Source organism: Molothrus ater, chromosome 1, assembly GCF_012460135.2.
Source record: "Molothrus ater isolate BHLD 08-10-18 breed brown headed cowbird chromosome 1, BPBGC_Mater_1.1, whole genome shotgun sequence".
NCBI lineage: Eukaryota > Metazoa > Chordata > Aves > Passeriformes > Icteridae > Molothrus > Molothrus ater.
In genome coordinates, this window is record NC_050478.2 from 2,620,695 (window position 1) to 2,884,353 (window position 263,659).

Here is a 263,659-nt window from a genome sequence, read left to right on the forward strand (position 1 = left end):
ATTTAATTGCTGTTAATTAGTCTCCATTGTGTGGCTTAGACAATCAGAGTGTGGTTGTTCAGGGTGAAAACTAGTGAAGAATAATTAATCCAAGCTGTGATTTTAGGGCATTTAGGAATATTTCAATGCTTTAACAACTGTCTTACTGTTCCACAGTCTCCTAACATGTGCTAATAATTAAGATTCTTGATCATCAGGATATTAATGAGCAGCTTTGGAGAGCAGTTCTTGGGTTAAAAGTGAATTAAGTTGGGGATATAAGCAAAATTTGAAGGACAAAAATGAAGATTTTCATGTCGTGTGGTGTTCAGTGTCAAATTTGACATTTTTGTGGGTAATCATAGAACTGTTCACATATATATTTGTACTTGCAAAACTGTTCCAAATGCAGTTGTGTAGTTCTGGATCTGTGGATGTTTCTAGAGCAGATTTTGTCTCAGTAGTGCCATCCTTACCTCTGTTGAGGTGTGAGTTTTGGAGCTGAAATTTACCCAGGCCTCACTGTAATCCACTGAGTGAAGTTTAAAAAACAAAAGTAGATAGAATTCAGATCATTAGTTTAGCAAAATTATGGCTTTTTCCCCTAAAAAAAAAAGTGAATTCCACTTAAAAGATCATTTCAAGCCTTAGCCTAAAAAACAGAGTTATTTTAGTGTGTTTTCTCTCTGTGTACGTGGAATTTATTTGCACAAACTAATTTAAGAAGGTTCAATCTGCATTTGTAAAACTGATTGTGCTCCACAGCTTAAAAGTGGAGCTTGCAGGATTTCAGTTCCTGGGTGATTTGGGGGTTTAATTACCCAAATTAAAATTAATTTACCATTGCTGTGCTGACAGGAAATCAGAATGTCAGGGTCTGGATCTTGTGGGGTTTTTTCTGTTTACACAGCCAGGGTTGTTTTGTAGTGGTGAGTGTTTAGGGTACAATTGGTTCACACTGTACTACTCATGTGTTAATTAATGATCTTAATTAGCTGATAGTTAATGTGCCTTTAATAATCTCATTTTTCCAGCGTGTTAAAAAGCTGTGTGGTCACTTCTGATTCCAGTTTCTGTTTCAAAATGCCATTTTAAAGGGTTCCACGTGACTGCAATGAGCTCACCTTGTTAATTGTGTTAATTGCACTCAGGAGCTGCCCCAGGCTGGGTTCCTGAAGGAGCTCTGGGCTCTGGAATGTTCCCCTGGCTCCTGTGCTGGGTCAGGTGCTCCTGCTCATGCCCTGCAAATGCTCCTCTGTCCCTTGGCCTCGCTCACTTTCCTGCACAAAAACTCCAGCTCTGCAAACAAAAATAAGGGTTTCTTTACAGAATCAAGTTTTAATCATTTTTTTTTAGTCCCCTTTTCTTTAAATAGCTTGGTTATGGACAGCATCAGACCTAGAATGAGTTTTGTCTTCAGTTCCTAATTTCAGAATGCTTCACTTCTGTTGTTGTACTACAAAACCAGTTGCATTTTAAGGGAAAAAACAATTTTATTTTGTAAAATAACACCTGGAGTTGCAGCAGCTCTGTCAGAGATCGTTTTTGCTGCCTTGTGTTTAATTTGGCAGCAAGGTGCAAATTCTGCAAGTCTTGCACTGAGTTTTTGGGGTGAATAAGCACAAGTATAATGCTTGTGGGTTTAGGGAGTCATTGTATTCACATTTTACTGACTTCAGGGAAAGCAGAGTTGAGGTTTTGGGTCACATCTAAGCCAAAGAGGTGGTTTGGGTTTGGAGTTAGTTTTGATGTTTAGAGAGAGGAAAAAAAAATGCCCCTTCCTCTTTTTGAGAGGCTATCAGGTAAAATTCAGTTTATTCCCTTTTTTCCACCTCTGCCCCTGCACTCAGCTTTCATGAGATTTAATTATTTGGGGTTTTGGGCCTGTTTTGATTTATACTTTTTAAATTTTGGGGGTGAACCGAAGATGGTGACAGAGTTTGTAGCCAGTCCTGGTGGCAGGGGCACTGGATTGCTCCAGTTTAAATAAATAGAATACTCAGTTGTCCCTTTTTGAGTCAGGATTATTATCAGGGTGCTTTTTGATAGCTGCTAGTGAGTCTTTAATGCTTTAAAATCCCAAATTGACAGTCCAGTACAACATAAACTTAAGAATTAGAATTATTTCTGTATTCTGTGTAAATAACTGAAGGCTTTTGGTGATTCAACCTCATTAATTCCCAGAAGGGAGGCCAGCAGCAGGGAAGAACTGTTCATTATTTTATTTTTTACTTTATTTTTTAACTCTTTATTATTTTTTCTCCTGGTTATAAGTTTTGCACCTCTGTTTTTCTGTACCCACAGGGTCCCTCTGGCAGTTGAGTTGCTCTGATGCCTTTTATATAAGTTAAACTCAGAAATTGCTATTAATTTGTGATTTCCATTAGAGCAGCATGCAGGGAGATTAAGTTCATGCTGCTTGTCTTGCTGTGGCCTTTTCAGGAGTGGGTGACTTTAATTCCCAATCTGCATTTTTCTCCTTTTTAAACTGAATATTTGTCTTTGCTGCTGGAATTTGCCACCAATATTTTTGTCCCTACCTGGGTATGTGGAATTTGGGAATTGTTTGCCTTAGTCAGAACTGCTGCTCTAGTTCATGCTAAGTCTCTTATGGTTATTGATTTTGGAGGAAATCAAGGTTTTAAGGTGGGGATTTGGTGAGTGTGAGGTTTGATGAGGAATTTGTTTGCAGAGCAGTGGAGATCAAAATCTGTTTCTTTTTTATGACAGATATACAAAGATGAATAGTGTCTGTATTTTGATATTACTGTACCAGGTTTTTCCACTTTTCCAGAGCCCAACTTCCTGGCATTGTCTTTGACCTGCACCCCTTTTTTGGGGGATAAAAATGAGGAAAAGGGAGCTCCAAGAAGGAAGGAGCCCAAATTCCAGTGGAGAATTCTCTTTATTTTGCCTCCCATGGTCAGGAGGGCTTGAGGGACCAGGAATCTTGGCTTGAATCAGGATTGTTTTCCCCTCTGGATGCTGGCAGGGTGCAGATTTTGGGCAGAGCTGGTTTCTTCCTGCCCTGCGTGCGTTTTTATGAAATTGAGGGGTCAGGACAGGGTTTGGGGACAGCTGGGCATGGGATTGCCCCTCTGGGATCAGGGTCAGCTCCTCTCCTGCCTGCTGGCAGCATTTAATTCATTTATTATCCCCTGTGCAGTTCATCCATTTATTTTCTGGACTTGGGAGATAGCAAAGAGCAAGGAGGAGTGAGCACAAGTTGGGTTTGGTTGTGGTTCATGTCTGTTCTTCCCCCAGGGGCAGAATCCACCTTGGCTTTGTGGGATATTTACAAAGTCACCATTAATTCTTAGCTCTGGTTCTGCAGGAATTTGGATTTTGGTTTTGTTGAAATACTGTAAAAATTATGCAACAAACAGACAAACAGACCTTAAAGCCTATATGTTTATTTTTTAAAAAATTCTGGTTTTGCCTGCTCTGGAAGCTGGGGATTGGAATTTTTTTCCTTTTTTTTTTATTTATTTTTTGGCCCATTCTTTGTTTGGGAGCTGCAATTTTCACAAATGCTGCATGGTGGCACAGCCCAAAGCAGTGGGGTTTGGGGATTTTATTATTTATATCTTTATTTCTTTATTGCTGTGGCAGAGTATGTGCTCTTAGCTGCAAAACTAAATGTTCAATTCCTTATAGCCACAGTCTGCTGCAGATTTATTCATTTATTTTCCCTAATGGAGTCATTAAAGTGGAAAAACTTTGAATTATTGATTATTTAGTGTTTGTAGATTGAACAGGAGCAGGGAGCACTTCCCATCAGTCAATAGGAGGGCAGTTGGCTGTGGAATATATATTTGAATTATTATTTTTGGATCATTGGGCTGCCAAAGAGCTGAGTGTGGCCCTGCTTCCATTGAAGGCACAGCTTTTAAGAGATTTCTGTCTTGATTTGGGTTTGTTGCTTTACCTTGAGTTCAGGAGCTCATTAAGCACAAGCTCAGTAGCTCACCTTGAACTTTTATCAATAAAATCTGGAGGGATGAGCTCCCAGCCTCTTTTAGAGGGATTCTTGCAATCAGCCTGGATAATTTTGATTTCTCTTAAAGCTGAGGAATGTACCTGCTGCAGGAAATTGGGGTTCTCTGGGAATTTTTGCACCTTGTTTTCTCCTGTTCAGCTTTGAGGGAAACAGAGCCTTAACCATGGTGAGACCTTGATTTATTATTCCCTGTGCAGTTTATCCATGGCAGTCACCAGCACTTTTTGGGTTTTTTGGTTTTTTTTTTTGGTTTGTAGCACTTGAGATGTCTGATTTTTTTTTTTTTTATCAATTATTTTTTGGGTAGAGAAGTGCTTTGTAATTTTCTAAAATAAAATAATCACTTTGCCAAGCGAATTTATCAGTGCTATAGAATGGAAGGTCCTTATTTTTCTTCACTAGCAATACTGTCATCAAAGATGCAAAATGTGTTTAATGCAAATGTCTGTGCTGTTAGAGATTGAAAATATATTGGGTTAGGAGCAACCTCTAAACAAATTGAGGAACTAGAGTTATAAATGCTCTTTGCTTTGTTGCCAAATGAGCTTTAAAAAGAAGAATATTTGCATATAGTGTATTAAAAAAAAAAAACACTGGTTAGAGAGAGAATAAATCAGAGTAAAATCATTGCCAGATAAAGATTGCTTTGTTTTTTACTGAATAAAACACAACTTCTTTATGCACAATAGTTACTTAATGAGCATAGTTTTTTTCACAGAATTAGGCTGTTTCAAATACATAGATGGGAAAAATAAGTTTCCTTTTATTTTTTATGATCTACAAAGATGAATAGTGTCTATATTTTAATATTACTGTTTGGTGTCTGAAGTGTATCATTTGCCTGTGTGTTGGTCAAAGTCATTTCCTTAAAATACCCCATTTTACACTGCTAGTGAAATATTACTGAAGGAGATTTTGGTTGGGCCCAGGAAAAATAGGTGAAATTATAACTTAGCTGCAAAAACTTGTTGATGATGCAAGATTTTAATCGTGAATCAATTTAGGCTTATTTAAGTGTTTCTGTAAAACAACTGTGGATGTTTGAACGCTGCAAAAATCTTACTTCTACCTCTTGTGTAACATCCTTAAAATTCCCCTTCACAGATGTACTCTGATGCCACAGGGTGTTGTGCACCTTAACTTGGGAATTTCATCTGCTTTTCCTTTTATTTTAATTAATTTTTTATTGTGGAACACCAGGATGCCTTGTTCTGCCCACCTGTGCTGAACTGATGGGGTTTGTGTCACATGTGTGAGAGTCCTCAGAAACAGGAGAATTCTGGAAGAGGTCACGTCCAGTGTAATTTTCTGGTATTTTCTATGGATGTGGTTTGATTCCTTTTATTTAAATAATCACCTGTGTTGTGTGGATGTCCCCAATAAATGGTGACAGCTTGTTTAGAGCCACTCACACTGTTTCTCAGCTGCTGAATTTCAGTTTGGTAATTCTGCCTTGAATTGACCTGTTCTGTGTTCATGACAGAAATTAAAATCCTTTGTGGTTTTTTTTTGTGACTGGTTTTATTGCCTTAATTGTGGAAGTATTTATTGCCTTAATTCTGGGCAAGCTTGGGCACTTGTTGAACTTGGGGCTGAGGAATCTCTTGGATCACACAGAAAATTCAGATTTGCATCACGTGGTTGAGAGTAAAGAGAAGAGTTTAGTGAGGACCTCGAGGGATGTTGTGAGGGAATTGGGATGAATTTAGCATTTTTCTCAAAATAAATTGACAAAAGTCCCAGATCTGGTTTGTTTTTTTTGTTTTTTTTTTTTTTTGGCAGAGATCTGAAGCAAAAGTCAAGAACTGCACAGGTAACAACAAAATTTGGCTGAAGTGGAGTGTGATGTTCTAAGCCTTGACTGGGAAAAGTTGCTTGCTTTAGAGTTTAATAATTTAAAAGCATTTTTTCTTTCCTGGTGATAGAAAAAATAATTGATAGGATTGTTTTTTCATTGGTGGAGAAGTTATAAAACTTGTTGTAAAAGATATAAAATTGTCCTTTGGATAATCTGAAGGTGTAATTTTGAGGTGTTTCCATCTTCAGCTGAGCTGTACTCATCAAATATCCAAAATTATCCCTTCTGAGCAGGTTTCTGTGGTTGCTTCTCATTGGACACATGTTTTATAAATGAAATTTGGAGACCCTGCCAAGCAGCCTCCTCTTTTCCCTCCCTTTGGAGAGAGAAGGGGATTTCCAGAGCAGATCATGAGAGAAACATCCCTTCCCTGGGGGGCATCTCTGCTTTTATTTGACTGCAGCTTGGTTGCTTTGATACTTGTTCCAAAACACCTGTGATGGAATAAATGCAGCTATTTTAGTGGGGCTGTGCTGGCAGCTTGTGCTGTGTGAGATATTTTGGAGAGCAGGCACAGGGAAATGTGTTCTTCCCAAATCAGTCTGATAACATTCAGTATCTTATGTTGGTTTTTAAATAATATGAATCAAAAATGTTTTAAATCCATGTTTGGGTGATAGGCTGGGCTCTGTGAAGCTGTGAAATTCAGTGGTGCTGCTCTGATTTGAATAATAGTGCCATATAAAAAATAAAATCTGGGTTTCCACAGTGCCAGCTCCCTCCACTTACTGAAGAGATCTTTGATTTGGAGCTGATGCATCAGGTTGCTTAGATAAAGATTTAATTTAAGAGTGTTGGGTTGGAAAAGCAGGAAATTTAGATAAATGGAAAAAAAAATTAGTTTCTGCTGTTGCTTGTGGTACAGAATTCCCAGATCTTTGTGCCTTGGGTAGGTCATGACTGAATGAGCTGTGGGGCCATTCTGACTTACAGAGAGGATTTATGGTAACTCAGATCTTTCACTTTGCTGACAAATGCTGGTTTGGGAGATGTGGATGGATTTCAGAGCTGTGAGAAGTCACTTGGTTAAATCCCAGACTGGTTTGGGTTGGGAGGGACCTTAAAGCTCAGCTTGTTCCACCCCTGCCATGGCAGGGACTGCTCCAAGCCTGTCCCAGGCTGCTCCCAGCCCTGTCCAGCCTGGCCTGGAATAATCAATAATCTCACCAATAACCAGAAGATGCTCTGGTGAGCTTTGAATCTCAGGTTCTGTTGCCTTCCCAGTTCTTCAGCTCTCCTGTAAACTCACAGCTTCCTCCTGTGGAAATGGATTTGTAGGGAATTCTCCAAGCCTGACAGAAGGCTCACACTGTGTGTGCATCTGTGTGTAAACCTTGAGATGAGAAATGCTGACTTAGAAATGCCATGGAATAGGACAGACATTGCTGAGGGAGAAATGGAGCCAGAAACGAGCTTCAAAGGGTGGCCTTGGAAATAGGACTGGGTACTTTGGGGAAATAGAACAGGAAAGATGCATTGGAGTGACACCCACGAGGGGTAATTTTAGGTGATTGGCTTTAAGGCATTTTCAGCATGGTGTGGCTAAAGCTGATAGACCAAGAAACACTTTATAATGTGTTGTAATTAGAATATAATTAGCTCTTGATTGTGATGGTGTGAATGATAACATCTGTATTGTCTCACCCCCCTCATGAGAATGAAAATGGAATAAAAGTCTTTAAAGCACCTCTCAGTTGCCCCAGCTCTGGGTCAGAAAAGGGTTTAATCCAACATCCCCCTCCCAGGAGCTGTTCCTCATCTCTCTTCTTGCTGTGCTGCAGAACCTGCTGAAGGACAGGGTGTGGGGATAGAATGCAAGAAAATCAAGATCGTGCAGAAGGTGATCTGGCCCCTGAGGAGCTGCAGCTGTACTAATTACCAAAGATTAGGGACAGGGCTGCCCTTAACAGGCCACAGCTGTGTCCAGTGAGGTTGAGTGCTATAAAACAGTGGGTTAGGTGGCTGAGAAGAGTTGGAGATGGTTGGGTGTGCTGTGAGGAAGAAGGAGTCAGTGCTGTGAGGAGCTGCATGTGAGACATCACCAAGAAGGTATGGGAGCTTCCCAATGACAGAGTTCCTTTTGTTCTTCATGGGTTTCAGAATGGCTTCAGTTCTTGAAGCAAATAGGGAAGAACCCAAGGTCTGCTGGAGTTGAATCAATAGAATTGTACCAGTGTGACCCTGGGAGCTCGGGGATTTCCCCCAGAACAGGAGGGACTGTAATCACTGAGAATTGAAAAATAAGATAGGTGATGATGTATCAGAAGTTTAAACAGAAATGAGTGGGTTTAGAGGATTGGCTGAATTGGTGGGGTGTTGCTTTCTTAATTCTGGAATCCATAAATCCATTTTCAACAGATGTCTGACCTGTTGTGAAGGAGATGTTAGTGGAAAAGATGGATTTGTTATCCTGGTAGATCCCTGGCACTGCAAAGACTGCAGGCAATTCCATTAAAACTCAATGTCCAGAAAAACAAACAGCTCTTTAAGAGGGATTGAACAGAGAAAGTCACAGCTACAAATGGGGGAAATAAAATCTCGCTCATGTCAAGGTTTTTTATCAGGGTGCTCAAATGAATGGTGTCACCAGGAAGAAACAGGGATGGAGGCCAGTCTGGAATCCACTCTTGGGTGTTTGTCCAGCCTTCACAAACCTTCACAGAGTGACTCCCCTCTTCCTGCAGATCATGGAATCCAAGATTGGTTTGGGTTGGAAGGGACATTAAAAATCATCCAGTTCCACCCCTGCCGTGGCAGGGACACCTTCCCACTATCCCAGGGTGCTCCAAACCCCATCCAACCTGACCTTGGACACTTCCAGGGATCCAGGGGCAGCCACAGCTTCTCTGGGCACCCTGTGCCAGGGCATCACCACCCTCTGAGTAAAGAATTTCTTCCCAAAATCCCATCTCAACTTGCTCCCTTCCGATCTGGAGCCATTCCCCTTTTTCTCCCAGGTCAGCCCGCTGTCCTGAGTCCTCCTCTCAGCCCTTGGCACTGATGTTTGTCATGTTCTTCTTCTGTTTGTGGTGTTGTTCTCCTGCTTGTGCAGCTCTGCTGAGCTGAGAGAACTCTTTTCCCTCTGTTCAGCAGAAGCATCATTTATCACAAGCAAAGTTACATTTTGCTTTAATCAGAATCACTTCAAAATTCAGGCAGAGTATCCAAGTTAGATTTTAAAGACAACTTCTGGCAGCACTTGTGAAGCAAAGCTAATCTGGGGTGTCAATGTGTGTGAGTGAAAGCTTTCCTGGGTGCTTAATCATCTTGTAAATGATTGATTTGTGCTCCAGCTGAGCAACATTCAAGGGCTGAGTTCTGTTGTGATGTGGGAAGAAATTGCCTTTCTAGGATTATAAATCCATTGTGCAAGCACTTTGTATTTTTTAAGGGTGGATGTGCTTCCTGTTGGGAGGTAATCCCACTAAAGATCTGTGAGTGGCACTGACTACAGCCAATAGTTGTATAAATAATGCATAAATATCCATAATTAGATGAATGGGGCCCTTTGAGGAGAGCACACTTGAATAAAAACCTTGGTGCTTGCTCTTTCTCTCTTTCCTGAGGGATCTTTGTCTGCCTTCCAGAAGGTAATGAAAAAAAAAACCAACCCAAAAAACCAAAATATTTATATAAGGTCAAATAATGTAAAAAAATAATTCAAGCTCATTTTCATGCAAGTGTAAAATATTAAAAATAGTTTTATTGATTTAAAAAATAATTCAAGGTCATTTTCATGCAATTAAAACATTTAAGATCGTTTTATTAACATAAAAAATTAAGGCCATTGTCATGCAAGAAAAATATTTAAGATAGTTTTATTAGTAAAGGCAACCTGGTTGTCAAATTTTTGTTCAAATTTTCCTTTGTGTATCAAGTCTTTATAGCCACTTTGCTGAGAATGTCACATCTCTGACAGATTGTGCTTTTCACAGAGGCACTGCTGGTGGTGGGATTGTATTGGGATTGATTGGATTGTACTGGGATTGATCCCTCAGGGGTGCTGGAAGAATTTAGAGTTTAAACAACTCTATTGGCTTCTCCAAGGTGAGTCACCAACAGGAGATGCACTCAGTCTGGAATTCCCTGGAAAGCACAACTCACCCAATAACAATGTGGCCATGGAATCTTTATTTTTGGGTAAAGCAGTCACTGCCACTGGTCGTGGGGTATTGGCAAAAAGGGAAATGGTTTCACTGCTGATTCCCAGAATGACCAGGTTGGGAGAGACCTTCAAGGTTGAGTCCAACCCAGCCCCAACAGCTCAACCAAACCCTGGCCCCCAGTGCCACATCCAGGCTTTGTTAAACACACCCAGGGATGGGGACTCCACCACCTCCCTGGGCAGCCATTCCAGAACTTTCTCACTCTTCTGTGAAAAACTCTTTCCCTGCTATCCAGCCTGTGTTGGTTCCAGTTGTGGGTTTCTCTGGGTCTGGATTGAAGGCACTTGAGACAGTAGTTCATGTTCACACTCAGGTGTTTATTATTTCTTATCAGTAAAACAGAACTGAGAGTTCAGCAGCTTTTCATTAGAAGGCACAAAATGGCCACAATCTCTTGTTCCAAGGCCTTCTCAGACTAAACTGTCCAATGAAGAGCTGACACCTGGATTATTTTCCCTTTTAACCCAATCACTGATCCCCCAGAGCTGCAATGGGGACTTTTCTGCCCAATTACAAAATGCCACCCAAACCATGGAGAAGGAGGAAGAAGAAGCATGGAGCAGAAACCCAGGATGACACCCTGTGCCCTCCATCTTGCTGCCATCCACAACACACTAAAAACCCCAAACCTCAATTTCTCACCCAGTGACACACCTGCACTGCTCTCTAGAATCTATTTCACACTTTTGTGGGTTCCAGTCTATCTTGAAGCCTGGGGAACTTTCTCCATGGATGAGGGTCAGAGTCAGTGCTGCCCTGGGGGTCAGGGCACCCCAGAGCAGACACAGAAACATTCCCAGTGCCCTGGGTTTCCACACCAACCTAAACTTCCCCTGGTGCAGCTCGAGGCTGTGTGCTCTGGTTGTGTCAGTGCTGCTGCAGAAAGAGCCCAGGCCCAGCTGAGCACAGGCACCTTTCAGGAGCTGCAGAGAGTGATGGGGGCAGCCCTGAGTCTCCTTTGCTCCAGGCTGAGCACCCCCAGCTCCCTCAGGGCTTCCTCATGATGATGATGAAGGGTGAGCTGGAGAGGCAGAAAGAGTGGGATGAGCTGAGTCACTGGGTAATGTCTGGGATGAGGGAATGAGCCTGTTTTATCCCTGCTGATGCACCTTCCTTGGCTGGAACCCAGGAAGGGATGGATGAGTGTGACCATGGAGAGCCCATGGTGCTGCTTCAGCACCTAAAAATGGACGTTCTGTGCAGGTAACTCTTTGAAAGGGATGAAATTTCTTGAGTAGAAGACGTTTCAAAAGGCAAAACAGCTCCAGACTCCTGGTGTCCTGCTCTTGGCTGAGTGGTTTTTAACATGGGGAGGTTGGATTGGGCTTGGAGCAACCTGGGGTAGTGGAGGGTGGAAAGAAAGGGTGGAAAATGATGGTTTAGGGTCGTTTCCAACCCAAACCACTCTGGGATTCTCTGTTGGGATTTTTGTTTGGTGTTTTGTTTTGGGTTGGTTGGGTTTTCTTGGTTTTTTTTTTGTTTGTTTTTGTAGTGTTTTTCTAGGTATTTTTAATTTTTTCAGTGCTTGTTTTGGTTTTTTTGTTTTCTTTTTTGTTTGTGGGTTTTTGTTTGCTATGTGCTGTGATTATTTGTTTGGGTTTTTTAAATAGAACTATTTCTCAGGTTGTTTGGGTTCTTTCCAACCCAAACCACTTTGGGATTATCTGTTTGGGTTTTTTGTTGGGTATTTTGTTTTGGGTTGGTTGGTTGGGTTTTTTTGGGTATTTTTAAAATGCTTTTTGCGTTTGTTTATTTTAGGGGTTTTTTTTGGTCTTTTTTTGCTTTGTGCTGTGATTGTTTATTTGTTTGGGTTTTTTTAATAGAATTTGTTTGGGTCTTTTCCAACCCAAACCACCCTGGGATTCTCTGTTTGGATTTTTCTTTTGGGGGGGTTAGTTGGTTTTCTTTGGTATTTTTTGATTTTTTTTTTGGTGTTTGATTGATTTCAGAGTTGGTTGTTTTTTTTTTTTTTTCTTTTTTGTTTGTGGGCTTTTGTTTACTTTGTGCTGTGATTGTTTATTTGTTTGGCTTTTTATATAAAACTACTTCTCAGGTTGCTCAGAGCCCAATCCAACCTGGCCTTGAACCCTTCCAGACTCCATGGGGAGTCCACATCTTCTGTGGGCAAGAAAATTTTTACACCAACTGTGGTGTTTTTCTATGGCACTTGCACTGCCCTCAGTGCAAAAGAAATTGTAAAATGTAAAATATTTCTACCAGTATGAAATTAATTTTTTTCCTGTAGGAAATAACTTGGCCCTGTGAGAGACCTGTAGAAAGTTTTGGATTGTGGTGTAGAGCAGGTGCAGAGTTTTATTCAGTGCTTGGTTATTGAAGGTTTCATGTCAAAATGGAAGGATTGGCCCAACAGAACCAGACAGATTTTGCCATCAGAGCCACATTTTCACTGAAAATCTGATTTTGGCAGAGTCCCTTGAGGCTGCAGTAAGACTTCCACCAACCCAAAATTCAGGAAACGTTTTTTTAAGCTTTCATTTAATATGTTTTTTTTTTTTTTATTTTTTCAGTCTAGTTCTTAATGCCAGGAAAATGCTGCTCAGGTGCAGCTCTGGGAAGATTTGGGGATTACTGGGAAGCACAGGTGGGTTTGGGATCAGCAACTCTTCAGTTGTTTTGAAATGGGCAAAAGTCCATAATGGGATGCACAAATGTGTCTGCTCTTCAAACATCTCCAGGCATCCTGACAAAATGTTTGGGTTAAATCAGGTAAAATTTAGGGTAAAATTTAGGTATTTTATTAGCAATATAGAAAAAAGTTTAACGTTAAGAGCAGAGAAGCTCAGGAAAGCATGAAATAGAAAGGAGAATTTATAAGATGTTTTGGAAGCCTTGGCAAGAAGTGTCACTTCAGCCTTGTTTGTTCGGTTTTTCTTTTGTCCTGAAATTCTAAAAAAATGCATTTTAAGAAAAAATAATCCAGTTAGGAATTGAAGAAAAATTAACCCAGAATCCTCTGTTCTTTTTAAAATCTATGTAATACTTAATTGTCCTCTGTATATTATTTTTCTGTGTCCTCCGTGACTTTCTCAATTAACATTGCCAGGTATAAGTAAACTTTTTAGGGGAATGTGTTCCCTCATGATAGAAATGCCTTAGGGAATTTCTTGTGAGGCTTAATTCAGAATTAGATGCTCTTTCCCATCAGAATTAGATGTGGTAGAAAAAAAAAATCTCATTTTCTGTCACTTATTTCTATATGTAGTTTTTATTAACATTGGTTTTTATTTAATTTCATTTTTCTGACAGTGCTAGATTGGGAGACAACACATCAGAGTTTTTTAGTTATAAAATCTAAGTAAACATACTGAGGAGAAATAAATGGTGTCAGCTTTTAAATTCCTGAGTAGTATCACATGGGGAAAAAAAACAAATTAAATTCTCCCACAGAGAGAAGCAGGAATTTTTTTTTTACAAAAACCTGCCTTTTTATGCAAAAAATCTCATACTTCAGAGGAATATTGAAATAAGATGTAACGCTTCAGGCCTTGCTAGTAATTATAATTCAAATAATTTAAATTGATTTTTTGGAGGAACCCCAAACAAGCTGTGTTTTTGTGCCTGTAAACTCTGGTTAATTCTGTTTGGCATCCTTTTATTTCCAACTGAACTGTTCAGATGGGTAGGTTTGGAACTCCAAATTATGGTTTTCAAGGGCAAGGAAAGATTTTTCTGTGTTTTAAAACTGCACATGTTTCTGTTTCAAGCCCATCTTCCTGATGTTTCTTGTGGGGAGAAAACATATTTATGGGAAAGCTCTCAGGTTTTATTCCAAAGAGGAAGGGACTAGAGTTGTGCCTGATGATATTTTATTTTTCTTCATCCAAATTCAGGCTTTTTTCCAAGTCTTTCGCCGTTCTCTCTATAAGGTGGAACTTTAATTAGCTCATCATTTTAAGATGCTCCTTTATTTTGAACCCATGACAAGTTGTAGTTCCTGAATAGGTTAATAACTCATTGGTACTGGAGATATTTCTCTCTTTTTAATTTTTTGTGACTTTTTTGGGGTATTGTCTGACTTTTCAGATAATCCAACTCATATCAGGAGAGTTAGGGAAAAAAAAGCAAAAAAAAAAGGAGGAGAAAAGGAGGTTTAGGGGGATTTTCTGCATCTGCACAACTCCCTGACAGGAGGGGACAGCCAGGGGGAGTCGGGCTCTGCTCCCAGGGAACAGGGACAGGAGGAGAGGGAAGGACCTCAGGCTGTGCCAGGGGAAGTTTAGTTTGAAGATTTGCAATTCTGGTACACACAGGTGGTCCTTTACTAAAAAAAAAAAAAACAACCAAGATGGAGATCATAAAGTCTCTGAGATCTTCATCAAAGTCACCAAGTTGTTAAAGGAAAGGCACTGCTCATTTAATCCCATAAAAATCTACCTGGTGCCTCTGGCAATTGCACAGGGCAGGGGAGATGAAAGGTGGTGACACGGAGGGCTGGGGAACAGCGAATTTCCTTTGCTTTGCTCCAAATGCACACTGGATGATTCCAAATTGCCAGTTGGGATTCCTTGTGCAGGCTGACCCAGAGCAGAGGCTGGACAGAGTTAAAGAATAAAGCAGGGATTTATTAAAAGGATCTCCTCCATGGATGCACCTTGGGCAGCACCAGAGCCCAGCCAGGGCTGCACCCAAGATGAACCAAAATGGCCCCAAAATGCACCAGCGCTCCCGGGCTCTCTCCCTGGGATCAGTTCTGCTCCATTTGCATCTTGCAGTTCATTGTCCCATTCCAGCTTTAGTCCCTGCAGTCCCACCCTGCTTGTTTTTCTCTCTCCAGCCCACGGGGTTTGTGCTCTTGGGCTGAGATTTGGATCATTTGTCCTTGGTGCCCAGCTGGAGCAGGAATGGTTTTGTCTCCCTGCTCTGTGCACAGAGCTCAGCATGCCCTGATGTGAAGCTCAGACCCACACACTAAAGCAGCACAGAATCTGAAAAATATAAAAGCTACAACTTGAGGCATCAGCTGGGGACAGACTTTGGAGTCTGCTGATGTCCAGTTTGTGAAGTTGTGCCTGTTCAGAAACCAAATCCTGCTGATTCAGAGAGAATCCTGCTGAGAGCTGTTGCCAACACACCCTGGGCACATTCCTGTGCCTTTGGGAAGCCTCTGCAAGTCCTACAGCTGAAACTTTAATCCACCTTCAGGAGAGAGGGCAGAACAAGCCCGGTGGGCACTGTCTTTAAGAGGAGATGAGTTTTTCACAATGCTGAACATTGGATAAAGTCCCTCAGCCAATGCACAGGGCGTTCAGGTAGCATCTTAAATATTTTTTTCTCCTCAATCCGGTAATATTATTAATTTTGACAGAATCACAGAATAGTTTGGGCTGTGAGGGACCTTAAACCTCATCTCATTCCACACCCTGTGTGGGCAAGGACACCTCCAACTATCCCAAATTGCTCCAAGCCCTGTCCAGCCTGGCCTTGGACAATTCCTGGGGAATTAAACAAGGTGATCTTTAAGCTCCATTCCAACCCAAACCAGTCTGGAATTCTGTGACTCTCTTCAAGCCCTGCTTTCAAAAACCCAGCTAAAACTCCCTTGTGCTGCCCTGGTGGTGGTTTTGTGCCCTGAAAAGTGATTTAACACAACCTATCACTGTGTCTTCAGAGCCTTGGGCTATGCAGCACCTTATCTGCTTTGTTTACTGCCAAAAATAAGCACATCTTGCAGTTCACTCCTGCTATTTGCACAGAGCTGAAGTGGTTGTGGGGGAGCCTGCTGGGCTCTGTTGTAGCTCTTTGACCATTAGCAAAAATCGGTTTTAAATTTAAAACACTGTGATTGCCAATGAGAATTGGCACGGACCCCATGGAAATTGTTTATAAAACTAGAAATTTGACTTGTAAACATAGAAATGATGATGTTGAGCCTCTGAGATGTGATGGATTGGCTGCTCGGGTGATTTTTGCACATGGTTTGTATTCATGAGGTAAAAAGGTGGGGAAATTATATATATATATATATATATGTTATATATGGGTTATACATATGTACACATAACTTCATATAACCTATATATATTATATATATGTACAAGGTGAAGGGTCACAGACACACTTAGATTATTAACTTGCTGTTGATTTGCCATTGTAACAGCTCCTGCCTGGGAGCTATTTATTTATTTATAAATAAACCTACTATTGATCTGATGCCTTTGGGACAGGATTCCTGTCCAAGTGTGCAACGCTGATAATTCAGCAGCCCCCCATTCCTGAATCCCCCCATCACATTTAGCTGTGGCATGGACCCTTGAGGTACACCTCTGACCCTCCTTGTCCCCACAGCCTGTCCCCAAACCTCCACTTTTGGGGTTTTTGCCCCCTTCTGTTGCTGGGCTGTGGCAGTGAGTCCCTAAAGCGCTGCCCTTTTGCCTGTGTGCTGCAGGAAATTTAATCTGCCCGGTAAATGACACCCAGAGCTATTTTGGAGCTGGGCTCTGGAGGCAAGGAGGAGCACGTCAGCGATTTGACTGGAGGAGGACAACCCAGAGGAGGGTCAGGGGGGCGGCACAGCCTAACCCTGGCCAGCAGAGCCACTGCAGGGGGACTTGGGGGCACCTTCTGCACCTCCCTGCCATTGCTGAGGTTTCTGTTTTATTTCCTGGAGGGGAAAGCGGGGGGGAACCCAAGCCAACATGGTCTCCCCACGTCCTCTGTTCCCCTCTTCCCTCTTCCCTCTCCTTTCATCTCAGTAGGAATCGGATTTTTCTTCCTCTGCCCGGAGCGTTGTCCTCCCCAGACTCAGACAAGACTCCAGGTAAGACCAAAGCCTTCAGCTAAGGAGAGGTGGATTTGGGGATGCTGGAGGTCCAGCAGGAAGTGGAGAAGGTTGTTGGTAGCTGAGGGAGGGTGAGGTTGGTTTTGTGCTGGGCTGGTGGATGTTTTGCTTTATGAAACTTATTTGGGCATGGAGCTGAAGGTGCAGGTAGTAAATCCCTCCTTCCTTTTCTCTGAGCCAAATGTGGATTGTTTTGCTTAATTACTTCTGAGCAAAGATCAGCCTCAGGAGAAAGTGAAAAAAAATCAAGTTTAGAGCTGTAGACTCAACTTGATACACTTTTTCCCCAAATCTGAGACACCACTGGGCGTGGAGAGCCTGGAAAAACACATGGAGAGGTGGCAGAAAGGAATGTTTCAAAAACCTTTATTTCCAGGGCATCATCTCAGTGCAGCTTTTCTCTTCAGCCAGGACTTTTTTCCCCTCTGAGCTCCTCTCTGGTGTCAATACAGATCCACTCTGCAGCCCCCCATCCTCCTCCCATTTCTCCAAATGGTTCTGAGGGGAGATAGGGAGAGATGGAGCTGGACAGCTGAGGCTATTTTGGGCCCTACAGCTCAATGGGGTGGAGTGACTGTAATGACAATGACGTGCACTTGTTAAAATACAAGGGCTTAGGTCGTGGCTGATTGTCACCAAGGGAATTCTTTGTCCATATGGGAGCTGTGACCCTGCAACTCCCTCCTGTAGGAAATCACATGGGCTAAAACAGGAGCATTTCTAGCTTTGCAAGTCTGGTTTATTTTCTGGGATTCTGCCACAGCTGCTTCTCTTCTGGCCTGTGTGTAAAGCAAAATGCAGTTGGGTGAAATTTGTGATGAAGTTTCTAGATTTATGTTGCTCCTTTTCTGTCTCCTGGGTGAGAAACCCCAGAATTTGTGTGTTTTCTCTGCATTTGTCTCCTTTATTCTCAGCCCCACAGAAAAGGAGTGAGCATCACAATGTGCCCAGGCCTCCCTGCTGCTTTGGCCTTTTGCTGTTGTCAGAGCAGCCCTGGGAGGCTCAGAAAAATAGAAGGAAAAGTGGCTGCTGTGGAGTCCTGAGGGGCTGCTCTGTGCAGTTTTGGGCCTCTGGAAGTTTTGGGGGTGGTTTTGTAGCTCCATCAAGGGTGGGATGTGAAGTCCCCATGTTGCACTAAAACCCAAGGAGGATGAAATCCCTTCCCTGCATGGAGTTTCTTGGAGCTGTTGGTGTGTTGATGGAAAATGGTTTCAGGCCAGGTGGCTGAAAGTGGGATGAGTTTTCTAAGATAAGTCTGTCTCCGTAGAGAGGAAAGATAAAAAGTGTTTTAAGCATATAAATCACCTAAGAGACTTGAATCTCTCGTGGTTTTTATGGAGTTTGTGCTGCTTACGTGGCTGGGAGGTGTCTGACCCTCTTGCCCCGTGATGTTCACAAACCACGTGATTTGTTCTTTCTCCTTGTTGGAATTCTCTAAATGTTTGAATCCGTGTTTGCTACCAATCATTGGGAACACCCAGGTTATTGGTAAGGGATTAACAGGGGGAGCATGAGGGGGTGCAGGTCCCTCTGAGGCACTTGGTGCATTTTAGCCATACCCTGAAGGTCAGAATTGTCTTGAGCTTCTCCTTTTCCCTGAGGGCTGCTCACCATGTTTAACACCATGTCAGCGCCTGACCTGCCAGGAGCTTCCCCTCAACATCTCCCATGGATTTTGGCTTAGGATGGAGGCTGTGGATGGGAGGGAATGCAGACAAACCTTGTCAGAGTCTCTGTGGTCAAGATGACCCCAAGGTGTTAGAAAGTCTCTTTTTTTCCCAGCCTGGTGCTTGAAGAAGGAGTAAGGATTCTTTGGCTGTGGTTTTCAAGGTTGTTTATTCTCTGTTATTTATAACATTCATTTTCTGACCTGCTGAGATCTGTCTGGCAGGTTGGTTTGTGGCACACTGACCACCCTTGGGGTGGTGTTATCTTTTTATACTAAAACCTACGTGTACTTTATTTACAATAATTTTCCAACACCTATCACCTATGTTAGAACACCCTGTCTCTACTCTAAACCAATCCAGAAGTGCCAACATCACCCAGAAGATGGAGGCTAAGAAGAAGGACAAGGCATGCCCAAATCCCTCCATCTTGCCCCCTGAACCCCCATTCTAGGAACCCCAAAATTCAACTTTTCTACTTTGTGACAAGCTAACTATCGTTCTACTTAAACTCTCGTGGCTTGCAAATCTTCACATAAGGTTGGTAATTTTCTCCATGGGTTAAGATCAAAGGCACAGGTGTCTTTTGCTTTGTGCTAGGACCTGTGAGCCCCCTCCCAGGGGCTGGAGCCATCCAGGGCAGCCAGAGGGATGTCCTGGGTTCCAACAAAGCCTTACTCCGAGCCCAGTTTGGAGCTCCTTGCAAAAGGCTTTGTGTGCTGCAGGTTCTGTGTCCAACACCTCCAGTGATGGATCCCCCACAGAAACCTCCCCCATCTGCCCATCCAGTGACCTTTGGACATGCCAAAATCGCTTCTCCCTCACTGGAGTGGAATTCAGAGTAGGCCAAGCTAAGCCCTGAGCCCAGCTCCTGAGGCACAGATACCGCTGGAAGGGGATAAATCCCGCCCGCCTGGATTAGAGCGCCGAGCCCCGATTTGGGGGTGTCATGGGCAGGCAGCACTGGGTGTGCTGGTGTGCATTTCACCCCCAGAGCTCCCTGTCTGCTCTGATGCCTCTCAGGCACCCACCAGAGCCTGGCTGATGTCACCCAGCCTGCAGCTGACACCCAACCCTCGGTGCTATTCCAGAGTTGTCCATTCCCTGGGAGGCTGCTGGAATTGAGAGGGCAGCTGAGTTGCTGCTGTTTTCCCTCAGCAGGATTTTAAACATCAAAGGAAACCCAAACTTCCCATTTGACAACTCATGGACTTCCCTTCCCACCCACGGATTCCATTTCCTGATGTTTTTAGATGGAACAATACAAGCAGATAAGTCGTGTAAAATGCAGTAATAGCGGCGCTGCCTTGATTTTTATCTGGAGCTTTCGTTTCAGGGATGTTCTTTGAAAGCTCAGGATTCAGAGACAGGAGGTTCCCTGTAAATCCTGCCTTTCCTGTCAGGAAAAGGAGTGAGAGGATTAGAATCTAGCATTGCAGAGGAAGCTCAGGAAACATAAACTCCAAAGGCAAGAAAAATACCTCAAATCAATGTATTTTTGACCAAAGAAAGGGTAAAAGAGGATTGAGGAAATGAGCAAACAGGGTCATGAAGGGCTTAATGTGGTGTTGAAATTCTGTGCTTCTGATCTGTGTTTGGACCTTGGTGATCCCTTAGGTTTAATTATGTCCCCAAAGTCTCTAATTTTGCTACTCATGGTCTCCTTTGTCTCGGGAATGTTTTATGGGATGGATTGCACGGTGCTTTTTGCTCTGAGTCGTGGTTGAGAGGAATAGTGGATTTGTCTTTCCAAACAAGCTGTGGGGCTGCTGGTAGATAAAACCAACACTGGGAGACAAAAGAAACAATGGGAAGGGTTCCACTGATTGATTAATGGAAAAAGATCTTTGCTTTTACAAATAAACTTTAGGTTTGCTGATAAATGAAATTAGACATGGAAAGATGAAAGAATGAAAGAAAGAAAGAAACAAACAATGGAGAAGAAAAACCCCTAAATTCCATAAGAATTAAAAATTAAAAGGAGGGTTATATATTAGAGGGGAATCTTTGGTATCAGGTGTTTTGGGAAGTCTGAACCTCTCAAGTACCTCAGCCAACGGGGAAAGAGAGAAGGGAAATGTGGCTGGAAATTGGGATAAAAAGGAGGTTGTGACCTCCAAAAATTTGAGAGATCCCAGGAGAATGCCCCATGGCCTCTCCCTTTATTTGAATAAAGCCAAAAAGGACTCCTCTGACTCCTTTTTGGACATAAACCTCTGGTGTAATTTTCTTACAGTAGTGGACAGGATTCTCTTTCTAATCCTTGAATGGAAAGGCTTGGACAGAGAATGACCTGTTCCCCCTGTCCTGTCTCACACCAAGAGCTTCATCACAGGCTGCTGATAGCCTGGGGGACAGCTCAGCTCACCATGGTTGGGGACCTCTGCCCTCTCAGAGCCTGTAGAAGGTGTCCAGGTGCAGATCAGCTCCCGATGAAACAATGTGAAACCAACCCAACCCATCAGCTAGCACTGCTCAGTGAATCCCAGGAGGCTGGGATGGAGCCAGGCTGGGACAGCTGAAGGTCCAGCATGGGGAAGAGAAGGCTGCAGGGAGAGCTCAGAGCCCCTGGCAGGGCCTGGAGGGGCTCCAGGAGAGCTGGAGAGGGACTGGGGACAAGGGATGGAGAGACAGGACACAGGGAATGGCTCCCAGTGCCAGAGGGCACGGAATATTAGGAGGAAATTCTTCCTCAGAGGGTGGCAAAGCCCTGGCACAGGTTTCCCAGAGCAGCTGTGGCTGCCCCTGGATCCCTGGAAGTGTCCAAGGCCAGGTTGGATGGGGTTGGAGCAGCCTGGGACAGTGGAGGTGTCCCTGCCATGGCAGGGGTGAAATGGGATGATTTTTAATGTCCCTTCCAACCCAAACCATTCTGGGATTCTCCTTCAGAACCCCCAGCTGCCAGGACAGACCCAGGAGTGCAGCTCCTGCCTTTGGTGAGCCCCTCCAGCCACCACAGGAACAAGAAGAGCCCCAAACCCAGGGGCAGGCAGGCCAGGAGCAGAGATCCCTCGTGTCTGAGGGCTGTGGGGTGGCTCAGGTGGGAAGGGACCCTCAGGGGGGCTCCAGTGCAACCTCTGACCCCAAAACACAGGGTATGGGCCAGACCAAGAGGGGCACAATCACCCAGCTGGGCTCTGCAGGCTCACTCTGCCCTTTGCTTTATTCCTGATGCCAGTGAGGGAATGTGGATGGAGGAATTGCTGTCACAGGGCAGGTGGTGACCACACATGGTGGGGTAGGGGTTTTGGGGTCCAGGTGTTTGATCGTCACTTCTCACTCTAGAAATCACAGAATAGCTTGGAGCACCCTGGGATGGTGATAGGCGTCCCTGCCCGCGGTGAGGTGGAACAGGGTGGTTTACCAGGGGTGGACCATGGGTCTCTAAGGTCCCTTCCAACCCAAACCATTCAGGATTTGGTGATGAACCACCATCAGGGCTCTCCGCCTCCTGATGAGTCCCACTTCCAAATATTCCATCAGGAACTGGACAACTCTCTGGTGGCTCCCACTGCAAGGCACTCATTCCCCTGACCATGGGAAGCAGACACTGGCAGTGGTGGCACAGGAGTGGGCAGGAGGCCTGGACCAGCTGCTTGTTGGCTCCAGGGCAGTGATTTCTTTATTTATCTGACAGCTCTGTGCAGTGCTGCCTCTTCCCCCAAACACAAACCAGGGGAAATCTGAATGAATAAAGACATAAGCAAAATTATACGTGCTGCCAGTTTGCCTTTGGCGTGCTCAGAAATGCCCAGGACGGGAATGTGATCTCTGCTGCAAATGATTCATCACAGAGGGATTACGTGGGGAAATGTGACACTGGCAAATGTCTGAGATTTATTGGAAAGGGCATTTGCATTGACTGGCTTTATTCATGCTTTGTTGCTGGTCCTGTTGCTTCCAAGGGAGTTTTCCTGGCACTTGCAGAGAGTGGCTATTTTTTTTTTTTTTTTAAGTTTCAGAGTTATTGGACTTTTTTGAAGTTTGAATGAATCTGTAAGTAATTGAAATCAGAGTAATTATTGAATAAGTTGATTGACAAGTTACACAGTAGAAATATTAAATCTTGTCCTTTCAGTACATTCACAAGTCTATCCTCTCCTGGCTCCTAAATCTATTTATCATCCTAATCCAGTGTTTTATCCCATTTGAAATTAAGGAATATAACTTATCTTGTGCAGCCTGTCTAACTTGTTAGATGTGTTAGATACACACACAGCCTCATCCTTGCTGCAGGTTAGGATTTCGTGCCTCTTACTGCATTTCATGCTCTGCACACCCATAAAACAATTTTTCCCCCCTTTTTTTCAGATGGGGCCTAAAAATACTACAATTGGAGTGTCTATCTCATAATTATAAAGCAAGCCAGCAGCAAAACAAGGAACCAATCCTGTTCTTTCTTTCCATGTTAGAAAAATATCCAAAATAATGATGAGCACGCACTGTTTTCACTGATACCTGGGTTTTCTTCTGGCATTCTGGCCATTCATAAAGGTGTAAAAACCTTATAGAGTGTGAAGGCACGTGGTGAAAGCTGCTGGAGGTGTAGGTAAAAGCAGGGGATGTGGGTTTTCACCCCACACTAGGAGGTCTGTGGCCACAGGGTCTTGAACTGGGTGGGGAGGAGTTGCAAACACCAGATGAGTTTTTGGGAGCCATGGGAGAGGGAAGCTGGACCTTGAGGCCACTGGGAAGAAGCATCTTGGATGGATTTGCTGCACCAGTTTGGTTCAGGAGCAAAACCAACAGGAGTGTGGTGGTTTTTGGCTGTTCCTGACTCTCTGTTTTTTGACAGTTTTTTGACTGCTGCCAACTCTCTGTTTTTTGACTGTTCCCGACTCTGTTTTTTGACTGCTTTTTGGCTGTTCCTGACTCTCTGGTTTTTGACTGGTTTTGGCTGTTCCTGACTCTGCTTTTTGACTGCTTTTGACTCTCAGAGGTACCAGGGAACATCTGGGGTGTGGTTTTTTGGGCACAGCTTAGCAGGGAGAGAAGGCTGCACTCTAGGAAGTGAGCAGCATAAGAGCATAAGCTTTGGGAGCCTTCACCCTGCTCCTGCAGGCCCAGAAAGGTGTCCTGGGGCCCAGGTGATGGGAATGGCACACAGATGGGCTGAGGGAAGGCCCTGGTTGCTGAGAGGTCCCTGGCAGCTCCTCTCCTGTCTCTGTAGCCACCTCAGTGCTCCAGGCACTTGTCCATACTATGCAGAGCCCAGTTTGAGGGAGAAGTGAAGTAACTCTATTTTTTTGCTCTTTTTGACACTACAAAGCTGGAAATAAGTCAGAGTGATGTCTCTGTTGGACACAACAGGAACCCAGGAAGGGTGAGATTGTGGCACTGTCTGCTGAAGGTGAATCCAAGTGCTTTGATGGCACAGTGCAGCCTGAAGTTCAAGATAATGGCTGGGAATTACTAGGACATGAGCTCTGAGTCTGTGTTTTGATTGTTAACTCTCAGTTAATGCAGTGAAGGGTTCTGCTGGGCTCTCCAGAGCTGAGCTGAACCTCAGCATCTCCTCCTGAGCGCTGAAATGGTCCTTCCCCAAATGAGCAGGAGACTCTGATTGTCAATCAATCGACTTCAGTGGAAATTTCCACTGACTTCAGTGTACTTTGGCTCAAGTCCCAGGCTCCTATCTGCCCCTTCTAGCCCTCCATGCAGCTTCTCTGCTTGCAGCTGCACAAGCGTTTATGGAAAACACATTTAAGAGCTCAGCTGAGGGCAGAGGTTGGGGTTGTAAGAGGGTCCAGAGAATTTCAAACTAATTCAGAGATTTCTAGACTGGTTTGAGACCAAGAGAAAACAAGATCTGTGTATTGAAGGTGGCCACTTGACAGAAAGTCAGCTGGTCAATGATGACTGCAAGTCAATCATTCTTTACCAGCTTAGCACGTACTAAAAGTAAGTTTTCCCTGTTACTTTTTTCCCCCCTCCCAGATTTAATGTTTGGAACTTGTTTCTTTATTTTCTAACGATTTGTGGCAGAATAATGAAATTTGCTCAATACCAGGAAACAAAAGCAACCAAAATTGAATTAGTTTAGAAAGGATTGATCTCGTCTAAAAGGAAAAGTCTTTGATTGCTCCTTGTTATTTTGTGTGGTCTTTGGAGTGGGAGACACAGGGTAGGACAGGACATGGGGTATATTTTCTGTTAAACGTAGAAAGGTTACATTTGGTTTTGCCTTAGATCTGTGACAAGGATGAAGTTTGAAGTTTGGCTTGGCAATACTATTGGAATGATAATAATGATCCCAAAATCATGGAATATCCTGAGCTGGAAGGGACCCACAAAGACATTGAGTCCAGCTCCTGGCCTTGCTCAGGACAACCCCAAGAATCCCACCCTGTGCCTGAAGCAGTTTTCCAAAAGTTTCTTGGGCTCTCATAGCAAATACCATTTTGTATTTTTGTGCCACCCCTTTTCCAGTGTATGGATTTAATGGTAAACTTGTATTTTTCAATCCCCAGCAGCATAAATGGAATTAAATTTATAATCTCTTATTAATTTTCATGCACTGTTTGTCATTTATCTCAGCAAGCACATTGTCATATATACACTGTGCACATAATTATTTGCTAGCCCATCCCTGTCTTGATATGAAGAAGTGGGACGGGTGACAAGAAATTGGTAAAATCAGTGATTTTTCCCAAGGTCATGCAGCAAGTTGATCCTGCCCTCAGTCCCTGATGCCATCAGTGATTTGTGCATTAACAAAAATGCACTGACAGGAGCTGGAGGAGGATGGAGAAATGGTGATTTAAGAAATTAAAGCAGGGTTTTGGCCTGCTCCTATTGATTTCTGCTGGAGCAGGGGGGAGCTGGTGAGAGCACCTGCCATTGGGTGAGAGAGTGGGTGGGTGTGTGGCCAGCAGGGAAGCCAAACTGCTGCAGGATTAAGAAGGATATTTCTGTCTCACTGACTGGGTTTTATTTCCTTTCTGAGTTACAGCACCCAGAGCCCTGGTCCTTCTGCTGTGTGCAGCACTCGGAAGGTGAAAAAGCAGGGATGTGCTCACCTGGAGTAGGACCATTCCCATGGTCAGGCAGGAGCTGCCAGGACAGAGGGGTCTGGCATCATGAGGCCAAAGAGGTTAAGCAGTGTGAGAAATAGCTACTCACTTTTCATGGTTTAGGAAGGTTTATCAAACCTTATCAAAAATACAACAGGAGACTGAATAAAGAAAAAGGGTTATGGTGCTGGGAGCAAAAGATTTTCCCCGCCATGTGTTCAGCCCCCTCACAATGGAGGTTTTCCCTTTTAACCCTTTAACCCCTCCCAAAGTTCTGTCCATCAGCCCCTTCTTTGCTGTGCAGTGGTGGAGATCTCCTCCTCAAATCCTGATTGAAGGTCAGATGTCCCCACAGTGACAGGCCAGCCCTCCCAGGTGTCCCAACTCCAGCTGTCTCTGGATAACCACGTGAGGGGGTACAACATAACTATAAATCTATAAACTTTTCTTAACCTACCTACATGATTATTGTCCATTAATTGTGAGAGTCAGTCATGGCATTACTCATCTATCACAACAGCTTGAAGAGAAACGGTGCACTCAAATCTTCTTGGAAAACCTGGTCTAGGGGGTGACATTGCTACCCATGGCAAGGGGTTGGAACGAGATGATTTTCAAGGTCCCTTCCAACCCAAATTCTGAGATGGAGGCAGTACTTTGATGGGCAGACCTATCTCAGATTGTGGTGTCCAGTTTGTTCCTCGTGGTTGCAGAACCAGCCCATCCGTCACAGAGCTTTAGTGCAGGTCACTTTCTGAGTGCCACAGAGGAAAGGCAGCATCATTTTCCTTCTGTATGAACTGCCCAGAGTTCCCTTTCGCCCAGAGGCTCTGTGGGGAAGTGAACTGCCTTATGCAGCAGTTTATTACCCTCAAATATAAGAAATCCTCAAGACCAATAATATTCTAAGGCTGCCTCACCCATAATGAGAAGGGCATTGAAAACATGGGTGTTGCAGAAATATTCACTGAAAAATACTTTTGCTAAGATTTTTCTCCTGAGAAGCTGAGAGAGCTCAGAAATTGAATGTAAACAATAATTATCTGCTGCTATGGAATGCAACAGGTGCATCTTTGATTGGTCTCATGTGAATTGTTTTTAATTAATGGCCAATCACAGTCTAGCTGTGTCAGGACTGTGGTCAATCACAAGATTTTATTATCGTTATTTCCTTTCTTTTCTAGCCTTCTGTTGAAATCCTTTCTTCTATTCTTTTAGTATAGTTTTAGTATATAATTTTCTTTTAATATAGTAAATATCATAAAATAATAAATCAGCCTTCTGAAACACAGAGCCAAGATTCTCATCTTTTCCTCTTCCCTCGTCCTGAAGATGAGGGAAACATCATCACACATGGGGGTTCCAGGTGACAAACACCCTGATAGCAGGGGACTGCAGTGATTTTTTTGTTTTTGGGTGCAGCCTCTGCCCTGCTCTCTGCTGACACTTTTCTCTCTCTCCCTGCAGGAAGGAAGCCAGGATGGATTACAGCTCGCTCAGCGGGGTCCCGCGCTTCCTGACCCGGCCCAAGGCGTTCATGGTGTCTGTAGGGAAGGACGCCACCCTGAGCTGCCAGATCGTTGGAAACCCCATCCCAGTGGTGAGCTGGGAAAAGGATAAACTCCCAGTGCAGTCTGGGGGAAGGTTTAAAACCACAGAGGATGGGGATTTGTACCGGCTAACCATCTACGACCTGAACCTGGAGGACAGTGGCCAGTACATCTGCCGGGCCAAGAACACCATCGGGGAGGCTTTTGCTGCTGTCAGCATCAAGGTGGGAGAGGAGACCACGGTCACAGAGTCAGCTCCTTACTTCATCCAGAAACCTTCCAACATCAAAGTAACCCTGGGAGAAGACGTCATGTTCAAATGCAAAGTCCAGGGCAGCCCTCCCCTCTCAGTGAACTGGGAGAAGGATGGGAGATACTTGAGGAACAAAGCAGATGCTGGGCGCTTCCAGATCGAGTCTGCTGGCGAGTCCAACGCTCTCACCATCCAGTGTGCCCAGCTGGGGGACAGTGGCACCTACACATGCCGGGCAGAGAACCTCATCGGCTCCGCCAGCGCCTCGGCCGCGCTGGTGGTGGAAACGCGCGGCTCCTCCAACCCCGACGGCAGCGGCAAGACGGCCTCCTTGCTGTCCCACCTGCAGAAGAGGCGGGAGGAGATCAGGAAGATGGACATCTCCCACGGCACTCTGGACCCTTCCTCTGCCTACTCGGCGGTGGAGGGGCTGTCCAGCCTGGGCTACAGCCTGTCCCGGGACTACGAGCGGGCGGCGGGGCTGGCCAAGGGCGCGCGCAACGCCGCGCTCGGGGCGCTGACGCGCACCTGCAGCGTCACCGAGGGCAAGCACGCCAAGCTCAGCTGCTACGTGACAGGAGAGCCCAAGCCCGTGATTGTGTGGAAGAAGGACAACGAGGTCATCGTGGAAGGCCGGAGGCATGTTATCTATGAGGATGACCAGGAGAACTTTGTGCTGAAGATCCTCTTCTGCAAGCAGACAGACAACGGGCTGTACACCTGCACGGCCTCCAACCTGGCGGGGCAGACCTACAGCTCTGTGCTGGTCACTGTCAAAGGTAGGTGGATGTGGTTCTCAGCAGGGTGGATGTGCCTGCAAGGACACACCCTTGAAATAGGGTGGGGTGGGTGGTTTGGTTTGAACAAAACATCTGCCTCCAAACTGCTGCAGGGGAGGGTGTTAGATGTGTCACACTTTTGTTGTCATTCTGAAGAACTTGGACTGACCTTCACAGGTGTGGAGTGACGCTCTGAAGGCAAGTTCTTCACCACTGACTATGGCAAACAATGGCATCCTGGACCTTGGAGGTTCTCTAGGAGCATTCAAGGAGCACAGACAATCCAGCAACCCAAGCTGGGAAAGGCTGAATAAAGCTCTCCTGGTAGAAAGGGCTTGTGCACTTGAATAGATGACCTGGGGACAGAGTCCCATTGCTGGTGGTTCTTAGGAAGGGCAGTAAAGAGGTGCCTGCAGGGGTGGGTGAAGCAGAACCCGAGGGTATGATGCCTCAGGTTTTAGCTTTTATATTTTTCAGATTCTGTGCTGCTTTAGTGTGTGGGTCTGAGCTTCACATCAGGGCATGCTGAGCTCTGTGCACAGAGCAGGGAGACAAAACAATTCCTGCTCCAGCTGGGCACCAAGGACAAATGATCCAAATCTCAGCCCCAAGAGCACAAACACCGTGGGCTGGAGAGAGAAAAACAAGAAAGATGGGACTGCCTGGGCTAAAGCTGAAATTGGACAATTCACTCCAATATGTAAATGGAGCAGAACTGATCGAAGTGAGAGACCCTGTGAGCGCTCATGCATTCTGGGGCCATTTTAAGTTCCTGGGGTACAGCCCTGGCTGGGCTCTTGTGCTGCCCAAGTTGGATCTATTGAAGCCTCCTAATAATCCCTGCTTTATTCTTTAGCTCTGTCCAGCCTCTGTTCTAGGTCAGGCCTCACAAGGCAGCAGCTGGTTGTGGGGCAGCTGGGGTGCACCAGATCCCCAAGGCTCCTGTCAGTCCTGCTTTCACAGTGATGTAAGAGATCCTTTTCCATGCTCTGGGTCAGTGACTGCCAATGCCCTGTCTCACCCTCCAGGCTTTAATCACATCTGGGTATGTATTCACCATAGGGTTTACTCAGACGTGCCATTTGTAGTAGTAGTGGAACCCCCTCCCTACAAGATGAGCATGTCAGGCTGCCTCAGATCCCCTGGGGGACCTACTCCAACTCTAATTACAGTCCAGCTCAGTTTTCCTGAACAGTGACCCACCAGCAGCCTGGTTCTTGCCAGGCTCTTCAGCCTTTTCCCAGCTTGGGTTGCTGGATAGTTTGTGCTCCTTGAATCCTAGAAAACCTCCCAGGTCCAGGATGCCATTGTTTGCCACAGTCAGAGGTGAAGAACTTGCCTTCAGAGAGTCACTCAACACTTGTGAAGGTCAGTCCAAGTTCTTCAGAATGGCAACCAAAGCGTGACACATAGTTTTTACAGAATCCCAGAATGGTTTGGATTGGAAGAGATCTTAAAAATCATCTCATTCCAACCTCCTGCCAGGGGCAGGGACACCTTCCACTAAACCAGGTTGCTCCAAGCCCCATCCAACCTGGTCTTGAACAATCCAGGAAGTTCTAAATTTTCCAGCTGCTCGCCCATTTGGCATGGGGACAGCAGGCAGTTTGGAATCCAGGTAGCACCTGTAAATGAGCTGTCAGAGACAAAAGATTTTGCCACTCCAGTGGTAAAAGGGATGATTTTTCACTGGCAGCAAAATAAATTAGAAACACAATTAAGTAGGAATTAGCTGTGCTCCACAATCATCTTTAAGCCTCTCAGGTGTTACCTGATTTTCTGTTTTCCCTTTTTTGGAAAGTGGCTCAGTCCCTGTGCCCATCAGGGACACCTGATCCGTGGAACTCACTGACCCTTGTCCCACCCCTTGCTGTCCCTCGGAGGTGCTGAGTGGCGTGGGGAAGGGCATTTGTCCTGTTCATAAAGCTGTGATTACCTCCTGAGCTGGGACTCAGAGCTAGAGATCAGTCCTGGCCCTCACCCTGGTGGGGGATCACTTTGAGGATGGATCAAACTCATTTCCCTGCACAGCACCTTGCAAAAACAAGCCCCCCCCTGCTCTGTCTGTGCTTATCTTACTGCTCTCATGGCTGCAACCTGCTCCAAAGGAGATGAGAAAAGCAAGGGGAGCAGCCAGTCTGGGAGCAAGCACCACGGGAAAGGGTTATTGATCCCTGTCCATTGTCCAGAGCTGCCTATGAGTCAGGAGGCTGAAGTGGAAATGTTTATGGATTGTTTATTTTTTATGCTGTACCACGTTTGGCTCCCTGTCCAGGCCAAGGCTGCCATGGAAAATCTACGTGTGTTGGTTATAATTAGGCCCTGATAAATGACTCTCCTTTGGAAAGTGGCTCAGTCCCTGAAGTTCTTCTCAGCCCTACCAAGACAGGGTCAGAATGATGCAGCAGATGAAAAAAAGCTTTTAAATCTGTTGAGCTTTTAATTCTGTTGTTTGTCTCACTGGTGATGCCATTGGTTCATCTGCTGTCAGGCTTAGGGAGGGAGATGATCTTGCCATGCAAACTTCTCTTTGCTCAGCCATGTAGGAGAGGGTGAATTCTCCAAGCGGCCACCCCTAGAATCATAGGATCAGAATGGTTTGGGCTGGGAGGGACCTCAAAGGACATCTGGTTCCAACCTCCTGCTATGGGCAGGGATGCACTCATTAGACCAGGTTGCTCAGGGCCCTGTTTAAACTGGCCTTGAACACTTCCAGGGATGGGACATCCATAGAAAGCCTCCTATATTCTGTCAATCTATATCATAGGGACCTAAGGACACAGAAATCCAACATTTGTGAACTCTTTGTTGAGCCTCTGCCTTAAAGATCACTGAGCTGGAAAAAAAAAAAAAGGGATTTTTTTGAGCTGTTCCTAAATGAGATTTAGTGAATCAGACTTAAACAAAGAAAGGCTACAGGGCAAAGAATCACTCTCCTAAATAAGGAAAACTGGAGCTTGATTAGATTCAGAAATGTGTCTGGAACAGAGATAAAATCACAATCCGTACACTGAGATGTGAGCTCTAAAAGGAATTGGGGGAATTGTGCCCAAGAATAAACCTTTAACAAATCAAGGAGTGAGGAGGGTGGGAGGAACATAAATAACCAGCTTGGCTTTGCTGAAGGCTTTGGAGATTTCCCTGGGCCATGTGTAAAGTTGGTGAGAACAGAATTCAGGTCTCCACCCTGGGCCAAGCCGTGTTCACTGGAGTCCCTGAATAAAGTAACCAGATACTGGATGAGAAGGTTAAAGGTTGCAAGCCAAGCAGGATGGAGATGGGAAAAACACCCTGCTGCTGAGGCCACCTCATTCTCCCTTTGATCAGATGGGATTTTGGATGGTCACTGTCATGGCAGTCACATTGGAGATCTGAAAGAGAATTGCAACTTGAGAAATGAGGAGGTAGAAAGGAAATTGGGAAAGCACAGTAACTAGGAAGCTCAAAGGCTGAATATGGTGGAAGCTTTTCAATCCACATTTAGCCAGCTCATACTGGGAGGATTTTCCATATTCTTACCTTTCCTGAATTATTTTCATTGACCAGAGGGAAAACTTGCCTCTGGAATAATAAATGTGAGAATTCCAGCAATAAGAAAGAGGAAATGTAGGCAAGTGAAAAACTGAGGTCCAGAGAGCAGATGGGCCTTGATAAGGTTAAGAAAACACTGGGCTTCTTTGCAGGCTGCACCTATTCTTAGCAAAATATGTGTTAGCAGGATTTGCCTTTTAAAAATAACATCCTCTCATTGCCAGTTTGCTTGCCGGGGACCAAGCAAAAAAGCCTATGATAGACTGGAGAAATATCTCCTCAGGATAGGCAGCAAAATGAATCTCTGATCCAAATTCTTGCAGTTTCCTGCTAATTCCATGAGCTGCTCTTGCTCTGTGCTCCCTCAGTGTTTTGCTCTGCTGTGGCTCTCACATTTTCCCCAGTGGGCAGGTTTTGGCAGCTCTCTTATTTTCTGTTTTATTTGCACCTCTCTGACCTGGGTGTGCTGCTGGTTATGGGCCAGATGGTTTGGGATGCCTGCTCTCAGGAGACCTCTGGTCCTTCTGTAGTCCCCTGACCCAAATCTAGCCCCTCTGCCTGACCAGGCACTTTCTAGACCTTGTAAAGAGCATGGAGGGATGCTCAGGAGGAGGAGGAGGAGGAGGCTGGTGGGTTTTGGAACCACTCTAATATCTCCAAAAGCCCTGGGCTGGGTTCATCCCAGGCTTCAGTTCAGTTTATCAGCTGCTGTTGCTCCAAAGCTCCATTCAGAGGGAGATAAGATGTGTGTGCAGGACGAAAGCAGAGTTGTTTTCAGAGGATATCTGTGACCCCAAGCTGCCAAAGATAGCCTTGCACTGCCTTTCCCTGGCTGGGAGAGCAGTGCTGTTCCTGCAGCACGCTCCTAAGAGTCAACCAACCCTGCGGTGCATGAACATTTTAAGAGCTTTTTCCTGGAACAGCTTTTTATTTTTTATTTTTTTTTTTTAATTTAGGTACTGCTTAGTGACTGTAAAGGGAGAGGGGTTAATGATATGGCCAGCTGCTCCAAGTATGGGAATACACTTGTGTGCCTCTCAGGTGCAGCTTGTGTTTCTTTTTGGCCCCTGTGCAGCTCTGAGTGTTCCCAGTGGCAGCTCCAGCCTCCCTCCTGCCAGAGGGCTGCATCCCTCTGATCAAAGCTTGCTTGGCCTCACAGAATCCCAGAATGGTTTGGGTTGGAAGAGACCTTAATCCTCATCTCCTTCCAACCCCTGCAATGAACCCCTTCCACTGTCCCAGGTTGCTCCAAGCCCTGTCCAGCCTGGCCTTGGACACTTGCAGGGATCCAGGGGCAGCCACAGCTGCTCTGGGCACCCTGTGACAGGGCCTGCCCACCCTCAGAATAGAGAATTTCATAATAATATCTTATTTGAGCCTAAAAAAAAAAATCAGGAAAAAAAGAAAAAAAGGCTAATCACCATCTGGAGTGTGGGCAGAGCAGATCTGTGACCGTGTTCACAGGGGGCTTAGGATGAGGGAAGAGACAAGGATATGACTCCATGTTTCAGAATGCTGATTTATTATTTTATGATATGTATTACATTAAAACTATACTAAAATAATAGAAGAAAGGATTTCATCAGAAGGCTGGCTAAGAATAGAAAAAGAAGGAATGATAACAAAAGCTTCTGTCTCAGACAGAGTCCGAGCCAGCTGACTGTGATTGGCCATTAATTAGAAACAACCACATGAGCCCAATCCCAGCTGCACCTCTTGCATTCCACAGCAGCAGATAATCAATGTTTACATTTTGTTCCTGAGGCCTCTCAGCTTCTGAGGAGAAAAAATCCTAAGGAAAGGATTTTTCATAAAAGATGTGTGTAACACACATCTGTGTAACCATAGCTGAAGGCTTTTCAAGGCAAGACTTTGACTTGCCTTAAACTGAGGTGTATTTGGGCATAACATTAAAAAAAAAGTAAATTTCCAAGTTGACATGGTTAGTGTCACCTTCCTGTTCCTGGACATATTGTATGGACTCCCAGTCCAGTTTTACCCTCAGGATAACAAAGGTAGTCCATGACATTGCTCCCTCCAGGTGTCCTGTCAAGCCTTTAGAGTCTGGTATCTTATTTAAACAGAAAGAGGGGAGCTTTATATCAGATATTAGGAAGAAATTCTTTACTGTGAGGGTGGTGAGGTGGGATGGAGTCACAAAAACCAGCTGGGAGCTGGCACAGCTGTTACTGGGAGATGAAGGTACGTATCCAGGCATGATCCCTCACAAAGCATGAGCAGTGTTTCAGCACTGGCTAATCCAGTGTGTGACATGACTGTGGCACCAGTCCCGTGGCCCTGACCACCAGCTGTGCTCTTCAGTCCAGCTCCCCTTTCCCCACTTTTGGGCTGGGGTATCAGGGTGATGTCACAGCGCAGCTGTCGCTGGAATTTGTCATTGTTCAGCTCATAAAATGACTTCCCTCACTGTCATGCAGCTGCTTGGTGGGTTTGATCTATGCTTGGGTTGGGCCCTCAGCCAGAGCACTGCAGCCTCACTGCTGGAGGAGGGCTCAGGCTGTTGGGAGACTGGGGCTCAGTCTCTATTTCTTTTATTTTTGTGGGCAAAAGCTGATACAGAGCCTTTGGGGCTGGTGGGGAGAACAGAGAACTCCTTTTGTGCACATCTGATTGTGCACAGCCACCTCACAGCTCTCTGTGCCCCTTCAGATCACTTCTGCTCTAAGACCCTTAAAACATTGCTTCTTTCACCAGCTCAGCTGCTCGCTCCCACCTGGAATTCCTGCCCTGTGCTGTGTCCCATGCCCAGCTTGTCATTAAACCGTCGCAGACACGTTTTATGAAAAATCCTTTCCCTCGGATTTTTCCTCCTGAGAAGCTGAGAGGCCTCAGGAACAAAATGTAACCAATGGTTATCTGCTGCTGTGGAATGCAACAGGTGCATCTGGGATTGGGCTCATGTGGTTGTTTCTAATTAATGGCCAATCACAGTCCAGCTGGCTCAGACCCTCTGTCCGAGACACAAGCCTTTGTTATCATTCTTTCTTTTTCTATTCTTAGCCAGCCTTCTGATGAAATGCATTCTTCTATTCTTTCAGTACAGTTTTAATGTAATTTACATCATAAAATAATAAATCAGCCTTCTGAAACATGGAGTCAGATCCTCATCTCTTCCCCCATCCTAAGATCCCTGTGAACACGGTCACAATTAATCCAATTCTGGAAGGATTCTTTTTAAGGCCTTTTACTCCAACCTGGCCTTGACCTCTTCCAGGGATGGGGCAGCCACAGCTCTGTTACTGTAATATTTTATGAAAAATCTCTCGGCTAAGATTTTTTTTCTCTTAAAAAGCTGAGAAGCTTCAACTTCTTTATGTTTTGCTGCTTTAAAATATAATTTAGAAAATTGTTTACTCAATATGTAAATTGATTTAATTTAATGTCTAATCACAGCCAGCTGTGTCAGACTCTCTGTGTCTGTCACCAGATTTATCATCATTCTTGTCTAACCTTCTAATGTCTCCTTTCTCTTTCTTTAGTATAATTTCATATAATATAATTTCATATAATATAGTATAGTTTCATATTATATAACTTCATGTAGTATAGTATAATTTCATACAGTATAATTTTGTATAGTATAATTTCATATAGTATAGTCTAATATAATTTCATATAGTATAACACACCACACCTATCATATAATATCATATCATATCATATAATTAAATATAATATGGTATAATATATTATAATATGGTATAATATAATAATCAGCCTTCTAAAAACTTAGAGTCAATTCTCATCTCTCACTTCATCCTCAAACCCACAACACCACAACACAGCTCCTCTGGACAATGTGTGTTAGGGCCTCACCACCCTAACAGAGAAGAATTTCTTCCAAAATTCCCATCTAAACCTGTTCTCATCTCTCATTCTCCTTCCTCTTTTTTACCCTCTTAAGAACCCACCATACCCTTCAAGGCAAAGCTGAAGGACCTCGAGGTGAGGGAGAAGGAATCTGCCACGTTCCAGTGCGAAGTGCCCGTGGCTGGGACAGAGACAGCTTGGTTCAAGGAGGAGACCAAGCTGCAGCAGAGCAAGAAGTACAACATCGAGGAGGAGGGCACCTACCGCCGCCTCACCGTGCAGAACGTCACCACGGATGATGATGCTGTTTACATCTGTGAGATGAAGGAAGGGAGCAGGACCATTGCAGAGCTCTCTGTCCAAGGTAAGTGCAATAGGAGCCTCCTCAAGCCGAGTCTCATAAGCTCTTGGAGGTTTGTTTCACACCCAAGATAGCTCAGGTACTGTAGAAGGCATAAAATCAGCAGGATGGCTTCTGTGATAGTGTTGGATACAAAAAGGTTTTAATAAAAGGCAAAATAACAAAGCTCTTTACAGAGAAAAGCCCAGCCAGGTTCAAGAGTTACTTGCCCCTGGTGAAACACCTCAGAAAAGCCATTAGTTTCTTTGTTCTCTTCTTCTTGTAGTAAATTGCTCAGCTACCTTAGAAGGCATAAAATCAGCAGGATGGCTTCTGTGGTAGTGTTGGAAACAAAAAGCTTTTAATAAAAAGCAAAATAACAAAACTCTTCACAGAAAAACCCAGCTAGGTGCAAGAGTTCCTTGCCCCTGGTACAACACCTCACAAAAGTGATTAGTTTCTTTGTTCTCTTCTTTTTCTAGTAAATTGCCCAGGCAGGACCTTTTTGGCTTCTGTCCAATTAGCTATCCTGAAGTTTGAGGTGAAGTCCCCCAGGCCCTATGAGATGTCTTTTTACCTAATTGAGAAGAGAAACTTCTGGGCTTCTTTCCTTTTTAAGGGGACAAAGGACACTTTTGTCACTCTGTCAAAGAGGGGAGGGGGGAGGGCACATTACTACAGGTAAGAACAGCTCTTGGTATTTCAGATTGGCCAAAAGCGTGGGATTCACACGTGAGGCTCTGGGTTTGACCTTGTGAGCAGGGTTTGCCATGCCCGTGTGGGCACTGAAGAGGAGCAGAGTCCCTTGTGGTGTGAAGATGTGGTCAGTGGTCCTTAGGGCTCCTGGCAGGGTGTCTCTGGACACAGGGCCACGCAGCAGGGACGGCTGTGTTGAACAAAATGTCACACAGTGGGAACCCGTGCTGAAAGAAGCTCCCTCCAGCTGTGGCCTGGCCCTGTAGACTTCTCTTTGATGCCTTGGAGTGGCTTCCTGAAACAGAGTCTAGGTAAGATTAAGAGAATAAAAGTGGGTATTTATTAAAGGCCTTCAGTAGGTTCACCTTGGGCAGTCAGAAACCTCTGAGAGGGGCTACACCCAGGATGGATGATGGCCGTGAGTTTTTCACACAGCTACAAGCTTGGTCCATTTACATTCCAGGGGTTAATCCTCCAATTACAGCTTCAGGTAATGAAGTAATTTACTCCAAGTTTTCTCTCTGCAGCTCCCAGAATGACCAGGTTGGAAGAGACCTTCAAGGTTGAGTCCAACCCAGCCCCAACAGCTCAACCAAAGCCTGGCACCCAGTGCCACATCCAGGCTTTGTTAAACACACCCAGGCATAGGGACTCCACCACCTCCCTGGGCAGCCATTCCAGAACTTTATCACCCTTTCTGTGAAAACCTTTTCCTGCTATCCAACCTGTATTTCCCTTGACACAGCTTAAGAGGAATTCACTGCTTACATCTCTCAGGGCCTGGGACAGTCAGGTGTCCCTGAGTTTCAGGCCTAGAGAGGAATTGTTTTGTCTGAATAAAACAGGAGAAAAGGAGCTGACAGGCTATGGAGTTTAGAGTTATACCCTAAAGCAGTACAGGATCTGAAAAATATAAAAGCTAAATCCTAAGGCATCACCTTAATATGACCCCAAGCATCAGATGTGTCCCCTGGCACTGTCACACCCATCTTGTCCAGTGAACAGAATGGTGACTCTTGTTCAGGAGTGGTGCTGACCACAGTGGAAAGGGGGCTTAGCAGCTGTGGTTTGTGGCCAGATGTGTGGTGCAGGCTGCAGTCAACACCAGCATGGTTTAGATTGGAAAACACAGCTCCAGATCCCTGGTAGCTGAGCTGCTCTCTGGAGTTTAGGAAGGGGACAAGGAAAGTCTTGGGACTCTCGCTGGTCAGAGTGACCCTGAGATGTGTTAGAAAGTCTCTTTTCCCAGCCCAGTGCACAAAGGAGTCAGAGCTCTTCAGTTCTCGGTCTCAAGGTTGTTTATTGTTCCTTAGCTATAAAATTCTTTCTCCTGGCCTGCTGAGGTCTCCTCAGCAGGACACACAGAGGCACTCTGCCTGCCCCAGGGCTGTGTTATCTTTTTATACTAAAAACTACCTGTACAATATTTACAATTAACTTTCCAATACCTATCACCTATCTTAGACAGTGAGCTTCTACTCTAAACCAATCTAAAAGTGCCAACATCACCCAGAAGATGAAGGCCAAGAAGAAGAAGAAAGGCTGGACACACCCAGATTCCTCCATCTTGCCCCCTGAACCCCCATTCTAAAACCCCCAAAAATCTATTTTTCACCCTGTGATAAATTCACTATCATTCTACTTAAACTGTTGTGGCTTGTAGATCTTCATCTAAGGTTGGTAACTTGCTCCATGGGTCATAATCAAAACCACAGGGGCTTCTTGGGCTCTGTGCCAGGGTCTCTGAGTCCCCTGGCAGGGGCCCTGGCACTCCAGGACAGCCAGAGGGATGTCCTGGGTTCTGACAGGGAAGGACAAAGCATGGCCATGTCCAGGTCTTCTGAGTCTGGTGGTTCAGGCTGGAGTGGGAGTTGGTGTAGTTGGGTATGGTGTGGCTGTCTCTCAGTGAGTAGACACAAACCCCAGAGCTGCAGGCACTGGAGGCTGCCACAGCTACAGGATTCATCTTGTCCTGACTTGTTTGAGGCCTGAGTATACTCCCAGTGAAACCAGAAGGAGTTCCTCATATCTAGATTGCTACATGAAAGCTGGGTGATGTGCATCCTTGTGCCAATTCCTTTTTGTACCACCAGTAAAAAGCTGAGAGTGCACAGAGGTGGATGCAGAAGGGAAAATTTAGCCCAGAGGCATGGGAGAGCTCAGACTGACATCTTTTTGTTGCACCTTCTGTTAGGTCTGGACCAGCCCACCCCTGTGTGTTTGCTCCCAGTAAGACAGCTGGCATTTTTTTCACTTGTTTGTGCTGTAATGGTATGTTCCATCCAAAAGAGAGTGACTGAGCCAGGTGGAGCTTTCTGGAGGGAGAGGAGGCAGAGCCTTCCTGGGGGAGCCTTGTGCCTGCCCTGGGAGGGGACTGGAGAGAGCAAGGTGGGGTGGGGACAATGCGAGAGCTTGGCCAGAGGGAAAGAGCTGTGGGATGAGGACAGTGCTGAGGGCGGAGAGGTCAAGGAGGACGATAAGCAGAGAATCAGGTCTTGAATCTTGTGGTGAAGCCTGTGCTTGATCTGTTACTTGATGAGGGAGTTCAGCAATGCTATCTATTGAACAGCTCTGGGTGATCTGCCTGGGCAAAGCCTCTTTCACCTCTCAGGGACTGCTCTGGAGCTGGAGCCACTCACTGTTGGTCATTTGGGGTGGTCTCCTTGTGGTTTTTCCAATCTTTCCCATGAATATTCACATCTTACAGCTTTGAGTTGGTCCTAGTAGGTGATGATAATTACAGTCACTTGGAAAGGACGTAAATTAATTCAATGTGAATTTCTGTGCTGGCACTAAGAAGAAACCTGAGATTTTCAGTGTCTTTCTCATTAATTCGGGTAACTTCTGTATCTGCCATGATGGTTATGTGACTTTGGTGGAGGTGAAATCCTAAAGGCAAAGGAGAGACCTGTCTGGCTTAAGACTGACCTACTTCAGCAAAAGTTTTAATTTGAATTCCCAGCATATGGGGACAATAAAAGCTATAAAATCTTTTCTCTTGCAAGGCCACATATATTTTATGTTTACCAGCATCTGGCTTTGCTTGGTAGACAAGAAACCTGAGTGACTGCAGTCAAATAAGATTTGCTTTTCTCTCTTTGAAGGCCAAAATGAGTCCTTGGGGTCATCTGTTCTGTGTGACTCAGAGCCTCGGAATTTATTTTCAGGTGCCTGCATGGTGTCTACAATATTTTGACTGGGTGTGGGCTAGTCCTGTTTCAGTCTGGATAGTCCAAAGCGTTTAATATCTGTCGTTTGCTGACTGTGATTATTTTGTTATCTGAAGGGAACATCATTAAAAAACTGCCACGGAAAACTGCTGTCTTCATCAAGGACACAGCCACCTTCTGCGTGGAGCTGGACAACGACTGCCAGAACGTCAGGTGGCTGAAGAACAGAGAGGAAGTGAAACCCAGCGACCGCATCTCCATCACGCGCTCTGGCAAACAGCACACCATGACCATCCGGGAGTGCAAGGTGGAAGATGCTGGGGAGATTGCCTTCCAGGCTGATGAAAGCAGGACTTCCACCCAGTTCACTGTGACCAGTAAGCTCCTCTTTAGTTTGGCCTTGGTGTTGTGTCTTCCCATGGCGCTGTTGTTGTTTTGAGTGACACCATGGTAGTTTTGGTGTCCAAAATCAGCTGAAGGTTTGATGTCTGCCACAAAAAGGCAACAGCCTCTCTGTGAGTGTTGTGAGATGTTTGGAGGGATCCAAACAGGACTTCCACCCAGTTCACTGTGACCAGTAAGCTCCTCTTTAGTTTGGCCTTGGTGTTGTGTCTTCCCATGGCACCGTTGTTGTTTCGAGTGCCACAGTGGTAACTTTGGTGTCCAAAACCAGATGAAGGTTTTATGTCTGCCACAAAAACACAACAGCCTGTGTGTGAGTGTTGTGAGGTGTTTGGAGGGACCCAAACAGAGAGAATATCTATAGAGTCATGGAGTGGATTGGGTTGGATTGGGATCACCTCATTCCACCCCATGCCATGGGCAGGGACACTTTCCATCAAACCAAGATTGTCAGGGCCTTGTCCCGCCTGGCCTTCAAATGGATGCTCCACCCCCAGCTTCCACCACTTCCAGGGGTGGAGCATCCATGGTTTCTCTGGGTGAAAGCAGCATTGGGCAAAGACCGTGGCACAAACTTATCTTACTTGGCAGAGCAGTAGCAGTAGGTGCAACATCATCAAGACTGGACCTGAAATGAAATTTTGGTGAAGTTGCCTAATTTTATTTGGCATTATTTTGATGGCACTGCATTTCCCAGCTGAAATCTGCTTTATTTAAGACAAAAATACATATGATTTCTGGTTCTATTGCAGTTCTGGATCATATATGAACAAATCACCCGCTCCAGTCACAATGTGGGGAGAGTAATTCTTCTTTTCTCTCACCACTGCAATCAGTCAGTGGCAAAAAGGAATCTTTTATTTAACAGATATGTAACTGTTTGGTTATCTAAACTTGGTTAGGGCATTCTGAAGCCATTGAACTAATGAAAATGAGGAAAGTGTCACGTTTGGTTTTGTGACAGTTTCTAAGGTATTTGTAAACTTGTACCATCAAACAAGCACCTATGCAATGGGGACAATAAAGTTCAGTTTGATTTCAGACCCTGCTGTTTAACTTATGAAGAAAGGATTGATTCATGGAATAGAAATTATAAGAAACTGCCTTACCACAAACAGGTATTGCTGAAGAAAACATTGCATTACCATTTCTGATGGCAAGGTCAAGAGATCCCATTCCAGGGCTTAGTGTTCAGCTTAATGTTACCCTAATGGGACCTTTGACATCTATCTGTGACCAGCAGTTACTGACAGGCTGGTAACTGTGCACCCCAAACCACTTCTGTGTCTATTTCTGTAAGGAAGGAAAAGCATATCGCCTTGAGATTTCCTATTTTTACACTTTGTGCATATCGGATTTACTGCCTGGAGAATCCTCTGTGCTGTGTCCACATCTTTTTCAATTAGCTGGGTGAGATTGGTGGTGGTTCTGATATCTTTTATAATACGCAGGCCATGTTTGTGTATTATTTGTCATCTTGCTTTGTTAATGCAAGATGACAAATAATGCAAATAATGCAAAACCAAGCCCATTTTAAAGATGGGGAAACTGAGGCAGGAAGGAGATCAGTTGTCCCAGAGCTCAGTTTTTAGTTTAGATCCATCAACAGACTCCATCTACAGTCAGGAATTCTTGAGTATGTCCACTGTGTGATTGTTTCACCCCCCCTCCCACACCTTCTTTAAGCTGGATTAATTGCTCCTGAGTGTGCTGCTCATGGGATCACAGCTGGAGTCTGGTTGACTGACTTAACCCTGACACCTTTCAGATAGCCAAAATTAAATGAAATTAAGCCTGGGCCACGTCAGTAGAGGTGTAACCAGAGCACATCAGGTAATTCCTCTTGACCATATAAGTGGCAGCACATAGTGAATAATCCTGATGGGACTTGAGCCTTCTCTAAAGGGTTCAAGAGGAATTAAAGAGTGAAAATAAATATTCATTATGCAAATACCTGCAGGAATATGTTTGTAGCCTCAGGTAGCATAAAATAGGCACATCTCCTCAATTGCAGGTTCTCATGGTGGGGACACATCTTTGTTGTTTCCTTTTGAAGTTAATTCCCCAGTCCCAGAAGCTGGTTCTGCATAAATTAGTAAAACAAAGATCCCAAACAATATCACTCTTGGGAGATAAAGTTATGGCTTCTGGGGGGGGGAGATAGCACAAAATTCAGGAGCAGGACAGACACCCAGATGAAGGGGCTGCAGGGAGCATCCAAGCCTGTGTAACTAGCCAGGCTCTCCATAACTTTTAAAAGATTTGAACAACCTTTGCTGATGGTTTTACCCATCATCTGAGTGAAAATAAGAAGCTGAGTGTTAGTCTGCTTTGCCAGGAGCTATGAAGGGCAGAAATGTGGGTCTATATCCAGCACTGAAGATTTAAACCTACAAAATGTTTGTTGAAGACTCTCTGATTGTGAGGACAGTTTTAACATTGTGTAGTGTGACCATGCTCACAGGGGTCTGAGGATGAGGGAAGAGACAAGGATCTGACTCCATGTTTCAGAAGGCTGATTTATTATTTTATGATGTAAATTATATTAAAACTATACTAAAAGAATGGAAGAAAGGATTTCATCAGAAGGCTAGCTAAGAATAGAAAAAAAAGGAATGATAACAAAGGCTTGTGTCTGGGACAGAGAGTCCGAGTCACCTCACTGTGATTGGCCATGAATTAGAAACAGCTCTATGAGACCAATCCCAGATGCACCTGTTGCATTCCACAGCAGCAGATAACCATTGTTTACATTTTGTTCCTGAAGCCTCTCAGCTTCTGAGGAGAAAAAATCCTAAGGAAAGGATTTTTCATAAAATATGTCTGTGACAGTGTAGAAATCACATATGTTTAGCTGTGCAATACAAGTATTGGACATCAAAGTTTGAGCTTGATCTGGAATGATAATGATTCTGTGATCTTTGTTTAAAACAGCCTCTAAGCATCTTCCATCCATTCTCTTTCTTTTCCATCTCACATCAATGTTTTATTGAGGTTTATTAAGCAAGATGAACTTTTAGCCCAGTGTAAGCGATTTTGGCTTTTCCCCTCTGATGTAACACACTGCTCTGCTTTGTTTTGTTTCCTTCCCTTGCACAGCTCCCAAAAAACCTCCCACCCAACCCCCAGCTGACCCTGTGGTGAAAAATAAAACAGAAACCTCAGTGACCCTGGCGTGGTCCCCTCCGAGGATGGAGCGGCCCATCCCGGTGGACGGCTACATCGTGGAGCGCAAGAAACTCACCGGCTTCACCTGGGTGAGGTGCCACGAGTCCCACGTGCCCAGCCCCGAGCTCACGGTCAGCAACCTGCCAGAAGAGGCTGACTACCAGTTCAGAGTGTCTGCTGTCAATGCCTACGGACAGAGCCCCTACCTGGAGTTCCCTGGGAGCTTGCACCTCGGTGAGCACGAAACCGGCACTAAACGGGGTGGTCGGACACCTGGGTGCTTTGAAAACATTTCCTGTGGCTTTGAGGATGGAGAAATAGCCCAGCAAATCCTCTTTGCCTTCACTGCTGGTTCTCCTGCTTCGTGCCAACCGCTGACCTTGAGCAAAGGGCAGAAGGAAAAAGCCCAAACCCACCCCAGTGAGGGTGGCTGGGTTTCTGTGGCGGAGCTGTGGGTGTGTTCATGTTCCAATATCCCACATCAGGCTGTGGGGGAGGCAGAGCTCCCTGCTCTGGACCTTAAACCTGTAAATGCTTCTTCTGCACCTGCAGTGAAAATAAAAATTGAGATGGCCTTACGGTACAATTTTCAATATATAGATGTGAGATATTGATCTTGCACCTAGAGAATATTTATGGGTGATCATACCATCATGAAAACCAAGTTCTAGCCAGTCTCTTTTTAATCTAAGAGTTTCTAGGAGAAATCCGGGGGTTTTGCTTTATTTCTAGGGTGCCAGAGTGCCTATAGAATCATTGGGTGCAAGGGGATTTCTTCTTCCTTTGAATCACTGCACTAGAAAATATCTGTACAGATATTGAAGACCCACACAAACTTTGATCATGCTGTGTGTTGTGCTTGTGTCATCCTTGTCCCTCAGTGTCTGAACACACCTGAATTGTCCTAGAATATTTAGAACTGACTCATAGGGATATCTAGCAGTCCCTCCATCTCAAATCTAAGAGTAATATTGGCTGTTCAATAAACAACACACTTGTAGGGGACTTAGGTGTTTCTGGCCTAGGCCTTTATGCATTTTAGGAATTAAAAAAATATCAGTTAAATATGCCTGTTTTTCTAGACCTGCAAAAACACCACTCCAGAGGTCAATTACCTGCAGCTGAAGGAAACAAATCCTTTAGACCAACCATGCCTTTCTTTCAGTGCATGAGAATTTTATAAAGCTGCATTAATTAATTTTCACGTTTTACCCTGACAATTTGGTTCCTAAGATGAGTTATCCTCCGTGACAGTGTTGTTCTCAGAGGTGTGTGTTGTTCTTCCCTAGAACCCGTCCTGGCTGTGAAGAACCCCCTGACAACAGCTGAAGTTGCACCTGGAGGGGATGCCCCGTTCACTGTTGACCTGACCAAGACATGTTCTGGCACTTGGTACCTGAATGGCAAAGTCCTACAGCAAAGTGAGACCTACATCATCAACAGAACCCAAACCACTCACACCCTGGTCATAAAAAATGTCACCAGGAAAGATGATGGGGCAGAAGTGAAATTTGTTGCCAATGACATTGAGACCAGCACCAAGATGAGAGTGAGAGGTATTTATTGTCATTGTCATTTATTGTCATCCATTCTTCTCCCACTCAGGGGTGGTTGCTGGGAATTGAACATTAAAACTGGGGCAGGAGGCTCTCCCTTGTCTGTGGGAAGCCTCTGAAATTGTGTCATAGGATTAATGTGTGTCCTGGTAATGACCTCACAGCTCAGAGTGAGCTCATCTGGCCAGCTGGTGCTATCTGAACTAGATTGCTTCACATCAGCTCATGAATTTCTGTCAAATTGATGTCATTCACAACCATCTCTCAGTGCACTCTGTCACCAACTCTGCCACTAATTCACCTTAAAGTTGTAATTTCAGCTCTAGCTTTGACCATTCTCTTTGACTGTAATAATCTTTCAAAAGTAAAAGAGCATTCATTACTAACAAAGCTTTTCTTGTAGGTTTTTTAGTCCATCATGTGTGGGATATAAAGTTAGTATGCTGGAGCTTGATTTAAGACCAAAGTTTCCTCTATGAAATGACAGTAACATCTGTACCTACCACATTACAAGGCAAAACATAATCAATTAATAATGAATTATTTATTCTGGAAGGATATGTTTGGCTTGGGAGAAGATCTCTGCAGAATCATGTTTGGAGTATTATTTATCAGTAGAAAAAATGTGTTGGGTTTTTTTTCTTAGTAACTCTGACAGTAAAAACAGATCAAGTTTTCTGAACTGAGAAAGAATGCACAGTATTGACATGAGTGTTGTTACAGTCTCACAAACCCTGAGTTCTGCAGCACTTCACTCCAACAAGCTAAAAATGGAGCCCATCTCTCTCTCTACGAGGCCTTTGAAGGATCAACTGTCCAATTAGCAAATGACACCGAAATTATTTTTACTTTTAACCCAATAACCAATGGGTTATTGGGTTAAAAGTCCCCAATGGGGACTTTTTCATCCAATTACACAGAACCACCCAAACCCATGGAGAAGAAGGGGAAGAAGAAGGATCAGCCTCCACCCCAAAATCTCCATCTTGCTTTATATCCATTCCTGTATTCTAAACCCTTAAACTCTGAGTTTCCCACTCTGTGCTATCACACACTTCTATCCAAACTCCACACCCACAATCCCAGTTCTGTCATTCCATTTTGGAAGCTTCTCCAGGGCCTCAGGTCAGTGCAGTGTTCTCTTGGGGGTCAGTGCCTGGCAGCACAGAAATCTGAAATTCTCAGCAGCCAGGGCTCCAACAGAGTGTGAGGGCAGGAACAGGATCTAACACCTTCAGAGACCTCACAGTCTACAGCAGCCTGTATCAGGGATAAGTTATCATGAAATAACTCGAGATAACAAAGCCTCTTGTCCTGGCAGGAGCTGCAGTGAGATTCACCAACAAGACCAAAGACGTAGAAAAAGTCTCAGCTCGGCTGAGGGAGGAAGCCAAACTCCAGGCTGAGCTTTCAGACACAGAGGCCACTGTGAAGTGGATGAAAGATGGGAAGGAGCTCAAGGCCAGTGAAAAATACGAGTTCCAAACTGTGGGGAAGAGGCGCATCCTGAAAATCTGCAGCACTGCTGAGGAGGATGCTGGAGTCTATGAGTGTGTCTGTGAAGGGGATAAAATGGTTTATCAGCTCTCAGTGAAAGGTGAGTGACTGCCTGGGCTGCTCTGCACTGATGATGTTCCTGCCCTAAACCAGTGGAGCCATCAAGGACCCAAAGGGAGACTGCAGAGGGAATTGGGTAATTGCCCATCAACAACATCCAGCCTTGATAATGTGTCCCACAGCAGAACTGGGGAGCAAATACAGCAACTGGCCAGGTGCTGAGAGCTGTGCTTTCACTCCAGTTGGCATCTTGATATTCCAGGGGATTTGGTGTAATTTGGTGAGGCTGAATGGTAGATAGGGGAAAAGTGCTCTTGAGATGAAGAAATCCAGCCCCAGGGGCAGGACATGACACAGGATCCCATGTCTGTCCCACACTTGCTGTGTGACATCAGACAAGTCACTGAAGAGAGACTTCAGTTCTGATTGTACAAGATCATCTTGGTATTGTGGGATTTGGGTTTTTTTTTTTTGTTTGTTTGTTTTTTGTTTGTTTGGCTTTTTTTAAATTTTTTTTTTTTTTACTTTTACTATTTGTTTGAGGATTTTTTTGCTAATTTTCTGTCCATACTGTGGTGGATAAGAGAAAAGACCTTTCCAGGGCACATCCTGTTTACAAGGTGTTCAGATGTGTAGAAAAAACAACAAGGTGGCACTTTATTTTGATATTTCTTGAATCAGCACTGTTTTACAGCTGCCCTACTCTTTTGGCTGTCCTTCCTTTCATGGCAGTCTCTACCTCTACCCTGAAACCAACAGCATTAAGCCTCCTTCTTGCAAACCTTCCTGTCTGTGCAAGATTTTATGAGCTAGAGCAAAGCTGTCTCTGCCTTGAAGGGGATCAGGTTTTGCCTAAAACCCCCAGTCTATCCCCAGAGTGCTCCTCACATGGATCATCAGATGTCTGCTGAGGTTCAGAGCACAAAGTCTAACCCATGGCCAGTCCAGCCTGTTGTGAGACTGTCACCAAAAGTGAGGGAAAAACAAAAACTCTCCAACAACATTTTCTGTCTACAACTGGCACCTGCTCTTGATTTTGATTTTTTTTTTCCTCTCTTGCTCTGCCTCTTTAGCATCATTTTTCATGCTGACAGTTCTGCCCACATTTACTTGAATTACTTGATGGATGTTTCCATGTGGCTTTCACTGTGGTGTGCCTATCAAATGTGTGATCAATGTTATTATTTAAAATAACATAATGATAATGACATAACAAAACATCATAAAACCATAATAAAAATAGCATAATAATGACATAATAAACCAATATAAAAACATAATTAAATAGTATAATAATGGCATAATAAAACAACATAAAACATAGTAAAAATAACATAATAATGGCATAATAAAACAACGTAAAATATAATAAAATTAGTAATAATAATAATAATGTCAGTCTGCCCTGACAAGCTGTGATTTAAAGTCTGCTGTTTACAGCTCGATTCCTGGTGAATCACCTTTGGTACCTCCCATCCTTGTGGGATGAGCCTCACAATGCTGTATCAACATTTTACCTTCCATCACCACCACCTTTCATCAGCCACAGGGAATCATCTGAGGAGCAGATCAGCTGTGAGTGGCACGTGGGCATCACGTGGCTGCTGAGGGGCCACTGTGCCAAGCCATGGCCACTGTGTCACTGCCTGGGCCTCCTGCCCAAACCAGCCAGAAATGCACTTGCCATTTGTCACTGCAGTGCCCTGAGCTCCGCTGCCAGGCACCCTCTGACACATGACCTCCCGTGGTGGCAGGGGACATCTGAGACGGCTCCTTCGGGCTGCTCTGGTTGTATTTTGCACTCTGGTTTTCTGGGGAAGGGAAAGGTGAATGAATGAACTCATGTCCCTCTTCTTCCTCCCACAACTTTGAACCTGTGGGACTGAGTTTCAGTAGTGCTGGGGAAAGAATGTCTCAGCAGTGCCCTTCCCTTCCCATCCCATCCCGATATTGGTAGGGTTTGAATTTTTTTGCTTTGAGGCAATTGGTGACTCAATTATTTCATTCCACATTAATATGATGCCAGATTTATTGTTTATTTTCTATGCCCCAGTTAATTTCCAGGAATAAATTTATATTCATTTTAGTCCTATGAGATATCCATATAGGTTATTAATTTTAGGTAATTTAATTTATCTAGGTTATTTTTTAACCTCTTCTAGAGTAAATTTATTTGTTAGGTCGTTACAGTATAATGATTGAATAACCTTCCTGGCTTTACCTCCAGTTTATTTCTTTTCTCACCTCCCTTTAAAATAATATTTTAATAATATCTTTTAATAATATAATAGCTCTGTTTCCTGGGGCTTCTTCTCCCTGACTCAGCCTCTTGTGCCCTCTATGTACTCTGCTTTTTGGACATGGGATAATCAGGATTATAGTTGGAAATTTGTCTGCTTCTGCTTTGAAATCTAGTGATTAGATCCATAATTAAATAAATAGATTTTGTCTTATGATACATGAATACCAAATGTAGATGTCAATGTACATTTTTACTGCTGTGCACAGAATTCTTTACCAGAGCTGTGTCCCTGTTTTGTTTCAGCACTTGCAAACTTTGTAAACAAAGAGAAAACTGGAGGAGTTGTCAAGGCCATTGCTGGGAAACAGGCTGAGCTTGTGTCTGAGACCTCTGAGGCCAACATCATGGTGAGGTGGTACAAAGATGGGAAGGAGATCACAGCCAGCAAGAAATTCACCATGGAAGACAAAGGAAAACTGCACAAGCTTGTGGCTTCGGCTGTGACAAAGGAAGATGAAGGAACTTACACGTGCAAAATTGGGGATGACACCCTTACTTTTGATTTAAAAGTCTCAGGTAAGCTTGTACTGCAAGTGTGGGATCAGAGTCTGTGTGGGAAACACAGGATTTTATTTTTTAGACTTGTCCTACTTTACAAACTGACAGAACTTTGGACCAAGGCTGCGCAACACTTGGAGAGGTTCTGACCCTTGCTCTGAGATCCTGACCCTTGTTGTGATCCTGGTGCAAACCCGGAGTATGGGCAAATAGTGTAAAAATGCTGTGCCTTCTTTGAGTCAGCCAAGCTTTTTCCAGGGCTGGAGCACAACCCAAACACAACGCTGGCTGAACAGCTGGCAGCCACATCTGGCCTCTATTCTTTCAGCTCAGCCTGTGCATCACCTTAGGACCACCTCAGTCAGGGGTTCAAAGCCTTGCTGTGAGAGTTTCCTTTGACAAGTTTAATTCCTGATTTTGAGAGTTAAACATCTCCTGCTGTTCCCAAAGGACACTGTGATCTCAGGGATCCCTCCCTGTGGTGCTGTGACTCCATGTGTCACGTGCCCATCACACAAAGCACGTGGCTGTCAGGCCAAACCCAGAAGAGAAATGCTTGTCACCACTGCATTCCAGCCCAGGATGGAGCCAGAGTATAAAATGACACGAGAACTCATCAGTGAAATTCAATATCTGTGAAATTCAACTGATTCGAGTTGCATGCTTGTGGGAACTTTCATCCTAAATGGGGTTTTCTGCCTTGTGCCTGGAGCCTAATTTTTAACCTGGTCCTAAATTTAAGATTGAAACTCTCCTGAAAGCTTCTCCTGGCATGTCTGCAGTACAATGCAATTCAAGAGAAGTCACAACTGAGTGCCTGTGACCTGTAACAGAATATCCAGGTTGCTTTGGTGCTGTCCATGAGCTAACTAAAGACTCAGCAAAGCTGATTAATTTAGGACAGCACTTGTCTGGAGGGATTGCTGCAGGATTTAGTGAGCTGGAGGGAGTGGTGTTTGCTCAGGTGCTCACTCTGCATCTCACCTGCAGTTCTTTTCTGAGAATCCAACATCATGCAATTTCTCTTGGAGTGTAATTCCCAGTCCCTGACTTATTGAAAAACTGGTCTGAAACCAGGCTATGCCCTAACTGACCCCTCAAAAGGCAATTTCTGCAATCTGATTTATGCTGTCTGATTAGAGCTGTCTGAGATGGGTTTTAGAAGTGTTCTGGTTGTGCTTTTGTCTGAGCATCAGGTACAGAGGATTGCCTGAGCTTGGTATCAACTTTTTGCTGGCCATGGGCAGGTTGGGTGAATCTCACCTGTAACTCCTATCACATGGCTGAGGCAAAGAAAACTGGTGTCTGCTAAATCCTAGAATCACAGAAAGGTTTGGGTTAGGAGCTCAAAGCTCATCCAGTTCCATCCCTGCCAAGTTCTCTGTCTTCACTTGATTGCCTTCAAAGACAGGCAATCTTTGATTTTTACCTTTGCAAAGAGGTAAAATTGCAATTGTTATCACTTTGCAATTGATAAAAATGTTGTGTTGTTGCTGCCTGCATGACAAATACCCTGTGTTTGCCCAGCCTCTGTCTGTGCTGCCAGCAGGGTTTGGGCTGAGGAACCTCCACTGAGCTGTGTGAGCAGTTCTGAGTTCTCTGCGGGGAAGATCAGTTTCAACCAAAAGATTTGAGATTATTGACCCCTATATTCATAGAAATATGGATTGGTTTAGGTTGGAAAGAGCCTTAAAAACCATCTCCTTCCAACCCCCTGCCATGGGCAGGGATGTCTTCCACTAGACTGGGTTGCTCAGAGCTTTTTCCCAACTTGGAGAATATTTTATCAATGAGATTATCCCATATGTGCCCTGGCCTGGAGAAGAATTAGTCCAGTAAGATTGGTACTGTGAGCAAGGAGCTGCAGGAATGGGCTCAGAAACATTTTAAAAAGGCTCCTCAACACCTCTAACTAGATTTTCTGAGACTTCCCTGGTCTTTTCAAAGCTGTTTATGCCCTCAGACATCAACACATATCCCCCAGAGCTTGCTTGACTTTGGAACCAAGGAGTGGTAAATGAAGTGTGAGCAACTTGAGGGTGTCTCTGTTTGATTTGAAAGATCCAGGAGGATGTAGGGCAGATGAAGGGGATTTCACTGTAATTGAGAGCAATTATCTGAAGATCAGAGGGGTTTGCACCATCTGTCAGAGAGGCATCAAGAGTGTGTGATAATGGAATAAAGATCAATAACCACTGTATCCTAACTTTGTGCAGATAAACCTGCACCAAGGCACAAACCCTTTTCTCTTTTCCGCTCCAGATGAAGCTGTTACTTTTGTCAACAAGCCCAAAACGACTCCAGAAGTGTCAGTCAGTCCTTCTGAGAGCCTGGAGCTGGTGTGTGAGGTGTCAGCTGCAGGTGGGGCCGTGGTGTGGAGGAAGGATCAGACTGAGGTGAAGCAGGACCAGAGGACAACAATCGTCTGCCAGGGGACACAACGCAAGCTCATCGTCAAGAAGGTGACACAGCAAGACCAAGGCAGCTACACCTGCGAGACAAAGGACGACAGAACAACATTCCAAGTCAAAGTCAGAGGTGAGAAAGTGCCAGGAATTCCAAAGGTAAAGGAGAATTCCATTTTGAGTGGTGTCTTGTGTCCAGAGGATCATCTCACAATCTTCCTGGGGTGAAAGATCTCAACTCAGATCTCAACACAGATCTCAACCATTGTACTCAAATTTTATTTTTTTTTTGGCAACTTTCATAATAATGTTTTATACACATGGTTCTGCATCCATGACTGGTTGTGGCCACAAAAAAAAAAAAAATCATAGGAAAGGATGGGAAATCCTTCTCCTCTCACAATCAGCTGGTGTGTCTGCAGAAAAACTCCCTTGGGAAAATAGTGTGAGGCCATAGCAGAGGGATGGAAAAAGGGGAAGAGGAAGGTGTTTGAAGAGCTCTGATTAGATCCCATCCCTTACACATTGGATGGGGCTTGGAGCAATGTGGTCTAGTGGAACCTGCCCATGGCAGGTGGGTGGGATTGTGATGATCTTTAAGGTCACTTCCAACAAACCATTCCATGATTAGATGGAAAACAGTAGAATTATCCCAAATAGGCAAAAAAGAAAGAATAATGGTTCATGGACATGAGGATACAGGTGCTGTTCCCTTCTGAATCACTGGAATCTTGGAGAGACGTAGGGAGAGAAAAAGAGAAGAGGGAGGAGGGTTCAGGCAATGCAGGTTGGTGCTCTAAGTCCTACATTTAAATCTGTCCTAAAACTGTGAGTTTTTAACATTACCCCAGAATTCCCATCAAATTCCCATTCCTATTCACCTCTTAGCAAGACAGAGTTGAAGGTGCTTTCTTGCACTAGTGGCCCATCATGCTATTACCTGTCAGGGCAAGTACAGTGAAATGGGAGGATCTTGATTAAACCCCAGAGACAACAGCTGCAAAAGCTGTGTGTGACTGTTGGGCTTTCCTTACAGAGACAGAGGTTGTGTTTACAAACAAGGAGAAGGTGCAGAAAGAGGTGAAGGCTGCACTGTCAGAAAATGCCACTCTGAGCTGCGAGGTGGCCCAGGAGAAAACAGAGGTGAAGTGGTACAAGGATGGGAAACTCATCACCTCCAGCAAGAAGTTCAAGGTGGAGTCGGAGGGCAAATCGCGTCGCCTGGTGGTGGGTCAGGTGGAGAAGAAAGATGCAGGGGAGTACACCTGTGAGGCTGCTGGCCAAAAACTCACCTTCAGGATTGATGTCAGAGGTGGGAGATTGTTCATTCTCATCACAGAAGGTCCCTTAATACCGAAAAATGTACCACACTTTGGGCTCCAATTTCTGTGCAGCCTGAAACTTCTTTGAGTAGGGATGGAGATCAACCCCCCAATCCACTGTCACATTGATGCTGACAGCTGGCCATCTTCATCCTTGGGATGAATCCCCCTCAGTGCCCCTTGGTGTTTTCTGGTTTCCCACTAATGGAAAGATTGACAAGTTTCCATTCCATCCCATCCCATCCCATCCCATGCCTTTACAAGGTAAAGGTAAGGTTGTTTCCCGATATGTAAGAAAAATAAGTCTGGAAGAAGTAGGAAAACAGGACTCCTAGAATGAATAAGGCTTCCATAGGAGTCACAGTGGCAAATGAGATTTGGTGTTTATTTATACATTACATTGATGGAACAAAGCAATGGGTTTCTTGTGGAGATGGGAGGAAGCTGAAATCCTGAGGCACGGGATCATTTTTCTCAGAAATGGCTGATGTGTTGTCCCTAGGCATGACAAAGGCCCACATCCTGTCTGAGCATAAAAAATACCAGAGATGTGGAAGTTGTCATGCTTTTAATTTGGGTTTGGTCACTTTGGACAGCATCAACTTGTGTTTGATTTTAAAATGACTTTTCCCACTCCACAGAAGCAGAGGATGCATTTATCAACAAGGACAAAGTGAAGAAAGAGGTGAAGGCTGCACTGTCAGAAAATGCCATGCTGAGCTGTGAGGTGGCCCAGGAGAAAACAGAGGTGAAGTGGTACAAGGATGGGAAACTCATCACCTCCAGCAAGAAGTTCAAGGTGGAGTCGGAGGGCAAATCGCGTCGCCTGGTGGTGGGTCAGGTGGAGAAGAAAGATGCAGGGGAGTACACCTGTGAGGCTGCTGGCCAAAAACTCACCTTCAGGATCAATGTCACAGGTGGGAGATTGTTCATTCTCATCACAGATAGGTCCCTTAATACCGAAAAATGTACCACTCTTTGGGCTCCAGTTTCTGTGCAGCCTGAAACTTCTTTGAGTAGGGATGGAGATCAACCCCCCATCCACTATCACATTGATGCTGACAGCTGGCCATCTTCATCCTTGGGATGAATCCCCCTCAGTGCCCCTTGGTGTTTTCTGGTTTCCCACTAATGGAAAGATTGACAAGTTTCCATCCCATCCCATCCCATGCCTTTACAAGGATAAAGGTAAGGTTGTTTCCTGGATATGTAAGAAAAATAAGTCTGGAAGAAGTAGGAAAACAGGGCTCCTAGAATGAATAAGGCTTCCATAGGAGTCACAGTGGCAAATGAGATTTGCTATTTATTTATCCATTACATTCTAGAACAAAGCAATGGGTTTCTTGTGGAGAAGGGAGGAAGCTGAAATCCTGAGGCATGGGATCATTTTTCTCAGAAATGGCTGATGTGTTGTCCCTAGGCATGACAAAGGCCCACATCCTGTCTGAGCATTAAAAAATAGCAGAGATGTGGAAGTTGTCATGTTTATTTGGGTTTGGTCACTTTGGACAGCATCAACTTGTGTTTGATTTTAAAATGACTTTTCCCACTCCATAGAAGCAGAGGATGCATTTATCAACAAGGACAAAGTGAAGAAAGAGGTGAAGGCTGCACTGTCAGAAAATGCCACGCTGAGCTGCGAGGTGGCCCAGGAGAAAACAGAGGTGAAGTGGTACAAGGATGGGAAACTCATCACCTCCAGCAAGAAGTTCAAGGTGGAGTCGGAGGGCAAATCGCGTCGCCTGGTGGTGGGTGAGGTGGAGAAGAAAGATGCAGGGGAGTACACCTGTGAGGCTGCTGGCCAAAAACTCACCTTCAGGATCGATGTCACAGGTGGGAGACAGATTTTGGGTTGCATTTCATTGGCTTTTCTTTGTATCTATGTGTTTTCCCCCATTTTCTCTGATGCAATATTAGAAGGGCTGTTAAAGTGCTGTCTGAGCTGCTGTTTCAGTGAGGTTGTGTAGGACTGAGCAGATCTGGAGCTGGCCTGTTCATATCCTGATGTCAGCTCCTCACCTCCCTATATCTCCTTCAGCTGAGGAAGTGAACGAGATTTCTCAATATATTCAAATACATTTCTCAATAGCAGGCACTGTCTTCCAAAATCTCTTCCAGTTTTATCACTAGTACTGGTTCTCCTCCTCCTGTTACGGGCATTCTCCCATGAAAAATCACTGTTTTCCTTCCTCTTTTTTTGCAAGTGGTAGGACAAGAGTGCATGCTCTCAAGTTCCACCTGAGGTTTAGGTTTGACATTAGAAAAAATAATTCTTAACCAAAAAAGGGTTGTCAGGCATTGGAGCAGGCTGCTCAGAAAAGTGGTGGAGTCCCCATCCCTGGAAGGGTTTAAAAGCTGTGTGGATGTGGCAGTGCTGGGGGGACAGTTGGACTCTGATCTTCCAAGTTTTTTCCAGCCTAAATGATTCTGTGATTTCTTTGGTCTCAGTATATTTTACAAGACATCTGGCGAATTTTATCTCAGGCTCCAGGCAGCTCTGGACACCAGCTACATTCTGAGTGATCATTTCTGAATTTGATGTTAAGAAAGGGTTTGTTTGTTTTAATATTTATAGCACTCCACCATCTTTACAGCCAAATCCCTCTTTTTTAACTTTAAAATTCTTGTCTTGTATGCAGAGGCGATCAGAACAGGGAAGCAATTTTCACCTCTGTTTTCTTATAGGACCAAACAGAGGTTTGACATTTTATCAGCAGTGTAGAGGAACTGCTGTGTTGGGAATTTACTGACTCCACTCTGTGTGGGCTACCCAGGCTGTGAGCTGGGGCATTTTGGCTCTTTTTCATCTCTGTGTAGCTCAGTCTTTGGCTGAGGGAGCTGCCAGTTTCATTGGAGGATAATAAGGAAGGAAGGATAATTAAGTATAGATTTGAGAGGTGTTTTTCAGAGAAAATTCAATATGGATACTGATAGACCATCATAAAAACACAGAGTAATTTCGGTTGGAAAGGACCTTAAAAATCACCTTGTTCCCACCCCTGCCATGGGCAGAGACACCTTCCACCATCCCAGGCTGTTCCAAACCCCATCCAACCTGGCCTGGAACACTTCCAGGGATCCAGGGGCAGCCTCAGCTTCTCCAGGTAAAATTTTTATAAACCAAATTCATTGTTTGCTGCTGACACTGGTTCATGCATTACTGCAGAGGCGTAGTCAGAAATCAGAAATTTAGTGCTTTACACACAAACCTCTCTCTCTGAGGGAGCTGTCTGTACCAGAAAGGTTTCCAGCCCTCTTTCCATGGTGGCACAGGGTAGTGTGACCCCTGTGCCACCAGCCTGCCCTAGCTACCGTTGCTGTCTTGCTCATGGGACAGCTGTAACACGACGTGCCAGTCCAACCCTGGCTGGAAAACGATCCGGTGTGAAAGTCAGGAGGGATTATGCGTACTCAGAGAGGTTGGCTCTCCTGCTGCAGAAATCCTCCTCTTACTGGTTTATCCCAGAGTGCAGTGGATTTCTGTGTCTTAATTTATCCTGGTGCCATTGCACTTGGAAAGCTTTTCAGGCTTGCTGTACTCCAGGGCTCCACTGGTAGCACAAAGCCTTCCTTATTTAAGGACAGGTTGAAGGTTAGATGCTCAGTGTTGGGGTTTGGGATGCCACTGTAATTTTTTGGGTTAATAAAAAAAAAATCAGCTGCTGCACACCTTGGGACTGAGTTGAACATGTAGAAAAACAGCTGATTCTGAAATTGCATTAGATTCAGGGTATGCGGTGAAATCCATATTTTAAATCAGTCAAACTTTCATGTCCTGAAAATGTTTTTCCTCATTTCCACTGACCAGTTTCACTTAAGGTTGGAAATGTCATCTTCACTGAATAGTTGTTTAAATTTAAAATAAGTTTCTAAAAGAAATTATTAACTGGTGTAAATCACTTTGGAAGCTGATTAAAAGTTTTAGTCACACTTCCTATCAGTGTAAAAATGGTTTATATGAAAGGTCAAGAATGTAAAGGACAAGTGAGATCAGCCTGGAATATTCCTGCTCTGCTAACCTGACATTTTAAATACAGCCCTCATTGACGCAGACTTGTTTTATAACTTATTTTGAATACACTCTGCATATTCACACTCAGAGTTGTAGATGGGAGTTTAAGTATTAATATTTTTGCAATCAGTTTTAAATGCAAAGCTTGGTGTGTGCTGGAGCCCTTTCAGATGTCAAATTGCTGCTGACATGAACCTTTGAGGAGCTTTGCATCACCCAGCACAGACCATGTGCCTTCTAAATGACAGCAGCATCTCCTCACAGCCCTCCTACAGCCAATATAAACAGAGGAGCTCAAATTCAGAGCCCCTGAGCTGGACTCCTGCTCTGTGTTGCTCCCTGCAGGGCTCCTCTCTTTCTGTGGACTGTGCAATATTCATAGCAAGGCTGTGATGTGGCCCAGCAGCACATGTGGTGCCACTGTCAGCAGTGGGGGAACTTGACCTGAGCTTACCCCTTCTCCTCACCCTCCCAGGCAGCTGCTGCTGCTCGGAGCACAGACGTGATGGAGACAGGAGGAAGCCATCCAGGAGGAGCCAAGGATGGCCCCAGGAGGCTGCAGGGGGTGGCTGGGGAGAGGAAGGCAATAGCACAGGGGATGGAAGTGGCTCAGCATCCCTGAGAGCCTCCCAGGTCACAGAGTCACTGAGGCTGGAGAAGCCCTCCCAGACCATCGAGTCCCAGCTGTGCCCAACCTTGTCCCCAGCCCAGAGCACTGAGTGCCGTGTCCAGATGTTCCTTGGACACCTCCAGGGATGGGGACTCCAAACCTCCCTGGGCAGCCCCTTCCAGTGCCTGACCACCCTTTCCATGATGAAATTCCTGCTGATGTCCAACCTGACCCTCCCCTAGCTCAGCTTCAGGCCATTTCCTCTCATCCTGTCTCTCATTCTCTGGGAGCAGAGCCTGACTTCCGCATGGCTGCACCCTCCTGTCAGAAAGCCAGTTTGCTGGAAAATCACAGAGTTTTTAGGAAATAAAAATACGCTTCTGTGGTGTTGTGGGTCCCCAGAACAAGATGAGAGATGAGAATTTGACTCCATGTTCTCAGAAGGCCGATTTATTATTTTATTATATTATATATGTATGATATTATATATGTATGATATTATATATGTATGATATATATGATATGATATATATGATATTTATTATATACTAAACCTATACTAAAGAAAGAGAAAGGAGACATCAGAAAGCTAAACAAGAATGAATAATAAAAACCCATGACTGACCAGAGAGTCTGACACAGCTGGACTGGGATTGGTCATTAAGTAAAAACAATTCACATGCTGGGATAAACAATTCTCCGAATCACATTCCAAAGCAGCAAAGCAAAGAGAAGCTGAAGCTTCCCAGCTTCCCAGGACAAAATATCCTGGGGAAGGGATTTTTCATAAAATATCATGGTGACATATTTCAAATTTTAAATGCTAGTTTTCTGTGTAATGTTAATCAAGTGCTTTTCTATATTGAGAACTGTGTCTTTGTCCTGTCTTTGGGATTGAGTTACAAGGTATTTTCTGAGCAACACCTAATTTTGATCTAAAATACCTGCTAAAATCTTCTGAATAATGTGATAGTGGAGGTGGCAACTCACCATTGTGCTGTATTTGGCTCATTGCAAATGTGGGGAGTAGAAATATCATCAAGACATGAGAGAGAATTTTATCTTTATAATCATTCATTTTTATATTAATTGAAAAAATTTACAAATGGTGTGGTTAAGGTGTTCATGAGGATAAGTCAGAGAAGGATGATAATTACATGGACTATATTTTGAGGGTACATTGCTTTATTTATATGATAAATAGAACTGCAAAGCTGGGTTACTTACAAGAGTTTAATATTGAATTATTTCTGTTAGAAAAGACCTTTAAGATCATCATGCCCAATGGTGAAACCAGCACTGCCAAGTCCAAGATCCTGCAGAGCATCTACACCTCATACAAGTAAGAACTTCTTGACAAAATACATTTACATCTTATATATTTTCCCTATTTCAGAGGCAGAAGATGCCTTTGTCCACAAGGAGAAGGTGCAGGAAGAGGTGAAGGCTGCACTGTCAGAAAATGCCACTCTGAGCTGCGAGGTGGCCCAGGAGAAAACAGAGGTGAAGTGGTACAAGGATGGGAAACTCATCACCTCCAGCAAGAAGTTCAAGGTGGAGTCGGAGGGCAAATCGCGTCGCCTGGTGGTGGGTCAGGTGGAGAAGAAAGATGCAGGGGAGTACACCTGTGAGGCTGCTGGCCAAAAACTCACCTTCAAGATTGATGTCAAAGGTGAGAGAATGTGCTGTATCCCTTTTTTACACCCTGAAAAAATGAAATCCCTGTTATCATCCTGAAAAAATGAAGGAGGGGAAGGTTATATTGCTTGTCAAACTCCATCTCAACAGGCAGTGACCGAGCCAGCACTTGACTGATGTTGGTTTACTCATGAATTTGTGTTCATGCTGTTAGATCTGTCTTTGTTTTTTAGAAACTGAGCATGCAGTGGATTTCTGTAGCCCCAAACTCAGGTCAGGGTGAAGATCTCTGGGGAAAATCCCTGGGGATCTTGGAAAGATGCACTGATAGCAAACTGGGAATGCAGAAATTACTGGAGTAATCAAAGGGTGCAGCAAATCTGAGCACAGGCATTCTCTTGTGAAAGCTCCTTTCTGAAATATAGTTTATTATAGAGGAAACATTTATATTATGGCCTCTGTCAACTGGATGGAAATGCCAGAACTGTTCTCAGAAGCAGGAAATGAAGAAACCAGCTCTTTTCACTTTGATATTCAAGACAGCTTTTAATCTTGACATCCTTCAGTTGGATCCCAATGAATTTCAAGCAAATTGAAGAGTTCCTACATTAGATTTATTTTTGACCATGACATGGTGCAAATACAGTTGAGGCTGGCTAATTTTCATTCATTTGAAAAAAATAATTTTTTCACACCTTGAGAACAGTTAGGAAATAAAGATACAGACACAGAATAGGTTCACAAAGTTTGTTTCCCAACACTATCTTTGTTTTGTTGGCAAAGTAAACTACAGATCTTGGGTTGGTTGGACAATTTAATGCTTGTCCTCTTACAGCAAACCTAATTCTGAGAGACCTCATCCACCTTAGTGCTGCTGGATTTTGGGGTATGTTACTTCAGATTTTGAAGAAAGGTAGTGGTGGAAATTAAAGCAATTTTGAGGCTGTGGCCTGGACTACCAGAGAATGACTCCTTCACTGGCACTTGATGTAATTCAAATGTTAAAAATGCAGTAGGTGCTGGCAGCAGAGAATGTGAATGGAAAATTAATTTCAGCACCACAACTGAAAAGGTGATGTGTGCATTTGGGAAGGAATCTGTGAATTTTCAAAATCTGCTCTTGTACCTTCAATTGCAGAGGCAGAAGATGCCTTTGTCCACAAGGAGAAGGTGCAGAAAGAGGTGAAGGCTGCACTATCAGAAAATGCCACGCTGAGCTGTGAGGTGGCCCAGGAGAAAACAGAGGTGAAGTGGTACAAGGATGGGAAACTCATCACCTCCGGCAAGAAGTTCAAGGTGGAATCGGAGGGCAAATCGCGTCGCCTGGTGGTGGGTCAGGTGGAGAAGAAAGATGCAGGGGAGTACACCTGTGAGGCTGCTGGCCAAAAACTCACCTTCAAGATTGATGTCCCAGGTAGGAGAAGGTTCTTTGGCCCATCGGTATTATTTCTAGAATCTTTAGGAAAATTAACGTTATTTTATAAGTCTTCTTTGTGTTACGCTTCAAATTTTTGGAGTAGATCGTTGTATGGCCTAGGATGGGTACAAATACAAGTTTTCTTCATGTATTCTTTGTAAAACATTTAAAATCCTTAAAACAGGGAGCTAAATCCCTGAAAAATTTTGGAAACCACTGGAGGGAAGGGGCTGTAAAAAAGAAGGTACTGATTGTGCATCTCCTCCTTCCCATCTTAGTACAATGAGAGCAAATCTGCGCCACAGCTCGTTCTCAGTGCAGGGTCATGGTGGAGAGCCTGCCCAATGTCCACACTCCTTTTCTTTCCCTTGGAAGTGCTCATTTCAGCCTGAAGGGAGTTTTGGAAGTAGGGCTTGATATATGTTAAGGTATTTAAGGTGTCAAGAAAATGGCAAGTAAGGAAAGAAGGTGTGCTGGAGACTCATTCCAGTTTATTTCCTTACTGGGGCCGTAAAGAGGTAGAATAGATTCAGCTTCCCAGCTCCCTCACAGCTTCCCAATCCAATTGCAAGTGGTGTGACTGATGTGTCTTCTGGAGAACAAGGGGATTTCACCATTTGGATGTGAGATGAGCTGAGCTTTTTCCAAGGTTGCACTCAGAACAAATAACAGGGTCCTGGACACGTCATTGCTGGTCTAGCACCTTTCTCACTTCACAAAATGATCTAAGAAGAAGTAGAAACGGCTGCTGAGAATCAAAAAAATAAATTTTATGGGACTATAATGCAACACAGAACAGTTCCTTCCTCTGAAAATTTGAAAGTTTGCAATTAACTTAAACCAAAACACGTCCTGCCTTGACTGGGTCCTGCCAGAGAATGTTCTAATGAACCATAGAGAGATTACTGCTGTAAAAAATACCAAAACAGGCAAAAAAACACCACAAAGTCCTTTGTATGTTCTTCTGTTAGACTTAGATGTGGACTGTCATGTCAGAGGGTTTTTTCCAGTCTTACCTGTAAGCCACAATAATGGGATTGAGCAAAATCATATTTTGGAGTAAATCTGGATTTCTCTCTTTCCAGAGCCAGAAGTTGTGTTTACAAACAAGGAGAAGGTGCAGAAAGAGGTGAAGGCTGCACTATCAGAAAATGCCACTCTGAGCTGCGAGGTGGCCCAGGAGAAAACAGAGGTGAAGTGGTACAAGGATGGGAAACTCATCACCTCCAGCAAGAAGTTCAAGGTGGAGTCGGAGGGCAAATCGCGTCGCCTGGTGGTGGGTCAGGTGGAGAAGAAAGATGCAGGGGAGTACACCTGTGAGGCTGCTGGCCAAAAACTCACCTTCAGGATTGATGTCACAGGTGAGAGAAGATTCTTTGTCAGAATTCAGTAGAGGCCAATACAGCAATAATTGAAATAACTACTCCGCCATGACTCAGTTGCAATAGTTGGGGTTTGTTGCAGCCTGCGGGGTTCGCCTGATTTTCTGTGCTTGGTTGCCTGGATTTGTAGAAATGGGAATATTTGGCTTTAGCATGGTACAAGCTCTGTCTCAGCAGGTTTAATAGTAGTTGTAAATATAATAGAAATAATTAATGTTCAGATCCCTTCCATTCCTGTGATCTCAAAGGGTGATTCTTGTACACTGAACTTCTTGAAAGCAAAGAGCCAGTACAGAATCCCTTCCTTGTTAGTCTTGTAATCCCATTTTAGAAGATTTAGAGGCTGGAATATGTTTTGTCATTTGCAGTATCAGCAGCAGATTTTAAACAGCATTTTTTTTTTCTTTGGCTGTTGTGTTATTGAGATCTCAGTTTTTTGAGATGTCTTACTATTCCTGACAGGTGCTAAATAAATGCCCTTTGCTGTGAAATATTCCAAGAAATTGCTTTATTGTCTCTGAGATCTTAAGTAAAAGGAATTTGAGAGCTTATGTCCTCCAATATGCAGAACAGATGTTCTTTGGGAAAGTTTGAATTAAATATATTTTTACCTACTGACTTGCAGCTGTAGGGTTGATGTCAAGGCTCCTCTTGGTCCTTTCCATTCCTAGGCTCTTAGTTCTTAATTTTCCAAGTGGCAACTCCACCCCACAGAAGGGTAGACACTGCTCAATGATGGCAGTTGGATTTGGCAAGTGACAACCACCTCTCCACAGAAATCTATAAGATTAATCTAATTTTAACCCGTCAACAATTATTTTTTTCCTTTCCTGCATTTAGAGCCCAAACCTGCATTTATAAACCAGGAAAAGGTCCAGAAGGAGGTGAAGGCTGTCCTGACAGAAAGTGCCACCCTCATGTGTGAGGTAGCACAGGACACAACTGAAGTGAAGTGGTACAAGGATGGAAAACTGCTCGTGTCCTCTCGGAAATTCAAAATAGAGACCTTGGGCAAATCCCGGCGCCTGGTGGTGGAGCAGCTGGAGAAGAAGGATGCTGGGGAATACATCTGTGAGGCTGCAGGCCAGAAGATGACCTTCAAACTGGAAGCAACTGGTGAGTGCTCACTTTGTGGTGGGAAGAACCAGTCCCTGTGGCTTAGAGGAAAACTGGGTATTCCTGAGACAGCAGCCTTGATGCAGCCACTGTCTCCCCTGGAAAAACATCAGTGAGCTACATGACAGATTAATTCTTAATCTAGCAGTATAGAGATGGGAAATTTTGACTTTTTTTGGGGGGTCTGGAGATGCTACATAGCTTTTTGCTTGTCTCTTTCACACACCATATCACCCAACCTCTTGCAGTGGTGGGGAGTTGGAAGTAGACGTGGGAAGTTTGCAGACTAGCAATGGAGCTATGGAGAAAAGAGACTCAGAAATCCTAGTGTGCTGCTTGTGTGTGCCCCAAAAATGCCTGGTTTTGTGGCAAAAGGTTGTACAGGTGTTGGAATCCTGGATGCTGAGAATTTTAAGCTTTCTGTGCTTATAGGCACAGACCCACAAGAGAACACTGCATTTGACCTGAGGTCATGGAACAGGCTTCCAAAATTGATTGATAGCACTGGGATCATGGGTGTGTAGTTGGTTAGAAGTGTGTAATATCACAGGCTGGAAAACTTAGAGTTTGGGGTTTTAGAATATAGAAATAAATATGAAGCAAAATGGAGGTTTTGTTCTTCTTTACCTTCTTCTTCTTCATGGGTTTGGGTGATGTTTTGTAATTGGGCAGAAAAGTCTGCACTGCAGGCTCTGTGGGATCAGTTATTGAGTTAAAAGGGAAAATAATCCAGGTATCCTTTCTTTATTGGATAGTTTAGTCTTAGAAGACCTTATGACAAGAGATTGCCATTTTGTGCCTTGCTAATCAAAAGCTGCAGAACTCCCAGTAGTGAGACTGTTTTACTGATAAGAAATAATAAACTCCTGAGTCCAAACATGAAATACTGTATCAAGTGCCTTCAATCCAGACCCAGAAAAACTAATATACAATATAGAAAGAAGGCCAAGAAGGGACTGGAATCACAGAATGGTTTGGTTTGGAAGGAACCTTAAAGGCTGAGTTCCAGCCTTCCTGCCAGTGGAGCGAATAGAAAATAGGCCCTAAATTCAGCCCATTAATGTCTCTTCTTAATTTTATGTAAGATCCTAAAAAGGGGAAGGGAAAGAATTATATAGGTAATTTTGGTAATTTTACTTCTAAGAAACAAGCTTTTTATGGACAGCAGATAAAATATAAATATTTACATTTTCTTTCCTCTGCTTGTTTTCTAAACAAAAGCTCTGGGTTGCCTGAGAGACCATTTTCTTTCTTCTTGCTCAGGAAAAGATCATACCAGCCACAAATATTGAGCCATATTCCCTGGATTATTACAGGTTATGGATGAGCTGGTGGTGTGAGACCTGAAGAGAGAGCAATATGAAACTGCACTGTCAAGGATTTGAGCATAAAGCTGTTAATTTTCCTGGTTTATTATCTTTTCTAGAACCAGAGGCTAAATTTGAAAATAAGGTTGTCCAGAAAGAGCCTCTCATTGTTCAAGAACACGAAAGCATCACACTGACAACCTCAGTCACACCTGAAACCGCTGCGGTGAGGTGGTTCAAGGATGGCACGGAAATCAAGGCGAGCAAGAAATGTGTGATCAAAAGTGAGGGGGCATCCAGGACGCTGACCGTGAACGCAGCCGAGAGCACAGACTCTGCCCTCTACACCTGCCAGACAAAGGATGACAAGCAGGAATTCAGGGTCCAGGTGAAAGGTGAGCAGTGCCCAGGTCATGGCCCAGCCCAGCAGCTGCGCTTCTCTCATGATGGGGTGGAGGTGGAATCCAAACTCTTCTGGAAATTGTTCCAACCTGAAGGCTTGTTGTATCTTCTCTGGATGCCCCATCGTGGGCCGGCAAAGTTCTCCAGCTTCCAGAAAAACTTACTTTCAAAAACTTACTTTCAAAAACTTACTTTCAAAAACTTACTTTCAAAAACTTACTTTCAAAAACTTACTTTCAAAAACTTACTTTCAAAAACTTACTTTCAAAATTAAAAAAAAATTAAAAAATTTAAAAGAATTTAAAAAAAATCATAAAAATTTTCAGGTTTTGTCTTTTGCTGGCCAACTTGGAAGCCTATGATGGGTACTTCTGGTGGTTTTGCTCCCCTCCTGTTTCTGTATCCTCCTATGGAATGACAGGGATGTGAAAATACCATGTCAAAGAATCTGCCTGAATTTCACATTTCTGGTTAGATTTTGTCTCCCCTGAGCCCCAAATACTTAAGGCCATTCTATTTATTTATTTATTTATTTATTTATTTATTTATTTATTTCCACAATTGGGCAAAACCAATAACCAATTTCTTAGAACAGGTTTCTTCTCTTTTCCTTCCTCACGCTTTCCCCTTCTCCTGGACCTCAGAAATCCCAGTGAAGTTTGCCAAGAAGCTGGAGGCCGTGAAAGCTGAGATTGGTGGCAGCGTGTCCCTGAGCTGTGAGCTGAGCCACGCCAAGGGGAAGGTGACGTGGAGCAGGAATGGTGTGGAGATCAAGGCCAGCAAACGTTTCCAGATCCGTGAGGAGGGAATCAAACGGACCCTGACCATAACAGGGATCCGGGCTGAGGACGAGGGAGAATATTCCTGCGAGTCCAGGGATGACAAGAGCAGCATCACCATTGTCCCCAAACGTATGTCCCTAATGGTGACACTGTGCAGGGGTCCCTGGGGTTTGTCCTCAGCTGTTAGAACCCTGCAAAGCTGAATTTTTCCATGTGTCTGGGGTGATTCATGTGTTGAGAACAAAATACAGAATTCCCGTGTCAGTGGAACGTCTATTTATGAAAAACATAATGATTGTGAGACCTGGCTCAGGTCTCTTCATATTGCATTTGAGGCTGGAATTCATTTTCCCAAATAAAAGATGGGATTTTATTTCCCCTCTTTTTTGGCTTCTCTTTGTAAAAAAAAAATTTACTCAGACATGGGAAATATGATGATCCACTATTGTGATCACTTACTATATTGACTGAGTATTTATTGCTGCTATTTACTGAGTATTTATTGCTGTATTTACTGACTATTTATTGCTGGTATTTACTGAGCATTTATTGCTGTATTTACTGAGTATTTATTACTGTATTTACTGAGTTTCCTGTATTTGAGTACAGCATTATGCTGTCATGGAAGCTCTTGGCTGTTTGGAGGTACTCAAGGACATGCTCCTGAATGTTTTACCTCTATCCATCAGCTCCCAGAGTGGTGAAATTCGTCACAAGTCTCAACAGCGTGGTATCTGAGGAAGGAAAAGAGGCCGTGTTCAAGTGCACTGTCTCCCCCAGTGATGCTGTGGTCACCTGGCTCAGGAATGGTGCCAAGATTGAAGCCAGCAAGAAATATGTGATCTCTCAGAAGGACACCAACCACAGCCTCACCATCACTGACCTGACACTGGAAGATGCAGCTGAAATCACTGCCAATGCTGAGGGCGTGGAGAGCACAGCCAACCTCAGAGTCAGAGGTAAGAGGTGGCAGTGCCCCTTTGACAGGCTGGAAATGTCAGGGGCTTGGAATTAGATGGTCTTTCAGGTCCTTTCCAACCCAAGCCATTCTATGATGTTGATTCTATGATGTTGTTTTATGCGGCTTTCCCTCTAATTAATTATGTTAGCAGCAGAGAATTTCTGCTTATGCATTATTAAATAGGAGTGCCCAGAATGCTTGGGGTTTGGAGGTACACGAGCCACTGGTTTAATTTTCTTTCAAAGCCAGTTTTCTGGATCTTCCACATTCCTACTAATATTTCCTCTCTTGCAGAGGCCTCAATCTCCTTCAAGAAGAAGCTGGAGCCCAAAACAGTTGAAGAGAGGGAGACAGTGACCTTGGAGGTAGAGCTGACCAAGCCTGCAGAGGTGAAGTGGATGAGGAACAGCATTGTGCTGAAGCCCAGTGACAAAATAGAGATCAAAGCTGAGGGAACAAAGCACACCTTGGTGGTCAAGGACATCTCCTTCGCAGACCGGGGCTTCTACTGCTGTGAGAGCCCTGATGACACCACCCAGGCCAAGATCAATGTGGAAAGTGAGTTCAGTGACCCTCAGTTCTATAAATATCCCAGTCAGGGTTTGGAGGTGGATTCTGGTCTCTGCATTATCATGGGGACACATGGACAATGCTGTGGGCTTGGCCACCAGTCAAATGACCAAGAGGAGGTGAAAGCTAAGCCATGAGCAGAGAATGTCTGCCTGGTTCCTGTTGCCTCCATCTCATCCCACCAGCTCTGACCCTTATGCTGCTGGAAAGATTCTTCTCTTTCCTCTCTTTGTCAGTCCCTGATATGCTCTGTGTTTTTTCTTGGTATGATTTTTTTTACCAAAAATCCCTCTTCAGCCATCCATTGCCCTGATTTTTCTCTGCAAACCACCTCGTTCAGAATGTCTCTTTATATTCAGTCAAGGTCTAAAAAACTACAAAAGCAAATCTTCTCTCTGAGGGTGTTTCACTCTTGGGTAAATGAATGGTGCCTCATCCACAGCCCTGTACTTCTGTCCCTTTCCTACTTTTTTTTTTTTGTAATAATTGCCACAGGATATTTGAAAACAGGATATAAGTACTCAAGGACTCTAATTTTGTCCATAAAGTCCTTGCCACCAATTGGTGCTGGGCTGGTTCTAAACACTAGGTGAGGAAGGACTTGAAAACAGTCTTTTGGGTGCTTGATGTCTTGCAAAGTGGAAGGGAACAATCTCCATGATGCCAGGAAATAATGGACTTCAGGTGCAGTGAGAAAGATCTAGGTTATATTCTAAAAATGCTTTTTAATGGTCAGATGACTGAATAGGTTGTCTGGAGAGGTCTTAGAGCCTTTATCATGGTTTTGGGGTTTTTTTTTAATTGGCAACTTCATTACTTTTAGTGGTGATACAAGTTTAAACACTAAATCCATTTTGCTGGATGATAGGGCATGAATGTTTTGTCACAGAAACAGGTAATATCCACCCAAACCATGGATGCTTTGGCCACCAACCTGTGAGCTGTCAGCACTTTTTGCACCGGTCATGTTTGGCTTTTTTTTTTTCCTTTTACTATATTTTTCCTCCCATTCTTGTTTTATCCCAACTGAAGGACTGCACAGTATTGCCATGGACTTATTTGTCTTTCTTTTACTAAAATCTGATAGACCTCAATAGAAAAGGGGCCAGTGGTGTTTTCTGTCACATTTGGTTGACCTGTTTGTCGCATGAAAGCATCCATTTAAAAAATAGCAGATATGTTAGCTTTGTGGTCATGGACAGGTTTTATTTCCTGTAGAAGCGGTTGTTTAATTGGCAAATACAAACTAATCGGCAGGTGCATGAGCAATAGGGAAATAATCCATTTTGGAAGTCCTCGGGCTATTTCACAAGTGTGAGATCTCCAACTTTTCCATGTTGTTTTCCAGTGAGGCAGATCAAGCTGGTGAAAGGCCTCCAGGCCCTGGAGGTGGCTGAGAAAGGCACTGTCACCTTTGAGGTGGAGGTGTCCCACGAGGACGTGGAGGGGACCTGGCAGAAGGATGGTGTTCGTCTGAAGCCTTCACCCAACATCAGTTTTGGTGTTCTGGGCAAGAAACACTCCCTGACTCTCTCCTCGGTGGCTCTGGAAGATGCAGGAGTCATCTCCTTCAAAGCAGAGGGCATTAGCTCATCAGGGAGGCTCACTGTGAAAGGTACACGGGCACAGGAGGCTCCAGCCCTGCTTGGGGTGGATGCAATGGTCTTCTCCTGACCTGGAGAGCAAACTTAAGAGGGCAACAAATTTTCCTGGTCACTGCAAGGGATGTAAAGCACAGTGATGTTTCCTTCTGGTGCCAAGAGGGTCGTTGTGGCATCACTGTGCACAGAGCAATGACAAAATGGGAGGGAATGATAAAGTGCCCAAACCAATACAAATTTTATTTATCATGAAAACCTACCCATCAGTGCTTGTGTGACCCCATTCCCCATTTGTCTTTCTTTCCCAGAATTGCCTGTGAGGATCAGCAAGCCTTTGGCAGATGTCAGTGTAACTCAGAAGCTGAAGGCCACATTCGAGTGTGAGCTGTCCAAACCCAATGCCAATGTGAAGTGGTTCAAGGTACAGCACTTAATGGATTGTGATTTTTTAATTTCTGACTTCTCTGGAAGGGAATGGAAGCCTCTAATTCTGCTTCTAGGGAATATGAGCCCTGAGCCTTTGCAGTAAATCTCTTAGCATTGCTCTCTTGTCCTTATGTTCATTTACTCTCCCAATTTATCACTCTCAGAGTTTTATTTACTGTATTTATAAACTGGATTGAAAATTAAACTTTTCTATTCTTGCACAGAATGTGAGAACTGCTGCTATAGATTTGCAGTCTTGTGCTTCACTCCACACCATGCAGTATTCACCCAGGATATACAGCCTTTTTGGGAAATGGGATATAAAGGGAAGCCTCAATTTCCTTTGTCAGGGACAATCCAGTTCCTTTTCCCTACACAGTCATTTTGGGGATCAGCTCTGGCATTTCATCAGCCTCCCTTGGGGCTCAGCTGGTACTTTCCTTGATTTGGGGTAGCAGCAGTTCTTCAAGGTGGAATTTGGGCTGGAAGGGTCATCTCATTTCCAACCCTCTGCCATGAGCAGGGACACCTTCAACCAGATCAGGTTGCTCAGAGCCCTGTTCAACCTGCTCCTGAATGTTTCCAGGGATGGGGCATCACCACCTTTCTGGGCTACCTGTGCCAGTGTTTGGTCACCCTCACTGTGAAAAGCTTCTTCTTTATTTCCAGTCAAAATTTGACCTTTTAATTTAAAACCATTTATGTCTGAAGGGACTCACTGCTAATCCTGCATACTGTTTTAAGCCTTCAAAAAAAGGTGTTGGAGAGCATCCAAAATTTCTGTGTGTTCCTCAGCTATTCCAACTTTCTGAAATCTTTGCCCTGTGATGAATATTCAACACGTGTTCCTTTAAACACAGTCTTCCATTCAGTCCAACAAGAAGGATGAAATAAGCACAGATCTGAATGTCTGTTTTGCTCACTGCACATGTACAGGAGTTGAGGGTGATCTGCTTTGACCTTTTTCCCCTTCTAGGATGGGAAGGAGATCCGGCCAAGTAAAAACATTGGGATTATCTCCCAAGGAAATAAGAGAAGCCTCATTATTCACAAGTGCGAATATGAAGACCAGGGAACCTACACATGTCAAGCAGCTGAAGACAAGACATCAGCTACTCTAAAGGTTCATGGTATGTTTGGCTGAAGTAGGAAAATACATTTACTGCAGCATTTTTGGCTACACAACAAGAAATTCTTTGTGGATTGTTTATTTTTCACAATTGCTCATTTTGGTTAAGTTTCTCTTCCTGGTGAGAAAACACTGGCAAAGCTGTCCTGTGCTTGCTCTATCCTTGCAGTATTTTTGGAAGAGATCTTGACTCAGTTTTCCATTTCTCATAAGCGATTTCTATTCTCTGGAATCGGAATGGTCTCTCTGGATTGGCACATCAGGAAATACTGGACAGCCTGGCCCAAAGCAGGGATTCATTGGCTGGTGCTGATGTGGTTTGGTGGCACCATTTTCACAGGGGGACTTGGCCTGAACAGGGACTGGACAAGCCTTGGGTCTGAGCTCAAGAAGTGCCCTCATTTTTAGGTTGTAGATACTAAGGAAAGGGTGGTTATTTCTGCCTGCTCCTCTCCTTTCTGCTCAAGGCCGTTTTTCCATCTGAGTGTTGCACTGAGCAACTGATGAAGCACCAGGTGTGTTTTGTCACCAGGCTATGAAGCACCTGAGATAAGCTCTGAGAGAAAGGCAAGTTACTCAAAACACAGCTCTGCTGTGCCCTGGCAGATGCTATTTTCTAAAGGGACATGTGAAAACCATCAGCTCTTTCTTAGTGAAAGACAGAGCATCTTTATCATTGCTTACTAGATGCTGTCCTCATGTGGCTGCTTGGGTTCTGCAGTATCTTCATGAACATCTGCCCCATGGACTCCCCCTTTTCTCCCTGGTTTTTGAGATTGGGATGGGTCATTGTTTGCATTTCAGCTCTGCTCCTGAGGCTGATCCAAGGTGTATCAAGGCCTTCTCTTTCAAAGAGAAAGGGCTGCAGTGGCACAGATAAATAGATCAGTTGTGACAAAAGGAGTGCCAAGGTGCAGAGTTAAATAGGATTATATTCAGTTCAGGAGACACTGGAAAAAGATATCTCCTATGTAAAACAGAGGAGAGCATGGATAGAAGCATGAATAAGGCAGTTTATAATGACCTGAGATTGTAGACTTGTCTTTGGATTTCTTGGTGAGTTTGCTTTCATTAATATTTGTATTTCTTTCATCAATACCTGCACGAAGTTCCAGCATCCATAAAATCCTCTAACAGTAAGATTCAGCCATAAAAGTATTCACTGTGTTGAAGAGAGAAACTATCCAGGAAGAAAGGCTGGTCTAGAATAAAACACAATCCTCTTTTTACCATATAATTACGCAGAAAGTAAACACCCCATACTCACTTGTGGAGAAACCCCCAAATGAATATTTGTCTTTATGACTTCACAGCCCGAGATGTCAAGATTGTAAAACCACTGGAAGATGTGGAAGTGAACGAATACGAGAGTGCATCTTTCATCTGTGAGATCTCACATGACGAGGTGGAAACCCAGTGGTACAAAAATGACAACAAGCTGAAGACTTCCGACAACATCAAAATGCGGCAGGATGGTAGGAGGAAAAAAATGGGGATTTTGGTCTGGAATGGTGTGGAAACCCAGGGCACTGGGAATATTTCTCTGTCTGCTCTGGGCTGCCCTCACCCCCAGGGCAGCACTGACTTTGACCCTCATTCATGGAGAAAGTTTCCCAGACTTCAAGATAGACCAGAATCCACAAAAGTGTGAAATAGATTATAGAGAGCAGTGCAGGTGTGTCACTGGGTGAGAAATTGAGGTTTGGGGGTTTTTAGTGTGTTGTGGATGGCAGCAAGATGGAGGGCACAGGGTGTCATCCTGGGTTTCTGCTCCATGCTTCTTCTTCCTCCTTCTCCATGGTTTGGGTGGCATTTTGTAATTGGGCAGAAAAGTCCCCATTGCAGCTCTGTGGGATCAGTGATTGGGTTAAAAGGGAAAATAATCCAGGTGTCAGCTCTTCATTGGACAGTTTAGTCTGAAAAGGCCTTGGAACAAGAGATTGTTGGCCATTTTGTGCCTTCTACTAAAAGCTGCAGAACTCATATTTGTGAGACTGTTTTACTGATAAGAAATAATAAACACCTGAGTGTGAGCATGAACTACTGTCTCAAGTGCCTTCAATCCAGATCCAGAGAAACCCACAACTGGAACCACCACAGAATGGGGGTGGGATAGAGGAGGGACTGGCATGGGAGACTAGAAAATGGGGTTTTTCCCTGGGATATCTGAGCTGTGTTTCTGTGTCTGTTCCCAGGTAAGACCTATTCCCTGACGTACGCACGTGTCCAGGTCGAGGATGCGGCTGAGATCAAATTCGTAGCAGAAAAGGCAGAATCCCGTGCTCACCTGACTGTAAAAGGTAATTCTGCTGTTTGTGCCAGCACTGCTTCTCCTCTTTCACATTACAAACCAATTCACTTCCCTCACTTTGCACGTGAAGGTTAAAAAAAGTCCTACAGTGTTCAGAGAAAGAAAACCTTCCTACTTTGCTGCCTGGTAAATATCAGCTGAGAGTCTATTTTGGCTTAATTCCAGTTAAATTCTCTCAGGAGGTTGGATTTGCGCCTTTAGAAATTTAAAGTTGTGTGTCAAATTTGAGGCACAAAAAGGTGTAGCTTGACTTTTTCTTGTATTTTCACTTTCTGGTGTATGTTGTAACAAAACCCGGCATTTTTGGGTGTGTTTAACTAAAACCATGTGATGGAAGGAGAGAAGAGGAAGATGTTTGAATTAATGCACTGCTGAGGAGCTCAGGAAACTGGAGATCAGTCCCTGGTTTTGCCGTAGCACTGCTGTGAGGTGCTGAGGAAAAACCGCCTGTTACTTCTGCAGTTCAGCCACTCCAGCAGTACAATACAGAGAAACAGTTTCCTTTTAATTAACTCTTACTAATTAAACTTGTTAATTGAGTGCTCAGCCTGGCAGGGATTCCTGTCACCATCCAAATTAGTGAACATAAAAGAAATATTGTTAATGAGAGCAATGGAGACCGTACTGATCGCTCCATTTCCTTTGCCCTCCTAGAGCTGCCCGTGAAAATCGTGAAGCCCTTGCGGGATAAGATCGCCCTGTGGAAGCACCGGGGGGTCCTGGAGTGCCAGGTGTCCCGGGCCAATGCCAAGGTCAGGTGGTTCAAAAAGGACAGGGAAATTCACCCTGGTGTGAAATACGAGATCGTGAGCGAGGGCGTCTATCGGAAACTCGTCATCAATGACGCCGACTACGAGGATGAGGACACGTACACCTGTGATGCCTTTGATGACAAAACCAGTGCTAATTTCTTTGTTGAAGGTAGAGAGCCTCTTTTTTTCACCCCTTGAATGCACTGGGAGGAGGATGGGCTGACTCACTTGTTGTTTATGTTGGAAAGGATGGGCTGACTCACTTGTTGTTTGCTCTGGAAACACAATACTGCTTAAAAATGAATTTTAATTCATGTTATTTATTTTGAAGCGCATTGGTGTTCAATCCTTTTGCACACAGGAACATGCTGAAAAATTATTATCTGGTATATTCTCCTAAGGAAAATGAGGGAATTCCCATTCCAGAGACATTTATCAAATGTATTGGATAAAGTCTGTTTTTCAGATGAATGTTGCAGCTCCTTTTATCAACATCTGCATTCCAATGAACCATCTTTTTCATTTTATAGCACAAAATATTTGATATCAGGATAGAAAACTGACTTTAGAATTAGGACTAGGAATCAAGAGATACAGATTCACTTTCTGGCCTGTGACCAGCAATGTGTGTTTGCTTTCATACAGGATAAAAGATGTTTTAAGGCCTTTTGAGTTCATAAGTGCAGAAAAGATGTCTTGAGTGGTCAGGCTTGATAATGGAAAAGCTTTCATGGCTCCTAAATCCCTGCTCTCTTTTTCCATCCAGAGCAAGCCATTAATATTGTAAAAGAATTGTGTGATGAGGACGTGACTGAGCCTGAAGAAGCCAATTTTGAATGTGAGACATCCATTCCATCTGTGAAACCTGCCAAGTGGTTCCTGAAGGGAGCAGCCTTGCAGGCTGGCAGAAACATCATCATGCAGCAGGAAGGCACCATCCACAGGCTGACAATAATCAAAACAAGTGTTGATATGACAGGCACCATCCAGTTCTCCATTGGCAAATCCAAATCCACAGCAAACCTGCTTGTCAGAGGTAATGCAATTTTTTAATATATGTATCATGTGAATCAGAACCAAGATCTGCCCTTTCACAGTAGCTGGAAAGTAATTTGTCATAAATATTCTCTATTCTGGGCTGGGTTCTTGGAAATTCCTGTGTACCTGGAAGATCTGTTTGGTTCCCAGGTGCAAGTTGTTGGAGCAATGCTGGATGCACCAATTGAGCCAGAAATGTCTTAGGAAGGGATTTGATTAAATGACTTTGGTGTCCCTGGTATTCAAATCTATCAAGCTAAAACTGGTTTCTGTATTATTTTTATTCTCTTGACTTTACCAAGGAGGACAAAACAGATGAAATTTGCCAGGAGAGTTTATTTTGTCCCATTTTTGAACTAGACAAGTTTGATAGCTCATTTACTTAATTCATTTTGTCGTTGACTTGATGTAGGACAAAGCCTCAAGGCTTTTTATCTTCTGCTGTCACCATGGTAAATCTCTTCAATCACGTCCTGAAGTCCTTGTTTTGTCTTTCATTTACTCTTACTTGAATGAAAACCTCAATTAGAGAGCAATTCAGCAAGCACCGAGCCAGAAGTGGACCATGAATTTGGTGGTTAATACACAATATTATCTTACAGAAATCAGCTTTCCTTATAGATCATTGTGCTGTTGTAGCTTCAAAGCACTCGAGCTCTGTTAGAGACACTTGTAGCAGGACCTGAGCAGTTCACAAAACAGAAAGCCATATATTAAATTAATGGGCATGAAATACGGATTAAAACCTTCCTCTTCTTTAGACTGATCTATTCTTCTTCCCCCACCCCTGCTTGGCAGATTACCACATCCAGATCACCAGGAAGCTGGAGGACAAGACCGTCCTGGAGCGACACTCGGTCATCCTGTCCTGTGACTTCAGGCCTTCCCCAAAGCACGTCAGGTGGTTCAAGGGCCAAGAGCTCATTGAGCCCTCGGAGAAGTACAAAATCAAGAGGGACCAGTACTCAGCAGAGCTGAAGATCCTGAAGGTGAAGCCTGAGGACGCTGGCGTGTACAAGTGCAGGGCTGGCATCGCCGAGACTGAAGCCACGCTGAGCGTTGAAGGTACGAGAGGCTTGGAGCAGCAGGGCTGGCCTGCTGCCGGTCTTTATGATGCTCTGTTTCACTCAAGGTTCCTCCTCCTGGGGAGAGGTAGATTCCCACAGTTATCTTCTGATTTTATATAAATGCAGTGTCACAAGCAAACTGGTGATTCCACAGCCCTGAAATCCATCTCTTGCTGGGAAGCTGGTAATGTGTGTGGGAGGGCAGCATCTGGGTAAGGCACAAATTAACATTTGTCAAGGCACATCATTGTCCATCTCATACAAGGAATTAGGGGCTTTCACCTAAAAATATCCTTTATGTTAAACTGCTACAGGCCTCCAGTTCTGGTGATCTTGGCTGTGGTTTTCATTTCCTGACATCTGTGTCAGCTTGTCTATCTGCTGTTATACATTTGTATTGTTATACATCTGCATACATTTGTCTACCTGCTATAAATATATTTTATAGCTACTATTATATATCTGAATACAATAATTATTCATAGTGATGTTCTACCCCATCTGGGCACAGAACTGTTTTTAGCCAGTTCTTCCCCCTCAGGTGACACTGCAAGAAAATATGTTCACTGTGTCACTTCTAGAAAGACTTGGAGCTGAGCTACAGAGTCATTTCCAAAAGTCCAGGGAGCAGCTCTTAGTAGCAGTTTAGCTTTGCAGAGGTTCTTCATTGAATGTGTTGTCAGACATTGAAATTAAATACTCAGGGCAGTGGTGATGTCAGCATCCTTGGAAGGATTAAAAAGTTTTGGGGATGTGGTTTCATGGTGACCTTGACAGTGCTGGGGGAATGGCTGGACTCAGTCTTAGAGGTCTTTTCCAACCTGAATGATTCTGTGACTCCATTCTATCCAAACAAATATATATATTAAAAAAGAAAATGAAGTAATAGTCCCAAACCCTCTTCAGAGTTACCTCCTCCTTGAAAACAGCATTCCATGAGCAGAGAAGCTGCAAGGAGAAGTCTCTGCCCAAGGACGGGGAAAGAAAAGAACCAAAATCCTCTTGCTCCTTAAACCTGAGCAAGCTGTTTAAGCTCTTTGTACTTTGCCTTTGTGGCCAAAATCATTGTCTTAATTAATCTCATCCTCTGTGTCACAGTTTTCCTGGAAATGAGGGATAATTTAGTTAAAATGTGTTTGTGTGTGCAGTGACAAGCACACAGAGTTTGGAGCTCTGTGTGATGCTTACGGTCACTGCAACATAATTTTAGAAAAAAATTACTTATTTTTAAATAAAACACAAACAAAGCCTCCAAACTGATTTATATATAAAAAGAGAACTGAGGGTTCTAGACAATTTTAATTAGCCTTTTTAATAATTGTTGTTTCTGTTGGAGCATGTGCAGAACCAAGTAAGCAAAACGTGGTGGCCAAAGGTGTGCAGGAGACCACAACAAATAATCTAATAAACTCCATGAGATTGTTTGTGATAACAACTGATTTATGGTGATGATGGCTTGTGAAAACCCAAGGCACTGGGAATATTTCTGTGTCTGCTCTGGGGTGCCTTGGCCCCCAGGGGAGCGCTGACTTTGACCCTCATTCGTGGAGAAAGTTTCCCAGACTTCAAGATAGACTGGAATCCACAAAAGTGTGAAATAGATTATAGAGAGCAGTGCAGGTGTGTCACTGGGTGAGAAATTGAGGTTTTGGGGTTTTTAGTGTGTTGTGGATGGCAGCAAGATGGAGGGCACAGGGTGTCATCCTGGGTTTCTGCTTCATGCTTCTTCTTCCTCCTTCTCCATGGGTTTGGGTGGCATTTTGTAATTGGGCAGAAAAGTCCCCATTGCGGCTCTGTGGGATCAGTGATTGGGTTAAAAGGGAAAATAATCCAGGTGTCAGTTCTTCATTGGATAGATTAGTCTGAAAAGGCCTTGGAACAAGAGATTGTTGGCCATTTTGTGCCTTGCTGCCAAACCCCCAGTAGTGAGACTGTTTTACTGATAAGAGATAATAAACACCTGAGTGCAACATGAACTACTGTCTCAAGTGCCTTCAATCCAGACCCAGAGAAACCCACAACTGATCCCTCTTGGTTTCCCTCAGCCCGCAACGTAGAGGTCCTGAAGCACCTGCAGGACGTGGAGGTTGAGGAGGACAGCTCTGCCGTGTTCTCCTGCGAGCTGTCCCACGACGACGAGGACGTGGAGTGGTTCCTCAATGGCACCCTCCTCTACACCAACAACTTCAATGACATCAAGAACGTGGGCAAGTGCTACATGCTGACCATGAAGCAGGTGAAGCCTGAGGATGCTGGCACGGTGACAATGAAGTCAGACAAGGTGTCGGAGACTGTGCGGCTGAAGGTGATAGGTGGGTCCAGATCACGCTCCTGAATGAAAATGAGAGATGCAAATGAGCCCTTATTACCAAATCCATGGGGATTTGGTGAGCAGGATCCAATCCTGCTTAATCGATATAAAAATGTTGAGCTATTAAATATGGGCCATGAAGATGGTGAAGGGTCTGGAGGGGAAGGCTTGAGAGGAGCAGCTGAGGTCACTGAGTTTGGTCAGCTGGAGAGACCTTGCTGTGGGCTTCAACATCTTCGTGTGAGGGGAGGTGGAAGGGCAGGTACTGATCTCTTCACTCTGGTGGCCAGTGAGAGGATTTGAGGAAACAGCTGGGTCTGAGTGATGGGAAGTTTAGGTTGGATATCAGGAAAAGGTTCTTCCCACAGAGGGTGGTGGGCACTGGACAGGCTCCTCAGGGCATGATCATGGTCCCAAGGCTGCCAAAGCTCCACAAGTGCTTGACAATGTTCTCAGGGACAGTGTGGGGTTGTTGGCGTGCCTGTGCGGGGTCAGATGTTGGACTGGATGATCATTGTGAGTCCCTTCCAACTCAGGATATTCTGTAATTCTGTGGTTTTTAATACATCAGCTCTGGAGCTGGATCCAATTAGCCATGAGAAGACAGTTTCCTTCCTGCTGTCCTTCATATGTCCAAAAGCTCAGTCACACAACTGAGTTTTTGTGGTTTAACACCTTCTTGGGCACCCTCAGAGAGTGTGCAGGTGGCCACCAGCTGAGTGGGGCAGGTGACATGCCTGAGGGTTGAGGTGCCATCTGGAGGGACATGGACACGCTCAAGAACTGAGACCATGTGAACCTCTTGAGGTTCAACAAGGCCAGTGTGAGGTGCTGCACCTGTATCAGGGCAGCCCCTTGTATCAACACAATCTTGGGATGAAGGGATTTGGAGCAGGATGAAGGATTGAGAGCAGGATGAAGGATTGAGAGCAGGATGAAGGAATTGGGCGTGCTGGAGAGTGATACTGCTTTGCACTGGTATCAGCAATATTGCCAAGGGTTTATCAATGTCTCTAAATATTTGATAGCAACTGAAAGCGTCCTGAACATCCTGGTTGTTCTTTTTTTTTTTTGCCTCTTGACCTTCAGAGAAACCTGCTGTCTTCATGAAATCCTTGGATGATGTTTTTGGTGAGGAGCGAGGAGTGATCAAACTGGAATGTGAAGTCTCCAAGGAGAAGGTCAAACCTGTTTGGAAAAAGGATGGTGTGAAGATCACTTCAAGCAAGAAGTATGAGGAGATACAGTCTGGGAAGACCCTGTGCCTCCTTATCCACGACCTTGAAAAGACAGATGCAGGGTTGTACACCTGTGACATCGGCACTGATGTTGCCAAATCAAAGGTCAGCGTTCAGGGTAAGTGCTGTAGACAGTGGCCTCTCAAGGGTGTTAAAAATATGGGTAGCCTTGGTCCCTTGGGCTCTCGCCTGTTCCTGAACAAATCTCACATAATATTGTGATGTCTGAGCAATTCCTGTTTATTTTGGTGTAAGTATATCTGGGGTTTCTAAGTGAAAATCGGGTATCAGGAACATAGCGACAATATTTTCTTCCTGAACATGCCTAAAGTGCAAAAATGCTCCCAAAAAAGCAAAAACTTCTCAAAATAAAAATCCCAACTAACAACAAAAAAATCCCCCAAGCCTCCTCTCCCTCTCCCTCTCCCTCTCCCTCTCCCTCTCCCTCTCCCTCTCCCTCTCCCTCTCCCTCTCCCTCTCCCTCTCCCTCTCCCTCTCCCTCTCCCTCTCCCTCTCCCTCTCCCTCTCCCTCTCCCTCTCCCTCTCCCTCTCCCTCTCCCTCTCCTCTCCCCCACTGAGCTGTTCTTCATTCAGTCATTCCTGAGCACAGCCAGGAGATTCACATTTCTCTTTTTATACAACTTAGAGATGATTCTGAGCCTGAAAAATCCTTCCCATGTCACAGCCACCTGTGGGGAATACAGTGCTGTCCTGCCAATCTAGCAGATAAACCCCTCTTCTGAGTTAAAAACGCCATTACTCTACTCATGTCTATCATAAAAGCATTTTTAACTTGTATTAATGCAATTTTTGTTCTCCAGAGCTGAACATTGGCATCACCAAAAGGCTCAAGAACACTGAAATCCAGGAGGGAGAAGATTGCACTTTTGAGTGCATTTTGTCCCACGAAAGCATTGATGACTTCAACTGGACGCTGAATGGGAGAAAAGTGGAAAGTGGGGGGAGGTTTAAAGCCTCCAATGCAGGTCGGAAATACACACTGAGTATCAAAAATGTCATTCCTGGTGACACTGGGGAAGTCATCTTCACTGCCCGTGGTCTCACCTCCAAGGCCTCTCTGCTTGTGAAAGGTAATGGGATCAGAAAATCCTGGGTGTATTTTCATAAGGTTTGCCAGCAAACTCTTGCTGTTGACTCAGATCATAACAACCTGCCTTGTGAGCCTTGAAGAACTGAGATTTGCCCTTAAAAAAATCTCCTTTCCCTTCCCTATGAGCCTTGAAGAGCTGAGATATTCCCTTAAAAAATCTCCTTTCCCTTCCCTGTGAGCCTTGAAGAACTGAGATTTTTCCTTAAAACCAAGTGAAATGCTGAAGCTTTTCATAGATATTTGAGAACTGACTACACTAGATAGTGTGTACAGATAATTACAGGCCAGATTGTGTGTCAGAGATAATCACCCAAGGCTCCTGGGTGGTCAGTGGAGAGAAGAAATTAGTAACTTTCAGACATGGTTCATAATCTGCAGTTAGTCCTTTTCCATAGAATCAGGAAATCACAGAATGATTTGGGTTGGAGGGAACCTTCCATTATCTTGTTCCAGCCTTGCACAGGGTGCTCAAAGCAGCTGTGACAGCCCCTGGATCCCTGGAAGTGTCCAAGGCCAGGTTGGACAGGGCTTGGAGCAGCCTGGGATAGTGGAAAGTGACCCTGCCCATGGCAGGGGGTGGCACTGGCTGATCTTTGAGATCCCTTCCAATCCAAACCATTAAGGGATTCAATGATTTGAATTGCAAAAAACCCCAACCATACAGAGATGATTTTCATTGAAAGATTTCCCCCCCCCCTTTTTTTTTTTCTTTTTTAATCTCTGCAGAAAAACCTACTGAGGTTACAAAACAGCTGGAGAATAAAACATCACCGGCAGGGCAGGACATCAGCCTGAGCTGTGAGCTGTCCAAAGCTGATGTGAACATCAGGTGGTACAAGGATGGCAAAGCAATCAGGAAAAGCCAGAAGTACGACCTGCAGCAAGAGGGGACACGGGCCACTCTCATCATCCGAGAGTCCACGGCCAAGGACAGTGGGGAGTACACCTGTGAGACTGAGACCTCCAAAACAACAGCCAGGGTCACAGTGCAAGGTCAGCTGAAGGGTGCAGAGGAGCTGGCAGGTTCAGAGGTTGGGTGTAAATATCTACAATCATAGATTTCTTCTCCTCCATCTCTTGGGCAGGATCAATTTTTAGTTTAAAAAAAAAATCATTGATTAAAAGCTAAAAAAAATTAGATATGAAAAAGCACCTTTTGCTGAACAATCTCATGGGCTCTGTAACAAGTCAATCAAAACTGGCCATTTGAATTATTCTATTTTGAATATGAGTGGTGAACAATCTCATGGGCTCTGTAACAAGTCAATCAAAACTGGCCAGTTGAATTATTCTATTTTGAATATGAGTGGTGAAAGCTGCCTGCAAGAGAGACCTCACCACTCCATGGACCATAGCATTAATATTCCCTGGAGATATTTCATCTGATATATCCTGTGACAGGAGGGGGACCTGGTGATCTTAGAATCATTCCATCTGATGGGATTAGAGGAAATGGTCTCAAGTTTTAGATTGGATGTAAGAAGAAATTCCTTCATGGAAAGGGTGGTAAGGCATTGGAAGAGGATGCCCAGGGAAGTGGTGGAGTCACCACTGAAGGGGGATTTAAAAGATGTGTAGATGTGGTTATTTGGAATATGGTTTGATTAAGTTAATGGTTGGACTTGGTGATCTTAAGGCCTTTTTCAGCCTAAATGATTGTATGATTATTTTTTTATGATTCTGTGAGTTGGAGCGGAGAGGATCCAAGATGATTCTGGATGCTTGGGACTAGTTTGGGTGACAAACCTTTCTTGGCCATTTTGAAAAATTATTCCTTTTTCCTTCCAGAAAAACCTAATTATTTTGTCAAGGAACTCTCAGACCTGAAAGTGGACGAGAATGGAACTGCAGTTTTTGTGTGCCAGAGTGAGAGAGCTGCATCCTCTGTGGTCTGGAGAAAAGGCATTGCTGAGCTCCGGGCTGGCAGGAAATACGAGATGACACAGAAAGGACAAGTCCTCCAGCTGACCATAAAGAACCTGGAGAAAAGTGACAGTGACATTTACAGCTGTGACATTGGGGATGCCCAGTCCAGAGCCAAGCTAACTGTGCAAGGTATGGATGAGAGGAATGTGATTTACATCCATTTTCTGCCATGGGAAACGTGCACGGGCAGAGCTGGATCTCAGGGTGGCAGAGCTGCTGATTTCTGGTTCTGTCTCACTCAGGATGGCAGGAACACGTGGCCAAAAATATGGGAATGTCCAAAAATATGGACATGCAGAGCAGTTGGAAGCAATTACACCTGGAGTATTTTGGGTGTGATTTAAAGGCTCATGTGAGGGGAGAGATTGGTGTTCCTGTGTGAACATAAAATGGATGTGATGCACAGTGCCTGCTGTTGGATGAGGGAAAACTATCTTGCCTTCAGGCTTTTCTCCATACCCCTTGATTCTTCTTCCCAGGAGTGGTTCCTAAAAAGTGGTGGAAAAATAAAATGTCCGTGGAATGGGTTGGGTTAAAAGGGACTTTAAAGATCATCCAGTTCCACCTTCCACCATCCCAGGATGCTCCAAGCCCTGTCCATCCTGGCCTTGGACACTTCCAGGGATCCAGGGGCAGCCACAGCTTCCCAGGGCCTCCCCACCCTTACAGGGAAGAATTCCTTCCCAATGTCCCACCTAACCCTGCCCTCTGGAGAAGTGATTCAAGAATAATCAGATGGAGATGCAGCAGCAGTGTCCACTTGCTAATTGTTGTAGTTTTTAAAGACAATGGGGTAAAGTCAGACTCCTCCTCTGATCATCTGCTACAGCATCCTCAAGAAGCAAAGAAATGTGTTTAATCCCCATCATAATCTCAGGCTCTGAGCTGTCTAAATTCACTCTGAGGTTTTTAACAGCAGCTTTTCTGAATGGAAAAAACACTTCTCTGTCATGAACATTCAAGTAAAACATCCCTGTGCTGGTTTTATAAGTAGGAGGAGCATCAGAGATATTTTTGTATACAGTGCTAACCTTATTTTATATCTATTTATAGTGAGGTTTATCTTTTTATGTGTGTTTATATATTTATTTTTAGTTAGGGATGTATCTATCTATACATGGAAGTTTTCAGGGCAGATGTTTTGAGGTTTTTTTACCAAATCCACACTCAGACATTTTCTCCATTTCCCACTGTATTAGGAGTTGGGCTGAACTCAAAGAAGGTGTGGGATCAGTGGTCCTATCCCATAGAAAGGAAGTTATTTTTGCTGTAGAAAATCAGCCAGGTTGTCAAGGGAGAGATAACTTCTTGGTGATGTTTAGAGCCCAGTAATGCTGTCAGAGACTCCAAACTTTCCAAGGATTTCATTAGGAGAAAATTTACAGCCCTGGATTTGCATTGTCCTGGCTACTTGTTCTGCTTTATGTTTTCTGGTGCTTCAAAGCTGTCTTTGCCCTATTTTGGTGTCTGTCTTGTATACATTATCTTCCTGTGAGTGGGTTTTGTGGTCAATATTGGGGGAATTCTGTTTCAATCTTCTTCTCTGTCATGAACGTGTTTCTCACTTGAAATGCTCACGTGGGAAATCTTGGGAGCTTTCCCACGTCGATTTTCACACCGGAAACTGAAGATCGCAGTAATTGATGTATTTATGTTCCTTTCAGGCCAGAAAGTGCTAATAACAGAAGACCTGGAGGATGTCACTGTGTTAGAAGGAGAATCTGCCATGTTCAAGTGCAGAATCTCTCCCGTAGACTATAGCAGAGTGCAGTGGTTTTTGGATAAAACCCCACTCCATACCAATGAACTTAATGAGATCCAGTCCCAGCCTGGTGGATATCACCTGCTGACGCTGAGAAAGCTCTCACTGAAGGACTCGGGGGTCATTACATTTGAAGCTGGTGATAAGAAAACCTCTGCCAGTTTGGTTGTTAAAGGTAAATCCATCATCACAACTGCAGGAGAGGAAATGCTGAGTGGAAATAAGCGGGGTTAATGTGGGTAGGTGGAAAAAATGAGGAGCAAAAATGCTACAAATTTAGCACCATCTTTGTATATCTGTGCATTTTCAAGAATAGCATTAATTATATAATGAAATTATGGCTGGAGAATGAACTCTTTGTAATCCTGGACAACTCCTGGAGTGTTTATTTGATTTAGATGGGAATGTTATTAATGCTGTGATGGTACAGTGGATGCCCCGTTCAGTTTTCCTCAAGCTGATAGGGTGATGATTCATGAGGAGGCATCAATTAATTCAATGAAAAAAAAAACAACAGGGCAACCAGTAAGTTTTAAATTCCGTTTTCATTGTTTGAAAGGAAATACTGCATGTGTTCTCTGCTATTCGTTGTTGACAATGGATTGTTTTCTCTGGAGGAGTTAAACTGAGGTAAAACTGCAGTGTTTGGTAGCAAAGATAAATGAATGAAATGAATGGCAGACAGCCCAAGAATGTGGATTGGAGAGATGTTTCCTAACTGGAAATATAAATACTTCTCATGGCCCAGAGATTTTAAACACACAGTCTCCACTGTGTCAGATCATAATCTCTTTTTTTTTTTTTTCAGAATAACCACACTTATTGCAAAGAAAATTTCTTTTTACAAAAGTTGAAAATTTGCCCAAATTTTGCTAAGCTGCAGAAATGCAAATGGATTTCTTTTTCTTGAGAGAAAATGAAAGGTTTTATTTGCAAAAGGATAATTATTGATGTTCTTCAGCAGGAATATTTTCTTCGCAGTTTCTCCCAGTTATCATTTAACAGTTAAACAACACTTCAGAACATCACTGGTGCCTCCCTGAGGGCTTTATAGTCACAAACACCAAATTATCTGTTACTTACCCTGACACAAGCAATCCTGGATCCAAATCTCAAAGATTACTTGTGATCTGAGGATCCACACCTCTTCTGAACCATGTCAGATGTTTTTTATATGAGTTTGGAGAAGCCCTGTGTCTCCACAAAGGAGCTGGTTGATGCTGAAGTCGCTGAGGGAGAGGATGTGAGTCTTCAGTGTGAAACCTCCAGTCAGACAGCCCTGAGAAGTGGTGCAAAGATGGGAAGAGCCTTGGGAGTTCTTCCAAATGTAACATCAGGCAGTCAGGGTTTGGAGCCAAGCTTGTCATTCACAGGGCAGAAGAAAGAGACAGTGACAGATGGGAGTGTGAGGCTGGAGCAGCCAAAAGGGGTGCAATTATTAATGTCAAAGGTAAAAACTTTTGGGATGATTTTGGTCCTAGAGTAATTAATTGAGTGAAAAACATGAAACTACACTGAAAAGGAACCTTGTGGTGTGCACTGAGGTGTTCTCATCAAGTCATCTGGAACAGCAGCCAGAGAGGTGGCAGAATGTGAAACAGGAGAATCCTTCATCTGACCTGGCTCCAGCTCTGAGGAGCTTTAGTGCCTCTGAGAATCATGGAATTCTAGAATGCTTTGGGTTGGAAGGTACATGAATCCTCTCATTCCAAACCCCAAAAAGAGAGCAGCAGCAGAACACCCCAGGCTGAGAGGTAATCCCCAGAAAGGATGGATCACCTCCTGGAGCTGTCTCCAGTGATGGCTCTCCCCAAGGAGGGAGCTCACAGCCTCACATTTGTCTGTGCAATTGCTTTAGGCTGCCAGGTTTATTCAGAGCAATGCACCCAAAGAGCATCACCTGGGCAGGAGGTGCTCTCCTGCTTGATAGGACATGGGGAGATGGTTTAAAGTAAAAAGGGTTAATTTAATTGAAAGCAATATTGTGTTTGTGGGGTGCCCTGTGGCAGGCAGGAATGATGGATCTGACTCCATGTTCTCAGAAGGCTAATTTATTATTTTATAGTACTATATTATATTAAAGAACGCTATACTAAACTATACTAAAGAACACAGAAAGGATACAGACAGAATGCTAAAAAGATAATAATGACAACTCCTGACTCTTTCCAGAGTCCTGACACAGCTTGACACTGATTGGCCAATGAGACAAAATAATTCACAGCAGAATCCAATAAAACAATCTCCAAACACATTCTAAAGGAGCAAAACATAGGAGAAGCAAATCAGATAATTATTGTTTTCCTTTTCTCTGAGGCTTCTCAGCTTCTCAGGAGAAAAACCCTGGGTGAAGGGATTTTTCAGAAAATGTGAATGCCACAGATGTAAGGAAGAAGTTTTTTGCAACGAGGGTGGTAAAACACTATAGGATTTTGCCAGAGAGGTGGTAGATTCTCCATCCCCGGAAACACTGAAGATCAGGATAGGGTTCTGAGCTGCCTGGTCTGGTTGAAGATACCTGGGACACGGCAGGGGGGTTGGAATAGATGAGTTTTAAAGGGCCCTTCCAACCCAAAGGGTTCTATGATCTAAAGGGCTGTTGTCTGAGCTGAGGCAGAAGTTCTCTTCTTAGGTGAGTCTTTTAACTCTGAGTTGGGTATGGGTTGGGTCTCATCCAGGTGAGAACCAGGCTCATCAAATATCCCCTTATAATTGCTCCTGCCTCTGTGGGTTAAATCTCTCTGTGAATTAAATCATTGTCCTGGGCAAGTTTGAGCAGGTACAGGGAGGATTTTACAGGCACCTGCTGGGTTCATCCAGAGCAGAGGATGTCCTGTGTGCAGCTGGTGTTGCACACCTGGGATGGGCTGATCAGAAGCTGTGTCTGGATTAGGGAAGTCAGCATGAACAAAAAAAGGATTTGGGTTGCTGGAATGGTCAACCTGGACCTCAGAGCACCAAGTGGGAGGTCAGGCTGCTCACAGGATTTTTCTAGAGCACAAAGAACCAACTTGAGGGTGTGCAAGAAAGAGAAGACCTTGATGATGCAATGAAGAAGAACTGGTTGTTAACGATCCTGATTTTCTGTCTTTCTGTAGCACAAGGATATTTTCCCAATTATCCATTATGAAACAAAGATCTGTGTTGACTCCAGTATGACCTGGATGAACAATTTTCTGTTAGAAAAGAGCCACCTTTTTAATCTTCCCACAACAGCCCCATGTTTCCCCTCACAGAGAAGGATGTGGATGGATTGAGGATTTAAACACACGGATTCAGGTTAAGGGAGTCAGGTCATAAGGATGTCTACAAGGAATTTCACTGTTGGAAAACTTTCCTTTATCTGTCAGGGTCACATCAGAACAGCAGAATGCAGAAATAGAAAATAGAAATTCAGTAGTCATGTGACACTGAGTGTCCCAAACTGGAGGTAAAAGGGGAACAGGATAATAGGGTGTAGATTTCCAACAGCCACAGGTTTTGTGCAGCAGCTGACTTGTATATTCTTAAGACAGCATAATTCAAGAAGAATTTATTTTTTCCTTATCTGAACATTTCAGTTGAGTTTATTTTCCCCCAAAAGTGCTTTCCCTGCACAAGCTCACCTTAAAGCCTTGAAGCCCAGACTGTGGCAGAGCCTGCGGGGGAACCTCCACAGGGACCCTGCCATGTTCAGCTGTGCTTCCCTCTCTGTGTTTGCTCTGTGCTGGTTTTATATCTGTATTAATGCTGGATAAAAAAAAATACACTGTAGGGGTTTTTTAAGATGAGAAATCAATACTGCTGCTCACAACAGAAAGTGCTTTGCCATTCCTCTGTGTGCTCTGTGTTGTGTGTGAGTTGACCTCAGTGGAGTTTTATGTTTTTTGTGCTGGTGGTCTAGCTCTGAGCAGCCATCAGCAGGACAGTTTGTGTCATTAGCTGCAGTGCAGCATCTGCCACTGATGTTAATAAAAAGCAGTAAGAGCAGCAGCATCCTCAACAGTGCAGACAGTGATTAAAAAGAAAATAAGCATCTGGCCTCAGGTTTTGGTTTTTTTCTGCTGTAAAGTGCTGGCAGCCAGATGTGAGATGTCAGCATCTGTTTACTCTTTGCTTTTTCATTCCTGTGGTTTTCTGCCTCAAAAACAAAGTCTGATTCTAAAAGAGAAAAGTAATTTCCAACCTCACATGTTTCTTTTAACATTTCTGTTACTCCTCCTTTCAGAAACACCAGTTCTCTTCAAGCAAGAGCTCCAAAATGAAGAAGCCAAGGAAGGAAAGCAGGTCAGGCTGACCTGTGAGCTCAGCAAACCTGGTACCCCAGTGAAGTGGATGAAGGGAGACACTGTTCTCTATGCCAGTGAGAAGTATGAATTTAAGCAGCATGGGACTGTGGCAGAGCTTATAATTCGAGATGTGAAATCTGTAGATGCTGGGGACTACACCTGCAGTGCTGGGGAACTGAAAACCACTGCTCGAGTCAAAGTGAATGGTGGGTACAATTTGAGGCATTGCCACACTTAATCAGGTGCTTAATTAAACAAAAATCACATAACACTTCATTAGATCTAGTAAACAAAAATCACAGAACACTTCATTGTTCTTGTGGCAGCGCCATCCTTAATAAGTAAAATTTAAAGGTAATATTGCACCTTGTAGGCACCTGGATGTATTTCATTCATGTGATTTCATATTCTGTATCTGGGGTTTTCAGTCTGTAACTGTCCACTGGGGGGAAATAATAAAAGAAAATTAAGTGCAGAGGATTAATTTTCTCTGTGCTGTAGTTCCTGCCCTATCAGCTGCTTTATATGGCTGTATTAAAACTGGAGTTGGAGTGGAGACCACTAGTACTGGAGCACAAGGATGTGAAAACATAAATCCAATCCCTCGAAAATTGAAGGTGAACAAGTAATTAATAGACTCCAGGCTCCCCAAAACATCCTTTCAAAGACTCTTAGGTGGCATCTCCACTCTCCACTGCCCTTAAACAAATGCACTGCCTTTAGCAGTGTGTGCTGAAGCAGAAAACAGGAGAAATATAGGATATGAATGTTATTTCAGAGCCCTGCAGGAGCAGGGAATTCATTAGCAGATGGTGCCCAGAGGAATCTGAAAAGGTCCTTTTTAAAAATAAAAGAAACTTGCCCCACATTTCTAGGAATCCACAGTGAGATGGTAACATCAGAGGGAGAGATTTATTCCTGCTCCCAGGCAGAATCTCCTTGTGCCACACAGCCAGTGGAGGGCCTAGGGCTGCTCTGCTCATTTGGAAAAGGCCTGGATTTAAGAGGTGACAGCTCTCATGGGAGGACTTGATGTAGAGCAGATCAGGAGGGCCTGTGCTAACCCCTGGCTCTGTGTTCCAGCTGTGCCTGTGCTTTTCAAACAAGCCCTGGAGAACACGGCTGTGGAAGAAGGGAAATCCGTCTCCTTGCGCTGTGAACTCACAAAAGCTGATGCCACCACGGTGGTGTGGAAGAAGGGAGAAGCCACGCTCCAGGCAAGTGCCAAATATGAAATGAAGCAGAAGGGGACAGTGGCAGAGCTGGTGATTCATAATGCAGAGCCAGAAGATGCGGGAAGATACACCTGTGACACTGGAGACCAGCAGACCACAGCCCAAGTCCAAATCCATGGTAGGAATGAGACACCTGCTTGTGACCATTTGTTGTTGTTCTTGCCGTGGTCCTGCTAACCATGGGCACTTTCAGAGAGTGCTCAGGAGGACAAGGATCAGCACAAACAAAAGGCAGCTCTGGCTGGGTCCGTTATGTTCTTTGTTTTTTGGGGTGATAATTTCATGCTAAAATGTATCAATCAAGGGTACTTGATAAAATAATATCTTTTCTTCCCTATGAAATGTCTCTTATGCTTTGGATAGAGGTGACTGTCCAAGCTCTAAGCCAAGAGGTAAGAAGGGTCTCAGCTACACCTTTTATGGAAGAATACTCCATTCTTCTCTCCACTTTCTCAACAAGTTTTTACATGTCTGTGACCACCTTTGGGCAGCAGAAGGATAATTATTTTGGTACTCTAATTATCAGGAAATAATTGTTCTTCTTTTATTTGGTACAAAACTCTTGTTTCTACTGTAAATATCAGCAGACTCCTGGAGCTGCAGGTAGGTCAGAGCTTCTTTTCTGTGTGTGCCAAGAGAATTTGAATTTGTGTTGACTTTAAGTCCTTGAAGTGTGAGGTCACCAGGTGGTGACGATGCGCCTGAAAGTAAACTGGGAATGCTTCACTCCTCAGCTGTGTCCGTGCTCTTCAAGGAAGAGCTGAAGCCCGTGGAAGCTGTGGAAGGTGGGACAGCCACCCTGAGGTGCCAGCTGGGCACAGAGGCCCCCGTGGAGTGGAGGAAGGGGCAAACTCTTCTCCGGGCCAGTAACAAGTACAAGATGAGGCAGGAGGGCACCGTGGCGGAGCTGCTGATCCATGACCTGGAGCCAAAAGATGCTGGAGACTATTCATGTCTAGTGGGGAACCAAAAAACCACAGCAGCTTTGTCAGTGAATGGTAAAAAGGCAGAAATAACCTGTGAAACTCTGGAATGTTTTTTGTCCACCTCTTTCCTCCTCCTCTCTGTACATTCCCTCACGACAACTTCCTTCATGTACTGCTTCCACTGCTTTCTTCCATCCACTTGCTCGTGTCACTTCTGTCCCCAGTCTCTCTCTTCATTGTACCCCGTGTTGGATGTGTGTGTTTTGTTGTCTTCTCACCTTCCTTTGAGTGAAGGATGTTGTCCTGCATGTGTGTTTTCCTGAATTAGCATGGAAACATAAGATTCCTTAGGATTTTCTGTTTCAGAGGGTTCATCATGTGTAATGATGAGAATGAGTTTGTCTCTCTTTATGCATGATCTCAGCCAAGATCATGCTTTTGTTGATTCCCACAGAACAATTCAGTAGAGAATTTCTTTTACCACCCATGAAAAAAGACAGGATGTGCTTAAGTATTGTATTTGCAGGGTGCCCTGTGTCAGGGAGGAATGATGAATCTGACTCCATGTTCTTAGAAGGCTAATTTATTATTTCATGATACTATATTATATGAAAGAATACTAAAGTAAACTATACTAAAGAATACAGAAAGGATGCTTACAGAAAGTATAAAAGGATACTTAAAGGATACTTACAGAAGGCTAAAAAGATAATAATGAAAACTCCTGACTCTTTTCAGAGCCTCGACATAGCTTGACCATGATTGGTCATTAAGTCAAAACAATTCACATGAAACCAATGAAACAACCACCTGTGGGTAAACAATCTCCAAACACATTCCACATGTGAGCACAACACATGAGAAGCAAATGAGATAATATTGTTTTCCTTTTCCTCTGAGGCTTCTCATCTTCCCAGGAGAAAATCCTGGCGAAGGGATTTTTCCAGAAAATACGACTGCCACACTTAAGGGCTTAGGCAGACACACGATAAATCACGCCTCAACCTCTGAGCAGGGTCTAGGGTGGCAACCCCTTTCCATTGTGCATCTCTCAGCCCTGCCAGTCCGTTTCAAGCAAGAGCTGAGGAACGAGGAGGCCACGGAGAGCGGGACGGCGACGCTGCAGTGCGAGCTGAGCCGGGCAGGCGGCTCCGTGCGCTGGAGGAAGGATGGGAAGGAGCTGGTCCCGAGCGGGAAGTACCAAACACGGCGGGAAGGGCGCTTTGTCGAGCTGGTGATCCATGACCTGGACCTGACGGATGCTGGGAGCTACACCTGTGTGTGTGGAGAGCAGGAGAGCACAGCTGCTTTGAGAGTGAATGGTAACCCTCCTACAGACATTGCTCTTTAAAGCCCAAACGTATTGCCGGCCAATACAAATCACAAACAGGATGGGAGTGCTAGGAATGTGCCTTGAGCTGTTTTATTTTCCAGCATCAGTCTCATTCCATGGTTATGACAATGGGAAGATGCCATCAGCTCACATCCCAGGCAGCAGACCAAGAACTAAATGTTATAACTTACTTTATAAGTTTTTTGACCAATCACACAAAGCAAAAGCACATTGACAGTAGTTCCATCCAACCACTGTAACCACAGGTACCTTTGGTTAAAACAATGCTTGCTTATTTCAAATACAATGCCTGCTTCTGAGCCTTCAAACACAATGCACAGAGCTCCATTATTAAGCCTAGAACTTCCTAATATCTCACTAGATAAACTTTTTTGCAGCTTAGGGGGTTATTCTAGACATGTGTTAATACACAGACCATTGTTCTATTTGTCCTTACTTTTCTACTTCTTACATAATTTTTCTGCTCACCAGTCTCATGGCTGCTGCTCAGCTCTAATCACAGTTCTGCTGTCTCTGAGGCCTGCCTTTTGTAACTTTCCCAAAACCCTCTGATTTTAAGGATTCCCACACAAACCTAGCACTTTTGGGCAGCATTCCTGGCCAACCAGAGTGTGATTTCTTGGGGTTTTCTTAGAGCTCTTGGCTCTGTAGTGCCAGAGAATTGCCCTGTTAGGGAATATTCCCTTGTGCTTTTTCTTTGCCTTGAGACAGCGCCTGTATGTTGTATATTGTTTAATTTATTTCCCTCTCCTCTAGGAGGTTTTACCCCCTTTTTCAATTGTACCCCCCTAGAAACAGAGCATTTTTGATTGAGTGTACACAGTGCAGCCCAGTAACTCCAGTTCATTCTGGTGCTGATTCCTTCTCTGTTGGTGTTGCATCCTTCAGCCTTGCCTGTCCTCTTCCAAGAAGAACTGATGAGCAAGGAAGCTACAGAGGGGGAGGCAGTCACTTTGCACTGCAAACTGAGCAAACCAGCCCCAGTTGAGTGGAAAAAGGGGAACATGGTGGTCAAGCCAAGTGAAAAGTACAAAATAGAGCAGGAAGGTCCCTTTGTGGAGCTGACAATCCAGGATTTGGACTTGGCAGATGCTGGGGATTACAGCTGTGTGTGTGGAGACCGACAGACTACGGCTGCTCTGGCAGTAAATGGTAAAAAAGAAATTCTCAGCGCATGTTCCAAGCCAGCCTGTGTAATTCCAAGATTACTTCCTCTCTTACTTCTGCTTCCTCTGATCCCTGTGTACTTCCAATCCTTCTTTCTGCTGATTAATTTTCCTATCCTTTCTTCCTTCTCTCTTTCTCTCCTTTCACCTGATGCCTTCTTGATGTGCTTCCAAGGTGCTTTAGTCAAAAGACAAGTGGAGAACAGGTTCCCAACTCAACACAAACCTGCCTAGTCCAGAATAGCTTCTTGTTTAGAAGTTGTCCCATAGCAACTGACCTAAAAGTGGGAATAATACTGTTTTTTCATTACTTAGACCGTGGCACTTGTTGCTCCTAAGAGGAACAAGTTTTCATTAATGTATGATGCTACAAAAGGACAGTCTTAATAAAAAATAGGCTTTTAATGCTCCTGCTATTCCCAACTCTTTTTTTTAAACCAATTTTGGCTTAATGCTTCCCAAGCAAATATTTTATTTCTGCAACAGCCTGACAGCATGTTTGCAACTGCTCTGCTTTAAGGGACTCTTGTTTATAAAAATTCAGACAGTGCCATGAATCAGGCCCTTCTGTAGAACTCCTGCTTTTCTCAAAGGAAGCAAAATGCTCTGGCTCTCATATCGAAATACAGCCTCTAATTTTTTGTCCTTGATTTTATGGTGTATAAAGTAAAGGGTGGTTGATTTGTCAACTAATTTGAAAATAGACTTGAATTTAAATAAAGTTTTAAAGAAAGTTTTAAAACGTGAAGACAGAAAAAAAAATTAGACTGAATTATCTTTTGAAGGGTTAACCCTTCTGAAGGGTCAGAGGCTGGAGAAAAATTATGGAGGAACTAAATCCTGGAGGAGACCAAGAAGGTCTGGTGGCTCCAGGGAGATAAGAGAGGGATTGAGTCATGGATTCAGGCTTTCCCAGGGTTGACACCATGTCCGTGTTTGCTCTGCAGTCCTGCCTGCTCTTTTCACCAAGGGACTCACGGACAAAGAAGCCACTGAGGGAAAAAGTGTCTCCCTGAGCTGTGAGCTGAATAAGGCTGCTGCTAATGTGGAGTGGAAGAAGGGCTTCAAGACCCTCAAGCCGAGTGACAAATACAAAATGAGGAGGGAAGGTGTCGTGGCTGAGCTTACAATCCAAAATCTAGACACGGCGGATGCTGGGAATTATTCCTGTGTGTGTGGAGACCAGCAGACCATGGCAGTTTTAACAGTTCATGGTAAAACAAACAAAACAAGGCACATCCTGAAAGTAACTACCCTGATTTCTCTGTTCCTTTGGGCAGACCCCTGGTTACCCTCCCATCTCCTTCTTCAGCCAGATCTTTATCCACAGCTCACCAATGCCAGTGAAATGCATCCATTGGCATCCATGCAGCTGGAATCTGTGGCATGAGAGGGATATTGGTGTCCAAGCTCAGAGTAAGGCAACCAGGGTTGCTGCCACTCTTTTAATTAGGGGTCTTCATTTTGCTTTTCCATTGAAAGCTTCTTTATTAGACACCCCCCCCACCCCCGTTGTGCTCAAGACAAAAGTGGGTTGCTTCAAAGGGATTATGTCTTAGGGATTTTAAGGTTTCATAAAATTCCAAAAGATTAGGTTATTCTCTGGAATCTTATGCCCATATTCCATTCCTGAGACAACAAAGTGCTTTTATGCTTACAGCCCAGTTGTCATGGAATTCAGTTGGTGTTCTGTATAAAACAAGCCCAGAACTTCCAAAGGACAATCATTCTCAGGGAGAACTTTGATTTTTACTGAACCTGACATCTTTGAAAGGGTATGTCAGTTCAGGTGAAAATGCTTGTTTTCCCACCATGTATTGAAATGAACAATTTCATTTCAAACTGACATTTAAAATGAAACTCCAGTGTTTCATTTTAAAAAAATTGTAAAATGTCTCTTTGTTTGCCTAAGTATGTGGAAACAGCAAACATCCTCCCATTGTGGTTTAAAATGTCATAAAAGAAAACCATTTTCTTTCCAGAAATTTCAAATTCATGTTTGTTCTTTTTGATTGAAATTTCACAGGGAAAAAAAATGGTGTTTTGAACTCTATTTGTATTGATTTGTGTAAAACACCTCTATGGATTACTGCAAGCATTAAATCCTCTCCTGGTGATGACATTTCTTTCCCAACGCTGATTCATGGAGACCCAGGAGAATCTCTATTCTTGTGTTGATAAATCAAGTTCAAGATAAGAGGGGAAAAGGAAACTTAAACATAATTTTAACTCTTTGGAGTGCTACATCTCACTGCTGATATTGCTGTCCTTCAGCTTTGCCTGCATTTTTCAAGGAAGGGTTGAAGAACAGGGAAGCCACAGACGGTGCCACAGCCACTCTGCGCTGCGAGCTGAGCAAGGTGGGCGTCCCGGTGGAGTGGAGAAAAGGGGACAAGGCACTCAAACCAAGTGAAAAGTACAGGATGAGACAGGAAGATACAGCTGCAGAGCTGCTGATCCGAGATCTGGAGGTGGAAGACACAGGAGAATACGCCTGTGTGTGTGGAGACCAGAAGACCTCGGCTGTCTTGACAGTCCACGGTAAAAAAGCCGCTCTCCCTTGGGATAGCAGTAGCTCGAGGACATCCCTTTTCTCTCTCTCCCTCCCTCTTGCTTTGGTGTTTTGATTCTGCAGCATTTTCCTGATTTGCTGGTGCTGTTTGATCCCATCTCCCAGTGTCTGTCAGTTTGAAACTGATGGCTTTATATCAGGGTAAAGAAAAGCTGTGAGAATTTCTCATCTCAGGGAAGAGGAGAGAGCAGACCTCCAGCAGAAGATTGTTCTCAGGGGTTTTCTCATTGTGTCTCCCTGACATCAGTGGATTTTCATGCTTAACCCGGAGGAAAGTTCTTTAAATCTGCTGAGCTCAGTCAGTGAGAGGTTTTTCCATTCAGGAATGAGTGACCACACTCCTCTTCTGCAGGATTTTGGTATATTCTGCTGAGAAAATGGTACTTATATAAATCCCCACCCCTCAGCATTTTTCTGCAGGACCTGGCTTAGGGAATAATGGGGGAAATTTTGTTCCTGGCTCTGCCATGGTGAATGGTGATGAGCTCTGGTTGCCCTTCCAGAATGAGCAGCTCATATATAGCTCCCATAGATGGAAGAACAGCTTTTATTTAAGGTATCTCTTATGGATAAAAAGCTGCCAACGACAAAGCGAAATTGAGGAGGCAAAACTAATCTCCCAGATTTTCTGCACACTTTTTCTTCATCTTCTTTCTCCCAGCTGGGGGAATTTCTGTTCCTCCCCTCTTTTGACCTATCATTTTCATCCCTATGCAAGTCACTTCCATTTTATTTTAGTGGCACATCATAAGACAACTTGTTGAATGCTGCTAAAAACCCCTGTAATCCTAATATTAGTGTCATTATGTCCTTGTACATTTTGTGTTAAAGGTGCACCTGAGGCTATATTACTGGGTTTTTTCCTGAACCAGAAATATAAATTATGATGTTAGGAAAGGCAGAGATCTCCAGCAGTGCTGTCACCCTGCTGATGACTTTTAATAAAAATTCAGGTCACTAATGTTCAAGATAGATTATTTCAGAGTGAAATAGGTAGAGAGGAGTATTGGAATCAGCTGTGAGGTGCTGAATATGAACAAGTCAATGTTAGAAGCAGGTCATGGTGGAAATTATCCCAGTGGGATCCTGCAGTAGTTTTCTGTTAGGGGCAGCTTTCCAGACTGATTTGTTTCCCTGCAATGGTGAAGGAGCGGCCACAGCCCCCAGCCCTGAGTTCCCCAAGGTCTGGTTAATGGTTTTGATGTCCTCTCTGTTTGTGTTACACCCCATAGCTCTGCCTGCACTGTTCAAAAGAGATCTTGCCAATGTGGAAGGCACAGAAAACAGGACGGCTGTTCTGCAGTGTGAGCTGAGCAAACCCGCCCCAGTGGAGTGGAGGAAGGGGCAGGAGGTGCTCAGAGCCAGTGAAAAATACAAAATGAGGCTGAAGGACACCACTGCTGAGCTGACAATCCACAGCCTGGAGGAGGGAGATGCAGGAGATTACACCTGTGTGTGTGGAGACAAGACAACCACGGCTTCCCTGACAGTGCATGGTAAAATATCTGGGTTAAGAGGAATTTTCTGCATTGTCATCTGTGATCCTCCTGTGGGATCACAATCTGCTCTTGATCCCTTCTGTTATTTTAAGATGTTGTGGCAGCTGTTCCAACCACTGGGAATATCTTCCACTGAAAGCCCTTCCTTTGGGACTGATAAACAGCATCACAGATTCTTTTGAGTCCTTTCCTATTGATGGAAGCTGCAAGTGGATAATGAAAAGCTGGAAGTCAGAAATAGCACTTTGGAGTATTTTCACTCATTAATTTCTTTAGGGCATATCACTGAGATTTCACTTGGTTTTCTTGGATGAAGTTGAAAAGTGATGAAATTTTAATTTTAAACAATGTGGTGTTCATTTTAATTCTTAATCTGGTTTTGAGAAAAAGCTGTGCATAGCTCCTTGAAATCTTGGGATCAGCTTTCTGTTGTTATATCTTAAAATGCTTTTAAGAATACTTCCCAGTACTGATATTTTAGTTTTATAGATTTCCAAATCAGTGAGAGCTGAAGGACTGAGACTGGTGTGGTTCTCCATGTCATGCCATGTCTCATATCATTAAAAACACCCTCTGATTTATGAATAAGGTGTTTTCCAGCTGTCCAAACTCACTCTTTTATGGTTTAAAGAGTTTTTATAAATCAACACTGATTTCCAAGTCATTGTGAGATGCTGAATTATGTGAATTCTGTGAATTCTGTGAATGTGGTGTCTTGCAAGGCACAAGTCAGGGATACCCCTGCAATCATCCTTAACTCCCAGTTCTGTACATTCTAAACCATTTTGAAGTGTTTTAATTCAGTGGAGCAGTCAAGACAGGGTGTTTGCTCAATTTTAAAGTGCTCTCTTTCACCTGTGATCTTCAGCCCTCCCTCCTCACTTTAAGAAAGAGCTGAAGAACGTGGAAGGCACAGAAAATGGCACGGCCACTTTCTGCTGTGAGCTGAGCAAAGCTGGAGCTGCTGTGGCCTGGAGGAAAGGAGACAAAACCCTGGGGACAAGTGACAAGATCACCATGAGGTGCCAGGGAACGGTGGCTGAGCTGGTGATCCATGATTTAGTCCTGGCAGATGCTGGAGATTACACGTGCTCTTGTGGAGAGCAGGAAACCACGGCTGCGCTCAAAGTGAATGGTAAAAATAAAAACAAGGAAATACATCATGAATTAGAGATGGTTTTCAAACAGTTTTTTGGTTTTTTAAGAGTGTGGGAGTGTCAGCTTTGAAAGTGCAGCTCTGTTTCTGATGGGTTTAGCAAAATCTGGTTGGACATGGGAGTAAATTCCAGGATGCTTTGGTCGGTGTCAGGCACAGGTTGGAGTTTCATGGCAAAAATTGCAGATATTCACCCTGGTGCTAACTCATTTTTTTTGATCCCCTATGTTCAGCAGTAGGTGCTGAGAAATGGGAAATCACATTATTGTGGAGTTGGTTGTAAAGATGTTGCAATCATAAAGCTGAGAAGATTTTTTGATGAGATGTTTTTGAGACAGTTATCAGTGTTTCAGTATAATTTGATGGTCAAGCACTGCTAGACCACTGAAGGAGGTGAAACTAGAGAATAGTTTGGGTTGGAAAGGACCTTTTAAAGGTTCCTCATGGAAAAGTGAAACTGATGCCTCAGATATAGCTTCATTTATGAACTTTTTTGGTAACAATTTGTGTTTCCATAGATTTAGATGCTTTGGTTAGGCTTGATTTTCCATTCTAGCAGGCAATATCCAAGGTAGGTCTCAGTCACGCAGGTTTGAAGTTGAGACTGATGTGGTTCTTCACTTCATACCATGGATTTCACCCTGAAAAACCCTCTCTGATTTATGAATGAGGTGTTTTCCAGCTTTCCAAAGCCAGTCTGATGGTTCTCAGATGGATTTGATTAGGAAAGGCTTTGCTTATCACTTGTGCTTGTCAGACCACACGAAATGGTTACTGGAGCTGCTGCCGTGGTCCCACATTCTGCTCCTTTTGAACCCCCCAGCCCTGCCTGTGCACTTCCAGGAGGAGATGAGGGATGAGGAAGCCACAGAAGGTGCCACAGCCACTCTGCAGTGCCAGCTGTCCAGGGCTGCCCCCGTGGAGTGGAGAAAGAAGCACAAAGTGCTCAAACCCAGTGAAAAATACACCATGAGGCAGGAGGGCAGCAGAGCCCAGCTGCTGGTCCATGCCCTGGAGCTCAGGGATGCTGGGGAGTACACCTGTGTGTGTGGAGAGGAGAAGACAACAGCAGCACTGACAGTGCACGGTAAAGGGCTCGGAAATGGGACCGGTTTTGGGTGATGGTTGTCCCTCCTCCTCTGCAAGCCTCAGTACTCACACTCCACAAGTTCTTCCTCTAATCTTGTCATCATTGATTCTGTTTGTAACAGACTTCCTTCTTTTCGTTGTGGTTTTTGTCTAATTCTAACCATGACTGTAGTTCCATTGATTTTACTAAATTTTTCCCTGTTTATTCTCCTTGCTCTTGTTGGTGCAGGGCTGTATTTCTTTGTAAAGGTGAAGGATGTCAGGCCACAAACAGATTTGCTTTTTTTAAATTCTGTTTTACTCAATTTTTACTTGAACCTAGACAGATGGAGTAGCAGAAACATTCATAGCTCTTTAAAAGAACAATTTTATTTCAAGTTGCATAAGGATTTGACAAGAAATTTAACATGTAATGAAAAGAACACTTGGTTCAGTGTAATTTTCTTTGTAACTTTGACCAAGAATAACGCTGATTTTTGTTCAGGTACTCCAGAATACTCAGCATTAGAGTAGGAGAATATTTCACAATCCTCAGCCAAATTAATCTGCTAACTTCCCATGGAAGAGAGGGGAAACTTTGTTTTCACTATTAACACAGGACAGTCAGAAGTAGTTTCATCTTTCTCACCTGGAAATCCAGTAAGTCTGAATTCAGGGAGTTGATTTCTTTGCTTTTCTGCCCATCTTTGTATTTTACAGTAAGACATGGATTGCTTCAGTCTTGAACTTCCAATTTAACCATGAAAAATAGAATTGAAATTAAGTTGTATGGGTCAGTCCATCCTTGAGCCCCAAGTCACCATCATTACTGCCAGAAAGTTGTTCTTTATATCAACAAATGTCTTTCTTGAACTGGCTTAAGTAATTACTTCTTATAGAAGCAGAGAAATATTTGTATGAAATTTAAACCAAGAAGTAGTGTGACAGTCCAAGCTACACATCTCAGTTATGAGGATTTATTTGCATCAGGCTTGAACTTTTTCACCTGAATTTTTTCCACAAACTGTTGTAACCCAAATCCCTCACTGCAGATCTGCTTATTCTTGTATTTGTGTTATTGACTGTTCCTAAATATTTTCCATCTGCCCTTGCTGAGTTGAAGACTATTTTACCACCACTACTTTATGCAAATCTTCTGTATCTCAATCCAGTTTAAAGAAGGGTTTTTACCCTTTCTCCCTTCCCACCTTGAGATCATCTTCAAAATTAATGAAGCTTTGCATTTCATTGTCCAAGTTGCTAAGAAAATGCTGAACAATCCTGAGCTCAGACTAGTGAGAAACTCTGCTCAATTCATTCTTTCATTGTGAGTGTAAACCCCAGTCAATCTGCAACTGTGCTTTTCAGATTAGTAGCACTTCCCTTCTCTAATTCCACCGATATCAAAGTTAAAACTTTACTAAAATAATAATAATATAGAATATATAGTTTGTCCTTCTGTCAAGGAAGCCTAATCTATTAAAAAAAAAAAAATCATCCTGGTCCACTCCTTCATGAAAAGAAAAGCTCTTGGCAAATCTGAGTTTTTCAAAGAATTGAGTTCATAATTCCTCCGATTTTCTCTCTCTCTTTTTCTGTGACAAGCATTATGAATGGGATTCAGGCTTCAAGACTGAAGAGTATTCCCAAATTCCCATTTTTGTCAATGGAGATCTATCAAACTCAGACCATGGGAATCAGAAGAGACCTCCAGCTCATTTTAAAGCAGGCATTTACATTTGGAGCTCTATTGGCTCCATTGACTTTAACAAATGATTTTTCTTTCTTTACTCTCTGGGATTTGAGAATCTCAGTTTACACAACAAGAACTAAATGTGTGTCTTTATATCTGAAATATATTTTTCACCTCTTACTTTCTGTTTTTTCCATACTTGAGGAACATCAGCCACTCTTTGATTTCTCCAGTATCACTGTCAGTGTCTGAAATTGGTTGTGCCTGCACCTTAGGAATTCCAGGACAAATTTCATCACACCAAGCTGCTTTGAGAATATATTTATTTAAATATTCTCTAATCCTTTTTTTTTTCCTCTTCCAAGCCAGAATTTCTATTATTTCCTTAATTAAAACTAACATTTAATAATAATGAAGAAAAAGGAATGAAACACTTCAGCTTTCCCCATGTTCACTCATTATTAATTTACATTCCTGAAAAAGAGGCAGACCAACATCTCCCTTGTTGTTTTACTTCCTTCTAATCTATTTGCAATAACGTCTGCACAGTTATCCTCCACATCCTTATTCTCAATTATTTATTTCTTGCTGGTCTGGGTCAGGAGTTGGAGACCATCCTCTCAAGCTCTTTCTTAGCTATTTTATATCCAAATGTAGCTCCCACCCCATTCCAAAGACTTAGTGGACGTCATCCCACCCTATTGCTTCCACATATTGCCACATTTCCATCCAGTCTTACCTCTGAATAATTCTGTTGGTTGTTCCAAAAGGGATGAGGTGTCAGGAAGCACCTGAACTACCTGGGGTGTGGAAATTATGGCAGATTTCTGTAGTGGCTGCATCATCCTTCTCTTTCCTTTTTATTCTTACCCAAGCACTTTCAGGATCTCTCTCTGATTCTACTCTTCAGTCTCATCCTGACTCTGGGCTAGGTCTGCAGGCATCCTTAAAATGTAAATAAAAACATTATATTTCTTTTCTTTAGCTTTTTTCCTGATCATGGTGTAACCTGTTGTATTAATCTTGTAGGCTGGATTATACTGAGAAAGTTGCAGTTTTGACCATACATGAGGTTTCCCCATTTCTGCTGTTTATTTTCCGTACATCTCTAAACCAATCAGTAAATTCATTTAATATTTGCTGAAAGAAATAACGAGACCCTTTTTGTCTATGATACAAATCAGCATTTTCCTTCTGTGAGATGATTTTCATGTCAGTGACCAGGCAGGGGTAGATATTGGTGAACATTGTTTATTTTGGTGGTCGAGAGCTGCTTGTCATGAGAACCTTTGCTGCTCTGTTTCCCAGCCCTTCCTGCTCTGTTCAAAGAAGAGCTAAGAGATGAGGAGGCCAAAGAGGGTGAAGCAGTGACTCTGCACTGTGAGCTGACCAAACCTGCCTCAGTGGAGTGGAAAAAGGGACACACAGCCCTCAAACCTAGTGAGAAATACAAAATGAGGCAGAAGGATGTCACTGCAGAGCTGGTGATCCACAGTCTGACCCAGAGTGATGCTGGGGACTACACCTGTGTGTGTGGGGAGGAGCAGTCCACAGCTTCCTTGGCAGTACATGGTAATGACCAACTCCATCTGGATGCCATCATTATTGAGATTATGGTTTGAATTGTTTTTATCAACATCATCATTGTTATCTGTGCACAGTTCCTCTGAGTCTGACCTTGCATGGTATGACCAGGAGGATGAATTTTATGATTTAGGGGTGAAATCTTTCCTCAATTCCATATACAAAGTGGATTTAGGACCTAATTCCTGAAGCAGATGTGAGGTCAAGCCTGAAGACACCTCCCCACCTGATGCCTTGTGTAAGCTGACCTAGAACAGAGACTAGACAGAGCTAAAGAATAAAGCAGGGATTTATTAAAAGCCTCCATGGATGCACCTTGGGCAGCACAAGAGCCCAGCCAGGGCTGCACCCAAGATGAACCAAAATGGCCCCAAAATGCACCAGCGCTCCCGGGCTCTCTCCCTTGGATCAGTTCTGCTCCATTTGCATCTTGCAGTTCATTGTCCCATTCCAGCTTTAGCCCCTGCAGTCCCACCCTGCTTGTTTTTCTCTCTCCAGCTCCACGGGGTTTGTGCTCTTGGGCTGAGATTTGGGTCATTTGTCCTTGGTGCCCAGCTGGAGCAGGAATTGTTTTGTCTCCCTGCTCTGTGCACAGAGCTCAGCATGCCCTGATGTGAAGCTCAGACCCACACACTAAAGCAGCACAGAATCTGAAAATATAAAAGCTCAAACCTGAGGCATCACAGCCATGCCCTCACCTGCAGGCTGTGTTTGCTGCTCCCTTTAACCCTGTTCCCATTGCATCCTCAGTGCTGCCTGCAGGCATCCAGGAGAGCCTGAGGGACGAGGAGGTGACCGAGGGTCAAGCAGCCACTCTGAGCTGTGAGCTGACCAAAGCTGCCCCCGTGGAGTGGAGGAAGGGCAGCACTTTGCTCAGAGCCAGTGACAAGTACAAAATGAAGCAGGAGGGCACGGTCAGGAAGCTGCTTATCCAGGATGTGGAGCTGAAAGATGCTGGAGAGTACACGTGTGTGTGTGGAGAGCAGGAGACAACAGCAGCCTTGATAGTGCATGGTAAAAATAATATCTCTGTATTATTGTGGGTTTCTATGCCAGCTTGTTGATATTGGCTGTGTGTTCACCTGTGGCTGAGTTGTTTCTTTAAATCTGTAAACTCTCTGTAAGATCTGGTTGTATCCAGGCTGCTTTTCTGTCTTTTGGTTTGTCCAATGTCCCAGAATGATGAGGAAAACACCGTGTTTCCACCCTAAAGTGTTCTCTGCTTCTGTACCACCCCACCCCTCCCATCACCTGTGTGCCACATGTCATTTTTAATGTCCTCTGTGCATTTTGTGACCTTCAGCCCTGCCAGCCCTTTTCAAAGAAGACTTGAAGGACCTGCAAGCCATGGAAAGCCAAACAGCCACTCTGAGCTGTGAGCTGAGCAAGGCTGCAGCTGTGGCATGGAAGAAAGGCAACAAAATACTCAGGGCAAGTGAAAAATACATTCTGAGGCAGGAGGGTGCCCTGGCAGAGCTGGAAATCCGTGATCTAGAGCTGCAGGATGCAGGAGATTACACCTGTGTGTGTGGGGAGCAGCACAGCACGGCCTCTCTGACAGTGAAGGGTAAATGCAGATTACTGTCCATTTTCTGTTCCTCTGAAACCTCCATGGAGTGTCCACCTGTTGTGAACTTGTGTCCAGGTCTTGTTCAGGTGCTTATTTTTTGTCTGGTGTTGCTAAAAAGGGAGCTGAGCTCAGGACTGTCTCTCCCTGCAGAGACATTGCTGTGTTGTAGGTTTAAGGGAATTGTTCCACACCCAGGAAATGTTAGAGCAGACAAAATGTTCTGTCCTGAGATAAATCCTTTGAATTCTACCTTAAATTTTGTACTTTGGCCTGTCATCTCAGCACTTCTTATCTCACTGCTGGATTTGGTTTTCCAGGTCTTTGTGATGCTTTGTGAAGGCTGACCTAGAACAGAGATTAGACAGAGCTAAAGAATAAAGCAGGGATTTATTAGGAGGCCTCCATGGATGCACCTTGGGCAGCACAAGAGCCCAGCCAGGGCTGCACCCAAGATGAACCAAAATGGCCCCAAAATGCACCAGCGCTCCCGGGCTCTCTCCCTGGGATCAGTTCTGCTCCATTTGCATCTTGCAGTTCATTGTCCCATTCCAGCTTTAGCCCCTGCAGTCCCACCCTGCTTGTTTTTCTCTCTCCAGCCCACGGTGTTTGTGCTCTTGGGCTGAGGTTTGGATCATTTGTCCTTGGTGCCCAGCTGGAGCAGGAATTGTTTTGTCTCCCTGCTCTGTGCACAGAGCTCAGCATGCCCTGATGTGAAGCTCAGACCCACACACTAAAGCAGCACAGAATCTGAAAAATATAAAACCTGAAACCTGAGGCATCATTTCTAGTGGTAACCTCAACCTCCTGATTTGGCCAGATTTGAACTTCAGCTGAGAATTCACAATGCTGAACATTTAGCTTAAATACACTTTCTATTGGTTTTCCATCCCCAGCCCTGCCAGTGCTTTTCAAGGAAAAGCTGAAGGATAAGAAGCCAAAGAAGGAGCATCAGTGACCCTAAGATGTGCATTAACCAAAGGAGCTGCAGTGCAGTGGAAAATAGGGCCCAAAGTGCTCAAAGCAAGTGACAAATATCAAATGACACAGTCTGGCACCACTGCAGAGCTGGTCATTTGTGACCTAGAAGTAAAAGATGCTGGAGATTACACCTGTGTGTGTGGTGACCAGAAGACAACAGCAACCTTAACAGTTCATGGTAAAAAGAACTTATCAAAATTGATAAATATCTTTTGAGATAGACATAATTCTGAAATGTAGTAGTTTCTTCCCTGGGTCAGTAGTTTGTTTTTGTCCCTTCCTCTTCTTCATTCTATTTCTTTCTGAGAAAGAGTCACTCATGGTGAATTTTATGGTCGTTATTAATCTGTCCTTTAAAAGGAGAAAATGAGAAGTTTCCATCTGTGCAAGTCTCTTCTTCTTGGATATTTGCATTTTCCAGCTCTGACCCCATAGATCACTTCAGTCCACCACAGTTTCTCCAAAACTCAGCTCTGAGCTCTGAGGTGCCTCTTCCCCAGGAACTGGAAAAGAAGAAGTGAGGGTTGGGTTAGCAGAAAGAGGAGGCCATGGGTTTTTTGAAGGCTCCAGATTCTTTAAAGAAGTCAGACATGCAGAGTGAGACAAATGTTATCATTCCAGAGCTTAATTCCTGTAGGTGGTTTTGTCTTTGAGTTACGATTTCCAAAATGAGGAGTAATAAGAATCTAAAATTCTTATTAGGCATAATGGCTCTTGAAACTTCAGTTTAAAACTAGGAGCAGTTTTATTTGGATATCTGTCTGCTTTTCTATAGATGGGGCTGTGACAGTTGAATAAAAACAAACCAGAAACTAACAACAGCAGCCTCCAAAAAATGACATTGTTGTGGGTAAAACAGTTCTGTATCCAACAGTGTTATTTGTGATTGATGTTGATCTGAGGTCTGGGTCTTTCTGGTTTGTTCTTTCACTATAAATAACAACAAAAACTCAGGGAACTGATCCCTCAGGGTGACTGAAACCACATTATTCTCAAAGAAAGACACTTTCAGAGTTTCTGAACTTGGTTATGGCTTTGAACATCTATAATAGTCTGAAAAAAAGGCAAGAGGGGAAATAATCTCAAAATAGAAATGAGCGTTTTAATTCTGGTTTTCTGCTGTCCCTTTGTCCATGTTGCATCCTCCAGCTCTGCCACCACTCTTTAAGGAGGAGCTGAAGGACCAGGAAGCAGAAGAAGGTGGAGAAGTGTCCCTGCTCTGTGAGCTCTCCAAGGCTGCTCCAGTGCAGTGGCAGAAGGACCAGAGGATCCTCAAACCAAGTGGGAAATACAGAATGAGGCAGGAAGGGCTCAAGGCAGAGCTGGTGATCCATGAAGTAGCTGAGGAGGATGCAGGAGAGTACACCTGTGTGTGTGGAGAGCAGCAGACTGCAGCTGTCTTGACAGTACAGGGTAAAGCCATCCCTGACCTCCTCTCTCCTGGCTGCAAACCTCTCTCCTCTGCTCTGAGCTGTTCAATTTTCCACATCTGTCTCTTCATCCTTATTAACTGAACTTCCATTCAGTTGAAAATGTTCCCTGCAGGCTGTGAAAATTGGAAAGTACCTGTCTGCATTTCTCTGTGCCATCCTTTTGCCTTTTCCTTTCCTTAAACACAAGCCTGCTCTCCTTTCTTCTTTCCCTTCTGCCATTCCTTTCCTACCATGTAACCCCACTGTTCTTTGGTCTTACCTTTCCTGCATTTCTTCTCCAAACCACAAATCTGTTTGCTCTTTGCAATTCCTTTCTGGAATTCTCAATACCAACCATTTTAATAGAGGGAATAAGGAGTATCCAGAATAAGGCTCTGTTAGCTATAATTTCCTCTGCATTAAGTATGTCCATTTTGGGTTTTGTGCCCATCATCTCTGTCCTGATGCCCAAAGATAGATTTCCATTAGGAGACTGATTTTTCTAAGGAAAGAGTAAGTTCTTTCTGTGACCTTCTGGTCTTCCTTTGTTGGAAGAACCATTTGCTGGACAAACAAGGCTGGTGTTTCAGCTTAACACTGCTGGAATGGGAAATGTGCCAAATCAGAGCTAAGCCTATGTTCTAACCTGGATATTTTAACTAAGTCTATAATACTGGACACTAATTTTGAGATCTGCGATATCCAACCTTGTTAAACAGATGAAATATCCCATTATCCCACCTAGTTAATAGAGGGATACACATGAAGGTCACCACATTTATTTCAAGGATGCAAGTTGCAGTAGGTACAAGAATTATGTTAAATGGGAAAAATGTGTTCTGAGACAAGAACCCAGGCTGGAATTCAGCAGCTGGAGATTTCCTTTGGGGTCTAGAAGAATCTGTGAGTCCTGGATGCTCCTCTTCAAGGGTATCTCAAGGAAGAAGGAGTGAGGATGAGTAAGGAGCTGTATCAACAGTCAGAGCACAGCAGGGCAGCTCTGAGTAGGAAAAGAGAGTGCAAAGCCATGAAGTTCATGGAAGACACCAGTACATGTGAATTGAGGAACTCAGAGCTGGTATTCTGCTTTTTTTTCTGAAGAGGAACCAGGTAGAAAGCAGGTGTAAATCTGTTGAGGACTGTGCAGCTTTGCTATAGGATGCCAGGGTAAATCCAAAATGATTAGGATGTCTGTTCCCACAAGGATATTTTCATTTCTCTTTCCTCTCTTTCTGGCTGATGCTCACCCATCCTTGACAACTTTCCTCTGTCACAAGCTTCACACCTTTCCCCTGCCACTTCCTCACCCCTCCCTGGAGACACCCTCAGTTTTTAACACATTTTACCTGCATCCTTCAGCTGTGCCTCCATTTTTCCAAGAAGAAATGACCAGCCAGGAAGGGGTAGAAGGTGGAACAGCCACTTTTCACTGTGAGCTGAGCAAAGCCCCTGCCTGTGTGCAGTGGAGGAAGGGCCAGCACATCCTCACCTCGGGCCCCAAGTACAGCATGAGGCAGGAGGGACGTGCTGTGGAGCTGCTGGTCCATGGCTTGGACCTGAGTGACACTGGGGACTATTCCTGTGTCTGTGGAGACCAGACCAGCACAGCTGCATTAACAGTTCATGGTAATGTAATCCTTGGGGTGAATGTCCTCCAAACCTGCCCAAATCTCTGTGGTCTGTTCCTGTCTCTGTTTGCTTGGGCTTTTGGTTCCTTTCATAGTAATGTAATCCTTGGGGTGAATATCCTCCAAATCTCTGTGGTCTGTTCCTGTCCCTTTCTGTTTGCTTGGGCTTTTGGTTCCTTTGGACTCTCTGTGCTTCCTCCTTTTGTAGAATTGGGAATAACCTTCCCTGCTGGTGTTTGTCCCCCTCAGCTGTGCTGGTTCATCTCACTTTCCTTGCCCTGATCCAGCGGCCAGGGAAGCTGGGGAAGTTTTTCCATCGTGTTCCACTGACCTGGATCAGGGCTTGGTGCTGCCCCATGAAACCTGTCTCACCAAGCTGCATTTTAAGGAACATTCACACTCTCTGTGGTAACTCTTTTACTCCTCAGTGCTGCCTCCAGAATTCAAGAGAGAGCTGAAGGACCTGGAAGCTTTGGAAAATGGCACAGCTGCTCTGCAGTGTGAGCTGACAAAACCTGCCCTGGTGCAGTGGAAGAAGGGGCAGGAGGTGCTCAAAGAGAGCAGAAAACATGAAATGAGTCAGGATGGGGCTGTTGCAAAGCTGATTATCCACGAGCTGGAGGAGGAGGATGCTGGAGTTTACACCTGTGTGTGTGGAGATCAGCAGACAACTGCCACGCTGACAGTCAATGGTAAAAAAATAAAGGGAAAAGGCTGTGATATGTTCTGAAAATTAAAATATCAACTGTGGTTTAGTGTTGCTTAAGGAAAAGATTGTAAATCATGAGGTGTGCAGAATAGCCTGGTCTATGCAGCTCATGGAGTGGCCAGGCAGAAAATGTGAATTGCAATGCAGAACTAAGTGCATTTTTTCTGTATTTCACTGTCAAAATAATCAAAATCTCTCCTGCAAGTGGCCTGCCTTAACAGGGCATCTGAACCCTTAAAATTCCCTGCCTTAAGAGGGAGTATGAACTCTTGCAAGTTTCTGTATTAGGAGGGAATCTGAACTCTGAAAATTCCCTGCTGATCTTCAGGACACTTCCTCAGTGATCAGGGCAGCACGCTGGCTGCTTTTACAGCAGAAAACTCTTATTCCATTTTTAGATCACAGATTAGGTTCTATATATTTCATGGCAAATGTAACTTCCTGAAATCCATTTCTTCTTGTACTGTATTTGTGGGGACTCCCATGGCAGGAACGAATGATGAATCTGACTCCATGTTCCCTGAAGGCTAATTTATTATTTTATGATACTATATTATATTAAAGAATACTGTACTAAACTATACTAAAGAATACAGAAAGACACAGACAGAATGCTAAAAAGATAATAATGAAAACTCGTGACTCTTTCCAGAGTCCCGATACAGCTTGGCTCTGATTGGCCAATGAGTCAAAATGATTCACATGAAATCAATGAAACAATCACCTGTGGGTAAACAATGTCCAAACACATTCCGAAGGAGCACAACACAGGATAAGCAAGTCAGATAATAATTGTTTTCATTTTTCTCCAAGGCTTCTCAGCTTCCCAGGAGAAAATCATAGGTGAAGGGATTTTTCCAGAAAATGTGAATGCCACATTCTTGCTCTGCAGATGTTCCTATTACTTCTCTGGGCAAATAGCTTCATAGTTTGAATCTAGAGAATTGAGGTTTAGAGACATCTGGAAAAAAACCCACCTCTTTTGGTGCTTCCATTTCCCCTCCACTTCCTTTTTCCCAAGCCCCAGCTGCAGCAGGTCCAAGTCACATTTCTATTTTATAGCCCTACCAGCCCTTTTTAAACAAGAGCTCCAGGACACCGAGGCAGAAGAAGGTGGCACAGTGACCCTGAGGTGTGAGCTCACCAAACCCAAGGCTCCAGTGGAGTGGAAGAAAGGGGATGTCACTCTCTACCCTGGTCTGAAATACGAGCTGAGGCAGCAGGGCTGTGCTGCTGAATTGGTCATTCATGACCTGGAAGTGGAAGATTCAGGAATTTACACCTGTGACTCCGGACACCAGCGGACAGCAGCCATGCTGGCCGTGCATGGTAGGCACTGGTGACCCTTGGCTCAGGAGGAGTGCAGTGAAAGGAGCTTGTCCTGGTGTTCTCTGCAGCCTTTGATTTGTTTTGTTGTTGGTCCACGCCAGAATAGATGTTCTTCATGGGTGTGGCACACAGCAAAGTAGAAAGGCTCTTCTTGCGGCATCTGGAGTGATTAATGGCAATGAAAGCAATTGAATAGTTTGAGTGGGAAGGAACCTTAAAGATCATCCATTTCCATCCCTCTGCCATGGGCAGGGACACCTTCCACTAGACCAGGTTTTTCAGAGGTCCAACCAACTTGGCTTTGAAGGTTGTCATGATGTAAAAATACACTGAACCCTGCTGCCCGGAGTGCAAGGTGTGGCTGGATATGGGAATGGGATAAGGGATGCCTAACAGGGTGTAATCCTGCCTGGGATGTTTAGAGATGCATCAATTAGGGGATAAGAGATTTCTAGGGTACATGAATGTACTGTATTGTTACTGGAGGCTTTGAACTTCAGGTGCAAATGCTGACTGCAGACATCTTGAATCCACACCTGTGTTCCTTCACTCCTTGTACCATCCTTAACGGAAATCTGGATCTCCCCTCCCATTTATCTCTTCACTGTGATCTCTTACCAAGAGATCAATACTTACTTGATCTTTTGTATGTTGATAGAAACCTTATTTGGGGCAGAAATTCTCTGTTTAATATTGCAAACTCACAGACTACTATTAAGGGACAGGGATGTGTGTAAGAGAGGCCGTTCCCAGCGATCTTTGCCTAAAGCATCCATAGCTGGCATGGAAACTCTTCCTTAGGAAAGTCTGACTCCTTCAGACCCAAAACCAGGCCATTCTGGTGAGCACTAAGACCAGATCCTTCCTAACTTTGCCTGTCCTCACCTCTTGGTTCCTTTAGTGGTTCAAGAAAGATTCTGCCAAGACAGAGAGATGCATAATCCCCAGGATTATGGAATCATTAGAATAAGCCAAACCTGAAGGAAAGGATGATGGTAGGAATGGATCCTTCTTGCACTAAAGCCCTCTTGAAATGTTTTCCTCTCAAATTTTCTAGCACTTCCCATCACGTTTAAGCAACCTTTACAAAATAAGGAGTTTGAGGAAGGAGGCACAGCCACGTTCTGCTGTGAGCTGTCGAAAGCCAGTGCTGCAGTGGAATGGAGGAAAGGAGGCATGGGGCTGCAGCCCAGCCAGAAATATGAAATGAGGCAGAGGGGATGCCTGGTAGAGCTTTTGATACACAACCTCAGATTGGAAGACACAGGAGAATACAGCTGTGACACGGGGGATCAGGAAACCAGGGCAGCTCTGAATGTGAAAGGTACGTGGTGTGAGCTGACTCCTCAAGGAATAGGTTCCTCCAACAGTCAAAACAACCATTTCAATATGAATATTTTTAAGTGCATTATTCTTATTCTCTATGAATATTTTCCTTTTCATCTGATATTAGGACTTTTTTTTTCATTTTTAATAAGAATGGAAGAGGGTAATGCTTTGTTTTTCCAGTGCCTGTATTTGAGTTTTAGGCTCGAATAGGAAATACTTTCAAGCTTTGTACCTGAGGAGAAATTAAAGAAAAAGCAATGATTAAACATAACATCTGGACATGCTGTTTGAATATTTGAAAAGAATATTTTCTTTCAAATACTGGAAGAAGAGAGACAATGACATCCCTGACCTCTCAAGACTGTCCATGGAGTTTTGAAGTTCTTTGCTCTTGAGATCATTGTTAGATCAACTGAGGGATAAAATCCTCCAATGAATTCACCACTGGGAAGGATTTGAGTGAAAGAATGAAGGAAATAAATGTTATGGGTGCAGATGGCTTCTTCTGATGCAGCAAGATCTCCTAGTTGTGCCAGGAAAATCAGAAAACCATGGATCCTGCCTAGGAATATCAGTGAAAAGCAGAGTATCTTGTTCTCCAGGAGTCAGTCTGTGTTAACCAGGCTTCACTAAAAGATGCTGTTGATCCTTTTCTTTTCTCTTTTAGCTCTGCCAGTTCTTTTCCAAAAGCAGCTCAAAGATGAGGAGGCAGAAGAAGGAGCTGCAGTGAAATTCCAGTGTGAGCTGACAAAGGATAACGCGGCCGTGGAGTGGAGGAAAGGCACCATGGAGCTCTTCCCGTGTGCCAAATACCAAATTAAATTAAGTGGGCGCAGAGCTGAGCTTGTGATCCATAATGTAGAGCCAGAGGATGCCTCTGATTACACTTGTGACACAGGAGACCAGCAGAGCACTGCAGTCCTCAGAGTGAATGGTTAGCACTGCACCCCCTGTGCTGGAGGAGAAGAGGCATTAGTGGAACTGTGTGAAAGGTGTTATTTAATCCAAAAGTTAAGATAAGGAGGAAAAGAGCTGTCCAGTCATAAAGCAGAGTACAGAGAAGTGGATCTGATGGGACAGGGTTCCTGTTTGAGCCTGTAAAGAGTGCAGTGCACTGACCCCTTCCTCTGATAAGATAAAAGCAAGGAATTCTGCGTCATGGGGATTTTGAAATACTAACAAAACTTCTTTTGGCACTTTGCAATTTTGCTGGTTCACTTGAATCAATAGCAAAATCACACATCATTTTAAAAAAGCATTTTGAGGTTGCTATTTTTAATCTCCCTGTGAAGATCCTGAGAATGCTGGGTTAACCTGACCAGGAATAATGTCTGTGATTGATCACAGAATCACAGAACGGGTCACAGATCCAAACCTCCCTGCTCAAACAGGGCCATGCCAGCACCATCTAGGAAATGTTTGTGTTTGTCTCAAAGTTGGGTGGAATTTGTGGCTTTGATCTAAGCCAGAACCTTTCAAACAACACATTTTTGCTGATTCTGACTCAAAAAGCAGTCACGGGGTCAACTGTGGGTGAAAGAACCCAGTGATTGCTTTACCTGTCTCACAGTAGTGTTTTTACTGGAACCACAGGCACTGAGATTCCTGGTTTTCTAACTGCTCACACACACCCCATGGATATCCCCTCCTTGCTTCCATCAGTGGCAAGCTGTTTTCTGAGCTGTTCCATGGTCTACTTCAATAAATGTCCATTTGTGCATCATCTGGAAGGACTCAGTGATGATGATCTGGGTCTTAAAAAGACAGCTGAGAAATCAGAAATTATTTTAAAGCTTTACATGATTTAGCTGTTGAAAGTCAGGAGTATTTCTGTAAAAGTCAAAAGATTTACACTGGTTTAAACAGAAAGTGCCAGGTTTTGCTTGGTCAAAACCTTTGTACGTTGGAATTTCCAATATGCTGAGCAGATGCATAAATGATGTGATATGGATGCCCTTGACTTTATGGGCTATAAAAATATTTGGGGAAATTTTTGATCCTCTGGATGTACACAATTTAGGTCTGTTTATAGGAGGAAAAAATGGGTTCATTATCATATCACCACAATGCAAAATTGTACAGCAGCACCAGAACCCGTGTGCCTTGTGCTGACTTGTGCAGACCGTGGCATTCAAGCAGAGAGCTGATGCATTATTTATTTCTCATTTCACAGCCATCAAACCCCAGCTGAAGCAGCAGCTGAGGAACGAGGAGGTGGAAGTGGGAGGAACAGCCAGGCTGCGCTGTGAGGTTTCCATCAGCAAAGCAGAAGTGGAGTGGAGGAAGGATGGAGTCCTGCTGCACCCCAGCTCCAAGTACGAAATGTGGCAGGATGGGACCCTCCGGGAGCTCCGTGTTCACCACCTGCAGCCTGGGGATGCTGGGGAATATTCCTGCAAGGCTGGAGACCAGACAAGCTCTGCCAAGCTCACCGTGAAAGGCAAGACCTGTTTATTGGAACAAGGAGATTTCTAAGATTTCCCAATGTGATTGAGTTATATACACACACATGAAATGAGTTATTGTGTGTTGTATTTGTAGGGAAGCCCCAACAAAGGCAGGAATGATCAATCTGACTCCATGTTCTCAGAAGGCTAATTTATTACTCTATAATACTGTATTATATTAAAGAATACTATACTAACTATACTAAAGAATACAGAAAGGATATTTACTCAATGCTAAAAAGATAATAATGAAAACTCCTGACTCTTTCCAGAGTCCCGACATAGCTTGGCCCTGATTGGCCAAAGAGTGAAAACAACTCACAGCAGAATCCAATCAGACAATCACCTCTGGGTAAATAATCTCCAAACACATCCCACATGAGCAAAACACAGGACAAGAAAATGAGATAAGAATTGTTTTCCTTTTCTCTGAGGTTTCTCAGCTTCTCAGGAGAAAAATGCTGGTCAAAGGGATTTTTCAGAAAATGTGAATGCCACAATTGGGAGCATAGGATATAATTTAAAAAATTATAAAAATTAAATTAACATCTAAAATTAAGAAAAATTAAAATTAAATTTAAAATTTTTTAAAATTTAAAATCTTATGGTCAGTGGATGCACCAAAGCAAAGATTGACTTGGTGGACAGGAGAGGATAAGTCAGCTGAATCTGTGACTCATGGCTTGGAATATTTGCTTGACATCATGTGCATGGGACTGAACAGATGGTCCAGCCCCAGCTTCCAGTCATGTGGCAGCTGCATCTGGCCTTAATATCATTGCAGAGCTTAGGTTGGACCACTGGTGTGGAACAAACACCCCCAGCATCTCCACGGGCTACCCCACGTCGTAGATCCCCTGCACATCACACCCAGCTGCACCATTTCTTGTGCAGATGGTGACCTCAGTTGTAGGAATATCCACTGTGCTTGCTCAGAGGGAGGCTGGGCAGATTTTTGAATGGTTTGACTCGATGATTTTCGAGTTCTTTTCCAGCCTTAGTGATTTTGTGATTCCTCTGGTATTCCCCAGTGGGTTTGGGATATTTACAGCTTCTGCCTGCTGGGGGTTGTCTGTATGATCCTTGCACAGGTGTCCAGCTGTCCTAGAAGCAGGGCTCAGGCAAACTGCAGTGCAGAAGCCCTGTGCTCACACCAACCCAGTGAGTCCTGCTGGGAGGACAAAGCCAGCCAGGGCCTCAGCTAGTTTGGGGCATCAGCGTGGAGTAAATGCAAATCTGTTCACAGAAATACAATAGAGAGGGTCAGGCTTTAGTGTTATCCTGTGAAGATATTTCAGTGTAAAGGGAACAAATTTCAAAATCTTGATTTTGAAATTTTGATTTTTCAAAATCCTTGTTCGACCAATCAAGCATAATTAAAAAAACCAATATGCAATCGTAGCAGGGAGAAGTGGCAAAGTCACTAAAAATGACAAAGGTAATTTGTCCTGCTGCCAAGTACACTGAAAGCAGAGTTTGAAATGGGGTTTGGGAGGCTGTACTGTTCCAGATGATGCACAAATGGACATTTATTCAAGTAGAGCATGGAACAACCTCTCAGAGGCTGTCCCCACCCTTGAAGGACAAGGTGCTGAGCAACCTGGGCCTGCTTTGAGCAGTGCTTGGAGCAGGTGACTCCCAAATCATGGTTCCATGATTTGATCCATGCTTTCCCTTTCATTTCCCATTTCTGCAGAGCCCGATGTGACCATCGTGAGTGGCCTCAAGGACGCGGTGGTGGCCGAAGGGGACGATGTCACCTTCAGGTGCCAGGTTTCCCACGAGAACGCCAGGGACGTCGAGTGGAAGCTGCAGGATGTGGCTCTGCAGAACAACGAGATGAACGAGATCTCGGTGGAAGGGGGCAAGGTCCACACCCTGACCCTGAGGAAGGTGACAGAGCAGGACATTGGCACCGTCACCTTCCGGGTGGGACCCCACACGTCCACAGCAGAGCTCAGGGTGAAAGGTGAGGGCTCCCTGTGCTGTGCAACAGGGCCAGTGGGAACAGGGGGTGCTTTGCTTGTGCTGGCAGCAAATTCAAGGGCAAAAATCACCCCTTGTGTCTTGGGGGTGCTTGTGCTTCAAAGCACCTGTGGCTGGAATCACCAGGGATGAACAGGGGACATTTCACCATCTTCGCAAAGCTCACTGACTCCTGGAGAAATTACTAGCTTGGCTTCACTTCTTGGGGGGGTAGACCTGGAATTTTCATTGCTTCCACCACCCTTTCTAGAATAATTGTGTTTGGAGGGACCATTTGGTCCAATCCCTCTACATCTTCAACCAGATCAGGTTGCTTAGGTTCCTCTTCTCTCTTCTCTCTTCTCTTTCCCTCCCCTCCTCCTTTCTTTCTTTCGTTCTTTCTCCCTTTCGTTCGTTCTTTCTCCCTTTCTTTCTACATTATTTTGGCTAAAGTCTCTATCCAAAATCCTTCTCCTTCTCTCTTAGAAGCTTCTTTTAACCCCTCAGTAAATAATATAGAACAGAAGTCAGAGGTTTTTTTTAGTACTCAACCATTCAGCGGTAGCTTTAACACCGAGACAAAGGTGCCTGGAAAACAAAGCAAAGAAAAAAAATCCTTTGCTTTGTTTGTAATTTCAGTGCCACCTCCAGTCTTTAAGGAGAAACTGCAGAGCAGGGAAGTGCAGGAGGAGGACACAGTTGTCCTCTGCTGCCAGCTCTCCCAGCCCAGTGCTGAGGTGAAATGGGAAAAGGGCCCTCAGGTGATCTCCCCAAGCTCCAAGTATGAAATCAGCCATGACAACTGATAAATCAGTCCATACTTGAAAGATTTATCACATAAAACCAGAAGGCTCTGGCAAATACACCTGTGATAACGCAAATGAACAAACAACAGCCCCTTTGACTGTTTAAGGTGGCTTGTGTTGGGTTTTTTTTAAGAAACTTGCCCACTCCTTTAGTTAGACTCTGCCAAGAGGATTTTTTCTATTGTCCTTGATTTCAGATGTGCTGTGCTTTCAAAAGCAGCTGAGTCCTTTTGCTTTTGGAAATTCTGTTGTGTCTTAAGCAAGGAAAATGCAGGGACCCAAGTGTGGGAATTACTTCCACACTTTGAGACCCTGTGCCCTCTCTCTGGTCACTCAGACAACCAGGGCTGGAGCTAAAATTAAGCTAGGACTATTTTTGATGCTTAATCATCCTTTGAGCTGCAGTTCTGCCTGGAAAAATGGTGATCCAGGTGAATTTGTTCAAACTTGGACACAACTTCAGCTAATGAGCAAGGCACCTAAATGCTTCCAGTGCCAAATATCTTTAAAATAGATGTAATGTGAAAATATATATCTGGTTTCTTTCAAATCTGATCTGATACAAATACAATATCAAGGTGACTTTTTCTGAGACACACAATCAGGAAAAACAAAGATGAGCCAGGATATTGTTAAATCCCACCTTTTGAGATATCCCTGAGGGCTCTCCCATGAAGGGCAGTCACACTGACTCCACAACTCAAGGATACCAGAATATTGGTGCTGTAAACAGGTCCTCTGATGGCCAATTTGTGTCTCTGTGTGTGGTCTCAGCCACTCCAGCATTCCTTGAAAAAAATTCCAGACCCAGGAACCTGAGGAAGCCTGTGCAGTCACACTGTAAATAGCAATTTGGCCAATTGGCTGGAAAAAAAATTAAAAAATATATATATAATATATATCCATATATATCATATATATTATGTATATATGATATATATTCCTATATATCATATAGATACACCAATAAGTGTGGAACCACTGTGGTTCTTCCAGGGAACTGGACTTGAGGAGCAAAACTTTTACATGTTTTTATATGTGGCACTTCATAAATCCACCCATCAAAACTCCACCTTGACCCACCAGTGATGCCATCAGCACAGAGACTGCCAGGGTTCCTTTCTCTGCTGGTCCAGTTTTCAAATAAGGAATATTATAGAAAGATGTTTCTCCATGCCCTCTCCCAAACACACAAGAACTTGGATACCAGGAGTAGGCTGTTGAGGTCTGGTTTTGGTACCCATTTGGAGATACATGCACTGAGATGCTCAAAACTCTGTATCCATGACAATTCCTGTGCAAGAAGGAGCACAATCCTTGAGGTGCTCAGTGTAAGAGCACTGTATGCAGTGTCCAGTGATTCTTCAGGAGTACAGAATGCTTAGAGCTCCTGGAAATCCAGCACTGTTGGACAGTTCCCTTTTCCTGACCCAGAGCTGGGGCAACTGAGAGGCATTTTTAAAACTTTTGTTCCATTTTCAGATTCATAAGAAGAGTGAGACAGTACAGATGTTATAATTCACGCTATCAAAATCAGAAGCCAATTTTTCCTAATTACAGTACATTATAAAGTGTTTCTTGGCCTATCAGCTTTAACCACACCATGCTGAAAATGCCTCAAAGCCAATAATCTCAAATTACCCCTTGTGGGTCTCACTACAACACTGTTCTATTTCTCCAAAGTATCCAGTCTTATTTGCAAGGCCATCTTTTGCATTTTTTTCTAGCTCCATTTCTTTCTCAACAGTATCTGTCCTATTCCATGGCATTTCTAAATCAGCATTTCTTGTCTCTAAGTTTGCATATGGATGCACATACTGTGTGGACCTTCTGTCAGGCTTGGAGAATTCCCTACAAATCAATTTCCCACACAGCACCCTCTGTCATTCCTTGTTTTGCTTTCAAACTAACTTTGGAATTGAGTTTGAACCAAATTTAGGATGGTATCAGAGGTTTCATCAATCACCGCAGTCAGCAATGGAACGTGAATTTTTCCCCCTCTGATTTTTCTTGATTTAGCTTCTGCAGTCACCTTCACACAACCACTCCAGAACCAGCAAGCTGAGGAGGGTGGCACTGTCACTCTGAGCTGTGAGGTCTCCAAACCCAACAGCCCTGTGCAGTGGAAGAAGGGGGGGACAGTGCTGCGAGCCAGTGACAAGTACAGGATGCGCCAGGAGGGGGCCGTGGCTGAGCTCACCATCCACAACCTGAGCCAAGCTGATGCTGGGGACTACACCTGTGACACAGGGGACCAGCAAACCACGGCAGCAGTGCAGCTGAAAGGTGGGGCTTTGCATGGGGAAGGGCTGGGCAGAGCTTGGCACCACGGCAGGGGCACAGGATTGACTGATTTGGCAGCTAAATCTTGTCCTGAAACGGGGATCTCAGAGATGAGAGAGTTTTCACAGGGCTAAGAACTGTGTCAGTTGCCTCTAGAAATGGGTCTTTGGTCACTGCTTCTGTGGTTTAATGCTAATTAATTTTCACCTATGAGAATATTTTGACAATTTTTTCATATCACACAGGTTATGATTGTACATATATTTAATATTTATTGTGCATGCAACACAGTATAACTTGCAAGCTTTTAATACACATGCAGACATGAATCATGCATCTGTAGCATTGTAATATGTTGCTACGTGCCTGTGTACCTATATTTTCATGAGTTTAGAATCACAGAATGGTTTGGGTTGGAAGGGACCTTCAAGCTAATTTAGCTCCAACTCCCCTGCCATGAGCAGAGACACCTTCCACTACCCCAGATTGCTCCAGCCTGGCCTTGGACACTTCCAGGGATCCAGGGGCAGCCACAGCTTCTCTGGGCAACTTGTTCGAGGGCCTCACCATCCTCACAGAGAACAATTTCTTTCTAACATCTAAGCTAACCCTGTCCTCTTTCAGTTTGAAACCATTCCCCTTTTATCTGTCACTATCTACTTCTATAAAAACTCCTTCTTCCTCTTTTTTTATAAGCCCTCATAATCCTTCTCTTCCAAGCTGAACACCCCCAGATTTATCATTTAGGGCCTCAAATAACAACAACATAGTGCTGTCAAGAAAGAGCCTAACGACATGTTTAACCCAGGAAGCATCACTTGAAAGCAGATCTCAAACTCTGTTGCCCTTTCCATGAAGAAGCAGCAGCCACCACCATCGTGGAGGGGCTGAGGGACGTGGCCACGTACGAAGGAGAAGACGCAGTGTTCGAGTGCAGGCTGTCCCGGGAAACAGCTCAGGATGCCCAGTGGTTCCTGGGGGATGTTCCCCTGCAATCCAACGAAATGAACGAGATCAGAGTGCAAGGGACACGTCACAGCTTGATCTTGAGGAAGGTGACCCTGGAGGACTGTGGGTCCATCAGTTTCAAAGTGGGGCAGCATTCGTCGGCAGCGCAGCTGAAGGTGGAAGGTGAGCAGCCTCCCTGGAAGAGGGGTTGAGCAGGTGCTGGCAGGCACTGCTTGGACTTCTGGAGAGGTGTATTTGGGATTAGGGAGCCTTGGAAATTTTGGGAGATTCTGCTAATCTAATTTAGCAATTTAGAGAGGTACATCTGAGCCAGTCGTTCCAGTTGTTTTTATTGTACGTGGAATGAAGATTAACATCCTTTGATGTTATTTGATATAACAATTAATATTAACATCCTTTGATGTTATTTAATATAATAATTAACATTAACATCCTTTGAAGACCATCCAACTACGCAGCTGATCACATGTCACAAACAATGCTGAAGAGTGTCGCGAATATACTCTGGACTAATCTCCTACTTATGATGCTTTCAGATCATATTTACCAAAAAAAAGTCTGAAAGCTCTGAAAAACCTTTCTTTTAAGATATATAGAAGGATTTTTGAATGATGGCCCACTCCAATGCCTTGTGTTGCTTGTTCCTCTTCGACCTGGTTCCAAACGTAACCACAGACCCCCAGCTCTGCCCTGGGGGTGATGCTGGGTGAGGATGCTGCAGCAGCGCTGGTCCCCTCTCCCCACAGCTGCCCCGGTCACCTTTGTGAAGGCGCTGCACAACCTGGAGCTGCAGGAGGGTGGCACTGCCCACCTGTCCTGCGAGCTGTCCAAGCCTGATGTCCCTGTGGAGTGGAAGAAGGGCGCGTCTGTGATCCAGCCCAGCCACAAGTGCAGCATCCAGCAGGAGGGGAAGGTGCACACGCTGCTCATCCGCGACCTGAACCGCGCCGACTCCGGGGAGTACAGCTGCCACACGGCTGCTGGCAAGACCACGGCCAGGCTGGAGGTCAAAGGTAGGGGTTCCTCTGTGCCCAGCAGTGGTGAGAGGAGGGAACATCGATTTTTAGAGCTCTCTATTTCATGAGAGGCACTGATCAGTGGAGCAAGTGCAACAGAATCCACCAAGTTTGTCAGAGGGCTGGAGCACATGAAGGACATGGACAAGCCCTGTTGTGATAGGACAAGGGGTGATGGTTTTAAACCAAAAGGGGGATGATTCAGATTAGGTATAAAAAAAATTAATTTTTTTTTACAATGAGGATGGTGAGGCCCTGGCACAGGCTGCCCAGAGAAGCTGTGACTGCCCCTGGATCCCAGGAAGTGTCCAATGCCAGGCTGGACAGAGTTTGGAGCACCCTGGGATAGTGGAAGGTGTCCCTGACATTAGCAGGGTTTGTTAAAAGATGAAAGTACCTTCTAATTTAAGCCATTCTGCCATCTAAGTGTAAGCAGAGGCAAGGGCAGCTGTGTTTGATAACTGGGGAAGAGAAAATGGAAGGGAGACCTTGATGCTCTCTGCAGCTTCCTAGTGGAGATCTACAGAAGAGACAGGCACAGAACTTTCTTGGAGGGTTAAGTAAAGAGATGACAGGCAACAAGTGCAAGCTGCAGTGAGAGAAATTCAGATTAGAAAAAGCCAGACTTTTAACATGAAGGGGTGGTCAGACTTTAGAACTGAGATCCAGAGGAGTGGAGGAATCTCCATCCATGAGATCTTCCCGAGGTCTTCCTTAACTATTCTGTAACTGATCTCTGGCTGCAATATATGAAGCCTTGGATTGTAACCCCAGATTTATATATTCTGTATATATTCTAATATAATCTACATATATTAATCTCTATATTAATAATATTTTATATAATATATTATATATATAATTCTATTTTGTATATTATATTCTATTATACTAGTCTACATATTCTATATAGTCTATATTCTATTATTTTCAATATACTATAATTTTCTGATATATTCTATATATTCTAATATATATTTATATATATTATAAATATACACATATGTATATTTATATTTTTTCTATTTTAAAATATTTTTTTTTATGTTTGCATATTTTTTGAGTGATTTTACCCCTTTCTATGATTTTATTTCAAGGATGGAAAGCTGTCTGGCCCTCAGTAATAACTACTGAACTTTGAATTCTTTGTAAAAAGAAGCCTGGGATATGGGGAGAGAAATTTAGCTCACATAGATTATTCTGATTAATTTTTATTATGCTGATTAATTCCCTTTCCTCCTCCTCCTCCATCTAGGTTTGGCACCCTGGACATTCTCCTTAGGGAAACGCAACCAGAATTGTCCGCGAACTTCATAACTACCTCTATCCACACCTTAACAGTAGAACACCCCTCTATTTTCTATTTTCTATTTTTGCCTCACCCAGTTTTTATTTCCCCCTGGCCAGGCGCGCCCGTGCTGTTCCAGCAGTGGCTGAGGAACGAGGAGGTGGAGGAAGGGCGCACGGCCGCGCTGCGCTGCGAGCTGACGCGGCCCCACGCGCGCCTGCAGTGGCGCAAGGGGGACACGGTGCTGCAGCCCGGGGACAAGTACCAGATGCGCCAGGAGGGGACACGAGCTGAGCTCCTCATCTACGAGGCTGAGGCTCAGGATGCTGGGGAATACACCTGTGACTCGGGGGATCAGCAGACCACGGCTTATCTGCAGGTCAAAGGTAGGTTGCCTTACGGTTTTACTCATTTTGTGCTAATTCTGTGTCCTTTTGATTAGATCACACTTGTAGATTGTGGGTTTGGTCACGGTAACAAACTCCTGCTCAGAGCATGTGGTTTCAGAGGTTAAACATCCAAAATCTCATGTGCCATATGAGGGAATTGGGGTTTTTTAACCATTGTATGCCTTGGTGCCTGAGCAGCCCATGAATTGTGATTCTTTGCCTTTCTTAGTGTTTGTGTTTTTGGATTTTACAGTTTTATTCATTTTGTATTAAGAATTCTTTTGGTTTGGATTTTACAGTTTTATTCATTTTGTACTAAGAACTCTATGGGTTTGGATTTTACAGTTTTATTCATTTTGTATTAAGAACTCTATGGTTTGGGATTTTACAGTTTTATGCTAAGAATTCCATGTCTTTTGGATTAGATCACACTTGTATATTGTGGGTTTAGTCACCATAACAAACTCCTGCTCAGAGCATGTGGTTTCAGAGGTTAAACACCCAAAATCTCATGACCCAGCTGAGGGAACTGGGGTTTTTTAACCTGGAGAAAAGGAGGCTTGGGAGAAATGTTATCACTCTCTGCAACTACCAACAGGAGGTTGTGGTGAGATAAAGACTGGTCTACTTCACAAGTGACAAGCAATAGGATGAGAGGAAATGGCCTCAAGTCACACCAGGGTGGGTTTAGATTTGGTATTAAGAAATAATTCTTCGCTGGAAGTTTAGCCAAGCATTGTCACAGACTGCCCAGAGAAGCAGTGGAGTCACCATCCCTGGAGATATTTAAAAGATGTGTAGATGTGACACTTGGGGACGTGGTTTAGTGGTGGATTTGGCTGTGCTGGGTTAATGGCTGGACTTGATCTTAGAGGTCTTTTCCAACCTAAATGTTCTGACTCTGTGTTGTGATTGGTGGTGTTGTGCTCTATTTGCTTCCACTGATTTGGCTGTGCTGGGTTAATGGCTGGACTTGATCTTAAAGGTCTTTTCCAACCTAAAGGGTTGTTGATTAGTGGTGTTGTGCTGTGTGTGCATCCACTGAGAATGGTGAGTATGGCATGTGAAGACCTTTAGAGGGCCAGAGCAGGATTGGACACCTTTGCAGCATCAGCAGCTGATTCCAAGAGTGGCCAGCAGGCAAACCTGTGGTCCAGAAGGAGAGGAGCAGCCCAGCTGCAGAAGTCACAAGCAGGTTTCTCACCTCTGAGCACTGTCACTGATGCAGTTGCTTCTCCACCACAGTACTGCCAGTGCTGTTTAACAAAGAGCTGAAAAACGTAGAGGCTGAAGAAGGGGGAACGGCAGTTTTGCACTGTGAGATCTCCAAGCCTGATGCTCCCGTTGAGTGGAGGAAAGGAGGGGTGGTCATTCAGCCCAGTGACAAGTACGAGCTGAAGCTGAAGGGCAGCGTGGCTGAGCTGATCATCCATGGTGTAGAAGCTGATGACTGTGGGGATTATACCTGCAGCACTGGATACGAGATCACCACAGGGTCTGTGTACGTGCAAGGTAAGGTGGTGGAACATGGTGGAAATGCTCTGGTTTTCTTGCTCCAAAATTCTGGACTTCTTGCTCCAAAATCTTTGACAGTAACTGGCCAAACAGCAGAAAGTCCATTCATTTCTTTCCTGCTTCCAGCAAAGATATAAACACTCACCTCCAGGCTGAGGTTTGACCCATCTTTTTAAGTTAAGCTAGTTTAAAGTACTAACCATACTGTGTTTCAGAGCAGATGGTGGTACTGCTGAAAAACTTGGAGCAGTGGTTGTAAAAATACTGGAATTCTTACTGATTGCAGCTTCTATCATTGTTGATAATCTTATTACTCCTTTAAAGCACCCAAGTGAGCATTTAAATCTTTAAGTACCTCCCTGCCTCATACAATTTCTGCAGATGGTTGCAACACACAGGAGAGCCAGGGCAAGGAGTGGAGTTTCCTCCCAGTGAAATGATATTTGCAGACACACACCCTGCTCCTACAAGCAGCTGGAGGGATGGAAGGTGGTTTCTAACCCTCTTCGAGACAATTTTATTCCCCTTTTTTTCCCTTGGAAAAGCCCTACAAGTTTAACTCTGCTGGAGCTGCGCTTGGGCTTGGGTTAGCTCGGCAGGGAGTGAGCCGTGTGCATTTGTTTTTGTATTGTTGTCTTCAAGGCAATTTTAGTTCTTTTTTTCCCCTTGGAAAAGCCCTAAAAGTTGAACTCTCCTACAAGTAGCTGGAGGGATGGAAGGTGGTTTCTAACCCTCTTCAAGGCAATTTTAGTTCTTTTTTTCCCCTTGGAAAAGCCCTAAAAGTTGAACTCTCCTACAAGTAGCTGGAGGGATGGAAGGTGGTTTCTAACCCTCTTCAAGACAATTTTAGTTCTTTTTTCCCCTTGGAGAAGCCCTACAAGTTGAACTGTCCTACAAGTAGCTGGAGGGATGGAAGGTGGTTTCTACCCTCTTCAAGGCAATTTTAGTTTTCTTTTTTCCCCTTGGAAAAACCCTACATGTTTAATTCTGCTGGAGCTTCGCTTGGGCTTGGGTTAGCTCTGCAGGGAGCGGCTCGTGCGCATTTGTTTTTGTATTCTTGTCTTCAAGGCAATTTTAGTTTTTTTTCCCCTTGGAAAAGCCCTACAAGTTTAATTCTGCTGGAGCTGCGCTTGGGCTTGGGTTATCTCTGCAGGGAGCAGCTCGTGGGCGTTTGTTTTTGTTTTTCCTTTGGCACCTTCTCTTGCTCTGTCGCGCAGAAGAAGCAGCAGTGATAGTGTCTGGTTTGAGGAGCACAGACGTCTTTGTGGGCGAGTCAGCCACGTTCACCTGCGAGCTCTCGCCGCCGGGCGTGAGGAACGTGCAGTGGTGGCTGGACGGGACCCCCCTGCACAACAACCTGGTGACTGAGATCTCTCAGCAGGACGGCAGGATCCACACCCTAACCCTAAACGACGTGGCGTGCCACGACTCGGGCACTGTCACCTTCAGAGCTGGCTCCCTTATATCCTCAGCTAAATTATTAGTCAAAGGTATTGCCCTGTGAGCAAGAAACACGTGGCCACCTCTGGACTTGCTCCATGTGCTGGTGCTTCTGCCTTCCAGGCTACCCTTACTAAATCCTTCACGCGCCCTGCAACCCTCCCACTCTGCAAGTCACCCACTCTCACCCCAGAATTTTTCTGGGTACATCCACACTGATTTAGTTTTTTTCCCCCGCACCTTCCGGTGTTTTTGGATTTTATAGGTGAGGGAGGGTTGCAGGGTCAGGGCTGCTGCTTTCACCTGACATCAAAGAAGAGATGAACATAAATTCAGGCGCTACCACAGATGTTTATACCCCCACTTCAGCTTTTTTTTCCAAAATACCAGAAAATCTTGCAGGGGTGGTAATTCCCAAATTTCCCACTGTGCTGCTCCAGAGCTGGGCTACTGGTGCTGAGCTCAGCATGTTCACAGGACAGGTTTTGGGCTGTTCCTGGAAGCCAGTGGGTGTGTGACATTCCAGTAACACAGAGACAAAATGTGCCTTGTTTCTGAAAGGTCATCCCTGCCCTGGCAAAGCTTTCTGGTCTGTTGAATAAATATTTTTCCCATTTGGTAAGGGTAGCCAAAAGCTGCAAATAACACTGAGCTCCAGACTTGATAAAGCAAGCTCCTTCCCACCCAGGACTTTTATAGCTGTGGGGAAGATCTGGTTTTTTTTCAGTCAAAGTTAAGGCTTATTCCCTGCTTGGAAAATGGATATATAGAGATATAAAGGGTTAAAATATCTTAATGCAAATCTACTCCTGTGCTATAACTGGGCCATAACAGGAATGATCCACAAAATGGAATAGTAGTCAGTGGTTGATATCTCCTTCTCTGCATCATGTGTCCCTTGTGCATTCAGAAAATTTGGTTCTCTGCAAAGATAAAATGTGAAATCACTTCTTCATTATATAGAATGATGCAGTGACAACAGAGGGCACAGACCCCACAAGTTCTGTGTCAGTTTGCATCTATTTTCAGAGACAGAACCTGGTTCTGAGATCTCCAGGCAAAAAAACCCAAAAAACAGTGGGCCTAAAACATAAATTAAAAAGAAATGCATTGTTAGGTATCTGCTCAGTGAATTAATGGGCTCCTGAGATATTTCTATTTCTTGGAATCACAGCATCACTGATTTTGGAAGAAATATCTGGAGATCATCCAGTCCAACCCCACAGCTCGTGGAGGTACACATGTGTACGTGGATATTTTGTGCTTCCATGAAGCCAAGATTCCTGAATCACAAACCTGAATCACACTAGCACTATTTTATAACTGGGTTGGGATAACTCCAGTTACACTGTGGTTAGTAACACTTGATTTCATAGAAAAGTGAAACACTTTTAAAATTCCGACCATCCTTGTATTGACAATTTTGTGCACTTTATTTTGTCCACAAAATTAAGCACAAATCTTTGTTTGAAATATATTTCAGTCTATCAAGCCATCCATGGCTTGCTCTTCATCAAGGAGCGAGCTGACTTTGTTCCTTGTGCCTCATCCTCCTGGTTTAAGGCACGTTGGTAATTTAATTTATTCTGTAACAAGTGAGATCTCAGCCTTCCATACTGGGCCTCCACAGCATCACTGCCCTACAACTGCATTCATTCCATGACCTGGAGTGATGGCTCCCAGGTGGTGGGGGAAGGATGGAGAAGGGGAAGGAGCTGCTGCTGTTTCCTAGCTCCTCTGGGCAGGTGAGAATTGCAGGTTCCAGGGCACACGTTGGCTCCTCAGTCCCAAAGAGCTGCACAGGTGAACGGGGCCACCAAAGTCCTTGCCCTGGCCAACTGTGGTTATGAATAATTAATAACTGTGGTTATTAATTGTTGCAGTGTTGTTGAGGGTCTCCAGGACGAGGTGAGAGATGAGAATTGATTCCCAAGTTTTCAGAAGGTTGATTTATTATATTATGATATGTACTATATTAAAAGAATGCTATACTAAAACTACACTAAAGAAAGAGAAAGGAGACATCAGAAGGCTAGAAAGGAATGATAATAAAAACCTGTGACTGACCAGAGTCCTGACACAGCTGGACTGGGATTGTTCATTAATTAAAAGCAATTCACATGGGACCAATCAAAGATGCACCTGTTGGTAAGCAACTTCTAAACCACATTCCAAACAATCAGATAATTATTGTTTTCATCTCGTTTCTGAGGCTTCTCAGGAGAAAAATCTTAGCAAAAGGATTTTTCATAAAATATGACAATAACAGCCAACAGTGAGGGGACAGTGGAACCAGGAGACCTTCTCCAGTACCACAGGTGATATTTGCTGTGAGAAACACATTTCTACATCTTATGGAAGGGGATGAGGTTGTGCTCCCCAGCTGCTCGTTCCTTCAGTCACCAGACATCTCCAAGATCTTCCACAGAGGCCTCCTCTCCATAAACACACGTGGCAGAGGGAACCTCAGTGAGTGGGATCAAGCCCTGCAGCAAGTCTCCAAGTGGTGTTTGCAAAGCTCTCTTTGCTCCCCAAGGTCTGCCAGGAGCACCCCAAAGCCTCAGCCTGCTGCAGCAGTTCCAAGAGGAGCGTTCCACACAGAGATCCTGTTGGGTTGTCCCAGCTGGCTTGTGAGCAGAGCAACTATTTGAAGAATAAGGACATCACAGAATCACAGGATGTCCTGAGCTGGAAGGGTTCCTCAAGGATCAGCACAGCTCCTGATATCTCAGCTTTCTCTGACTCTCATCTTTTTATGTTCCTTTGCAGCCCTATCATATATTTTTATTTTAAGCTGACATAATTCTGCTAAGAATGATGTTTCAGAGAGACTTTCATTTTCAGACTGCATTGAGATTTTTCCTTTTGACCTGCATATTGCATTGTAGATGGATGATCCAGTCTGACATCTCAGGAGGGCTCCTTGGCTGCTTTGGGAACTCACAGTATTTTAGGTCAGATATATCTACTGTCCCTTCCAGCTGCCTCGCAAGGAGCAGAACTTGGGTTTTAAAAGTGCTTAAAAGCAACTTTATGGATCTCAACACCTTCAGAGGAGTTGCATATCCAGCTGCTCTCAGCATTTTATGGGCTCTCAGTCTGAGATGTCAGTGATTTATGAGCTCTCAGTGGTCTCTAGATTAAATACTGGAAAGGAAATCCCGTTGTTTTTCTCCAAATAATGTGTCTGCTGCAGGGAAACACACAAATAATCAAAACAATATTCATCTGCTCCTGTGGAGTGCCCTTTTTTTGTCACAGTTGTCCTGGATATTTGCTCCTCACATGATTTCAGCCAAGACCATCCCAGGACAGGAATGAGTGTCTGCATTTGGGGACTGTGTTTCTTTCTGATGAGTGGTTATATTTTAGTCACACAAGGAGCTTCCAGTAGGGTTTGTGGTATTTTCCTATTGCTCTGTGAGGTTGAGAGTTGCAGGGAACCACTCCCTGCAGTCCTCTGCATCACACTTCTGCTCCACATTTGGTAAGCAGAAGTGTTTCCCATCCAGTGCTTCCCAGCCTGGAAGATCTCAGAAACACTGGGAGAAGCACTAAACTGGAGAAGCAGCCCAAACTCAGGACTGTTCCAGCACAAGCCTCAGTTCCTGGTGGCCCGTCTCCCAGTGTCATGGTCACATTCTAATGCACCAGTCTGGCTTCCATCCTGCTTGATGCTGCCACAGGCACAGACTAAACTGCTAATCCCCCTGCTTGCACTGCCACTCTGCTTGCTCCCCACGGGCTCTGTGCTTGGCAAAAAACCCTCCAAGGGGTGATTTCCATGGGGATCCACTAATGCATGTCCTTCCTGACGTGTTGGTTAACAGATCCCACCATTGAAGTGGTCAGTCCCATGCAGGACATAACTGTTGATGAAGATGGCCCAGCAGAGTTCATATGCCAATATTCTAGGCCAGTGCACGCCATCTGGAAGAAAAATGATCAGGAAATACATGCAGATGGGCAGCGAGTGATTATCGATCAGGACTGGAATGTGAGCATGCTAAAAATTAACCCCACGGTCCCAGAAGACACTGGCATCTATTCTTGTGAAGCTGAAGGCATTAAAGTGATGGCTACACTTGATGTTCAAGGTGAGGTCTTCCAGCCAGAGAGGAAGACTACCATGGGTTCCAAATAAACGAGGTAGAAAAGTCATGGCAAGGCTTTTGCAATAAGGGACACGTCAGATACCTGCTCTTGGTGTTCGCTCCAGTACTGAAAATGAGGATAAAAACAGTTGGGGGATAATGGGAATTGAATGTGAAACTGCAGGGTTATCTGATTTCTAATTAACACTCACTCATTACACCACTTAGCCAACCCACCTCTTCAGCAGTGAGCTGGAATGGGATGTGTCCTGCTGAACTGTAAAATCACAGGTGTATTGTTGCCCCAAAGGAATAATACAAATATTTTTTTGCTGTTAAAGAGCACCTTTTACAGCACTTTTTACATAAAACCAGTAACTGATGGACAGCATGGAATTCCATTTTATTTTGCTGGGTAAAGGAGGTTGGTAATTTACCTATTTCAAACAGTGATCCCTCAGGAGTTACCTCCTCACTCAGCACTCATATTTAGACCCTGAGGAACAATATATACAAAATTAACAAAAATTTAGGATTTTACATGGAAATTTCTTTTTTTTTTTCCTGCTCCATATGGAATTCCTGGGTTTGGTTACCAAGTTAATTGGAGTGATCAGCAACAGCAGGTTCTGATTTCTGAATATTTGTGGCTATTTTGCCTTCTTGCTTAACTGCAGTTGGTTGTTAGTGCAGAAGAACAGGGTGTTATTTATTATAATGTTTTCCACATTGATAAGCACTTTCCATTGTAGGGATTTAGAAAGATTTTAATGAACATAATCTAAAAGTATCCCAGAGGAGGTAGGGTTAGCAATTGTCTGCTTTCCATAATTATGGAAACCAGTGTTTCCAAAGTACACAGATAAACAATTTGGGTTGTTCTAACAAAAATTACACATTCTCCAAGAATAGTCTGCAACCCCCTTATTGTTCTCCATAAGTATAACTCTTATAAAATTCAGAATATTTTTAGTATTATAGAAGCCCAGAATACTTTGGGTTGGAAAAGACCTTAAAGGTCATGTAGTTCCAAACGCCCTGCCATGGGAAGGGACACCTTCCACTGTCCCAGATTGCTCCAAGCCCCATCCAACCTGGCCTTGGACACCTCCAGGGATGAAGAGTCCACACACAACATCTCTGAGCATCTTGTAATTAATAATAAGTTAATAAATATCTGGTGGCTTGTGCTTTTTGGGTATGTTTGTTTGTTTTTACCATTAAATAAATGCCTCAGTTTGGATGCCTTTTAACATTTTAATTATTTTTACTAATTTTTTTTTTTTGCTGGGCACAGTTCCAAATTATCTTTAGAGATCTAAACACGGATGTCTTGGGGTCTTGGTTTCTAACACAAACCATGCTGACCATTTTATGGCGTTTGTGCAAACTGTATTTACTCAACCCTTGTGCATGTCATTTGTCCCTGTAGCAACATGAATTATACCCACATGCACCAGCCCAAATTTAATTTGGCACACAGCTGATTGTTTCTGTCCAGGTGACAGCTGATGCATGGCTGGAGTGTGGAGCTTTGTGCATGTTTCTGACTCCACAACTCACCACAGAGCATGGGAAAATAAACCTAAATGGCACAGAGCTTTTATAATGATTCAGAAATTTACCATTCAAAGTAATCTTGATAGAGATTTTGACTTTGTGTGTTTCCTAGAGGGAGAATTATCTTGGATAATTGTCAATATAGCTTTGCCAGCCATGATATTCTCTTACATTTGCTTTGCAAGAAAAGTAATGAGATTTTATCATGAGCTGTCAGTGGATTCACATCTCCCCTGTCATGATGACAATTGTGTTATCTGGGAGATCTTTGGGAAACTGTCATAAGAAAAAAGGAATTTGATTGCACTTTATCTTCCTGAGCTATGCCTTCCTATTGACTATTGGCCTGATTCATACAAATATGACTATTTTTTTCTTTATTTATATAAAAACCAGGTTTTTGGAGGAAACGTGGATGAAGTGCTGGAGGTTCTAGAGGTTTATCATTACTTTTAAACTGTCTTTAAATCTTTTTATTGTAATATTTTATTAGAGGACAGATTGCCATCAACAATTAAACCTACAAGCACAGTTTATCGCATCCACGTTTTTCCATCAGCTTTGCAGCAGTGGGAATCATCCAGTGCTCCGAGGCTTGCTAATATTCAGAGATACAGAGCCAAATAATTAATACTGTTCATTGTCCTTCTTTTCTAGCCAAGAACAGCATTGTCCAGGGCCTGGAGAACGTGGAGGCTGTGGAAGGAGGGGAAGCCCTGTTCGAGTGTTACCTCTCCAAGCCTGAGACCTACAATTACAACTGGCTGATTGATGATGAACCTGCCAAAACCACGGAAAACACTGAGATGGTTTACTTTGAAAATGGACTCAGGCATATCCTGCTGCTGAAGAATTTAACTCCCCAGGACAGCTGCAGGGTGACTTTCATGTGCAGCGATGCAGTGACCTCAGCCTTCCTCACAGTCAAAGGTAACTCAGGTGCTTGGGCAGGGGAAATCTTCAATTTCTGCTTGGAAAGGGGAAGGAAACCAGGGAAATATGATGAGTAGCAGCAAAGAAACGTTGCATTTGTTGTTTCTCTTACCTAAATGTTCTTCCCACACAAAAAATAATAATACAATCACTCAGGTTGGGAAAGAGCTCTAGGATCATCAAACCCACCACTAACCCACAGAATCACAGAATGGATTGGGTTGGAGGAGATCTTAAAGATCATCCAGTGCTACCCCCTGCCATGGGCAGGGACACCTTCCACTATCCCAGGTTGCTCCCGGCCCTGTCCAACCTGGCCTTGGGCACTGCCAGGGATCCAGGGACAGCCACAGCTGCTCTGGGCACCCTGTGCCAGGGCATCATCACCCTCACAGCCAAGAAACTCTTCCTCATAACTCATGTAAACCTATTCTCTGTCCATCTGAATCCATTGCTCCTTGTCCTGTCACTCCATGCTCTTGCAAAACGTCCCTCTCCATCTTTCTTGTTGGCTCCCTTCATGTAAAAAATAAGGTCATCCCAAAGCATTTTGTTTTCCCTGAAAAAATCCAATTCTCTCACCCCTAAATGGCTGATGCTTTACCATTTCCTTGTTTTCTTGCTCTGTAGGATGTGCGATGGTTTATAAGCAGGACCAATTGGCACTGAATTAGCAGCAAATTACTGTCTCAGAGCTGTCAGGATTCTGATGAGTTTGGTTGTGTTTATAGACACTTCAGGGCTTCAGAGAGGAGGGCTTTATCAGCAACAACATTATCTCTGTCTCCTTTTACTTTATGCTATTACAGGAGACCCCAGTGGGGACCAGAAACCCTTTCTGTACACAAAAATAAAAGTACAAAAGCAGAGATCAGTCCCTACTTATGGGTTAGATGGGGTTTGGAGCAACCTGATCTGGTGGAAGGTGTCCCCAAGGCAGGGGATGCAACATGATGAGCTTTAAAGTCCAAAGTAAACCATTCTGTGATTCCAAACCTTCTGTTCTGGCAATGTACATAAACCTTTTAATGATCTCCTTGCTCTCCAAGGCCTGGCTGTTCAGAGTTTCAGCACAAATATTTACAAAATCTCCCGATTGTTTCTGTAACTGAGGGCTTGACCGCTGATTTTAATCTACAGGGTGGCGCCTGCAGCTCCTGCAGCCCCTCACGGATGTGGAAGTGTCTCTGGGGGAAAAAGCAACATTTAGCTGTGTCCTGAGTGAAGCTGTGCCAGTGAATGAAGTGGCCTGGTACAGCAATGACATGGAGATCCAGGCGGGGGAGGACTGGGAGGTACAAGCAGATGGAAACAAATACAAACTCATCCTGAAAAAAGCCCAACTGCATCATTCTGGAGAGGTGACCTTTGCTTCCAGGGAGGCCATTTCATCAGCCAAGCTTTCTGTGATTGGTAAGTGTGTGTTGTTCCAGCCCAGGGGCACTCAAAATCCCACACTTTGGTATTGAGCTACAGCATCGAATTTCCCAATCTTTGTGTTGATTCTTTCCACTTTGCCTCACATGTACCAAAATAGCGTTCCTAGGCTGGGAAGATACTACGGACAACTTGTTCTTTGACCAGATCCACCTCATCAGAAGAAAAATACATCAGGCTAGTGATGGTAGAGACGCTCCCCAACTTTCTTTAGCTGCAGTCTTTTGTAAAACGTAACATAAACTCTAACAAAAATCAGTATTCTCAGGGCTCAACTTCACTCTTGGCAAACGTGGACAAGGGAGGGAGCTGAGCTAGAGTCCATGTGGAAAGATTATCCAGTACAGCAGAGGAATCTTTGAAATCCACTAATCAGGGTGCAGGGCAAACAGTTTTCCAGATTAATGAGTAGCATATTAAAACCCTCAAGTGGGGGACACCCAGGGAGCACACACCTCCTGCTCCAGAGACACAGAGTGAATAGCTAAGTAGGGAAGATGATAATTCCCTAATTCCCTCATGGAGCAGGTTGAATGATGCCATCAGTGTCCATTTCAGCAACCAGGATCTGGCTCCTTCCCACAGTCGGACCAGTGGGTGACCCAGCAGTGGTCATACAGCACCATCCCAGTGATGGTTACGAGATAATTAAATGTATTTTAGCTGTAGCTGAGATGTTAAAGAGTCACTGATGGACCATCTATACTTTAAATGGCTACAGGCAATCTCAGTCTAATGATTTCTGAGACTTAAGGGATCTCTGTTACACATTCCGGTCATTTCCATCACAATTAGAAAAAAAAAAGTTTGATGGATTTAAATCAGCTTTTTCTAATTTTGGGTACTTGCATTTAATGAACTTCAAAATAAAAATACAATACTCTTCCTGTTGACAGATTTTTCTCTATGAAGTTTGGCTGACAACAGAGAAAAGACTTTATGTTGTTCTTGTGGTGTCCAGAGTTAAAAAACTGGCTGTTGACCATATTTGCCTTTAATTCTTTGGATTGCTATATCATGGTAGATCATTTACATCATAAATGTCTTGAACTCAAGACAGAAATAATTATCTCTGTCTTTTAGGCCAAAGTGTAATGTAAGCAAGGAAGATTTTCCAGTGTACTGAGTGTAGGGGATTGGGATTAGATGATCTTCAAGTTCCCAACCCAAACCATTCTCTGATCATGGACAGCAGGACACCAGATCATTCCCATCACATATTTATTTGTTATTTCCTGATGCTGTGACACATACTGCAATCACACAGAAGTGGAGTGACTCATTATTAAAATATTTGTGTTGTTCTTTAGTCCCATAATAACTTCATTTCAATTAAGGCCAGACCTAAAATAAACACAATCAAGGCTCATTTCATGTGCTTGAAATTTTCAGTTAAATTCCTTGCTAATATGGACTGTGCAGGGTTATCTTTATTCTAAGCTTGGTGGGACAAAGAGGTTGATTATATATACACAAGAGGTTAATTATTTGAGATGAGATTGGAAAATGAATGTTTGTCATTGGCAGCATAAGGCAGACAAGGATAAACCAGTGGTGCACAGGTGCTCGTGGTTGTGACTTTATGGTGACTTTACACTCAACTTTACAAAAAAAATACTCAGTCTATTGCGCTTCCGCCCTCATGGCTTGCAGAAGGCTCTTGTGAAATAGAAGCCTCCTCGAGCCCAGTCTCATCAGCTCTTGGAGGTCTGTTTCACATCCAAGATAGCTCAGCTACCTTAGAAGGCATAAAATCAACAGGATGGCTTCTGTTGCAGTGTTGGAAACAAAAAGGTTTTAATAAAATAAAAATAACGAACTCTTTACAGAGAAAAACCAATCCGGGTGCAAGAGGTTCTTGCTCCTGGTAAAATACCTCACAAAAGCAATTAGTTTCTTTTTCTCTTCTTTTTCTAGTAATATGCTCAGGTGGGACCTTTTGGCTTCCAATTAGCTATCCTTTAGTCGGAGGTGAAGCCCCCCAGGTCCTATGAGATGGCTTTTTCACCTAATTGAGGAAAGAAACTTCTGGGCTTCTTTCCTTTTTAAGGGGACAAAGGACAGTTTTTTCACTCCGTCAACAAGGGGCACATTCCTACACTCTTGGGTGTTTTAGGATGGAGTGTCCCTGCTCACATCATACATCACAGCACCTCTGTTGTGCCCCCAGCCCTCCCCGAGCCACCCGAAGCGCCAGAGGTCCTGAGTCAGAGCAGCCACTCCGTCACCCTGTCCTGGCACAAGCCGCTGGGTGACGGCGGCCAGGACATCCTGGGCTACAAGGTGGAGAGGAAAATCCCAGGAGTTGGCTGGCAGTCCTGCAGCGAGGGCCTCATCCCAAACACGGAGCTCACAGTGGATGGCCTCAGCCCGGGGGAGCCCTACAGATTCCGAGTGTCGGCCGTGAACAGAGCGGGGGCCAGCGAGGCGCTGCACTTCCCCCAGACGGTGCGGTTAGGTGAGGATGGACACAGGCTCCAGGGAGGGCTGCAAGCTCCTGCAGACCCTACATTTTGCATGGCATGCCTGCTTCACCCATTCCAGGCATCTCCCAGTGCAGTATCTGCCAACACAATAGAGGAGGACGAGCTTGGGATAAAAAAGTCGTTCTGGGCTGCTGTGAACAAAACCCAGCTGTGTTTTTAGCACTGTTCTTTGATGTCCTCCAAACTGCATCCAGCTGTCTTGCAGCCTGCGCTGCATCATCCATGTGCTGGCCCCTCACCGTGGGTTTCTTGTACTGCCCCCGTGTATTGGCCACGAGTGTCTTTTCTGGTGGAGTTAGGATGGAAAGAGTGAAAAAGGGCATGCTGGAATGTGTTTGGGGTAACCAAGACCATGAGTGGGCAATGTTGTCTTCTTCACCCATCTTTCTCCTTTTTTTTTTTTTTTTTTTTTTTTTTTTTTTTTTTTTTTTGTTGTTGTTTTTTATGCATCTTTTTCAAGAATTCCCCCAGAGAAATGCTGGGGGACAAAGTTCCTTTGCTGTCTGATGGTGAAACTTTGGAAGCTTCAGTGAAATGTGGACTCTCTCTCAGTCTTTCTTTTCTTGTAACTCTTTCTCTGGTATCACTCATCTAAGTTCTTCAAAATGAGTATAATGATAAAAAAATACTCTTTTGCTTAGGGTTGAGGTACACAATGACATTTTTTTGTAACAATAACTGCTGCCAGTGCTGGACCCTGGTGACTCTGCACATACTGACTTTGTCAACAACAAACCCAAGACATTTTGGGCAGCAATCCTCTCACCCTGGTGAAATGTGCAGAGAGGAAGGTAACTTTGAGGGATGTGCTGCTTTTGGGAACCCAGAACTGTCTTCTACATCCTAGTCAGCATCTCTGAGTTTGATGTGTTTTTCTTTGAGGTATCATGGTTCTACAAACAGCATTCCATTGGTAGACCTCCTTCCAAAGTAAAGAAAATGCAGAGAATTTTTGGTTTTTAATTATTTATGCTTTTTGATAATTTTTACTCTTCTTAAGATAGCATAAATATGTATCTATGTTTTTCTTTTTATTTCAAGGCAGAGATGAATGCTGCTTTGAATAATCTCTTTTCATTCTATTTATTGTTTCTTCTTTGTCTTATATCACAACTTCTTCACTTTGAAACATTTAAGATCTAGAAATCTGTAGAAGTTCTTTTATACTGATGATGGGTAAATGAAGACCAGCAAACAAACACAGGAATGTGGAAAATGCAACCACTTCTGCATGTATATGTTTAGATGAAGCTGATTTAAGCACTGGGAGAGCTTGGAAAGTTGTTTTGATATTATCTTTGGAAGTGCACACTTTGGATGCTACCAGTCTTTCATTATTTTTTTTCCCCTTTAGTTATCTACAACAGCTGAAAAATCTGTAAATGATGGATGGGTTGCTTGGATATTTTATGGAATGGAGTGCCTTAAAGCCAGATGGATGTTCTTTGTGTTAATTCACTTTATTTCTGTAATTGCAGAGCCTCCAGTTACCATCACCCAACCCTTGGTGGGAGGATCTGTCTCGGAAGGGGGGGTGGCTCGCCTCGAGTGCACATTATCAAGTAAAACTGAGGAGAAAGTGACTTGGTTCAAGGGTAAAGAGCAGATAAAAGCTGGAGGGAGATATGAGATCCTCTCTGATGGAACGAAGCAGATACTCATTATCCGTGGATTTAAACCTGAGGATCAGGACAGCTACACATGCATGGCTTCTCCAGAAGTCAAATCTGTTGCCAGCCTATGTCTTGAAGGTACAAAGTGTGCATTTCTGGGGTGTTAAATCAAGTCTGGTATGGACATCCAGGGCCATCTCCACAGCTGGGACTGGAATTAATTTTCTTTTACAAGCTATGATAACAATCCACAAGGAATTGGTTATTTTCCTGTTTGGCATTGCCCAGTGTGTTCCTGCATCCCAAATGGTTTTGAGTTGCTCAGATTAGAGTTTCTGGAGACAGATATTTAAGGCGTGACATTATTGTCTCTACATGAGTTTTTGGTGCCTTTTGAGATGCTTTAGGGTATTCTGTGGATGTCCCAGACAACCTGGAGCATCTCAAAAGGGACTGGGCAACATGCAGAGGAGTGTGAATGTGTCCCAGACACCTTCAGACTCAGGCACATCCAACCAAGCAGGTGTGTCCATGTGAGATGGGAGTCTCAGCTCCCAGCACAGCCACCGGAGATCTGCTCAGGACAGACAGGGAAGCCCTTTATATCTGGCAGATTGGATGAGCCTGGGTAGCTTTCCAGGCTCCACTGGCAGTCTTAACAACCAGTTCATCGACTGCAACTATAAAAAGGGCACAAATCGATTTATTGCATCCAAATGTACAAGGAATAAATAAATTTTTTAAAAGTTGTTTGGTAATATTTTAAGTGCATGCATAGAATCACAGGACTGTTGAGTTTGGACAGACTTCCTGAAGATAGTTTGATCCATCCTCCTCCTCAAATTGTGGTCAGCTAGAACAAGTTCACCAGGATCAGATTCAGTTATATCAACTTCCTAGAGAGGGTGTGAAGTCTCCTTCTCTGTAGATATTCAAAATCCATCTGGACACTGAATAATGGGATCTAGGGGACAGTGCACGAGCAGGGAGGTTGAACTAGATGATATCCAGCAGTCCCTTCCAACCTCCCCCATCCTGTGATTCTGTAAATTCCCATGTTTTTCTCAGTATGATGCTTAGTTAAATGCCTCTGAGACTCTCCAGAGTAGAACATTTCCATGTGCTTTCTCCAAGCTCACAGATTTTAACTCCTCATCTCTTTCACTCCCTGCAGTTCCCACAGTGTCAATGCTGAAGGAGATTGCCAGAGAAACTCCCCCTGCCAGCCGGGCAGAGGAGCAGGTGGATGGACACATCCAGCCCAGCTTGCCCCCTGAAGCTGCCCAGGAGGGAGATCTGCACCTCCTGTGGGAAGCCCTGGCCAAGAAGCGCCGTATGAGCCGGGAGCCCACCTTGGATTCCATCAGCGAGGTGCCCGAGGAGGATGAGAAGCTTCAGAAGCTGAGGAAGGAGGAAGCAGAGATGTCTCACTACTACTCGGAGGAGTACTCCACGTGTGACGAGCTGGCCAGGACAGGAGAGGCAGATTTCTCTTTCACAAGCTCTGATGACGAGTCCAGAGCTGGGACTCCTTCCCTAGTGAACTACCTCAAGAAAGCTGAGAAGAAGAGCACCAGCATTACCAGCAAGGTTCAGTCCACCTCCACAGGAAAACTATGGAAACAGTGGGAGACTACCACTGTGGAGACCACTGTGGCCACCACAGCTGCTCAGCCAGCTGAGCCAGAGCTGCCAGATTTGGACGACCCCTCCATGAACAAGGCGGCTGTGAAGATCCAAGCCGCTTTCAAAGGCTACAAAGTCAGAAAAGAGATCAAGCAACAAGAGTGCCCAGTGTTCACTGAGACCTTCAAAGACTTCTCTGGAGAGCCTGGAAGCACCCTGCACCTGGAGTGTGTGGCCCACAGCAAAACTGACATGAACGTCCGCTGGCTGAAGGACGGCAAGGAGCTCTCGGATGGTCGCTACTACCACATCGACAGCTACAGCGACGGCACCTGCTCCCTTATTATCGCCGGCCTGGACAGGAAGGATGCAGGTAAATACACTTGTGAGGCATCCAATAAGTTTGGCAAGGTCTCACACAGCGCCAAGGTGGTGGTTGGCACTCAGGAAGCTCAAGCTCTTGCTAAGGAGAAGAGGAGTAAGCAGAGCACCGACAGCGAGACGGAGAGCTCGTCTGGCAGCGAGCTGGACGATGCTTTCCGAAAAGCAGGAAGGAGACTCCACAGGCTCTTCAGGGCCAAGATCTCCACAGAGATCTCTGATGTGGAGGAAGAGCTCTTTGTCAGCGCAGATGAAGGAGACATAGACGTGGTTGACCACCAGACGTACCGTGAGGATGACCAGTACATCTACATCAAGTTTGAAGTCATGTCCGAGGCCAAGACAGCTGCCACACGGTTCAGAGAGATGTTTGGCGCTCTGGGAATTCCAGTGGAGATTGACATCTTGGAGCAAGGCCCGAAAAAAATAGAATTGCGCATTGGGAAGGCATCACCTCCCACCCTTGGAAAGTTTCCACCTCCAGCGAGACCTCCACCACCTTTGCTGACTTCTGACACAGGTAGGGGAAGCAGACCTTGCCTATTCCTTGGAGAAGACAGTGGGAACAGGTCACAATGTAATTTTTTCACTCTCAAGCAATTTTTTTTTAGCAATTTTTTTTTTAAATTTGGTGCAGGTATTTTATGAAAGCTTTGCACTTTTAGAAAAAATAATGCCTTTCTTATTCTTTTTCATTTTGAGGGAGAGGAGGCACGCTGGTGGGAAGGTTATAACATATTAACTTACCTGTGAACCCCCTTGAGACCTACTACAACATGACCATAAAATGATTATTGTACTTAAATTAATTATGTAGGGTTTAGAATGGTCCTGAGGGAGACAAGACATTTTGGCAAGGATAGGAGCAGGGACAATATATAGTTGGCAGCTGTGGTATTGCGGTGCTGATGGAATATCTTTGCAATGATAGGGAGTTTCTTGACTCTTTTTCTAGAGAAAAGATATTACTTTGCAATTAAAAAACTGGAAACCAGAAGTCTGGGCAGCAGGGGCCTAAAATATACCTTTAGATAAAACCAAACTTTTCTTTCTTCTCTCCAACCACCCCAACTTCAGCCCCCATGTTCATGACCGAGCTCCAGAACCAAGAGGTCCAGGACGGGTACCCAGTGAGCTTTGACTGCATCGTGATTGGCAAACCCCTGCCCACGGTTCGCTGGTTCAAGGATGGCAAAGCTATTGAGGAAAACGATCACTACATGATCAACGAGGACCAGGAAGGGTGTCACCAGCTGATCATCACCGCCGTGGTGCCCACGGACATGGGCGTCTACCGCTGCCTCGCTGAGAACAACATGGGCGTGGCTTCAACCAAGGCTGAGCTCCGTGTGGACTGTAAGTCTCAGAATCACTGTAGAAAAAAACAATTAAAGGAATTAATTGCTGAGACCTGGTTAATTAATTTTTTTTTCCCAAGGAAAGCACCATTTGATGCTGTTTGTGGAATTTTCTGTCACTCGGGGTCACCAATCGTGGGGGTGTTCACAGGGGTCCAAGGATGAGGGAAGAGATGAGAATCTTGACTCCATGTTTCAGAAGGCTGATTGATTATTTTATGATATATATTATATTAAAAGAAAATTATATATTAAAACTATACTAAAAGAATAGAAGAAAGGATTTCATCAGAAGGCTGGCAAGCAATAGAAAAGAATGGAATGGAATGATAATAAAATCTTGTGACTGACCAGAGAGTCCGAGCCAGCTGGACTGTGATTGGCCATTAATTAAAAACAACCACATGAGACCAACCAAAGATGCACCTGTTGCATTTCACAGCAGCAGATAATCATTGTTTACATTTCCTTTCTGAGGCCTCTCAGCTTCTCAGGAGGAAAAAATCCTAAGGAAAGGATTTTTCAGAAAATCTCATGGCTACAGCTGTTGAGTCAGGGATGCAAAGCAAGACTCTGGTCTTCAGGTGGATTAGAAGGTTAACTTTAATGAAAGTAGCAGGTCTTTCGTAATGTGACTTGTTAAGGTGATACTTGATTGGTCTCAAAGTAGAAACAGCTCACACTCTTGGTGACTATGAATAGCACACTGTGAAGAACCATAACTATAAACAATGGTTACAGAAGGAGAGATAATAATTGTTTTAATTCTTTCCTCTAAGATTCTCAGGCTCAGCCTGGGAGGAATTATCTCTGTTCTTTCTTTGACTGAACTGAGACTCTCACAACCATTTACATTTTAAAGGAAGATTTTTTGGCTACAAAATTTTCACTTGCAAACTTCTTGGGTTTAGCTGCGTTTTGCTAACTCCAAGGTGAGGTTCAGAGCAAAGCTTTTGGGGTGAACAGAGGTGTTTTCCATAATCCAGGGACATGTGGGATCCTGCTGCAGTACAATATAAAAGCTATCTGCCAGTCACTCCAATTAGTAAGGGAACTAAAATCAGTAAGAACTATTTAAGAAAGAAAATCAAAGCTCAGATGATTCAGACCTATCTTCCATTTAACAGTGACCAGCACAGACTATGAGACAGCAGCAGATGCAACAGAGACATCATCTTACTACAGTGCCAAGGAATATATTTCAAGGTAAAATATGGAACTGTGGCTCTAACCTCTGACTCAATGAGATCAGTCTGTGTATTTATGTCAGGGCTGGGTTTGTTGTGTCGAGCAAATTTAATGCCATAAAGGAGCATCCAGCTCAGCTGAGATGCAATAACTGCAACAGCTGCACATTTATCATGGGCAGAATTGCTTTGGAGCCTTCAGGCAAGCCAAGATATTTCCTCAAGGAATGATTCTGTTACTTTTAATGTCAGATGGTGCTTAGTCTGTTCGCAGGATGTCAAAACCCACAGACTGAATTTACCTGAAATAGATCATTCTGATTCCAAACTCTTGCCTGGCATCCTGATTTTCTTCTTTCTAATTCCAATTACTGCTTAGCCGAGAACAGGAGGAATCCATGACTGAGGAGGAGCAGTTGCCCCAGATCTTTGATGAGCTTCATGATATTCATGTGGCACCTGGAGCATCGCTGGCTAAATTTCACCTGAAGGTGAAAGGTGAGTGGATCCCATGGTATTGTCAGTTTTCCAGGTATGATATCAGGTTGAAGGGATGGACAAGGTTTTCCAAGGTGTTCTTCTGCAGCTGTGACCCCGGGCTGAGCACCTTGCACCATTTCTATACAAACCAGCTGGGGAAAATGTTCATGCTGCTGAACAGGGACTGTTGGAGTAGACTCAGGCAGATTAAGCCTCATTTTGCGTCCATATATCCAGGCATAATGACTGGCATGTGCTTCTGAAAACTGAATTCTGGATTCTCTGAGCACAGGAGCAATAAGGAATAATAATTTTGACATTATTTGTTATCATTATTAATAGTTATATATTACATATATATTTATATAACATAAAGAACTATATCTAGTATAATGTATTGATATTAATCATAATTATATTCTAATATCAATACATATAAAGTCAGTCTCCTTGATTCTCTTCAATAAATGAAGCAGTTGTGAACTTGCCTTCATCCATTAAGGGGTTGCTCCTACAATGTGAAAACTGCAAAAACATCCCTCTGGTGTTGACTCTGGTAGGGAGAGGTAGGGATTTTTCTGATTTCTCCTGTTGCTGTCTATAAAAATGATGAGAATGCATTTGGCTTCAACATTTTTCCTTGTGAACCTTTCAAATCAGACCTAAGTGTTGATTTTTCAACCTCCAAGGCCTTTTCACATGCAGTGCCAGAAACTGAGGAGACAGGAAAGAATTTTGACTGATAAATCAAATTTAATGCCTTTTTAAGCATTCCTGATTGGTTAAACCCTTGAAACAGGAGCCCTGTTAAACCCTTGAAACAGCAGAGGATCCGGCAGTTTGGAGATGCTCCCAAATCAGTGCTGCCAATGAATTTTGTTCTCTGTATCTGTAACTGCTCCTCACAGGATACCCTCAGCCTCGTCTCTATTGGTTCAAAAATGGGCAGCCCCTAAAGGCCTCGGACCGGATCCTCAAGACTGACAGGCAGGAATTCCACTCCCTGGAAATCCGCGATGTCACCAAAGCAGATGCCGGCCAGTATTTGATATTTGTCATCAACTCTGCTGGCTCTGCTTATTCCTCAGCCAGGCTGGTAGTCAAAGGTGGGTGTCGCTCTATTTTGGGCTGTTCCAGAGGTTCTTGCCATGTTCTATGGTTATTTTTTACTGAGGAAACCTTGCAAGGTAACTCAGGTGAGGTGGGGAAGTCTGTAGGTAAAAGATGATGTGCTTTGCTCTTGGTTCTTTATTTATTCGCCTACACATTTGCTGTTTAAGAAGATGATGATGCCACTTCTGTGTGGTCTGACTGTCTCATATGCAGGTATTTTATTCTTGCCCATCCTCATTAACCATAAAAGTTCATTTCATTAAAACTTAGGGGCTCTTACAACCAATGTTTCCGCGTAGTATCTCCACTGGAGTCACTTTGGGAGCTTTTTTTCTGCAACTCCTGGATTAGCACTTATTTATATTTGTCATGTTCTTTTTTTTTTCTTCTTGTGTTTCAGATCCTTATGAGAAAGAAGAGCCATCCAAAACAGGTGAGAGAAGGTACAGGAGGTGAGAACAGAAGCCCCAGGAATTTTCCAATCTAAACTCACTGTGCTTCTTCAATAATATTATTTCCAGATTCCCATGAGCAGCTGATACCGCCAAGATTCCTTGAAAGATTTACAAATAAGAAGGTGAAAAAGGGTGCAAGCATCACATTGTCTGTGAAAGTAGAAGGTAAGTGAGCAGATACCCTATCTCTATGAATAACACTTGAAATGTGTAATTTCACAACACATCCTTCTCTCTCTGCCCCCAAGTCATTGTAACCTTATTTCCTGTGTCTGAAGTCTGGGATTCTACTCCCAACTTACATTTCTTACAAAGACAGTTCACAGTAAAGCATCTTATTTTTCTTCACCTCCATTTTTCTGTATGTAAAAATGGGGATAATGACACTTTGTAGCATGATGCACGTTGACCGTGAATTGTATGGTGATTGACAATTTTGATTTTTCAAAAAGATTTGATGTCTTTATGAGCGTGCTGTAAAATGGTTTATCCTCCTTTATTGCATATTATGCCTGTTATTGTTGGGAAAGTATCAGAAAATGGATCAAAACAGCATTTTTTTCACAGCAAGGCTCATCATTTTAAGGGAAGAACACAAACAGGAAGATTAAAGCTTATTGCACCCATTTTCCTTTAGGACATCCACCACCAACAATCACTTGGATGAAAGAAGAGTCTCGGGAGGACATCCTGTGGATCAAACCAGACACTCCTGGGTACAAACTGGCCAGTTCCAACATGCACCACAGCCTGATCCTCTTGGATGTCAAGAAGAAGTACAGTGGAGCTTACACCTGCATTGCCACCAACAAGGCTGGCCAGTCCATCTGCACTGCCAACCTGGAAGTTGCAGATGGTAAATCTTTGCTGCAACACAAACAATTTCTCTGTATTTCCCTTTTATGCAGTGCCTAAGGGGAAAAAAAAAACCAAAAAAAAACCCCAAGTGTGACTGTTAAGGAAATTATTCAGTCATACCCAAAAAAAAGCATTTTCTCAAGAGCAGCCATGATTTTGCTTGTCTTGCAAATGGCAACACTTTTTACTTCTATAATATTTTAGGTTTCTGACTCTGTCTTGTATAATCAACAGCATATTTTCTGTATAAACAGAAGGCAAGTCTCAAGAGCAACCAAATTAGGCACAAATTTTAAAAAACTGGAAAAGCAATGTAAAGTAACTGGGAAAAGTCACCTTTTGAAAAATTATTTTGAGTGCTCCACTCTGCTGAGGTATTTTGTATTACAGTTATTTGATTTTTGTAGAGCTTTCCAAGGCCACTTTTAACACAATAAGATGAGGGAAAACAAGTATGCACTGGGAATAGGGGCAGAGCTGTGAATGATTCCATTTTTCTGTTTTCCTGCCTTGCATCCCACATTTTTATTGTACCAAGAGCTGCAGGAGCATAACCTGAGCAGTGTGGAGAAATGGGGCAATTATATCTTTTCCATGAACAGGGAAAGGGGGGAGAAACCACTGCCATCACAGGACTGGGAATATATATCCCAGGTCAGGAGCTGCTGCAGTGCTCCACGTCTAGAAAATGTGCCTGCACATTTTCTAGCTAAAAAAGGACATTCTGTGCCTTCTGTCCTCTAATGCCCAACCCCAATCTTGCAGTGAAAGAGGCTGAAGTCCTGACCCAGGAGCGTGTGATGGTGTCAGAAGCCATCATGACCACACTGGGGTAAGTTGGATGTGTGGGAGAAGGGGGGGCATGTTCCTCATTTAGCTCTCCTTACTGCCCGTTTTATTGCAACCTTTAACTCTCTTTTATTTTCTTTTCCAGAACTATTCAGTCCTCTGAAGGTAAGAAAAGCTCTTTTCTCTCTCTTCTTCCTGTCCTCCATATCTACAGCTGAGATTGTTAATGTATTTTATGTATCCACTCATTTTTGTCCACTTTTCTTGAAATTGTCTGAAATGTTGGAACCTTTCAGGACTGCTTGCTGTTCGAGGGTGAATTATTTGGATGAACTGAGAGCGAGCACAGTTTTAAAAAACGGAGAAGGGAAGAAAATTAAACCTTCCTTCCACGGAAGCTTCTATTACTCAAAAAGAGATGAATTTTCAATGACACTGCCAGCTTAATAACAAATTCTCTTTCTTTCCAGGAGACCTTGAAGCTGGCAGAGAAGGTGTGCCCAAAAGCCCTATTTCATTAGCTGATGTTGGCTCAGAAGAGTTCTTCCAGAAACTCACCTCACGTATCTCAGAAATGGTATCTGCAAAAATAACTCAGGGTAAGGAATCTGGAAAACACAGTTTAATTATGGTAGAAAAAAAAGCAATCTCTTTTTTTAGGTGTTGTTTAATTATAAGTGAGGTTTATGCAGCAGGTTTTGAGACAGTCATTCTATATAAGCAAATGAACATTTTTCAATGCTTAGGGGTAAGAAATTTAAGTAGGAATCCATCCAACCTGCATATCTCAGTCTAGAATGTTGAACTAGGAAAAAAGCCATTACAGTAAATTGTAAAAATATAAATGTATTTTGCATATTTTAGGTATTTTGAGTTCCTCAGATATTCATTGTTCCTAAATCAGAAAGCAATCCTGTTTTCTGTGCTTCCCACATCTTCAAGTTTTAGCTCACAGTGGAATTTTAAAATCAAATAAAGGCTGAAAACTCTGTGCATAGCTGCGTAGTAATCCAGTGATTTGTTGAGTTGAATGAAAAATTCTGGTTTGTGTCTGCCCTGGTTATCTTGTAGAAAAAGTTTAACTTTGAGCAAAAATAGAGGCATTAACTCTCCAACAAACATTCAGCAGTGCAGCAGCAATACATGCCCACATGCAGTAGGCCTGCAACACCATGTATTAAAACATCCAAATTATTAATTTAATCCTAAATATCAAGAGGAAATTACACTAAATATTACTGTGAATGCTCTTCCTAGGAAGAAGAAAAATTATGATAGATTTGGTTGATGTTTAAATTGGGAATACTTATTTAACACTTTGCTGTTGCTCTGTTTTTCAGCTAAACTTCGAGTACCAGGTGCAGAAAGCGATGATGAGTCAAAAACTCCCTCTGCATCTCCTCGCCATGGACGGTCCAGACCTTCATCCATTGCTCAGGAATCCTCCTCTGAATCTGAAGATGGGGATTCCAGAGGGGAGGTATGACATCTCTATGGACAAGTTGGACACAAGGAGAAAACTAAACTTAGAATGACCAACCTACTGTGGTGTAGGGATCTCCATCCCCTTTGGTGATGTAATTCAGTTTTGTAGGTGTATTTAGTAGTTAAATGTTGTGTCTGTGATACAGAGCACAGAGAATCAAATTCTGATGCTCGCCCTGTGATCCTGAACAAGTGCTTCAAGTCAACATGGTCAAAACGTGACGTGGCACCTCTTGCTCTCACGGCTGAAATTCAGGAAGTCAGAACTTGATTTTCTGTGGCCTTGGATAAAGTTGGCCAGAGGAATCTTGTTGGATATCTCCGGCTGGGGGCTATGTACAGATCACAAACAGGATGGGGCTGCTGGGAACGTGCCTTGAGCTGTTTTATTTTCCAGCATCAGTCTCATTCCATGGTTATGACAATGGGAAGATGCCATCAGCTCGCATCCCAGGCAGCAGACCAAGAACTTCATGTTACAACTTAATTTATAAGTTTTTTGACCAATCACACAAAGCAAAAGCACATTGACAGTAGTTCCATCCAACCACTGTAACCACAGGTACCTTTGGTTAAAACAATGCTTGCTTATTTCAAATACAATGCCTGCTTCTGAGCCTTAAAACACAATGCACAGAGCTCTATTATTAAGCTTAGAACTCCCTAATATCTCACTAGATAAACTTTTCTGCAGCTTAGGGAGTTATTCTAGACAAGCATTAATACACAGAGCATTGTTCTATTTGTCCTCACTTTTCTACTTCTTACATAATTTTTCTGCTGACCAATCTCATGGCTCCTGCTCAGCTCCAATCACAGTTCTGCTGTCTCTGAGGCCTGCCTTTTGCAGCTTTCCCAAACCCCTCTGATTTTATGGATTCCCACAGTTGGGAAGTTCTTCATGAGGGAAATAAGAGCACAAAGTGACTGTAGTTTTGTGCCTGCAGATCTTTGATGTCTACATGGTCACTGCTGACTACGTGCCTGCAGCGCCGGACAAGGAGACCATCACTCTGAAGGAAGGACAATATGTGGAAGTCCTGGATTCAGCTCATCCTCTGAAATGGCTGGTCAGGACTAAACCCACGAAATCGAGTCCCTCTCGACAGGGTTGGGTGTCTCCAGCTTATCTGGACAAGAAATTAAAGGTGACTGATCACATTCTGTTATTTCTCATTTAAAATTTATTGTTCCTGTTGCAGTTTAGAGCTGCCTCTTTTGCAAGGAGGAGGTTGTTGAAGGGGTCTGGAACAAGGCTGTACTTTTTCATGCTTTTATTAGACAATATTTCTGGTCTCTGCAGGGATTTCTGGGTTGGAAAGACCTAAAAACTCTCCAGTACAAAAGAAATTTCACACTGGTTTAGTAATTGTTGGACTAAACAGGACTGTGAACACATGAGAGATATTCCTGAGTATGTATAGACAAAAACACTGTCCACTTCCAAGAATTATTTTAATTTTTTTTTTCCTAATACTGTAGTTGTCACCAGAGTGGGGAGCAACAGAAATTCCGGAGTTTCCTGGAGAATTTGTTTCTGAAGATGAATACAAAAGGAAGCTAAGGTGAGCTTGTGTCATTTGAATTTTCCTGCCTTTTGAACCACTTGTATTTTGTGATTGATTTCGGCTTAGGAAAATTCCAGGCAATCGAGATCACAGAATCCTAGAATGGTTTGGGTTGGAAGGGACCTTAAACACCATCTATGGTCAACGAGTCCCATGGACAGGGACACCTTCCACTGGCCACTTCCATCCATCCATCCATCCATCCATCCATCCATCCATCCATCCATCCATCCATCCATCCATCCATCCATCCATCCATCCATGTGATGCCTTAAGAGGCTACCTAGAAAAGAGGCTGGACAGAGTTAAAGGAATAAAATAGATATTTATTAAAAGGCCTTCAAAGGATACACCTTGGGCAGTGTATCCTGGCCATGGCTCTACCTAAGAGAGATGCCGAGTCACGAGTTTTCACACTTTTATAAGTTTTGGTCCATTTCCATATTGCAGTTAATTGTCCAATTCCAGCTCCAGGTTATGCAGTCTCATCCTCCCAGTTTGCTCTCCTCAATTCACCATTGTTTGCACCTTTTGGGCCTGAAGCTGCAGCAATGTCCTTGGTTCTGGGGCTGGAAAAGGATTGTTTTGTTTGACTAAACTGAAGAGAACTTGCTAACACTTTATATGAAGTTCAGAGTTATATACCAATGCAGTACAGAATCTGGAAAATATGAAAGCTAAAACTTAAGGCATCACATGCATCCATCAATCCCCAGAGGGGGTCTTTCAACACACCCCAGGAGTCAGTTCCTCTGGTCATAAATCCCTACTTTACAGCCTAAAAGCCTCTCAAGGACAATTGTGATGATTTTTCTGTGATTCCTTTCTGCCTCTCTGTCTCCCCTTCAGTGTTCTCATTCAGGAGCTGTTGATCTCAGAGGAAGATTACATTCAGGATTTGCAGTTCCTCCAGACTCATCACCTTAGGTACACTGAGACCTGTCCCAGTGTGCCAGGAGCTGTTGCCAGTCAGAAATCCACCATCTTCAGGAATATTGATGACATTGGTCGCTTCCATTCCAGGTGGGCATTCCCAAGTGCCTTCACTGGAGACCAAAGAGTAGCATTATTATTATTATTATTATTATTATTATTATTATTACTACTACTACTATTACTATTGTTATCGTTGTTGTCATTATCATTATTATCCTTACTACTATTACTACTGTTATTATTAATTCTATTATTATTACTGGAATAATATTATGGAATAATATTATTCCATATTATTATTTCTTACTATTTTTCCTGATGTGGAGCACTGGCAATCCTGAGGTGCAAGGGAATTGATGCTCCTTTCAGGAGGGTAAATGATGGCATGGCTTAAATCCTACCACAGGGTCAGGACTTCCATAATCCCCTTCAGGGCTTCAAGGATTCCTATGTCCAGCTCATTTTTTACTCTTTTAAGTGAATTTAACTGAGAAACAGTGAATTAGGTTAAAAAAGCAGCAAAACCTTACAGGCACTTCAGCAGTGTCTTCACAGAGATATTAATCCATGTAAAATTGATGTCAGCATCCATGAATTTCAGAAAACCTTCCACTTTCCCATGGTGATCCAAGACCTTCTCAACCTAATCTTGGACTCTTCCAGGAAGCCAGGGGCAGCCACAGCTTCCCTGGGAAATCTGTGCCAGTGCCTCACCACTGTCACAAGGAAGAATTTCTTCCTAATATCCCATCTAACCCAGCCCTCTGTCAGTTTAAAGCCATTCCCCTTGTCCTGTTCTCCTGCCCGTTGTCCAAAGCCCCAGTTGAGAGGAATGGCATTGTGCTGGGTGAAGAGGCACTAAGCACTTTAATCCTAATGTGGCAACATCCCTTATTTCCCCCATCATTTCTGCTTTGGCTTGAAAAGACAGGTGGCTGCTGAGGAAGGCAGCAGCCTCCCTTGAAATGGAAAATGTAAACCCTTTCCCTCTGAATTACTATAATTTTTGAGATTAAGAGGCCCTCAGGCAAAGATATGGGAGTAGGAGTAAGAGTTATTTACTAGGAAAATTAAAAATGCAATAGTACAAAAAAGAAAACAAAAAATTGACAGGGTCAGACCATGCCCTGTCCCCCTGTGTGTCAGGGTGGTGGCACAGCCCCATCCCATGGGGGCTCAGCCCTCCTGCAGTGCCAGCTGTGGCTCTGCTGGAGCAGGGATCCTGCACAAGGGGGGAGTTTTCCTCTGCAGCTCCAGGGCTGCTGGAGATGGGCCTGGGCTCCCTCTGGCCATGCAGGGCAGCAGAAGCTGCTCCTCTGGCAATGCACTGGGCAAAGGCTGCTGGGCTGTCCCAAACCTCAGATTGGATCCAGGTAGGAATGCTTGGCTCCTCCCCTGGGCGGAGCATCTCCCCATGGGATGCTGGGATTGGATCAGCCCTGCAGGGACACTCAGTGGCCATGGACAGCAGAGATCTCCTGCAGGGAGGATTGGCTGTGGGAGAGAGAAAGAAAAAACTGCCCCATGGACAGCAGAGAACTGCCCCAGCTCTGACAGATGGCAAATAGAACACCCCCAAACCGTATTTGCCAATCCAGGACAATTTCCCCACAATAACCTGTGCTCACCTGACATCTCCTGATTGCCAGCCTGGCAGCTGGGGCTGTGTTTTTGGCCTCATTGCAGCCCCTTCTGCTGAGATGTGCTGTGCTCCTGTCCCCACAGCGTGTTCCTGAGGAGCCTGCAGGGCTGTGACACTGATGATGACGTGGCCATGTGCTTCATCAAGCACGAAGCAGAGTTCAACAGGTACATCCAGTACCTGGTGGGAAGGGTCCAGGCAGAGTCCATTGTTGTCAGCAAAGCTGTCCAGGATTTCTACAAGGTAAGGCAGGACCCAAAGCGCATGTGGGAAATTCATCCTGTAACCCACTGCATCGAGAAGTGTCATTATTTATCATAAATGTGAACCTCAAAAGCATTTGTAGTGTCTTTTGCTAAATATAACAGCAAAAATTTATTAACTTAAAATTAATTCATACTAGTGATTTTGAAATTATTAGTTTAAAATATTAAAAATTATTAAAACTTACGATTTTTTGTTCACTTCCTAGCTTTTTCTTGTAAGGGTGTCCAATATGGGAATTTATTTACATGTTCTTGTGCATTTATTAATATTATAAAGATTATACAGACATGAACATGGCTGTGTTTATATAATGGTAATTAAGGGACATTTTAAAGGTCACCACATTACAAGACCAAGAGAACCACATAAATCATAAATATAGATAAGCAAATCTTGTTTCTCTGCTCCAGCTGCTCAGGATTTTTTCTACTGCTCTTTATAACAACCTTTCCTTGTTATTCCATGTATTTTTTCAGAGATACACAGATGAATATTTAACTAATGAAGATCCCTCACAGCCACTTATCCCACCACTGCAGCACTACCTGGAAAAACCCATTAACAGGATCCAGCAGTACCAGACAATAATTAAGGTAAAGAGATGTTGTTACAGGTTTATGTTCTGCTCTGTGGAGTTTGTGCAGAAAATGATTTTTTTTTTTAATTTCCTATTTCTTGTTTTCCTTCTGATAAAACTGTGATTGAAAACTGCTTGAATAAATAAGAGATTGATCATCACCAGTGGTGGTGTTCTCTAAATAGTTTTGTAAATGCAAATCCAGGTGGAGGTTCACAGAATCCAACCCCATAAAGTTCAGTGAGCTTTATCCTTAAAGATATGAAAAAATATTATGTGATATAATAATATATTAGTATATATTATATTAGTATATATTATATTACTATATATTATATTACTATTTATTATATTACTATATATTATATTGGATGACAGGTATAAATTTGCTTCAAACTCAGCAACATTTATGTTACAAAAATAAGCAGTTTCCAGGTCTAAGATAATGACTTACCACTTCTTTTCCTTATGTTTTATACTGATATTATAGTAAGATGAAATTCTTGTTTTCTGAAAAGATTTGCCCCATTCTACCACCCTGAAATATTTTGTCTTTCAGGATTGCATCTGTCCTACTGTCTTAGACCATAAGCAAACATTTCAGAGCAGCATTTTAAACAGTATTTTAATGGGAAATAGCACTGGGATGCTGAGGAAGAAAATAATCATGGCAAAATATTTGCGTATTCTAGTGTTGTATAGAGGAACAGTTTGAACTGTTTCTACTTTTGAACACAATCTTGCACACAAACACCAACATTTTTAAGGGTCTCTTGGAGGAGAAAAGGCATTTTCCATGCCTTCATTGCTGAAAGAGAGGAACAGGAACACATGTGGGAAGAGCAGGGAAAATGCCATTTCACACTTTTCCAACCTCTCGTTTTATTTATCTAATGTTGACTCAGCACACGAATTCCTTGTTCTCTGCTATTTTGAGGGTAAGCAAAAGAGAAATGCAATGAGTGCATTTAGGATCACTTTGGAATTTTTGGTTTTCGACCACCAAAGCCTATCTGGTGTTTGTTTCAACTTTATCTTTGCTTAATATCAACTGATGTCAGGAAAAGCCAGACTGGTTAGTCTTTAATACTGCTGAGTAGGTAGGAAAGAAAAGACTTTGTTATCTAAGCAGTTTGTGGTGAAAAAAATGGCATAAAAGTTGCTGAGATGAAAGAGACAGAGCAGGTATTGAGAAAATCTTTGGCTCTGAAGGAACTGCTTATTTCCTCTCTGATTATCCACTAATTTTTTCTTCATTTATCTGCAGGAATTAATCCGAAACAAGGCCAGGAACAGCCAGAACTGCACTTTGCTGGAGCAGGCCTATGCCATTGTGTCTGCCCTCACCAGAAGAGCAGAGAACAACCTGCACGTTTCACTCATTGAGAATTACCCAGGGACCCTGGAGAGCCTTGGGGAGCCCATCCGCCAGGTAACTGCAATGTCCCATCACTGCTGGCTCCATGGCTGCCTTCCCAGTTTCTAAGGGGCCCTAATTAATTCTTGGAAGAAAAGTCTTTAGAATTTACTTATTGTGATTGTTGTTATTATTATTTTTTTATTATGTACTACAAAATCAAATTAAAATATTACGATATAATTAATTATTATGTTAATTATTATATCTCATCACTATGTCAATACATTACTATGTTATTACTATAATAATATTGCAATATTATTAATGCATAATTATATATAAGTTATTATAATTGTTATATATTATTATATATTATTAAGCTAATATCTATTATACTTATATATAGAAATATAAAAATATATTACATACTAATATTATATTATATATATAGTTATTATGGTATTTATTATATCTCATTACTATATAATTATATTACTGTATTATTGCTATATTAATATTGCAATAATATCAATATGTAATTATATATTGGCTATTATATTTGCTATATAATTAATTATTATATATTATTAAATTGATATATATTATGTAATATATTTATATAAAAATATATTACATTACATTACATTTTATTATATTATTGAATTATATCTGAAAGAGGTGATTTGCTTATTTCACTTACTGCTGTCCAGAAATGGCTGTTCTGGCTCCACTAACGTTTGAAACACCAGAGCATGGATGTTTATGGAATAATTCACACATAATGCAGTTATTTGCCTTTTTTAACCTGCTCATCAAGCAGAAATAAAATTGTTCTGGGCCCCTACATGATCTAAAAGGGTTTTAACTCTTTATTGGGAAGCGACATGGGGCAGCTCCTGAAGTTACTGGCCTCAACAGACCCATGTGCTCCCCCAGGTTTCCCATGAACCAGGTGTGTGGCTTTTTAGGTGCCCCAGCTGTTAGGGCACTTTAGTCTAGGACCTCCAATATCCTCACTCAAATTCCTGTTTCTTTGTAGATTTACTGTGTTCTACCAGGCAAGTAATTTATTCTGTCTTCATCCAATGTTTTCCATGGGAATCACAGTGTATTGCTGAGTGGAGTTGTAAGGCTAAATTACAGTGACACTGTGGTGGGCATTCACCTCTCCACATTTAGGCATCCAAAAATTGTCCAGTCTCACCCTTCGAGTGTTTACTTCTCCCTAGAGATGCCAGGGGAAACCCATGTCACTAATTGAGCTGTCTGTGTCTGAAGCTGTGTGAAATTAATGTCCTGCTCTGGTGAAGGTGACGAAATCATCATATAAAGTGTCTGGATAACACACAAAATACAATTTTCCTTTAATATTTCCAAGACTGTTTCCACCTGACAAGGGCTGTCTATTTTTCTGGCACCAAATAATACCATTTAAATATCAATGTAATGACAACCACTGGCTGTGCCTGATGAGTCACCTTTAGCATTAGAAACCATCTGCTGTGCTTTAATAAACCAGAGATACATCAGAAATGATATATCAGATGATGCAACAGAAAACATTTATTATCTGGACACTGAAAAATGATTGTGAGGCATAACTCTGGTAATTATTCCAGATGTATCACTGTGTGCTCTTCCTTCTTTTTCCTATCAGGGCCACTTCATTGTGTGGGAAGGAGCTCCAGGAGCTCGAATGGCGTGGAAAGGACACAAAAGACATGTTTTCCTCTTCAAAAATTATATTGTGATCTGCAAACCAAAGCGAGACACAAAGACTGACACCTACAGCTACATCTTCAAGAACATCATGAAGGTCTGATCACTTTAACCTCACATAAAGCATTTCTGTCAATTAGAACTTCACTTTTATATCCAGCTTGAACATTCTTCTAATCCTTCTGAGCTATTCTTTTGCTTCAAAAAGTGTTTGAAGCACATGTAGAATCTACATTTATCCCAAAATATTGATTTTACACATGTCAGAAACCATCAGGGTGGACTTTCACCATGCAGCAAGGAGATTACAAGTACAAGCATTTATTTATTTCTCTTCCCTCATTTAATTAACAGCATGAATACATTATAATGATATGGATTTTGCTGCCTACAATATTTTCTTGCATTTGTAAATCTCTGGTTTTGATAATCTGTAATACTGGGAGTAAATTAGAAGGCATCCTATTTGCTAAATTCTGTTGGGTTTTCTCTGCTGGTTATGTCCTTTCCAATTGGTCCTTACCAATTCCTGTTCAGAAATGGAAAAATTCAGAGCATTTGACCCACTCATCTTCAGACATTCAGGATTAAAACTGCCAGAAATTGAGGAAATTGTTTTCACAAGGCAGGAGATGCTCAACTCCAATAAAAGCCAGCCAACCAACCAAAACAACCATGGAGCTCTTGACCAACCCTGCCAGGACATTCAGAAAGTCCTTATCAATATTCATAGGCAGATTTTCTTTTCCAAGATAAATAAAATTGAAGCATTTCCATGCTTTGTCCAGAGACTGCCTATTCTCTATTTTTTTCCATGTTGCCTTGGCCCAGCCCTTCAGGGCCAGTGTGTTCCACCCTTGGGATAACTTTTAATGCTGGACATTGTTTTCCTGAACAACTAACACCAGGAAAATGTCAGTTTGGTAACCAGAAAGTCACATATAGCAGGGAAAATAACTCTTACAGTAGCTCTGATTGCTCTTCATCCAAGGCCAGGTTGCCTTGCTCACGTGATCCAAAAAATCTTTGGAAAAGCACAAATTACCCCTTTTTGCTGTTGGGAATTGTTAAAAAACACAGGATTTGTGGTGAATTTCTTGCCCCTTCTGTCGCTCAGCTGAACAACATAGATGTGAACGACCTGGTGGAAGGGGATGACCGGGCCTTTGAGATCTGGCACGAGCGGGAGGACTTGGTGCGCAAGTACCTGCTGCAGGCGCGGACCGTGAACATCAAGAACTCTTGGGTGAAGGAGATCTTGGGCATCCAGCAGAGGATCAGCGAGCCCATCTGGAGTAAGTGTGGCACCAGACAACCCAAATCTCATGGGTTTTCTTCTTGGGTGGTCTCCTTCTGGTTCACCAGACAACCCAAACCTCACAGGTTTTCTTCTTGGATGGTCTCCTTGGTTTGGTGCCTTGTGCAGGCTGACCTAGGAGAGAGTGCTAGACTAGAGGCTAGACAGAGCTAAAGGATAAAGCAGGGATTTATGAAAGGATCTCCTCCATGGATGCACCTTGGGCAGCACAAGAGCCCAGCCAGGGCTGCACCCAAGATGAACCAAAATGGCCCCAAAATGCACCAGCGCTCCCGGGGTCTCTGCCTTGGATCAGTTCTGCTCCATTTGCATCTTGCAGTTCATTGTCCCATTCCAGCTTTAGCCCCTGCAGTCCCACCCTGCTTGTTTTTCTCTCTCCAGCCCACGGGGTTTGTGCTCTTGGGCTGAGATTTGGATCATTTGTCCTTGGTGCCCAGCTGGAGCAGGAATTGTTTTGTCTCCCTGCTCTGTGCACAGAGCTCAGCATGCCCTGATGTGAAGCTCAGACCCACACACTAAAGCAGCACAGAACCTGAAAATAGAAAAGCCAAAACCTGAGGCGTCAGGTTTAGGAAATTACAGAAGAGGGAGAGACGCTGTTTATGGTCATTAAATGTGGGAGCAGGTCCAGGGAGGGGGATTCTGCCCCTCTGCTCTGCTCTTGTGGGATCCTGCCTGCAGTGCTCTGTCCATCTGTCAGGTCTCCAAAATAAAATGGACATGGAGCTGCTGCAGTGAGTCCAGAAGAGGCCTAGAAGATAATCTGAGGGTTGAAACACCTCTCCTGGAGGAGAGGCAGGGAGAGTTGGTGTTGTACCCTGATCCAGAGTCCTACACACCCCAGTACAAATGACCCTGTGCCTTCACTGGGTTCCAGGCCCTTTACTCGACTCCTGGCTTACACTGCTCTATCTTTTTACTTGTGTTTGCTTTGGAAATTTGTATAGTCATTAATGTTACATTAGTCTCAGTGTCATTTGAGATTCCACAAATTTTTAATCCACAAAATATATCAGTAAGAATATTAGATTTTTATTTTCTAGGCATCAGCTACAAATGGTTTCCACTATAGTCTAAGGATATTTGGCATCTTAAAATGCCAGAACAGCATTGGATTTAGTCCATATTCACTGAAAACAAGTCTGAGCACTGCATTTCTGTGCCTTTAATAAAGTGTTTTAGTGAGGAAGATTATCAGAACAATTTTGCATGGTTTCATATGGTAGCAATGGGTTAAAATAAATGTCACTTAATAAAGGAACAGGTTGCCCAAATTTGTGGCTTCTCCATCTCTGGAAGTGTCTAAGGCCAGGCTGGATGGGGCTTGGAGCAGCCTGGGACCGTGGAAGGTGTCCCTGCCCATGGCAGGGGTGGGAATGCAATGATCTTTAAGGTCTTTTCCAACACAAACCACTCTATAATTCTATGATTCAATGAAAGAATAGATTTTATTGTAAGGGCACCAGCAGAATGCTGGTTTGGATACCCAGGCTGCATTTTATTTGAGGGAATTGCCTTAACAGTGACAGATGTGTGGTGTCTGAATAATGGATGTGCTTTTTTAAAATCATGGTCTAAAATAATTCCAGATCAGCAACAAATTCCCTTTTTTCATATGGTCTAACTTTATAGCCAACAACAGACATGTTACAGACTGAATTGTCTCAGACAAGCAAGAAGAGCATGTCACCTCTTAAGTCTTGAGCTGCTAAAATTTCCTGTTCAGTTTTTTCCATTCTGAACCTCACAGATTTGCAAAAAATATTCTTATCTCACTTAGCAGCAGCCATGCCATGGACAGAGCCCCTTCCTCCAGACTACTAACACAATTCCTCTGGTATTTCAGTCCCTCCAGACTTTGAGGAAGAGCTGGCAGACTGCACAGCTGAGCTGGGAGAGACAGTCAAGCTGGCCTGCAAGGTGACAGGAGCTCCCAAGCCATCCGTCAGCTGGTACAAAGGTATGAGCAGCAGGGCATGAAATGCACCCTCCAAATGTGCTCCCTGTCCATATTGCTGTGGTAGCTGGGCAGTGGGTTGATGCCTTAAGGGGCTGGGACGGAGGCTGGACAGAGCTAAGGGCAATAAAGTGGAGATTTATTGAGGAGCCTTCAAAGGCCATGCCCTGGCAGTACCCAGATGGCTCCAAGAGAGAGGAAGACAAAGAGGGCTTGGTCATGAGATCTCAGATTTTTATAAGTTTTAGTCCATTTGCATATTGGAGTTAACTGTCCAATTCATGGCTTTAAATTATGAAGTTTCATCCTCCTTGCTTGCTTGTCCCCCCTCTTCTTTTCATGTTGTTCATGCTTTGGGCCTGAAGTTTGAAGAGATTGTCCTTGAGTCTCCAGCTAGAATAGGATTGTTTTGTCTTCCCCACCCTGTGAAAAGATCCCAGTAATACCTAATATAAAGATAAAAGCTGCACATTAACACAGAATGAAAAACTTAAAACCTAAGGTATCAGGTAATCCAAGAGCTGATCCTCTAGAGATGCTCAAGTCTAGAGATTGTGTTTTTGGGCATTTTGGGCGTGCTCCTTTGGCTGGAAAAGCAGAATTATGACTGCACAGAATGTACTCTGGGGCAATTTCACTTTTAAATGAGGAGTGGTGATGTACGAGGTCCTCCAACAGTACTGTGCCCTGGATGATGCTTTATTGAGAGCTGGATGAAGAGGAAGAGCTGATTCCTCAACTACCAACACCAGCTGCAATAACACAGCTCTCAGCCCTCCCAGGATGAAAAGCTGGATGAAATTCCTAAGGAGGAAACTCTGAGCAAGCTATTTTAAAAGGAATAATTTCCCTTTCAGATGGAAAGCCTGTGGAGGTGGATCCCCACCACATTATCATAGAAGATCCTGATGGTTCCTGCACGCTGATCTTGGACAACCTGACAGGGGCTGACACAGGACAGTACATGTGCTTTGCTTCCAGTCCTGCTGGGAATGCCAGCACCTTGGGAAAGATCCTTGTTCAAGGTAATGTCCTGCACAGATGCAGTATTTTAAAGGTGTCTGCTATGAAATACCTTAAACTTGTACCAGCCATGGTGTGACCAGCAGGAGCAGGGCAGTGACTGCCCCCTGTGCTGGCTTGGGGTCAGTTTTGAGATTGCCATGACCAGAAGGGCATTGAGGGGCTGGAGCATGTCCAGAGGAGGGAACAGAGCTGGGGAAGGGGCTGGAGGACAAGAAGGGAGCTGTGGGAGCTCAGCCTGGAGAAAAGGGGGCCCAGGGGGGACCTTGAGCTCTGCACAGCTCCTGCCAGGAGGGGACAGCCGGGAGGGATTTGGGATCTTATCCCAGGGGACAGGGACAGGAGCAGAGGGAATGGCCTCAGGCTGGGCTAGGGGAGGTTTAGATTGGAGATCAGGGAAAATTTTCTCACCAAAAGTGTTGTCAACCACCAGAACAATCTTCTCAAGGAACTGGTGGAGTCACCATCCCTCGAAGAGCTCAGAAAACATTTAGATGTGGCACCTGGGGACATGGTTGGCTGTTGGCCTTAGCAGAGTTAATGGTTGGACTCCATGACCCCAGAGGTCTTTTGCAACCTCAATGATTCCATGTTTCTATGATGTTACAAATATTAAGGCATTCCAGAGGTTCTATACAACATATACTGGATAATATATATTAAAAAATTATGTACAAGGTGCAGGCAACTGTTTTTAGGTCAAAAAATTTGGTCTTTAGTATCCTTTATACCCTGTGAGAATTACCTGGTCGGGGACATGCCCTTCCTATCTGTTCATATTTCCAGCTGCCAGTCACATTTACCTTTGCTTTTTGCAGTGCCCCCACGGTTTGTGAACAAGGTCAGAAATGCTTATCTTGTCGAGGGTGAAGATGTCCAGTTCACCTGCACTGTGGAAGGAGCCCCCAGGCCTCAGATCAGGTCAGTCCTTCAGCTCACATGTGAACAAATCCTGGTTTCCCTTTTGCATAGTCAGAAAAGTCATTTTGAGTTTATGACCCTTTCTTTACTGTGTCTTCCATCTTAACACCATTCCAATGCTGGGTCTTCATTATCCAGACATTCCTGAGATTTTTAGCAGTTAATTCTAGCTAGAATTTGAAAAGCAATACCTGCAGATAGACCCTGAGGAGGACCCTGTCCAATCTAAAGCCCTGGAAAACATTTTATCATTGTTTATCCTCCCTGCCTTGGACCTGACTTGATTTTATCAGGTATTCAGACAAAGAGCTCAGCAAATCCTGTCTTGTCATCATTTAAAGCCCTTTTCCAGCACTGACTGAGGAGATCTCTTGGGAGGAGCCTCATAAATGTGTGCAGGTTCATACCCAGCTGTGATCTACCCACCTGCAGCCTCCCTTCCAGGATCCAAATGTTTGTCTAAGGACCAACTCCAGAGTTGTTTGATGGATGGATCAGTGATCTTGGGGACCTCTTGGTGCTGCATAATTTTTCCTGGCTTATGCTCCACGTTTTCCCACTCAGGTGGTACAAGGATGGGGTGCTGCTGAAGGACACCAGTAAATACCAGACTTTCAGTGAACCACGGAGTGGCATCGCAGTCCTGGTGGTCAAGAACCCTTCCAATGAAGACATGGGGCACTATGAATGTGAGGTAAGTGCGGAGAGATTTAAATATCTGTCATCTGAAATGATACAGGCAGGAGAATTCATTTTACTGGCAGAGACCCATGGCTGAGGAATTGCTCATAAGATGAGCTCATAATATGAGCTCTTATTCTTGCTCATAAGAATATTAAAGATAGACTTGAGCTAGATCTGGATTGTGAATATCCAAAAGTTCCAGAATATTCTGATCTGACAGTTTGTTGGTACAAGTAAGAATTGATGGAGCTTGTTATGGAGCTTAAACTCAGATCTCTAGAGGAAACTCTTAAAAAATTTGTGACCATTCTGATGTGATATTTTGTTTCTGGATTGTCTTTAAATTATGACTAAGAAACCCTCCAGAGCCAAAAGAAAGAAATCAAGTCTAAATAGAAGGATAAAGCACTGAAATTCCTGTTTTGTTTAGCAAGGATTAATGGAAGTAGCTGATAAATTTTTAAAAATGTAAGATATTATATCTAAATTAGTCATAGTCTATGCATTCATTGTAATAAAACAGTAATCAGTTCTGAGGGCTTGCCAATAAAAAAATGGTGTTGGTTTAGGAAATGGCTCCATGGTAAATGGTTCAGCTCACAGAAATATTTAGGAAGTTTGATATACTTTAAAGAATTCTACTGGAATTTTAGCAAAACCAATCCACCCTGCATTTGCCATAGACTAAGATCATAAGGTCCAGTATTCCCTTGGTTAAGTAAAACTCAGTAACTATTGGATGATTAAAAAAAAATTCTTTTTATGGCCACCTAAGTGTGTGTGCAGCAGGAATCTGGGCCTGTTGGTAGAGACCAGGCTGCAGAGCAAACACCCAGTGATTAAGTAAATAAGTTTGCAGATGTGCTGTAACTTGTCTCTGTGAATAATTTTTGTTGAAGACCATGAACTCCATCGAGCACCAAAGCATCCCTTCAAACTTCAGCTTGGCACTGTTCTCACACCTTCACCCATTTCTGCCAGCACTGAATTTCCAAGGGTAGCACAGGTAGGGTTTTATCATTGCAAAAAAAACCAAACCATGCTGTGTTTCATGTGGCACTGCACCGTTCTCTCCAGCTGATGAACAGATTAGGGTCTGCCAAGAGTGGAGCAGAGCTTTACCACCACAGCGCCGCAGCCCTGACCCAGGAGAGGAGAGGAGACCAAGCCATCACCATTGAAGGTACGACCCTTGCCCAGCTCTGTACGTACACCAGCCCTAAAAACAACAAAATTCCAGTATTTTTTGCCATCCTACCCACGTTGGTTGTCGGTGTCCATGTATCTGTACGTCTTCTGGAGATGTGCATGGCACAGGGCGGCTCGGCTCTGTGCCCATCATCATCTGTTGATTTCCAAGCCTGGCAAATCAACTTCATATAATGTGAATGCATTATATGGAAAAGGAGGAGCAGATGAAGGGTTTGTCACGCCGCCAATAGTGCAGAAAGAAATGTTGTATGTTGCTGGAAAACTTGGAAATGTGTGTCAGCCTGGCAGAAATGTTACAGGGGCCACTGAGTAAAGGTGGAGGTGTGTTGGGATTGTTCCTGAAATACCACTGAAGGAGATGGGCAGTGTGTCCTGAGCAATGATTAGTTCATCCATTATTTAGGACTGTCCAGGGATAGCCATGGAGTTTGTTCCTTTTTTTCCTGCCAGTTTCACCTGGATTGGTAGGGCGATAAGAATTGATTTTACACCCGTCCAAAAACGCATCTTTCTTCACAACTTTTAGTCATTACTGCCTAAAGTCCAGGGGTTACTGCCTATCCCAGGGATCTCCACACAGAGTGTGTCAGTGCTTGCTGCAAACCCAGCACAGCCCGGTTTAAATCCATGGCTGCATCTTCCTAGGGAGCATTTCCTGGCATAGGGAATTGGTCCTTTGTACATCTTAATAATGTCCTTGTGTGGCTGAGTGTGAACCAGCCAGTCCCGTCTCTCTTGAACAGCCCAGGAGGTGATACAGCCAAGGGGCCACCTTTAAAAGATAAGGGACAGATTTGGAGGGCAAGAGAGGGGACTGGGATAGGCACAGGCCTTTCCCTGCCAGCAAACCTTGGTTTCACAGGCTTCTGTGGAGGCATGGTCAACAAAAGCCAGAGTTTTACCAACAGCTCTAGGACCTTCTATCCTCAACTTTGGTGTTCCCACATTGTCTTGTGATAATAACAGGAGTTCAAGTGTGTTGAACCCAGCTGAAGGGCACAATTGACATCATCAACTTCCATTAAGAGGCAACATTCTGACTCATGAAGCTGTTGGGCAGAAAATACTGGAGTCTGGAAAAATATTCAGGGATAAATGATCCTCTACTCATATTTTTTCATCATTTTCTACAGTCCTCTGCTGTTGGCCCTGTTTGAGACAGGACCCTGGTCTGGCTGGACCTTTGGGCCAGCCCTCTGAAGACACAAATGTTGTGCTATTACATTAAGAGGATTCATCCACAATAAATTATTTAGATTAGCATCCTGATCTTTGAACTTTCTTGGCTTCATTTTAAACATGTTTTCCTTTTAGTTCTTTCCCAGAGTCCCATCAAAAAGCATTACAGGGAGGATGGTGTAAGTGTAGGAACAGTAGAATTTTTTCAGCCAAATAAACCTTCAAGTACTTGAATTATTTGTCTTTTCTATGCCCCAAAGAGAGAAAAATAAGTTGTGTGCAGGATGTAGAGGAACACAAATAAATCTGTCAGGGTGGTGTATCTTGGTGAACTTCACTTCAGGCAGATGTTATAAAGCAAACAAGGGTTGTATAAAATTTTAGGAGCACTTTCAGCTTTGGAGGTTTCAAATGTGTATGTACAGCCCCAAATTTCTCATCTGCTGTTATTCCTGTAATCATAAACAAAAACAAAAAAAAAATCATTGTGAGCTTGGTTACAGAAATATAATTGGAGTTTGCCTGGAAGCTTCAGAAATGTCATGAAATACATTTGTTCTGTGATGTGTGCAATTGCTTGAACTCGGTAATAGGGAAGAAAATAGATCCCTGAGTCATCTCCAGGGTGAGACAGAGGGAGAGCTGCTTCAGGCCAGTGGAGAAAATAGGCTCATCCATGGAGCAAGAGGATTGTTGGGAGGAGAATGGCACCAGGGATGAATTTGGCATAATGCACTTGACTGAGGAGGGAACTCGTTGCTTTCTTGAGAATCAGTAACCAGCCTTGATCTGCCTGGGGAAAAATCAGGTTCATCTGGCAAAGACCTGGAGGACAGGTGGATCTCATGAAGGCTCTTTCCATCCTCCCAATCCTTCCTATCTGTGAACATGGGATCACTTGTAGCTTCACCAAGAGGACAACATTACTGCTCTCACAACAGGAAATAGATACCGTGTCTGCTTCCTGGCTCACTGCACCCTGGGTCTGAGTTTTACCTGATTTATCTCTGTTCCTGTGAAATCGCCACTGTCTGGGTCTCATGAGGCACCCAATGGGCAGCTACTTTAGTTTTTATCCTCCTGCCTTTCTGTACTGTTTATTCTGCTGAACCAAACCCATGGTTTGGGATACCATTAGTCCAGTGGTTTATGAGCCCCTGACCTGCAGCTGGTGATGGTCCTGCAGTCCAAGACCATGGGTATCAAAACCAAAATTCTTTGGTTTAAATTCACATTAAGGGGGTCTGCAGGTCCCTTGGATGGACCAAATCCAAAAAGGATGGAAACCACTGGACTAAGGGATCCCTTGTGAGCTGAGATCTGCCTTCAGCCACACCTGGTCGCTGGACTGAAGTCAATGGAGGGTTGCTTTAAAAAATCCTTTTTCTGTGGATATTGGAAGAATTTGAGACACTTTAAAAAAGTGTAGCTGAAAGAAGATCCTTCTCTTTGACTTCCAGTTGACTGTGTCTGCTTTGCACCTTGCTGCTTAACCTGCACACAGCACACCTGGGCTGATGTGCTCTGGCATGTTCTGGTGTGATTTATCCATCCAGGCTCACTAACTTGATTATTTGTCAAGAAAAGCAAAGCCCAGTGCCTTGGAAAGGTGCTGCATTTCCATATGGATGGGCAGGTCAGGACCTAGAACAGAATACAAGGGGAGGAGTCAGGTACAGGAGTGGAGACAAAGCCAAAAATAAAAATTCTCAAAGCAGCTACAGCCAGGCAACAATAATTCCTTCACAACTTTTAGATTTCATGCAGAGCCTTGGGCAGGTTCTTCGGTTGCCTTGTAGCAGCACCTTGTTAAAAATCACCAAAGTACTTCTGAAGTTCTCACAAGGAAGATTTAAAACACAGAGGAGCCTCAGATCTCTCAGTGTTACTGAAGAAATAGGGCACAGGATTTTGCCCCCTGTGGGATGTTCCCTGATTAGGGTGATGATTAGGGTATTTACCTTGTTATTTTTATTCTCTTATCACCGTGGTTTAGTCTCATTTTTGGCCAGGCCAGAGGGTTTCCAGTGCAAATTCAGGAGAGCCCCATCTGCCTTTGCAACCATGTCAGTCACTGCAGGAGTGGAGCCTTTTGGTTGTTTGGGTTTGGGGGTTTTTGTTTCTTTGTTTAGGTTTCCGTGGGGTATTTTTGATAGAGATCCTATTTATATAATTTTAAAAACTCTTATATTGATGAGTTGAGCCACCAGCCCTGTAGAGATTTCGGAGATCTGTGGATTTGGAACTTGGGACAGGGTTTAAGGTGGCGGTGCTGGCTTGGCAGTTGGATTCAGTGATCCTTAAGGGTCTTTTCCAACCTCAATGATTGCAAGAATTGCTCATTTTAGGATTAGTTTTAGCAGTTCTTGTCAGGTTTTGCAGATTAGCCTCCAAGTGTAGCAGAAGGAGGTGAAAACAGAGCAGTGCTCTTCTGGTTCATGCTGGCAGCATGAACTGAGCAGCAAAAATAGGTTTAAGCTTCTGTGAGTGGAGAAAAGAGACTTAAAAATTGTAATAAAGGCCACAAATAACCTTCCATCCATCCATCCATCCATCCATCCATCCATCCATCCATCCATCCATCCATCCATCCATCATCCATCATCCATCCATCCATAGCAAGGAGAGCTCACTTATCCTCAGTGTTCCATCACTTGTAAGACAATGTTTTAATCTATTAACCAAAGAGATGTCTGGGCTGTCCCTAATGCTTACAGCTTTTAACCTGCTTATCAGGGGCTCCTGCTTTGCAAAGCTGTTTGCCTAAAATGCTCTTGAAAAGTTGAAATGATAAATCCTAAAAAATGCTAAAACTGGATGCAGAATATTTTCCTCTCGGGGAAAAACAACAGGAAAAAAATGAACAAAAAACCAAAACCAAACAAACAAAAAACCAAAACAACAACAACAAAAAAGAAAACCAAAAAGAAAGAAAAGAAACCCAAATTCTCTCATCCTACTTTCGTGTGGTTCTATCCTTCAATATAGGATTGCTCAAATCCTCCCTCGCACCTTGGACAGCACATATACAATTTATTAAATGCCATTTTCAGCTTTCTTATCCCAGGCCTGCTGAATTTTTGAATATTGAATCTCTTTGACATCCACCACAAATAGAAATATCACAGTTGGTGTCATTTGGGAGGACTTCAAAACAGACATTCATAGAGCAACCATTAAAGAGACATTTTGTTATAGACACTGTGAAATTTCATTAAATTTATTCAACTATTTAGTTTATATTACTTAATTCTCATCTAAATACATTGTTGCTAAAATAATTGTAGAAAGCACCTATTATCAGGTGTATGATCCAATTAATTAAAACATTGCCATCAGAACTTCAGCATTTTTACTCATATACTCAGTGCACATGAATAAATCTCATAGTATTATTTAATGAGATTTCTAAAAGTTATTTGGAAATTGCAGAATAGTGATTTAAAAATTCAGTGAAAATCTCTAACCTGAGTGTGGTAAATTGTTTGAGCACTCAGTTCATCTGCCATCACTGTATTATTATAATTCCACCATTTAAAACAAGGTTTGAGTTATTTAAAGAAAAATATTAATTAAGGATAGGTAAATGGGTTTATTGCAATTGTGTCTAGGGATAAATATTTGAAAATAGTTTCGCTCTTTACTTACCCAGTTAGTGTAAATTTAAATCTCCAAACAGATTTTGTTTAAACTCACCCAGTTCTGCAGTAACTCCTTTGAATCTCTGGGAAATTATTCCCGATTTTTACAGGGATAAACAAGACAAGGCCTTGCGAAAAACCCATGAGCTCTAGGTCAGAAATTAACATCAATATTTGCACAAAATTCTTTTTCATTATGGTCAAATTTGAGGTTTTACCGGAGGCAGGGAAGAGCCCTTGGAAGTGAAGTGGAAGGAAAATTAGGTTAAAGTATTCCATTTAATATTGTAAATGTATTTTTAATTTTCAGTCAATGCAGGTTTGGGGGCACCATTGAAAACATTAGCACTAATCATCAGTTAATAAACAAATAATATGGACACTTGAAACTCCCTGGGCAAGAACTGTTTGTGATTTTATAGATATTTTTAAGTAGCAGTTCACTTAAATTGCACTGACTGAAAATTACCAGAGCTTATTTATTATAGGCTGGCTGGAAAACTGAAAACCAATTGCTGGAGATTAAATTATGGGGTTTTTTTTTAATATATTTTGCTAGTTTATTAAATAAAAAGTGGGGCTTGCTGATGGGTTTTTTTTCCTAGATCTGAAATAGGTTCTGCAGTTCAGATGTGCTCAAAGCAGTGTTGTTCAAAGAATATCTTAATTTTATTCCAGTGGAGAGGATGGGAAACCTGCTGAAAATCCCAGTTAGTTCTTCAAACAGGATCTTTCTACTTTTTAGAACTGTCAGTTTTAAGGAACATTTGCAACACCATGAAATCTTAACTTTTGATCTTGGTAATCATCAACAGCTTCCAGGTGGTTATGGGAGAAGGGTCAGGAAAATTGCAAATTAGAGCAGGAAAAAAAAGAGATGGAGCAGACACAGGGCTCTCCTGGGTTTCCTAGGATTTGGGGTTTGGTTTTTTATGCTGATTTTCTCTACTGGTGATAATGATATTAGTTTTTATATTTATCAGTTGGATTTTGCATCCAGTCCACAAAAGCGTGGACACAATCCAGTGTTTGGGGAACTCTTTTTTCTAGGAAGTGCAATCACAGTTTAAAGAATTTCAGCTCTCCAGGATTTTCCAGGTTGAGGCATTTTCAGATTTCTGACACTATCACTACCTTATTATAGGATAAATAAAATTTAAATAAGGACCTTGTTTTCTAGCTTTGACCTACCAAACAAAAATGGTAGAATAAAAAGTTTTTGCCAAATCGTTCTCCACAAAATATTTAATTTCAAAGCCAAACGTTCAGAGAGAATTCTGGATTCTCATTCTTGGTCAGAAACACTAAAGATGATGCTGGAAATAACCACAGAAAGCATGGATGGGATGGTACAGTTGGTTATTTTCACTCCAGTTTATGTTGATGAACTGAGCAAAGATAATTTAATCATTTCAGCTTTTGCCTTTCTTTAACCCCATGCTGTTCATACTGTTCTCTTTGTAGTCACTGAACAAGAGACTAAAGTGCCCAAGAAAACCATCATCATGTAAGTGCTGATTTTTTTTTTTTTTTTTTTTTTTGGGTAACATTTGTGGGTTTTTTTGCCTTGCTGCCTCTGCATGATCCAATAACAAGCTTGTGCTCATTGGCCATGCAAGTGTGTTCATTCCCAGATCCCACAGAATTCTGTGCCGTGTCAAGTGACCACCTCAAAAAAAGTCCTTTTGTTCTTTTCCAAAAATAGCAGCACTGGTGTTAGACACAGCCTGGGACAGTTATTTTTTGATATGACACAGGAAAAATATTCTCCCTAATGCTGGTAGAGTTTCACAAGAGCTTGGGAAGGGGGAGTCTGACTTTCAGTGTTGAATGAAAACAAAAAAAACCAAGCTGAAAGTGGTTTACCTGAAAATATCTACCAATTTAACAAATACCTCAGAGCTTAGAGTGATTTCTTCTGGCTTTATTTTAAACTTTTCAGGAAAGGCTTGTATGATGAAGCAGAAGGAAGGTGAATGTTTTATGTTTTATCCCCTTCTATCTCTATATTTCTAATATAAATAATTGTCCTGATGACTTGGTCTTTTTAGATGCTTTGAGCCTGGTTTATAGTGGATGCCTATAAAATACAAAGATTAGTTACTGCAAAAAGCAGTATTTTCTCAGTCATTCATAGCCTAAAAGCCAAGCAGCCATTCAAATCTTAATTTATCTTCTTAAGCACCATAGAGAAATACATAATAAAATCATTTCATGTGCTGGAAGGGGGACCCTGACCTGGGACAGGATTTCAGAGCAGCTCCAAGCCACTCCAACCATGTCCTGTGGGGAGGAAGGAGTTATGCAATGGATATTTTGGAGAAATGCCTTCCCTCAGTAGCTGCACTATTGCTAAAATCAGCCCTTGACTTGGATAAGAGGCTTAAGTGGATGTATTTTATTTTTGTTAGACATAAAATTGCAACTGAAGGATGGTTAAGAGTTGCTTACCCATTATCGTTTTCATTGTTTTCTGTGAGGATTATTCCTTTAGACCCATGCACTTGGTCCTTTTGGAGGCAGTGGTTTAGATATTGTCTCCCCTCTCAGAAGATGCAGATAAGCTCAGTTAAATTTCCAGCCATTAGATCTTTTTCACCCTGCAAAAACCAGAAAATAGTGTTTTTACCTGTATTACCTCAAGGACCAGGATTCAGACTGGGGCAACTGAACAGAGTTATTTTTTTTATATCACATTTGGAAATACTGTGAGAAAGTTGTGAGCAAGAGGGAATCTCAGAGCCAGTCCACATCTAAAACTTGGTAAATCTCATTTAACCACATCTCTGTGCCTTGTATCTGGAGCAGCAGCATTAATACTGGTGGATTAAATAATAATATTCATTAGTACAAAATTCCATCAGTTAAGTTGATTTCTAAATTTCTGAGATCTCAGTTCCATAGGCTGTTGTTCAGGACAGCTCCAGGAGGGATCCCTCAATCAAGGGCTGCAGCCTCAAAGGAGTTCGGTAAATTGAGGAGTGGGATCTCAGGCAGAAAATCCCCTCCTTTTGTGGTCATGAATTTTAAATAAGAGTGACCTCAACTGAAATGGGGATAGTGATGGGGAAAAGTTTGGAAATAATTCTGAGAGGGCAAATTCCAACTCTTAACCTGTAGGAAGCTGAAGAACAGAAACAGCTTTAAAACTACTGGCAGAAAATAATAGATAATTGAGAGATGGGATTGGACAGGTGTCCATATATGCAAATCCCAGACCTCAAAAAATCCATTTTAACTTTGCAGCATAGATCACGGTCTGCTGCAAGCACCCAAGGATTCATTCTCCTCTAAAATGATTTAATTGTGTGTAATTGAGAAAGGCACCATGGCCAGTCTGAAGGCTCAGCACAGACCTTAAAGGTCTATAGAAAAACTGCAGAAAACTTAGAGGAAAGAGTAAAGCAGTGGAAATGAGCAGAAAAGAGGGTGTTCTGCAAGGAAATAAACCTCCCTGTAGCTGATCCAGTCCTGTACTCCACCATGTCCTCAAAGGGAGAGATTAAAGGTGGAAACAAACCTGATCTCTAGAGGAGAAGGAAGTACGAGTTTTTAAAAGTAAGACCAGAAGATGAGAAAGGCTGCAATAAAGCCAAGAGGATTAGTCTTCCATGACGGCTATAAACAGATTCTCCATTCTCCAGGGCAAAAGTCAGAGCAGAAATATCTGAGGAGCATAGGGTGACCTTCAGCTCCACGTGGCTGTGACTGGAGAATGGTGAGGAGAAAGAGAGGAATTAAAAAGCTGCTCTCTCTACTCCTAATTTCAGTTCAGGCCACTGTTTGACCCTTCAGTTACTTCTTGCTTTTTAACCCCATTCCTTGGAGGTAGGGACAGAATCTCAACACAGAAACAAAATGAGTTTTGCTGTGATTTCCACTGGAGCAGATGTGGAGCATTGGCTTCCTTGTGCTTGCCAGGAAAACACTGGCAGAAATGTATTTACCTAAAATAAAGGTAAGAAACACCACAGGAAAAACCTGCAGGAAAAACTGCATGAGAAGTATATAAATTAAGAGCACTGGATCCTGGGTTTAGGCCTTGGGTTAGAAGGGACTTTTAAAGATAATCTAGTCCAACCCCTTGCTGTGAACAGGGACAATTTCACCTTGATCAGCCTACTCAGAGCCTCATCCAGCCTGACCTTGAATGTTTCCAGGGATGAAGCATCTACCACCAGCCCAACTTCAGTCAAAAGATCTAAAGTAAAGCCAGCAGAAATATACTGAGAAATCATATTATGTATCCCAATTTGGCTTGGTATTCCTGTGTCTATTGGAGGCAGTAGGACCAGGCTGTGTCTGCACTAATGGTATTGTGAAGAGTAAAAAAAATTCATTTTGGCATAGATGACTTGTGCAGGAGATGTTCTAACTTTCTTTTCCTGATCATCCACATTTTAAGGTTAATCCCTTTCAATGTAAATGTTCTGCAGGTGGAAATGCAGATCTCTGGTCTCAAAAGAGGCTGTAATAATTAAAAAAAAGAGAGATATGTTGCATTAATTAAATATTATTAAGAAGACACTGAGCCTACTGCAATAAAAGGCATTTAGCCATTGAGGTGGAAGGAATCAGGATTTTGGCCAAGGATACCCAGGAAAAGGTTAAAGTCTTTGAGTGTTTAAAATTCTGGTGGGGTCCAAAGTAGCAGAGTAGGTGATCAACAGAAGCACATGAAATACAGCAGCACCCAGCAGAGCATCTCTCAGCTGGACGTGCTTGTGTGCTCACACCCAACAGAGGAGGTTCATGGAGCTGGGGTTTTCCCTGGGGAAAAGGGCACCGGGTCAGGGGTTTTCCCTGGATCAGGAAGTGGAGATGGGCATGTGGGTGTGTGCTCTGCCTGTGTGTCCCTCCCAAAATGACCGCTTCCCCAACAGCTGCAATGCTCACCCCAAACTAACCCCACGCGGCGCCTCGGCCGACCGTGGCATGTGCTGGTGGAGTGGGGCTGCCCAAAAAGTCTCATCTTCCCGCCAACTCCACCCCTTTCTGCCGCCAGAGAGGAGACCATAACCACGGTGGTGAAGAGCCCAAGACAAAGGGGAAGGGTTTCTCCTGCACGTTCTCCTTCAGGTCATTCTCCTTCCCGCTCCCCGCGGGCAGAGCCGGCTCTGGAGCAGGTTTATGTCTCCAAGATCAGGCAGCCTGTCCACAGACACGACCAGGAGGCAGCAGCAAAGTCTGCTGCTGTTCCCAGGCTGTATGTCACAGAACATGAGGACATGCAAGGAGCAGCGGCGAGAGACGTCGTTGTGGAGAGCACAGTGGAAGAGAAAAAGCCCAAGTGGGTCGAAGTGGAAGAAATAATTGAATTCAAGGTGAAAAAGTCACCAAAGCCCACAAGGAAAAGAGGTTCTTCCCCAGTAAAACAAGAAAAAGATGAGTCAGGGGTGTTAACGTTCACTTTTCCCAGCTCAAGGCCGAAGCGCTCCCCAGAAGATGATCCCAACACAAACAACTCCAACAATAAATTGGTGGAACAGTCAAAATCTCTGCCGAATGAGGGTCTCTCTGAAGGTGACATCCAGCCTCTCGTGTATACGACCGAGCAGGAAGGACCTCAAGTCAGCGGCGAAGAGAGAAACTCCCCGTGTGGGTCTGAACAATTAGGAAGTGATTCGTTTATGGATTATGGGACTGAAGGAAAGAGCTGCCCTCAGGAACCGCGTGCTGACTGCAGGTCAGGCGCCGCCTCCCCTCTGCTTGCCTGCGGGGGCGAGCCTTTGGTCTTCAGTTTTGAGACAGCTGTTGGAGAGCAACACCAAGTTCTGTTCTCCCCAGTGAGTCCAGAGGATAAGGAAGGGCTCGAGGAAGTGGATGTGTCTTGGCCTGTTGGAGAGGAGGTACCTGAAGTAATACAGGACATCCTTCCCGAAGAGGACAACATCATAGTGGACGAGCCAGAGGAGCCACACACCGACGACATCAGCACCCGGGACCGCAAGATTTTAACCCACAACGGCAAACTCTTAACTCTGGAGGACCTGGAGGATTACATCCCTCAGGAAGGCGAGACCTACAGGTGTGAGGATCAGAAGCCCACGGCGGAGAAGCCCTGCGAGATCTCTGTGCTGCAGACGGAGATCAACGAGCCCACCATCGGCAAGCCGGTGCTGCTGAGCCTGGTCAGGCCCGTGGTGCCCGAGCCCAGGCAGAGGTTCTTCAGCCAGTACGAGGAGCACGTCCCCGGGGCCGTGTTCCTGTCAGCCTCTAGGGTGGCTGGCGTGCAGTCCCTCAGGCCCTTCCAACATCTCCTTCCGCGTGAGCGACGCCCGCGCGGCGCCTCCCGGAGCCTCCTTCACGGTGAAGCCCTCGTTCTGCACCGAGGTCCAGCGCTCCGCCGACAACGGGCAGTCCAGCTTTAAAACTGAAGTTTCCACCAGAACCCTCAGCTACGGGACTGTTGGCGAGCCTGTCACCTTGCACATCAGCACAGAAGACCTCTCCCAGAGCTGAGTGGACGCCAGCGTGGTTTTTAACACCAAAAAGAGCAGCTTTATGTAAAAAAATATAAATATCAAAATTGTTGTAGGCAAGGAGAATTGGTGGCGAAGATTACAAGGGAATGCCTTAGAGGGAAATGTATTTAAATATAATGTGTCAAGCTTTTCCAGTCTTAAAGGGAACAGTCTGTCAGAACAGTTTGTAACTTTAAAAGCTTTGATCTAGGTGAACATGTATCATTCCATAGCGGAGCAGTGATGGGGAAAAGCCTGATTCTTCTACCTATGACAGAAATCTAGATGAAGAAGTGTGGGGTTTTTTGTCTATGAACTTAATAATTTTTTCATGTGCCAGTTTTTGGTGTGGCAAGGAGGTGAAAGTATCTAAGCTTTTCAGCATCCTTCAGTAGCCCAGGACAGGGGGGTGTCTCCTGTCACCGTGTGGGCCCAAAGGTCATGAAGCTTCACTGTGCTTTGACTCTGCTCTACACTTGTGACACCAATTAGCTCTACCAAAATTTCTTCATAAACCTTTCAAGATGCACAGTCTGGTTGCATTTTTTTAACCTTCTGCCATATAGTGAGATATATAGTAGATATTACGTATACCAGGGATTCAGAGGGCTGCTCAGGCATTTTTTTTGGTTGAAATCCCAGTTTGACTCTAGTCAGTGGAGACAGTCCCACTGTCGTGAGGAAACAAGAGTTTTGTTGTTCTCTTCTGCTTTAAGTGAAAAAGACCGTCTTTTCTAAATGACTGATATTTTCAAATCCACTTCCTAGTTGTCTGATAATGTAGGTTTCATTATTCTGCATTCTAGTGTGGTGGATTGATAAACCATATCTTTTGAAATATAATTCAGTTAACGTGCACTGAAAGATTAATGTGCTGCACAAAAGAATTTCTGCATCTGCAATCAAACATTAACAAGTACAAAGAACCACAAATGTGGTCTTCAAAGGACCACAAATGTAGTCTTTGCCAATCAATATTTCTGGATGAGGATTTGTTCTCCTGAACGTGCCAGTGGTGAAACATTCCTGCTAACAGATTAATCCATGATGTCCCCTATATGTGATAAGAGGAATTTACCACTGAGCTACAGCAAAGTAGCAGGAGCACAAGAAAGATTAAATTTAAAAAATATAGAAAAAAGAGCTTTACCATAAATATTCAGTTGAAACATAGATCTGTTCCAAATGTATTAGGCTGCCAGTTGTAATTGCATCATTTTACTGTAACCAGGAAGGTGGAGATGCCTCGGAGAGGGAGTGACTGGGGGGTTCCTCTGGAGCTTTCCAGCAGGAATGCTGCACGAGGGGGAGGCTGAGGTGCACTGAGCACAGCCCATCCCTGTTGGCTTCACCAGAAATGGATGTAGCCCAGACCTCCAACAAGCTGCTCTGAAAAGAGATGAGCTCCCAGGCCGAAATCCTGGTGCCAGCTGGAGTCAGATGGAGCTCATTGATCTCAGCAGGACCCTGCACTGGCCCTCTCTGGTGACAGAGATGTGGGGTGAAAGGTCCCCACACCCTGTCCCAGCTGAGCTCTGGAGAAGTGTTCATTTATGGTTTCATTTGTGGTTTAGGGAAACCAGAAATGCTCAAGCACAGCTGAATTTCTAAGCAGCATGAGGAGAGAGGGTGGAGTGAGTTTCTGCCTTGGGAAGGAATGGATGATGTTGGCTCAGGGTTTCCCAGCCATGTGATATTGAGGAGCTTGTTTTGGAGGCAATATTCCTGCCAACAGGGAATGAATTCACAAAAGGTGCTTGTAGAAAAGTTATTTTTTCCTTCTGCAGCTGCACCTTGTACTGACTAAAATGAACATATTGATTTCACAGCCTTTCACTTCCAACATCCACTCTGATGTTGGATCCTATATCTTCATGATATAGGATGCTTTTCCAGTGGTGAAGGAAATCAAGCTTCCTTTATGGTACTATCCCATTTTTTATAACATCTCCTTGGTTTATACTGTTTGTTTTATAATGAAGCAATAAGATGGATATATATATTAGTGCTTTTTTCATATATTGCACTGTACATTGGAAAGTAACAGGCACACAACAGAGAAATGCTTTCAAAGCTAAAAATATTTCTTTTATTTTGAGCCTGATTCTGATCACAGTTATTCCAGTATCAGTCTTGAATAATTTCACAGAAGGAGGTGGATTTTATTCAGATTTATGAAGATACTGCTGAGAAAAGATTTTGTCCTGTGATTGTCTTCCAAAAATGTAATATTCAAACAAAAGATACTGAGGATGTATAAAGGAACATGGAGGTTTCCTCCTGTTGTGGTTGACACTCAGGTTTTCCTAAAGAAGCTCTAAGGCTGCACTTCAGATGGTCATAGAAGAAATAATTATACTTTGATTCATTAGCTCAAAGCAATTAACATCTGTTTACATTTTCTTTTGATATTTAAGCAAAAGAGAATCAATTGAAGGAAATTTTTTAAATCCTATGCAGGGCTCTGTTCAAAAAGTGAAAGGTTTATGAAAAGTTCATTACATATACTTTCAAAATATTTTCCTAGAGGTTAAAAATTATGCTTGTAAGCGATTAAACTGTGTAGATAACTAATGAGATGTGTGGGGATTTATTTCCTGTAGATGAAAAGATACAGCTGTATGAAAGATTTTAATACAGTGAATGTTTTACTGAAATTCCTGGAGGTAAATAGGTATTAATAAAGTGGAAACTTCAGTTTGCTTGAGATACAAAAAAGAAAAATAAAAAAGTCAAGTGCGAGATATGCTGTTAGATGCTGGGTTTAAATTAATAAATGTCTTGCATCAGCTGTCACTGGACTTGTTGGGTTTCTGTGTTCTTTGTTACAGCACTTGATATTCCATCAGCTCCTCCTCTTCTCCTGCTGACTTCAGCAGGAACTGGGTTGCAGTCCAAGAATATTAATGCAGTTGGGCTCTGGCTCATTTTTATGGACAGTTTCAGGAGTGTTGAAGTTAAAAAACCCAGTTTTAGGGATATTTCCAACTCAGGAATCTTGAATGATTCACCTTCACTTGGGTCCTTCTCTGAGACCGAACTGGAGCTCCAAAGTATGTGTCAGTCTTGAGTTCCTGGGGATGGGCTGAAGTTGAGGGGTGGAAAGGCTCAAGGCTGAGATTTTAGAGCTGGGAAAGAGGTTGTCCATCACAGGGTGTCATCGCTGTGGTGTTTGTAAGGTCTGTGTATTTTGGGGGATATTAAAGTTCCTTGGCCTGAATCAGTGTCCAAAAGAAGGAATTGGTGTAATGTCCCTTGGGCAGGGAGGGAAATGGTGCTGTTAGAGCATGGGAGAGACCAGTGATTATATATAACCTCTATATCTATACACCTGTGAATATATTTCCTAATTGAATGTTTCATGCCTTTCCAATCATTTCACTCATTGGCAGCTGCCCAGTTCACAGGACAGCACCAGTTGGCAGAAATCACAGTAGAAACACCAGAGAATCCAGGTATTTCTCTAGGAAAATGTTTCATGTCTTCCTGCCATCCCAGTGCTGATGAACACTGAAGGGCAGTCTGGGACATCATGTGAGCAAATCTTGCTTTTTTCCATCAACAGATTCAGGAAATAAATATTTTGTCACCATCATGATCATTGAAAACAAAGATCAAGTGAGAGGTCTTCATCCACACATAGCCTTCAAATTTATTTTCTCAGGTCTATAATGGGAATTGACTTTCTTGAGGCCAGGAAACGAGCAGAATCAAAACCCCTATGGGGCATGCTCATTAATGTCAATGACATTAAACAAGTCAGAGCTGTTTACTCCAAATGCTCTTTTTTTTTTTTTTCTTAAACCATGTGATGATTTGAGTTTTCTTTCTTGATTGGTGAGCATCTGCATCATGAACGTGATCATTGTCTTAACCTGACCAGCATTTTCTCTGTTTTCATGATTACATGGGGGCTTCCCTAGGTACATCCATCCCTTTGTTGTGCCTTTTCAGGATTTGTGGGAGGTTTATCAGGCAGGAGATTGGGTGAGATGAGCTCCTGCACTCTGTGATCCCATCCCAGCCTTCTACATCCCAACCCATCAGAAGTATTCAGATACTGTGAAGCAGGACAAACGCATCACCCTAGAGCAAGGAGTGGCTTTTCTGCCAGACTTTGATGAAAAAGAACAGCCCTCCCTTCATTCCCCTGCCCTTCTCCAGACTCACTCATGGCTGATTCCTGTTTACTCCTTCTCCTTCCCTGTGAGATAACATCTTCCTTCATGTAGGGTCTGTATCAGTGCAATGGGTTCATTTCATTGGTCTTACCCATGGTTGGTTTTTCCCCCAGAGGGTGGTTGAGCATAGCCCAGGCTCCCCAGGGAATGGGCACAGCCCCAAAGCTGCCAGAGCTCCAGGAGTATTTGGGTGGGATTGTTGGGGTGACTGTGCAGGGCCGGGAGCTGGACTGGATGATCCTTGTGGATCCTTTCCTACTGAGGAGATTCTGTGAGTCTAGGATTAATAAAGGTATTTTTGACAGACCAACCAATGCCAGGTTGAGCTGGGAGATGGATTCTTTGTTCCACTGTCTGGGAACAGGCCAGATGTTCACATAGGTACAACTTTCCAAAGTATTTTCTGCCATGCTTCTTATTTTAACTCTCACCTACACTCCCTCTTGCTGGAATAAGCATTTCTCCATCAACTCCCTTTTCTAGGAGGGGAAAAATGACACGGTGGCAGATATTTCCATGGGTTGGATGGTGCTGCTGCTTTCCTTTTTGCCCTGAAGGGAGAAAAGTTGTTGTTCTTGTCTGTAGGAATGACTTCCCCCCAGTCAGAGACGGAGACTACTGTGCAGGCCTCACTGCAGCGCGCTGACAAGGAGATCAAGACAGCCCTGAAAAAGCTGCTGGACTCAGCATCCCTGCTGGTGACACTTCCCCCTGGCATGAGGGCAGATGGTGGCCTTGGCCTTGCCCCTGCTGGCTCTGCTCCCTCGGAGCCCTCAGGGGCAGCAGCCGGGCCCTCTGTGGTGGTTCATGAAGCCAGCACCCAAACCCAGACTGCTGGAGGCCATGGTAGGTTTGGTGTGAAGGTGGGAGATGTTCCCCAGGAGCTGAGAGAAAGAGAAATATTGAGCGTGCCAGTAATCATGTTTTTAAGCTCATTTTTCTGTGTCATTGTGTTTTGAGAAGATGAAGATTTAAGAGAGGGCATTCAGACCATGGAGGGTGGGTTGGGGTTAGGTTGGATGTAAGTTTGGGGTGGATCTTTCTGGAAGCAGGTGTTTGAAAACCGTGGCTGAAATAGAGTTTAGTTCATCACCTGCCCAAAATTAAGGAATAGGGGATCTTTTCCACCCTTGGAGTTTTTCCCTGGTCTTGCTTCAAGTACTTTTGGGGGAGAAGGTGAAGTGAGATCCCTCCTTCACATTCAGAGAATCATTTGGGTTTTGATTTGGTGGGATGGGTAAGGGAGGTTTTTTATTTTATTGTTTGCTATAAACAAACTGGAAATGTCTTTAATGTCCTAAACCAACTGTCAGAGACTTCCAGCAGGTTGGGTGCCTCAAGTTCACCTGCATTTCACTGACCCTGGAGCCTGGACAGACTCACTCCTTGCAGCTTCTGTGTGACTAAACCCAAATGTATGTGGCTGTGTCTTGCCAGGAGAACAATTCCTTTGTCTTCCTGTTGTTTTTAAAAAATCATGGATGAGCGACAACCCTTCCACTCTTCCTCTGCTTCTGCCATAACAACTTGTCTAAGCTGTCTCTGTGTCAAGTCAGAATAACTGTTCTCCACCACTGTTAACTCAAAGGACAATGCCAAGTAACCTTCAGCCCTCAAACTCCAGATAATTCCTTTAAAAAATAAATATTCTTACTCAAAACTTAGCAAGAATAAAAGCTGTTCATGGAATCAAACCCAAAATAACAGCATTAAAAAAAAAGTTAGGGCTTTAAAACCTTTTTTCCTTTCTAGTCACAAATCATCTTTGGAAATAATCCTCTGGTGGAGTGGGATGACTCAAAAATCCTAAGTAAAATGTCACCTAGCAGATTATTTCCTCAGTCACAGCTAAAGAGAAAATACAATAGTGAATGAGATGGTTTGGCAGGTCTTTCATCTTGTTGTGGGAATTATTCTAATCAGATGCAGACTTGACACCTCTCTCTATGTTCACATGCCTTAAATAAAAAGGAGGTAAATATTTAAATAGTGCTGGTGACAGGAAAGCACAATCCTACAACCTGGGATCTCTGACCAGTAATTCCTTGAATAACCATGTTTTCCACCCCAATTGAGATGTTTCATGTGATTTCTAGAAACAGCTGTTCTTTTCCAAAACCAGCCAGCACCAAAGATCCCTAGAGTGCTCCCTAAAATGTTCCTACCTGCTGGGTAGAAGACTCCTCTGGATTTAATCTTTTCTCCTTAAATGAAAAAGGAGATGATGCACTTTATCCTATGGTGTTATTCCAATGGTCAGTATCAAAAGACAATCAGGTACTTCTGGAATGTGAGATCAAACCAGGTTTTGAATCTATATCTGATAAAATAATTATTATTAAAAGAAGAAAAATAACTGAAATGGCCGTCAAGCCACACCATTTTTTGGTTTCATCAAGCCCGACGTGACAGACCCAGTTCTGGGGTAACTCAGAGCTGTGCAAGGACATTTTCCAGTGGAGGTGCAGCAATGCTGATGCTAAAACATCACCAGGTCCTCTGTAAGAGTCCATATTACCTCCATATCAATCATATTGATATTGGTCTCTTTCTCCAGCAGCACTGGCACAACCAGAGCACACAGCCTCAAGCTGCACCAGGGAAATACAGGTTGGATAGCAGGGAAAAGTTTTTCACAGGAAGAGTGAGAAAGTTCTGGAATGGCTGCCCAGGGAGGTGGTGGAGTCCCCATGCCTGGGTGTGTTTAACAAAGCCTGGATGTGGCACTGGGGGCCAGGGTTTGGCTGAGCTGTTGGGGCTGGGTTGGACTCGATGACCTTGAAGGTCTCTCCCAACCTGGTCATTCTGGGAATTCTGTGAATATCCTCAGCCAGGACCTGCTCTGACCACCAGCTCACATGGATGTGAGCTCACTCATGTCCCTGGTGCTGTCTGTGATCACAGCAGTGAGTCAGGAACTGTTCTAATGCAAAGCTGAATGGAAGAATTCATGTGGACAAAGCTAACACTGGGTAATTCCCTGGAATGAATTTCAGGGGTGGACTTGGCAGTGCTGGGCTTTTAAAGGTCTTTTTCAACCTGGATGCTTCTGTGATTCCATGACTTCCTCACAGCCATGAGCCAGAACACAAACATGGTTAAATTATCTCCTCCAAAGGCTGGGTGAACCCACGGTATCCTTGCAGCTCACCTCTATTTCCCTGTCCCTACCAGCTGCCTTTCCCACTTTGTCTGTGTGTATTTCCTTACAGAGCAGCCAGTTTAGCCCAGTCAGCCAAGTGCCACCACTCTGGTGCTGTCCAACCCCTTTGTTTTGTGTGCTTTTTGCAAAAGTGCCAAATCCTCCTCTAACCTTCAGTGGCTGCACCCAGCTGAGCTCAGGTGGGCTCAGTTCTGGCATGAGGCACACCAGAGATGACTCCAGAGGTTGGCTCTGGGGTTTGGGTGTGATCTCATGGGGTGGCATGTCTAACTTGCCCAATTTCTGCTGCCAGCCAAAGCTCAGAGGGAGGTTCCAGCTGAAGAACCAGGGGTGCCAAAGCCCAGCCCTGCTCCTTCCAGGGAAGAGGAGGCTGCTGGAGGGGAAAGCGCTCGGGAACGCACTGTTCCCATCGACAGGTAACTACCCACCTCCACATATCCAGGATATCCACGTGGATTTCTGACTTTGGTGCAAGAAAAGCAAGTCCCCTGTGGTGGACCCAAACAGTTTCTTGTAGGTTTGACATTATTTTCAGAATCCTGGTGACAATGCTTTGTCAAAGAAGGGCAAAAAAAGTTGGAGAGAAATTAATCCCCCCCACCCCCAAACCAAAATTCTTCCTGTATTAATTTTAAGCAAATAACTCTTTGTCTGCTGGTTAAACAGATCAACAGCAGGGTGTAATCCTGCACCTCTTGCATGTGGCTATGCCATGATCTTTTCTCTTGGGTTTCTTGAAAGAACATCCCCAGATGCAGGGGCAGGAGGCTGGTACAGGAGAGAAGGAGACGTGGTCTGGGACGTGCGCAGTGAAGTTTACATCGAGACCACAGAAAGAACTCGAGTGTATAAGACTGAGGAGAAGACTCCAACAAGTAAGACCAAACCCTGTTTCCTTTTCCCAGTCCCATGATTCTCACTGTCTTCTCTTTTGGTAACAACTCCTGAATGTTTTGGTTTTTTTAAATTTAATTTTTAAAATTTTTAATTTAATTTTTTTTAAAGTTTTTAGTGGTAACTGTTTATTAAACAAAAAGTAATAGGAAAATGTGAAGATAAGAAGCCTAAAAGTAATGTAAGTAATGTCAACATGAAGAACCCCAAATATATTGCTGTTGTACCTCTTGATTTGACTTTAAACTACTGTTACATCCTAAATGGCCTGTCCTATAAATCCCATTGAGTAACTTCAACTCTGGCAGCACACTGGGAAAGAAGTTTCAGTTTCATTTGCATGCAGCAAATGCTCTTTTCTCACCAGGTCCTCCCTACATGCAAGTGACAATAGAGGATGTGCAGGTGAACTCTGGGGAACGTGCCAAATTCCAGGCAGTCATTGAAGGAACCCCTCAGCCCACAGTTTTGTGGTTCAAGGTGAGTGCAGACTCTTCTCTGGCTGAGAGTGAGGAGTGTAGTGCACAATTCCATGGGGAATTTCGTCTGCCCTTTCCTCCCACACCTCTCACACAGACTCTGGATTGTGTCTTTAGTTTGTGGAACCAGCTGTTCCCACTGAAGCATCACGTGTGCATCCCACCCTGTGTTGTCACCCTGCAGAGAGGGCACCCAAGATGATTTTGGGGACCAAAAAGAGCAGGAAGAGAAATTGTTTCTACCTGAGTGCCACTGAGATGTGTGCTGCAGCCTGGGGGCAGGAATGGGATTGAGTGGTTTATCCCAATTGTCAGTGTGACTTCCAGGCTCTGTATCTTTCCTGCAACTACTTAGTAAAACCAGTGTGACTAAGGACAATGGATATTCCATAGAAAGGAGAGAAATTATTTATTATCCCTTAGAATATTGTTGTCATTTATTGCTAGAACCTCCCTTCCAGGCTGAGGAGCCCCAGTCTGCTGTCAGTTCTCATCTGGAAGCTCTTACAGAGGACACTGATGATGATGATGATGTACCAAATAGTGCCACACCATGGGCAAACCAAGCATTTATCAAATGATGCTCTGTGTCTTATCCTTCATTTCTTCCCTAATAATTTCTAGTATCTGATACCTTTTAGCTCCCACCAAACACTGAGCTGGTGCTGCTGTGGAGTGATTTACTCTAACCTAAATTTTTGTTACAGTTTAATAAGGAAAACCTCAGAAACTGAGATTTTGTGTGGGAAAACAGCATGGCATCACTTCATATTTGTGCTATTATGTACATATATGTACATATTGTATTTTTATCTTGCATTTTACTCTCATATGGACGTTTTGCAAATGCTCACAATCTGCCCTTTATCACACACACTCCATCCTGCCCCTTTCTTCATAGCATTTATGAAAAAAAAAAGAAAAGAACAACAGAATCACAGAACCATTAAAGTTGGAAAGACTTCCAAGATCACTGAGTCCAACCTTTGACAGAACACCAGCTTGTCAACCAGACCCACATCCATTTGTTTCTTGAACACTTCCAGGGATGGTGACTCCACCACTGCCCTGGGCAGCATTTTCTCCATGAGGTTTGCTCACATAAATAATCTGGGTTGTAGCTCTGCTCCTGTATCTTGCTTTTGAAGTGATGCCTTGAGCTGACTGCCCTAGAACAGAGACTGGACAGAGCTAAAGAATAAAGCAGGATTTATGAAAAGGATCTCCTCCATGGATGCACCTTGGGCAGCACAAGAGCCCAGCCAGGGCTGCACCCAAGATGAACCAAAATGGCCCCAAAATGCACCAGCGCTCCCGGGCTCTCTCCCTGGGATCAGTTCTGCTCCATTTGCATCTTGCAGTTCATTGTCCCATTCCAGCTTTAGCCCCTGCAGTCCCACCCTGCTTGTTTTTCTCTCTCCAGCCCACGGGGTTTGTGCTCTGGGGCTGAGATTTGGATCATTTGTCCTTGGTGCCCAGCTGGAGCAGGAATTGTTTTGTCTCCCTGCTCTGTGCACAGAGCTCCCCATGCCCTGATGTGAAGCTCAGACCCACACACTAAAGCAGCACAGAATCTGAAAAACATAAAAGCTAAAACCTGAGGCATCAGAAGAGCAGAAACATCTGTTTCCATCTTGGCTTTCCTGTGCCAAAATGTCATTTCCTTCCCTCAGGGCACTTCACTGCTGACAGACAGCGACAGGATCCATCAGGGGAGGGAAGGAACAACTTATTTCTTACTTGTGGACAATGCTGCCCTGGAAGATGGTGGTGTTTATACCTGTGTTGCCAAAAATGCAGGAGGGGAGGTTTTGTGCAAAGCAGAGCTCGTCGTACATGAAGGTAATGCCACCCTGTCACCTGTGAGAGCAGTGCCACCCTCTCACCTGTGAGGGCAGTGCCACCCTCTCACCTGTGATGGCAATGTCACCCTCTCAGTTGCAGGAATTGCCATGGCAGTGTGTAATTTGTTGCTGTCATGTTCTGGTACCTGTATGGAATCTGTTCTGTGTTCCTGTGTAGTATTTATATATGGCCAGTATGGCAGGATCCAGGAAAAAAATCAAATCACAAAATCCAAAAATGGTTTGGGTTGGAAAGAACCTTAAAGATGATCCAATTCCAACCCCCTGCCACGGGCAGGGACACCTTCTGCTACCCCAGGTTCCTCCAAACCCCATCCAACCTGAACACTTCCAGGGACGGGGCAGCCACTTCTCTGGGCAGCCCCAAGGTTCATTTTAACACATTCTTCTAATCAAACAACTCCACTTTATTCTCCTTTGAAGTTCAGAAGACCCCTCTAATTTTCCCTGCCTTAAATTGTCCTGTAATAACTTTGCACACTATTAGCAAGGCATTGTTGTCTGAGTATTTACCCCTTTTGTTTTTCTTCATTTCCAAAGCTAAGAAAGACCAAGAAGGAAAGAAAGTGGCCACCAGGAGAAAGCTCCACTCCCATTATGAGGTTAAGCAGGAGATTGGAAGGTAAATGGATTTTCCAGCTCTACAGCCAGGGAATATCTCATTGCCCATCTGAGCTGCTAAGGCAGAGGTGGGTCCTGAGAATTTGGAAATAAAGGCAGAAGTGGGATGTCACTCCAAGGTGTGCTGGGGCAGCTCCAACCAGAAAAAACATCCAAAGGCTCACAGATTAGTGCCTGGATGTGGCTTCTTGGCAACAGGAGCATCCCAAGCCCGTCACATCTGGTCTGTCCAAGGGATGCAGGAGCACCAGCACAAGCCTGCATCAGCTGCCGCAGCTTTTCCCTTGATGGGAACACGTTGCTTCCCTTTGGAGACAGCCAGGAGAGGGCAACAGCACCTCACACACAGTAAAGGAGCTTCTGGAGAACTGAAGCACAGAGCAGCAGGGAGCTGTCAAAGGCCAGGCTGGGGGAAAATCTCTGCCCAGGTCTGATCGGGGCTTTTCCTTTCCTTCCTGCACAGGGGCTGCTTCAGCTTTGTGAAACGGGTGGTGCACAAAGGGAACAGGGTGTCCTGTGCTGCCAAATTCATCCCTCTGCGGAGCAAAACCAAGTCTAGAGCTCATCAGGAGAGGGATATTCTTGCCTCTCTGTCCCACGACAGAATTACCAGGCTCCTGGATGAGTTTGAAACAAGAAAAACACTGATTTTGATTCTGGAGTTGTATCCTTTTCTGTGCAGTTGTCTGAAGAGGCTGGGAAGTACTGGATAGAGCTCCTTTATTAAATATCTAAGTAATTAATAATTTTTTGTTTTTGTTTTTCCTGAGAGAAAAGAGCACACACAATTCTCTGCACTGCAGGACAGCACAGCTCTGTTAGAGCTCCACTGCAATGCTTCAGCTTCTGCTGGGTGAGAAAAATCAGACTGGTATATACAAGTGTGAATGAGTTGTCAAGCACCAAAATTATTTCCTGACAACTCTGGAAGTTATGAGCTCTGTTTCCATGAGATCCAGTCCAGGTGAGCATGAGGGAAATGCAGAACAGAAACCCCAAAATCAACAGGCAGATTTTAGCAGAAGTGACACCAGGTTTAGAGCAGCCCATGATGATCCCATAGCCTAAGATCATCACCTCATGAATTCTTCTGTTGGCTGGATGGAGGAGGTTCCAGAGTCAAAAAAAGCTTTTCCACGTGGTTCTGTTGTCCCTTAATGCCACTGTCAGATGCTCCAGTGAGGAGCTCCTGGATCGTTTATTCAAGAAGAGCGTGGTCACTGAAGCTGAGGTAATTTCTCATTTGAAAGCACAGTCAGTTCTTTCTGCATTTTCCTTTTGGAATATGATAAATGTCTTTGAACAAGTGATAATCTATCAAAGCAGAATCAGCCTTTACAATGTGTTCCTGGCAACTTTCATTGCTAGCTGGGTTTTTTTTGGGGAATAACTACAAACAGCCAGGGGGGTTGACCACCAACATTGCATTCAGCCAAAATAAAAAAGATTATGTTTGCTCTCTTATCATAATTTCCTTGCTATCTGTCATCTGGAGCTCCTATCTCCACTCACTTTATCCCCCTGTAACTGTATTCTATCTACTCGCTTTCTGTCTTTAAAAGAAAAGCTGAAATTATGGTTTCTAAGGGATTTTTTTTACATCCTTGATGCTAAAAGTTCAAAATGTTTCACATCTCCCATCTAGTAGCTAGGTGTCCAATATTTATTGGTAAAATCAATTTTTTTTAGGAATTCTCAAAGGGAAAAATCATAAAATAGTTTGGACTGGGAGGGACTTTTAAAGATCAAATCTTGGTGAAATCAGGGACTCTCCTATTTACTCTCCCTGTTTAATAATTGTTCATTCATTAATTGTTTAATGATGGGCTCAATTCTTAGGTCAAACTGTACATCAAGCAAATTTTGGAAGGAATCAAATATCTTCATGACAACAGCATCCTTCATTTGGACATCAAGGTAATGAACGTGTTGGCCAGTGACTGGGTGTTCTCTGAATTATTCTTACAACTGAAAATACTTCCTAGTCACAAGAAAAACTTCCCCATTTATTTCTTTATTTTTCACTCAACAGCCACTGAATATCCTCATGGTTTATCCTGAGAGGGAAGACCTGAAGATCTGTGACTTTGGGTTTGCCCAGAGGATCACGCCCGTGCAGCCCCAGTACAGCAAATACGGCTCTCCAGAGTTTGTTGCCCCAGAAATTGTTTCCCAGTCACCAGTGTCAAAAGCAACTGATATCTGGTAATCTCTCACTTTCCCAAAAAGCTTTTCCAGGCTCTCAATGGCCTGAATTTCCATTAGCTGTTAATTAGTAAATGGAGCAGTGATTATAACACAGGAAACTGAAAGCGAACGCTGACAAACCAAAAGCCATCAAAGCTCTTTAAAGCTCCTTCTGTCTAATTTTTTTCAGCCATAATTGAACTCTGACTGCTAATTAATGCAAAGGAGCATCTTGGAGGAGATGATCTCTATTGCAGGCAGCAACTAGTGGAAATAATCCTAAAGAGCTTTCTAGAAAAGGCAAAAGAAGTTTAAAAAAAGAATTTTTTTGAGTCCTTTCCTCTACCTGTGCTTTAGGAATGAAGGATTGCTTGGGAACAATTAAAAATAATATTGAAGGGGGAAAATGAATGGAAATGGAAAAAAAAATCAATAAATAGCTTTTGGGATTTATTGTTCTTGAAAGGTGAGGAGAAGGTGATCTTGCTGTTTCAGGGTGTCCAGTGGCAGGAAGAGGGGCTTGAGAAGGATGGAAAAATAGTGACAAAAATTACATTTGTGTACTCTCTCTCCTCAGGGCTGTTGGAGTCATCACATATTTAAGGTAAATAAATCTTGGAAACACTCCCTCCCTTTGTCCATCCGAGCCCTCCACTACTTTGAAATGAGGGATTTGAGTGGAACATTCAGTCCTTCCATAATAAGGAGAATTTATTTTGTGGTTTCCTCATTTCCTGGTTCCTCCTCACGAACAAGTTGCAAAGTCCCAGACATGGAGCCCCTCAAGTATTTAAAAACCTCATGTAAGCATTTGTGCTTCTGTAATTTGAACAGAAAACAGAAACCTAAACCCTGTCTCCTTTCATTTTATGGTGTTCAATAAACAAGCCTCACGTGCAAGTCTCCATTTGCTGGGGAGAACGACAGGAAAACTCTCCTAAATATCCAGAATGGGGAAATTTCATGGACCATTCCTGATGTTGTTCACTTGAGTGAAGATGCAAAGGACTTCATGAAAGGGATCCTGCAGCAGCACCCCAAGTGAGTGCCCTCCTGTGCCTCCCTCTGTGCGGAGCTGTTGGTGTCTCAGCAGCCACATCCCAGCCCATCCTTTGGTTTGAAAAGTAGAAAGCTGAGTGAGATGTGCTGCATTTTTCCCTAATCCTTCCTCATTATTCCCCATTACCCAACCCACAACTCGGATATTTGCCAAATTGGCCTCTCCCTGGTGTGCTGATGTCTTTGCTCCCTGCCTCCTCCAGGCTGAGGAGTTTCTGGAATGACACAGATGAGTGGAAAGAGCACGGACTGGTATGGAGGGAATTAAATAACATTGACCACATTCATTAAGCAATTTCAAGTACAAAAGCTGGCTTGAAGGCATATTTACAGGCATTTGGTTTTAATTTCATTCCTACCCTTTCTGCCTGCTGCCAAAGCTATTTTCACTCTGACCACCTAAAGAGGCAAAGTCACTCTCAGAGCTGCTCTGGACACCCTTGGGTTCCTGCAAAGAGCCAGGAGCTCTTCCTGAGCATCTGTGGGGAGTGTCAGACTAAAAAAGGAGGTTGTTTTCCCCATCAGGGGAAGGAAACCTTGAGCTGGAAGCTGCTGTGTGTCTCTTTGGCTTCTGTGCTCCAAATCAGCATCCCAAGGACACAGCCCTGAGTGTAGGTGGGTGTCTGCATGCAGCAGCACCTTCAGGAAAATCAGTGGTTGCTCTTGGAGGGGATTTCCTACTCAAATGTCAATCTGTTCTCTTACCAGATCCAGGCCGAGTGCTTTGGACTGTCTTTCCCACAAATGGTTCATGGTAAGTTTGTCCTGGTCCTTTATTTGTCGGTTTTCCCTAATATCCAAACCTCCCTGGTGCAACCTGAGGCCATTCCCTCTTGTTCTGTCACATCAGTACAGCAAAGAAACTGGCCTTGCAGACCAAAGTTTATATTCCAAAGCCCTAAATCACTAAGGAAAAGAGTAAAAAATTGCCAACAGCAAAAATAATTTAATGACAGGTATTAACCAGGGCTTGATTTAATGACTGAAAAGCTGATTTTGTCTGCAATTTAACTATGAAAGAACTGCAGCATCTGATCTACTGCAACTTACCTAAATTAAACAATTGTGTAAAGAGAGAATTCTAAAACAAAAAAAAACAAAACCACAAAAATGCCTCAAGAAATGGAATCAGGATTTTTTAATCAATGGTTTTCCTCTCTTTCCACCTGGCAGCACAACGTCCCTCTTGAAGCAGCTCATTTCATTAACACCAAACAGCTCAAATTCATTGTGGCTCGGAGCAAGTGGCAGGTGAGTTGCCCCTAATCTGTGTTGATTCTGTTTAGTTATATCTATTTTTAATTGCTGAATAATTTAATATTATAACTGATAATTTAATATCTGAATCTTTGAAAATCTTTTGGGTTAGGACAGCAAGCTCAGCAGAGATCTGAGCATGGCTGGGAGTTGGGAAAAAGCCCAGGAGAGATGGATGTGTCAGGAATTAATTATCTAGGCTTTTACTGCCTGGAATCCCATGCAGGAGCCTGTAAGACACAAGGTTGTGTCTAAGTTAGGTGCCCTCAGCTGCCTTTGCAATCGGAGCTGAATTACAGACAGGTGCCAAGAAAATGCCTCTTTTCCTGAAGTTCTCTCAAATAATTGGATTGATTGCCTGCTGAACATGCCATTTTCTCTCTGCTGGCTGGAAGGAGAGGCCCAGCTTCAACTGAGATACCCCACATGGCAGAATTTAGAGCAGAGGAATCCCATCTCCTATACTTGGTAGGTCTTCTGCTGGCCTAAGTCACCATAGGTTGTATTGCAGTCAAAGGATTTAAAACCATTTCCTTCAGCGAGTCTCTCATCTGATGTTTTCCATCAAAAACTCCTTTCCATCTGTTTTGAGTGGCAGATTGACTTTGGAAATCTCAGAGTCCTGTTTCCTCCCAGTCACCAAAGCAAGTGTGTTCCCTGAAGTCAATTTAATGTCGTATCAGTGAAGAGGAAGATTTGGAGAGAAAATGAGTCCTGGATTGGTGACATGTGCCGAGGGTGGCAGTGTCTAATTAGACTCATGGGTGTGGTATTTAGGAGTGCAGGACTTCATTTTGGTGTGTTTACTTTCCATACTCTGACCATGTTCCCATCTCCTTGTGCTGTGTTGTTTTCCTTCTCAGCGCTCCCTGATGTGCTACAAATCCATCCTGGTGATGAGGTCCATCCCAGAAATCCTGGAAAGGACCCACGACAACAGCTCCCTGGCCATCTCCCGGCACCTCATTGAGGAAAGCACTTCATCCAGCACCAGTGGCTCCTCTTCAGACAATGAGAACTCGAATTTCCCCCAAAAGAGGCACTTTGGTTCCACCCCTGAACTGCACTTGCCTGTATTTGATGCCCCGAGCCATCCCGAGCCTCTGAAACGTGCAAGTGAACGGGAGCACTCCAAAAGCTCCATCCCTCCAGTAAAACCCATGAGGAGGAAATATGCTTCAGTGAAGGCTGAGGTGGGGGATAAATCACCCACAGAAAGCAAAGAGCTCATGGCAAGTATCTTACAGGAGAAAGAGGAGAGGCTCCTTCCCAGCCTTCGGGGAGAGCCATCCCAAAAAAGTGGCGCTGCTGAGCCTTCATCCCTGAGGGCTTCCACAGAAAGCACATCACTTGTGCATCAGAAAGAAAAACCAGACACACCTTTATCTGAAAAGGACAGAGGTGAAGAGGCAGGGGATGGGGCAGAAAAGCCATCTGCCTGTGTTCCCAGGCAGAGCGTCATTAAAAGCACCTTCTACAGCCAAGCAACAGAGCTGCCAGCGAGGCCGCCTTCGTCACCAGGCAGGGAGTTCAGAAGGCACCTGGACAGAGCCAGGAGGACTTTCCGGAAGGCTGGCTATTCAAAGGTGCCCCTCAGTGGCCTCCGGGAACCCCTCCTTGAGCAGTTTGAACTGGAAGAAGAAGAAGAAGGAGAAGAAGGAGGAGATGATCGCAGAGAAGGTCTGCTGGGATCCTTGACCAAATCCGCGTCGTTTGACACGGCCAGGAAGCCCCCACACCCTGCCATTGCTGGTGGCAGCCGCAGCCGCTCCCTGGATGACTACAGGCTGAGATCCTCCAGATCCCTGAGGGAACAAGAGATTCTGGAGGAGGACTGTGATGTGCTGTCCCAGGAAAGCTGCCCTGAAGGCAGTGATCACTGTGATGTTTCTGCAGGGCCTGGCAAGGGATGTTCTGCGGGCACGGCAGAGCAAGGGGACGCCAGGAGAGCCAGCAAGGATTGCTCAGGAGAGAAACCCTCTCCTTCCACACACTGTGAGGGGAATGGGTGCCCACCTGCTCTCATACAACACATAGAGGGACTTCCAGTGTCACCTCACAGGAGTGAGAATAGGAAGCGTTTACTGAAGAAGTCAAAGGCCACTGAGATTGAGGAGGACGTTGAATGTTTGGAAGGGAAAAGCCCCATTCCAACTGCCCAGTGCTCAGATGTAACAGCACCATCAGCTCCAAAACACCAGAGCACGGAGGGTAAATCTGCCTCTGGCCGCGCCTCTGACTCTGCTTTTCAGGAGGGCAAAGAGTCCATTTCAACCCTCACACAGTCAGAAACCACCCCAAAGGCATTTCCTCCGAGTGAGGGAGGTGTGTGTCCGCCCCAGGAGTCTGCTCCCACCCACAGCCACCCAGATCTAACAGGTGGAAGCTTGCTTATCAAAAGGACAGCCCCAGCCCCACCTTGGAAAGACAAAAGGCAGAAACATTCAGATGAAAAGACTTCTGCTCATGGCACTGCTGAATCTGAAGTCATGGAGCATGAAAGCTCTTCTGCTCCAACAGAACAAACAGAAACTGATTCACTTCCAGTATGTAAAGACAAAAGTGAGGAAATTCCTGGGAAAAGTGTTCCAGCAGCTGCTGTCATGCTGGGCAAACAGCCAGGTACCCTCACAACTGGTGAAGGTGTTCCTCAGAAGCTGAAGACCCATAAAGATGTGAGATCTGCTGTCCTGGAAGATGCAGAAGCAGCTGTTACAGGAATCACTCCACCATCAGCCCACAGTGGTGAAAGCCAAGCACACAAGAAGGCTCCTGTTCACGTAGACACAGCAGCAGCTGTCCTGAAGGGAGAGCAGCTTGCTGCTCCCAGAATCCCACCACCAGGATCAGTGCCAGCTCTGGTTTCTGATGGAGCACAGCAGGCTCTCAGCAAGGAGGAACTTGCTGCTCTGAGGAGTAAAAGCTCAGCTGTCACAAGGATTGTTTCCAGTTTGGCCCATGAAGGAGCTGAACCCCAGAAGGTTCCTGAAGGCCATGGCTCAGAGCCTGCTGCTCTGGAGAGCAGACACCCAGCCAGAGCTGCCTCATCCCAAAGCACTGCCCTCCCTCAGGTCTGGGAGGGTGAAAATCAAGAACACAAAGAGGTGTCAGTTCACAGGGAGATGAGATCTGTTGTGACAGCAAGTGGAAGACGAGCAGCTGGACAAGCTGTGGCTGCTCCTTTCCCCAAGGCTGGACATGGAGTGCTTGAGCAGCACAGGGCTGGGATTTCAGATGGTCTGGAGAGTGGCAGTTCAGGTGCATTAACTGCTTCACAACCAGAAATTGCTCCAGCTGCAGCCTATGAACTGGTATATGAGGAATATCCAGAGGGTTATGGTGAGGATGGAGGCATTGCCTTAGAAAGTGGAAGATGTGATGCTGGAAAAGCTGCCCCACCACTGCTCCGCAGGGATCACCGTGGTCAGGAGCTGTCACACCACAGATCTTCTTTTTACAGTGACGAGGAGTCTGCTGTGCTGGAGGGCTTGGTGGATGAGATGGTTTCCCTCTCTGAGGAGATGAATGTTTGGGCAGAGTCAGTTTCTGGAGAGAAGGGAAGCAGGAGGCACATTTCTCCTCACAGAGAGATGTCCTACAAAGGCAGCCAAGCACACATGGACAGCTCCTTCCCTTCTGTCCAACAGGGTGGAAAAGGAGAAGTCGCTGAGCAGGATGACCTTGCAGAACCCTGCCTTGCTGTGAGTGAGGAGCCAGGAGTCCTGGAAGAGCAGGGAGCACAGACAGTTCCTCATGAATGTGAGCACCTGGAGGACTTGGCATTTGAGACCTCTCCTTCCAGCCCAGAGAGTCTCTCCTCCACGGAGAGCTTGGACACTGCAAGAAGACCCATCCCAGTCATCAAGGACACTGGCAAACACCCAGAAATTTCTTTGGTGAAAATCAAAGACCTGTCAGATGAAACACCCAGTGTTGGCAGCGGCCCCCAGAAATTTGACATCTCAGAAGTGGAGCCTGCCTATTTGAATTTCTCAGATTTGTATGACATCGTTTATTTCCCATTTGAGTTTCTGAGCTATAAGAAGCCTTCACCCAAACCAGTTCCTAGAAGGTTCATGTTCCTTGGTGAAAGGGCAAGGTCCCCTCCTGCAGGACATCTCCACAAGGATAAAAGACTGTGCATCAGGGAACAGGAAGACAAGAACAGGAAGAACCGTCTGGAAATATCTGAGGATTCAAAGGCAGCTAATTTACGAGCCATGGGGAAAGGGGCAGAGAGCCATAAAGAAATGTATGGCTCCCAAAAGGACTCCAGTGGGAAGCAGAAAAGCTCCTTCCACAGCAAGCCTGGACTCTTTAAGCCATATGCAAGGTCTCATTCAGTGGAACAGTCGGTGGAGCAGAGTCTGAAGAAGAAAGTAAAAGCTTCTGTTGCTCATATTTCAAGAATCCTAAAAGGAAAAACATCTCCTGAGCCAGAGGAAGGTAATTATTTCCCTCTGTTCCTTTACAGATTTGCTGCCATAACTGGGCTCTGCTGCAGCTGCCCTATTTTTCCCCAGCATGCTTGAAGCTGTGGTTAGACCAGAATTGCAAATCTGGCTGTGGCAGGTTCTGAATTCAGCAGTCTCCACCATCAGGTCTCTGTTACTGGCTGGCTTCAGTGCAGTCAGCTGGGTTAATCCACTGATGGAAGGAGCTCAAATTCCCTGTTTGAGGCTACACAGAAGCAGAGCAGGGCTGGGTGATGCTTTCCTTGCTGCAGTTGTCATCTGACCATGGCAAATCTCTCAGGTTAAAGTGACTGGGAGAAGCTGAAGTCACCCTGGTTACTGGACATGGGGATCTGTCCTTTCTTCTCTGCCATCCCTGGATAGTCCCTGTTCTTCCAGGACACTGTTCTGTTTGCAGCAGCTGTCACAGACTTCCCTGTTAATCAAATGCTGGTTAGTAAGGGAACCTGTGACTATTTATGTGTGAAGGCAGAACTGTCACTGCAAATAGATGCCATGGGGAGAAGGGTGGCCTTGAATAACTTCTCATCCTTTCTCACAGCAGAGTTTGGTGAGCTGGGAAGTGAGGCAGCAGAAAAGGAGCTGTTAATAGGGGCTGAAGGATCTCTGAAGAGGAAATCAGCACTCCCTTCATTCAAGCTGCCAAGCCTCATCCCAAAGGAGAAAGGTATTGCTGTGGCAGGAGTCATTGGTTTGTTTTACCCTCAGAGGGTGATTGAGTAAAGAATTGTTTTACCCCTGGCAAGTTTCCCCTTGGCTCCATCAGGAGCATTTTCTGAGGTCATTTTACTGTCCCAGCATTCAGCAGAGCCCAGACAAACACTGGGAAGGGCAGCTGTGGGAGGCTGGCAGCCCTTGGCCACTTGGAGAAACACAGAAGAAAACCTGAGTTCACCCTTTCCCATGGAGATAGGAGCAGATTTGATGCTCCACAGGGCTTTTTCTTCTTCAATATCCATCTTTCATGTCTCCTTCTCTCTTCTTGTGTTGTCTCAATCATAGAATCATTTAGTTGGCAAAGACCTCTAAGTTTCCCAAGTCCAACCATTAACCCAGCACTGCCAAGGCCAACACTAAATCATGTTCCCAAGTGCCACACATCTGTTAAATCCCTCCAGGGATGGTGACTCCCTGGGCATCCTCCTCCAGTCCTTGACAATGAAGATATTTTCCCTAATATCCAAACTAAACCTCCCTTGGGGAAACTGGAGGCCATTTCCTCTTGTCCTATCTGATCTCCTCACTCTCAAAATTCCATAATTCAGTTTTGCCCCCACATTTAGGTTTGACCAGAGGAAAACCCTTGCTGTGACAGGGTCTCTCTCTGCTCTGCTTCTGTTCTGTATCAAGGCTGGGCAATGCAGATATTCCCCATGGATTTTCCAAGATCCATCTGGTCTGTCACACTACACCCATGGGTGAACAGGGTTCCTTCACCTGTGTGCTCTGTGCCTGGGGGATTCTCCAAATGGTGGCCAAAGGAATGGGACACCATGAACAAGAGAGATTCTTGACCCCATTGGAAATGCTTTCTGATGCCCTGCAGGGATTTGTTTTTGCACCAAGGCTGGGCAATGCAATGGATTTTCCAAGATCCATCTGGTCTGTCACACCCATGGGTGAACAGGGTTCCTTCACCTGTGTGCTCTCTGCCCGGGGGATTCTCCAAATGGTGGTGGTCAAAGGATGGGGACACCATGAACCAGAAAGGCTCTTGACCCCATTAGAAATGCTTTCTGATGTCCTGCAGGGATTTGCTTTCCACCAAGCTCTCCAGGCCATCCTGAATCCCCCTTTCCCTCCTCTCTGCAGCCCCGTCGTTCACGGAGGAGCTCACGGACCAGGCTGCGGCTGCCGGACAGTGCGTGACGCTCTCGTGCCGGACTGCGGCTCACTCCTCCCTGCACATCAGCTGGTTCAGAGGTGACACTGCCATCCCTCCAGAGAGTCCCTGACCCTCAGGACAGGGCCTGCAAATTACACCTTGGTATAATTTGCAGGGTACTTATGTCTCCCATCTCCTGCTTTCCAGATGGGATACCTGTCCAGAGCAGCAGCCGGATCCTCATCTCCTCCACGCTCAAACACTTCCAGCTGTTGACAATTCTCTCTGTTAATGCTGAGGATTTTGGTATTTACACCTGTGTGGCCACAAACTCTCTGGGCTCAGCATCCACTTCTTGTGTAATAAGAAAAGCAGGTGAGAAAAGGAGTAGCTACATAAATAGGTATTTAAATAATTTTGTCCCAAAAAATGTAACCTATCAATACCTTTGAGGTGAGATTTCTGCACATGGGAGCAGAGGAAGAGTTCTCCCTTGCTGTGGTCCACAGCCTGGGCAGGGTTCATTCCCTCTTCTTCACCACTTATTTTCTCTCCTGGATTAAGAGCCCCTGCAAGACAAAATCTTAGAACTGAGTTTAAATTAGGGATGGCAAAATTGCTGTTCCGCTAGCTGTATGTGTATATATATATATACATAAAAACATATACATGTTTTATATATATATATATATATATATATATATATATAATACCTGCAGCTGAGACATGCTGGGTGTAGAGTTCTGTATCACAGCAGTGCTGCTGTTAACACTCATGGGGTTTGTGCTTCCTCTACACAGAGGTTCCCCCCAGCCCTCCACCCCCTGACATTGTGGAGGTCTACAAGGATGGAGTGCAGGTTGTTTGGAAACCTGTGGAAACCAACACCCCTGTTCACTACACTGTCCAGTGCAAGACTGAAGGTAAAGTGCTGTCCTGTTGCTTTGCAAGGAACATCTTGGTTTGTACTTGGTTTGTATCTCTTCACCAGCTGGAAATTTTATTGTTATTCAGAAACAGCTTGATTTAACTCCCCAGTTTAGAGTTAGGAATGGGATTTATACAGCTATCATTAGGGGTTGTGCTGGTTAAATCAACCTGGAATTTGCATATTCATACCAAGGCTTTGTTAAAGTGTGAATCAAACAAGGCTGTGTGGAAGCTACAACCAAAAAGTGAGCAGCTACAGGAGAAAATGCCTGGTCTGATATAATCTGATATAAACTCTGAGTAATCTGACGAAATGAGACACTAATGAAACATCATCATCCCAGGCTCAGATTTCCTGTATGGTCTTGGAGAAAGATGATTTATCAAAAAGGCAATTTATCCTCTGCTGAGCAGCTGTGCTTTCTTTTTCCATTGACTACGGAGGAAGCTTAGGGCAAAGAGCCAGGACAAAATAACCAAAGTTTGACAAAACTGCATCACCCCTTTGATATTCTCTTTTGAGGCTTGGTTCAGAGGCTGAACCAAAATGATCAGTGGATGATTTAATCATGGAATTGTTTGGGTTGGAAGGCACCTTAAAAACCGTCAAATTCCAGCCCTTCTGCCATGGCAGGGACACCTTCCACTATCCCAGGCTGCTCCAAGCCCCATCCAGCCTGGCCTTGGACACTTCCAGGGATCCAGGGGCAGCCACAGCTGCTCTGGGCACCCTGTGCCAGGGCCTCAACACCCTCTGAATAATAAATTTTTCCTGACATTTAATCTAAGTCTCTCACAGTTTAAAGCCCTTCCCACTCATCCTGTCACTATCTGCCCTTGTCAAATGTTGATGTTTTCCTGTTTAGTAACAAAAGCTTTGTATCAAATCCCCAAGGCTGTTCTGTCTCTCTTGGCATGGATTTGCTGTTGTTATTATCAGTGTGATGTCTGATAGCAACTCCTGCTGCAGCCACACAAACACTGCCTGGATTCAGCTGCTCCATGTTCCTTCACTTAATTCTCCAAACAAAAAAAACAAACACACCAACTCTCCCTTCTGGATTAGCATGGGCAGCAGCTTTCTGCCCTTCCCTCTGGAGCTGGTGTCAGTCACCTTCGCTCCAACACCACTTTCTTTGTCCTTATTCCTTTTGACACAATTGTAAGAGAGATTTTGGGGAGGATACAAACACAAGTTCTTCCAATTAGGAAGAGAAATGGGGAACAGCATCTATAATTTTCCTCTGTGTTCTGTGTATTTGGCAGGAACTTGCAAAATCCTGCTCTCCTGAACACAGGAGGATTAAGATAATCAGGAATAAATCCTTTGTTTTATCCATTATTTGAAGACAGGCTTTTCTATGCTGCTTCTGCATATATTTTTCTCTATTTCTAAGCTCTATCTGCTCTTTCTTGCACAAACAGCCCCCAATTCAACCATTACCTGTAAAATCATTGATACCTTGGGTTTGGGTGGGGAATTGCTGCTTGTCCAATGGTTTGAGGCTCTTTGCCAGATTTTACTTGAATGGAAGGATGGGTTTAATCTCCAGTTGCAGGGAGTTGGATTCAGCCTTGAGCACAGCATCATGTGGGAGGAATGCTGATAAAATGTTTGCTGGGTATTTTCTCCTTCCTAATTTAGTCCCATGAATAATGAGTCCAGAATGCACTTAGAATCCCAGTTCCATGAGAAATCATCTGAGTTTCATAAAAACTGAGTAAAAACCCCCATGTTTCAAACACTGGGTTTGCTGGGATGGTGTTAGTGGATGGTTCTGTCCAGGAATCCTGAACCTCATGGTCTCAGCTGGATCCAAAACAGGGCCAACAGGAAAAAAAAAATATATATTTATCTTTTGTTTGGAGTTCTTGGTGTATATTTCCAGTAGAGTTTGGTGGCATGAATTAGATAATGAGAAAAAAACACAGGAAAATGTCACCATTCCTCTGGAACAATATTGGCACAAATTGGAATTATCAGGTATAAACTAGCTGATTTTAAAGAAGAATGACACAGGTACAGCCCCAAAGTTGGCCATGGTAAGTTGGTTTCTCCACATTCCCAGCACATAAATAAAGCTGGTGAAAAAAGAAAAGGAACAACAAAAAAACAGCAAAAAAAAAAAAAAAAACCATGACACCAACCCACAACAAAACCCCAAATCTCAAAAAACCTCCAAGCCATTGTGACAACCTTAAAATGAGTCCTGATTTCTTTTCTTTCTTCCCCTGGTTCAGATGGGGAGTGGACAACTCTTGCTTCTGACATCACTGACTGCTGCTACTATGCCAGAAATCTCCCCCAGGGCTTCATCTACAGCTTCAGGACAGCCTGCAGCAGCAAGGCAGGGATGGGCCCCTACAGCAACCCCTCTGCCAAAGTGACAATCACTGGCAAGGATCAGATGGGTAAGACCAAACACCAAGAAAGCTTTGGGATTTTCCTGCATCAAACCCGCTGCATCTTTTGAGGTGTTGACCCAGAAGCCAAGAGCAAGTGAATCAAGGCCAGTTCCACTTGGTTCAGGTTGTTCAGGGCTTTTGCATTTTGCATAATTTAATAAAATTAAATTATTTTCTAATGATTTTCTAGTTCTGGACACAGGGGAAAAAGTGTAAACATATTAAAAACCTCAATAAGATAACATTGTGTAAATATAAGCAATGTGTAACTATATTTAATATATAGTATAATATATATTTAATATATATATAATTTATATATATTACATATAATATTATATTATTATATTATATATAATATATATAATATATATTATATAATTATATTTATATAATTTATATATTAATATATATTATATATATTTAACTATATTTAATATATATTATTTATTAACATAATATATATTAAATTTAATAATAAAATACCAACCTGGGAGCTGTAGATTACCTGTTGAAGACACAGTTTTGATTTGAGATTATGAGGAAATGGGTCTTGTACAAAAAATGTTTTACTGGAGGCATTTATCTACTGATACAGATCTTGCACTGGTGAAAACTCTGGACTTGCTTATATTACAGACTAAATCCTAAATTCAGTAGTTAACTTGTCTATTCTGGAGTCTTCCATTGGGAATCACAGTCCTTCTGTGGTGAATTTTCCAGCTGTATTTTGTCTCTGAAGTATAGAAATCTTGATTTACTATTTTTGCCACCTGTTTGACTACTTTGTACTGCACACATGTTTTTAAAATTAAGAGATCCGTGGCCCCACAGCAAACATAGCCTCATAGCAAAGGAAATATCCCTTCTGTAAAGAAACAGAAGGATGCTCTAGCTGGAATTTCCTCCCAGTGGAGAGGATTGCTCTGTAAAAATCGGTTCACAGAGATATTTTTAAGTCACCCCAAGTCCTCTGCTTTCCTTTTTCTCAGGATTTCTTATAATATCTCAGCTTTCCCAACCAGATGCTTTAAAGGGATGCTTTAGTATTTCAGGGAGTGCTTGGACACAACCATACACCAGAACCAGAGCAACGAGTTCCAGCTGCTGCTCTGAAATGCCCAACCACAATTTTTCTAATTGCTTCTAATTTCTAATTAGATTTTCTAATTTCTTGACAGTTTTTACCATATCCTGAGGATTTGTTGTGTGAGAAAATAAGAATCAGTGGCTAAGAGGTTTGATACCCTAGCACACGACATAGAATCCATCTCATTCTGTCAGCAGTGGCCATATCAGGGAATTTTGGGGTGGCCAGAGCAGGACCTGCTGCATTCCAATAGCTATATTGGGTGCTATATTCCAATATATATTCCAGCAGCAGCTGGAACACAGAGTCCCCTGAGGAAAGCTCTGCTTGTTGTTCACAGATAGCAGGGAAGACTCAGAGAGGCTCCAGTTTCCACACAGAGCTGTCTTCCCATGTAAAGCCTGTCCCTTTCTCCCCGCAGAGCCTCGTGCTGCCACACAGGAGTCCCCATCAGCTGCCCCTGAAGAAGAGAGTGAAATGATCTCACCTCCTGAGCCCTTCCCAACCTACCAGACCTACGCCTTCCAAACTGAGATCAAAAGGTAGAGAAGCCAGCTGAGTTCTCAATGACCCAGAGGGAAATCCTACACATGAAGGAGCAGCTCTCCTACAAAGGAAGGCTGAGAAAATCAGGGTTGTTCATCCTGGAGAAGAGAAACTTCAGGGTGACCTAACTGCACCTTCCATTACCTGAAGGGAGCCTACAAAAAAGATGGAGAGGGACTTTGCATAAGGGGATTTAAGGATAGGACAAGGGGATGGCTTCAAAGTGAACGAGAGTAGGTTTAGATTAGATATTAGGAAAAAAATTCTTCCCCGTGTGTGGTGGTGTTCACAGGGGTCTTAGGATGAGGGAAGAGATGAGAAGGTTGACTCCATGTTTCAGAAGGTTTGATTTATTATTTTATGATATATATTATATTAAAACAATACTAAAAGAATAGAAGAAAGGATTTCATCAGAAGGCTGGCTAAGAATAGAAAAAGAAAGAATGATAACAAAGGTTTGTGACTGACCAAGACAGTCTGGACAGCTGGACTGTGATTGGCCATTAATTAAAAACAACCACATGAGCCCAATCCCAGATCCACCTGTTGCATCCACAGCCGCAGATAACCATTGGTTACATTTTGTTCCTGAGGCCTCTCAGCTTCTGAGGAGAAAAAATCCTAAGGAAAGGATTTTTCATAAAACATGTCTGTGACACCTGTGAGGGTGGGGAGGCCCTGCCACAGGCTGTCCAGAAGCTGTGGCTGCTCCATCCCTGGAAGTGCTTAAGGCCAGGTTGTTTTACTACCATTACTGTAAAAAATAACTTTTTCCTCATATCTGGTCTAAATCAACCCTCTTTTAGTTTAATACCATCCCCCCCCCTGTCCTGTCACAACAGATGTGCTGGGCAGGGGGCAGCCAATTAATTTATCATTAAATGAGCCCAGGGCTAACAAAGTTTCTTGTCCTTGCTGCACCAATCTTTGCAGACACAGTGCTGGGATTCAACTTTCTCTACCTAGAAGAAAGACACTGATTTCTGTTACCAACAGGGGTAGTTCTCTTACTCCCTCTCTCTCCAGAGGAGTTAAGTTCTCACTCCTGGAATTTAAAGTGACTGTACAGTTTAAAGACACAGGAGGATGTGCAAACTGTGACAGTAGATGCAGTAACTCTCCACCAGGCACAGATGAAAAGCACAGCACGGGATCCTGGTGGTTTTAAAGAACAGGAGAGAAGCTTAACGTGCCTTTGTGTTCCTTTGCACCAGGGGCCGATTCAGCATCGTCCGGCAGTGCCGGGAGAAGGTGAGCGGCAAGACTTTGGCTGCTAAAATCATCCCTTACTGGCAAGAGGACAAGCAGGCTGTGCTGCTGGAGTACCAGGTGCTGAGGAAGCTCCACCACACCAACATAGCCCAGCTGAAGGGTGCCTACGTCAGCCCCAGGCACTTGGTGCTGATCCAGGAGATGTGTGTGGGGCCAGAGCTGCTCCACTCCTTGGCGTTACGGTAAGAACGTGAGGGAAGAGCTTTCCAGTCAGGGCTGCTGTTGGGAGGAAGATACCTGTTGCTTCCTCCTGACAAAGTGGATCATCCCTCTCCATCTCCTCCACTGTGCTGTTATTGCACACAGGATTCGTAAAGTGTTTGTTCGGCATCTTCTTGTGAGATTAAAAAATTACTTGAGTTTCCTAGAGAGGGACAACTCAGGGCCACCCAGCTGAGATGCTGAAAGCAGTTTACAGTGGTTGATATGAAACTCTACTGATGCCTTGTGAAGGCTGCCCTAGAACAGAGGCTGGACAGAGTTAAAGAATAAAGCAGGGATTTATTAAAATGATCTCCTCCATGGATGCACCTTGGGCAGCACAAGAGCCCAGCCAGGGCTGCACCCAAGATGAACCAAAATGGCCCCAAAATGCACCAGCGCTCCCGGGCTCTCTCCCTGGGATCAGTTCTGCTCCATTTGCATCTTGCAGTTCATTGTCCCATTCCAGCTTTAGCCCCTGCAGTCCCACCCTGCTTGTTTTTCTCTCTCCAGCCCACGGTGTTTGTGCTCTTGGGCTGAGATTTGGATCATTTGTCCTTGGTGCCCAGCTGGAGCAGGAATTGTTCTGTCTCCCTGCTCTGTGCACAGAGCTCAGCATGCCCTGATGTGAAGCTCAGACCCACACACTAAAGCAGCACAATCTGAAAAATAGAAAAGCTAAAACCTGAGGCTTCTCTATCTCCCATAATGTGATACATGAAGGGTTTCCTTTCACCAACACCTGTTAACCACAACACCATGACATGGAGGTTACTGAGGGTCAGGAAGAGTCATTGTTTCTCACAGCGGCACAAAATGGATCTGCTGAAATCCTGTGGTAAAAAAAAGAGGGAATTGTGGGCATCAAATTGGCTTTCTCTCTTTCAGCTCTACAACATCCTGTTGTTGCATCTGTAAACCTGCCTCACAGCATGGACTAGCCTCTCCACACAGAGCTGATTTGCTAAACTTCTTAACTCTTCTTAACTCTTAAGGGTCTGATGGGATCAGACACCCAGGGGAGGGTGACAGTGGGTGTTGAAAGTAATTTCTGGGCATGCAGACAGGACACCTGTGTTTTCTATCCCCTTCCTCTCACCAGGACATCATACTCAGAGGTGGAGGTCCGAGATTACCTGTGGCAGATCCTCAGTGCCACTGAGTACCTCCATGCAAACAACATCCTGCACCTGGACCTCAGGTCTGAGAACATGATCATCACCGAGCCCAACCTGCTGAAACTCCTGGATTTTGGGAATGCACAGTTCTACACACCAGACAAATTTATTACCATGGACAAATGCTCGGACTATGTGGAGACCATGGGTGAGTAGAGCTCAATTACAGTGACCTGGGGCTTATCTGCAATGTGTGATAAACAGAAAGACCCAAACATTGGTCAAGGCAGCAGGTGGTCCCAGTTAGAAAAGCCTTCCAGGTGCTGCTCTCCAGTGACGGTGTGAGTTTGTGGGAGCAGTGAGTGGTGACAGCTGTCCCACTGTCAGCTCACAGCAATGCCAGTCTGGCTGGCACCCACGTGTCCATTTATCCAGGGAGAAAGCATTGCTGCCATCTGCCCAGAGGCTCTCATGGTTTCACTGCAATCAGCATCCATGTGGAAGCTCCTCAAGCAGCTCCCTGTCCTGGGAGCTGCCTCTTCTCCCATCTTGGGAAGGCAGCAAAGCATAAAATATCCACGGCCTTTGTGCTGCTCTCAGTGTGTTGGAGAGGAGCTTGCCTCACACAAGTTTTCTTTTCCAGCTCCAGAACTGCTGACAGAGCAAGGAGCCCTTCCCCAGACTGATATTTGGTCCATTGGAATCACAGCCTTCATCATGTGAGTCCATTGATTGCTCTCTGTGCTGTTACTGGCTTTAAAATCAGTTTCTGATTTTAAATCACAGCCTTCATCATGTGAGTCAGTTGATTGTTCCCTACCCTGTGAGTGGCTTTAAAATCACAGTTTCAGAGAGTTAATCTCAGCTGTGCCCTTCCTTTGGCAATGCCATGGGAAGCTGGGGGATGGAGGGGATGGATGGGCAACCTGTGCCAGGGCCTCAATGCCCTCCCAGGGAAGAACTTCTTCCCAATATCTAATTTAAAGTTCTTTTCTTTTAATTTAAAACTGTTCATCCTTGTCCTGCCACTACAAGCCCTTATCCAAAGTCCATCTTGGAGGCTCTCCTGGAGCCCCTTTAGGCACTGCAATGGGCTCTAAGGTCTCTCTGAAGCCCTCTCCAGGATGAACAATCCCAATTCTCTCAGTTTTTCCCCAAACGAGAGGTGCCCAATCCCTCTGCTAACCTTGGTGGCCTCCCCTGGACCCACTCCAACAGCTCCACATTAGAAAATAAACTACTCAAACTCTAATTAACTCTAATAGTTTATAAAAACATTGGTCTTGTAAGCCAAAAATTGAAGACTAAACCCCTTCTTAGAGTTACCCCACCACCCTATCTCAGGAAGAAAGGATTCCAACCCTCATCTCCAACTCCCAAAGCTGGCATTTTGAACTTAACTACTTCCTGACCCTTCCACTAAAGAGCCCGAATCGCCCCCCGAGATAGCCCCCGCACAAGCTCCAACACCACGAATAAAGTCAACAACAATCCTCAATTTTGTCAGCTGCTGGGAGCTGGAGGCAGCTTCATGATTTCAATTCTCTCCTCCTGGGGCAGGTTGAGTGCCAACTACCCCATCAGCTCGGATGTACCCTGTGAGTTCCTGAGAACAGCCAGGAAGGGGAAGCTGAAGCTGGCACGGTGCTACGCGGGTCTGTCCGGGGGAGCAGTGTCCTTCCTGCAGAGCACTCTGTGTGCAAACCCTTGGTAAGAGGCTGCCTGTCCTCCCATCACATCCCGGGTGTTGCCCTTTCTCTTTATTTGCAAAGATTCTCCTGTCATGGACAGATTTTCTGAAAAATCCTTTGCTAGGATTTTTTTCTGCAGAGAGTCCAAGACAGCTGGACTCTGTGATTGGCCATTAATTAAAAACAACCACATGAGACCAATCAAATTGCATTATCTGTTGCATTCCACAGCAGCAGATAATCATTGTTTACATTTCGTTTCTGAGGCCTCTCAGCTTCCCAGGAGAAAAAATCCTCTCAAAAGGATTTTTCATAAAATATGTCCGTGACAGCCTCCCCATGCAGCACAGAGCCCTGACTGACCCCTCACCTCTGTCTGTCCTAGGGGAAGGCCCTCAGCCTCCGAGTGCCTCCAGAGCCCCTGGCTCCAGGAGACAGGTCTGGACAACAGGCAGCAGGCACTGGTCACCTTCCCCACCGCCAAACTGAGGAACTTCCTCATGGAACGGGAAAAGAAGAGAGGCCTGCTGTGCTCCAAGTATGGCCTCATGATTGCACAGTGACGTGGATGTGGTGCCAGATGGGGAATCACCTCACTGTGCCCTCCTGCACCGGGTGTTTGGTACCAAACCCTCCTGCCAAGCTGCTCTCTGCCCCACCCCACCGTGTTTTGTCCGTGTGTCCTGCCTGCCACGGGCTGTTTCTGTGTGACTCGTGGGGGGAACTGGGACACTGGTCACCAAAAAGTGACCTTGTAACGTGCAGATTTTGTAGCACTAAGAGACTTTGCCACTTTGAAGCTGAGCTGCTCTTCCCTGGGGAGCAGGGACACATCCACTTGGAGATGTGGCAGCAGTGTCCCTGGCTTAGGCTGAGTGTTTTAATTCTTTTTAAAAATCCTGAAATGTCACGTTCCTCTTTGACCTTCACACCCTGCTTTCCTCTGCAAAGGATGGTGTTGGCTGTGTCATTGCTTTGTACTCATAACTTCAGTGTTCCTTTGAGTTTCTCTGCAGTGTTGATGTATCCCTCAATTTCCCATATGAGCAGCAGTAAGAGGCTTTCTCAGAGCTGTGTCTGGCTGTGTTTAGAGGAAGGAGAACAGGAAAACAGTTCCTAATACATTACAGTCAATATTAAAAGTGAGGCTGTTTATCCAGGGATGCTCTTTCCCAGCAAGTTTAAGCCATATTGTTCCAAACCTGAAAGATGGAGCACCATGACTCCTTCCCTTGCTGAGCATGCAGAGCAGGAATTGTGACTGAGAGCAGAGGAGCTTTCCCTGTGCTGTGGAGAGCAGGCACCAACTCAGCAGATTGTAAAATTTGGAATGCTGAAGTGTGCTAGAGGAGAGAACCCCAAGGGCTTAGGGCCAGATGCCATGCTCAGTTCTCTGGGAGGAGAGGAGAGTTACACAAGACAGACACTGCAATGAGGGCTGCCCCCCAAGAAACCTTTCAGGACTCTGGATCCTATCCAATTTAACTTCTCTCACAAATCCAGTCAGGTTTTTGTTGGCACAGGCTGGTTCTTTGCTCTTGCTGGTGCACTTTGGGATGGAAAGGTCAGTGCCAGGGAAAAACCTATCTAAACATAAAAAACAGAATTATAGATTAACTCATTTGGAGTTTTCATGCTCTTCCATATATGAATTATTTTCTTTTTTGCTTCTCACAATTGCATGCAATTGAGCATGTCTGAGCTCTTTTATAGACTCAACACTGTTTGGTTAAATAAACCATTCTGACAAGCAAATAAACCCAGATTTTTCATTGTTATTACTTTTACATTCCTTCCCCAATCCCAGTCCACATTTGTGCAGCACACATCCCTCACTGCTCAGCTCTGACCCGGGCTCTTTGTGACGACCTGTAAACACTGTCTACTATCTGGGAACCACTTCCATGCAGGACATCCACATGAAAAATCCTTTTCCTAGAGCTTTGGAAGGAGGACATCACCTGGGCAGGATGTGATGATGGCTCTGATCTGCCCAGCTACCCCAAGGAATTCCTGGGCATGGTTTGGAGCTTGCATTGACCAGAATGTGAGAAGGGCTTCAGAGGAGTGAACCCATGGATGACAAAAAAAAATAGGTGAGAGCTGTAGCTGGAGCATGGAAGGAGTGAAAAGGTGCTGGAATTGTTAATGGAAATATTAGCTGTTGCAGTCAAGCCTTACAGGTAATTTTTGTTTTCCTTGGTCCTGCCACAACTGCTTGATAGTTTCTGCCTGAATTTCCACCACCACCATGAGGTCAGGGCTACCTACCAGTCTGGCAGGCTGAGATAGTTTGCCCTTAACATGCAGTTACAACATCACCCTGCCCTTTGCAGGACAAAGCAGAATCTGGATCTGATGTTTGGACACGTGTGAAAATGTTTGAGTTTCATTCCTCGACCACAAATAATCTCCAAAGTTCAAGGTTAGTGTCAGCATTAAAATCAATTCACTTTTCTCCACACAGGAGAGGCTTGGGTTTAACTCCTGTAAGGAAGTGGTGGGAGTTCTAATGAAGTTGAAGGGTGATAAAGCAAAGCAGAGCTTGTAGAGCAAAGGTTTATCCTGCACTGATTCAGCAGATTAAAAAAAAAATTGAGGGCTATAAGATCACAATGGCTGTAGCCCATAAGGGATTGAGGTTGCTCTCTTTGGAGGCCTCATCAGATACAAGAAGGGAGCCATAAACAAGACAAAATTTCCCCAAGGAAATTTTTACATCTCTGGAGAGGATATTTGCTGCTCTCTGACCTCTCAGGGGTTCACCACAAGCTTGATGCCATCCTGCCAATGATACTTAATGAGGAAAATAAATTATCAGGTGCAGGATGTGACCAGACAAGTCTAGGGACCAGTCAGTCACCTATTTGCACCCAACCAGCCCTTTTCATCCCCTTACATCTCAATTTTCCTGCCTTAATCACCTAAATCCCTCCTTTATCCTCCTTTGGTTCCTCCCCCAAACACTCTATTATATAAAGTCCTGTGCAGTCCCAAAATGCTCTTTTCCTACACAGCATAGGATGTCTCCCCTGCCTTGACACAATCCCACTTATCCCAGGTGGTGATCCAGAGAGCTGTTCCTGATGACATCTCCATGAGAGTCATGCTGGGACTGATGCTCTGCTGGGACAGCCCTGGGAGGAACCTGGACAAAACCCTTATTCCTTGGAAGCCCTGAATTTGAGTTCCCACCTGCCAATCCTCCTGGCTTTCAGTGGGCCGATGGCCCCTGGGGTAGGACGGGGAGTAGCCTGGCAGGGCACATTTTGTCTCTCTGTGCAGGTTACCCTCTTCTATCCCATAACCAACACAACAAGCAGCAGCAGCAGCACACAAGGAGGAGGCAGCAACAAAAGCCATGACAAACATCGAGCAAACAAGATCATATCAGTGTTGGCACTGCAGGGATCTGATAACCACGGGATCAGACAATTTGTTCCACAAGTGACACCAGAACAAACACCAGCCCAGGAGTGCCCAGCTCAGAAGCGTGGCCGGTGCCTGAAGCGAACGTCGCGCACAGGCTGCATGGTCCCGAACCCCCAGCGGCTGATGTCTACGGCTGGGATCTCCTTCTCCTCATCGACCAGCTCCAGGTCAAAGTGACTCAGCATCAAGAACACAAACAATTTCATTTCAGCAGTAGCAAAGAAGCGCCCGGGACAGGTGGAAACTCCTGCCCCCCAAGGCATGCTGACGAATTTCAGCTTCTTCCCGTTTCTGTAGAAATCTCTCCTGGTGCCGTCTGGGTTCACAAAACGGTCATACTTAAATTTGTGAGGCTCCTCGTGGATTTCTGGGTTCATCTGCACAGAGATGTGTGGGAACAGAGCCACCCTGTCCCCCCTGCGGAGGGTGAACTCTGTCCCACTGCTTGTCCTCAGGGAGGTGTCCTCGAGGACAGCTCTGACCAGCACTGGGGCTGCCACCAGCCTCAGGGTCTCCTCCAGAGCACTGTCCAGCAGAGGAGTCTGGCTCAGCATGTCCCTAGTGACAGTAACTGGGGGGCTCCCTGCCTTTACTTCCTGCCCACTCTCCTTCAAGACTTTATCCACCTCACCTCTCACAGCCTTCAGAGCCTCTGGGTGCTTCAGCAGATACAAGAGGAGCCAGAAGGCAGTTGGGCCCGTGTTGCCTTGGGATGCCCAGAGGAGCATGAACATGAAACGCTCCCGCATGTACTCGGGGACACCGTTTTCTGCCAGAAGTTTGTCTTGATCACTTATCCAGCCACTGATATTGTCCTTCTGCCAGACTTTCTTCACAGACAGCACGTTCCAGAAGTGTCTCTTCAGCCTCTCAGCCTCTCTTTTGTCCTTGGGAGGCAGCAGAGCATAGGCCAGGCGAGGGAAGAGGCGGTCGTACTTACGAAACTCCTGGAAGAGCTGGTTGGAGTGGAGGCGATCCTGCTCTTCAGCCTTCTCCTGGCTCCCGGCCCCTCGGGGTGGCTCAGTGCCATACAGAGCCAGATACCCAGCTCTGAAGACGATGTTGTAGCAGTAGTGGAAGAGGTTTTCCTCCTGCCACACTCTCTTCTCTCCTGAGCTCAGGTTGAAAAGCAGCAGCTTCCGAAAGCCCTCCATGGTGGCTTGTGTGAGGACAGTGAGGCCATCTCCCATCAGGTGCTTTAGGCTTGATGTATGAACTATGCTATAAGTGGCTTTGATGGGCTTGTAGCCAAAAGCCTGCATGACCAGCTGAGTCGCACTAGTCCTAAAGTCCAGTTTGGATCGCGATTCCTTCACAATGGTGCCAAAGGAGAAGGGATCCATCACAAAGGTGAAGTAATAGCCACCGATCAGCACCGTGAAAACATCCCCGTGTTTGCTCTGCATCCTTTTGAGAAACTCTGAGCTGTCCTTTCTGAATTCCAGCAGGTGGCCCAGCCAGGGAATGGTACCTTTGTCCAGGGGTGGCTCATTGGGTCTCTGTCTCCGAAACACGCCCAGGACATAGAGCCCACCGAGCAGTGATGACACCAAGGTACAGAGGAGAACCACCCAGAGCACCATGAGAGCTCTGTGCCCGTCTGGGAGCTGGGACTAGAGGCAGGTTGGGGCAGGAATGTGCATTTTATCCCCACCCAGCAGCTGATAGGCAGATGCAGAGCTGACAGCCTCTGTCCTCATTGGCTGTGAGTGTTTGCCTTGCCCCTGCAGAGCGCTCTACTCGAGGTGAACTTGTCCCTGGATTAACAGAGATTTTTAAGGTGGAAGGTATGTTGGAATGCTGTTGGAGTATCCACACTGTATTAGGGGGATGGGTTTTGGCATGAGGCAAATTCCCTTCTCTAGGCTGCATGGAGCCCAGATTTTGTAAGGAAAATGTTCGGAGAATCCCACTCTGTGATTTTTGCCTTTAAGACCAGGCTATGGACACCCACTGAAAAAGTGAAACCAAGAGTGGATGTTGGAAATGCTACTGGAAATGAGCACAGGACGTAGGGAAGGGGGTCATAGCTGAGCTGATTTGGTCTCAAAAGCCAAGAGATGGAAAAGTCTCTGACATTTTGGTGATCTCCACAGCACATGGTGTCCCAGGAGCGCTTTGCCAATCAACAGTGCAAGTGCTACTGCTCTGTCTGAGTGCAAAGCAAAGCAGCTGAGCTGACCCATGAGTGAGGAGAGCTTGAGCCACTGCTTTTGCTTGGCACCAGAGGAGTCCAGGGTTTCCAGATGCTCCATCCAGCCCCTGGCAGGGAGCAGTGCCCATAGGGACTTCTGCTTTTCCCACTTTCCCTTCTGCTTCTCAAACTCCCCTGTTACCTCTCTCCAGATGGGGTTTGGGGACAACGTCAGGGATGCTGCATCCCACCTGGCACTGCTCCTCTGGGTGCTGCCACCCTGATCTACCCAGACTGCCACCACAGCCTGTCCCAGCCCCTGGTGCTTGGACCTCTTCTCGTGCAGGATGGAGTGTGACATTAACTCCCCTCTATTCCTCACCTTTGCTCTTCCCTAGAGCATCTCATCAGAAGTCTTCCACAGTCCCAAGAGCCTTCCTCTGTCTGGGATCACAATCTTCATCTGTTTAGCTTCCCAGCTGCTGTCCCTTCTGTCCCTTTCCATGTTCCCTACAGTGACCTGACCCAAGGAGTGAAGGCCACATCATAGCATCAGCTAAATATTTATTCTGGCTTTGTTTTTTTAAGGAAAGCTCCCAACCTTAGCATTTTGGAAAAATACTGTAGCAATGCTGGGAAGAAAAATAACAGCAGTGATCAACTTAAAGCCCTTCTCAGTCCTGTAACCTTATGTAGTAATAAAATAAATGTGATGAGTGCTTTCTCTTAAATTAATCATTTTATTTGTACAACTCTAGGCAACTTCCAGACTTAATAGATTTTCAGGATGAAAAGGGACTATTTAAGGTTCAGGAGCATTTGGGGTGAATAATGCCTTTAAATAAAAGTCAGCAAACTCAGAACCTTGAACTTCAGAGCTGCACTGGGTAATAAGGATCGACCATCAGCCAGCCCTCTGTGGTCTTCTGTTCAGGCCATGCTCTCACTCTGTTGTGTTTCAAAGCCATTATTTGTGTTACAGGTGGTACCCATGGTTCTTTTTTATCTTGTCAGACCGGATCTTGGAAGGCAAATACCTCCACCACTGTTCTGCTGAGCCCCCTTTTATCTCTTTCTCACTGATTGTTACTGGTCTGGACTTTGTTCTGCTCAAACTGATCTCTAACCAAGGCTCTGCCCCTTGGAGAGCCACAGTTCCCTGCTCAGCAGGCACAGCTCATCATGACAGAGAACAACTCAGCTTAAAGGTGTCCAGTCCTTCCTGTTTATCTCCTGGTAGGAAACAAGATTGTCCTGGTTAAATCATCTGGCAGATGGTAAGAGCCAGGAGAAGCAAAGCCATCCCTTGGCAGTCTTTCTGGCCTGATGGATGAGCATGGAATTCCATTCCTCAGCCCACACCAGGGAGGAGGAGAATCTCTCCTCAAGTTTTAATTTGCATTTTTAAAGGCAAAACATTGAGAAATCTGATCCTTTATTTGCTACTGCCTCATATACTCCAGAGGGGAACTGGGTTTCTTCCACTAGTGTAAGTCCAGGACAAGTCTTTCATAATAATTCCACTTGCAACAGAAACAGATCCCACATGCACTTTTCCAATCCCAGTTACGTAAAGTCCTCATCTCAAGTCTGTTGCTGGGATGAACTATCTGGTTACACAGTGCTGTGGGCTCACACCAACTCCATCATGGGCAGGACAGAGGGCTCACACATAATGTAAATAATGTAAATAATGTAAATAATGTAAATAATGTAAATAATGTAAATATTTATGAGGCATTTGTGATGCTCAACATTTCTATCTCAGCTGCGTATCTGCTGCAAGACGGGCTCGTCTGGGAGTCCTGGATGGAAAAGAAAGCACCTCTCCTAAAAATGGCCTGAGGGATCTTCCACAAATATGCCCTGAACCGTTTCTTCACAAAAGCATAGAGCAAGGGGTTGAGACAGCAGTGGACAAAGGACAAGCTCTCCGTGACCTGCAGGGCATAGTCCAGTTTCCTGCTGCTTTCACAGCTCCTGATCACACCAACGTCTTGCAGGGAGTGGAGGATGAGCACAATGTTGTAAGGACACCACAGCACAAAGAAGACCCCCACCAGAGTAAGGACTAAGCAGAGAGCTCTCCTGGAGCCAGGTATCTGGGAGGTGCTGAGCACACAGGCAATGCGGGAGTAGCAGAAGGTCATGAAGAGGAAGGGGAAAAGGAATCCCAGGATGTTTTGAATCACCCGAAAGACAACTTTCCAAAATAAATGTTCCTGGCCATAATCCTGGGTGCACATGATGGTTTTGTTGTGCATTTGCCTTGTGCTGGTGAAAAGGCCATCAGGAATGGAGAGAGCTATGGAAAGGACCCACATCACCAACAAGATGAGGATGGAATTTCTCCACACCGTGGAGCTGTGAGGAGACCAAGCATGAACTATCTGCAGGTACATGTCCAGGCTCATGCAGCTCACAAAGAAGATGCCACTGTAGAAGTTCAGAGTGTACATGGCATTTAAGAATGGGCACAAGATGTCCCAGGTGACCCACTGAGAAATGTACAGAGCCCAGAAAGGAAGGGTCAGTAGCAGGAAGAAGTCTGAAACTACCAGGTTCAGCAGATACAACTCAGTCATCTTCTTCTTCTTCTTGATGTACATGAGGAGGACAGTAAACAGGAGAGCATTCCCAGCCATTCCAAGCAGGAAGATCACAGTGTAAAATGATGGCAAGAACACCCTGCTGAAGGACAGCACCTCCTCTTTGGTGCAGAGGCCATAGAGCCCATAATCCTCGTCATCCAGGTACTCGTACGGGTACTCACTCGAATTGGCAGCATCCAGCCACGTGTCTGTGGTTGCTGCTGTCACTCCTGAGCTTGTGTTTGTCCAGTGGCTGCCTAGGAGCAAGGAAAAGGGATCAAATGTGGTTCCAATTCACACAGGAAGCAAACAGCACATCACAGAGGAAATGTGAAACACAGAGATGTTTAGTTCATAGAATCATGGAATGGTTTGGGCTGGAAGGGACCTTCAAGATCATCTCATTCCAACCCCCTGTCATGGGCAGGGACACCTTCCACTATCCCAAGTTGCCCCTAGCTCTGTCCAACTTGGCCTTGGACACTTCCAGGGATCCAGGGGCAGCCATAGCTTCTCTGAGAACCTGTGCCAGGGCCTCACAGCAAAGAACTTCCTCCTAATATCTGGTCCAAACCCACCCTCTTTCAGCTGGAAGCCATTCCCCCTTTTCCTGTCACTCCATGCTCCTGTAAAAAGTGCCTCTTTGTCTTTCTTGTAGGCTCCATTCAAGTACAGGAATTTCATGGGTTTAAATTTCTGCCACTGTCTGGTGAGTATTTTGTGTCCTGAACAACTTTGCTTAAGTATGGGGATAGCTGTCTACTTGTACATATTAAAAAAAAAAAAAAAAAAAAAAAAAAAAAAACAAAAACCAAAACCAAAACCCAAAATTAATTCTGCTTTCCTTACTCAGACACATAAAAATGAATGAGCATGGTTTCCTCTGACATAAGTCACTACTTCCTCCTGGCACCACCACAAGCTTTTAGTGAAGTTTCTGCTCCAAATTACAGGAAATCCACCACCACAGCTCACTGTGAGCTGCTTATATTCACCTGGGTCACTACTAAGAAAGCAACATCTCAATTCTTGGTAAAGAAGAACCTGCCACCAGCACCTTTATGGCAGTGGGGCTGTTCCCAGAGGGGAAATGCTGAACATCTCCCTGCTCCTGGGAGGACATGGACCCCTCTCCATGCCAACTCTAGGACAAGAAGACATGGATTCTGGTAAAAGGCATTTGTAAGTGGAAAATATAGAATTCATAGGATCCCAGAATGTTTTGGGTTGAAGAGACCTTGAAGAACATCTTGTTCCAACCCTCCTGCCCTGGGCAGGGACACCTTCCATTATCCCAGGCTGCTCAAAGACTCATCCAAGGTGAATACATGTAGGCACCAGAATCCAGTCCTGAATTATGGTGAGAGGGAGAGATTCAGCTGGAAGAACATTGCTGGAATCACTTCTGCATGAGACAAGGCATGAGACAACCCCTGCAGCGGTCACTCCCTGGAACTGTGGGCGTCACAGATGGCTGCAGCCCCGATTTCAGGAAATGGTGAGTGATTGGGAGCCTCCTACTTTTGGGATCTGATTTTAGAGTAAAAAAGTTGTCACTGAGGAGCCCATTTCACAGTAGCAGATACCTGGTGCTGTTGGCACTTTGAAGGTTAAAGAGGAGTTTATAAATCAAGGTTAATCTTTTGGCAGCAAAACAAAAAACAGTTTTGCAAAAAATTGTGTAAACACCCCTCTACCCTTAAAGCAGACATTTTTTCAGCCATGGCCAAAGCTACCTATCTTTTCCCTGGAGCTCATTTTCCAGCAATCCCAAAGAGGCCTGGCTGTGTAGCTCTGGTCTCTCCTCGAGGATCTGTCTGTCCCTGCAGAGATGTGCAGGGTTTAGGGATGGCTCCCTCCCCACAAACACCCAGGGAAAGGGGTGCCCTCCACCCCAGAGCTCAGAGTGGGTGTGCAGCTGTAAAGGGTGAAGCTCTGGACATACCTCCTGTGGTCCCATGACTGAAATTGCTTAAATACCCATTCCACATAGTTTCAGGCAGCTGAAAAGAAAAGAAAAATGGATTTGAGCTGGATTGAAATGTTTTTGTGCTGTCTCAGTTCTTTGGCAAGTGCTGCAGAGCCCTTCAGACAGAACAGTGGGAGAGCAGGGATCTGCCATGGGAAAGAGCCACAAAAAGACTTGTCTGGGAATGAGCTTTTAAAAATTTCTTTTCTGTGTCATATTTTGGAGGAAATTCACCCTCAGCTGTGACTGCAGACCTTTGAGAGGAAACCAAGGCTGCACACTCTGCTGATCACAGCAACACCCGAGACTCATAAACACCTTCCCCCTCACACCCCCTCGGCCCACACCAGCACAGACCATTCCCAAAATTTGCATTTGGGGTTTCTTCCAGCCCACTGAGATGCCTTTTCTCCCTCTGCCACATCCTTCTCCCTCCACATCAGCCCGGCACTGGCGTCCCCATCCCCACCCCGTACCTCAGAGTGGAAGGGAGGGCTGAGCTCAGTAATTAATCCCAGCCCCAAGCTGGCTACCCCTCAAAAACACAAGAGAGCCTTGCCAGGTTTCTTGTGCAGCCTCGTCTACAAGCAAGGAGCAGAAAAGGCACTTACAGGAGCTTCTTCTCCTCTTTCCATCCTGCCAGAGGCTTGAACCAGGCTTTTACAAACTTCTTTCGTTTGTGCAAGAGGACAGTCAGGAAATGTGAGCTCAGAATAACCTCCCTGGTTTGGTTTTGTTTTCCTGCTTTTTATCATTCCTTGGCAGCTCTGGAAGAGTGCTCTCCACCCTGTGTTTGAGCACAACATCTACAACAGCTCCCAGGGCTGAGCCCCTGCTGTACGATGTCCTTGTGTTTTCCAGGAAATCTGATGCTGCAGGATCCTCATCCCCTGACAGACCAGAAATGGCCTCTGCCAAAGGCATTTCTGATGAAGTGGTTTATTGCAGGAGTTTTTGGGCATCAGCATGGGCGAGTGGTCACACTCCTGCTCATTTCCTCATCTCACCAACAAACAGGGCCATGGGAACACCCTGGTTGTGCCAAGGCTCCCCCTGTGGCAATCCCAGTGAATTTTATTCACCCCAAACCAGCCTGGTAAAAACAGGAGAGCAGAGCAGCAGTGATGGCCACAGCTCCACATCCACAGAGATTCACAGAGGATTCACAAAAAGAAATTTGTTATTTTTACCCATTTCCATGTTTGCCACAATCAGCTGCTGCTGCACTTAAAATATACCCTGTAATACATAAATATTATTATAATATGTGTGCAACACACACATTAGCAGAGAGCAAGAAGCCACTCATAGAGCTGAGACACTGGACACCCACACCAGAAAGCTGCAGGTGACAGAGGTTTCATTAGGCCAGCAATTAAAATGAAATAAGTTTTTGTTTTTAATTGAGTTTCTGCCCCGAAGCAGAGAATTAAATGTGCCTCTGAGAGTCACTGGAGAAAGTGGCCTTAACTGTAATTTATTACAAGATATTAACTCAATTTCAGGGCTGGTAATTGCATCGATTTTTTGTTTCCTTTCAGACTGCAGGGCCCTAATGGCTTTGGCAATTAAAGTAACCAGATTAGGGGTAATGGGCAGCACATTTAGAGAGATGCAGGCTTGTCTGAGCCACTTTATTTTATGCTGCCCAAAATGCCACATGTCGGTGGCAGAGTGACCCTGCAGGAGCAGCAGCTCTGCCTTCCCCCAGCTCAGAGATGGGGAGGTACAAACAGCACACAGGAGCACTGGGCTTAGGGACAAAAGGATTTATATTTGCTGTTTTGCTCTGACAAGCTGTTCTCAGATTTAGGAGAAGGTTTTAGGCATCTTTGGGATCCCAGTGGATTCTTCTTCCTCTTCCAGAATATGGTTTAAGTCAGGAGCAATTTCTAGGCTGTGTTTTGGCATCAAAATCCTGGCACAGAGTGGGGGTAAAACTAGGTCTGCTTGAAAGCTGAAATATGGGAAAACACAGTCAATTATGTGATTCAGCAGCAAGAAAATCAGGCTGAGGGAAAGCCAGAGGAGCTGTGGCTGTCCCATTCCTGGAAGTGTTCCGAGTTGGATGGGGCTTGGAGCAACCTGATCTGGTGGAAGGTGTCCCTGCCCGTAGTAGGGGGTGGAATGGGATGAACTTTAAGGTCTCTTCCAACCCAAACCATTCCATGATTCTGACATCAGGTTGGGAGCTTTTCAGCAAAGGACTAAGAACCCAAATTTCACCGAATCTCAGAAGTGTTTATTGCTGGTTGGGGGTTTATTTACAAATCACCAACAGGACGGGACTGCTGAGGAATGCATGTCAAGCTGTTTTATTTTCCAGCATCAGTCTCATTACATGGTCATGACAATGGGAAGATGCCAGCAGCTCACATCCCAGGCAGCAGACCAAGAACTTAATGTTACAATTCACTTTAAAAGTTTTTTGACCAATCACACAAAGCAAAAAGCACATTGACAGTAGTTCTATCCAACCACTATAAGCACACGTACCTTTGGTTAAACAATGCTTGCTTATTTCAAATACAATACCTGCTTGTAAGCTTTGAGATACAATGCACAGAGCTCCATTATTAAGCTTAGAACTTCTAAATATCTCTAGATATACTATTGGAGTAGATACTATATATCTCTAGATATACTATAATATCACTAGATATACTTTTTGTAGCTTAGGGAGTTATTTTAGATAAGTGTTAATACACAGACTATTGTTCCATGTGTCTACTTCTAATACAATTTTTCTGCTGACAAATCTTATGGCTACTGTTTAGCTCTAACTGCAGTTTTGCTGCCTCTGAGGCTTGCTTTTTGTAGCTTTCTCAAAGCCCTCTGATTTTAAGGATTCCCATAGTGTTTAGGTGGGAAAGGACCTTAAAGACCATCTCATCTCATAGGGAAGATGTGTGCTGATGTCTTTACAAAGAATTCCATGGCTGAAGGGATGGCTGCTACCGGCTTTGAAATGGGGCTTAATGTCTCTCCCAACTTCAACCACGGGTTTGTTCCAGAACCTGGGCAGTTTGACTCCTAAACAGCCAAATGGGGCCGCACAACCCCGAGTTTCTAAACTTTGGGGTAAATAACCTGTTCAAGGGGGGATATGTGGCAGGCGGTTCGGGAAGGCTGCACCTCCCTGGTACCTCGGCCAGAGGGGGAAGGCAGAGGGCACCGAGCGAGCGGCGGATTTGGGATAAAAGGAACCTCGGGAGAGAAAACCCCGCGGGGATGTGCGCCAAGGCCTCTCTCCCTTTACGGACTGAAGCTGCAGGATCCTCTGTCTCCTCTATGGACACTGCCTTTTCCCAGAGGGATTTTCCGTACAATCCCATCCCCAGCCATGGGCAGGGACACCTTGCACTGTCCCAGGCTGCTCCAGGCCCCATCCAGCCTGGCCTTGGGCACTTCCAGGGATCCAGAGGCCGCCACAGCTGCTCTGGGCACCCTGTGCCAGGGCCTCACCAACTCCCAGGGAACAATTCCTTCCCAATATCTAATCTAAAGCTCTTCCCTTTTTCTTTAAAACTGCCTGCCCTTGTCCTGTCACTCCGTGGTGTTGCCAACAGTCCCTCCCTATCTGACTCCACGTCACAGTGTGACAACACGGGACATTTTTGTAGCGAAAAGCAGACAAGCCGCAGAACCACCAGGAGCCGTTTTTCCGCCCTGTTGCCGAACCCGCTATTTTGCTGGTTTTGGGGCTAACCCAGAGTCCAAGCCCCCACCCGGCTCTCGGTACCGCGAGGCCGGGGCTGAGGCCAGGCCGGGCCCCGCAGCGCCCCCTCCCGGCCGCCACCGCCTCCCCGCCGCAATGCGGAGCACCGCGCGCTGACGTCACCGCCGGCCCCACCCCCCGCGCCCGTATAAGGAAGCGGTGGTCGCGGTCCCGCTCCGGATTGGCTGTCGTTGGGCGCGCGGGCGCGGGGCACGCTGGGAGTTGTGGTTCCGGCGGAGGGGCGGGGCGGAAGCCGCCAATAAGAGGTAGGGGCGGGCCCGGGCGCGGCAGACGCCGGCCGGTATCGGATCAGCGCGGTGAGAGCCGGGTCTGGGGCGGGCGGGACCCCGGGCACACAGCCTGAGTTCTGCGGGTGCTGCAGGTGCCTGGGACTGGAGCCAGGAAGGGCTCCCATGTGGGGGGAAGGTGACTGGGGCAGGAGTGGAGCAGAGGGGACGTGGGGCAGAAGGCCGGAGTGCGGTGAAGGTGCCTGGGGCCGCAGTCGGGAACAGTCCCCATGTGGGGTGCGGGGGCCTGGGGCTGGAGCGGGGAAGGATCCCCACGTGGAGCTGGGCTGGCGGAAAGGAGCCTAGGGGTACCCAGGGCCTCCCCCTTGCCGGGAGGGATGCTGGGACCTGTCACCTCCCCACCCATGGTCCTCCCTCAGTGTCCCTCCCCGCGGGTGACACCGGTCACACAGGTGCCCTGACCTTGCCGAACCGAACAGGCCGGGCCATGTGTTCCACCCAGTTTCTTCTGCCCTGTGCCCATCTTGGTCTGAGCTGAAGGTCACAGAAACTTCCCGTGGTGGATGAATTGTTTCACTTTTAATATAATTTTCTTGTGTAAATCTCACCTCTGGCTGTCTCCTCCTCTGCTGAGTGATGGACAGCTCTTGTTACCGTCTCTGAATGAGTCAGGCTAAAATTATAGTTTACATTCAGCAAATAAGAGTGGTTATAGCATGGGCTAAATCTTAGAGAGATAGAGAAACCAAATCCTTTTGCCTTGCAGAGGAAATGGTTTGAGAACCAGTCAGTCTGCTCGCATGGGTGTGCTCGAAATGCTGTGTAACCAGGCAGCACAGCCACCTTTGAAATGTCTCTTCTGCCTAAGGTTACTGGCACCTGCTTAATGAAATTCCTCTTGGTTTATTCTGAGAGCTTGCAGCCTTTCTAAGTGCCCCTGAGCTGTGTTTTGCTGTTGGTGGCAGAGCTGAACAATAGCCGTAGAGATTTTTCTAGCAGGGCCCTCTGTGGTGTCACTGGCAGAAATTGTCATTAACTGAGTGATGCTTATGCCGAGCACTGAGGAGGGAACAGGTCTTGGTGTAATCCTTGCAATTCCCAACACAAAAAGCTGGGAAGTTCTGGAGGATGGTCTCACTTTGATGATGATGATGGTTCTGTGAGTGGAGGCCTTCTCAAGATGTTGCTGCTTTTTATTTTCCTTGGGGGAAGGTGAGAAATCACCTGTGGATGACGTCTCCTCCTGATGTGACCCCTCACAAGTCTGCACCTATTGAGGGCTTCAGGACTTGCTCAACTCCTTGGTGGTGGCTGTTTTCCATCCCTGTGTTCTCCATCAGGAATTGGGAGTTATGATGATGTGGGACAGGCTGTGGTGACTGAGGAGCTGCCAGGCAGGGCTGACCTTGTGCTTCCCAACCCAACTGCTGTGGCTGCTGCTCTTGGCAGGGAATGAGGGGGAGAAGTGAACTTTGCTGAGGTCAGAAGTGCCATAAAGGACCAGCCTGCGAAAGCCAAGCGGAGTGGTGAGGCATGGAATTCCTAAAAGGAAAGGCAGGCAGTGACCAAAGCTTTCTGTGACTATGGAGAGGGGTCACTGGGATCTCTTATGGTGTGAACAGATGGCAGAAATTTGTTGTTCTCCTACTTTTTTTGGTTTTGTTTCATTCTTACCTCTCCTGGTGAGCAGAGTCCTGCTTCCCAAGGCTTCACTTGAATTAAACCATCTTTCTATGATGCCTGTTCTTATCTCTCACTACCTGGATATTTGTGATAAGGGATTTTCTTTCCCTAAAGCTTCTCTTTATTTGGGGTTTCCAAAGCCTGAAGGGAGGTTCTTTGTCTTCACAGCCACAATGTCACCCAGCCAGGAATCCGTTTACCCTGACTATGAGACAGAGACCAGCCAGACCTCAAAGCTGATAAAAAAGTTTAAGGAGACGCCGTTTGTGCCAATTGGTGAGTTCAAAAATGGAGAAATGTGTTTGCACAATCAATGTGGGAAACACCATTACTGTTCACCTTTTTTCTGTAAACAGGAAATTACTTAGAAATTACCTCCCCATAATAGTTGTCCTAAAAGAAAGAGGGAAATTAATGAGGTCTGTTACCTTAAATATAAAACTCAGAACCTACAAGTATTAAAAAAAAAACCCAAACCAACAAACCCTGAAAGGCTTTTTAGGTGGGGCTACAAAACATGTGAAGGTGATGCTGTCAAGTGGTTAAGGAATGTGTTGTGCAGTTGTTCTGGAGCACAGTTCCTGGGAATTGTGTGACCACTACAAAGTGACTTAAAAGCTGTAAAAACTAGAAGGATTTAAATTACAGCCTGTCTGGTAAATGTTTCATGCCTCTGCTACCATCACTTAGTTAAAATGCATTTTTTAGTAACTTTTATGTTACTCCAGCTTGAGGAAGTTGTTCAGTTCTCAGCCTCTCTGTTGAGACTCCCAACAAGCTTCTGAGGAGAGCAGGGATCAGCTTTTGTGTGACACAGGACACGTTTTGATTTCCAGCCACCTTAAATGCAGAGCAGAGAGGTCACTTGGGGTGAACTGTTCCAAGCTTTTGCCAGCACATTTCCGTCACTGCTTCCGTGCTCACTGCACTTTGTCTCCACCTTGCTGGGCTGTACCATGAACTCCAGGAGTTCCAGTTCCCTGAAGCAGATTGGCAGAACTCCCCTTTGACCTGTGTCAGAGCTGGGCTGAAGGCCCTAAAACTGTTAAATGGTATTTAATGAGAGTGAATTAAGTGTTTACAGCTTTCTGGTGTAATGCTCTGGCTCAGGGAAGATAAACTGCCCGTGCTCTGCTCAGTAAAATATACACAGCACTTAAAACTTGGCATGCACCTATGAACTGTGCAAATAATCCTAAAAATGGAATGAAATAGATGGAATTGGAAAAGGTTGTGCATTTCTCTGTGTATTCTGAGAAAGCATCAGTGTTGGAGCTGGCAAAGCTGGGGCTGGTTGCTCTGCTGAAGGACTATCAGTGAATTGTGGCCCTGGGAAAGAGACCCGGCAGAGCCTCCCTCCTCACAGTTTGGGGACAATAACATGTGATTTGTCCTGTCCTGGTGGCACCTGGCCAAATGTGACAACACCCAAAATAGCAACTGCAGCAGGCCAGTGGATACATCGGGGAGCATTCACACACTGAGAGTCTAAGCTTCAGCTGGGTGGAGGTCTTGGCTGTGTCTGTGCAGGGAAAGGTGTGAGGAACCCTGGTTCTGTCTGAAAAATACCTAGGGAATTCTCACACCTTGAGCTGTAATGCCAAAATCCTTTGGCATTTTAATACTGATGGAAGTCTGTTGCTCTTGCCTGCACTGATTGCATTGCATGAGGTAGCACTGGAGTGAAACCAGAGCTAGGATTTACCACTCCACAAAACCAGAGCGATTAGACCAAAACAGGCTTATTTTAGGATGGGAGAGTTGTGCCAGGGGAGGTTTAGACTGGACATTAGGAAAAATTTCAGGGAGAAGGCTGCCCAGGGCAGTGCTGGAATCACCATCCACGCAGGGATTGAAAAGCTGTATAGATGTGACACTTGGGGACATGGTTGTGGGATTCTCTGGGTCTGGATTGAAGGCACTTGAGACAGTAGTTCATGTTCACACTCAGGTGTTTATTATCTCTTATCAGTAAAACAGCCTCACTGCTGGGAGTTCAGCAGCTTTTCATTAGAAGGCACAAAATGGCCACAATCTCTTGTTCCAAGGTCTTTTCAGACTAAACTCTCCAATGAAGAGCTGACACCTGGATTATTTTCCCTTTTAACCCAATCACTGATCCCACAGAGCTGCAATGGGGACTTTTCTGCCCAATTACAAAATGCCACCCAAACCCATGGAGAAGGAGGAAGAAGAAGCCCAGGATGACACCCTGTGCCCTCCATCTTGCTTCCATCCACAACACACTAGAAATCCCCAAACCTCAATTTCTCCCCCAGTGACACACCTGCACTGCTCTCTAGAATCTATTTCACACTTTTGTGGGTTCCAGTCTATCTTGAAGTCTGGGGAACTTTCTCCATGGATGAGGGTCAGAGTCAGTGCTGCCCTGGGGGTCAGGGCAGCCCAGAGCAGACACAGAAACATTCCCAGTGCCCTGGGTTTCCACACATGGTTTAGGGGTGGCCTTGGCAGTTGTGGGGGAATGGTTGGACTCAGTGATCTTCAGGGTCTTTTCCAACCCAAGCAGCTCAGTGGTTCACAGGCTGTTTTGTTTAGGTGGGTCCCTTCACTCCTGGTGCCCTGGATCTCCACTCAGAGGGATGCTCTCGTTGCCTTGCAGGGATGGCTGGCTTCACCGCCGTGGTGGCCTACGGGCTGTACAAGCTGAAGCACAGAGGTGACATGAAACTGTCCCTTCACCTGATCCACATGCGTGTGGCAGCCCAGGGCTTCGCCGTGGGAGCCCTGACGTGTGGTACGTATGGAATGGGAGCTGTGCTTGGCAATGGCAAACCATGGAGAACCTCCTGGATCTCTCCAGTGGATAACAGAGCTGGCATGGCTGGCTGGAAGCATCCCAAACATTTATTTCAGGATGTTTGTGCTCCTTACTGCTGCTCAATCAGCCTTTCTGGAGTAATCAGATTTTATGTATTTAATTTCAGAGTAGGAGTTTTGATTATGTCTAGATGTGGAATGTGAGGTCCTGCATCTCTGCCTCTTACAGACCAAAAAAAGAAAACACTCATCTGACATTAAATATGTTGCTGTTTCTGAATTTAATGCATTGGAAGATCTACAGCTTGTGTAGACCATGGTATTACATATTTTTATATATATATTTATATATATATATTCATGTATACAATATATATATGTATATATTATATATATACATGTATACAATATATATATGTATATATTATATATATACATACTGTTATATGTATATATATGTGTATACATATATATATTTATATGTATGTATTTTTACAGGACTGGACTTGTGTCTCTGAATGTACACTGTGCCTCTGGTCTGTACATCCCAGGTCTCCTCTGTGTGTAAATGTCCATCCCATGAAACACTGTTTGTACTGCATTCCCAGCAGGAACATCAGAAAAGCTTGACTTTGGCCACAAAATCAACTAGAATTAACTCAGGATCTGCATTTTCATAAATTGTGTATTTTCATACCCGGTTTCTCTGTGTATGAAGAATTTTGGAGTGTTTATTTAAAAAATGTAGCTGAGGAGGAAGGGAAATTCTGTCTTGCTGAGAACTATTCAGATTTTGAAACCCATCCTTTCCAATTGAACACAGTTCTTTAATTGTGCTTTTTTTCCCTGTCTTGCAGGGGTGCTGTATTCCATGTTCCAGGAGTATGTGGTGAAGCCCAAGGAATAGTGGGAAGCTGTCTGAAATCCCTGTCCTGCTGGTGGCCTGTGTACTGCAGCTCCAAACCTCCTACTGAGTGAGGGGTTCTTGAAGAAAACAAATAATACATGGCATTAGAGAATTGTTCTATTTTGTGTATGGTACACTGTGCTGAACCTGGCAGCCTCAGAATGTGACCTGTGGCTATTGGGGTCTGGGTCTCTCTGATTGACGCCACCACATCCCAGTTTTTAAGGGATATTGTGGAGTGCAATCCCTCTATCTTCCCCTTCAACTCAGTCCTAAAACTGGTGATTTCTTCTGCTGTTGTTGCCCAAAACCATGATGTCTGAACTGGCTTCTGTCAGGAAAGCCTGGCTGTCATTTTCTATCCTCTGCCTCCAACTTTGTAATTTAGAAGCTTCCAGTAGTACTAAATGACTTCTAAAATATTGAGAGCTATATAAACATCTATATTTTTTATTTAAAGCATAGAGATAAGTATGTTGCAGATATTTAAATGTTATATTTATTCATTGTTAACGAAGACACAGGCTCCCTATTTTTGCTATATCAGACCCTTGGATTATGATATTTTGTAACTTTATTTACAGTGTTCTTCTGAGTAACATCTAAATGTAACATTTAAAATACAGATTGTGAAAACTGAACTTTAATTTGGTGGTTTCATGCTTTTAAAGTGTACGATCTAGCTGATTTCTGCAGTACTGTTCCGCACAGAAAATTCTAAACCATTTAAATCTGAAAAGCCCCCCCATCACCTTGTCTGAGAGTTATTTTACACTCAAACTCCTTGTACTTCCAACAGCAGTCACAAAAATAAAAGCCAATTTCTAAAAAAGCACATATTTTCCTGTCAGCTCACATTGCATGGTGACAGTCTCAGATGTTACCCATACAAGGTACAGACTACACCTACCTGTCTGGGACCTATTGTGCGGAGCAGGGGCAGATTAAACACAAATAAAAGTGAGCAGTGGAGGTAATAATTTCTGTGAGCTGTTCTGTGGAGCAGGAAGAGATTAAACACGAATAAAAGTGAGCAGTGGAGGTAATTTCTGTGAGCTGTTGTATGGAGCAGGAAGAGATTAAACACGAATAAAAGTGAGCAGTGGAGGTAATAATTTCTGTGAGCTGTTGTACAGAGCAGGGGCAGATTAAACACGAATAAAAGTGAGCAGTGGAGGTAATTTCTGTGAGCTGTTGTACAGAGCAGGAAGAGATTAAACACGAATAAAAGTGAGCAGTGGAGGTAATAATTTCTGTGAGCTGTTGTACGGAGCAGAGGCAGATTAAACACGAATAAAAGCGAGCAGTGGAGGTAATAATTTCTGTGAGCTGTTGTACAGAGCAGGAAGAGATTAAACACGAATAAAAGCGAGCAGTGGAGGTAATAACTGTCCGCCTATGAATTTGTTGGCGGGGGGCTCCCATCCCCAACAGAGGGATGGTGTGAGCAGAATAAAAATCCCCTGAGAAGGGAAAGGGAATTCTAGCCTGGTGCTCTCATTGACTCCCAGCTGCTATCACCCTGCTGCCCTTGGCTGCTCCCACGCAGATGGGGAGGGGCCCCGACGCTTTTTCCTGTTTTAACCACCGTGAAGGGGGGAGAAGGAGCCGCTCGTGGGGCCGAGGGGCCGGGATCGGTGCGGGAATGGCGGGAATGGCGATAGGGAGCGGTGTGTGAGGGGGAGCCATCATGGCGGCTGCGCTGAGGGGAAGGGCGCGCGCGCGTGCGTTGCCATGGGCACCGCACCGGGAGCCGGGGCCAAAACTCCGGTGTCGCCGCTGCCCAGCAGGAACCGGGGACAGCCGGTGCCACCCAGCCGGTGCCACCCAGCCGGTGCCACCCTCCCGGTGCCCTCGGGAACGCGGCTTGGGTAGGCCGGGGCAGGTGCGGGAAGCGCGGGCAGGAGCTCCCGCTATGGGGGAACAGCGCGGCACTGCCGGGACCTAGCAGGTCCTGGCAGGACACAGGGGTGGTGGCAATTACAGCTACAGGTTTGCAATTAAAATTTATAAACGTAAACACAAGAAATTCTGCCTAGAAATGGGCGAGAAATTCTTTCTGCGGAGAGCTGGGAAGGTCTGGCCAGGGAGGGTGTGGAGTTTCCTTCTCTGGGGACATCCCAAAGCCACCTGGGTGAGCTCCTGTGTCACCTGCTCCAGGTGACCCCGCCTTGGAGCCCTCCTGGCTGGAGCCAGGGGTGGTTTAGAGGAGATATTCTGGAATATTTCATCGATATTCTGGAGATGTTCTGGAATATTTCATCACTGGAAGTGTTGAACCTTGTGAAAAATGTGTATTTTAGGATTGGCTTTTCGCAAATATTGAAACGAATATTATGTTATGTTAGAAAGTTATGCTGTATTAATTTTTGTTACTAGTGTGTTAAATATAGTTTTAGGTTATAATGTTAAAATAGAAACTATGCTATGTAAGATACTTTTAAAGAAAGGACTCGCAGCGAGATAGCAGCCACAGGACACCTGAATCTTTCAGATGTGAAAAACGCCAATCACTTGTTTTTAGAAGTTAAATAGTTATAAAATGGTTATAAAAATAGGAATACAATTAGAGTAATAATAATTTGGACAATCTGATTTAGGACATTATGAGACAATAAAGACAAAGAGTTAGGGACGTCTGGGTACCTTTCCTGGGCAGCACGAGCCCGAGAAAGGACCCAGGTTAACAGAGGATTAACCCTTAAAAACAACAGCCTGTTGCATATTCATACACCTCATACACGATGCATAAATTCCATTCAAACACAGGATTCTGTCTGGTCATCATCAACTTCTTAATACTGACAGTGCCTTCGAGGCAGGAAGAAGTTCATATCCCCTGATAATGGGGCAATAAATTCTCTTTCTCTGAAAGATTCAGGTGTCCTGTGGCTGCTATCTTGCTGTGAATCCTTTCTTTAAAAAAAGTATCCTACATAGCATCGTTTCTATTTAACCTTATGTTATAACCTAAAACTATACTTAACACACTACTTACGAGAATTAATACAGCATTGCTTTCTAACACAACACATATCATATTCATTTTAATATTTATGAAAAGCCAATCATAAAATAGACATTTTTCACACAGAGAAAGAGAATTTATTGCCCCATTATCAGTAGAAATGAACTTCTTCCTGCCTTGCTCAGCTATGAAGACACAGTTAGGATTAAGACGAAGAAGTTGACACTGCCCAAACAGAATCCTGTGTTTGAATGGAATTTATGCATCATGTATGAGGTGTATGAATATGCAAGAGGTTATTGTTTTTAAAGGTAAATCCTCTGTTAACCTGGGTCCTTTTTCAGGCTTATGTTGCCCAGAAAAAGGTACCTGGACGTCTGTAACTCTTTGTTTCTATTGTCTCATATTGTCCTAATCCAAATTGTCCAAATTATCATTACTCTAATGATATTACTATTTCTATAACAATTTTATTACTATTAAACTTTTAAAATTTTAAGAAACAAGTGATTGGTGTTTTTCACAAACCTTTCAGTGTGGAGCACTTCATCCCTGGAAGTGCTCAAATCCCACATGGATGTGGCACTTGGGGACAAGGTTTGGTGGTGGCACTGGGTAATGGTTGGACTTGGAGGATCTGAGAGGGTTTTTCCATTGTAGCATTGTGGGGTTGGAGCTGCACCTTGAGTACCATGCACATTTCTGGCCTATAGATGAGTAAATAACTCAATAAGTTACGAAATAATAAATTAATCAGCAATGCAGTCTAAGTAAAGAAAATTCTGAGAAAAATCATGAAGCCTAAAATAGTTACTCTACTAAGAATTCTAGGATATTTTCAGAACAGAGACAGCTATTCTTTGAAGATGTTCTTGCTTATCTTTGCTATCTTTAAGGTCAGTAGCTAAACCTATCAAGAAATCCAATCTAATTATAAATTTAATTATCAACCCAAAGGTTACTGAACCCAGAAAAGCTGTCTAAATTTTATATCCAGTTTGCTTAAGTAAATGGAATGGGCTCCTTATCTCTGTAGGCTTTTTCTAAATCTCAGAATCGGCTTTAATCAATTAAAATTAATTTTCCAGCCTCACTGACTCAGTAATTCTTTGATCCCTCGTGCCCAGAGCCCTGTGGGCTGTGCAGAGGCACCAGACTCTGCTCTTTGCACCTTGTCCAGGTGACTCTCTGCCCATAAAATACACAAAGGGACACTCTGCCTTTTGGTGCATTAATCAGGATAATTGGATTTCCCTCAGTGTGGGAAAGGCCCTGTGATAATTACTCAGTGCAGGGCGTGCCTTTGGAGGTATTTATGTATTATAAATAGACCAAAGGTGCAATAGGGTTTTTTTTTTTTTGCCCACAATAAATGTCAAACAGAAGGAGAAAGGGGCTGCAATTTATCAGAAAACTGGCTTTAGTCATCCTAAGAAAATGTTTGGGTAGTGATATTAATATTTAAAAATATCTATTCATAATATATTGTTATAATTAAATATACTTAATAATTAATGTGTTATTATTTAGTTATTTATTGGTATCACTCAGTAATTTGCAGGAAAGGTGTAAGCCACACTTTTGTCTTGCCTGAAGGGATCATAAGGAAAAAAATATTTTTCTTTCTCTCTCATGAACCCAAAAATGGGGGGATTTGCACCTTTCCTGGACATGGGCAGGGAGGCTGGAGGGTCCCAACCACTCCAGTGTGGCCTGGCTGCCACATTGGCTGGGATTTGGCCCCAGCCTGCTCCTCTGTTAAAATGTTTATTTAAGCAGGTCTGTTTAGGAACATTTGGAAACGTTGCTTTTTGAATTCTGGAGTGAAAAAAAAAAAGAAAGCTTTTTTTAAAAGGGCTGTTTAAAAGCCATTTATGGAAAAGGGACTTGAAGCAGGGCTGGAGAGGAGGAGGAGGAGGTGGTGGTGGTGGTGTGTGGTGGTGTTTGCAGGGGTCCCAGGATGAGGGAAGAGATGAGAATCTTGACTCCATGTTTCAGAAGGCTGATTGATTATTTTATGATATATCTTATATTAAAACAAAATGATAAATGAAAACTCTACGAAAAGAATAGAAGAAAGGATTTCATCAGAAGGCTTGAACAGAATAGAAAGGAATGATAATAAAATCGTGTGACTGACCAGAGAGTCTGAGACAGCTGGGCTGTGATTGGCCATTAATTAAAAACAACCACATGAGACCAATCAAAGATGCACCTGTTGCATTCCACAGCAGCAAAACATGGAGAAGCTGAAGCTTCTCAGGAGAAAAGATCCTGGCAAAAAGGATTCTTCATAAAACATGTCTGTGACAGAGGTGGGAGACTGGGCAAGGTCAGGGAGGAAAAGCTGCAGAGCAGCTGCCAGAAGGGGATGTTTCTCAGAGCAGTGCTGATCTCTGCTCTCTGTCACTTCTTATTTTCCTGTCCTTATGCTTTTAGTAAACAATGGAGCCAGAGGTAAAAGTGATTGAAGATTTCAAAAGCCAGTTCAAGGCTTATCAGGAGCAGCAGCAAAGGCGGCTGAAAAATTTGATGGAGGCCAAGAAGGAGAAGCAGGACAGGCAGAAGAGCACTGGCAGCACAAAGGAGACTGTAAGAGCACTGAGTGATCTAAACCTGTTTAAAAAAGGACCTCCTGTAAAGGAAGATGCCAGCAAAAGGTAAAGGTCTGGCAGCACCATTCCTTCAGGAAGTCACTGGAGTGTATTTTGCTTATGATCTCATGAAACTCAGTATTATCAAGCTGAGAGGACACTTTCTGTTTTCACACACTGGGCTTTCATTATCCTGAGCAGATTCTCCTTGTCCCTAATTATCCTCAGGGCATTGTGCTCTGTGCTCTTTAATGTCAGTATTTTACAAATGAAGGGGCAGCCAGGTACCACCTGACACAATCCAGCCTTTTGGGGTCACTGGCACCCTCTGAGCTGCTGCTTAGTTCCTGCCTAGCTTTAAACTAATAGGTTCTCTACAGGAATAATTTCCAAAGATGGACACAGGCAAAGCAGCTAATGGGAGCAAGCCACAGGCCTGCAGTGCAGAAGTTTTCCCTGGGATTTCTTTGCAGTATATCCTGATTTAGTGGATCACAAGATTACCAGGACATTGGGCATTTTGGTATGGATCTCCCTTAATCTTGTGTTTTCTTTTGAGCTGAGTACTGGAGCAGAGATTTAAAGCCCCAGCTCAGATCATGTCTCTTCCTCCCAGGATGCAGTCAGCCTTTCCCTCTGACCCAATGAATGCTCTTGACTAGAGCAGGTCTGGGGCTGGACACACCCAAAGGTGTCTGCACTGCTGGCTATGGGAATAAATCACATGGGACTCCATTTCTTCATGGTGGAAAAAGCCCATTCTTTATTCACATAACTCCTTTTTATTCAGTTTTTCAGACTTCATGTGGGACTCCAATTGCTCAGTATTTTGCTTGACAGTTACTTATTGGTTAGCAACAAGTTGTTACTCTGTATTGATTGGTCACTCAAATCCTCGGGGTATAAGTGCAGGAAAAGTTGTTTGTGAGGGATAGTTTTCATTTTTCTAACAGTGTAAAAACAGTTTATACAGGTACCCGTTGTTTTTCACCCAGGAATAGATTGTTATGTTAATGAACTGCTCACACTAGGATTGCTTTCACATGGGAACTGCAAACTATTAGCTTTGACCAGACCAGCCATTGATTTTAACAGAGCAGGCTTGATTTTATGAAGCCTTTCTTTATGATTTTTCTACCTTACTGCAACATCAGCTGTTCAGGGCTTTGCTCTGTGGCAGTAGTGAAGCCAGGTCAAGAAATTTTCATGCACTCACCAGAGCTCTCTGATTTGCCAAGTTTAGCCCCCAATCCAACCCCTTCCCTTCAACATTGTTTTCTGATAATCTGTAGAAGATTATGATGGAAATTTGATTTTTAAAAAATTCCTGTGAGGCTGATTCCCATAGTTCAGATGTTTGGCAGAGGAAAGGGATTTAGGTGCTCCCATGGCACAGCCTGGGCAGTGTGCAGAGCACAGGAAAGCCCAGTAGTTCTCTGCTATTTAGAGTTCAGTACTTTAGGCCTGAGTAACCCCAGATTTTTTATTTACCTCTGTTGCTGTGTCACTGTCAAAAGTCCTCATTTAACATGGCAGGTGTGGCAGATAGATCTGGACTGTCCTTTGCTCGTGTACATTCAGCAGAGTGGTTGTGAGTGATCAAATCCAGGCAGGATTTGTTTTTGGAAGGGATTCACCAGGATGTTCTCTGCAATATTCCATGACAACACATCAGAGGCTTGTTCCAGGATCACAGGACTCCACATGGCCTGCAGTGACAGTGATTTGAGTTTGTCACTGCTGTTTATAGCAGCAATCAGAAAACATTTTCCTCTCAGAAGTCTCCCTTCCTCTGAGCCTTGGGAATTCTTTTTTCCTTCCTCCCATCCTACTCCCCAGTCTTGTTTAGACAAGTGTTTAGCTGATATTCCTGCCTTTCTGTTATGTTCTCTCTGCAACTTTATCCTCCCTTCTCTGTTTGTTGTACTTGAATGTATCTAAGTGACTCTCCCCATCACGTGCAGAATCTGTAACAAGAGCTGGGAAAGACACAATTTGACAAAAGTTAAATCACTCCTTACTTTTTTTGGCCTGAACAGGGCAGGCAATGTGGGAAACCACCTGAATTCCAGGCAGAGCCCTGCTCATAAGCTCCACCTGGCTTTGATTCCTTGAAGGAGAGTGAAAAGGGGCACCTTTGGCAGCCCATTTCTTTTGGCTCATTTTCTGTAGCCTCTGCGACAGGGAGAGTCACTCTGGGGTGGGGTGGGGTGGGAAGTTCCTCAGAGAAGACTCCAGCTCTGTGCACTTGGGATTTCTGTCCATCCTCCTCTAAGTGCTTTTCCTCAACACTTGGACTCCAGCTCTCAGAAGACTTCACTGCTCAGGTGTGTTAAGAGCTTAGAACCTTTTTTCCATGTTAATCCCCCAACTGTTCAAAATCTTTTGGTTCAAGTGTCTCTAATTGGATCTGAGTTTTGTTGCTCACTCCTCTGAGTGGTTCATGTGGGAATAACTCAGTTCTGCCTTTGCTCACATTGCTCTTTGCTTTCTTCTCCTTTGTGAACAGCTGCCTTTGATCTCCCTTTGATTTGCAGCTTTGAAACACAAGTGCATTTCTTAATTGTGCATTGTGAATCCTCTCCTAAACTGCCTGTGCTGTTTATGGCAGTGCTTTCAGGGGTCCATGGGCAGATGGAGGGTGCATTTAAAAGCTCTCAGGTCCTAGGGGTGCTGAGAGCTTGCAAAAACTTTGGAATAAAAAAAAATTGAGATGATTATTGAGACACCTGACTTGGTTGTGTTTACAGGTACCTACTGTATCAACCAGGCTTTGTCCAAACCACATCTCCAAAGTGTAAATATTGAGGGTTAAATGAGAATCTAGGAGTCAATGCATCCAGCTGATTTAGGTGTCTGGATAACTGAGATGCTGTAGATTATCAGGAACTTCCACATGGGAATCCCAGGGCATGAGACCTGCATCTTGCACCAGCAGCAGCTGGGGTCAGGTGGGCAGCCCAAATGTCACCTGTGAGTGGGTAATTTTATTAAATCCCAAGTTTTCTCAAGGACCCTGTGTCAGTGAGCTCAGATAATTCTGAACTCCCACAACTGAATGGAGCCCCTGAGGCCACAGCTCCTGGATTTTATTATTTGAAGGACCCATCACATCAGGGCCATAAAGGGATTAAAGTTATTAATTCTCTGGACATCTTAGAGAGATGAAACCTTTAAATGTTGCTAAATGTCCTGAAGAATAGGAGAAGCAGGGCTGTTTCTTTCCATTCAGAGGGCTTTTTTTTGAGCATTCTCTGTTTCTAAATGAATTCCAAAAGGCACCATTAACAATACAAACTGATGCTCACAGGGTTCCAGGAGAATCAGCTGAGGACATGGGAAATTGGTCTGTTATGAATTGCTCTAAAACATTGATTTTTTACAAGACCCCAGGGGCAGCTTTATAGTCAATGCTCTGTTGGCTTCTCTTGGCTTTGTCAAGTATAGAAAAGAAAGCCTGAATGTCCCACATGCTGAATGCTGCCTGATTTCCTCTGAAGAAGCAGGTAAGTAACACTGAGATGACACTATTTGGTAACCTCAACCTGTTCTGTGATGTTTTACCCCAGATAGCTCAAGAAAGTGCAATTTTTAATTTTTTTTTAAGGAGTTGTTATCTAAATAGATCAGATAATCAGCTTGTGTTCTTATCTGAGGTTTAGGACATTCTGCCTAATTCAATAAACTCACTCCTGATAAGCTCAGCCCATCCATCATGCAGTTGTTTCATTATTTTATTTCTAGGAGCACCTCTTTGTGCATTATTTACCATTCTGGTTAATTTTTTCCCAGTTTCTTTGAGGCTGAGAATGAGCAGCTGCAGGATCAGCTCCGAGAGCTCCGGGATGAGAACTGCAGGCTCTACAGACTGATGGCAGAGAAAGATTTTGAAATAAAGGAGCTCCAGAAAAGAGTAAGGGAGGAGAGATTGGCTCTGTCAGGTAAACACAGCAACTTTGTGTTCTCCCCATGTTGGTTTGCTTGATGCTGATCACCAAAAAGTGTCCCTGAAAAGAATTGTGCTCTGTTAGGGTACACAGTGATTTCTGTTCCTCATAAAACTGTAAGCTTGCTGTTATTGGCACAAAAATAATGAAGTTCCATAAAAATATTATTTTGGAAAACTTGCTGTTAGTGTCAAAGAGCTGTGCTGCAGCTTTCTCTGCTCTGTAGGGTTAAATTTCTTATTCAGGCTCCTTTTTTTCCTGCCTGAACAGGGCAGAGGAAGGATGCTGGATGAATGCAAAATTCAGGTTCTAAAGTGATTTTGGTGGTTTTTGACAACGGAACTGTGCAGGCTGCACCTCCTCCACTGGGTGCCACTGTTGGTCAGGACAGCAGCGATAACCAGGCTTGAAGAGAAGGGGAAACCAGCAACGAAGAGAACGAAATGTCATGAAATTCCACCTTAATCCTTGAAAAGCAGCTGTAGTTTGTGCTTAGGAGAGGTGATAATCTCTTCCTGGTCAGCAGCAGGAGCCAGATGTGCTGGTGCAGCTCCTCTGGCTGATGCCAATCCCTTGCCTCTGTTTTCCTCTCTGCATTGTGGCAATCCCCACATTGCTTGGGAGTGAAAAGCCTGGGGTGAGTGTGTGCAATGCATTTGAAGACCAGCAATTTAACATGGAAACAGCAACCTGGCTTTGGTTAATTTAGTATTTACTGTGATTCTCAGCAGCCATTATTTATCCTGAAAACTGTGGTAAAAGTAGCTCCTAGGTGGGAGGAGTAACACAAATCACACAAAGGAATAGTGCTTTTGAAAATAATGTATTGATCTAAATTGCTTTTAAAAAAGCATTTTAAATACTTTTAAAATAAATTCATTTAAAACAATAAATTGTGTTCTTTAGAAGGTTTTTAAACAGTGGCATAGGAACAAATTCTGTTCCCAGCTGTGTTCTGTGTGGTCCCATGAATGTCTCTGTATGGGCCTCAGCATTCACTTGGGAGTGATCTCTCACCTCTCATCCCACCCCAGTTCATGAATATCAGAGAAAAGTGATTCCTGCAGGGCTCTGAAGGAGGATGAAAGAGTTAAGAGCAATGACAGCAGCCAAGTTGAGTCTGCACACCCCCACCAAGGGTTTCTTGTTGCAGGCTCATGTTCCTCACTGAGCTGGAAGTTTCTGTGGACATTGTTTGCCCACGACATTGATTTTGCACTTGTGCTTTGCTTCACCTGTGTGGTGTTAACCAGAGCCAGGTGACACAACAGCCAGGCCTGGGGTGTGCTCTGTTTGTGGCACTAATCAAACCCTCCCTGATGAGGGAGCCAGTGACGTGGCTAATTGAAAGAGCAATTAAAAGAGTCAGACAGTGAAGCTCCCTGTGTAATCCCAAGGGAGTTATAAATAGGCACAATGAAATTCCCTGGACCTTGTCCAGGACCCAGCTGTAATATTGTGCCTGACCTTTGAGGACTGATGTCTAGAAACGTTCACACCTCTGTTCCAGCAGCTCCTCCTGTAGTAAACAACCAGGCAAAGCAGAGCGTTGCCTTTTGCTGTGATAATGCCAAAAAATCCTGTTCCCAGCTGTCCTTCCCAGCAGCGAGCAGGAAACACCACTGCCCTCTCTAGGTAAAAATGTGGCTACTACCACCATCAAATCTCACTTCTAGGGTGTCAGGTAGACTTGTCCTTTTATATTTCTCTATTGAGTACTATTTGCTTTTTATGAAATATTCTGGGCTGGATAGGATTTGGATTTATGTGTATAAACATTGCCACAGTGTGAAATGTGGCTGTGGTGTGCTGCTGAATCAAAGGACCAACCCGTCAAGCTGGCACCTCTGCCATCTCTTCCCTCACTTGTTCATTGGAGTGCCTGGCACAGCTCAGAGAGGAAGGGATGGGACAATGCAAGTTCATTGTGACAGAGAACAAAAGCCTGCTCTGTTCTGAATCCTGCCTGTGAGATGTGCCCTCTGCTTTGATGTGTTCCTTTCAGGGGTGTCTGGTTTAGCTGGAGACGTGGCTGCCACTAAAATCGTGGAGTTGGCCAAAAAGAATCGGGAGGTGACTGCTGAGTTTGAGAGTGAGAGAGCCAGAGTGAAGCAGCTGAATCACAGAGTCAAGGAGCTGGAGAGAGAAGTGAGGCATTCTTCTTGTTCTTTTTGCGTGATAAAACATGGAAATCCAGCCTCTGGGATAGAGAATGGATTTGGTTCATGTTCCCGTGTTGAATTTGCTCTTAAATCCGTGTTTGCTTTGGGTTGTGGTCATTTCTGTCCATGATGTTCCCTCAGCTGTTTCACCTTGGCAGAGGAATCAAATTTCACTTCTGCAGTTATAATGAGCCAAGGATTTATTAAACAACAATTAGGAATGTTCATTTGTAGAAGCTCAGAGACTTTTCTACCAGTTTGTCAATGCTATTTCTCTTATTATTTATTTTTTTGTGAGGAAAAGCAAATTTCACACCTTTATGTCTTACATTCCCACCTCGTTAAAACCAGTCACTAATTAGTTCTTTAATCTTTTAAGCTTTTGTTATGCCTGTAATGAAAGCTGTTTTCTGGAATAAGTACTTACAGAGCTGAGACAACACCAAACTCTGTCATATAAGACAGCAAATCTTCACTCAGGCAGATTAAATTTTCTACTTTACTGCGACTTTTTGCCAACCTTTCACAGAAGTAATTTTGCTCAGGTGGCTGCTGAATTGAAAAGGAGATGTCCTGATGTCAATATTTGCTTTGTCCTTTGGCTACTGCCCCTCTTCCTTACACAGTATTGGTGATTTTTTTTTATTACTTTTATTTTTTTTTCTGAACTTTGCTTTCTTAGAAGACATCAGTTAAATAAATCAATAATGCTGACAGCTGCATTTTCACTCAGCCTTTCACCATCACTTATTATCATGACTCATGCATCTACCTGAATTGCACCCCAGCTACCTGAAAGATCAAGAAGTCATAGATTAAATTAAATTTTTGAGAACTCCTGCATAAATCCACAGTGTTCTGGTCACAGGGGTCTTGTCAAACAGTTGGCAGGTTGGCAAACAAGTATCAGGTGTAGTTTGGGACCTACAAAATCACACAAGTAATGGAGCAATTCATGAATAACTTAAGAAAAAATCAACTTGGTTCCTCTCCCCTACTGCAGAAGTGGAATGAACATTATTCAAACAGAAACATAAACATTCTCAGATTTTGGCCCAAAAAGAGAGGAACACAAACATTTCAGGAAGAAGATAAAGATGGAAATGATGTAAAATGAAAGCAAGGTTAGACACTGGGAGGTATCTATCAAAAATGTAGACTGATATTTGGAAAACACTGTTATTTTACCTATTTTTAGCTCTTTCCTTGCATGAGAACAGAAAAATCTGTAAATCATAAGTATTTTACCATAATTATGTACCCCAAACAGAATGGAAGGTGTGGCCACTGAACAATCACTTGGCAAAGGGTGGGCCATGGAAGCAAAGGGATGTTTGCAGAAAATTTCCTCAGAACTGAAGCCAGCAGCTGCCAGCTCCAGCTGAAATTCCTCATTATCAGTTCATACAGAACTTTATGGACTGGATAGAAAGAGTGGCCCTAACCCCATGAAAAAGGGTGAAATTAGAGCTGGCCCTGAGTGAGTTTTTCCCCAGATGCCCCTTTTTAATGAAGGAGCTTTTCCTTAGAGCCTTCCTTAATTCAGGCAAATAATCAAGATTTTCCACCCACCTCAAAGAATGAAGTCCCAAACTTTTAAAGCAACACTTCCTGGCCTTTCCAGTCCCAAATTCCTGCACTCTCATCCATTTAAAAATCTTTGCAACAGCAGCATAGGGCATGATTCAGAGCAGGAGGCGTTGTATGTCTGTTTTCCTTTGCTGTGGCAAGCAAGAGGAGACAGAGTTTATATTCTTAAATAATAAGTTATTTAAAGCAGTTAAAAAATGCTGCTTTAGAGGTCCCAGCTAAAGAAAAAGAACCTTAACACCATTAAATCTCAGTTCTAGGGTGTCAGGTAGATTTCTCCTTTTGTGTTTCTCTATTAAGTACTATTTGCTTTTTATGAAATATTCTGGGCTGGACAAGATTTGGATTTATGTATATAAACATTCATTTGAGATACTTTTTGTGATAAAATGCCTCAGGAGTCTCCATACTTGAAATTTGACCCCATCTCAGCAAGTCAGAGATATCTTCTGAAGTTTCCCACTGTAAAATACAGCATGATTCTTTAGGAAGCATTTCAGAAAAAAAATTATGCTTTCCTACTGATAGTGTCAAAAAAATGGAAAATTAAGGTTTTTTAGAGTACATAAACATGCAATTTATACTTTTTTGCTAATTAATACTCCATGGAATGATGCTGTTCTGTGCATCCATTCTACACTAACAATGGGGTTCTTTTCCAGCTACAGGCAGCTGCAGAAAAAATCCATTCCCTTGGTGGTGATGCTGCAGGAATCAAGGAATCAGCTCTGAAAAAGCTGGAAGGAAGCTTGGTAGGAATTTTAACAAAAATGAGGAAATCAGCAGCTGATACTCAGCTCCTTTGTAGAACAAGGTCCCTGTCACCAGTTTTGGGACCAAATCCCCCTGTACCCCCTCTATGCCCCAAAAATTATGTCTGGAAAAAAATAATTCAGTGGTTCTGATGGCTCCATAGATGTTAATCCCTTCAGTTTTTCCCTGAGGGTTCTGTTCTCACCAAATACATTCCTCTCCTCCAAGGCTGAAAATCCAGAGGTGAAAGCACTGCAAGAAAAGTTGAGCGCAGCCAACGGAAAAGTGACAGAATATCGAAACCAGCTCCAGAATTTGAAACAGGAACTGAAGCTGACCCAAAAGGTACCACTGCAGGGAGCAGTCTGGGGCTGGCACCCCTGCAGGAGGTTAAGTCTTGGGAAACTGGGGGGCTTTGGCCTTTGGTTGGCCCCCATGAGCTGTTCCAGTGGAGGAGGGAGCTGAGGAAGACACAAGGGTAGGGGTTGGGATGGAAATTGTGCTCCTGGACACAGGGATCTCATGTTTTGCCTCCCACTGTCCATTGGACACAAATCCTTCTGAGTTTTAAAGTCCCAGATCAGCAGAACTGTTTGTGACATCCAGGTTCATTCCTCCTTTCCCATACATTTAATTATGTATTTACTTTTAATGTAGCTCCAGTGCCATGGGAATCGATGAGATTCAAGGTCTTGCTTGAACTAAAGCATGTGTTTAAAGAGTTTGTTGGAATGACATCCAGAATAACCTTTTCCTCTGATTCATGATGGATTTAAGTGTTCTTATGTGCTCTGATTCTCTTTGGTTTCCCTACTTTGTGTACGAGACCTGCAATGCAGATCAGAGTAGAGAATATGGTCCTAAAAATAGAGCTCTGCTGACCTTTTTATAAATAATTTAAATGCTCTTCATACTAAGTTTGGCTGTGTCAGAATTTTGCAAGGGAGATTGGTTCAATTCCTGGTTTGTATGAGGACAATACCTCTGCTCTGCTCCTGGTTAATTATGGGTAAATATTCATCCTATCGCAAATAATTGTGGATATTGAAAACTGCTTGTGCTCCCTGTTACAGAGAGCTGCTTTTCCTTCCTTCTCCCAAACACATCCTTTTAAGCCTTATTGTTGATGTCAATCCCTTTTCCCAGATTTTAGCCAAAGAAGTTGGGGAAGATGTGAATATCCAAAGTCTCTTGACCAATTCTGGCAGCTGGCGTGGGCGAGCTCAGCAAATTGTCCTTCTCCAAAGCAAGGTGAGTTACAGCCCTGCACAGTGGCTGGAACACATTTCAGCTGGAATTCTCTTTCTAACTACAGATATCACCTCCAATTAAGGTAAAAGTACTGTTAGTTCTTCATTAATTCTTAACATCTCTCTGTTGATATGTGCACACCATGTTAATGACTCTGCAGCCCTGCAAGCTTTGCTATTTCAGCTGGGAATCTTTCACATCTGTGTCAAAGGAAGGAGTTCAGTGACCTTGGAGAGCTGTGGCAGCCCAGTTCAAGTCCCAGGGTGTTTTGAAGGTGCTTCTCTCCACTGAGAACAGAAGGAGCCCTGTCAGTGTCTGTGCTCTGACTTAGACACCTTTGTTCAGTGCTTGGAGTCAGATGGGAAGAATTGAGGCCAGATCAGGTTTTCAAGTTGTTCCCTCAGGAGCTTCAGTAAAATCTTTAACTCTTGAGTCTTCTGAAGGGCAGAGTTTAGCTGAAATGTCAGCAGGAGGCAGGGAGGCAGTTTTGTCTGCATCTAAATAAAACTTCTCTCAGGCAATTTTATATGTAATTTTCCTATTTTCCTGCTGTTCAATTATATGCCATCAAACTGATTTTTTTTTTTTGCATTTTGACTGAGATTTTTAACCACTGCTTTCCCTTGAGCAAATTCCCTTTCCCCCTGTTTTATCCCTGCCTGGGGTTCATCTGACCACTGATCCTACTGTTCTCTGCTCTAATGTGCAGATTTCTTTCTGATCCAGACTCCTCAGGCCCCTTCTGTAGTCAGTGGGGATCTTGTAAATCCAGTCACTGGATCAAAAGTGAGGCAGGTTCCTCCAAAGCAGGGCAGAGGAACTGAGCTGTGGAAGTGCCCAGTTCCTTCCACTGACAATGAAAGCAGCCTGCAGTGAGCAATGGACAGCTGAGTTCCCTTGGATTCACACAGCAGCAATTCCAGTGCTCTGGAGTGCCTGTCTGGCCTCCAAATGTGGCTCCACAAAGGCACTGATCTCCCATGTGTCCCACATCTCCATCCTGCACAGATGCCTTAAAATCTGCCTGTTTATTAGCAGCTAAATTTCAGTTTGAAAGACCAGACACTGCTAGTGTCTTAGTTAACCATGAAAATATCAAGCAATAATCTGAGCTGCCTTTGGCTGTGTCCTCTTTGCCCTGTGCCCCTGGTGAAGCTCTGGGTGAGTTGTCATCATTGTGCCATAGGTTCACGAGCTGGAGCATAAACTGAATCAGCAAAAGATCAGAACTTCACTGCTGAAGATGGATGAGGGACTGCTGGCATTTCCTGATCCAAGGAAATTGTCAGTCCAAGAGAAGAACTTGCTGAAGATTCGCAGCTTGGAGAAAGAAAAGAGGGAATCTTTGGAGGTAGAATCCTGTGAGCTGACAGAGTTCTGTTTGGGTGTGGAGCAGTGTGTCATAGCTTGTTCTGCCTTCAGGGTGTGTTGCACCCTACCTAAAACCATTTCATAAACCCACTTGGTCTGGTGGAGGAAGCTCTGCCCCACTTCACAGCCAAGCCCTGCTACAGCTGCACCCAAACTCCTTAGCAGCCCTCTCACCCCTTGGCCAGGTGTGCATTCTTCATCCCAAATACAGACATCCCCTCACACTCCTGGATCTGTAGGGCTTCTCCATTTCAACTGAATAATGGAGAATCAGAATCCAGAATAATGGAGAATCTACCCAGACCACCTGGATTCCTGAGCAGACAGACCCTTTTTGGATGTTGGCAAGCAGGCAGCCAGTAGCATTTATAATTTCTATTTCCTTAGGAATAATACAGTATTCCAGTCCCATTTTTTAGATTCTACCAGGTAATGTGTGATTCTTTTTGCTCACCACAGCACTTGAGGCCTGGTGATAAGTTATAATTTCATTTCCTTTTACATCACTGCAGAAACTCTCTGAGCAACACAACACTCTCCAAAAAAGCCACGAGGAATTGAAAAAAAAACTTGATGCCTCAAGAGCCAGGAACCAAATGCTGTGTGGAGAAGTGAAGATGCTGAAGGGCCAGATTGGAACCTTGCTGGAGAAAGGGAAACACGATGATGAGCTCATAGATGCCTTGCTGGTACAGTCTGTGTTGGCCCCAGCCCTGTTCTATGGGTGATAAACCATGATGTCCTTCCATGGCACACACAGCCTTAGGGTGTGCAGGAGCCTGATGGATCCAAGTGTGACAGCCAGAGGTTTTCCTGTCAGCTGAAGCCCTCCTGCATTTGGGATCAGGTCCTGTAAGGGCTGTGAGACAGCACCAGGTGTGACAGTGACAGCCAAGTGGCCCTGAGCTGCAGGAACTGCAGAAACATTTTGCAGAAGGATTGAAGTAGGTAGAGGAAGGGCTTCAGTCTGACCCAAGGCCTGTGTTCTTTGTTCTGCTTTCAGCTCCACTGGTAGATTTTTTTTTCCCTTAAAATGCCTGCAGTCCTGGAGGAATTTTTTGTTTGTAACAAAACCTCCATTTATTTTGTTACACAGCCCACCACACACAAGCTGAACCATGAGCACTAAACCATGTGCACACTCACCTGCAGGAGCTGAGAGGATTTGGCCTCTTCAAAACCAAGACTTTTAACAAAGGCTCAAAGATGCTGAGAAAGAAATAAATGGCTCCTGTCATGGTCCTGCCATGGTTTTAAGCAGCCTTCCTCAATTAAAATAGCAAATTTATTAGAGATAAAAATAAATTTATACACCACCTCCTAGCAGGGTTAATTCTGTGTTTCCTGATCCAACTCCTCACTAGTTTCAAACCACCCAGATTTCCCTGCTGCTCTGGGTAGGTTTTAGCTCAGCTGGCATTCACCCTTCTCCCACCAGGCCCTGTGGGTGCTGACCAGCAGATTAGGGGTGCCAAAGAACACTTGTCACTTTCTCTGAGCATTCCCACTAAAATTAGTACAGAAAGATGCAAGTTTATTTGGGAAGGGATGGTTAATCTCTTTTATCCCTTCTATCACAAAAGCACTTTACTTGCAGGTTGTTGGCCTGACAGAACAAACTGCCTGACAGGTATTAGATTTGTCAGTGTGGAAAAAAACCTCCAAAACTACTGGTGAAGCAGCCTGGCCTCATATCTGTCACCCCACAGTACCCTCAGCTTTTAATATCACTATCACAGGATCTGATCATGTTCTAATTCCACAAAAAGCACATTGAAATCTTGAGTTTCATTCAGTTTATGGAAAAAAAAATCACTTCTTTATCAAAGGCCAGCCTTTCTTGTTCTGTTTTCTGCTACACTGAGCAGCAGAGCTGGCAGCAAATTGAATCTGAACGTTGCTCAGGTTGACATAACAAATCAAATTGCCAAAGTGACACCAGTGTGCTCCCACCAAGGAATGGGCTTGGCAGGGCAGGGGCTTGCCCTACCATTCCTAAATGGATATTTGTCTTGGGGAGGTTTAAAATAATCATTGTGGACCAAATAAAGATCTCACCTGTTTCTATTTTTACCAGAGCCAGCAGAAGCAAATGCAGGAGATTTTAAAGGGCCTGAGCCAGAAGAAGGGTGAGAACAAGGAGATGATGGACCCTGAGATTCAGAAACAAAGCACCCTGATAGATGAGCTCAGGCAGTTGGTGGCTGACAGAGAAGCAAAGGTTAAAACTCTGGAAGAGGAGATTGGGCAGCTCACACATCAGGTAGGCAAACAAATTAATTAGAGGAGCACACTTGGTGATCACCTCAGATCTGCTCTTCCACTTCCTTGTCCTTTGTTATCTGACATGGTCACTGCCTCCAGACAGTGATCCCTGTCCTGCTGACAGTCTTTCCTGATAGAATGATAAAGCAGGAATTCTCTTTTGTAACTCCTCAGTTCCTTTGTGCATAACTTGAGGCTGTTTCAGCAGCAGCAAACACAGAAATACCAATCACATCCACACCTGGGCCATGTCAGGACTGTCACTGACTGACAGCAGGACTTGGGGCTGCACTGGGGACTCCTCAGTGCTCAGCACCTTTGGCTGCTGGAAGCAGGAAGCAAACAAATGTGTCACACCAACATCAGCAGCTGCTGCTGTCTCACAGGCAGGAATTGTGAAGAGTATTTAGACATCCCATTCTCATTGATCCAAAACCCTCCTGGGGTTGGTGAGGTTGTGAATCTCCCAAATACCTCAGGAGTGGGGGCTGGAGCATTGAACCCAGGATCAAACCTGGCTTAGGGACACAACCCACAGTGCAGCAGCATCACTGCCAGCTCAGTTGGTTTATTAGTGCACTCTGATTTCATATGAAGCTGCCCTTTTTACTGACTTCTGCTTTGTTTTCATCCTGCAATGGATGGGAATTAAAGCAGAGCTTCTGAGAAGGCCCTGTAAATCAAAAGTTCTGGCTGGCTTGTAGCAATAATCAAAAGCTGCTGCTTTGGCATCGGCGCAGCTGTTTTCCTCTGAACTATGTAATTGCTTTTACAACATGCTCCACCATTAACAGAAGAATTCTGCCCATCCATAGGACAAGTCAGGAGCTGCTCATCCACCACCCTCTGAGCACTCAGGATCACCTGAGGCTGGAAGGACAGAATCTGCCCGGTAAGATCAGAAAGTCAATATTTCCAGTTATTTGAGTAATCCAGGAGCTTGGTTTTCCCAGGGAGTTTCATCAAACCACAAGTGCTTTGTGCCAACAGCTGTGGCAGCCTGTTTGCAATATATGGGAATCTCTAATCACATTATCTCTTGGACTTTTGTCCTGGAACTGAGAAGGATGTACAGACTTGCAGACATGACTAGATTTGGCATGGTGGTGGTGCAGCTATTTCTCCTCCTGCAGCTCAGCTAATGTTTATGTGGTCAGCTTAAGTGCCTGGGAATCTTTTCCCTTGTGAGACACGGGGCTTCTAAGGAGCAGATTTCTGTGAGCAGGGTGGGGAATGAAGGCAAAGTGCCATTTTAGGTAAGCACTAAATCACTGGTGCATTATTTAAATCAATAAATGCTCTTTGAGTAGGATTTACATGCAAAAATGTTGAAAACACACCACATCATTTGTTCTTACCAAACACCCTCTTTAAAGCATCGCTCAGGGCTGTGTAAATTACACTAATCTTAGTGCAGCAATAAATCTGATTTGTGTTTAGACTGATGTGGCTCTGGGTCACTCTGGCTGTGTAAAGGGACCATGCTACCACAGCAAGTTATATCCTTTCCTGTTAAATTGCTGCTAAAGAGTTCATGGTCTAATTGATAGTGAGGATTTGAGACTGGTCTGATGGGGATGGGGGAAATTTTTCATCAAGATAAAGTTACAACTGATCTCTTCTGTGTAATTTCCTACCTCATTACTTTAGACACCCAATTTGGCTTTAAAATCAGCTGAGTATCCCTAAGTAGAGCATTACTATAAAATTTAAGAAGAATTCTATAGTTTTGAGTTAGACTTAAAACATCTTTAATTTGAAAGTTTCTGCACCCTTCTGACTGTGTTAATTCTACCCCTTCTAACTCTGCAGAAATTGTTGTGCTCTCCTGGAGCAAATCTATATTTTATCCCCTTTTTTTTTTTACCTCACATGTCTGCTGATGGTAAGCAGGAACCAAAGCTGGGTAATGGCTTTGTGGAAACCACTAAGTGCAATGCATAAATTATTGCTTGTGTACAGGGCCAAGGGCTCTGTTGCAGAAAGAGCTGACGTGTCAGGTGGGCAATGAATGATCCTGAAAAACTCTGAGAGCTGTTAATAAATTGGTCAGCAAGGCTCCTTCCTTCTGTTAACTTTAATATGCTGATGAACTCTCAATTCTGTTTGGCTGTAGTGAATCATCTTTTCCTATCAGAAAAGGTGCAATGAAAAACTCTATAAATAGATGCTAAACCTTTTGGAGATGGCAGAGTGAAAATCTGCATTTTTAGACTGGGCCAAGGCTGTCAGTATGAAACTTAACTTGATTTTAGGATTAACCACTCCTAGCCCAGAAGGCACATCTGTCACTTCCACAATTCTAAGGCTTTATCCTCTTGTTAGCTACAGCTAAAGTAAGGAAATGTGGGGTAAGTTGGCAGGGACTTGGCTTTGGGCAACTGAATTTGTGTTGAGGAAATGAACACCCCCAAGCAAATACCTCCTGAAATAGGGTGTCCCAAGCAAACACACCAAAATCTGGTGTCCCATACAAACACACACCTAAATGAGATGTCCCAAACAATCACACACCTAAATGGGATGTCCCAAACAAGCACACACTTAATTGGGATTTCCCAAACACACACACACACACACCAAAATCTGGTATCCCAAACAAACCCACACTGAAATGGGATGTCCCAAACAGACACACACCTAAATGGGATGTCCTAACCAAGCACACATCATTATACATAAAACTCATCCAGGCTGGCAGTGATACTCCAGTGTTATCAGCTGGCTCCTCCTCTTACAGCAGTGAACCTGACAGACCTTCCTGAGGGTTTCCACAAAGCAGGTTTCATAGAGCTGGGTGAAATACATAAAGCTGTGTGAAATATATATTTTAAAGGGCATTGGGAAATGCAAGTTGTGCCCTGCATTGCAGAGCAGGGGTCACTTTGTTAGGAAAATCTGGGACATGCAATCCCCATCAAAGTGCACAGAGCTGGGATTGCCTCTCCCAGTGCTGGGTGAAGGTGTGAGGTGAGGGAGCTCTTCCCTACAAAACACAGGCATTGGGGAAGGACTGGAATTTTGGGAAGACTGCCCTGTGTGAAGCCCTAACCCAGTTTTCCTGCCCCCAGCACAGTGTCTGCGATGGGCCACGTGCTCGTGGAGTCAGCAGCCTCAGAGCCTTTCTTCCTCATCCCACCTGCAAGGTGGGTACATAAACTTCATTATCAGTAAGGAAAGTGCTCTGCCATGCTCTGCAAGCTGCTGGAAATCCTTGTCTTGCTTGCCTTGTTTGCCTTGTTTCTGTAATGAAAGCTTCTTGCACCATTCCTCTTAGCTGAAGCTGTCCAAGAGTTCTAACATCTGATTTCTCTCTTAATTCTGTAATTGACTGCTTGTTTGACATCAATTTTTTTCCATTTTTGCTCCCAACCACAAAGATTTCTCCTGCTTTTGCTTTTTTTTTTTTTTTTTTTTTTTTTTTTTTTTTTTTTTTTTTTTTTTTTTTTTGTTCTAAAGAAGGTCTTCCTGAAAGCAGAGAGGTCAGAGAAGTAATGAACTACATAATAATGGGATGCATGGGAAAACTGCCCCTTCCTTTCAGCACATTTTGGCCACAAGAACAGCCATTGTGCAAGTGCTGCCTGAAGCCTTTCAGAGGGAGAAAATCAATAGCAGGACATTTAATAGTTTAGTGTAGCACTTGGGAGATAGAATCTCCTTTTACTTTGGCAGTAGCAGTGAGAGGAGAGTCAGGGATAATGAATTGATCAGAGTTGGAAGTTTGTTTTCAGGGGTGATGGGGAGGGGAAGCAATCTGGAAACAGCTTTTTAATGACACTCCCAGTGACTTTATAGCCAAATATTTCTGTTCTATTTCTTGCAGTCTAGAGATGGGTGCTGGGGGGAGGTAGTGAGCCTGGCTCTGCATTCTGCCTTCACCTTCAGACAAGTGTATTGGAGATAGTGCTCAAATCCTGCCTTTGTTTCATTCCTTTCATCCCAGAGGTGGGAACCAGACTCTCTGTGCTTGTGCTTTCCTCAGGTCTGCTGGCACGGACAGCTTGAGCTGGGAAGCGCTGCTGGGAGAGCTCATAACACAGAGGCTTCTGTGCCAGCCTGCTGAAGAGGAGAGGGAAAAGCTCCTGGAGCTGGTGGCTGTGCTGCAGAAAAGGTACAGCCTCATCCTGCCAGCAGCACCCTCTGTGGGCTGCTGGGATCAGGGAGCACTGCAGAGTCTGGGACGTGCACTACAGTGCATCACACGCTGCCATCCTTGCCTTAAATAGGGGCTTTTCAATTTTATTCTGCTCAATTTCCCTGCCTGGCTGATGATTCATTCTTTTTCTTATTCTTTTAGAACAAAGGGCAGAAAAAAATGGAGCCATCTTCCAGCTTGCTGCACCTAGATAAAACCAGAATTGCTGTATTTATGTATGCATGGCTTTATTGAGGCAGCAATATTATTCAGCAGTAGTAAATACTGTAATTATTGTTATAATATTCTCTTCCAAAGCTTTTCACATTCTTTTTAAGTTTCATTGTATCCTTTTCTAAATGAATTTATTCTGGTTTAACAGAGGCATAGCAGTGGTTTTTTTTTAAATTTTGTTTTCTATGATTCAATTCAATGGAAGATGATAAAAGCCAACCATGTTTTCGGAAAGAAGGGAAAGCAAAGTAATTTTTTTTTTTTGACACCTTTCAGCCACTGTTTTTTTTCCCAGTATGTGTTATTTGATTCCCAAATCTGTATTCCAATATTGGAAGTATATTCCTGTCTGTGTGCTTGTCAATACAATAAGCACTGTTTGCTTACTTGCTTTAATTTATCACAGTTATCATTCTCACTTGTACAACTTTTGTCCTGCATGATTAATCACAGTCAGAAAAAAAATAGATTTTTTTTTTTCTTTTAGAACTGTGGAAAAGGTGCTTTTAAAGCTAAATTCTGGAAATACATGCTGGGAAAAATCTTTCTCATGTTTGTAAGCCCAGTGACTTTAATAGAACTGTGCAGTCAGAGGAGGATGGGGCTGTGAGTGGTAACTGAAGTGTGGCCACCACCAATATGGGATAATGAAAAACAGAGTCAATGAAATGCACAATTGCTTGTAAAATGTGCCATAAAGTGATGATTCAGCAGCTCCACAGTTATCACACATTTATCAAGCAGGTAACATAAATTTTGTGAGACTCTGTGCAATAACTCTTGGAAGACCTCAGGGTAATATAGCACCAGTCAGATCTCAACGTGAATGTATTTTTAAAAATCAGGTTTTCCTCCTCTTCCCTCCACTGCTGGGCTGTAACAAAGTTCAAGTAACACAGATAATGCTTACATCAAGAGATGAGCCCTGGGAATTGTTACAAGTGGGATTTTTCTACAGCATTTTAGTTTATTCCTATTGGCAGATGATTCCATTAAAAAATCCCACAGATCTTGCCATTTTTCCTTAATTTTTGGTGCAAAGTGGATGCCAGAGGAACACCAGGGTCAAATGAAAGTTTAGTGAATGCAGAACCACTGAGAGGAATAAAATGTCTCAGAGCACATCACCAGCCTGGGAATTCACTGCCACAGGAGGTTGAGTCTTGCCTGTAGCTACATTTTTAAACCAGTGATATAATTTTATTAGAGTTGTAATAATTTTATTTTTTTTTAGTTATGCCAGCTAGGAGGGAACTAAACTAATCAAGTCTCTTGATTCAGAGAGTAACCAGCTTCCACCCATGGGGTCAGGAGGGAAATTCTCTTTTCCAGTCCAATCCAGTGAGTCAATCTGTGCTTTTTTTTAGCCTTAAACTCCTTGGAATCGCTTGGTGTCAGTCACTGCCCCACTGGCAGCATCTGTGGGTGCACATCAGATTTTTGCAGTTCATTTTCTGAGATGTCATGCAGGATGGAGAGAGGCAGTTTGCTTTTTTTGTGATGTAACCACCGGTTTCTTTTCCACCCTCTCCCATCCATGGTTATGTCTAATGTTTATTAAAAGCAGAAGTTTCTTTTCTTCCTCTCAGATAACTGACGCAAATGTTAGATTGTGTTTTTATAAACTATTTGCCTTCCAAGCTTTCCCAGAGTGACTGAAAAATTCAGTTTATTATTCCTCAGCAATCTGCAGCTTCCCTGCTCAGCTGAGGGGTAAATTCACACAGGGAGCCAGAATTAAGGGATCTGAGCAAACAAACCCATTGTTTCCAACTGTACTCATTAGTTAATTCTCTTTTGCATATTTAGAAGAAGTCACCTGATACAATTTCACTGGGATTTCTTACTTTGGATGCATGGAAAGTTCTTTTCCTTCTGTTGAAAAAAGCAGGATTTAGTACCAAGACAGATTTGACATAGACATGACACAAATGAGCTGAACTCTTTTTTTTTTTTTTTTTTTTTGCCTATCAGGGTGGAAGAAAGAAGCAGTGACAAAGCCTTGGAAGCTGAGAAGAAGCTCCAGGAAGAGCAGTGGTGGAGTGACAGCCTGGAACAGCAGCTGGGAAAGCTGCAGGTGGATCCAGAGAGCAGCACTGCTGCCCAGGAGCCTGCCCTGAGGAGCAGAAAAGGTAAAGGGAAGCTCTCAGCTGTTCTATTTGTGGGGTGCCCCATGGCAGGGAGGAATGATGGATCTGACTCCATGTTCTTAGAAGGCTAATTTATTATTTTATGATACTATATTATATTATAGGCTAATTTATTATTTTATGATACTCTATTATATTAAAGAATGCTATACTAAACTATACTAAAGAATACAGAAAGGATACAGACAGAAGGCTACAAAGATAATAATGAAAACTCCTGACTCCTTCCAGAGTCCCAACACAGCTTGGCTGTGATTGATCAATGAGTGAAAACAATTCACATGAAACCAATGAAACAATCACCTGTTGGATAAACAATCTCCAAACACATTCCAAAGCAGCAAAACACAGGAGAAGCAAATGAGATAAGAATTGTTTTCATTTTTTTTTCTCTGAGGCTTCTCAACTTCCCAGGAGAAGAATCCTGGGCAAAGGGATTTTTCCAGAAAATAGGAATGAGGAATGCACACTCAGCCACAGCCACATCCCCTGTTTCACCTCTGGCCTTTACAGACAGTGACAACACTTGGGCTGCACTGCCAAACCCAGCCCAGTGCTTGACCTTGCACGTGGTGATGGGACCTGCTCAGAGCCAGCAGCAAGGCAGGAGGCAAAATCCTGGCCCTTCTTCACTGAAGAGGGTTTTCCCCCAGCTCTGAGGGGGACCAGGATTTTTGCAGTGTGTTTCCATGGGATAATTCCAGGGAAAAAAAAGCTTTTCCCTGCTCTGTGCTGCCCCCAGGCCCAGAGCTCCTTTTGCACTCGTGCCTGAGGGATTCAGCTGAAGGTTAAGAGCAGAATTAAAGGACATATCCCAATTTAAGGCCTGTCAGTGCCTATGAAAAACTATTGCTGGTGATGAAGTAATTAGATCTGGTGTAATTTATTATCCCATGAACGTGATAATCTCCTGCTATAAATATGAAAGCCTCCCTGGCGTAGTTAAAGAAGAAGAATTCATGGTGGATGTTAAATTTTTATTTCCCTGATCAGATCCTTTTATTGCTTAAGGACTCTGATTCTGTAAAATGTCTAAACCAATAAAATGGCACATATTCTTAAGGAAAATTTTCCAGTGGTTTCCCTTTTTATGTGTATTTTCATAAAGTAAAAAGACTTCAAATGCCAGAAGCTGAACAGCAGGGAGGGGAATTTCAATTTGGCAAATGTTGGGGTGGTGTCAGGCTGAGTTAGGGTGACCAGAGGGACCACAGGGCTCATCAGAAACCTTGGATGAGCCCTTCAGAGGAGCCTTTATACTGAGTGGGGACTGAATGGGTGCTTCAGACCTGCTCCTCTCTGTAAAAGATGGATTTGTTCCTTAGAGCAGGATTGCTGTGTCCTGGGAAGGGGCTCCAGCCCACACTGACTCATTCTCATGTGGTTTTTTATGAGCACTGATTCTTAGAGTTGTCTCACCTGTATTAGCTGAGAGCAGAAAAATGTAGATCCCAGAAGTGTGGGAGCATTTTGGTGCTGTTTTGTACAGAATTTAACTGAGTTGCTGAGTGCTCAGACTTTTACACAACCTGGTGAAGTGTTCATGTGTTCTGTTATCAAATCTTCCCCTTGCAAGCTCCAAGAGAGACAAACTCTCCAGGTCCTGAGGCTTTTTGGTCAAGTTTTGTTGTGCTGTAGTAAAGTTTTAGTAACTCCCCTCTGCTGGCTGGCATTTCACAGCCAGAGGAAGAAGCTGTTTTCACTAGTGACAGATCCCTTCTCACTAAATATTTAGTTCATTAATCTCCTCTGCTTAAGGACTAAAAGCAAAAGTAGAAAAGGATTGGCAGTAAGGCTAATAAGGAGAAATCCTCTCTAAATCCATGAGATGAGTAGGTAACAATCTATTTCACTCCCTTGCTTTGATGAGAGCTTTGTGATGTGCCAAAATTGGAGTTTGTACAAGAACCAAGTCTGTAGTACACCTCTTCAGCAGAACATGGAGGTTATCTCAATGCTTTCATGCCAGTGGTTGAGGAAATAAGAAAAAATGAAAAGCTTGAATACAAAATAGAGACTAGAGAACCTGCTAATTAACACAATATTTTCCTTTCTTTCTGAAAGTACAAAATTGTAGAGAGCTGATCTAATTGCTAGTCTAATGTTTCTGGCCCCTTCAATTCAAGGGAAGTAGATAATGATGCTAAGGAGCTGCAAACAACCCAGTCGTGTTTTTAAATCATTCAGGCTTTTCATTTTCTGTGCTTTTGTTCCTGTTTTATCCAAATTCCAAATTATCAAAGAATAATCCCAGAGGAGGGATAGGTAAGTAACACCAGGATTTCCTCAGCCCTGTAAAGCACAGTCTCAAGATCAAAAGCATTTTTAGCTGTACAATGCAGCCTTTTCTTCTCATTTGTTTTTGTCAGAGTTCAGTACTCTCTACTCTCCAACCAGGCTCTTTCAGATAATTCCACACGAGGAGGATTTAGTGTTTTAATACCAAATTTGGAGATATTTGATGTTATGAGGGGTATGAATTGGGAAAAGGGATACAGAAATGTGCCAAGGTGACAACACAAGCACAAACCAGCAATTGCAGTGTACAGTAGGAGCACAGCACAGATTCCAGCCTGGCTGTTCCCTGACCTGGTGCTGGATTCCCAGTTACAAGGACTGCAGCCAGCTCCAGCCTCTTGTTCTCTTCATTTAGCTGCTTTCTTGATTTTTATCATTTATTTGGGGCTTATCCACACAAATCCTTCCCCCATGTCACCAAGGTCCAGGTAGGTAGTGCTGGCTATTGATTATTTTAGAAAAAGCCATTTATTGACATCTACTAAAATGATTCAGCCTTCTGTCTACAGCAGAGACCACCCTGCAGTCCCTCAGGGCTGGGATGAGTTCAGCATCCTCTGCAACACCTGTGCTCCCTTCCTGCACTCCTTTCTGAGCTCCCTGAACACTTCTCTGCTCCTCCTTCCACTGCAGGGATTCACTGGTCACAGGTTTTGCTTCTCCAGTCCCAGCTGTAAATTTGAATTATATGTTTCTCTATAACCCTGAAAAAAGTTTCTGAATTTTTTTTGGGGTGAGCAGAACTGCATGTTTTGGGTAGACTTTGATTTAGGAAAGCATTCCTGAGTGAGAACCTTGATTTGAAGTTCACCTTGAAGTACATTTAACCCCTACATTTTGTTTATGCTGAGGATCAAAGTGCTTTACAAAAGTTGTTTCAATGAGTGCCACGTGCAAACTTTGTCCCAGACATTCAGGAAGCAACAGCTGTCATAATCTGAAACACAATTACAAGATTAATATCAAATCAATCCTTTTCAGCTGTTTGTGACCTCTTGTTTTGGTCACTTCAATATTTTGAATTCATTGTTTTCCTCCCTACATATGTAGGCATGTATTTAGCCCTGAAACATAAATTCATCATGTTTTCATTTTGCTGGAAGGAAATTAAAATAATTCTGTCATATATTTATGATATATTATGGATGTAACGTAGAATTTAGGAGATTAAATATTTATTTAAGAGATTAAGTACATTATTTGAGAGAATAAATTCAGGGTTTTTTGACACTGGCTCAGCATGCTGCCAAAACTGATTTGCTGTTTTGCTAAAACTCCATTGTGTGATTGAATCTACAGCCCAGCCCAGCCTCCCCTTGCATGTGAATGACAGAGAGGAGCTCTCTGCACCCCTGTCTGAGCTGCCCCTGGAGTCTCAGGTGGAGGAGCTGAGCAGGAGGTATGTTCTCCCTTTCTCCATGCTGGGATTACCCTGTCCTGCCTCAGGGAGAGGAGCAGCAGCTGCTCAGTTTGCTCTTTCTCAGGGCTCTGGGTTTCATTGTTTTTTCCCCCAGAACACAGGTGACTGTTCTCAATTTGCTTTGAAGCTCCCCAGCTCACAGGGAGGTTTTTCCTTTTGTTTCCTTGCAGGCTTGGCTTCCAGATGGATGAGAACAAAGGTCTGAAGGCTGCTCTGAAGGAGACTGTGACAACCAAAGGGGAGGATTTTTAACTGCATCAAGCCACAGTGGAGGAAGTGAGGGATGGGTTTGCAGAGGCTGTTCAGCACCACACACCAAAGAGTTCATCCAGATATTCCCAGTCCTTTGGGCTGCAGAGCAGGGACAGAGCCCAGGCACCAGTGTCATTTTGCAGCCTCAGATCGTGTCATTTCTTCAGCTTTTGCAGGAGAGGATGAGAAACAGAGATGAAATACAAAAAGTGAAGGTTTTATGTGTCAGCAGTTTGTGGCTCTGAGGCTTGGCAAGCAGGGCTGGTGGGTGTAGTTTGGGAAGTTGCAATTCTGCAGGGGGATTGGGGACAAAACCTTCCAGGTTTCAGCACAGTGTTCCCTGGGAGGGCTTGATATTCAATCTGCTGCTGCCTTTATCAGCTCAGGAAGGAATTTGCTGTACAAAAGTTAGGCCAGCCCCCTTCCTTAGAACAAAACAAGCTCTGTTTTTATCCCACACTGCTACCTGCCTGTCTCAGGCTTTCTGTAGCACTTCAGTGCTCAGGCACAGGATTAGCCTGACCTGGGACTATCTGCAAATCAGCTCTGGGTGGGCTCCTCTCATCATTCCAGCCTCTTTCTTTGCTTGAACATGCAGCAGTTTGCTAAAACTCCAGTGAGTTTCCACTGAAGAGCTGTGCAGATTACCCCTGCAATGAGTCAACCTACCTTAAATTCAGCTCATTCCATAAAAAACTTGCCATCCAGGTTGTGAATTCCCTGTGTCTGGGTCTCTGCATTCATCTGTCAGGCAGATCTTGTTCTCCCTGGGAAGAAATGTTATAAAATGCAGGCAGCTCTTCACTGCAGCAGTGCTGGGACTTTTGGAGCTGCTGCAAACCCTGGCAGCCCTGTCCTCCTCTGCTGCAGCACAGTGAGGACACAGAGTGCAAGCTAATCAGGCATTGCCATGCAGCCTGCCAGTGCAGAGCAGCCTTGGGGATTCTAGGCAAATGGAGAGCCAGGCATTTTTGTACAGTGCTGCTTTGTTTCTCACTTGAAAGTCTTGAAAGCTTTTCTTTATTCCCCTTTGCTTTGTCAGCCTCTTTTTATGAGCTTCAAGTTTGTCAGGTTTTAACCCCAGCCAGCTGCACCAGTGCAAAGTGGATTTTTGGGCATGAAAACCACTGCTCCCTTCCCCAGCACAGGGATTTCATCCTGACCCCCCTGTGCAGAGTGGAAAAAAGCAGAGCAGGAGTCACTCCAGATGTGTTGTCCCTGTCTTTTTTTTTTCCTGTTTAGGTTCAGAAATGTCTCTCTTCAAGAAATGTTTCTTTTCAAACAGTTTTTGGAGTCCCTGATGGAGGAAGTCAGGGAGCTGGGGATAATCTGGGAGTTAGCAGGGAATTAACCCTCTCTGTGCTCATGAGGCTGCTCCACGGCCCTGGAGCTCAGCCCAGCTCTCAGGGCCCTCTCTCACAAAAAGCAGGACCATCCATTGCAATATTTTTCCTGCCAGTATCATCAGAGGAAAAAGCATCTTGTAACCCTCAGTCATCTCTGGACAGCTTGAAGGATAAATCCTGGATTGAAAGGAGCCACAGCTTTGGTTTCTGCTCCATCTGATGTCTCTGTAGAGGGGAGGAATCCTCTGATGGGGATTTTAAGGACCTGCAGGAGGGAGCAGATCCCTTGGAAAAGCTGCCTGAGCAGGAGCAAGGCTGTGGGAGCTGTGCTGTGCAGTGGCTGCTAAATTCAGGCTGGAACTTGGAGCTGCAGGTTCTGATTTCACTTACACAGGAGTGTGAATCAATAATATTTTCCCAGGAGCAGAGCAGACGCATCTGCTGCCCTTCCTTGTGCCCTGGCCCATGGAAGCTGTGAAGATCAAACCTCTCTCCAGGAAAAGGGCTCTGAGTCAGCCCCTGAAGCACAGGGAGGAAGCTGGGATGTCACAGAACACACATGGCTCTCCTGCAAACCTCTTCTCAAGTGCTGCAACACTCATTTCTTTAACCTTGTGCTCGTTTAGTGCTGCACAGAAGCATTTTCTCCTTTTTTTCTGCACCACCAGATGCTTACCAAAGAAAGGACCCAACCACTATAAAGCAATTTATTTAGGCAGCCTGTACCTGTAAGCAGCTGCTGCTCATGGAAATGTGCAATCTGTCTCCTGTCAGAGTGGGGAGTGCAGAATGTCCAGGGCTTCTCAGGATTTTGAAATGCACTTCCCCAGAGTGACCTGCCTTGAATTCTCCCGGTGCTGGCTCTTGCTGGTTCCCAGTTTTCAAAGGATGAGCACAATTTTCTTGCAGCATTTTGCTAAATATAAGAAACCCTGGCAGACCTTGGGAGCAGCAGCCCTCTGCCCATCACTCAGAGATCAAAACCAATGGCAATATTTTTCTCTCTGCCTGAAAAATCCCCACACTGGAGATCCTCAGCCCCAGGATCTCTCCAGCACACATTTCTTTCAGGGATACAGCTGATGTGAAATCACCACAAGCCCCTGCTTCCCCTGGAACTTTCAGTGGTTTGTTTTGGGTTTTTTTCCCTCACGGATAAACACCAGCCTGTTAAAATCCCGTATTTCAATTCTAATTTGAATTTCTCTGGCTCCAGTTTGCAGCCAGCCATCTATTTGCCTCTCTGGCTCTTCCTGGTTCCCAGTTTTCAAGGAATCAGACCAATTTTCTTGCAGCATTTTGCTAAATATAAGAAACCCTGGCAGACCTTGGGAGCAGCAGCCCTCTGCCCATCACTCAGAGATCAAAACCAATGGCAATATTTTTCTCTCTGCCTGAAAAATCCCCACACTGGAGATCCTCAGCCCCAGGATCTCTCCAGCACACATTTCTTTCAGGGATACAGCTGATGTGAAATCACCACAAGCCCCTGCTTCCCCTGGAACTTTCAGTGGTTTGTTTTGGGTTTTTTTCCCTCACGGATAAACACCAGCCTGTTAAAATCCCGTATTTCAATTCTAATTTGAATTTCTCTGGCTCCAGTTTGCAGCCAGCCATCTATTTCCATCTATTTGCCTCTCTGGCTCTTCCTGGTTCCCAGTTTTCAAGGAATCAGACCAATTTTCTTGCAGCATTTTGCTAAATATAAGAAACCCTGGCAGACCTTGGGAGCAGCAGCCCCCTGCCCATCACTCAGAGAACAAAATCAATGACAATATTTTTCTCTCTGCCTGAAAAATCCCCACACTGGAGATCCTCAGCCCCAGGATCTCTCCAGCACACTTCTGGATTTCTTTCAGAGATACAACTGACATGAAATCAACACAATCCCCTGCTTCCCTTGGAACTTTCAGTGTTTTGGGGTTGTTTTTTTGGGTTTTTTTCCCTCATGGATAAACACCAGCCTGTTAAAATCCCGTGTTTCAATTCTAATTTGTATTTCTCTGAATCTAGTTTGCAGCCAGCCATAGTTTTGCCTCTCTCAGATAAAAGCACTCTGAGTCCCCAGCATTTCCTCCCTGGGACAACCCTCATCCAGTGAGAAGTCATGTCCCAGGCAGCTTTTTGATAAGCTCTGAGTTTTTTCAGCCTCTCACTGCAGCTGATGGTGGTGACAGGCTAAAGGTGACATCTCTGGCACAGGCTGGTGGGTACAGTTAAAGTCAATTTTACTGCCAGTATTTACTTATGGGCACTCCTTGTTATGATTTGGGCAGTTCCTAACTCCAAATATGAGTTCTCCAAACACTTGGAGAACCAAAATCTGTCTCCTGGCCTGGAGCTGGGCAGAGCTCTTCCGTGGAGCAGCCATCAAGTGCCTGATGGATGCATCCCATTTCAAAGTACAGCTGAACTGCTGGGAATAAATGCTCTTAGTTGAATTGTCCTCCTTTCCTTTGGGCCTCTTGCCAGCAGTTTACCTGCAAAGAGCTTTCCAAAGTGGCTGTAAGATGAATTAAGTTGCATTAGGGTGGTTAAACATAGACAGTGTTGACACAAGAGAGCTCTCCCTGCCCTGGGATCTGCTTGGACAAGGGGCACAGGATCAGCTGAGGGGTCAAAGCCCATCCCATGGGAATTCAGAGCTGTGGATTGGGGCTGTGGGTGTCTCCTGCCCTCCCAAAGCAGGACAGGGACAGCAGGAGGAGATGGATTTCAGTCCTTGATGTGGGAGAAATGGGGAAGAAGCTGGTGACACAGGGGGACTGAGTAGGAAACTGCTTTGCTGACTCCCCCAGCCATCAGCTGCCACTGCCCTGCAAGGCACAGTGCAGGACAAAAGGGAAGAGGTTCAGCTTTAAATGGAAAAACACTCTGGCAGAGCCCCTGTGCTCTAAATTAAGCCACGACAGAGCCAAGAGGGGTATTGGGTTTCTCATTCCTTCCTTCATCCTCTCCCTTTCAGCTCCTGAGCTGGCTGCTCCCATGGGACAGGCTGGCCTCACTCACAAATGCCACCTAAATCCCTGGCATCTCCACTTACAGCTCCAAAACCATCCCAGGCAGGGACCCTGGGCTCACAGCAGCTCCTTGGTCAGGGAGAGGAGGGATCTGGGCATGCAGCAAGGAACAGAGGGGTTATTCCAGCCTGTGCCTGAGCTAACTGGGGCATTTCTGGGGAATAGGAGGGGATTGTGAGGGGAGGAGCTGGAGAAAGGGGGGTCTGACCTGATCTGGGTGAGGGGAGGTGGTGGGAGCCTCCTTCAGAGCCTTCCCTGGGGTGGCTGAAAATTTGGGAGCTTGGATGGGATCATGGGTGCCATGGGGGATGGACAGAGCCATTGTGGGGGTGCTGAGAGGGGTCCTGGAGGTGGGGATGGATGGAATGGATGAGGGATGAATGGATGGATGGATGGATGGATGGATTGATGGATGGATGGATGGATGGATGGATGGATGATGGATGGATGGATGGATGGATGATGGAATGGATGATGGATGATGGATGGATGGATGATGGATGGATGATGGATGGATGGATGGATCATGGATGGATGATGGATGGATGGATGGATGGATGGATGGATGGATGGATGGATGGATGGATGGATGGATGATGGATGGATGGATGATGGATGGATGGATGATGGATGGATGGATGGATGATGGATGGATGATGGATGGATGATGGATGGATCATGGATGGATGATGGATGGATGATGGATGGATGATGGATGGATGGATGGATGGATGGATGGATGGATGGATGGATGATGGATGGATGATGGATGGATGGATGGATGGATGGATGGATGGATGGATGGATGGATGGATGGATGGATGGATGGATGTTTGGATGGATGTTGGAATGGATGGATGGATGGATGATGGATGGATGGATGGATGATGGATGGATGGATGGATGGATGATGGATGGATGGATGATGGATGGATGATGGATGGATGATGGATGGATGGATGGATGGATGGATGATGGATGGATGGATGGATGGATGATGGATGGATGGATGGATGGATGGATGGATGATGGATGGATGGATGATGGATGGATGGATGGATGATGGATGGATGATGGATGGATGATGGATGGATGGATGATGGATGGATGATGGATGGATGATGGATGGATGGATGGATGGATGGATGGATGGATGGATGGATGATGGATGGATGGATGATGGATGGATGATGGATGGATGGATGGATGGATGATGGATGGATGATGGATGGATGGGTGGATGGATGGATGGATGGATGGATGGATGGATGGATGGATGGATGGATGATGGATGGATGATGGATGGATGGATGGATGGATGGATGATGGATAGATGATGGATGGATGGATGGATGGATGGATGATGGATGGATGATGGATGGATGGATGGATGGATGGATGGATGGATGGATGGATGATGGATGGATGGATGGATGGATGGATGATGGATGGATGATGGATGGATGGATGGATGGATGATGGATGGATGGATGATGGATGGATGGATGGATGGATGGATGGATGGATGGATGATGGATGGATGATGGATGGATGGATGGATGGATGGATGGATGATGGATGGATGGATGGATGGATAATGGATGGATGATGGATGGATGGATGGATGGATGGATGGTGGATGGATGGATGATGGATGGATGGATGGATGGATGGATGGATGGATGGATGGATGGATGATGGATGGATGGATGGATGGATGGATGATGGATGGATGGATGGATGATGGATGGATGGATGGATGGATGGATGGATGGATGGATGGATGATGGATGGATGATGGATGGATGGATGGATGGATGGATGGATGGATGGATGATGGATGGATGGATGGATGGATGGATGGATGGATGGATGGATGGATGATGGATGGATGATGGATGGATGGATGGATGATGGATGGATGGATGGATGGATGGATGGATGGATGGATGGATGATGGATGGATGATGGATGGATGGATGGATGGATGATGGATGGATGGATGGATGGATAATGGATGGATGATGGATGGATGGATGGATGGATGGATGGATGGATGGATGGATGGATGGTGGATGGATGGATGATGGATGGATGGATGGATGGATGGATGGATGGATGGTGGATGGATGGATGATGGATGGATGATGGATGGATGGATGGATGGATGGATGGATGATGGAATGGATGGATGGATGATGGATGGATGATGGATGGATGGATGGGTGGATGATGGATGGATGATGGATGGATGGATGTCATGTCCCTCTCTCCTGAGCCATCCTGGTGGAATTGGCATGTTCCCAGTGATGTTTGCATGAGGAACCCAGTGGGACAACCTCAAGCAGTGAAAATAATCCATGTGAGGCCTGTGAGAACAGGAGAGGCACTCTGGACAAGGACATGGAGTGTAGGAAAAGGAGGAATGGCTTTAAACTGACAGAAGGGAGTGGGTTTAGAAGGGATATTGGGAAAAAACTTCCTGGCTGTGAGACTGGTGAGCCCTGGCACAGGTGCCCAGAGCAGCTGTGGCTGCCCCTGCATCCCTGGCAGTGTCCAAGTCCAGGCTGGACAGGGCTGGGAGCACCCTGGGACAGTGGGAGGTGTCCCTGCCATGGCAGGGGGTGGAATTAGAGGAGCTTTAATGTCCTTCCCAACCCAAACCATTCTAGGATTGATTGAAACCTTCCCTGCTTCCCATTCAAATTTCTGCTCCAGCAGCAGGGGCCCAGCAGCCAGGGACTTTGTTTGGTGTCCCCATTAATGTCCCCAGCTTGTCCCAAGCCTCCCTGAGATAGAGCCAAGCGCCTTTCCTGGAACCCCACCACATCTCTCAAGCTCTGCAGAGGGGCCTGGCCTCAAATCCTGTGCCACAACTTCCAGCAACGCCCCAGATATTTGAAAAAATATAACTTGAAGCAGCTTAAAGCCATAAACTCTGGGGCCATAAAACACAGAAATGTCCCCAGTGCTGAGGAAGACACCCTGGTCACATTAAAAATAATGTGATTATTACTTATTATCGTAAAAATCAGAAGCAAGGGAGGGGTTTAATTTTTATAATATCTATAAATTCAAGCTAAATTATTTTTATCACCACAGTTCCTAGAGCCTCATGAAAAACCAGCGTCCAGCCCTTCACCAGTGTTGCACTTTGAATTCAGCAGGATTACAGATTTCTCAGGATTAAAAAAAAAAATAATAAAGAAGGTGAAAATCTAATATCTGCCTGAAACTCTCTAAATGATGCCAGTGCCCAGGGGGAGCAGCACCATGGGGCTGTGACAAAAACAAAAGAAAAAAATACACAAAAAGAAAAAGAAAAAGAAAAAAAAAATAGGAAAAATAATGGATTTGAGGGCTACATTGATCTGCCTTTCCTCGTTGCCTCCCTGCACCTCCCCACCACCACACCAAACCCATGTCCATCGTGTCCACGGATTTCTTGTCCCTCGTTGCTGGCCACAAACTCCTGCCTGTCACAGGCACAGGGAGATGGAGGAATTGTGAGGAATTGTGTGGAATTGTGAGGAATTGTGTCCCGTGCTTATCTGCAGCGATCTCTTAATTAGCCAGGCAATTACGGCAGGGATGGAGCAGCAGCTGCAGGATCAGGGCTGGGCCATCCCAGGGGCTGCATCCAGCTTGTTATAAATACATATTGTAATATTGGCCTTTCACAAATACTAAAATGGTTGCTATAGGGATAATGTTAAAGTAACTTTGTCACAAAAATATAATTTTTATTTCTGTTAGACATAGCAGTGAAATAACCGATAGAAATATATTTGTGTTAAAATTCCTGCTTGGTTGAGATAACATTCAGTGGACATATGAAGAGGACTCCTGCTACTGATATGCCAACTATCAAACTTCCCATCAGTAGAAAACATAGAGCAAAGCCCAACCTAAAGGTGATAACAAGAACAGACTAAAACCACAGCCAAGAAATAAACACACTCTGAAAAGGCAGGCAGACCCTGTGATGGTGCTCACAGGGGTCTTTGCATGAGGGAAGAGATGTGGATCTGACTCCATATTTCAGAAGGCTTGATTTATTGTTTTATTTTATATATATATATATATATATTACATTAAAACTGTACTAAAAAGAATAGAAGGGAAAGTTTCATCTCAGAAGGCTGGCTAAGCTAAGAATAGAATGGAATGAATAGTAAAGGTTTGTGTCTCGGACAGAGAGTCCAAGCTAACGGGGCTGTGGTTGGCCATTAATTGTAACCATTCAAGATGGGCCAGTCCCAGATGCACCTGTTGCACTCCACAGCAGCAGCAGATAACCATTGTTTACATTTTGCTGCTGAAGCTTCTCAACTTCTCAGCAGGAAAAATCCTAAGGAAAGGATTTTCATGAAAAGATGTCTGTGACAGACCCGAGGAGAAGCCCTGCTAAACAGTTCTCAGAACAGGTAAACTAGTTTGGGGAAAAGTTTAATATGCATAATTGTGAATATGTAACAGGCTGATGCAACAGAAATGGTATATAAAGGGTGTTTCCAAAATAGCAGGTGAAAGCCAAGCACCCAGCCATAAATCTTTGCTTTATTGTCTTTTTCTCCTCTTGTCCTTTTTTAAACTTTTAATTTTTTAGAGGAGGGTGAACCTTGTTTTTCACAAGATCAAAGCACCTTGTTAGGTGCTGGAAGTGTCAGCACACTGCCCTGGCTGGGAGAGCCTCTCTGTGTGCACCAGGTGAAAAACAAAACCATGTTAAAAAGCCTTTTTGTTCACAGCCAGCGCAGCAGCAGAGCTGGGCTGATCCCAGGGCTGCAGATCCTCCCTCCCAGAACACAGAACCTCACCCCAAAACTAACCAACCACCGAGGGATTTGTAAAATCCAAATTTAAACAACATAAAATTATTAAAATATAACATTTTCATAAAATCTCTGCCTTGTTTCTCCGTGCTGACCCCTCAGGCAGCCCAGGGATGCTCAGGGAGGCATCCCCAGGGTGAGCTGTGCCCAGATGTCACAGGGGCTTGGTGACAGATGTGGGCACAGGCCTGGCCCTGAGGCTGTGCTGGCTTCTCCACCCTGAGATAACAGAGACCAGAACCCAGCCCTGCCCCTTCCTATCCCCTGCTGGGGATGCTGGAACACCCAAAGGTGTTTTGTGGAGATTCCAGGACCGTTGAGGCTGCAAAAGAGCTCTGGCATCATTGACTCCAAGTGCTAAACCATGTCCCCAAAGTGCCACATCTATGGGATTTTTGGAACACTTCAGGGATGGTGATTCCACCTGCGCTGTTCCAGTGCCTGACAACACTTTCAGTGAGGAGATTTACAGTAATATCCAACTTGAATCTCCTCTGGCACACCCTGAGGCCGTTTCCTCTTGCCCTGACTCTTCTCACCTGGCAGCAGGAGATGCTGCAGCCTCCGAGCCTCACTTCGATTTCAACCCTGCCCAATCTGAGGAGGAACCACGCTTCCTTTTGGCTCCGTGCCTCAGTTTCCCCATCCCCACGCACTGACATCTCCCTTTGGAACAAGGCGATGGGGACATCCCCTCCTAAAAGCGGGGACC

General features: G+C 44.2%; 6 protein-coding genes and 1 long non-coding RNA gene across 7 annotated transcripts; 4 read left to right on the forward strand and 3 right to left on the reverse strand.

The window, feature by feature from the left end:
• The first annotated feature begins 16,581 nt into the window (after positions 1 to 16,581).
• On the forward strand, positions 16,582 to 176,423 carry OBSCN (obscurin, cytoskeletal calmodulin and titin-interacting RhoGEF). The gene is given in 96 exon segments (XM_054514079.1): positions 16,582 to 16,781; positions 26,950 to 28,064; positions 35,521 to 35,790; positions 39,749 to 40,009; positions 43,134 to 43,436; positions 44,492 to 44,758; positions 46,080 to 46,355; positions 48,861 to 49,133; positions 51,378 to 51,653; positions 52,557 to 52,832; positions 53,484 to 53,759; positions 54,400 to 54,675; positions 58,861 to 59,136; positions 60,241 to 60,516; positions 61,605 to 61,880; positions 62,742 to 63,017; positions 64,444 to 64,719; positions 65,371 to 65,637; positions 66,198 to 66,467; positions 66,764 to 67,027; positions 68,388 to 68,654; positions 68,949 to 69,061; positions 70,043 to 70,196; positions 71,509 to 71,670; positions 72,391 to 72,495; positions 73,161 to 73,427; positions 74,025 to 74,294; positions 75,095 to 75,361; positions 77,409 to 77,675; positions 78,764 to 79,030; positions 79,734 to 80,003; positions 80,750 to 81,016; positions 81,812 to 82,078; positions 83,614 to 83,886; positions 87,919 to 88,185; positions 89,063 to 89,332; positions 89,949 to 90,212; positions 91,196 to 91,462; positions 92,383 to 92,646; positions 93,608 to 93,874; positions 94,935 to 95,201; positions 96,465 to 96,728; positions 97,600 to 97,866; positions 98,711 to 98,974; positions 101,957 to 102,220; positions 102,983 to 103,246; positions 103,536 to 103,799; positions 104,696 to 104,728; positions 104,731 to 104,958; positions 105,930 to 106,193; positions 107,552 to 107,818; positions 108,249 to 108,512; positions 109,592 to 109,858; positions 110,916 to 111,182; positions 111,855 to 112,121; positions 113,361 to 113,627; positions 115,331 to 115,603; positions 118,425 to 118,691; positions 119,547 to 119,819; positions 120,404 to 120,670; positions 122,081 to 122,347; positions 123,596 to 123,862; positions 125,083 to 125,355; positions 129,136 to 129,402; positions 131,617 to 131,889; positions 133,033 to 133,305; positions 135,500 to 135,787; positions 137,294 to 137,566; positions 138,603 to 139,955; positions 140,513 to 140,791; positions 141,921 to 141,999; positions 142,360 to 142,478; positions 143,369 to 143,566; positions 143,974 to 144,006; positions 144,095 to 144,193; positions 144,666 to 144,884; positions 145,652 to 145,718; positions 145,821 to 145,840; positions 146,146 to 146,274; positions 147,016 to 147,155; positions 148,108 to 148,308; positions 148,643 to 148,725; positions 149,578 to 149,751; positions 151,390 to 151,549; positions 152,050 to 152,166; positions 153,418 to 153,582; positions 155,168 to 155,326; positions 156,347 to 156,524; positions 158,394 to 158,507; positions 159,362 to 159,529; positions 160,346 to 160,448; positions 161,013 to 161,142; positions 162,210 to 162,315; positions 168,629 to 168,671; positions 172,170 to 173,403; positions 173,405 to 176,423. Coding segments are annotated over 95 exon segments (24,183 nt in total). The 5' UTR covers positions 16,582 to 16,781; positions 26,950 to 26,962; the 3' UTR covers positions 173,627 to 176,423.
• Positions 176,424 to 203,983: 27,560 nt separating this feature from the next.
• Positions 203,984 to 205,623, forward strand: LOC129046614 (obscurin-like). The gene is made up of 3 exons (XM_054514074.1): positions 203,984 to 203,995; positions 204,760 to 204,909; positions 205,276 to 205,623. Coding segments are annotated over exons 1-3 (330 nt in total). The 5' UTR covers positions 203,984 to 203,993; the 3' UTR covers positions 205,454 to 205,623.
• A 2,752-nt stretch (positions 205,624 to 208,375) lies between these two features.
• LOC118684068 (7-alpha-hydroxycholest-4-en-3-one 12-alpha-hydroxylase) lies at positions 208,376 to 209,920 on the reverse strand. Its single transcript, XM_036378760.1, has one exon. It carries the CDS (start codon positions 209,903 to 209,905, stop codon positions 208,376 to 208,378), a length of 1,530 nt encoding a protein of 509 aa, XP_036234653.1. The 5' UTR covers positions 209,906 to 209,920.
• A 2,266-nt stretch (positions 209,921 to 212,186) lies between these two features.
• ACKR2 (atypical chemokine receptor 2) lies at positions 212,187 to 215,978 on the reverse strand. Its single transcript, XM_036378690.1, has 4 exons — positions 215,885 to 215,978; positions 215,628 to 215,698; positions 214,993 to 215,050; positions 212,187 to 213,304 (listed from the first exon to the last, which is right to left on the reverse strand). Exons 1-4 carry the CDS (start codon positions 215,976 to 215,978, stop codon positions 212,187 to 212,189), a joined length of 1,341 nt encoding a protein of 446 aa, XP_036234583.1.
• Positions 215,979 to 219,011: 3,033 nt separating this feature from the next.
• On the forward strand, positions 219,012 to 224,994 carry HIGD1A (HIG1 hypoxia inducible domain family member 1A). The gene is made up of 4 exons (XM_036378708.2): positions 219,012 to 219,051; positions 220,834 to 220,941; positions 223,289 to 223,423; positions 224,304 to 224,994. The coding sequence occupies exons 2-4, from the start codon at positions 220,839 to 220,841 to the stop codon at positions 224,351 to 224,353; spliced, it is 288 nt and encodes a 95-aa protein (XP_036234601.1). The 5' UTR covers positions 219,012 to 219,051; positions 220,834 to 220,838; the 3' UTR covers positions 224,354 to 224,994.
• A 1,142-nt stretch (positions 224,995 to 226,136) lies between these two features.
• CCDC13 (coiled-coil domain containing 13) lies at positions 226,137 to 253,965 on the forward strand. Its single transcript, XM_036379270.1, has 16 exons — positions 226,137 to 226,224; positions 229,761 to 229,981; positions 233,708 to 233,856; positions 235,868 to 236,010; positions 238,277 to 238,366; positions 238,596 to 238,712; positions 239,514 to 239,618; positions 240,805 to 240,969; positions 241,502 to 241,678; positions 243,067 to 243,252; positions 244,070 to 244,146; positions 246,326 to 246,400; positions 247,240 to 247,368; positions 249,601 to 249,758; positions 253,374 to 253,473; positions 253,665 to 253,965. The coding sequence occupies exons 2-16, from the start codon at positions 229,767 to 229,769 to the stop codon at positions 253,744 to 253,746; spliced, it is 1,968 nt and encodes a 655-aa protein (XP_036235163.1). The 5' UTR covers positions 226,137 to 226,224; positions 229,761 to 229,766; the 3' UTR covers positions 253,747 to 253,965.
• On the reverse strand, positions 253,233 to 254,557 carry LOC118684418 (uncharacterized). The gene is made up of 2 exons (XR_004979834.1): positions 254,416 to 254,557; positions 253,233 to 253,913 (listed from the first exon to the last, which is right to left on the reverse strand). It is a non-coding gene; the product is annotated as an uncharacterized LOC118684418 (long non-coding RNA).
• Positions 254,558 to 263,659: the final 9,102 nt, after the last annotated feature.

What these genes read in the sequence shown, in the direction of transcription:
- LOC129046614 (XM_054514074.1), top strand. An exon ending in ACTCTGTGTGCAAACCCTTG is followed by an intron (nt 204,910 to 205,275) that starts GTAAGAGGCTGC and finishes TGTCTGTCCTAG; the next exon opens with GGGAAGGCCCTCAGCCTCCG.
- HIGD1A (XM_036378708.2), top strand. Translation starts at nt 220,839, where the DNA reads ATGTCACCCAGCCAGGAATCCGTTTACCCTGACTATGAGACAGAGACC. An exon ending in GACGCCGTTTGTGCCAATTG is followed by an intron (nt 220,942 to 223,288) that starts GTGAGTTCAAAA and finishes GTTGCCTTGCAG; the next exon opens with GGATGGCTGGCTTCACCGCC. An exon ending in CGTGGGAGCCCTGACGTGTG is followed by an intron (nt 223,424 to 224,303) that starts GTACGTATGGAA and finishes CCTGTCTTGCAG; the next exon opens with GGGTGCTGTATTCCATGTTC.
- LOC118684068 (XM_036378760.1), bottom strand. Translation starts at nt 209,905, where the DNA reads ATGGTGCTCTGGGTGGTTCTCCTCTGTACCTTGGTGTCATCACTGCTC.
- ACKR2 (XM_036378690.1), bottom strand. Translation starts at nt 215,978, where the DNA reads ATGCCCAAAAACTCCTGCAATAAACCACTTCATCAGAAATGCCTTTGG. An exon ending in GATGAGGATCCTGCAGCATC is followed by an intron (nt 215,699 to 215,884) that starts AGATTTCCTGGA and finishes ACTGTCCTCTTG; the next exon opens with CACAAACGAAAGAAGTTTGT. An exon ending in CAGTCATGGGACCACAGGAG is followed by an intron (nt 213,305 to 214,992) that starts GTATGTCCAGAG and finishes CCTTGCTCCTAG; the next exon opens with GCAGCCACTGGACAAACACA.
- CCDC13 (XM_036379270.1), top strand. Translation starts at nt 229,767, where the DNA reads ATGGAGCCAGAGGTAAAAGTGATTGAAGATTTCAAAAGCCAGTTCAAG. An exon ending in AACTGAAGCTGACCCAAAAG is followed by an intron (nt 238,713 to 239,513) that starts GTACCACTGCAG and finishes CCCTTTTCCCAG; the next exon opens with ATTTTAGCCAAAGAAGTTGG. An exon ending in TGCCCTGAGGAGCAGAAAAG is followed by an intron (nt 249,759 to 253,373) that starts GTAAAGGGAAGC and finishes TTGAATCTACAG; the next exon opens with CCCAGCCCAGCCTCCCCTTG.